General features: G+C 39.3%; 7 protein-coding genes and 1 non-coding gene across 14 annotated transcripts; 4 read left to right on the top strand and 4 right to left on the bottom strand.

Annotated features, from left to right (window-relative positions):
• The first annotated feature begins 9,725 nt into the window (after window positions 1-9,725).
• Window positions 9,726-18,399, top strand: C8H1orf146 (chromosome 8 C1orf146 homolog). Its single transcript, XM_050900686.1, has 6 exons — window positions 9,726-9,759; window positions 10,488-10,613; window positions 12,564-12,657; window positions 13,778-13,946; window positions 16,772-16,850; window positions 18,248-18,399. Exons 2-6 carry the CDS (start codon window positions 10,545-10,547, stop codon window positions 18,365-18,367), a joined length of 531 nt encoding a protein of 176 aa, XP_050756643.1. The 5' UTR covers window positions 9,726-9,759; window positions 10,488-10,544; the 3' UTR covers window positions 18,368-18,399.
• Window positions 18,347-39,028, bottom strand: GLMN (glomulin, FKBP associated protein). 3 transcript variants are annotated; one of them, XM_050900683.1, is made up of 19 exons: window positions 38,967-39,028; window positions 37,311-37,382; window positions 36,687-36,812; window positions 35,148-35,267; window positions 34,226-34,334; window positions 32,731-32,977; window positions 32,124-32,223; window positions 30,672-30,859; window positions 30,133-30,186; window positions 29,170-29,200; window positions 28,712-28,801; window positions 28,111-28,152; window positions 27,947-28,020; window positions 27,544-27,628; window positions 25,851-25,960; window positions 24,654-24,717; window positions 21,154-21,277; window positions 19,644-19,726; window positions 18,347-19,505 (listed from the first exon to the last, which is right to left on the bottom strand). In XM_050900683.1, exons 2-19 carry the CDS (start codon window positions 37,347-37,349, stop codon window positions 19,398-19,400), a joined length of 1,794 nt encoding a protein of 597 aa, XP_050756640.1. In that variant the 5' UTR covers window positions 37,350-37,382; window positions 38,967-39,028; the 3' UTR covers window positions 18,347-19,397. The 3 variants fall into 3 exon arrangements, with proteins under 3 accessions (XP_050756640.1, XP_050756639.1, XP_050756638.1); XM_050900682.1 differs by having other exon boundaries at window positions 25,851-25,957; window positions 38,967-39,025; XM_050900681.1 differs by having other exon boundaries at window positions 37,311-37,375; window positions 38,967-39,010.
• Window positions 39,029-39,136: 108 nt separating this feature from the next.
• Window positions 39,137-79,965, top strand: RPAP2 (RNA polymerase II associated protein 2). Its single transcript, XM_050901013.1, has 12 exons — window positions 39,137-39,207; window positions 40,211-40,256; window positions 41,278-41,392; window positions 42,059-42,157; window positions 43,189-43,254; window positions 44,493-44,581; window positions 46,914-46,949; window positions 47,823-48,759; window positions 49,077-49,171; window positions 51,618-51,698; window positions 58,690-58,758; window positions 79,782-79,965. Exons 1-12 carry the CDS (start codon window positions 39,147-39,149, stop codon window positions 79,963-79,965), a joined length of 1,878 nt encoding a protein of 625 aa, XP_050756970.1. The 5' UTR covers window positions 39,137-39,146.
• A 26,999-nt stretch (window positions 79,966-106,964) lies between these two features.
• On the bottom strand, window positions 106,965-118,027 carry GFI1 (growth factor independent 1 transcriptional repressor). 2 transcript variants are annotated; one of them, XM_050901085.1, is made up of 6 exons: window positions 117,881-118,027; window positions 117,444-117,594; window positions 112,396-112,811; window positions 112,169-112,306; window positions 110,401-110,566; window positions 106,965-108,303 (listed from the first exon to the last, which is right to left on the bottom strand). In XM_050901085.1, the coding sequence occupies exons 1-6, from the start codon at window positions 118,025-118,027 to the stop codon at window positions 108,125-108,127; spliced, it is 1,197 nt and encodes a 398-aa protein (XP_050757042.1). In that variant the 3' UTR covers window positions 106,965-108,124. The 2 variants fall into 2 exon arrangements, with proteins under 2 accessions (XP_050757042.1, XP_050757041.1); XM_050901084.1 differs by having other exon boundaries at window positions 117,444-117,650; window positions 117,913-118,027.
• Window positions 118,028-127,900: 9,873 nt separating this feature from the next.
• EVI5 (ecotropic viral integration site 5) lies at window positions 127,901-216,442 on the bottom strand. Of its 3 annotated transcripts, XM_050901215.1 has the most exons (20): window positions 216,388-216,442; window positions 201,962-202,191; window positions 197,095-197,284; window positions 193,780-194,004; window positions 192,674-192,748; window positions 191,851-191,976; window positions 190,906-191,049; window positions 189,776-189,865; window positions 189,565-189,662; window positions 188,098-188,158; window positions 186,149-186,202; window positions 183,693-183,725; window positions 182,983-183,129; window positions 174,881-175,015; window positions 172,559-172,699; window positions 171,862-172,020; window positions 169,990-170,136; window positions 164,521-164,616; window positions 151,528-151,623; window positions 127,901-129,154 (listed from the first exon to the last, which is right to left on the bottom strand). In XM_050901215.1, exons 1-20 carry the CDS (start codon window positions 216,436-216,438, stop codon window positions 128,849-128,851), a joined length of 2,604 nt encoding a protein of 867 aa, XP_050757172.1. In that variant the 5' UTR covers window positions 216,439-216,442; the 3' UTR covers window positions 127,901-128,848. The 3 variants fall into 3 exon arrangements, with proteins under 3 accessions (XP_050757172.1, XP_050757173.1, XP_050757174.1); XM_050901216.1 differs by lacking the exon at window positions 174,881-175,015; XM_050901217.1 differs by lacking the exons at window positions 182,983-183,129; window positions 183,693-183,725.
• A 1,383-nt stretch (window positions 216,443-217,825) lies between these two features.
• Window positions 217,826-225,293, top strand: RPL5 (ribosomal protein L5). Its single transcript, XM_050901222.1, is given in 9 exon segments — window positions 217,826-217,889; window positions 218,848-218,917; window positions 219,013-219,128; window positions 220,642-220,776; window positions 221,374-221,576; window positions 222,533-222,582; window positions 222,585-222,709; window positions 224,384-224,472; window positions 225,130-225,293. Coding segments are annotated over 9 exon segments (891 nt in total). The 5' UTR covers window positions 217,826-217,886; the 3' UTR covers window positions 225,230-225,293.
• On the top strand, window positions 222,255-222,349 carry LOC127019424 (small nucleolar RNA SNORD21). The gene has a single exon (XR_007766916.1). It is a non-coding gene; the product is annotated as a small nucleolar RNA SNORD21 (small nucleolar RNA).
• A 657-nt stretch (window positions 225,294-225,950) lies between the features above and the next one.
• DIPK1A (divergent protein kinase domain 1A) lies at window positions 225,951-246,961 on the bottom strand. 2 transcript variants are annotated; one of them, XM_050901219.1, is made up of 6 exons: window positions 246,817-246,856; window positions 232,191-232,263; window positions 231,520-231,654; window positions 231,121-231,228; window positions 230,245-230,421; window positions 225,951-228,895 (listed from the first exon to the last, which is right to left on the bottom strand). In XM_050901219.1, the coding sequence occupies exons 3-6, from the start codon at window positions 231,631-231,633 to the stop codon at window positions 228,083-228,085; spliced, it is 1,212 nt and encodes a 403-aa protein (XP_050757176.1). In that variant the 5' UTR covers window positions 231,634-231,654; window positions 232,191-232,263; window positions 246,817-246,856; the 3' UTR covers window positions 225,951-228,082. The 2 variants fall into 2 exon arrangements, with proteins under 2 accessions (XP_050757176.1, XP_050757175.1); XM_050901218.1 differs by lacking the exon at window positions 232,191-232,263 and having other exon boundaries at window positions 246,817-246,961.
• Window positions 246,962-247,288: the final 327 nt, after the last annotated feature.

Here is a 247,288-nt window from a genome sequence, read left to right as displayed (position 1 = left end):
TAATTTGGGTGTGGAGAGGACTGTTTATTGTCTTTTCTGGTTTGATGGGGGAAGAAGGGAGTGAGAAACTTTGTAATTCTTACCAAGTGAGAACTCCTCCTGAAACATACAGGGTTTTTTCCCCTGCAAAGGTTAGGCCCTCTAAGATATCTGCATCATGGAAATAGCAGGGCTTGTCTTTCATACATCTTAAAATCTAAACAGGAAGTATTCTACCTCCTCTTAGTCATTAACAGAAGTGCCTTCAGAAGTAGGTGCCATATGGCAGTAAAAGGCTACTAACATTTTTTTGTTGTTAAAACTATTTAAGATAAGTGCACAAAGTTAAGCTGGCTGTAACCACTGATAATATGGCCAGTTTTGCAAGCTTTTGCACAATTCCAACAGTGCACCTTAACTTTCTTTAGCAACTTCATTTCTTTTTGTTCATAGTCAGAAACTCTCAGTTCTGTGGAAATATGAAGTTGCCCCAGCATATAACTAAAGAAGTTACGACTTATCTTTGGACTTGACGTAATAAAGAGCTCTGAGGCAAAATAATTTCTCTAGAAAGCCACTTTGTTGAACTTCTAATACAGAAGTAAAAGTGATGGGGTTTTTTTCCTCAAAATAAATGGAGGAAGAATTCTATCTTATTCTTTTCTATCAAGGCAGGAAAAAAAAGCAAAGCCTTCCTTTCCCTTTCTGTCAGTGAAGAAGCAGGACTCTAAACTCAGGGCAGGAAGATGTTCAGTCTCATAAAAAAAATCTTTCCCCTACTCTTTCAGCTTTCAGCAGCATAAATAGTCTGAGATATTATAATTCAAAATATTTTAAATGTAATATGCTGTATTTACCCCAGTCTTCATATTGAGAGAGTTAGAAGAACCTTTAGAAGTGCAAATCATCAAGAAAACCTATTTTTCACCTTCAAGTTTACAAGATATATCGATAGTGGATAATCTTTTGGATAAATGAAAGAACTATACTAGCCATAGTAAAAGATGAAACTCTAGAGAAGCTCTTACAGAAGGCTGAGGAATGCTGTTTTCTCAATTTCTGTGTAAAAGACTGAAGTAGAAGTTGTTTACAATAAAGTTTAATCAACTTTAAAATCCTGATGATATTCTGGTAGTAGGCATTCACATGTTAATGAAATGATGGAAAGGAGAAGATAAAGGATTAGGAAAAGTGACAGCAAGTGAAAGAAGGTTCCTTTTGTCTATTTTTTGCTTTACTCATATTTTTAACTTCTTACTGAATTGAAAAAGTAACACTGAAAAGTGGCACACTAAGTTCCATGTTTGTCATATGAAATACAATCACATATAGGGGTTTTTAATTGGTTTTTTTCCTTTGCATTTACTTTTCCAGTTGTACGAAAATTAAATTAGCTTTTCTCTTCAAGTCCCCAATGAGGCTGCAATTTCTTTAATAGTTTTGCAGTAGACCAGTGATTAGGATTTGGTGTATTGTTCAGTTGGTACATATGCAGCCATAGAATTCAGCTTCCCACAGCCAAATAGTCTCTGTAGAAGTAGCAGGAATAGAAAGCAGTATTGTTTTTAATTTGCGTTACCAGAGTGCCTGTGAGGCTTAATCAGACCAGCATCCCTCTGGCTAGACATTGTACAAACACAGAACAAAAACAAAGATTTCCCACAGAGTGGTTATAATCCAAGTTAAGACAAAAGACAAAAAAAAACATGGATGGAAAAGTAAAATAAGAATGTCAATATTTGTCTAGCTGATTAGCAATGGTTTCAGTTCACCATCAGTTTAAATATTGTCATTTTTTTCTTCTGTATGCATTGTAAGACGGGGAAATCGGAGGGTGAAATTTGGAGGCTGGATAATGAGGGAGCTGTAAGAATCTATATTCCTGACCAGCCCTGTGTGCCATCTAAACTCTGTTCCTGTTTGACCTTGTTTAGTAGTCCCTCCTCATTCAGGAGGATGTTCAAGCTTTAAGCAGGTGTAGGTGGCTATCTGTTTAATAGTTTCAGTGACTTGAGTTCTCTGGAGTCCTGTTCATGCGTCCTGACAGTGATTTTGCCACTGTATTGGCCTCTTCTCCAAAACATGAGAGAATGGACAAAGGTTTGTTTGAAAACTTCATATAGAAACAATCAAGGCTAGTGTCATGGGCTCCAAGTGAATAGTGATTAAGAGGTCCTGAATGACCTCTAAAGTAAAGACAAGGTATGTACATCTGATGAAACTGTGAAAGGGCATCAGTGAAGAAACTAAAGAAAGAGATGGCATAGTCAAAATAATGTTTAAGAATTTACCTTTGCAGTGGTATTTTGAATGAGTAAAAGCAGTGAAATTGCTTTGTCAAAGCCTGAGAAGACAATGTTGCAGTCAACAGGTGATACTGACAGCTTACATGAGATATTGTTATGTGAATGGGTAAAGATGTCTGTATCCTACAGGTAATAACAAGAAATTTAGTGAAATATCAGTGAAATTTAGAGGAGAGGACTCGGAAATCAGAGTTTAAGATAATGACCCTGGTTTTGCCTACCTTGAATGACATGTTTCATGAAAGTGAAAAGGAAGGATGTTTTACGTGTATGGATGTATTAAGTTTAAAATAGGCTAGACCTCCAAAAGGTGATGTCAATAGGCATAATTACTTATTTTGCTTGGAAAATTAGAGTCTAGTCTGGACTGGAGAAGCAGCTCTGCAGGTTTTTCACATATAGATGCTAGCTAAAATAGTATTTGTGGAATAGAACACTGACAGACATATTGTGGAGGGAAAAGAGAAGGAAATGGAAGCCAAACACTTGGAACCCTACAGGAAACTGAGGCAAGTGGAGGTTCTTCCAAATGATCTGCTCAAAAAAACAATTAGGGGAGCAAAGATGATGAAAGGAGTCAAATGAGGATGACAGGATATAAGGAAAAATGCACCATTGGCTTCATTGAAGATGGCCCACAAGACAGATGAGTATAAAATAGCAGTTCTTAGGGACCGTGATCAAAATGAGATACTGGCTTCCTCAGAATGAAAGGCAGGCAGATACCAGTTTGGTAGAGTATGACAGAATTACAGGAAGGAAACTGAGCTTAACCATTAAGAGAGAGAGGCAACAGTTAGAAAAGCACATCAGTTAATAATGTATTTTGTTTTGTTTTTTAAAGGCATGAGATTATACCATATTTATATAGCATAGCAAAAGAAATTAGGAGACTGAGACCTAAAGTGAAGATCAGGAGAGATAAGTATGCATGAAATGAGATCAGCAGGCAGTCTGGGCTGCTACCACAAGTGATCAGATAAGAGCATACGAAAAGACAAACATCTGCTTTTGTGGTAGGGGTAGTGGAAAGGACACTCCATATATTCATCATTTCTTCTCCTAGAAAAACTTGCTGTAGAATCATAGAATTACAGAAAAATGCAGGCTTGAAGGGACCTCCAAAGGTCTCTAGTCCAACCTCCTGCTAAAAGCAGGGGTAACTTCAAAGTTAGATCAGGTTGCTAGGGCCTTATCAAGGTCCATAGCATGTAAAATGGTAATAAAGTCAGGAGGCAGGAACATGGTGCTCACAGGAAATAGTTGAGATAAAAATACTCTCATTATAATAAAACTACTTTAGGTATTGTTGGAAAAGATTAGTAATGAAGTACAAGAAATATGGCTTGCTTGCAATACTTTTAAGTTCTGGATGATATGTGACTGAACTGTGCATGTTTAATAATCTTATTCCACACTTTACTTTTTAAGGTTTTAAATTATTTCAAAATTACACTGAATTTTTGAGTTTGCAAATTTTATTATTATTTTGGAGGAACTAGTGGGCAAGAGAACTTCCCATGTTTCTCACTATCCATAGGATCTGTTCCCCTAGCATTGTCTATCTCAGTTTCTTTCAGGGAATATGTAAAAAAAAAAAAAAAATTAACGCGCCTGTTCTAGGTACAGATTGTAGGAGGCTATTTTAAAACTTTGAATATATATTATTGCCATCCGGAAAATAATTAGTAGCATGCTCATTCTACTTTGCTCCAGAAAATCTAAACCTTTGCATGAAGGAATTAAGAACTGCTATTATGTTGTTCATCTGTTGCTCAGAACCAAGACATTTAAGTCAGTATTTTGCTTCCACTAATGTCAAAGGAAAAACTTCTGTTCACCTTGGCTGAAGCAGGTTCAGGGCTTACCTATATTAAACGCATGTACTAGAAATGCTGTTTTTCCAATATGTCTATTTCATAGTTTTCTAGTTTTACTCTACTAATAACATTGTACAATTGTAGATGTGACAAATTGCAGCTAGACAGACTTCAATTTAGGAGTCATAATTGTATGCATTCTGTTAATATTTCATGACTGGGGTGATTTAACATTTGTACATTGATAGATTACGTTCTCGCCGGGACTACACAGGAACTGAGGACAAAAGACAGAATGAGAAGTAGCAGCTTTGTTACAACAGATGATTTCATGGAAATGGGCTTTTAGATTTGAAATCCAATATAATTAGAAGCTTTCATCTCTTGCAGAAAATCCATTCTGGTTTTCAGCTCTATCTGTTGAACACAAGCTACATATGCTATTTTTGAAAAATAAGCTTTAATGTGTTCAATTTTGGAAAAATTACAGCTCAAATCTATTCTTTGGCTAATTTAAAACCAAGCTTCCTATCGACAACTACTACATCTGTTTAAGGAAACTAAACCTGTAACAGAGGAAAGTGATTTATATCAAAAGTGGATCTCAATTGGGGCAAAATACTGGTTTTGATAATTTATTTCTTTTTTTACCTTTGGTAACTAATAACTGAAGAAGCTATACAGTGCATGCATGCACACACACCTGTTTATTTCTTGCATTTGACCTTCCTTTTATACTTTGCTTTGCAATCTATACTGTATAGTCAGTTAGCCCACAGTTCTATAAACATGGGAGCGAATCCACTTAAACATTTGCAGGTTGGCTTTCAGGTTAACATTCCCTTTTCAGAAAGGGTAATGGAACTGGCACTGGGGGCAGGCACTGTGCATACTTGTGTTTTTATATGGTGCTCAATGAGGTTCTAATCCTGATGAACCATCTGGATGCAGTTGAAGTATGAAATAATTAATAATGGAATTCCATTAAGTTGTTTCCCTGTTCCCCTTGATTTATTGTGGAGGTTCCCAGCTCAGAAGACTGTTCCATTAGAGAAATCAAAGTCCTAAGAAATCTAACTTTTTGTATTACGTGCAACAAAACATCTTTCGCTATTGCACAGTAAAATATGAATACTGATCAGATCTTCAGTAACTGAAGCCTCAATATTTGGGGGGGGTTGACTATAACTCAGTAACTAGATATATTGAACAAGGACATCAATGGTCAAAATAGTTTTTGTATGTTAAGAGAAGATGACTGTTAACTGGATTAGAATGAGTGCATATTCTGGTGAACCTGAACAGAGGCTCACGTGTACGAATTTGGGGACTGAGCCCAATTGCCCAGGTAGTCCATCAGGTTTTATATTTATGCACACAAGTAAAAGTGACTCTGACTTTTTCTCAGCTCCCACTGAAATTAGTGTGAGTGGTATCAGATCCACATTTATAAAAATCAGGGTATTTCTAAGTGTCTGAACAGAAAGACTAGTAACCCGAGTAACAATTTTGGCTCATGTAACATACTTTCTAACTGCATACACCAGTTTTGAGACTGATCTCACCAAATGACTTAAATCTACAGCATCCTCATTTATGCAATCCTTACTTAGTCATTTGTGTGATTTTTCTTACATTTGTGTTTAATGAAATCATTTTAGTTCTTCACTTCTTTTTTTATAACCCTCTTTTGAGTGTGGCATGGCATCCTGCCTCTCAGTAGAATTATATCAATGTGCTTAAGATCAGTATAAATAGGACAAACCATATGTACATGCCAGATTCAGTGTAGGTAGTGTAAAAACTTTTTGTTACCTTCATAGAACGAGGTAATTTTCATGTCCATGAACATGAGACCCACCTGTAAGACAAACTTCCTACCTGTAACAAAATGTCCTCCTGTATCTTTGTGGTAGAGAAGGAAACATCAATCTCTATTTTCTGGATTATCGCGTTCTAGCAATCAAGATTAATCCTATATATGTATAATGGGATGCATTTGGAGAAAAGTTTAAGTCACTACCTGTAGTCCATGGCTTTATGGTCCTAGAATATTTTGACCACTCAGTCTTTGGGAGGGTGAGGGGAGGGTGTTAAGCTCTCAAACTGAATGCTTGCATGTTTTCCACCCGCTTGCTTTTCAAACCTAGATAATTAGCTGGGGCCTAAGTAACCATATTTCCAAATGACTCCTTGTGAACACAGTCTTCTGTTTCCAGAATCTCTGTACGGTTGCATAGTCCCACAAGCTTTCTTCCCCATGCTACATACTGAAGATTCTTAGTTGATTTCTGTATGACAGAAAATAATAAATCCTACGTGTAACTTAAATGCTGAGTCATTGTACTTCATTGAACTTGTGGACTGTCGCCATCAATTTTTATTTGTGCTCTGTAAATCGCAAAAAAAGTGTTACTTTCCTCTTCTATCTGTTTAGTGGACCTTCACTCCTCCTTTTTCTCCTCTAAAAGGAAAAAACTACTTTTTATTGGATCATGTCATTGGAGAACAAAGACAGGTGATGTGTGTGAAGATGAACAGTTTCATATAAAAAAATCTATAGAGAAGGAAGATACCTATGTAACTGCCCTGCAAAATCAAAAAATGGTGCTGATTTAGAACATATAGGACATGGCCCAGGAGAGCACAGAGAAACACTAATTTGATGAAAGATTTTTGCCTTGTCATAAATTAGTTATTCATCCAAATGCTTAAGCCATTATCTTCATCATATGGGAGTTCTAATCCCAAGATCCTTCTATTCCTGCCTAAATGGGGTTCTCTGCTCTGCTCCCAGGAGTTACTTGATATGCTGCCAGACACAGCCCTGTTCTTCCTCTCTCTTGCAGCTTTCACCTGTATGTGAAATGCAGCCTGTAGGTATGTGGAAAAGCTAGCTTTTGAGATTTAAAGCTAAGACTAGCAAAACATCAGAAACTGTCACAGCAGAGATAACTGTAAGTAGTAAAATAAATTTAGCTCATAATATCAGGTAGCACAGGATCCCTCAAAGTCACTTTTTGGAAGGGAAACTACTGGGCAGAAGAATGCTCTCAAGAATATGCAATCCAGAAAAACCTATTTTCTTCCAGTCCAAGCTCTATTTAATTAGCCTTCTGATATTAGACTCATAAAAAGAGAAAGCCAAGTCACGTAGTGAGATTCGGACTCAAATGGCATTGCAAAACAAACTACTACCAGAATTGTCACTTGAGCAGTTCCTAGCCCAGGGGCTCAGCATGTGCCACTGCATAAGACTTGGGCCAGATGAGTGTTAGGCTGGGGTGGCTGTTACACAGGAGGCAGTGGGGTCCACTCCCCTCAGAACTTTCTAACTCAGAAAGAGTCTTATTTCTATTTCAAATGTGAACTATTGTCAAATGTAATGACAGGCAGAAATATATTCAGTTTCCACTATAACTTTTTGTCAACTGAAATTAAGATAGATACACAGAATTTACACAAGTTAAAATATAACAACTGGAGTCAAAATACTGACAGGAAGCAGTTTCTGTTAAGGTCTTGGTTTTTCTCATTGTCCCGCACTTATCCATCATTGTACTTTGATGCTTCTCAAGTGGGTATTTTGAGTTGGGGGTGAGGGGTGTCCAACTTCATGTATGATAAATGGCTATCGGGGAAAAAGGCATCTGCTGGTATCCCAGGAGTCTAAATCCAGTGTTTAAATTTCTCTGTAAATTTTTTTTTTAGATGTAATAATTTATTCTTTCTTTTATGTACCATACATTTCTAATAGTATTACACTGAAGGAAACAAAAATCTAATCACCTGTTAAAGGTATTTACACTGTGAATCGTCTTTTTATTCCATTCTATTCTCTCCTATTATTTCTTCTCCATCTCAATTGCTGTAATTCAATTAATGCATGTACATATTAGACATATTCCAAAATATGAATTCAGATACACTATAGTGTTATAAATCAAGTATAACCACTACAACAAAATAGTTCCTACTCTTTACCCCTGGAATTTCTCTAGTAACGAAACACAAATTCATTCATAGCGTGCATGAATTCAAACTTCATGTTGGCAGATGTCAGTGGGATCATCAATCCTCCTCATAAAACTGCCTTATTATTTTGTATTTTAAAATAATTCCTGATGATCTTAACTCTCTGATTTTTGTATGCAGTCAGAGCACATGGCTCCACTGTGTTACAGGAAACGGCTTCAGTTTGTTGGTCCTGTCACAGCTCTCCAGAACACTGCAGTCGGGATACCTCATACATCTGTTATTTTCCTTTAATTTGCTGACTTTCACATTTACACTCCACAGAAATCTAAAAATTTAGTATTAGAAATACTTGACTTACTAGCAAAAGCAGCATGACATTTCCTCCTTGCAGTGAGGGGTAACTGTGACTCAGGTGCACTTGACCAACAGAAGTAGGAAATCAGATGTGAATCCACTTCTTGTCTGAAACAAAAAGGAGAAGAGTAATTTTTAAATCACTAAGATGTCTAATTCTTTCTAAGCAAGCCAGACAATTTGCTATTAAAATATATCATTTTTAATACATAAACGAGGTCACTTTCTTCTATTCTAAAATGCTCTAAAGAGGCATGAATCTAGATTCATATACCGGGTGAAGAGCAGAGCTGGAAATCAATGCTCTTTTTCAGTACTTCTAGTGACTCTGCACTCCACCTCTTCTTTATCATGTAAAAAGAAGTAGTTTCCTCTTATCTGATGAAAAAAGCAGCTCAAACATTTTCAGTGTATCTTTCACTGAACGTGGTGCTGTTTCTTGCTTTCACATTTTTGTCCTGTGTAACTTCTATATTTAGAGTATCATAGAAAATAATTTGAAATATTCTTCCCTAGAAATAGCTGCAGAATTAGCTGTCCATTAAAAACATTCCCTCAAGATTTTTTCCTATGCAAAAGTAGACTTATTACCATCATTGTTTGTAACACCTACTTGTTCTGCCTGGTGTCCTTCCACATTTTTGTCCTTCCAGTCCTTTTTATCATCTAAAAATATCACACAATCTATACTTGCATGGCAGCAGTCTCTCAGGCCAACACCAAGTTTCTGGAGGACTTTTATGGGGACACTCACAAGATGGCAGGGTTTTCAGCAGCATCCCAGCAGAAGCCAGTGCCCATATGCTGCAGGGCAACACAGATCAGCAACAGGAGTGAAGTGGGCCGGAGGAAAGGCAACCGGCTTCGGTGCTTCCTAGCAAGGCCTGAGTTACTTTCTTAGCAGTGAGTTATATGCACTTCATTTGGTTGTTGGGAGCTTTTGTTTGCCATCTCTTAATTCCTCAGACCTGTGAGGCACGGTTGGTTTCAGCTGCCGCACGTCCCCGGTAAGGAGCAACCGCGGTTCCTCCCGAGAGCTGCGGGAAGGAGAGGAGGCCCCCGCAGAGGCCCGGCCGAGGACGGCCCCGCTCCATGCGCTGCGACGCCGCTCGACGCCGGAGGGCTCCGCGCCCATCTGCGAGGCTGAGAGACACCGCGGCACCGGAGGCGGCACGAGGCGGGACGGCGGGGCTCTGCCCGGAGGGCGGGAAGCGCGGGGCGGGCGCTCCCTGCCCGCCGCCGCCAGGGCTGCCGCCGCCGCGGCTCCTACTGCCCGGCCTTCCAGGCGGCCCCACGGGGATTTCATTTTAGCGCCTTACCAGGTTTTTAAAACGGGGAGAGGCCCGGTTAACACTTACGTTGGGAACCAACTGGCACAAAGGCTTCGTGGAAACCAGCTCTCCGGCTGGTCTCCCCGGCGCGGCTCGCAGTGCCACCGTGCCCCAGGCGGGCGCCTCAGGGATGTGAGGCGAGGCCAGGCCCAGCCTCCAGGCTGCTTCACGTACTTACCAGGGAGCTTCAGTGTCCCCAGCTGCACTGTATGAGCCTCACTGAAATAGAAACGCCTGCCAACCTCGACATCCAGCAATATTTTCAGAAGAGTGAAATGCAAACGTACATGAAAAGAGCTAGTGCTCAGGCCTGTGGCATGGTGGGCCGCTCCAGGCTGGGCAGGAGGCCCAGGGCAGTCTTCCCAAAAGTATCTTAGTGTAAAAGGTGCACGGTGACAAGCATGCCCTTTGAAAATAGGGCAAATGTTCCTTTAGTTGTTTTAAGTGCTTTTAGGAATGTTTTTCTGAAGTCATTTATTCATTACAGTGCTCTTCTTGTTATGCCTTATAGAGGAAGCCCTCTCAGATGCAGATTCTTTAAGGCTATTTAGGTGTCTAATTGCCATCTTAAATTAGTTCAGTGGTAGTGGGCACCTGTATACATTTTGGAGAACTGGGTAGTGCCCTGGTTTTTAATCAGATCTTTAATGGATCTGTGTGCCTTAAACATTTCACCTCTTTAATTGGCAGGTAGTATTTGTCATCTTTCTTTTTCCAAGCTTTTCAGAAGGTGGCACCTGAGATTTCACTGCAGAACCATTAAACCCTTGAAAAAAATGACAGAAAGCGGTGGGCAGGAACAGTCAAGATGGATAACAACAGTTATTATGAGTACAGCTCTGCAGGTACAATACCACTTGTCAAGAGCAGCATCTGACTCACTAAGAAATGCTGAAAGACGCATTTCCTATATTCTATATGTGGAAATATTTTATGTAATGTCAATGAATATATTTTTTGAGGATAAAACAGTGATGTTAGTCTGAAGTTGCTTCTACTATAGTACTAGTTCTTTTTTTGTGTGTGTGATTTTTCTCCTAGCTACTTCTGTACCTATATAGTATTCTTGCCACCTGCTATTCTGAGTTACGCTGCTTTAGGATTGTCCTCCTGACTCATCATTTTTGCACTGCACTGATGCTGCTTTCTATTAGCACTATAAATAATTCCATCAGAAATGTTTTTAATTTTCTTAATTTCTCCCTAAACACTTTATTTTCTACTATACAGTATCAACACTGGGGTAGACTATTACTCAGAAAGTATGCAATTCAGTTTAAAACAGTGAGTCTTACAGATATTGATGTATATCTGTTAATATCAGAAGCCTAGGCTGTGTTCCCCAGTAAAGTGAAAGGGTATGTCAAGCAGCTGGTAATTAGTTTCTGCAGCTGAGGCCAATTTCATGCCAGCTGGAGAGAATTCAGAGGCAAGAGGGCTTTGATTCACAAGCAAGGATAGCTTATGCTACTTGGCTGACAAGGTTATCACCCCATCTCTGCTGTATAAATGGGTGAATGGTGTTGAAGTAATTCCTGAATCACCTCAGTTTAAAGCCTGTTCTTATTTGCCTGCTTGTCTTGGAATGACAGCCTGTAAGCTGTCCCAGTTTGGGAACCGCTTCAAGAGCAACTTAATCCATGATATGGTGAGAGGTATCAGAGGGCAGTGATCTCGTCAGCAAAATTCACTCCTATTAATAAGAGCCCCAGCTCTACTCAAAACTACTGCTGTTAGTAAGGACTCCCAGTGAGCAAAGATATGGAAATAGCTGAATACAAATCTAAGATGGCCTTTCATTTGCAAAGGTGGTGCTTTGTATCAGTTTTGGTTATGAGCTTTCTGTTTTCCCTGTGCAGCTATCCTTTTCTTATAGCTGTTATTTATATTTGTGCATTAAATAATTCACTGTCAGCAGTGGCTTTGAAGCAGAGTTTTTTCCAAAATTGTAGTAATACCTCATAGGCAGCTGTCATTGAGTGTTCCCTTTCCAGACCAACTGAAAGCATAACTTTTCTGGTTACTGTCTCCTTCAGGGTTCAGTTGCTCTCCTGACTTCATTTTGTACTCTTCCACTAAATCATGACACTTCCCTGTATAGGCAGGTTGGCTACATTTTAAATGGGTAGGTTAAAGAACATGTTATTAGCTAAAAAGGATTCAGTGATTTAATCTTTAAAATGTGTGTGTTTGAGCAGCTTCTGTAGAACATACTGCAGAAATGCTTTTTGCGGGCTGAAAAATATATCCGAACCCACTCCATTCTGTGGATGATGATGTTGCATAGTGCAATGTTCTAGTTTTCCTGAATGGATTATATTCTGTCAAAAAGCTTTAAAGAAAATCATGTCCTGTACAGATTTTCTGAACTATCTTCCAAATGAAATGCTGACATCTGTGAAAATAATGCAGTCTAATTAACCGGCATCACAGAAACACAGTACTGTATGTTCCTCACTTCTGCAAATCCTCCTTTAGCACATCTTACAAAAATAGACTGTAAAATGTTTGAGCTTATTTATGTATTATGCAAGAGTTTCCTGAGGCAAACTCAAATGTATGCATACAAAATTGTAATTCAGTGTTTGATAACTTCCAATGCAAACACTTCAAAATATCATTAATTGAAAAAGTTTAATTAACACTTTACTACTTTTTTATTGCAAGTGGAATAAAAAATATTTTTTAAACAACGATGCTGAAGTTCTATCTATAATGGTTCAGACAATGCTTTGAATATTTCTAACTTGTTGGCTGAAAACGTATTTAAAAAAAAACTTTTAAAATTTATTTAGAATCATGAAATTTCTACAGTTCTACAGCAGCAACAACACCGAGTTCGATACTCAGAATCAGTGGAAATTGGATCCGTGATTTTTTCTCTTTCTGGTACAGTACTTTGAAGTTTATGCTTTTAAACTCATGAACTCTAATGAGGTACAAGATCAGGCCCTGTTGTAGGCTACACTGAGCTGAATAAAAGCTGCCTTGTTGGAATGTCATGCAATAGTGGAAGGAGCTGTGCTGTGATTGCATGTAAATCAGAGGATGGAGCAGAGAACTTTGGGGATGAAACATTTTCATTGGTTTTTACTTTTTTTGGATGTATTGTAGAACAGCTACATTAGATTTGGTGATCATCAGCTGAACTGTTCAGTAAATTCTTGTTATAACTGAGCAGACAGATGAGTGCCACTAACATGTAAGACAGCCATCAAGATCTTTAGTATTCATGGCTGTAAACACAAGAGTGAAACAAGACCCTTGGCTTTCATCTTCCAAGCTGAGTTTGCAGACCTGGTGGTAGCAGAGGAGTTAGGGAAAGGATTCTTCAAGCGGGTTTGATGAGGAAATCATTGAAACTGCAAACCTGAAATATCTATCCTTCCTTTTTAGAGCAGAAGATGCTTTAGACAGATAGACAAGATGCTTTATCTGAAGTTTTCCTGAACTGTAAGGACTAACAAGGCACCCATTGCCCTAATTGTTAAGCCTCCTAAACTTCAGCCTTCTCAACTTTCCCTTTCAGAATAACTTAGTTGACAGGGTTATAATTTCATTTTTCATGGTAGACAGTTTAGCTAACTTTTAAGATGTTACAGGTGTGTTTATCTCATTTAGAAATGGGACTTGCTGAGCTCTTCAGTCAGTCTTTGCATTTGCCCTAAATTCATGCCATTATAGCAGTTGCTTGTTCCTGAAGCATGTGCTGTCAAAGGCATTCAGATGTCCGTACTTCGAGTGGATTGAACAGTTTGGGGTTTTTTGATGTTATGGTAGAAAATAACCTCTGAGTTATTTGTAGTTTTATCTTAAAATTACTCGTCATCACTGGCCAAATCTCATGATTGCATTTCACTGTCAAGATGTGTAGATTCATTCATGTGTTTTGTTCCATTGCCTTTTAAACTAATGGTTGAATAAGAATTCTGCTTCCTGGTTTGTAGTGAGAACTTACTTAATCACATTCCTGCCATAATGTGTACATTTACATCAATTTCTTCAATAGGTGTTGCATTTATACTGTCAGACACTCGAGACTTGCTTATGACAGGGGAAGAACAGTTTTCCAAAAGAATTCAGAAGTTCATAAACATTCATCGGAACAGTTTTTTGGTTTTGTCAGCTGCTCTTCATAGACCAGAAGAATGGAATGTCATGTTTAGGATTCAGAGAAGGTATGATTTCAACATCAAACCAAACTTTTTATTGCTAGGAAGAAATGAAGTAGCAGTCCTAGATTTGGGAATATTATTTTAGGAATTGTTTTCAGCAGTATGAATTTTATTGTGCTAATGCACTGGAAAATTATTTAAAGCATATGTTTATTAATGGCAAATGAAAAGAATACTAAGTGAATCAATCTGACATGTCATAGGTAACAAAAGAGGACATTCCTCAAAACATAGCAAATAACATCCCTTTCAATCACTTTAGGGCTATGTCATATAATTCTTTTTAAAGTCTTGAACTGGGAAATTAGGCAATTTTCTTAGCTCTGTCAGCATCTTTTCATGGTCATTTTCAAAACGGAACAAGCAGATTTTCTTCATGAGAAAAGGCTTTCTTGTAAAGTACAGATTCTTTCCCAGCTTTTACAACCTGTTTACTTGGAACAGTGTCTATTATATAGAGCTAGAACAATTTAAATAATCAATGTTATTTTACACCAAAAGTATAAAACTGGACATTAAAACTGGTTTGTTTAAAACTTTGTGATTTCTAATGAAGCCTGAAAACTTGCATGTTTCGGTACATACCTGCTGACAACAGTTATCAGATTGTGCTCCATACTTGTAGTAAAAACTATTCTCTGGTAGGTACAGTAGTCCTAACTGCAGTTGATTTTCACTCTTGACATCAAAGAAGTGGCTATTCTAATGGAGTCTTTCATCTTTACCTCCTTGAAACTAGCACCAGTTTCGTTAAATCCTGGGCACACTGCCAAATGCTGATGAGTAGCAGAGTGTATGGGATGAAATGTAGGAAATCTATTACCCATTTGTGAAAATTCCATAAATTTTCATGAGAGGTCTTAAAAGCTCTGCCACCATTCAGCAAGAACATGTTATTCAGCTGATGGCAATGCTAATTCTCAACCTACTTTGTGGTTACGTACAATGGATTTCGTGCATGTGTTGATCCCTAACACATGTGATGTTCTGAAACTGTATTCCATTTGGCAAGTCAGTAATTTTATTAAAATAAAAATAATAGTTTTGTCATTGCAGGCCATACCAAATTGATGTTGACAAGGCACAATTATATTTTAGATACATGTGCTTTTTTACTACCTGGCAGCTTGGAGTTCTGCTATTGTATGTGAATCACTGACTGAGCTTTTGCATTGGTGGGGTTGAAACTTGTGCCATATTCTCTCAAACTACAAGTCACCTGTTGGCTTTGTTAAAAAACAAAGTCCCCTGGTATTTTCAGGTCTTCCTGTATTACTGTTTCTTTCTGCTTATCTATGGTTTTGTTGCAATTGGGGAAGGATTATTTTTTTTTATTATTAACAAGAACATTATAGGATTGTTGTTCAACAACATGAACACTTTATGTAGGGTTGTGTATATCATGGGGGAATCGGGAGAAAAGCAATCTTTATCATCACAGCTCAAGTGAGCATTCCACTAATATCCTCAGTAAATCTGTATGTTAATTTTTAAATACCTTGGAGCAAAGACCAGCCATGTGTTCTAATGGCCAGTATTCTGCCTATTGATCAAATTAATAAAATAGAAACTAAATTTAGACCTGCTGTAATTGGAAGCAAAACTATTGACAGAGATGGATTTTCATGGATCTAGGTAAGTACACGTAATTGTTTCTTTGTTGCACTTTGTTCATTCATGCTTTGCTTAGCCCACTGCTACTATTAGCAAAGTTGCATCTATTTATTTCCCTAATCCCTAAATGTAAATCAAATCACAGTTTCTGCATCAGATTTTAGCAAAACTCAGCAGTGACCTGAGTACCTACTCTTAGGGGAAGATACTGCCTATAACACTTATTTTTGCTGATTAGAAGAATGGGCAGCCAAGTTCAGATCAGATATCTAACCAGCAGGGGTCTTAATGTGAACGAGTCCAAGTCATCAAACAGATTGAGGGGAAGAACAGGCGGTAGTCACAAGGGGAGGTCTCAGGGGAGTCTACAATCGAGCAGCTGGGCACTTTGTTTGGATTAAGTTTTTGATTACTTAAAATTCCTCATTCTTTGTTGGGAAGTTCCTATCATGTTTTAGCTCTACAACAGAAAACCGCAGCAATGCTAACGTTGTTGTCATTGCTACAACGCACTTAAGATACAAGTCTTAAGGAGAGGCTCTGGGCTTGCCTAAGCTTTGATCTCTCTCTCTTCCATGACTGTATTGAATGACAACTGATGCTAGTATTTTAAATCTTCAGATTCCATTCTCAAGAATAAATGTGTATGAATAACATTATTTATAGAAAGAGAATGAATTTTAGGTTAAATTATTCGAATGAACAAGTCTTTACATGAAATTCTTAGCAGAATTATCCCATTATCTTAATCGCATCTGACCTACAGATTGCTATATTTAGATAGTACACTACAAAGACTGAGTTCAAATTCTGAAGTATTTTCAGCACAGTGTTTTTTAGATACTTTCCTGTGTTCTTCCAAAGCCATAAAAAAAACCCAAACACTTTTTTACTGGCACTGAGAACAGACAGTCTTCAACAATATAGCGGAAGAGTTCTCTCTGAACGGACACATGCTTAAGAAGTGTTGACTGATTGTCAAAGAGCCCTAGAAAAAGAAATGAGCCCTTCCAAATGGCACCTAAACAAGTGGTACAGAAATGGGACAGATGGCTATACAAACAGCATGAACTCTCCAGTTGCCTTTAAAGATAAAAGCAATCTTCTATGTCCTTGTGGTGAAGGCACAGTAAGAAGTTGTTTACATCTTGTAGGAATGCTTTTTGAGTTTTATGTACATTCTAAAAGTAACCTTAATTTATTTTGATGTGCAGATTCCTGGGCAGTAATTTACGTATAATACCAGTTCATAATACTGCTGAAACTGTTAAGTTAATGCTAACTATAGCTAAGGTAAGTCTGGTTGCATATACTTAAAAATATTAGTTCTTCAGAAGTATATTAGCCAGGAAAAGCCAAGAACTATAAAATATTTATTTTTCCTTAATGGAACTTTTTGGCTCATATTGACCACAATCCACAATACATTGAGGTAAGACTGTTACTCTGATGCTTTAGCAGAGTCTTTAAACTATTGTTAAAGGTAACTTTAAAAGCTCTTAGTAGCATCTATGAAGACAAATTAGATATTTAAGAGCTAATTTGGCTCTTATTTACCACTCTTCAGTTAGGATGTCTTCACTTCATTTACTAGTGCAGAACCAGCATGAGATCTCAATATGTAATGACTTCAACTTAAAGTAAAAATGCCAATCTGAAAACTCTAGTTACTTGTGGATTTTTAATGATGTACTAGTATATTACTTCTACAGCTTAATAAGTGTAATTTATCTATGTATCTGCAACATATCTTGTATGCATCAACACACTATTAATTAAATCTATTTACTGAACCTCTTTAAAGAACATTTTTCCATGAAAATTCTAACTTGGATACTAACTATAACAGTACTAGCAGCATCCCATGTACCAAAAATAAAAAGAGCAGGATGAATGACATGTTAGGAATCAAATATGAATTTACATTTTACCCTTTCCTGAAGTGGGCATCTCAAAATAATAAGCATTAACCTATTCAGAGTATTCATAATTTTAAAAGCGTGTAAGCTACATCTCACTTATTATATGGCAAAAGTTGTTAAATACTTACTACAATGTTGAACATTGTACTTAAACTTTTTATGGAATCTACTCATGTCTGGCCCAGTCTCTTAATACAGCATTAACCTAAAAGCTTTTAAGATTATTGCTGATCCTATAAACTTGAATTTGCTTTTCTACTTGTTCAGAATGTTTACACCAAACTCCAACAGGAGAGCGCCACAAGAAGTGATGATAGTATATACCACAAATCTATTGGTTGCCATTACATGATTTCTTACTGATGCAGTACAAAGCCAGTTTAATGAGCTCATCTTTTACCAGAGAATCCCTAACTGGTATAGGGCCTAAAAAATGAACTTTTTTGCCCCAGGTTAACAGACGTGGCCAAGGGAGCAATACCATCCACCTAATCCCGAGCTACCATACCCAACTCCTGTTGAAATACTATCCACATAATCAGATGCAATGCTGACAGGACTGGTTATTTTAGGACTGGCCTTGCACCTAAATGGATACATCAGATCACCTCTGTGTACATCATTCCTCAATATCTACTTCAGAAAATGTGATTCAGATTTCACTGCTGAATAATTTTACATTTGTACTATTTGAAAAAATAAGATGTTGAATATTCTATTACTTAAAAGTTACTGTGTCCTACTCATAATATTTTTCTTTCCTCGAAGATAACTTCCAAGACACGAGCAGATGATATTCGTTACAAAATGGCAAAGACAAAAGCCCAAATAATAGAGAACAGTCCAGTCTGGAAGATGCTTCAGGAGTACCAGTTGCATTGTAATTAGTTTAGTATTTGGGGGGGTTATTCATAAATAGAGTGGCTACATTTTAAACAAAATATAGAATGTTCTTAAAAATATAGTTACATTTGAAAAGACTGTATATACAACTTAAGCATTTGGAATGAAAATTTATATTAAATAACTATACAGTGAAAAATAGCATACATTATACCAAATGTGCATTCTAAGGAAAAAAAAGAAGTGATTTAGCTACACTGTAGAAAAGCCATCCTTATTTTTAAACTTGATTGTGAACTTATGACCTCATCTGTTTATAATAATTTTCCAAAATATTTAATACATCTTAAGGAAAAGTTTATCATTAAAGATAAGAACGATCAAAACAATTCCAAAATATAGGTTTCCCATGCATAAACAAGTATATGTATGAAATCTTAACACTTGTGTTTAAAAAACACACTGTATATCTGTTGTGTTACTAAGTTTTAACATCTTATTTGGCTCAAAGTTGATGTGTTTTTGTTTAAACCTGGCTTCCTTTGCCATAGTGTTTCTACTATTATCTATGTATACCTTACAGTCCTGTTTGTAAGTATAGGAGCTTGTTTGTCAACATTAAAAAGCGCTAATAAAAATACCTTGTGCTTAAACAGTGCTTTTTAATTAATGGTTCTCCAGTCACTTTATAAAAATCTTTGTAATTCACAACACCAGTCAGCATCTATTATCTAACAAATTTTGAAAATGAACAGAAAAAGAAATGCACAACCATACCTCCTTGCCACAGCATAAGAGCAAAAAACCCCCTTGTTTTTAGTTTCTAAACTTAAGAAAAAGCATCAAATTCTGAAGAGGAGTACTTCAGTAAATAGGCCATCTCTGAATCGCATACAACAATAGCAAAAGAAAATACAAAATAACAGCAACAAGACTTAGGAAGAGCAGCATTTACAATTCTTCTAGAGGCCACTCTAAATTGCTCTTCTTTAAAGGTTGGTAGCCTCCTTTTCAACTGAAGTCTCAGTCAAAATGATGTTGTAAGAAGTATGTTAATTCAAATACTTCAGCTGACCTAACTATTTTCATCCATTAAAGCTTTTATTTTCACTTCAATGAGTTCTTCTACTCGAGCTAGAACACTTTCTATTAAATCAAATGTGAAGAGAGCTGAGTGTAGAACCTGAAATGACAAAAAAGATTAATGTTAATTTTATTAGAAGAATTTTTTTTTATTACCCACTGTACATGTACGTTTGTCTCCAGATTGTAAAGAAAATTTCAATACTTCTGACTAACTTTGAAGGAAATGCAAACTCACCTGAAGCTGCATTTCAGTAGTCATGGCAGGCATCTTTTCCCCACTAACAGTTACAGAACAAACTGTGTTAGAACTGTGTACCTCTGTTGAAGAAAATAACCAACTAGAGATCAGGCTGTTGTTTCACATAACTTTTAGAATGAAAAGAATATTTAATATAGTAGCATTTCTAGACAGTAATTGTTAAAAACCACAAACCTAGGGATTGACCAAACACAGCACAGAAAGTGCTGAACCGTAAGAGGAAGACAGTTTGGGCTGGATGCTCTCTCTACACTTTCTATAACACATATGACTACCTTACTAAGCAGGCAATATCTGCAACTCAAACCAATTTTATATAGCTAAAATGCTCCTTAAAAGGAAAAAAAAATTATTAAATCTGGTCATTTTTTGATACATTTTTAATATTTCCACAGCCAGAGAGATAGTAAGAGGTTCTTTAGCTTGACTTAATGAATCTACACATGAAATACTTATTTTATTAAGAAAAGGCTGCAGGCTTCTCTGTTTCAGGCAAATTACTTGCAGCAGGCAAAACTACAAGGACAAGTCTGAAAACTAAGGGGAAAATCTCTTACATTCAGACCACACGTGAAATTCAACATAATGCTTACAAAGATTATACATTGGGGAAAATGGCTAAACCATTTACTGTTACGAGTTAGATGCTCTCTCCAGAACTCAAATCTCTTTATGCTTTGTCAAAGGCTAGAGAAATGTAAGACAGACTTAAAGAAAAAGCTTCCTGATTCATTTTAAAGGATTCCCTTTAGAAAGATATCCACAGGTTGCCTTCAGAAAAACTCCCCTTCTCTGCCTCATACTTATATAGTTTACAACAACAGAAGAGGATAAGACTAGCGGCGGAAACCTGTACTGACATTTTTGGTAGCAGAAGCAAGTTCCTTGGGCTGTCTTAATTATACTGCAGACCACAAAGGAACAGAGGATCCGATGCACACAGGGATCGCCTAAAGCAGCTACAGCTCTTAAGCAGATGCATTCCACAGGGCCTAACTCAGAGCACAATCTGATTCTGTGTGTCAGATTAAAAAAAAAAATTAAAAAAAAAAATCCAGAAAGTAATCCTTCAGGCTTTATGAGAGCACCTATTTGCTGTGTGAATTATTTCTTCTCTTGTTAACCTCCCCACACCTAGTATGAAACCTAAGGGCTATATATTCAGAGAGACTTAGATGCTCCTGTCTAACCTTAAAATCAAAAGTATAAATGCAGAACAAGCTTTGAAGGTCTTCATGTGACATTTCTATCAGGTTTCCATAAGGTTTACAAATGTGATGAGATAAACAAGTTCAGATTTTTCTGACCAATTATAAAAATTATTAATGTCAAATATAGCAACTACTGAATTATTATTTGAAATTTGGAATAGTGTCAACAGTTAAATAAAACATGATCTATACAGCACTCACCAATTCTTTGCTTCCAAAGGATTTCCAAAGTTTCTAAACATGAACAAAGCCAAGAAAAAAAGAAAACAACTAACCTCTTCTGTTTTCTTTCTTATTCTTTATTTCTGCTTCATAGTGTGCTTTTGACATATTGAGTCCTACATGAAGTGGTTTTAAAAAATTTTGCTCAATCTTGGCAAGTGTGGTCCATACACCAGTCTATCCAAACAGAACAGAGAAGGTTACAAATTAGTTTTAATGAAGCACTGCAATGCTAAGTTTTTGAGCACAAGTTTTTGGACTAGTCTTTATAACATACACTTCTGTGATGGGAGGAAAAAAGAGAAAAAGAATTTAGACTCATGCATTTAAGCATGAATAGCATCATGATGGGTATTTAAACTCCTCTCACTCTCTCATGTTATTTGTTGAAAATTGGAGGATGAAGCAGTCAAAAAAAATAAGGGGGGGGGGCAAACTTAGAAGGTAGGCTGATAACTACACCAATGGAAATGCACATTTTCAACTTGTTCTTGTAAGCAAAGCTGAAAGGATCTTGGTATGTTGGAGGGGGGGTACTAGCCACTTTCTCAGGCTAGAATCTCTACAGTGAGTAAACAGCAGTTGTAGATTCCTCTAAGATAATTCAGCAGCAAAATGGCACAAATATTTAAATTCACGTTCCTGAATTAACACTGTATTGCAATGCCAAATGAAAGCTCTGATAAATGTCATGCTCCCCAAATATATAAGGGTCTTGTCTACATTGCATTCAGTTTAAAAAGCATTGTAGGAATGTTACTGGATATGCTACTACCCCATCCTTAGGCACAGTAGCCAAAGTGACCATGAACTTCTCCCCAATATGGCATGGGTGAAAGGAGGAGTTTACAATAATGGCACTCAGGAAGCAAGAGATACAAGGAAAAGATGCTCAAAGGCAAGGCTGTTCAAGGTTACACAGCACAAGAAGGAAAACTTCTCTGCCTTGGCACCTTATAAGCTTGTAGTTACAAAACTGCTGTAGAAGGAAACAAATACAAAGCAGTCTTTGTGTCTTTAGATGTAGGAGCCATTTATGTGACTCCTTTCTTCAGGCAGTATCCTCAAAGGGCAGAGTAAGGACGATAAACATAAGAATTCTCAATGTTAAATAGTATTGTTGATTACAGTGGAAAATTCACCAAATTTTAATGCTAAATGACACAAAGTTAACTGGTCAAATAAGAAAACCAGTAATTACTTCCACCAGAATGGGGCTAAAAATGAAGAAATAACTTTCCAGAAAAATACCGATTTTTAAACTTAATTAATGAAAGTGCTTGTTACACAGCAATCAAAACATCTGAACTGACATGAAAGGAGGCATTTTCTTTCTACCTCACTTGCACTGTGTAAAGGGAGATGGGGAGGAAGTCAAGAAGAACTGGCAGGGCTTCAATTTAGGGGAAAACTTCAGAAGAGGTGATGCTATTTTCTCCTCAAACTGTAGGGACATTCTTTATGCCAGGTACTAGACAGCACTGTTACAGCAATTGTGTTCTGCTATGTATAAATTTCTAATACTAATAAAAGAGGAATTCTCTCTTTTCTTACAAAGATATGCATTTACATGAAACTGAGTGGACCATAATGAGCACTTAAATAGTAATCACTCCTTAAATCTGAGAAACAGATATAGTCTATCAATACTAACTACATAAATAATAAATCAGAAATGCACCAACTGAAAGCTATTTTTGCTATTCATTTTCACTACGGTTTTGGTAATCAGTGCAAGGTATATTATTATTATTCTACTTAGACTTATAACATCATTAGGCACTTTGAAATCTATGAATACAAGTTTTATAAGTGCTCTAAAAGTAGATCAGAATTTTTTCTGTATTTTAGAAAACAGAAAATGATATGCTGAAATCCATTACTCCAAATCATAAAGAAAGTCAAGGAACTGGGGGAGAACAACAAAACACCTTAGGATACTTATCTGCTGGTTAGAATATTCATCTGACCATGATATTGCTTATTCAAGTCAAGAAAGGCTTTACTGTACTTTAAAACTGAAAAGCAATTTTTCTTTAAACTGTCACTAATTTGAACAAATATTTTAATGCAAAAATCAAAACATTTAGCACTAAGGAGATAGGTGATACTTGGTCGCTACATGATATAGTGGATAAAAAGCTCCTGAATTGCATAAATTAGAGGAATGGTGGAACATAATGATTTGAAAGAGTCAACAGAAGTTGCATTTACTATTGGAATAAGTAGCTATTTGGTAGTGGAATGTAATTGGAAAACTAAACACAAATAATTCCATTGGCTCTTCAATGCTGTAGCGACACAATCCAAGTCAGAGCATTTATAAATCAGCTGCTGGAATATGGAATCCATATATCAAGCCAGTTGTCAAATTCAGACAAGTTTCCTGCTGAGTATCCAGGAATACATTTCCATCAACTGCAGGTGGACAGGACTGACTGTACACAAAATCAGCAGATCCATCATATTATACTACATTGAATAGCCATGCAGCAAATACACTTTGCACTGATCTACTAGTAACAAATGTTGCTGACTGCTTCAGACAGAAAAGAGCTAAACAAAACAGAGAAGAAAGAGGTGGGGATTACAACTAAAGCTATAAAATCCTGCTTTAAACTGAGGTAGCATAATATTATATGGGTAAAATACATAAGGGCAGTTTCAATTTTTTAAATATACTGCAAAGTTTAAATATGCAGAGTATTTCTGAAATATCTACACTGAAACATCCACACAGAGGAGAAATTAAGGTAAAGAGGTACACCTATAATAAAAACATAGGTAAACTGCAGTGGTGGGCAGTTTAGGCTGGCAAGTGACCTTTGTGCATAAAACATTCTAGGCTGTTTCCGGTAAAGCAATGTAGCAGAAAATTGGATGGGTCTGGCCATTCCTTTTGTTTCTTCAGCAAATGGATCTTGCAGACAAGAATTTTTTTGATGCTACTACCTAGAGAAGCTTTTAACATGTACCTATCATGCACCTGCACAGTTGCTGTAAATATATTGTTTTGCACAGCTAAAAACTATTTAAATATGATTACTAAATACTTTCTAAGAGATCTTAATACTAACAACTTTTAGCATATTGCACAGAAAGTATTTCGCCTAAAGATGAATAAAATGGATCTCTTGAACTGCAAAGGTTTGTAGTATTATTATTAAGAAATCCACTTGGAGGCTTGAGGGATACCAGCGAATAAATAAGCAAGAGTAACAAATATTTTTTCTCATGGGAATACTTGATAGAGATGTGATTTTATCATGACATACTCTAAAATTATGGACATAGACCACAGTTCATCAGGCAGAGTAAAATGATTAGCTTGTTTACAGTAACAGTTAAGTATGAATGCAATTAAATTTCATCAGAATAAAGTAACACATCACATATCTCCTAATATAGTTAATAAAAGCATCACTTCTGGATTACTGACCATTGCAAAGAAAAATGCAAAAAACATGTTTTTGAATCAAGGATAACAGTGTTCACGTGAATCCATCTCTCAGCCCTCAGCTAATCAATCATTTTCAAATCAATTAGTACTTACTTGATTATCACTTTCACAATCCTTAATGACTAAGTATCTCAGTAGATTCAGTGACGCCATAATCCTGTGAATTAAAAATGTACTATTTATCATTTAGTGCGCAGTTGTGTATTGCAGGGATAATAATTTAAATTGTCCATTAGCCAGACACCCTAAAAATATCCATTTGTACAAACCGCAACGACTCACCTCTTGAGCAATATAGCTTAGTCTAGAGCACCAGTGTGCGGTAATGTCCATGTTACAACAGTTGACACTTTACAAGTAAAATTAAAACTGTCAGCAGATTGGAGAAGGCTGGTAATTGTGAGGGAAAGAATTCTCTGAAGAGACAGAACCTTATTACAGAATTTGTAATATGCATCACTGGTGATCCAAAGTTGATTTGAAACTAGTGTGACAGTTTTCTTTATTACTGTATTGAATTTTTACTTTTGAGTGCTTTTTAAAAAATGCTTTTTGCTTTTACCATACTTTTTAGCAGAAACTATTTATTGCTTTTTCCAGATAAGCAGTACAATTACAGATCATACATCTGGGTTTTTAAGTAGTTATGTGTCCACCTGGACACTATCACCCTACTGATTTACAAGCCCAACCTTTGCTCATCATATAGGAAAAGACTTGTCCTATACAGGAGATTTTCAGAGACATTTCAGTTATTTTTATATTACTTAATGCAAGTATTTGCTGTTCAGGTGGCTCTGTATTCCCACTCATGAGATACTGGATTCCCAGCAGCAATCTGTGAAACAGCCTCAAAAAAGGCTGTGTGCTGTAAGTTGTATCTGATAATTGTTATTCCCCTGTATCACATAAGACAACATACCACATTTCTTTTGTTCCTCCAATTGCTTCTGCAGAAAGCTGACAAACCATACATTCCTGAAGAAATAATTCTTTACCAATTAATTCTGTAATTTGACATCTGAGGCCTTATATCCTCAGGGAATGGAGGAGGAATTCCTTTCTTATTGTTAAAATCAATGTAATAGCATTGTGACATTCTTCTGTGCAGAGTTAGTTGAAAGGATGGTTGAAATAAGTGATCATTTCTAGTTCCAAAAATTTAAAATACATTGATGTTGTCACCTCATTAATTACATGACAGCCTACCTCCCATTGTAGTAAGTTAGTTTGAAGTCTTTTTAAATTATTAAAAAAGGAGAAAAGCCTCTAACTGCGATTACAACTCACCTATCTGAGTTTTGCAGAAGATCTGTCTCAGCACCTTCTGGAAGCAAAAGCACTAAATCTAGAAGGGAGATCAGGTGATGTCCTGTAAACCAAATGTTGTCACATGCCTTCTGAAAAAAAACCGATATTAAAAGTTTAGCCAAGTGCAAAATTTAAATCTTAAAGGTATCTTAAAGAAATCTTAACTAATTTAACAATAATTTTTGGAAAACAGAAAAGGAAAAAAAGAAAAAAATCTAACACTGGAAGCAATATTTTCTAATTACTACATGTGATTGAAGCATACAAACTAGTCGTTTCATAATCCTCCCTACTTTTGTCTCTCCATGACAAGCTGTTCAATTTCATCAGAATAGATTCTCCACCTCTTCAGCATACCACTATCAATATAGTTAATATTTGTTTACATAAATGTAGCAAATTGTAGTAGGTACTCTCTCTTTTTTTTTTTTTATATTGAGGTATAGAACAATTAGCTATCTTTACCAGAGATAAAAATCTTATTCATTTCGTAATAGTAGCCTCACAGTTATTTTTTTTAAAAGATGATCAGGTGGTTTAAGTTTTCTTTGCATATTTCTAAACCCAGAAATGGATTGGAAGGAAAACTGAGATTAGATAAAGAGATGAGAAGGGTAACTGTCTGTTAAGTCAGATCAGATGAGGGACCTGGAACAATTAAGACTAGCTGGGCACAAAAACTAAGAAAAAATAAACAGATAGCAATAGGAAATTGTTATCATTACGTCTATAGCAGAATTCTTTGCAACATACCTAGAATATTCAAATTCATCTGATGAAACTTTAAAATTATTTGTCTTTTTGACAGCCAGGGAACTCTACACGGAAGAAATGTATTAAGAGAATTCTGAAGCTGCATAGTCAAAAAATTAATTAGTAAGGAAATTTCAGAGTATACTTTTACCTATTCAATTTTAGTGCAAGCCCCTTTTGGAATAGTTTTCATATTATCATCTTCTTCACCCCTGCTAATTTAATATACAGGATAGACTATCACCTAATAAATAGTAATTCACTGTTGTCTAACATAATTATGCTAGCATAAAATACACATAAATTTACTATATTGTCCTATTTGACAAAAGGCAGTATCCTTGAGAATCAAACTTGGTTTGGAAAAGGCCCTAAGCAGTTTGAAAGAAAAAAAAAAAAAGAAGGCGCAAAAAAAAAGTTAATAATTTATTTTTATTAATTTTTCCAACTTCCTGGTATAAATGATTACAAAATATGAGATTTAAATGGCTTTAATCTAGCTCAACCCTTTCTGATGAATTTAACGTTTGTGAAGCACTCATAATATAAGGCTGACTGTCATAAAAACCAAGAAAAGATTAATAATTGTCTGGACTGTAGCATTTGAATTATATTCAAGAAATGAGGAACTGTGAGGATAAAATAAAATACTGAGTAGTTCCTCTAAGAAAGAAGCATGTATTTTCAAGCACAGAAAAGGTAGTAATTTTTTTACAATTGTACAATTATAATGTAAAAATACATATGCAGAAAAAAGTCAAATTAATATTTTTAATTATATAATTTCCCAATCTTATGTTTCTTTTCAAAGTGGACTTTTTAAATGCATCACTCAAAGCTTAAGCTGTACACATTTTCTCAACATAATACTGATAGAATTTTGAGATGGCAACTCATTTTTTAGTGGTAATAACCTCACCGTTAACGATAAGTGAATCTGATCTTTTATATTTTTAATAATGTATCCTTCCACACCAGCATGGTTGCTTGTCTTCAGTAAACACCTTCAAACAAACAAAAAAAGATATCTCTTCAAAGCTGCCTATACAGTTACCTCAAAACTTAGATGACATTAAGGCCTTATTCACTAAGTGGGAGTTTTACCACAGAAAAATAAGATGACTATATAACCTTTAAACACTAGCTTACATAAGACAGCTGATTTTATGTGAGGCAATTGAAATTCATTATTTATCCAAAAATTAACATAGTAAAATTAATGTGGTTTACCAGATAGAAACTCTGTCAGAAATCATTGTATCTATGCAATTAAGCTGCAATAAGGCCAATATTACACAATCTACAGTAATTTGGATGCATACCTGAATAATGTATATTTTCCCTCTGCATCAAACTTGTCTATGAACAACTGCAAAATATTTAAACTCTTCTTTCTCTTAAAAAAAAAAAAAAAAAAGATGTTATCAGATTAATTCTAATTAAATAAATTCAGCACTGAACTGATTCTGTATGTCACGTTACATACCAGATGCTCTATGGGACAAAGGGTCATAACTTTCACCAAATTCTGCAGTTGGACAAAGAAAACATAATTTCTAATTACATACAGATTATTACATTACATCACACTGACTAAAATCTACTCAAGACATTAAAAAAAAAACAAAACCAAACCAAACCAAACCCAAAAACCCACAGCCCACAAAACCATGCCTATGAGAAGATTCTCATCAGAGAAATTCACATTAGCTTCAGTGGTTGAAGTCCCAGGACTGATACACAAGAATACTATTCTCGTACTGTTGGGTCCAAATAAGAACGTAGTCAAGCAGCAGATTTGCAAGGAAGAGGCAAAAACGAGCAAGCATCATCTTTCAGCTAAGATCAGTGCCCACCTGCTTCAGTGGCCTGTACATACACTAAGTATATTTTAATTGTCACTGAAACTTCATGCTGTAGGGGGTAGAAAAGACAATCAATTCTGTATAGCAAGACACTGAAGGTTTCAATTTAATGACACAAGTGTATAAAGGTTCAGTAGTATGTCCTCTCTCAAACATCTAGAAGACAGCTAGATATTATTTATAATCAAACTTTAAAGACTTCTGTACATTGCTTCTTATTACCTGAGGTACATTAATAAAATCTCTGAATTCTAAATACTGATGGAGAAGGCCATTATCTTCCATTCTCAATAAACAACTCTCAAACAGATCCTGCAGGTGGGGGAAAAAAAAAAAGCTGCCAACATTTTGCACATATATAAGACATTAATCTATATGCTTAACATTTCATGGCTAAAACCGCCTTCACTATAAATGCTTATTCGGATATCCAAAGTTCCTAGTAGCTACAAAAGTAACTGGTAAAGGTAATTTAAACGTTTATGCATATGTATAAAGTTCAATAAATATACGTGTTTGTAAGACTGAGAATACCTAATTAAGCCTCAAAATATTTCTGAAACTATTATCCGAACTATCATTTGTACCTTTCTTAGAAAGGGAAACTAAAGTTTTACCATTACTTAAATTGGAAAAAATAAACATTCAGACATTGAAAATTTGATTAAAAGAAAACTCACAAGTCCTTTAGATAACATAGATTCTTCTGTTCTAGAAAAAAAAAGATATTATGAAATTTAAGTTGTTAATTAAAAAGACATTGTTGATATTTCAGAAGAAATACTAGAACAGAGATCAAAAAGAACTTGTCCCTCAACAATTTTCATTCTATTTTCTAAATATAGTATCTTCATTATTCCCCTCAAAGATTTTTAGAATAAACTGGCTGATGAAAAGTTGCAAATTAGACTCTTCTCTTCAGGGTCAAAAATGACATTTTTTTTCCTCAGTATTTATAAATGCTCAAAAGCAGCATCTCATATCTCACAGGTATCAAGACATTAATTAAGAAAGCAAATGAAACTTTTCCCAGATGATTCCATTTGCATAGTTCTGCAAGCCTAAGAAAAACACAGCAGATCCTAAACTGAAGAGACCATGAAGTTTTGTTTAAATTTTACCAGGAAATGGTAAGCAGTCATAATGGGAAACTTCCCTTCTACAGCAGTGCTAAAAACAATTTGGTCAACACTGCTGCTTACGGAAGGTGAAATAATCACAAATATAGAGAAGTCTGGTTTCCTTTAGAAAGCCTGACCTTTAACCAGATTGCATATCTTATCAGAATACATTCAAATAAATACTATCACGACAGTCTTCTCTAGTAGTAAACTGTTACAGAAGTACAAGTAAATATAAACTCTAATTGTTCTGCATGTGTTTAAAAGACCTTAATTTTGCATTTTCAGAGAGAAGTTTCTAAAAATGATATCACAATACAAGCTGAAAACAATAAATAAATGTTTTAGACAACTTTTTATACTTCTTAGTAAAAGAAGATATCTTGTTGTGGAACTTGCCATTTTAACTTTCAGGTTTAAAAACCTCCTCTGAACTTATCTGGTATATTTGAAATTTGATTCCATGAATTACTATAAAAGATCAGACCCACTATCTAGAACTCCAAATACCATAAACCCTACCTTTTCAGTAGCAGTTCAATATGCGTCATATTGCATTGCAGAAGGTATGATGGACTAGAAGAGAAAGATTAGGTTTACATTAAAATGCATAAGCCATATACATTTGTACATAGTTAATGTATTTGACAGGATTAGTCTTTTTTGAAAAATTTGTAAAAATATCTTTATAAAATTAATAATTTTGAAATAGACACAAAATAGTCAAATTGCTGTTAATAACTCTTACATGAAAACTGTCTATAAATACGCAACTGAAAATTTAATACATGTTAATTTTCAGCATGTGACTAATCCTACCAGTTTCTTTAAAAGGACAGCTCACCTAAAATTAAACTGTAATAGACTAATCTGCAGGACTGGAGTATGTTCTTATGTATATAAGCTACATAAAACATAAATGCATAAAGGTTGACATAAAACAAATACTAGTGAAATACACAGTTTTCATTCATAACTATTCACTAATAAGAAGTTTTCTTCTGCTCAGAAAGAATCTTCAAAGTACAGACTTACGATAAGTGAGGAAGAATAGTTCTTACCTAAATACCATTGGAAAGCAATCAATACCAAAATGCTGAACAAACATCAGATATGACAGACATGCCAAAGAATCTGCAGAATTCTTTTGCTCTATGTCCGCAAAATCCTGATTCTCCCAGTGTGGACTTTTGCCTTTACGATGTAAAAACACTAATGGTATCAATTCTCTTATATCCCACAAAATGTCCTAAAAAAAAAAAAAAAAAAAAAAAAAAAAAAAAAAGAAAGATAGATTGCCTATCATTGCCTTTAAAAGACCTGTATACCAATTAAGTTTCAAAGCTTTAACTGTATTTACAGTAAATTCTCTTGCATAGCATAAGTATAAATTAATATAAATATTTTGTGAGTATTTATGATATATACATATACACAAAAAAGACCCTGCAGGAAAAAAAACTACTGTTAGAAGAATGTTACTAAGATAGCAAAGTCAAGCACTCAAAAGTTAGCAAAAGACAAAATAAAGTCACCCTGCAAAACCCTAGTTTGGCTCCCTTATCCACAATGCTATGAATATTGGTAGCTTCATGATCCCATTATGCCACAGGACCCCTGTGTTTTTCAGATTATGCAATACTCAATATTTTGTTTTCTGCTCACTAATCAATATGCAACGCAATGTTTATCTGCGAAAGGCAAGCCCTGCTTTAAAGTTAGAATCACTCTGTATGGCCTTTCTTTCCAGTGATGCACAACACAATGACATGTGAGTACTTCACAAATATTAGTGTGGTTCCCACCCCCCCCGCCCCTTGCTGTAACTTTATTAATCACACCTAGTCCTATTTTTGAAAACATACACATATTGTGTGTTCCAACATATGCATGGACTGTACCTGACTATCTCCTTATAAGGCTTGGTTTTGCTGCAAATTTAAATAAAATTATCTGTACCCACAATAATCTTGCTCTACTATATAAAACATTCAAAACCAGAGTAACTGCATTGGTAGCATGGAGCAGACATGCTCCCACTGAATTTCCAGCTATAGCATCAGCAGCAGTCAAGCATCAATTTATATTCTTTAATAGTCAGCTGGCACTGCACTAGGCACATTAGAGATTTCTCTCTGTACAACATTTGGATTAAAGGTAACATAGATTTTAACTTGACGTAATACTACAGCAAAGATGATCCTTTAGCTATTCTAATAAATTCATACATCATGAAGAAAAAGAAGCAGTTACAGCAAAGTAGCAGCTGCTGATTCAGAGAGCAGTCCAAACTGGTTTATCAAGGAGCAAAACTATGTCTGCAAGATTTGTAATTTCCAGAGATGGCACCTAGAACTGCTCTAGAACTTTATCTACCTGCATTATCTTACAAGGTCCAGTAAGTCATCCCACTAACCAATAAAGGAAGCAAAATGAGCTCTAGAATGAATTATAGGTAATTCTCAACTAGACCATTGGTTTTGCAAACACTAACTAATTTTGACTGCACTTACTATAATTTCAGCTGCAAAATGCCGAAAGGGATGTTCTTCAACACCTTCAAGTTGTTCAAGCTGAGCTGTCAATAATGGGTATTTCAGGCTTTTCATACAGCTGAAATAAAAAGGGGTGAAACTAAATCACCAATACTGTCACAAATACAGACTATAATAGTGTCATTGATGACTGAGAATAAAGTCTATACTCATATTAGCTGCTGCTATTCCTGATATTCCAAGGAGAATAAAAAAATAACATCTCCTGTAGAAGCATTCCTTAGACTTCACCTCCAGAATATGATTAACCTCACTGTTGTAAATTTGAGGAGAAGCAGAGGAATACCAAATCAGCTTCACAGCACAGAGACTAATATTTCTTTACCATTTCCCTGCACTAAAAAAAAAAAAAAATAAATAAAAAAATTATTTTTACCTTTCTTCTCTCACTTCATAAATATGTAAGGCATATTTTTTTTCTTTTTCGAAATACCACATTAGTTAATATAAGTTGGCAGCATTGTAAAACACTAATAAGATGATTTATTTACTGCCTATGTAATAAATGCTTACTGTTCATTTTGTTAAGTTATAGGAATACATTACACTGACATAAAATGCTCACAATTTTAATAATTCTTCTTTTAGCTCCATGTCATTGTATTCTGATGACTTTTCCATGTTTTTAACAACTTCATTCACAAAAGGTTTAGCAAAGTCCACCACTGCATTACAACATTGACAGAGACCAAGTTTATCTTCTTGTATTTGTTGTTTTGTATAAGGTACAGGTAAGGGAGTAAGCTGATTCATAATCATGGCCAAAGATAAACCCACTGAGTAGGCCTTCTTGTTCTGAAGTTTCAAAAGCACTGGGGGAAAGGGGAGGGAAAAAAAAAAAAAGAAAAGGGGGCGGGGGGAAGAGAGAGAGAGAACATTTTGAGACATTAAGTTATTACTTACTTAGAGGAAAACGTGAAGAAAAACAATGTGACTATATAAGGAAGCCTTTAGTTTGAGGGAAGGAGAGGGATTGATACCTGAAATCACATGAGCAAATCCAGCAAGACTAAATATCATCAGGTAGTTTAATATGTTCTGGTTAAGATGACCATATATATGAGAATGACAAATATTAAAGCAGCCATGCATTTCAACACATTCTTCCTTTCTCTGTAGCACCATGATGAGGACTGAAAAAATCTGTCTTTCTAGAACTAGTCTAAATGAAATAATACTCATTTATCTGACCTGGAAAACTCATTTACTGCTCGACTCCTGTGCCTGGCAAAACCAGAGACAATGGCCCAACCTTTCTGTTGAGATCTGACTACCTGAAGCAGCTCAGAACTGTTCTATGCTCCATGGCAGAACCAAGAGAGGGGCTCCCAGACTGGGGAAGCAGCACAAGTGGCTCTCCACTTAAACTGCACTCACTGCAGGCTAACTGCAGATTGGCTATCCAAAAAACCACATACTTCTAATTACCAAAATGCTTCTCTTGTTAAATTCTAACATAATTCAATAACACATCTCAGAGACTGCTACAATCAGACTTAAACTTGATACACAATACTTGATTTCATCTCACATATCAAAACAGAAACTACTACTCGTTACCTACTTAGTGGGTGTCCAAACCCAACATTTTTAGTCTTTATATGTAAGCCAGAAGAATGCTTCCCCCTCACCAATCAAATATTTCAACCTGCTTCAACCTGAAATAAAAGTTTTATACTATGAAAATATGGAATTGTATGTTTTAAAAGTTAAATAACAAAAAATTTCACAAATCCATGTAATTCTCTATTTCTGTAACAACAGTATGAGTGGCTTACACCTCTAAATACAACTGTCACAGGACCACATTCTTGTAAATGACGAAAAATAGCTGAATATTGCTTTTTCAACTGATGCTATTAATCCCATCTAAAATCTTTTTCTAACAGACCAATATAAGCATGAAAGTTATACCTTGTGTTATTTTCCAGAATATAATAGACTATAAAGCCTGTCAGGACAGACATATTCTGAAACTATTCCAGCAAAGTCTAAACTAAATTGATAAATAAATGAGAAAATAATTTAATTCAGAAATCACATGAGAAACTGAATCTTACCTGTCTGCAAAGGCTGAAGCAATAACGTGACAGTTTGGCACACTTGCTCTCCAGAGGTCTGCTCAATCTGCTCCAGTAAACCCAAAAAAAGTTCCTTCGGATTGCATAGCTGCAGGAGAGGAACAATGCAGGTTTTTTAATAACCATGGTCATAAGCTAAAAAATTCATCAAAAGCAAACTTCAATACAGAAGTTCCTGAACGTCAAGAAAGCAGATCTGAACATCCAAGATAATCTTTAAGAAAACAAATATGAAACAATAAGTACTTCCCTACAATTAACATCTTCTGTAGAGTGTATATGTGCGTACACTTTCATATAAGCTGAAAACATAGAATAATAAATAATGACACTAAACTTGATTTCTATGGTCTATAAAAACCTCACAGTACCTTAGCAAAATAATCCTTAGGAGCAGAGAGAAAAGCAAAGCATCAGTGTGAATTTAACTCAAGCTATATAGTTTGCAAGTTGTTTTTTAAGTATATGAATGAAAGGGAACTAGTTTTCTACAGATTAAAACTTTCTTCCCCTACTACTCCATCAGAATCATCAGGTAATCATTGTCATACTATATCCCTAGTAGACAAGAGGCAGTATTGCTGTGGCTGCTCTGACTGCAGCAGCTGGCTATCAAAAACTTTATGAGTTCTATCTGCCTTTTTCTTCTGGGTAATGCTATGTCTCTTTGTTTTGCCCAGTTACTAATTTCACAAGATTCGTAAGAGGTTAATTATCTCTGAGAACACTAAGCCTGTGTCTACTTCAGATGAAACTGGCCCATCAGTTTAAAAGTTACAGTAAATGGATAGAAGAACCCAGAAGTATTCATGCCTTGTTTTCTTTGGAAATCAGGGGGGAAATTAGGAGCTCTCCCTTCCCTACAATTATTGTATTATAACCATATATCTCAAAAACATACCTGGGCCAACTGATCTAGTATCTTCAGGCAGTGTTCTCGCTTATCATCTTCCTGTTTATACATGAAAATACATCTAACAAGAGGAGAGATGAGATTCCAACCCATATTCTTGATGATAACCTACAAACAAGATTTTCAGAGAATAAACCAAAACTCGACGTCTTCTAAACCCAGAAAGATTGTATATATGAAGGCCAAGAAAGACAACAGATCAATGTCCTGGTTGTAACCAACACCATAATAATGTCATTGAAAATTTAACAACTATTACCATAAAGTTCTGTATCAGACATACATTGTATTCTCTCCCCATACCTATAAACACAGCTGCATATTTTGTATAGTTTTCTTCAGTGTGTTAATATTAATGTGTCAATATATATTTCTAAGAATTTATATGACAATACATTTAAAACAGGACTGAGTAGAGGAGTTTTGCTGAAAGAAAGAATGCTTAGACAAATTACATTTAACCTGAGGGGACTGAAATCTTCAGTTGTTACTCCAAACTCACAAAATTCAAAACCAGACTGAACCCCATGTAACATTGTCAAAACATTCCATCCTTCACTTTCTGGACTTCCTATTTATTTATCTGTGTACAATTTAGTATATTCTCCCAGCTCCCCAAAGTGCCTACAGACATTAGCATCTCTTACATTAGCATCAGCTTAGTTGGCTCTTATTGGCCAATATTATTATATCCATCTGTGGTGGGCTGACCCTCGACAGCAACTAAACACCCACCAGCTGCTTGCTTGCTCGCTCTCCTCTCCCAGTGGGATGGGGGAGAGAATCAGAAGAGCAAACCAGAGAATAACTCATGGGTCGAGATCAGGACAATTTAATAAGTGAAGGACAAAAGCGGGGAGGGTGGGAATGACACAAACCAATTCCCACCAGCAGACCAATGCCCAGCCAAGTCTCAAAGCAACAGCTACTTCGGAATGGCTCCCCATCCCCATGTGCTTTTATTGCTGAGCATGATGTTATATGGTATGGAATCTCTCTTTCATCGGTTTGGGTCAGCTGTCCCAGCTGTGTTCCCTCCCAACTTCCCTGCTTACTGAGGGGGCAGAATGAGAAACGGAGAAGGCATTGACACTGTACAAGCACGGATTGGCAATAGCTGAAACACTGGTGTATTATCAACGCTGTTTTGGTCACAAATCTAAAACGCAGCACCATACAGGCTGCCGTGAAGAAAATCAACTCCATGCCAGCCAGACCCAGTACACCATCTGAAATTCTGTCCTGCAAAAGAGGGACACTCACTTTCTTTTAATTATGCTTTTGTCCTGTCTTTGCTTAACTCACTGAAAAAGAGTTATTAATGGTTTTGTTAAGATTACCATGAGTTGGTTTCTGTGAGCTACCTGAAGTTACACAGGAATGTGCACTTATCACAGAGCAACTTATTAACTATTCACATGTACAGCCTTGCTCCACAGTGAAAGTAGCTTTCCCTTTTTAATAAGCAGTTTTATCTATTTAACAGTGTTAGTGCACAACTAATATATAGTGCAAACTTAAACTCACCTTATTTTTCTCATTTTGAATTACTTCTAATAACTGAGCTGCATATCCATCTTCTAAACATTTCTGACCTGCTACCTGAAACAGATTAAAATCTTCTCCTTTGAAATCAGCTTCTTCCAGAATTTGCTAGAAAGAAAATATGCATGTTTAACACCATACTTATAAAAGACAAACAAAAAAATAAGAAAATCCAAGCTTTCACTTCAAAATTAAATGCAGTGTCATTGTAACTTATCTTTTCTTATATACATCTTTCACATATTAAAAAAGCTACCAAGAGCTACTAGAGAAGACAAAGCAGCATTTCAATAGCACTTTCTAAGTCTAGACTACAGCATGCTGTTTGGAAGATATATTTTCTACAACAACCTGCTAGGGTTTTGTTCCTTCAGACAGGTACTGTTGAGTACAGGAACACTTCCAAGAAGCAGAAGTTATCAAGCATCTCGGGATGAGCACCACAGAGAAATCAATGAAACATGGACGCTGGACTTAGCTGCCCAATGAGGAGTTCTGCTAACACACTGTCTTGTGTTTTGGGGTCATTTTGGTTTTAATTCTAATATATGAAGAGAAACGCACACTGCTTACACGTATTACTTTTATGGAAAGAAAACTACTTACGCATCTCTGTATTATTGCTTGAAGTTCATCAACTGCCATTATAGTTTGACTTTGTTCTTCTGGCACTGAAAACTATTATAAATTAAAGAGTGCAGTACTAAAATGCATGAAGTAAAAACAGACACTGAAAAATAATCACGTTATCAAAAAAAATGCCAATAGAGGAATGAGAGCAACCTATAGATATTACAAAGACCACATGATTAAAAAAACAGGAAAAATGCATTTTTAAGAAGTGTACACTATATTATTCTACTCCCCATAGTTGCAGGAGACAGTATTACAGACAGGAAACAACCTGCATTCTATGTACAGGGAAGCAATTTTTCAAGTAGTATCAGGGTCATCTTAAGAAGTTAAGAGGCCTCAGTTACTACTTTGGCACATACATTGAAAACTACAGCTAATACAGAGCAAGTCTGGGCTCACTGCATACCAAGCACGGATGCCCATGATACACTACATTTTCTGTGACTATTCTCACCAGAGGAGCTCCTGCTTAGCCCTGACTGGAACACTCTAACCTGATGCCTGGGATGTGCACAGCTGATGCAACCACCATGCCAGTTTATATCAACAGTCCAATTAAGATTAGATATGCAATATCATTTATTTCTTTCTAGTGTCTAGGTTGGGCTAGTTCAGTGGCCTTTTACCTCTAGATACTATAATTTAAAACTTCCTTGCTAAAAACAATTAAATTAAACATTTGAGTAATGTTAAGTACATACAAAGTTTTACATAGTCAGGACCACAAATTACAAATAAAATCAAGCTTGGTTATCTCATGTGATATACCATAGCACCAGTCATAATCTTCATAGTTTTAAGTAATGCCATGTGCCTAAACCTGGTTATATGATCACTATGAGTGTCAATTACCTCTACACCTGCATAATTAGCTATTCATAAAAACACCCAAGTTCCGTATTTATACAGACATCTCACTGTAACATCCTCAATCTTTCCTCTTATGTTTGACCTCAGCTACATCACACAACATCTAGATAACTAAGCCACCTGGATGTTTACAAAAAACAGGCAACTCACAAAAGCTTAAAAAGCATCTGTGTGTGAATTTTATTACTCAAAGAATAAACAACTCACTTTCTATTTTCAATGGCCTATTTTAACATTTTTACGTCACTGCAATCTATCAAGGTATGTAGCCTGTCATTTTAATTTGGTCATTATCATATACTTTATTACCACACGTTGTACTATTTGAGCTCTTCATTTTACAGGATGTTACTAATCCTCCCAAAAGAATTTAAATATACTTCTGAACGCAAATATTCTTGCATTTTCAGCCCTCAGTAAATTTACAATGTACTTACAGCCTCGAAAACATGCCCTGAGCACCCACTGTGCTGTTCCAGGGATTTACCAGCTGAGCTCGCAGGCGGTCTCAGGCCTTAATACTTAATCCAGTTTCTAATTACATCTTTTCAGAGGTTTCAGCGGCAAGTGGACAGTATCTGAATCATGTGAAACTTTCTACCATTAATACTCACCAAACTCCCTTCTCTCTAATAAACACGTATCTCAGCCCCTTCCCTAGGCGGGGTACAACACGTAGGCCGGTACCAAGAGGCTGCCAACGTAAGGCTTTAACGCACGGCTGAATTAAAAAAACACAAGGCCACCCCCCCTCACCTCAGCAGGCCGCCGGTGAAGCCGCGCCCTGCTCCGAAGCCCCGATCGGCCGTACCGCTCCGCGGCCCCCGCTCCACAGGACCGCGCCACCGCCTTCTCCCCGCTCCCGGCCCAGGCCACGCCGCGACAGCGGCTCCGCCTCCCGGGTGAGAGGTCAGAGGGAGGGAGCGGGCAGCCACGATGATGGCGGCCGGGAAGGCGCAGGGCGGCGCGCAGGCGAAGTCCAGCCGGCGGCGCGCAGGTAGGCTCCAGGCTCCGCGCGGCGGTCCCCCCGCCCGGCGCTTTGGGCTCTCCCTGTGCTCTCAGGCCGGCACAGCGGACTCGCCCAACTCGCTGTACCGGAGGGAGCGGCGGTAGGACGGCCGCGGTCGGCGGTGCGGGCACGAAGCCGCGCGCTCGGCGGGCCTCGGCTGGGCCGGGCAGGCTGTGTGGTCGGGGCTGGCGAGCGGCGGCTGGCGCCGGCGCCCCTGGGCGGTGGGCCGAGCGCCCCGCTGTCCCCTCAGGCTGCGCGGGGGCTGGGCGCCTGGCTTCTGCAGCGCCGGCAGCCCGCCCCGCTCTGAGCGTCAGGTGCGCCGCGCGTGACAGCGGTCGTACAGCTGGTCAGAAAACTGCGTCCTCATGCTTTAAGCGTAACAGTCCATTATTTTTCTCCCTGCTGCCCTAGTCTTAAGGGAGCAGCTGCCCGAGTCCTCCACGTCGGTAGCCGGCTCAGGGCGGGCAGAGCCCTGGGGCAGTCCGCGGAGGCGACCGGGAGGCAGGGAGGGCGGCAAAAGCGGCTCTGTGGTGAGGGTGCCGGCGTCGAAGCCGTGTTGTGAGTCCTGCCTGGAGCAAAATCCAGTGGTAGCGCAGTTGGAAAGGACAGCGTTTGCCAGCAGTGGGGTGCAGGGGGAAAGCTGGGCTGGAGAGCCAGTGGGGAACCAGGGTGAGTGTGGTTGGCACCAAATTATTGTCAGAATTATTTTTCCTTTAGCTTTCTGGCTATACAAAACACGATGAATGAGGGTATGAAGAAAGTTGGGCCTGTCTTTCCTTACACTTATAAAAAGCGTGTCTAACTAGTTGCTGAATGATTACTAGCTTACTGAAGTCACTCTCAGCCACCAAAAGCAAGTTTCTAAGCAATGTTCTTGATTATGCTTACAGTTTAGAGGTTTTAATATTTTTCAGGTTCCAGTATTTTCCACTGTTAAAGGAAGAAAGTACACTAATTTCTATATTTCTACATTTGTATATTTGATTTCTAGGAAGTAAGCATTCAGCTGCTCTGAAGCATGAAGATGCTGCTGAAAGGTATAATTTCTAACTTAACAATATCTGGCATTCATGTTGTTTTGCCTCACTTTGAAATCGCATTCTCTGCCTTGCATGGTTTTTTTGCTTTCTCAGAGTATCATGATTAACTTGAGGAGATCGCCAGCATCAACATCATGCAGGCTTGCTTGGAGTGATGCTATGTAATTTCTAACAGCATGCATATATATGCATTGTATGATATGCTAAAAGTTTATGAATCTAACCTCCACAGTTGTATTTTCTTACTCTGTAGTGCTTGCTTTTTGCCATCTTAATTTCTTTCCATACCTTCCATTTTTCTTTATTCACTTTAAAAACCAGACTTGAGAGGAAAAAACACTTGCTGCCATGGACAATTACCTGAATATTCATTTGATTCTGTAGTAGAGCTGGACTTCCAGGTGAATAGCGTAGACCTCTATCGGTTAAGACAGCAGAATGACTGTACATTGACAACCTCTGTGAGAAGTGCTGTCAAATGGACATCGGAGACACCTAGACGGTTGCTCTCTGGCTATTTGCTGACAATAGAATAGTAGCAAGACTCAGGAACGCTCAGGAAATCTACTGTGGTGGGATTTGTTTGTTTTATTCCTTCCTTTACATTGTACCCTCACACTCAGTCTTGTCCCAGTCCTTTTTTCTTCCCACTCTTCATGTCTCATCCAGCTCCCATTCTCCTGGCAACACTCCATAAATTGTTTGTCCCAGGCTCTTTGTCCAGCCAGTTTTGGGTTTCCCTCTCTTGCAAGAAGAGTTGGGTAACCTTGTATGGAAGTATTGCAATGCAATAAGAGTCAATGCTTTTCCTGACCAGGGTGGAAATAAAGCAAATCAAGGTTGGAAATTCCTTTGTGGTTATTACAGAATTACTAGTCCAGTTACTTGTTGCTTTGGCCGACATGGTGTGATGCAGAAGAATGTAAGCTACCATATTTCAGAAAAAAATAAAGATAGAATTGGAGAATTGTTTATGGAAATCTGCCCTTTGTGTCATTCAGTGTCTGTTCTGTTACAGGAAAGCGGCTCTGGAGGCTGCTATGAGAAAGAAGATTGAATTTGAGAAAAAAGCATTGTATATTGTTGAACAACTCCTGGAAGAGAACATTACTGAAGAGTTCCTTCTGAATTCTGTAGGTGTTGCAATTCTTTATACTATTTTGTATCTTAGTGTTCAACTCTTTTTTTTTTTTTAAAGTTCTTGGAACAATTTGCTGCAGTTTAAAGTAGACGAACCATTTATTTGCTCTCTTGTCAGCTCTGATGATGATTGCCTTATTTTCAAGGGTTCTGCGGTGAAACGTTCTCTAGTTTTGCAGGACTGTATACATTTATGAATCATCACTTTATTACCCCAGCCTTTGTTTATGCCTCTCTGGTTCTGGACTGATAGATGAAGTATAAAAATTTAGGTCTACATCACATCATCTGTGATGCACCACAGTTTATCTGGCAGCACAGTTTTGCTGGAATGGTATGATGATTACTCCTGTTAAGGTTGTAAATAGGCTGGTAAATAGGTGTACAAAACATGTAAATAGAGGAAAATTATGAAAATAGGTGCCACACTAGGGGCAAAATTATGAAGCTCTTGTATAGGTAAAAGGAAGTGCCCATGTCTTTCTTTCCCTGTTTACCCTTTTACCATTTTTACTGTGTAGGTTCTAAATGTTGTTTATCAAACTTACTAGATAACTGTTTTAAAATTCAAAATACTTATTTGCTTATGAGATGTTTTGAGTATAAAAAATGACAGATTTTCCAGTATCTGTTGTTTAACTATTTTCTTGTCATTTTAGGGAAAATCTATTACTCCGTCTCACTATAAAGACATTGTTGATGAACGGTCTATCATCAAACTATGTGGTTATCCTCTATGTCAAAATAAATTGGAAAATGTAAGTTGCTTTTTGTTAATGCTGTTATAAGAATCTCTTCACAATTTTTATTCTCCTGCATTTTCTTTTTAATTTTAAACTTACAATATTAAACATAGATTAAAATACGGTCAAGTAATGGGCCAGGCATCGTATCATTCTGTTTCAGTACAATCCTTCTGAAGTAAAAGGTAAAATTTGATCAGTTGACAACCATTACTGTATATGACAGAACTAGTATCTACTTTGACAGTAATAAAGATAAATGAGGTACGGCTTTATGGCCTTCCTTTATGCATGCAGAAACTTTCTAATCTTGTTCCTTCTTCAGCATAACCACATATCTCTGTGAGAAGGATTGAAGTGAAAAAATAATACAATGCAGGGATATTACTATGTGAATGCATATACATCTGCTCTAAAAATGTATGTTACCTGTGTCAAAATCATAGTCACACTTACTTGGGTATGGTATGTCAGAGCTTAAGCAGAACTCAGGGTTCAGTTAGATAACCTCTGATGTAATACCAGTTGTGGTACACTTGACTATCTGAAAAAAATCTACTCAAGTACAAAAAATTTTACTGTTTTGGACTTAATATGTCCCCACAGAAGTTCACTCAGAAACTGTATTGTATTTTATGTAAGTTCCTCTCTGGGTTTGTCTGGGTAGTGGTGGAGGTGTCTGACAGTACAGTCTCACGTGCATATAAATAGATATGGATTAAAGAAGGACCTGTCTGTAATTGCCCAACACTTACACATGAGTAAAGTTTCTACTGTGGCAGCTCCATTTTTTTATGTTCAGTGCTGGCTTTCTTGTAGATCTGAAGTTGTCTTCTACTGGTAGTGAAATGTAAATGATTAAAGATAAATTGCCATTCTTACATCTGAGAAGGTACGATATCAAAAGAATTGAGAGAAAAGGTGATTGTAGTATGCAATTCAGTTAGAACATATTACACATATTAAAATATGTGAATTAAGAATGAAGTTTTCTGTAAAGTCATGATGGAAGTAACAGTCTTGCTGATGAAAGCATATTGTTTTAGGTGCCAAAACAGAAGTACAGAATTTCAACAAAAACGAACAGAGTTTATGATATCACTGAAAGAAAGGTATGGTAACAAGTCTATTTCTAAAATTTATTTGTCTCAACATCAGAAATGCATTTTGTAACAGCATTCATATAGTGGCTTGATTCAGAGCCAATATGTTTGGTTCTTATGAAAATCATTTTCATGAACTGTTAGAATATGAAGTTTTTCATGCATTTCAGTTTCTAGATGCTCTCTTTGGAAAGACAAAAACCCACTTATTTTCTTTTCTAAATTTAAACATAACATGGAAAGTTTTACTTGGATAGCAGTTTGAATGTGGTACAGTTGATCTGTTGAAGACATTCGTGAAGAAGCGTTCTCTATTTTGCTCCAGTATAGTCAATGAGCTTTAGTAGGGTCAAAGTGCACATCCTTTTCATTCACTGAAGTTTGCAGTAGTGTAATACAAGTTACATCTTATGCATTCCTTCGTGTGACTACCTTTAGGGTTCTTTTTTGAGGACTTTTCAACATAAAACCTATCTCTTCACGAAGTCTGTATCTTTCTTGAAGCATATTCATGCATGTGGTTGCGTAAAAGTCGTCTTTGCCTGCTCACAGGATACGGAATCACCTACAGGTGCTTAGATGCTAAATTGTAGGATAAATGTTTCTAGTTCTAGAACAAATTTGTTCAGTGTTGCTAGTATACATTACTTTCCTCTGGTTACAACTCTGGGATGCACAAAATTCTGGGAATTGCTTTCTCAAACTACTAGGTAAGACTCCGAGAAGAAGTGGGATGTTTTGTCTTGTTCCCTGATGCAAGTGTGCAAGCTAATTTTTCAAAGATGCTGCAAAATTTAGGTGTTGTTCTAAGTATTGCAAAATATCCAAGTTCTGTTGCTAACCAAAATTTTCATTATCAAACACCTGAATTTTCTTGCATGTCTTTTAAACTGTATGACAACCTTGATGGGTTAGGGATTGCTCTTTGAACAGTTTTGGGTTTTGTTTTTTTTTTAATTATTGTTATGTAGAATCCAACATTGGTTTGCTTCTCGATATGAAAGAAAAATGCAAAAAGCAGGAAAGTGGGGCAAAAAGAAGCAGCTAAAAGTGGCTTGTGGGGAATGGGATAGACCTATTTGATGGGTTTGGTTTCTCAGGTGAATTAAAAACCTGGTCATAGGCTTAAAAAGAAATGTGAATTGGTACTTAATTTTACAGGCATAAAAAACAATGACTTTTGTACCTTTCTGTGAGTATTAAAGTTGTCTTTAGTCATATTTTCTTGCTTTCTCTCTCATTTCCAGTGCTTTTGTAGCAACTTTTGCTATAGAGCATCTAAGTATTTTGAAGCTCAGATTTCCAAAAGTCCAGTATGGATGCGAGAAGAAGAAAAGTAAGTATAATCTTATACATTCATTGCTCCTTTTGAGAATATTATTTTCTCTATCCAAGCTGCAATGCTAATTAGTTAGCTGCAGTGCCTCAAAATGATTCAGCTGAAGCAAAGGTAACTGATGTTAACATGTTAGCTTAGCATGGTGCTCGTTTTAAGTGTTGTTGCCATATTGATTACAATAATTGACTTGACTGAGGAGTACTCATGACTACTTAGTGGACATGACCATGTTAGTTCAGAGGGCAGATGAGTCATAAATAATAGTCAACTCCTATTAACTTTAAAATGTACTTACTAGGATTGGATTTTTACAAGCCGTATAATGTTCAGGATGAATTCATCTTATCCTGTTACATGAGATTTTCTGATTTTAGCACAGCACTTGGCATTGGTCTTAAGGTTAAACTGTGAATGCTTGCACCTGAAAGCAGACTATAACATGAAGAGGTTCTTTATCCTATCTAAATTTCAGATTGCCCATTTCCTGTTGTTACTGCAATACACATTTTGGAAGTGTGATGCAGTCCATGTTCCTAGCTTAGGAAGCATAGGCTTGCAAATAATGAATTGAGCCAATGGGTGTCACTGTTTAACAATAAATACTTGCCTAGAGAATGTTCAGCTGAATTTATTCAGCTTTTGTTCTCCAAGACACTAATTTTCATAGTCTCCTGGTTCTCAACAAAAGAAACTAGCTGAAATTATATATGTGAGCTCATTTTCACAGTTCAGATCAGTCATATGAAATATCTGATCAATGAAAGAAGAGGTTTAGAGCAGCTTGATCTGATCTGAGGGATTCTAGTAGGTAAAACTAGTCTCTTCATTAAATGTTTAAGTAAGTTTACCAGTATTTTTGTGCTATTGTTTTGCTGTCTTTAAAGAAAGTATTTCTAAAATCTCCCTTTATGCTTAAGATCGAAAGTGTATAGTTCTGATATGCTTAAGATTGAAACTGTATAGCTCTGATATGCCTGACGTAGTTAATTATTTATGCTGGGTGGTGGGGGGGAGGTGGTATTTTCAAAAAAACAAATGAACAAACAAAACCCCAGATAGTTCATGGCTAGGTATAGCTGTTTGCACAACCACATACATGTGCACACACTGATACATGTTTACACATTAGGATATCTGAAATTCTTTTGACAGAAAAGACTACAACCTCCACTTAAAACTCTGAAGAAGAGTTATAGGGAGTTAATAATTTAAATCATTGTATGTTATCACCTTTAGTTTCCAAACTCAATTCATTCATATCGGTGGTGCAGCTTTCATCTTTTTAAACCTGTGGGGTTTTTTATATACTGTCTGAGAGGTGTTAGTGCCTTGACTTGAATTTAGTGCATGCTTAAAAGGTTTTCGTTCACTCATAGGACAGGTGGGTGAGGATTTCAACATTTAGTGTTGGATAAAATGAATAACATTGTGGTGCTACCTCATAACTGAATTGAAACAGATTAACTGCAAGTAGAGCTTTGGAAAGAAACCCATCAGAATTTGTTTAGTAATGTTTCTTAGAGTTTCTGGAAACCTTTGAACTCCATTTTCTTAAAGCAGTATAACTTGATAGCCTAATTTTTAACGAAGTAAAATTTTAAATTTAAGTAAAGATATCCTGAATATTCATTTTTTTTGCATTAATTTGGAACATTTTCCTATAAATGGCCCAGGATTGTTTTTACTGTTGGAACTTTGTGACCTATGAGGATCTTGGCATGTTTACTTTGTTGAAGAGGAGACCAAAGGGTGATCTGAAAGCAATCTACAACTACTTGAAAAAAAGTTACAAAGATTACAGAGCCAAACTATTCTTGGTTGGTGGCAGAAAACTTAACAAGGGATGATGGCCACAAATTATTGCATGGATCGTTGAGGTTTGGACACTGGGGAAAAAAATTACACTAAGGTTATGGTGGAATGAAACAGGATACTCAGCAACATTTTGAGATCTCCGTCTTTGGAGGTTTTCAAGATTTAAGCTTCATTAATTTGTGGCTGACCTAATCTAGTGCTGGTGACAATTGCATTACAAGCAGGAGGTCAGACTAGAGACTTCCAGAGGTCCTTTCTGACTAACATTTGTGTGACTTGCTGATTCTGTTAAATGTTGTTCAGTGTAACAGCATCATGCTGCAGGCACGAGTCACGCTCTGTGAACACGTATGTATAAACCTGCTCTCACTAACCCTGCTTTGAACATAGGGTGTTGGACTAGAAGATCCTCAGACATCCCTTCCAACCTCAACTATGTATTTTATGTATTAATGTGTATTTCAAGAGCATTGATTTAGCAGGAAAATCTTCATTCTGTATGTTCTTTTTGCAGACCACCAGACATAGAGCTGCTGAAGGAGGGACAGAGGTACACTGAACAATAATTTTTTTTGTTATATGCACTTATAATTAGAAATATTAGCATCATATCAGGTGAAAGGGGAATCTTTGCTTTCCTATGTTACAGAAAAGACGTTATTAGAACTTACAGAAAGGATTGTTTGTCTTGTTTAGTTTTTTCCTTTGTGATTCTAAAATGGCATATTTGATCTGTATGATTTAGTGTACAGCTGCTCTTGGCCTGTATGTCTTAATTGAGCCTGTTGAAATCTGAAACAAATACACTGTTTGTACTTTGCATATTTTATACCATCTATTCTTTATAAAGAAAATGATACCAATTATATGTGATGAAAGCTTCTGTACTTCTTAATCTAAAACATCTGTATTGACTAAAATGAGATCATGCTACTCTGTCATCTCTCTGTACCTTGCTGTGTGACTTTTTGTTTGTTTTCTTTTGCAACACATGGCCATTAGGTGGCAAACTTACATATGCTAAAAACAGCTCTGCTCTCCCCCTGATTTTAGGGTACTATATACCTATATATGTTAAGATGCCTATCTTCTTTTTAAAACTGCACTATTCATTGTGCTAAGTCTGACATTATTCTGTTGTCCTTAATAATATCTTGTTTACTATTCTTTTCTAACTGCCAATAAGCAACTGAGAACTCACTTCTCTAAATAGTGTCTGTACTTGTCATCTTGATTGCAGAACATTACAACTCTCTGAGTTCAAGAAGACTTTTAGAAGAGCAGCTATGATTCTTAAAGCAAAAAAGTACACTTCTGCTATATGGGAAAAATGCTTTATTTATCTTTCTTACACGAGAATGAAAAGCTATTACAGCTAACACCCATTTCTTATTTCATTGGTGGCTTGTGTTTTCTGTTACAGCGGACAGTCTGGAGAAGAGGTGAAACTACGTGATGAAGTAATTAAAGCATCTGACATTGAAAATCCTAGGATATCTTCAAATCCATGTGAATCTGGTTCTCATGACACAGCCAGTGACAGCAGTAGTGATACCGAACAAGAATTTGTTTCTTCTGTCCTACCAGGAAGTCAGTCAAGTTCAGCCAATTTTGCACAGCAATTGCACAGAAACAGCATCCTCAAAAAGAAGCATTCTCAGAAAGTCTATTCCAGCCCTAAAACTGAAGACTCAGATGTGGTAAAAGCCACTGAACGACTATCTAATTGTAAATTAGATGCTCAGGAAGAAATGCATGCTTGCTCTGTTCATAATAAAATAACTGCAACGCCTTCAAAAAATACTACTCTAGGGAAATCAAGTGCTTCAGAAAACTATGAAAATACCTGTGGTTCACAGATAGTTTTTCTAGGTGTGAGCAAAAGAGGGGCAGAACATCTTAAAAGAACACTAGCTAACTCAAAAGAACATAAAAAACCTGAAATGAGGCGTGCAGTTAATTCCAGAGGCAGTTTATTAGAAGTGCTTAAGCAAACACTTATGGAATGGAGAACTGAGGAAACTTTAAAATTTCTCTATGGCCCAAACTATACTTCTTTGTATTCATCTGAGTGCGTATCATCTGTCAGCCAGGAGAATGAAGAACTTGACGAGGATGACTTAGATACAGCTGATGATCTTAACACTGTTGCTATATGGGAGTCTGAAAACAGTTTGAACTATTCTTTACCTTTCACAGGCCCAGGTGGAATAGTTAAGCCTGTGCCTAGTTACGAAAAGTTAAAAGAAGAAACGGAGTTCCTAGAGCTCCGAGTAAAAGAGTTCTATAAAGGAAAGTGCATCTTGGCTGAAGAAGCAGTGACACATGCACAAGCAGAGGAACATCCAAGCAAAGACAAAGTAAGTGTCCAGTGGAATAGTGTCAAGGCTGTATAAAGCCTGCCGTCAAAGAATTATTACAAGCTCTTTGTTTCTGTCATCATAAGTGGATAAGTATCTAGCATAGGGAAGGGGAAAAGTAGGTTAGTTGCACACTGTATGTTGGGTCAGATTAAGCAAGCTTCTGTCCATTAAGAAACTACTGGCTGGGGTTTTTTTTCTGCTCAGAGATAAGAGTTTTCTTATGTTTAAACATTTATTGATAAACTGATTATTTTGATGCATTGACTTTAATTAAATACTAGGTTATAGCTGTTAAAGTTTTTTGTCTAATACAGGATGATCAACAGGAAGATCTCGCCTTCCCACTTGTTGATTCAAATGCACAAATGCAGATTAGAAAGCGAATCGTCCTTGAAAAACTGAGAAAAGCGTAAGTATCCTTTACTTTGGTAAAAGTCAAGCTGAAGTTGGTGCTCATTCATCATCATTTTAAGGAACAAACACACTGTGCAAGGACATTCTGGCTTTTTCTAGGTGGCCTTAGTCATAACTTAAACCCATTATTGCCCTAAAGAACTTACTTATTTCTGAGACAGTCATCTGCGGTACAGTTGCAGATGTCAGTTTGCACAGCCTGGTGAGGTGGATGTCAGAATCTCACTACTAAGGTCCTCCCTAGAAGAAACTTGTCCCTTCCTACAAGCGTTGGAGCTTGTAGTTGACAGCATTCCAGGCTGGCATGACAGCATGTTCCCACTCTTCAGTAGTTCACAGAAGTCAACGCAATTGTGCCATTACACTGAAAACTTCTATGGTTTTTGGATCTAAATGTTGGTATAACACATGGAGCTTAAAATGAGAATATGTGCTTCAAAAAAAAAGAAAGTTCCACAGCAAACTCTTCATTTATCATCCTCCTTTCCCTCAGTTATCTGGAAATAATCTAAACTATTTAGATTGTTGTAAGTTGTCTAAAAGCAGATTCTGATGGACATAAAATATGAAATATTTAAATAGCTGTATATACCAACTGCTCAAGTCTAAACTGAAAAACTTGAAGTTGATTGGGAGGAGTGCAAATATTTGTCCTGTACATTAAGCATACTGTTACTGGTAAACAAATCTACACAGAAGGAAGCGGTGTTTTCAGACCTCTTAATAGTTTAAGCGAAGGTCTTACTAAAAGAGTTTCTAGTCCCATGTTTGGAAGGTTGGTATCAGTATGCCTCTAGCTACAACCATTAAAGGCCCTCAGAGTTAAGTCTTAAAACTTACCAAACACCAGACCTTTTTCACATACATAAAAGGGCTTTGGAGTCCCAGAAAAGAGATGAAGGCATCTCTGCTGTAGCTGTTAAAATTATTAAATTGTCAAAGTTGAGAGGACCTTGAAAATACTCCCATTGTCAGGGCAATGCAGATAAATGAGTGTTTGAAGGCTATGATTGTGGTGTTTTTCTTACGGGAATTTTGCTTTTCTATGGTTGTAGTTTGTGTTAGCTAGCCAAACTAGATTTTGCAGAATCTGTTTTTTAACTAAACCCACAACCAAAACTCCCCCCAAAAAACCTCCGTCTGTTTCTCTCTACCTGCAACAAGTGTGGACAGCCACAAACATGGAATCAAACCATGCTGCAAGAAAGGTGGCTATCTGATCTTTCTGTAAGTGTCAATGTCACATAGATTCCAACAACTACTACTGTACGGTAAAGCAGTTTCTCTGCTCCTTCAAATTTTTCCACAAGCTTGTCAGTCATTTTCAGCTTCTAGCAAAATTTCTGTTGAAATTAAAAGCTGGTACTCCATGAATAGACGATAAGAAAGACAGAATGTTTTATTTCTTAGTTTCTTCAAAGGTTTTATTCTTGACTATCCCCTTCTTTAGTTGATGATTTTAAATTTCATGAGGTGATGCAGTAATCCTGTCACACTCAAGTAAGAGGGACAATTTCCATTGTGATAAAGCAATGATTTCTTGGTGCGTTCAGATGATGTCAGTGGGAATGTGAATATGCCCAGCATCATAACAGTCCTGTGTTCAGTTTTTGTAAAACATGCAATGATGTAAAGGAGAACAGAAATCTTGATTCTTCCAGCAATATTGATGCACCATGCACATATATGCATATAAATGTAAATAACTCGATATTCAAATGCAAGAGGATATTAACTATTAAACAAGTAAACAAAGGCAAAAGTTTCATCCTAAATGTGAAAACCAATGCATGTTATTTCCAGCATTTGGGGATACCGACAACTAGTTAAACAGTATGTGCGGTTTGTTGTGCGCTGTATCAGTTTTTATGCACAGTCAAGTAGGGAGGCAATCTGTCTTTTTCTTTCTTTTGAAATTTTCTGATTACCCTCCTATCACCTTGATTCCAACTGTCAGGCTTGTGGTGGAATGTTACTTCTGTTGCATCTCTGTGAGTCTGAGGTTAGCAGATCTATTCTCTGTGCAAACCTCATTTAGACATGTTGTTTCCTTTTGTATTGTTATTTTTGAACCAAGGAAATATAAATATTTGAAACATTTATGAGGCCTGGAATTCTCATCTTCATAATGTAAACACTTTGATTTTTTTGGTAAGAATGTCTTGTCAGAACTGAAATGTGAAGTTAATAAGAGTATGCATGTAAAACTGTATTTAATTTCTTCTTCGCATCCACACTGAACTAGAGCTTCTTATTTTTAAAAACAAGCTGTTGTAAAGTGAAGGTGTTGCCCAAACACCGCTCAGAGGAATCTGAAATGTAAACTACAGGCCTGATCTGCTGCACAAAGTCAATCTCTTTTTATTAACTTTCATGAGCTTTGGTGGAAGTCCTACTTGAGAAGAAATGAGAAAGAGGAAAATGTATCTTTTGCCTTCTAGATTACCTGCAGTTTTGGGCCCTCTTCAGATTACTCCAGGTGATGTTTACACAGAGCTAAAAAATCTTGTCAAAACTTTTCGGTGAGTATTGGTCTTTATTTAGAGATTCTTCTTGATTGATTAATTAAACATGCTGTTGAATGATTTGTGATTTGGGCACAGAGAGGGCCGCATTGCAGATTTGCTCTTTTCTAGCTGTGTGTTCATGTAGGTAATGTCACGTTCCCTGTGGACTAACAAGTCAACCCTTTCCCTGCTCCTGACAGTGGCTAGGTCACCAGGAGTATTTGCAGATTTTTAAAAACTAGGCCAGTGGTCTCTGGAGGATGATGGTGAGTCTTTTAAAGGTTCTGCTACCTCGTCACCTCCTATTAAGCGTGAGTTTCTGAGATCTGTCGCTTTCTTTTGCTCTGGCTCCCTACAGCCGAGCTAAATGGTTTTAATGTGATTAATAATTGTTACCACTAACTTCCAGAGCCAGGAAGAAGGTCCAGTTTGACCTGTCTTGTTCCTGATTGCAAGGGGAAGTAGATCTAGTGGGCACTTTCTCCCCACAGATGAAGCTTCTGCTTCAGTCAGAAGTACTAAAGACAGTATTTGGAAACACTGGGATAAAGAAGGAGGGAAAACAGAATGGTGGTAACTTCTCTGAACGTTTTTAGATTTTCTTTGGGACACAACTCTCATAACTTGGACCTAGATCATGTCCTGCATCTTGAAGTATTGTCAGGAAAAGGAGCAACAACAGTTGCTAACTCGTGTACGTTGTCACTCTTGAAACTTCCCCCCCCACATCCCCAACCTGCATGAGGTTTACATGTAAATTTTCCAAAACTCATTCATGTGGCGTTTGCCACAAGGAATCTAGGCTTTGGTGAATAGAAACCCAGCTCTACCTGATTCCTTACAATTTATCTGATGTCTGGAAGGACGCCACTAAAACACAGATCTCTATATGCGGGATTTCTTACTATGGAAGATACTCTTTTCCTCTCTGGTGACTCTGTGCATGATCTCTTTTATTTAAAAGACTTGTTAGTGGTTTGAACTTGATTCTGTAGTTGCACTCTTTTAAGTTGTGATTAACCTTTTATTTTAACAACAACACTGAAACCAGGGAAGATATTTTTGGTTATGCTGGAGCAGCATGTACATACTGTATATATACACCTACTATTTGAATAAGATCTTTGTGTCTTAAAGCAGTTTTGTTGCTCTGCAGCCTAAATGCTTAATAGTCACTTTAGCTTATGGATTGATAGAACTGGAAAAACTACATTTGGTCTCTTTCAATCTATTTTTGATTATGTAAGAAGTCCTGGAGGTTCTCAAAAGCAGAACTTCTATTTTAAATCATTTTTGCTATTCAAAGACAATATGGCCTGAATATGAAGTTTTAAAAGTGGTTTATAGCAAAGGAGCCTTGAAGCCAAAATGGACTTCTAAAAACATACATATATACATTTGTGGATTTACAGAATGGAACCAAATTAATTAATTTGGACTTTGATCCCAATACCCGGCTCATGTAGCAATACTTTATCATATCTTAAAAGTCTTCCCGATCTATTTCTGATCCCTCAGATAACACTTCGTGAGTTTATTTTTAAGTCTTTTTTGTTAGGAAGTAAGTTGAAGGTAATGGTAGCAAGTTCTTGGGGCTCTCTTACTGTGAAGGTTCCAGATAAATTCCTTAGAAATTCAGCATTTTGGGCAGGGGATGGTTGCAGACAATTGTAGGCACTACACAAGAATTTGTAAGTGCCTTTCTCTCTCTCTCTCTCTCAAAATAAATGGAGTTTTATTGTCACTGATAGTAAAATAATATAAAAATACAGGAAATAGTGAAGCAATAAAAACCTTTGGGCCCTTTCTCCTTGCATTTCTGATTCAGAAGGGTCTGTTGACACACAAAAGCTAGCTCATGGATATTAAGATGAAGGCATAGGTTTGAATCTCCAGTTCTGTACGTAGGTTTAAATTTACTTAATATGAGTAGTCTCTCTGATTTTAGGTTGAATGCTTTGGTAGCGGGACCTGGGCTAAATTTTAAACGGTATTTATGTTTGCAGGGTATAGAAATTTAAACATTACTTTCTTTGTTAACGTGGTTAAAATGCCTAATGACTATGGAGGGAGCACTGACAAATGCTAGCACTCTTTCCTGCTTTTTGTACTGGAAATATTTCAGGCTGAAGAACTTGCCAAAGAGGACAGGAGATAAAACACATGGCTGTAGTAGAGCTCAGCTGAAGAAGGCTAAAAGAGCGTGTGGTGAACTAAGAACAACGATTTTCAGCTCCATTGGTTTTTAAAGGAACACTTGCAGTTCAGCCTCCTTTGGGCAGCATTTTATTCAATCACCACTGCTGGGAAGCGCACTAGAGGGATCTCAAGAGACATTTTAGAATGGTTAGAGCTCTTCCCAAACAAAGTCCCTCAGTGCCTGTAAGCTTTTGTTACGAAAACTGAGATGTCAAATAATTCTCCAGAGGGTGTAAGGGCACTTTGTTAAAAGATCAAGAGAAAATTAGCTATTTATATATAAATTGAGGATAAATTATTATGTGTTTGGATGTGTGGTTGGGTTTTTTTAAGCATAATATTTCGTATTGAAAATAGAATTTCATCTGTTGCACCTTATGGTTGCAAGTATTTTAATTCCTTTTATGGAGCTTATTATTGACATTGAACTCTATCAATGAATAAGATACAGTTGTTTCCTAAAGTTGTGTTCAAGACTCTTTATTACAGCTTTGTCTTATCTTGTTTCCAAGAATATTTTAGCTTTTAAATATGTATCATGAGTGTATGTTATTTAGTGTATACACTCACTAATAGGCTTTTACCTGTTACCCTTGTTAAGTGGAATTTTAGGTTCTGGGTTTCAAGTCAATCAGCAACACTTTGTCATCGACAAGCTTCTCTATGGAAATGTGAAAGTACCAGAACGCTAATGACCTTTTCTCAAGTAAATGGGCGTCTCTTGAAGAGAGCCTAAAGTTATAATAGTAGCTTATTTTTGCTGGTTGTCATCAAACTAAATTATATTACAGTACATAAATACATTGCTCTTTTTCAGGGGGTAGAGGAGCTGTCTTTTATGGTTAAATTGGTCTCATTGAAGCCTAAAGAAAAACAATCTATGCTTTAGTATTTGCCTGTGCTGACCTGGGTTAGTTAAACTTTGCTCATCTTAGTGCAAGTTTTGGAAAAATTATAGATAGCTGAGGTCCTCTAAAGTCACAACTTCATGTCCTAATCCCATGAAGTCAGCTTGCTGCTTTACAGAATAGGCAAACAGCCAAACTAACAGGTCAGATTCTTGAACTGAAGTTACATATGCCTACACCTGGGAATCTGGATGTGTGAACAAAAAGGCTGCTTCGTTTGCAAAGATGCTGATGACTTCACTTTACAACAAAGATAAATTGCAAAACAAAAGAAAGAAAATCATCTCCATTTGGGGCACATTTTTTTCTTTTTCTCCTAGTGTAAGAACACGGACATACTGGGTAAAACTGAAAGACAGCAAGCATAGACCTGTTCAAAGGAATGTTTTTTCACCAAATGTACATTTAGTACCAAAAACTTATTGCTACTAGCTATTAGTCAAATTCATAGCAACATGTTAAAAATTGAGGTCATAGATGACTAGTACGTTCTCATTGTAAGGATAAACAAACTTCTAGAAAAGGAAATAACACTTGACTATAATTTATAAACAGGTATAAAGAAAAAGATACTTTTAAAAAGATTGTTTTATTTTAACCAGTTACATTTTCTTGCATCTTGTTTATAATACCTGATGCTAGAGGCCTGTTAGGGGATAATTATTTAGCATAATAATCCTGGTGTCCATCTGCCATTCCCCATTGGACAGTGTTCCTGTTATCAAATTGTTTCCTAGAAATCCCAGGGAATGTAACCCTGCTGAGGAAAGGGTGGTGAGCTCCTGCATTGCTTAGTTTCTTTCCTATAACTTCAAGTTTGTTGTGGTCCCTGTCCAAGTTCTTGCACAGGGTACTTAGGGTTGTGCTTAAATCTGCTGCCACAGCAGGCACTGTTTACAAATCAGGCCATCATTTGCTAATGGAGTTCTGCTAGCAAAATTTGCAGCTGACGGTAATTAAATGGGAAGATAACTAAAGGAAAAGAAGTAGAACCAACTGTGTATGCTCTTTTTCTGTCATTTCTGGGTTTACTTTTTTTATTTACTGGTTACTTTAACCTTGGACTCCCCTGTGTTCCTACAACTTCCGCATCGGAGTTCACTTTCTTTGCAGGCTGGGCACTGGTCAGTTATTGGGAGGTCATTTGGGATGGAATTTTTATGCATCTTAGTCTTTACTCCTTTATCCCGTCAGCTTCTGCCACTTGGATCCATCTGCTCAGGCTGAGCTCCTTCATAGAGTATTAAAACTGCTGCATGGGTCCTGCTGCCTACTGGATGGTGGAAGCAGTCAAATCCAGCTGCAGTGCATATTGCTGGGGTGAACCACAACACCTACAAACTAGCAACTAAGCAACCCACACAGCTATTTGGGATCATCCAGCTTTCTTGGCTTACCTGTCCTGCCCTACAGAGGCCAAGAAAGTAGAGACATTCTGTTTTGAAAAGTTGCATATTGTTTTTTTTTCTTTGGGTACATGAGGGATAATTTAGCCAAACTCTTTAACAGAAAATATTTCACTGCAAAACTCAAATCATGTACACAAAGTTTTGTACAGTTTTAACATTTCCACGTTATATGTTTGTGACAGAAATCTAGTGACCTCTCTTTCATGGATTGTTCTGAAGTAACAGTTTTGGCTAGAGGCAAGACAGAGAATTAATGAACCATTTTTACAGAGGACTTGCACTTGCCTGTTTTCTGAAAGCTTTGCTCTTCAGAGGCCTTGGTGTTGACACACAGCTTGTTTTTGAAAGTGACTGCCCTTCCACTGCTCCTTATTATTTAAGGCTTCACACCTGTAGGTTGCTAGCTTTAGTCTGATCTGCCTCAAATGTTTTTTTTCAGCTGCACAAGTGTTTTAGGACAGGTGTTGTACTGAAAGGTTACTCATTGTGGAAGCCTGACTGTTCATCCACTCCAGTGACAGTAGTACATCAGCAGATCCACATTGCCATATCCTGCTGGTTATCTGTGTCTTTTGACTATCTCCTTCTTAAATAGCATATTGATGGCAATGACTAGTGTTCAGACCTTGCCAATCAATACTAACATTGAATAAGAGTTAATTGACACAAATAACTGCATCTCTCAGTTTGTGTACAAGAATGACACCTTCCTGTGCTCTAATCAATAATAACTCCTTGTAGAGCATTGAAATAAAGCTGCTTTCTCTATTTGACAGAGTTTTCCCAAATGGCTTGGAGCTGTCTCTTCCATTGCGTCTCATCATACCAGATTAACTGGAATGTTACATATGAATTGCCTGTCAAGTTGATTCCATCAGGCATTTCTTGGTAGTGTTTATCACTGTTATCAGTATTGAGTCAAGATGTTCAGCCTTTGTTTTGTCTCTTGTTCTATAGCCAGAAAGATGTAACAGTTTACCAGGTATAAGCTTTGTTGCCAGCTATTTCAAATAGTAATTGGTAAACATGAATCTTTTAATAACAAAAATAATCTGTATTTGCCGGAACTATTGGTTCTAGTTTGACATGACAGTTCCTGTACATGTAGTACAAAACATTGCTTTAATCATTTAACAAAACTCAGGCTGTTGAGACAGATAGGATAATATTGCTTTAATCATTACTATCCTTAAAGAAAAATTAATTTTATTAATTTTAATATCTTTCTGAAATAGGGAAATGCAAAATGATCCTATAAAACATCTTATTCATAACTGCATTTTTAGTGACCATTTTGAATATAATTTGGGGGGATTAGTTAACAGAATTTGAATTTTAACAATGGCAAGTACAAATACTTTTGTTTTTCCACTTTTTAACACTTTTTCAGTAACTATATACTTGCCCAAATAAAAATTTAAAAAAAAAAAAATCTTACTGGGGAAGAAAACCCTGGATTTTAATTTGTTGCCAGGTATTTAATTTTAAGCAACCTCCTATCTTCGCCAGTGCCTGTAGAAGTGGGTATGAATGATAGGGTAGCTTCATTCTGGATCTGAAGTTATACAAGGCTGCATAGAAGGGAAGCTGAGAGCAAGAAGGAAGCAAACATAGGGAGGCACTTGCCCCTCAGTATTTCTGTTGGATGGTGCCATCTGTCTGAATAAAATCAATTCTGCTAGCCTTTTTGGGTGCCCGCATAGCCACAGCTTCATTTTTACCTGTGACTTTTCCATGAAATTGCTTGTCTTGAACACCATGGGTCATGACTAAATTCAGCCAGACCAATTCACAAGTGAGTTGTTTTAAGTCAGATTAACATTTGACTTAAAGCAGATCTGTCTTATTATGAAGTTCAGCCATATGGGTCAGCAGGTATAAAATGCAGCAGCACTTTTGTTGAGCACCCTTGTGGTTCTTGATTCACACCTCATTTTCTTGCTCTTATATCTGCACTGGCTCCCATTGCATACGTTAGAATTCCGGGTTTCCATTTTAAAAACAAGAATCATCAGAGGATTGTCTCCAGTATCTTATAAAATCCAGTCTGTTTCTGCAACATTAGCTTTTACAGCAAATCTGGATCTGAAGCCAACAGGGGGGAAACTAAGTGTAAGAAGGCCCATCTTTTCAGAAACGCACGTGCAGTTCCTGAGAATTTCCCAGTGGGTATGAGTGAGAGCTGAGCCCTCACAGCAGCCAGGACTATTTGTGAGCTAATTCAAAGAATTAGCTTCTGTTCAGTCTTCCCCATCCCACTTTCATATAGAAAAAAGAGACATATTGGGAATTCTGCAATTCCTCCATTACAGGGTAAGATGAGGGAGAAGCCTGAAAGTTGGTGAATTGCTCAGATACAGCTGTAATTGCTACATTGTAACTCAGTGTATTAAGTCTTTTAATGGTAGACTTAAATCAAAATTCAGCAGTTAAAATCTGTTTACTTTCACTCAGAAATGTTCTGATTTTTTTTTTATTATTATTTTTCAGGTTAACAAACAGAAATATTATTCACAAAATGCCTGAATGGACTCTAATTGCTATTGTTTTGTTATCTGTGTAAGTACCCTTTAATGTCAAATATTCTTATACACAACTGTCTTAACTAGCCTGTCGAGGCAAGATTTAATTTTCAGATAAAAGGAGGTAAAGATTTCTCTAAATTAACTGGGGAATCAACAGAAATATTTTTTCATGCAAATGAACTAAATACTCTTGACAACAGGATTGTCCCACTTGCAACAACATGTTAACAATGGACAAACTTAATGTTATGTTAAAAAAAGAAAAGTTAAGTTTTAGGGGTTTTTAAAGAGGGCTGGTGGTGTGAAGGAGGAGTATACTTCACTCTCTTCCATTTCCTGCTGACAGACATTCTTCCCCTCTCTGACAGCAGGACAAAATGACGTGTATTGTATTATTTGGATTTGGCATAACTGTTACACTTTTCATTTCTCGTTTTACTTCTAATTTCTTAAAAGATTTCACTTTCATGATTAAAGTCAAATTATTTCCATAAAGATATGGTGTGCTTCTAAATATGTTTGTTTGAATATCCTAGCAAACTTCTTTGAGAGGGGAAAGCTTTTTTAGCAACTCCCAAATTTCTGAAAGTAATACTGGGACGCAGTATTTTGTTTTTATGAGAATTAGCTTTATTGCTTAAGATTATGATACTACAATGCCTACAGTCCTCTTTAGCTTTGTTCTGCTTACTGTAGAATTAAATTCTTTCCAAGGGTTTTCCTAATGGGAAGTCTGATTTTATTATAGTGTCTTTCAATAAACTTCTACACAGAGGCATGATCTATAAAAGCGGTAGTCATATGCATCAAGTAACTTCCTTAATGTATATTTTCCAAATTCATGTACATTTCTGAAGTTAAAGTTATAAACTTTGCAGTGTGTAAAACAGACAGTTCTCTCACAAATTCATATTAAACATTTAACATTAGTTCACCTTTTAAGAAATCACTGGTGGTTTCACACAGTGTCAGGCCCTGCCTGTCAGTAGGGTTAAACCATCAAGCAATCTTTGTATGTCTTTCAGCTTGAATTACAAGATTGCAAAAATCTTATTCCACAGACTGTCTATTACCACACTGCTGCTGCTGCTTTTGGGCTTCCTGGGTCACTGGAGCCTGTAGGACAGAGAAGTACTTACAGACGTTCACAGGTCAAGAAGTGTTGTGGGCCAACCTCATAGCATCCCCAATACTGCACTTACTTTCCTTGATATTACTTCAGTCTGACATATTGTTCTGGCTTTACTGTCCCAAGGAAGACTATACCAGCAGGCATTAGAGTAGGCTTCAGCGAGCCTTACATCTGTGTCACCCAGCCAGATACCGCTCAAATGATTCATTAAATCAGAACACAGAAAGTAACTTTACTTGAATGCCTTGGCATAAATTTTTTATCAACTATAAGAACAAATCTTTTGTCATTTTTACTATATATACTTATGGTTGAATTGGTAATTTGTGAAACAGATCTTATGAATTTTTCAAGTAGTTTCTATACATTTAAGGAAATGGTGACTCTTTTGATCAGAAGTTAAAATATATTGTTGGTTTCTCCACATATGATGAGCTCTAAATGTTTACATACCTAATGACTGTTTTACAATTGCTTTAAAATGTTATACAAGTAGCAGGCAGTCTTGGTAGCAATCAGTATCAGCAGAGAACCAAGTCTCTTTTTCCTTTTGCTTTCTAAGGGTCGACCCCTAAACAAATGAATTGTATTTGATCCTAAAATAGAGTAGATTTTATTTCTAATATTATTCTAGTGAGATCTTGAATAAAACTCCTGTTGACTTCAGCTTATTGTAAGGTTCTTGCAAGCTCATGATCTTCAGATTTTGAACAACTTCTCTCAGCCCCCTCTTAGGGGAGCATGTGGAAGAGTGTAGATGGGGTAGAATGAATGTTAAGATTGCTCTAAGAAGATGATGAGTGTTGTATCATTTCTGGAAAGATTAAGACAGAACATTTAATTATTTGGGAATTCTAGTCAAACTTGAATATTTAGTGGAAGCCAGAAGTGTGCAGGGAAAGGCTATGGAGGACCTGGGCAACCCCTCACAGACAGGTCGTCAGATTGTGGCCCTTTCTCACCTCCTGCAGTCTGCCAAGGAATCTGTCATATCTTACTAACATTGCTCATAAAAAGAATTACACTCTGTTAAGTCTTCTCTGGCTTCTCCTTAGCTATACTGAGAGATGACACATGTTGCTGCACATGTAGTGTCATTTAGATCGCACAGTTGTATGGGGCCTGAGTGAGAGTGGCTCTTTACTAGCTTCTGTCACTGAAAAAGGAGAACATTTTCAGAATATGTATTCACAGGTCTTGACCTGGTCCCAGACACAGGATGGCCATTTTACTCCTAACACTAAACAGTGAAGTGGCATAAGCAACGCCCTGGAAGAGGATAATACTTCCTCTTTCCAGGAGGGTGAAAGACCATATTACAGGTACCCTGAGGTGCAGGAGGTATAAGAACAGAGGCTACAGAAGGTAGAGTGAGCATGGGATTTCAGAGTATACCTCAAAAGAAACTAAGACCTCAAGTATTTTTTGTTTTGTTTGGAAGGGGGCAGAGTTGTTTTGTTTAAAGTAGCAACTGTTGGAGTTTGCTTGCACCCCATTTTGTGCATCGATATTGTGGCTCACCACTTCCTTCTCATATATGGCTAGCGTGTGCTGAGGATTCAGTGTACTTAACTTCACAGTGCACTTTCAGAGTGCCCAGACCCTTTTTGTGATATGCTACTGGGCGGAATAACTATTATCCTTACTGCTGTATTGAATTCAAGTGTCATCACTGCTTAATACTTCGTATTATGTTATGATAATGCTATTCTCTCTTCATTGGAGTGTGCATCAACTCTTTGTAGGATACAGCATGTTGGATAGTCATAACACCTAATTTTGGTGCTTAAATTAGACATAGGCGCCCTTTATAGTCTGCTGGTCCTTGAGGAGCTATTAAAAGTACTTATGAGCTCTTGAGTCTACTGACTGTTAAAGAAATCTGGGCTTCTAATTCATTGCTCTGAAATAAAGTGCATGAAACTAGACAGTGTGACTGTCTTTCTCAAAGTATAAAATGTTGGAGATCGCAACAGTGGAGCATTTCCTGTTCCTAGTGAACAGCTGGATTTATTCAATCAAATTATCGTATAAAATATGAACAGCCAGTCTCAGCCTTTATTGAAAATCTAGCCTGAGGCACTCCTATCTTTATGACCAGCACGTTCAACTATGCTGTATCGACCTTCTTAGAGTACACTTTGACAGCCAGAGAATTATGTTCAAATAATTGCATGCATGCCTGTCATGGAGTGGGTGACTCTTTAAAATGATCTGTAGATCAAATTTCTTATTTATTTGTCATTTGTAATAATTTTGGCAGTGGTAGATTTCTGCGTCTTCCTGTTGCAATGTTTAGTATGTTAGGCAGAATTTTTTGTTATAGTAATAGCTGCTTTATAATGTACTGTAAACTAGAATACAGAAGTTGCATCTTTTTCCCCCAAAGAACTTGGCAAGATATCAAATGAAGCAGATAAATAGATACAAATACAGTAGTTCAAGAAAGAATGGAGAAAGCAGTGGGAAGATTGGTTGCTATACAAGCATGGACACTTGCTGGTTTTAGTGTATACCCCTGGTACAGTCTAATGGAAAGCTTTCAAGATATTTTCAGGAAATGTCTGCTTTCATCTTACTTATCTGAGCTGGCTGTTTCCAGTGAACTGTGGTCAGCTTCATCTACAAAGCCTATGCAAGAGGTTCCCCACTAAAAGCTTTGAAGCATTTCAAAATGTTCTGGGATTAGTTTATAAGCATTCGGCTGCAGTATTTAAACAAACTCAAAATGACCATGATCACTAAACAAAAGGCATCATTATATGTGTGCAGCCACTTTAGATAAATGTGTCATGTGGAGATGTACTCTAGAGGTTTACTCTCTTGGAGATAACAGTTCAGGAACTGGAGAATCTTGGGTTCGAGTATGCATTTTTACTTCTTTTCACACGAGAGCACATCTATTGCTCAACACTGACATTTCTAAATTATTTTAAGAGGAATTCATATGTTTGTGATATCACTACTATGTTCTTGTCTGAAAATGTCTGAATGTTTGAAATGTACGAATCTAATGTACAAATACATATTGGATATGAATCAGACTTGCAGAGTGACTCTTTCCTACAGAAACCACATACAAGTCAGCTGAATGATCTTTTATTTAGTTATTCTGATGATAGAAGATTAGTTCCAGGTTTCAGCTGAGAAAAATCATTTATCGTTAAGCTAGAAATATAATTATTTCCCATTTTGAAACAGAGTTTGCAGGACCAAAAATCCAAAAAGTCTTTCTTTTTATAAAAGTGTTTGAATGTGGTCATAGTATTGTCTCTACTCTTGGTCTCTATCTGTAGAGTTGTTGTGTAAAGTAGAGAAAAGGCAAGTTTGTTTTAGCACGTTAAAAAATTAAGAAGTATATTCTTCCCTTTTTCTCTCTTAATGATCTTAGGTTGTCATTGGGTGAGTGTGAACTCAAATAGGTTTTCTGTTAAGCAGTTCTTACTTATCAGCACTTTCTAAGCAAACTCAAATATGCTTATTTGGCATATTGTGGAGGAGATCCGTATTATTTTACTTCCTCCTAGCATGTTCCAGTATTACTTAGGAAACATATATAGAACAGTATTTTGAGGGATTTGTAGTGTTGTTAATTGGGACATTAATCAGTGCCAACTTCAAAATTAATTAAATATCTTCATCATTCATAAGGCAGAAAATAGAAGAAACCTTAGCAGTTTCAAAGAAGGTGTTTCTCCTTATACAAAAGAACCCCACTGTGTTGCTGTAGTGCTGTTACGCAGGAAAGTGACACTGTGGATTTCATTGCAGCACACACAGCTGCAGTCTTTTTCCATTCTAGTATTTCTCATGGATAGCCTTCTGAATGGGAGATTTGGATGTGCTGTGTAAATTTCATGCATGCCCAGCACAAACTCTCTGAGGTGAGTCCAGGATAATTAGTTCCCCTTTACAGTTCTGGTCCTTGACCTCATCAGTAGGAGTGGAGCCTTCACACATGCTGTCTCCTGGACTTGAGTTGCATGGAGTTAGGGGGGTTGGCGCAGAAGGCTGTCTTCTCTGCATCTGCCAGTTTTGCTGCCCAGTGCAAGGGAAGAGCAGGGTCATGGCTTTCTGCCAAGTGTCTTGGAAATCCTTCCAAGAGATAGAAATCTGCATGTTCCCAACAGCTGTACGTGTGGGCATTCAGACTGAAGTCATGCCCAACTGTGCAGAGCTGGTGTGCAAAGTGCAGCACCAGTTATAAATTGTCCTTCATGGGGGTGTTCTTCTGACTAATCTTTTTGTTATAATCTAGAAATACTTTTATGTTGAACATAATTTTGGATCTTCTGCTTTAGTCAGCCTTGGGAACTTTATATTCCAAATGTACTTGTGAATTAAGAATATGGTAGTAGGAAAAGTACTTTGCCACTTCATTTTTGCCTTTTGTGTGAGTAAACAAGAGATTTTTGTTGCAACTTCTGTTTCAACCCTCTGAAAGATAGCATGCTAGAGTTCGGAAGACTGCTTTATCATGTTGACTCTTTGGGGAGCTAACTCGGTCAGTAGAGTTCACGTCCTATTGAACTCTGTGCCACAACTATGTGCTGATCAAGCAGATGAAAAAATTGCCCAGCCCTATTAGAGAGAACTGTTTTAAATTTATGTTTCTTGAAAAGGTAGATATTTAGAAGATTTCTTTTGTAATGTCATGTTTTTCCTCCTTCCGTAATTGCTGCGTACAGCTTTGCTTATTGGAAGTCATGTCATAGCACAGAATAAGTTGTACAGTTACACGGTAATACAGACAGTTCTGAACTAATGCTGCAAGTAAGACGACAGTAGTCCATGCTGATAACAGCTGCCCTAAACTTAGTTTTAAACTAAATGTATTTTAACTTCATCCACTGAGCAAACTGAACTGTTAATTTTGCAACTGAATCCTGAAGCTGTAGCCCTGTGAAAATATACTTGCTTCCTTATTAATAATTAATCTTAATACATTCAATGCAAACATTTTTTTATCATGAAACATTACCCATCTGTTAAAAGAAAAACATGACTTTGACACACACTTGCATCTTTTATTTTCAGAGTTTTAACTTTATCTTAGTAAACTTTCTAAATAACAGCCTACGTTAATGGAGACATGACACATAGGCAGTGTTTTTGACTTACAGGAAACTTAATCGTAAGATGAAAATCAGTGTTGATTTGGCTTGTTGTTTCTGAACAAAAAAAAATGTAGAGGTACACATAATTGGAAACGTTACTATGGCTTCCTAGCATGTGATCCCCAGGTATTCTGTACCAGCAGAATTTTTAGCATGGGTTCTGGATGAATTTGTTTGGTTCTATGCAGAGTCATAATGGTACCTCTACTAGGCTAAGTGGTGTGTCTTGTTCTTCTTTGGCCCTTAAATAAATTGTGCCAAAGTAGAAATATTGTGTTCCTTAACTCTTCTGGCACCACTATAACAGAAAAACTTTGATTGTAGAAAATCCCTGAAAGAGCCGTATCTTTTGAAGATCTAATCATTCCTCTCCTTATGGTGCTTGATGAAGATTATGGAATGTAAAACCTTATAATGCTAGACAGTAAGACAGGCTGTCTAGAAAGACAATACTTCATTCCAGAGATTCGAGTTTCCTTTGTCGTATTGCTGTTGAAAGTGTCAGACCTGACAGGGCAGACAATATTTTTGTTATGAAGTATATAATGTTTTTTAAGGAGGAGGAATCCTGGAAGTGATTAAAACCCATGAAGATCTTAAAAATCTTGCTTTATGAATGAATTATGTCTTAGAAAACAAAATTAGTTGAATAATTGAGCTACGTTATAATTTGCTTGGCTCAGAACAGTGGTCCACAGACCTACTTAAAGACCCATGCATCAAAGATCTATGTCAGTTGGGGGGAAATAGAGACATGCATTTTATTAGCTTTCATATCGATAGTGTTATGTTGCAGAATGTTGGTGTTCCTATAATATTCTACAGTGACCGGAGATAAACTAAAAATTACTCAGAGGCATGAAAAATATGGAGGGGAGGGGAAAGGATCACAACTAATTAATTCAGAAAGGAGGCAAATTATTTTTTATGTGATAATTGATAGTGGGCAGTACACTGGTGAACTGGAGACTTGTTTTCATTTCCTAATACTGTAGGAAGTGAGTGCAAAGGAAGTTTGTACTTCTTATCGTTAGTTTGTTACTTCTCGAGATACAAAAACATTTTGACACCCAGTGGTCTCATCCAGTCTGGCAATTAAGTTCTGATCCTGATGTGGGATGTTAACAGTGAAGGCAAAAAATGTACAGTATTTTCCAAGATGTGTTCCTTTCATATTTATGAAAACAAAATACAGTCTCCTTAGGGAAGGAAGGAAGGAAATACATGTCACTGACAAGAAGATGATGCATAAAGTGTGTCTCTAGGCGATGGGCTATGATGAAGCTCTCAGAATTTACAGACAATCCAAGCTAGCAGATTTAGCATCAGGGTGCAGGTGGCTCTTTTGACGCAAAGTGTATAATTAAAATACTTGGGATAAGATGGCAACCATCAGTTAACCAGAGTGTTGTATATATAAACATAAAATAATTATATATTCATTAAATTTTGCATGGCATAATACAAAAACTAGAACAATGATGTCCACAACAGTACATGTTCTTCTCTTCACATTCCTTCCCAAAGGTAAGTGTGCTTTAATTGGCTGGTAGCAAACATAGCTAATCAGTATATGGGAGCTTAGTCCAGAAACCACAAAGTATATATGTATAATTACATACTATTAGGTGCAAAACCAGCATCGGTGCAAAACCTGTACAGATTCTTGATTGTTTAGAGGCTTGGGATCTCAGTATGTTTCGTTTCATTTTGATGTATACCATGCTTATACCCTATGTTCCCCAGAAATGCATATATCGCTCTATCTCTTCCGCCCTCTCTATCTCTCTCTCTCTATCCATCTGAACATTTTAAGAAGACACTGAATAGATCTAACTCATTCATCATAAAACTCAGTATTTCTGAGATGAGGTATTCAGTTTTTTAAAAGGCTAAAGAATGGTTGAGATTCATGTGGCTCTTCATACTTGTTTCAAGCCTCATCGCATATTCTGCTTTTTTTTAGGTATACTTTTAGGTCAGTGTACTTTCACAAATCAGTGTTAATAGTGTTCTTCTGTTATAAAGATGGTAAAATTGAGATTAAGAGTAGAAAAGTGATTTACTGGAGACCATCAAGTCAGTAATAGATCTGGAAATAAAACAGTTAAACAGGAAAAGGGTTTGGGGTTTTTTGTTTTGTTTTAAACCTGCTGTGAGCAGGCATGTCTGGGAAAAGGTGCTTAAGAATTCTTAACTTTGGGGGATTTTTAAGAATCTCATTTTGAGAGGTCCAAAACTGCACTGGCATTTGTTTTCAAAACTGGGAAAGGCAAGTAGAAAAATATTGAGGTCCTTATGTTTAACTTACGAAGAAAAAAAATTTGGACACAGTGGAAGCAAGTCTATTCCTAGCGTGTCTCTTTACTCAGCTGCATTATTCCAGGTGTTTGATCTGTATATTGGACAGAAAGGCAGATAATCAAGTTACAATGTTAGAAAGTTGTGAAACTAAACTATGATCAATTTTATGATCATTGTTTCCATAGTAACTGAGTACAGGTGAGTACATTTTATAAAGTCAAGTATTGACAAATTATTTACCTAAGCATATTGCATTGTAGCTGTTTTAACTGTAAGCCAGTATATTTTATTTAATCTTTGTTGAATTTTTTTTTTTGCATATCACTGAGATAATGAATTGATAGGAATGGATTACCAGTATGTGGCAGCAAAAAAGCCCAGCAATTGCAAAAATGGATGTAAATGAAACAGTTTAATTCATAAAATGTACAAGGTTTGTATATAAAGGCATCTTTTAGATATTAAATTGTGCCACTGTATGTGCACAATAATTTATACAACAGTGTATATTTTACAAAGTACTTAAAAGGTTCAGGCTCCCAAAAGCTTACATCTTAGCATTTTTTAATCTTACAGAGACTTATACCTGTGCTTAATTTCATGTGGCTAAGTAACCCAAAGACTTCAATGGCATAAATTCCAGTATTTGAGAGGTGTCACAGGAAAACTTTGTGGAACATAAGAAGTAGGAAATAGAAGACTGAAAAGGATGAAAGGATCAATTTTAAATTTATTAAATTTAAAATTTTGACTAAGTTGAAAAAGAGGGAAAAATGGGAACAAATGGTACGACTGAGAAGTACCTTTGATCTGTAAGCTGGTTAGCAGGAAACAGACTTCAAATAAATGGAGCTCTTTAAACAAGGCCTGTCCTTGAAATGTGTACCTAAGAAACTTAGATTTGTTAGAGGGAAACAGCTGATAGTGATTTCTTCTGGGTTTATATTGTGAACATTTTTTTGCCTTGGCTTTATGCAGATAAGTAAGCTAAATTGAAACCTTTTGGAACAAATCCCTGTATGAATGTAAGTGCTTTAAATGGCACACAGTATTATAGAAGTTCTGATGCTTCATGTCTGTGAACTAATGTTGTAGTGATAACTTGGAATATGGTAATGTAGAGGTGGGTACCATACTCCATTTGGTTTTTAAAAAAATGATCCTGCAGTCATATCTGTTAATACACAATGGTGAAACACAGTCTCTGATCCAGCTAAACTTTGTATGAAGAGTACTCTGGATGAGAAACTGTAGATGTCGTTGTGCTGGTTTTGGTGCTTCCGTAGTCCTCTTGTCTGGCTAGAGGTTTTTCTAATCCACTGTTAAAGAAATCTGGAAACTCTGTTTTGCATATGACTGCCCAAGTAATTGTTTTTTGCCAGACCTATATAGTATTTATGTTGATGGCAGTCTTGGTAGTCATTTTAAAATAAATAGATGTTTGAAAATAGAGTTCCTAAATATCACTGTAACAGGAGGAAAATAGAACCATTACATATTATTACTATAGCTTTAAAGGAGTCATGGGTCCCTGCATTTTTGTCACTGGCATTGTAACATCAAAGTATTTCCAGAGTGTTGGCCGTCGTCTTTCTCATTAGACAGGCTAAGCCTGGGTTAAAAACAGTGATCCCTGAGTACTTAATGAAGCCAACTGTTTAGTATTACAGGATCAGCATAATGCTAGCAAATGCTTGCAGAGAATGTGATGTCATTTTCCACCTGCTGAATGTTCTGAAATGTGTAGTTCCTTTCCTGGACAGTTGCCGAGGGAACTGACTATTTTATGTGTGCATATATAAGGTCAGGAAACTTGCTCAGAAGGAACATAGGAGTGATACTGTGTGAGAAGAAACAGTGTTGATGCTTGCATTGCAAAGGTTAAAATAATTGTACAAAGCAATAGACTTGCAAATTTTCTCTCAGCTGAATAGAAATTGTTGCTATCATGTTTATGTGCTGCTGGTTGCTCCCTGGGAGCTGAAATATGGGAATAGTGAGAAATGCCATTTTCTAGTTACTTTCTGAGAAGAATTGTATTATATAATTAATTATATTGTGGTAAAACAGTGAGTTACATGAACTGAGTTTCAGATGTTTCTCTAATTTTGGAGGCATTTTTAATTTATTTTTTTCAGTTATTTGTATATACAGTGTACATTCTAAGGCATGTTGTCTTCAAGTATACAATGTACAGAACTGACACAAATAGCCCTAAATGGCTATACTAAATTGTTACACCATTTGATGAAATGTCTCACCATAGCTTCTTTGAACACATTATATATTTTCAGACTTATTTTGGGTGTTCCTGTGCATTAGACTTTTACTTTGCCTGTAAAATTAATTATTGACCTAATGATGTCAATAGAATTTTTTTATATATAAGAAAGTGTTTTACTTGTCCTTCATTAAAAGTCAAAGGTCATCTGTCTTACGGAAGTTAATATTTTGAGGACAGTCTGAATTTACTTGAGTTTTTTCCTTTTCTGTATCTTGTTGTATCAGTGCAACATTATTATAAAATCTTTTCACTGCAGGATCTTTGAAGTTATACAGCTGGCTGTTATAAATAACAGCTGGCAGCTGATGGAGCGATCCTTAACTTTCAGGGGAGAGGAAAAAAGTGGCATAAACAATATAACCTGCTATTCATGCAAATAGTTTGTTCGTTAGGTTAAAAAAAATACAAAGATCCAGAACACTTGTATTTTATTAAATCCGTTTTAAATAAACAGTTTCTGTACCTGATAACGTAGCTGTAAGCCTGTTGCCTTAACACGTCTCCCTTGCATAGTACAGTTAAAACACTAGAGTGCCTTTCAAAAATTTCCTTATGCAGCTTAACAGAAAAACAAAAAATGAACTTTCATACGGTATGTTAGAGTAGAACCAGCAAAGTATTTTGCAAATGTTCATTTGGCCTCCAAAGCCCGTGCGAGGAGATCATGATAGGACACGAGGGAACTCTGCTGCGCAGCCTGGTCCCAAGGGCCTGACCCAACTCCCTGACCCCCATCCTAGAAAGCAGTGGTGTTTGGGCTTGTACAGCTTTAGGTGTGCCTCAGATTGTTTTCTGAATTGCCAGTTGCCTATCTGGATACAAATAACTGACTGGGGGGAAGAAAGAAAGAAAGAAAGAAAGGAAAAAAAAAAAAAAGGCAAATCCATTGTCTCTTTTTCAGTTGTTAGTAAGCACTTTTATCAAATGGTTAGATAAACCCTTGTTACTGTAGGTATGCTTTCCTTTTACTGTTAGTTGTATCCATCCGGCTGTACCACAAGTGAAATTTTGGCCCCATTATAAGGGAATGGAAGTTGACTTATGTCTGGACACCAACTGTATGAAAAGTGTGTGTGGAAGGTGAACTTTAAAAGAAGAAAAATACATATTTTGTGTAAGTATATACATAAACATGTATCAAAGAGAACATTTTTCTTGAACAGACTTGTAGAAGCTGCATAGGAAAAAATGAAGGTAGTGGAAACAATTAACAAAGTTGACTTTTGAATGAACCTTAAGTTTTGCTGTATACTTGGGTTATGTAGGAATTCCAGTCGTTGATTTTGAATCAGTGTTTGTAGCATTGATTTAAATGTAGTGGACAAAAATTTTAAACTATGAATAATTTAGTTTCTGTTGCCATCAGAGGATTAAAGTGTCTGTGCTGGATTCTGCGGACAAGTCAGTACACAATAATGAAAGGAAGTTAAATAAATAAAACATAAGTTGCACTTCAGCTACAAAATTCTTGTCTTTATGATGAGAATAGAATCTTCAGGCTATATTTAAAACTAGACCAGAAGTAGCCTTTTTTCCTCAGTAAGAAAATTGCCTGTTTATTTCTGTCAGTTGTTATAATTCAACACTGTGGGCTTTAGAGTGTTTTATCTTTCATTAAGAAAATAGAATATAGGAATAAATTTGGGGAGATTAAAGAAAACTGCCCCTGAATACTGACTTCCCTCTTTGACCGATAGGATATGCTAACAAAGGGCCCCAAATTAGAGGTTGCTTTAATTTCAGAGTTGCAAATGACACTGATCATAATTACTTTTTTTTTCAGCACTAGTATTGTTTAGTTTAAAAAAAGACTTAATTCCACAGATATATTTAAATACTTCTGCATCTTGTTTGTAAGTTAGATGCTTCCAGTTCAAGATTGTCTGTCAAATATTAATGTGTTCTAATGGAAAATGTTCACTCTAGAGACAGTCCTTTGCTTTTAAGGGTTTTTTTTAAATGTTGAACTTTTTAAATCATGCTCAAACTAAAGTTATAAGAAACAAGTGGGGTTTTTTAACAAAAACTGTGAGCATAACAGCTAAATTACATAAGTTGAGGCTGTAATGCTTTCTAAGTGTATGTTAAAACAGTATGATTGTGTAACCACTTAATTATACCAAAGGTTATAATTTTTTTAAGCTCCCTGGTGTTGCATCTTTAACTTACTACTACACTCGGATTGTGCTTCAGATCAGCTTTCTGTCCGATACTAACTTTTGCCTCATGGATGCATTATGCTTTAAGGTCTGTGGAAATCCCTGCTGTGATTTAAGATTGCTGTCCTGATTCTGCTGACAGAACAAAATTGCTGTCCCTAGACAAGTGTACTGTATCCAGTGATACACTGGTAAGTGAGGGACTCTAATTAAGCAAGCAGTCAATACATTGTGAAGAACATTCAGACTTACAGCGATGCTTTGACTTACTCTGTCAAAATGTCTGAGCGCCTTTCAGTAGGGATTCATGAAATGGATAAACGTGGCAAGTGTTTCAGTTCACCCCATCAACTGAAGCACTATTATTAAGTGATTGATACATTGGCGATACTCCAGTTATATGTACAGGCAGATGGTCTACAGGCTGCAATGCACATCTATTTCAATGAGTTTTATTGCTGATCTGTAACACTTGTTGTATTGACTCAGTCTAGCCGTTTGTCTTAAACAAAACAATTACTTTTGTTTAATCAGTTGTGTTGGAGACTTCCTTCAATTAAAATGGAATCTAAGACTGTACTCTATAAAACTGCTATATTAAAAGAATGGCAGTTCTGATTAATAACATTTTTATTGCATTGCTAAGCCCATCAAATCTGTAACGTAAGAGTAGTGCAAATACATTTGAAGGTTTGTTTGGTTTTTTTTAAAAACTAAACCACAAAACCAAAACACCCCAGTCCTTGTGTGTTGGCTCAGTAGAACACATTATAATGGCATGGTTGTCCCCATTCATTCATTTAACATGGCTTTGTGTATTCCTAGAGGATTTTTAACACTAAATGAGATGAACTATTACTGAGAATGACCTGCAGTATCATACTGATATTTAACTTTTATAAATCTGCTCAAAAGTTTATTTAAATCTGTGGATGAGGTTTTGTGCTATCTCTTCTACTTGCAATGCAAGGAGTAGGAAATTTACTGTAGGCAGCTGCTGAAAGAGTCTTGGGCTGTTGATGAAATTAAAGTACCTTGTATTACTGAAACAACTTTAGAGGCTTCTAAGTAATGGCATCCTCTTTGGTCCTGTCCTATAACCCGCCTTTGGTCCAAGAAGTGGTACAATATGCCCAGCTTGGCTGTCCACCTGTCTAGTGCAGAAGGGCTTGTTCTGGGCTCCTCAGCGGAGCGTCTTTTCACCAGTCTTCCGCAGGGTCAGTTTGAAAAACAATCCTTCTCCTACCACTTGCCACCTGACATTGCTGCATATGGCTTGTTTTGATCCAGACAGTACCATTCTACTCCTTTATACCTTGTAGAAGCAATCAGAGATGATTTCCCTCATGATTTCAACTCAAAATGGTAGGTACAGAGCTGGGAAGAAGAGTATGTTAATACTCCTTGTAAATCTCAAAAGCAGTTGATATTTAGGTAATACTGTCCCAAATGTTTCCAAAAAAATACGTGGAAGAGGGAAAGCTGGAAATCTTGTGAGTTTATGGCCTTGTAACTTAATTCTTCTAAGTATCAATTATTCATAAAGATGGGCTGTCGTACATTCATGACTTCATTTTTCCAAATCCGGCATTGACTTGTAATAATCTTGCAAGTGTGAGTTTTGAATGGAAATTTGACAGACTTCCAAATTAATTCCATTATCTGTGACCCACACAATGGTGGTATTCCCTGCTTTTGAATTAAAGACTTAGACTTCGATAAGCCACTCTGCTTTCAGAGCCATTTGATCACACACACAAAAAGAGCACTGAATTGCTAACCAGTCCTTGCCTAATCCCAGCAACACACTTCGATGTAGAGTTTCCGTTAAAATATTTTTAATTTGTGTCTGAATATTGGCAATACCCTGGAAGACTTTTAGTACAAAGGGTTTTTCTATTCAGATAGGGTTCTGTTTAATGCTTTATTGTAGTAGTTGACAGGTAATGATCAATGGCACTCCACAGAGCATCTCCTGCATGGTTACGTTTCTTCATGTTTTTTAGCATCGTTTCTCCTAAATCAGTCCTTGTTAACAATGTGACATGACTTTATGTCATAGCAATGGAGCAAATATGCTTTAGCGTAGTGCTAACGGCACATTGCTGAAATGGCTGATTGGTCTCTCAGAACCTTTAATAGCTATGTTAAATCACCCGAACTGATGTTAGAGGCTTGTAAGCACTTTTACTCTTTGTTAAGTATACATAGTGCATGTTGCCAGACCTTCAGCTAAACTGCTTGTGGGATGAGAGGACTAGATTGCTCATAGCCATAGTCCAATTTGTGACTGTCAAAAGACAGCAAAAAATGCATTGGACTTCCTTGCAGGTAGGGACCCTTAGCAAGAGTCTATTGATGGCACCTCGTTCAGAGGCTTGTTGCACACTCCTTGTAGCACATATGCAGTAGTCTGTGTCTGTGTTTTTGTTGGGGAAGGAAAAAAAAGTGCTGCCTATAGTTGCTGCCAACTCTTGCTTCGTTTCCATGTTCTGAAATGAGTGTTCAAGAAACTTTCATGATCATTAGTGCAACTCCATCATTCTGATAGAAGAATAGTTATCAGTCATCCTGGTTATGATGATCTTAAAAAATTAAGTCTTAAGTGCCTAAAACAAAAGGTAGAAAGAAACTGAGAGAATTAAATGTTTGTGATGTGATTTAAATGTTTTATGTTGTGATGATTATGTTAAGAGTCTTATTCACAGTGCTCGAATGCCTGTAACTGGCAAAAATGTTTATATCCTATTTTCCAAAGCTTTCTATGGAAGGACAGGTGGTGCTTGCCTGTTCCGACATTCTGCTTTATAATTGTGTTCTTGTTCAAGTTGCAAGCACGCCGAACAAGGTAAGGGACTGAAATAATTGTGTTCGGATCCATGGCTTCTGCCACGATCAGTGGCTTTTATTTTTTTAAGCTTCTGCCATTATAAAAAGTTAGGAAGACTGGCAATACATATCTTTCCTAGGAGGAGCTTATTATTATTCTTTTGAGAATAAGCATATGGCTTTTCTTCATGAGTACACAAGTGCTTTGCATGATACTGGGTAAATATATGTGCACTCAAATTCTCAACACTTGTCATGTAATTTTAAGTGACCAATTTTGGGGAATGGAAAGGAACCCAACTCTTAGGTGGTTGTGTTCTTACCCCTGTTTTCAGGCATCTATTTCAGAGAGCTGTAACTGGCTGATATCACAGCGGTGGCTTTGAAAATTTAACATTTTTCAAAGGGGATCACAGAATTAATCTTAAACAAAAAGTCCAGAAAGGTTTTCCTGAGGTCCAGTATCGGAGGGGGGATGGTACGGTACAATTAGGGTTTTTTTAGAAAGGATATTCACACTTTTGGATAGGGAGTGCCAATTAGTGCTTTTAACTACACAAAAATATTACTCCACCATCATCTTTTCTGTATGTATTCAGCTGTCTTGGTTAAAGTATGCATAGACCTAAGAACGAGTTGCACACACTACCATATCAATTAATGAAATTTACTCCATATAATGCAACTGACTTCTAAAAATATTTTAATTTAGGTTAAACTCCTAAATATACTTGTCAGATGTTTTTGTAAGGCGACTAATTAATAGAAAGCTTGGGTCTTGAGTTGAAGCACTGAAACTATGTAAACATTTTGCGGTAGCCAGATGTCATGTAATAGCTTGATAATAATAGCTTGGTCTTCACATGAATTTCACTTTTTTTTTTTCCTTGAATATGTAACATATGTGGAATAGCCAGCAAATATGAATTTTATCAATCAGATATAGTTTGACATTTTTAACACTTTTTAAACTTTACAAAGACCTGTTTACCATATGGTGTAAGTGGGTGTGCAGGAAACGACACTGTTTCATGAAGTCTGATATATACTGTACTACTTTTCCATGAACTGAGCATGAACGTTTCCTTTTAACGGGTGTGCTGAAGGCAAGGCTTTGAAGCACGGGTGTGTAACCTTGGACAGTAACATTTATGTTTGTGTACTTCTGTAGGTGATTGTTTTAAAATCACTTAATCCCTTAGCTTTTCTTACTTCTATTTGACTTTATTCACAAAAGTTTGTTCCACAATAATGTTGCAACATGTGAAAGAAGTAACAGAAAAGCAGAATTTATATTTTTCTTTTCATTGTTGCAGTAGCCAGTTGTTATTATTGTGGTCCCAAGTATCCTATTTCCTGTTTATATTCTACGTCTTTTGAAGATGCTGCAGAGTTTCAAGGCAATTCCATGATCCTTAAACTGAAATCTTGTATATCATTAAATTGAATTAGTCATGATAGTTTCTTCAGAGATAGGGTCATTGCAGCTTTCAGTGACTTGAAGATATCGATTCCAAATACTGTTGTGGCTTATTTGCATACAATTATGGTTTAATTCAGTTAGCATTTCATGCAAGGATGAGAGCACAGCCCTTAATGCTCTGTTGTGCAGTACCTTGAATATACGTTGGACTAGTGTTACTTAGAGCATGGAACTTATCACTCTGCAAACTCGCAACTTGTGCTTGCTCCTTTTGCAGACAAAAGCTTCTGCTCCTGTTCCAACAGCCACTTAGAAGTAGAAAAGTACTCAACGATAACTGCTTTTCAAATGACAAGTTAAAGCATCATTTAACGCCAAAAGGACACAGTTTTCCAAGATTAAAGTGTTTGTACATATATTCATAAATGTTTAACATGTTGTCCCATCTAGACGCAATTTTTAACTAATAGCTAGAAACTTACACATGCCTCTCAGAAATTACTTTTTGATTTAGCCTCCTGCTTCTCAGATAATTAGTAGCTTAACTAGTTTTTAAACAAAGTTCAGGAAAGGAAAAAAAAATTGATCCACAGCTAAAATGTCTTTTTTGGTTTTTTAACTTTGTTTCTCAATATTTAATGCCTGGCAGTTTCTCTGACAATAGCAATACCTTTTTCTTTCTTAGTGTGGGCTATAATAGCTACTCTTTAAACAGAGTGTCTTAAACAGAGTCTGATAGTTAGGACATGTTTGTAACTCATGAAAATATGTAATGTCACAGACTGCAGCTCCAAAAAAAATTATATATATAACAAAAAAATAGACTGCTTAGCATGTGAGCTTCATGGTATAAAGATTTTAGTTTTAGAGTATTACTTAAAAGTGCACAAGTTTTCTGCTCTTTTTGAAAAGTAACGTCCTTATTAACGTCCTCTTAAGCCCAAGGCAGGAGGAAGAAAATTCAGCTACAAATGCAAGTAAATCTACACCACCACCAAGAGAGTGTTTTGCAATGTTACAGCCGCCTGGCACCAGCGCTCAGGAAGTCATGACTGTTTATGCCACCAGTCTTCTTTCATATATAACCTACTTAATCCTGAGAAGGGCGAATTGAAGACTAGTAATAATGCATCGCCAGGTCTTTATCCCACTGTCCTTGTCTCCAGACTAACACTCTGAAATGGTCACTCTCATCCTCTATCAGCACTTCCTCTGCTCCCCTGCTGATAAAGCGTCTTTAATGCAAAAATCAACCTCCAGATTGTCAACCCTGGGCAGAGGCACTCTGTTTTACTAGTTTACACAGTAACTGCTATACTTCTCACCAGGAAGGAAACAACTCGGTCCCGTCTGTCATGAAGTACATTACAAAACCTAGTGGCCTCAGTCCAAAAATCACAAGTCCAACTGTGAATACTTCTTTTTTGTGGAAGGGTTTATATAGCAGAGTTTGTGCATATGTCTTTCTTTCCACACCATGTCTTTACTTTGAGCATCCCTTAAAGTCCTTCTCACCAAGTGTCAGTGTGATAGAAATATTTAGCTAAATGTACATACTGAAATGGAATCCAAAAAGAAATGGAAAATAATTTAACTCATTAAAGTCTATTTATTAATCAAAATTTTTTGTAAATTTATTTTTGTATTAATGGACTCTATTTACTGTGTCTTGTAAGATCCTTTGTTTGTGTTCTATCGCTATGTTTGCTTAATTTAAAAGAATCTTCTTTTATATGCAGTTTTCTTCAAGTGGAGATGGTCTTAATACCAATGACTGCAGGGAAATTGATCTCAGTTGTTACTCACTTAAAGGCTTTCTGAGCTGAGAAGTTTTTAGGAAGCTGTAGACTACCTTGAGTTTCTTATTAAAAGTACATCATTTCACAAACATATTCTAAAATAACTCTTTCCTATATGGTGTCAATGGCACTATTTATCTAAATATAGTATTTGAGACGAAGTAACTGTTGCTGAGATATGAGTGCTTGTTAAGTGATCTTGTCAGTAACGTTTGGTGTTGAAGTTACTTAACATTCAGCATGAGCTTTAATACTTGATTTTGTTCATTAAAGATCTTTTTTTAAATATTTGTGCTTAGGAAGTAGATTCAGCTATTCCTACCTTTGCAATATTTTGAACAGAATTATGAGAAAAAGAAAGGACTTCAGGATAAAAATAGATTCTGATAAAATTAAAGCCAACAGCTCAACGGTTCGTCTCATCTCCATACAGATATTATATATGTAGATGATTTGCATGGTGATAGCTCCTTCCAAACTGAGGAATGAGTTTTAGCAGCAGCACTATGCATGTTTGATTTTGGATCCTTTGAAGATTATGCCTTCCCATTGCTGTTCTCGTTGATTCTGGAACTAAATGCAATATACAGTAATGCATGCCGTTCAGTTTCCATGATTTCAGATGACGAATAACATTCTCTTTGGGGATGTGCACTAATGCCCTATTTATTTCCATTGTCTGTTCACATGTATATACTTTATTCTCCTAGTTGGCAACTACTTTCAGCTTCCATTCATTGTTATTTTTAAAATCAGTGGAAACTGGATGAACTCCATCTACTTGGCAGTTCAGAAAATCAGGCCCAAATGGAAGATTTTCTGTAAAATGTTGTTGCTAAATAGCAAATTTTGAAAGGCCGAGTATTGTTTGAATTTTAAAGCTAAACTTCATTGGCTGAATTCAGAACTATAATTTCCTCCCTCTCGCCCTCCCTTTGATTCTTTTATGTTTCTGCAGCACTAAGACTGCAGGCACTTTGAGACTTTAAGCACTTAATTTTGTTACCAAAACAGAAAGTAGTTTCACTATAGCAAATCTTTGCTATAGTATCAGCTTTAAAATTGAAGTGTAGTATCCCGTATAAAAACTTTTCAAGATTAAAGTAGCATTGTTCTAGTTTTGTCTGGCTTTCTTAAAGCCTATTTTTTAAACAGTTCAGTGTGTAAGAAGTATAATTTAAACTGCTTGAAGGTACAGACTGTCAAAACTAAGAAATCAAATCATCTGATTACTCACTCAAATTGCTCCTCGGTTTGAGAATTTAATTGATGTCTCGTGCCCATGTGTGTCAAGTAAAATTAATAATAATCCAAAATGCCTGTATGAGAGGCTTCTATGTGTTCGGAGAAATCTCAGCTTAAAGCAAAATGCGTGTGCTATTTTGACATAGTATGTGTTTTATGGCATACAGAACAGAGGGAGAATCGTCCAAGCAAGTGACCCTCTTGAATGTCTTTATGAAGTTTGACAGTGTGTGACTTACCAATTAAGTACAACTTCTGTCAAGGAGCCCTGTTAATCATTTGTAGTTAAAATATTCTGCTTGGTTACTTTAAAATAGAATTTTATATCTCTTTTATATTTTACTCATACAAAGAACTTTTACAGTATGAATGTTTAGGAGCTTTTTGGTAAAGAAGAAAATAATGACTGATATCTTTCCTTTTTTTATGTGTAATTATATAACATTTTGCACTTTGTTCTGATTTTTGTTTGTCTACATTATATAACATCAGTACACAACTGATTAGAGGCATACAAACTACTAGCTTATTTTTTTTCTAATTAGATTTTTTTTAGTTTCACTACATCTTTATAAAAATTCATATTTTGGTACAGGTCATATTGTATATAACACATACAATCTTATGTACTGTAATGAATCAAGTGTGACGTTATAAACTGCCGTTCTTCAATACGGTTGTTCAAACTCACAAGCTTTGCTTTTTTTACATCTGACACTGAAAAGTCACTTTTCGGTATCAAATGTTTTGGGGTTTTTTTGCCAGATTGTCACAAGTTACTCCACTTTTCAAGAATACTCAGACGAGCCCAATGTACACACAGTTCCTGACTACGTTGCTGGAAGAACTGCATTTCAAAAATGATGATCTGCAAAGTTTAACAAGAATATTCAGAAAGGACTGCCTGCTTGAATGGTCAGTCAATTTTAAGCTATTTTGCATGTCATAAAACTAAGCCAGTTAACAACGGTTTTAATTTTCAGCATTTAGTAAGTATGCACAGTAACTACAGATCGTATCAGCCAGAGTAGAAAATGTGTAAAGTACATTTTAAAGTAAAGAAATATATATGGTATGGAAATGAGTGTCATCATTTTGTCACTTACAGTAAATGCCAGCTGCTTACTTATCACTTTAATCTTTTGAGAATATATAGTTCGTTTATATATAGTTGGTTTACTGCAGTTTTGGGAGGAATTTTTACTCAAGTTCTACTACATTTTATAAAAAAAAAATTTCTATGTGGCTACAATGGCTAAGTCTGAGTGGGGTTTTTTAATTATTAAAATGAAATTGTTATGTTCAGTCTTTGTGATCTAAAATTGAGCTAAAAGCCATGTATTTTTTGCATAATACTGAGATTACATTTTGCATTCTGGGTAGCCTGAAAAATTTAAGAGCAAATACCTTATTTATGCTGATCATATTCAACTGATTTGATGAATATAGCATTATAGTATTTAATTAAGTAATTAGTGTATTAACATTACTGATCTCACTCCTTTGTTTCCCACAGAATAAGGTGATCTTCTTAACATCTCCTACTATCTGAAATAGTGGCACAGAGAACAAAAGAACACCTTCAATTGTTGGAACTTTTTTTAAAATGAAAAATGAAATTTAGTATTAATTGTACTTCTTGCACTTTTGCTTTTTTATTTGCTTCCTATGAATAATAATTTAAGTCTTGTGGAGAAGCTGACTATAACAGCAGTTGTTCAAGGTATGCATGAAGACTAGTTAAAATGTGGATCATCTGAAAACTGTCTATTTAAAAGCAATAGAAAGGAATTTGGATTGGTTTGGGTTTTTCTTGCTTTGGAAATTTTCAGCCAAAATTTGTCTACAGGAATTGGGGAAAGAGAGTGGGGAAAAAAAAAAGCATATTAGCCTGGAGTGTTAAGAACACTGCTGCTGACATTTTTCCAGTTGACCCAATGCATGGAGCAGTAATCTTTAAGAATGATGACAACAGTACACAAAGATGCCTGATCTATAGCCTGTTTATCTTGCTACTTCTAAGAAAAGGGGTGGTCTTTGAACTTGTGTAAAAGTTATTTTTAAACAGCCTCTAATTGTTACTAATTTGGACTTTAAAATATATTTTAATAACTAAAAACTTAATTTTTGGCTTTCAGTAGTCATTTCATTTAAGAGTTGTGTTGTTTACACTGAGTGTGTTTAGACTTGCTTCTGTCGCTGATTATAAAATGCAATTTAAAACTAATCCACTAGTAATTCTTAATGATTCCATAATATGGTTCATTGCATAGTTCTCAGTTCATAGGACACTGTCCTTTGAGAGACTTGAGAAGAAAATTGTAACTGACAGTGCTCAGTCTGCAGCAAATGCCAGCACTAGTTAAGGCTGAAGGAAGACTTACCAGGGCTGCTACATAGCAACTCCATTTAAAAAAAAAGTTTATTCCTTTGTTTTGTTTGTGTAATTGGACACCAAAAGGGAACTCTGCACTTAATTAGTTTATTGCTGTGTAGTTCCTTCATGATAATGAGGAAATACGTTGATTACCGCTGACACACAGAAGCCCATGCGGCTTTTCCCTGGAAGCTTCATTGTGCGGTAGAGTTTATTTAGGTGATGCTTGACTTTTCCTAACGTACCTTGTAATGGGAAGTTATGTTCAGTACAACTTGTAAAAGCAACAGTTTAGAATGAGGCAAATCTTTAATGCAGAGTTAAAGCTATGCATTTTTCTAAGTATGCAATAGGAAAAAAATACCCATCGTGATCAGAGCATGTCTGATATCAAATTCGTAAGAATGCATGATGTAATCTGGATAGAAGGTACATTGGTGCTGTACCATGATGGAAAACTTTTTACTTGATACATATGCAAAGAAGGGACAAGACCTCACCAAAAGATAAGCATATAGAAGACTGAGTAATAGGTATGATACTCTGAGCAAAACTTAAACCTTGAATTTATATCTATCTGCTTCTGGTTTTGGAAGTTAAATATATTCTATTTTTAGCTAGCACTCCACTGTAGATTCTGAGGGAGCCATTGTTCTGTTCCACATACATTTACCTTGGGCATAAAGATTACAACAACCCCGTGACAATGCTGCTATACTGAGTACACCTAGAAGACATTACAAATGTACATCATACCAGGAATATGACTGTGTTTCATCAGGTTCGATGGCTCTCATTTGAAAAGTTTTTACACTTCCTGTCAGTTTAGTGGTGTGATTTTTTTGTTAGTTATTTTTAGGCTCGGTCTTCAGCACTTACTGTGTAGGAAACGTATGATCTTGTAGTAAGAGTGAATAGGTCACGGGCCCAAAGACCTCTTTGTCAGGGTTCACTGTACCTGCTTTTACTGTCTGCCTTAGCAGCTCAGAAAAATAAGCTTCCAGGATTTTTGCATCTCCTCCTTGGCTGCTGTGTAGTAAGCTCACTCATTCTTTTCCTTGCCCTAAGAGAACAGAACCACCTTTCTCCTTCCATGACCTTCTTCAACAGTCCAAAAGAAAGACTTCTATAATATGCTGGAAATGCCCTGAAGGGATATTCTTCACTTACCTTTAGTGATTTCATCTCCCTTAGACGCAAGTAAAACACGTGTAAATAAATGCAGAAAGTATACATATACCCATTACTTTTGAGTAGGAGAAAGGCTGTAGACTCATCTCAAAAGGATCTTTTGTACTATCAGCCTGAACTGGTTGTACAAAGAGCACAACTCAAGCACCAACAATTAAGTTCATCTATGTAGTTTTCTTATGAGCGTGTTTTGTGACAGCTTAACTGCTTAGAAATATTCAAATCTAGACCTCATTTATGCGCTTAAAGCTAATTTCTGCCACAGCTATCTGTCCTTTAACAGACTTTACTCTTTCTCAGCTAACTTGTTTTTTTCCCCCCCTTCTCATTTTGGTTATGTTTGCAGGCAGATTGTTTCCTTGTGGCCTTGCTGCTGTGCTTACTGTTTTTCCTTCCTATGTTAGTTGAGCAGATGAGAACAGTTGACACTCGGTTCAGTGGTGGGTTTGAGCCTTCTCTCAGATATGCTAAATTTTAGTGACTGACTTGTGAGCTGTAGGCGTGTAGGGACATTATGGATCTGGGGCTTAGTGTTGATGGGACATAAGCCTCTATTTCTGAACAGCTCTATGAAAGGGGCATGAGCTTGGTAAAGCCATCAGCTGCTTAGATCATAAGGCTCATAAAGTCATAGAAGTCCATTGCCATGACCGTGTAAAGCATCCAAGCCTGTCTGGCAGTGGACCTGTAGCAGGACAAATACGGTATGATGTGTTTCTTTTAATAGCGGGGGGGAGGGGGGAAACCAGACTTCTACAGTGATCTTTTTTTTTTCTAATGTATATAATGGATATAGTAAAGAATAGAAGAACACTGTAGTTTAAAGCTTAAAGCAAAGCCTGCTTCATGCTCTTGCAGCTTCTCAGCATCAAAGGAGGAATGTGTGACATATACCTGCATAGCGCAGATACGGATTTCTTACTGAGTTTTCTATAGATGTAATGAAGTAATCTCAGGAAGAGAAAAGTGTTAATAAAACCACATATACAGGGAAAGTCACATTGTTCAAAGTTATTCAAAGTAGTCTTTGTGCTGGCCAAAGAGGATGGAGGAAAAGCTTTTGTGTCTATTTTCACACCAAAGTTCCGTTCACAGTCCCTTAAATACTGTCAGTGTAAGTACTGCACTCTGTAATACTGAATTTCCTAGCGCAGAGCCCTTCACTGCTGCTGTTCAATTCTTTGTGCCCACTGACCAAGCTTGCTGATTTTTGTTGGGTTTTAGAGGGAAGAAGGGGATTCAAAGTGGTTCACTTCATAGTCAGTATTTCAGGAAAGCGGGCAAGTCATAGTGTAACCTGTAAATTACCAGGTATTCGAAGAGATTACCCTGCATCTTTGTAAGTTTGCAAATCATGTTATGCTTATATATGGTAATGCAAAATTCCTAATACATCAAAAGAAGCAGAAGAGAGCTTGATTTATTTCATTGAAGACTATCAAAACAAGAAAGTGCCTTAGTAGATCTAGAGCAGCATAACTGACATGGCTGTGCTGCTGTCTAAACCCAGGACTGGAAAGTTACATCTACCCTGTCTTGACTGATGCAGGGCGCAACAAAGAGCACAGTACATATGTGAAATACATCCGGGGCCTCAAAGGCTGTGTCCACACAACACATAGAAGATTCACCTGTATTTTCACTTTTCAGTCTCAGTGAGTAGTTTAAAAGTGAGGCATCTGTTGTGGTTTTTTGGGGGAAATAACAGTTCTGTGAATCTTGGTGTTGAACCTGCATGTCCTACCCTTCTCTCCCTAGTTTGAAAGAATCTGGACTCTACAAAATGCAAGAGGGGGTGAGCAGCTCAGCTGGACATTAAGTCTCAGCTGACCTTTAACTGCTGGAGAGAAAAGGACTAACATCTGAGAGAAGAAAAAGGAAGAGATAAGGGGAAAGCGGTATTCACACCTTCTAAATTTAGGCATCCAACCTTAGGTACCTGCCTGTCTCCATTTACTTCAGAGAGAACCAATGCTCTTAAATTAAGTTCTCCAAATCATACCTTAGTGCAGTGTATGAAGTGGGTGGTGTTAATGCCTCTGCTCCTATTCCCTGGTGGCAGAAAAGTCAGCTGAGAACTTTGACCATAGTAGACTGGCTCTCCCCGGAGTAAATACATTTAGTAGTAAAGTGTGGCACAAAACTGACTGGCGCCTGCCCCTGCAAAGTGGGAAGTTTCTAAGCAATCTGATCCTATTGTTTGGTTATTTTGATGGCTACTACTTCACACAGAATTTTTTCTTAGCCTCTAGGAGTTAAAACCAAAAGAATTAAAGTTAGTGGCAATCTTTAGGAAAAAAAATAATGCCAGTGTGTTGAAAGTACGTCCAGGACGTTACACACTAGTTCTACAATTTGCCTCTGAGCTTTCCATACTTACTGTTTATTTCTGCAGTTGCTTACAAACACCCAGTACTGTGGGTGAGGTTTAGCCTGATCTCACTGGGGTAGCAGCTAATGCTGAACTGTCATTTCTAATGAGCATTAAATATTGAAAACACAGAATCAGCCTCTCTTTGGCAAGTCTTAAGTTTCCATAAGCAGCAGATGGTATACAAGGCAGGGCTAGGCACCTATAAAGACCTCTGTTTCTCAACTGCATATCTCTACCACCTGACAGCCAGTCATCCTCTGATTAGAGTCAGAGGAAGTGGGTGTGCCTTCCATTAGCAAAGACAAAAAGTAATATTGCTAGAGACTTTTCCTCTTGTGAGCTTTCTTTTTGTGACTCTATCTTAGAACCACTTCTCTGCACAGACTGCAGACGGTGCTTTGGGAGATGGGCTGCCTGAAGGACGCTGTAGAACGTGAACTGTGGCACCTGTGGTGCTAAACAGGACTTGGTGAGGTGGGGGGAGAGAGCTGGAAACCCATGTCTTCCAGTAGCTCTCATTTGAGCACTCTGGTTTCAAAAAGCAAGTGAAAGCATACGTTGCCTCAGTGGCTGATTCGGACATGTGTGATAAAAGTTAGTCATTCCCCCTTGGTTGCTTGCAGCTGTAGAGCAAGGAGCAAGGCAACCTGGTGTTCTGAAAAAATAGACAAGACTAGCCAAAAAGAGCAATAATTAGCAAGAAGAAAGGTGAGAAACAATCACAAGCCTTTTTAAACTGTTCTTGCCCTGGAAAATGGGCAATATTGTGAGGTACCTTTTGGGCATTCTCCTCAAAATAGTCTCCTCAGTACAGCATCATGTTTGGGGCAGCATTAACAGTAGTGGCAGGGCTGGAAAGGCCAGGAACAAAGGCCACCAACTTTCTGACCAGTGTTTCTGAGATCTGTGAGCCAGGTTTATCTTCCCACTGACTTTGCCACCATAGTTGAATGTGCAGACTTAAGTCCTAGACTTAGGAAGGCTTGTCAATCAGAATAATGCAGTAAGCGTGGCCCCTGTAACACTTCAGATGTCCACCTGTTGGTGGTTTTGCTCTGCTGCCCTGCAGTTACCCCAAGACGACAGCTCCCTAATGAGTCCTTCTCCAAGAACAGACTAGAGCTGACACATTGGTGATCATAAGGCAGTCGCATCGCGCCACTGTGAAAACTCCCCCCCTTAGAAGTCAGTCCCCAGAATGCTTTGGTAGCCTATACTTTAAAAGCAAAGTCTTTAGTACATTTTTGCACGCTGTGATTACCTGCAGGAGCTGCACGCACAGCTCAGAGAACAAAGCCAGTGGGGCTCCTGACTGGTACATCCTGCATCATTGCAAGCCACATCACATCAATGCCATTTCTGGCACTTTGTAGCCCCTTAAATTTCATGGGGTATGTAACTGAATTGAACACATAGTGGGACAGCAGCAGCTTCCTGGAGAGTCCCACAATTGGGTTAGAATTAGTCATCACTACAGAGAGTTTGAATGACTTTGGATACAGCTTTAATAAGCTGCAAACACTTAGATCAGGATTTACATCATAAATCTTGCCTTTTTGTTCTACTCAAATGGGAGTGTCTACAAATCAGGTTAATATAATTTAACAGTACAGTAGTTAAGTAACAAAAAAGATCATAATTGGTAGTATTATCTAAGAAGCCAGAACAACCCTGCTTACAGCTGCCAGCTAAGATCTGACTCATCTAAGGTATTTCATGGCAACCATATGTTAGGCATGTCTATCTCACCTATTATGCAAAAAAATGATAACGTTTCCTAATCAGGATTTGCCACTGAGCAGGATTTTCCGTAAACATCTCAGTATCACAAGTGCTATCAACAGTCAGGAGAAAGCCTTTTCCAGACACTTCCAATTTGTTAATTTAACAAATAGAATAAATGGCTACAGATCTGTGGCTAGTACTGATTCAGCAAGGCTGGCTGTAGTTCAAAGTATAGGTATGTTACTTTGGCAGCTGGCATGTTAAAACATCACTTAGCAATTCTGTGTTAGAAGGTAACTGCAAAAAAACCCGGGTGTTTCAAATTGAAGACATGGTCTTGAAGCAGGAACAACCATGCAGTACATTAAAAATACTTCACTGAGACAGCGCAAACAAAGTTGTATTGGTATAGTATGTTTGCCTGCATAGCCAGAAAAGAGAGGGTGAATTCATATCAGCACAGAAGAGACATTAAAAATTAAGTTTGAAAATATTAAGGTCTTTTGATAACAATGCAGTTGGTTAAGCTAGAATAATTGCATTTTTACAAAGGCAGACACTGTTGTAAACCCCATTGGCTGTTGATTTTTGATCAAGTTTTACACACAGTTCACTTTTACACAGAAACCTGCCTAAGCGTACACCCCTCTGCAGTCTGACTTTAGTCCTTCTTGCACAAAGACTGGTTAAATGTCCATCAGCCCTAACTATTCCTAGGCTCTTGCTGCAGTATCCGAGTAGTCTAAAGGAGTAATATGGGGGATAAAGCTGCAGTCCCGACACTCCCTGTTCTCAAAAGGGGAGTAGTTTTACTGCTTAAAGCTCTGATGACAAAGCTCCTGTTGATGCAAATGAGAGCAAACTGTTGTCTTGGTAATTACATACCTTGTTTAGGAATCACAATCTTTCATTTTTTGAAGAGAAGCCCTTCACGTAAAAGCTTTTTTGAATACGTTCTTTTTTTCTGAACTGTGGGCTTTCACTAAATAAAAAAAATAAAAAGCAAAGTAGATATTTTTGCTGCTTAAGATCCTTGGCTTATTATAAAATTTCACAACTAGAAATGTAGTTAAAGTGTTCCTTCCTTATTAAGATAATTTCTCCAGAGGGCATTTGAAAACTTGGAAAATAAGTGATTTTACAGGTGCTACATTAGCCCTCAACAGCTCTGGGTCAAATACATGTCATCTCTGCTAACTATTCATTTCTAAGATCCTCCCAAGCTCTGCTTTTTTGTACACTGAACATCTGATGCTTCTTGTTTTTCTTCTATAACCACAGATGCGCCCTCTTCAAAAAACTCACAATCTCAAAATACTAAACTGACAAGCTGAGTGTCAAACCACACACCCCAAGCAGCAAGCAGTGCCGAAGAAAAACAGAATCACGCTTGAAGAAAAACAGAAGAAATCACACAAATTGTTTCCAAAGAATGAATCTGAAACATTTTCAACTCGGTGCAGGCATTGTTTCTTAAGAATCCAAATGCCACTTAATGCTTTTAGTTTTTATGCTCACTTACCGTGTAAGCAGAGGCTGCTCTCGGAAAGAAGAGATTAATTTGAACAACACTTTATATTTTCTTGTTAAGATGAGTTTTATCTCTCTTTGAGCTAAACTGGAGCCTTGCTATGGGACCAAGATGGGTCTCCCTGTTTGCCAAAAAGCAGCACGGGTGTTCCTGTGCTGGTTGAGTTACACACTAGGGTAAGCGAGGCCTCTTCACTGGGAACATGTGGTTTGTGTGCGCCACGGAACCTCTCTGCATCAGAGCCCCCATGTGTCGCTCGCTGAGAGCGCACCGGAGAGCTGGACAGGAGCTGAGCAAAGCTCCTGTGGTGAGCAAGCAGGCCCACAGCTACCGGTTTGCTGTAGCAGGGCCCTACGTTACAGAAGGCTATTTGAGCACAGGAGAGTGAAGTGATTTGTCCAGGTCTTCACAGCCAGGCTATAGCAGGACCCACAGCTCTTTCAGCTGTAGTGCCTATCTGCAAGCCGTCCCTCCTCCCACTGCAGCGGCTGATGTGGGACAAGGTTTGGTCCACAATGCTCTAGTGCTAAGGTGCCAAATATTTATAATTTGGCTTGGCAGTAATGCTATGAGTTATCTAAAGGGCCTCATGATACTGTCCTGCAAAGAATGACATGTAGAAGCAGTAGAAGGGGTCATTTTCATGCTGAAAAAATATGTAAGACCAGCTAGCTGGTTTCTTAATTAAACTGTCAAGCACACTTTACACTTTGCAGCATGCTGTCACCTTATCTCTACAGTTCAAAATTTGTCATAGCATTAAAAAAAAAAAGGTTAAAATTTAGAAGTATAGCTACAAACATGTATTTAGCTGCCTTGAAGGCACTCTGTCAATATGCAACTGTAAGATAATGCTGTTGTGCAGGTTTCACTGCAAGAAACATCCTTTTTTTAATCTGGTGATTCAAAGGTAAAACATCGACCTCCAGTTTTGGTACTTGACTGCTGATCTTCTTCAAAGATCTGTGTAAGAGTAAAGCTGGATTCTGGGTTACATCATTTATATTTTAAGGGTTTGAGTCAAAAGCTGGATTTCTTGTTTCCTAGTTCATCTCTATCTGATAACCTTGAATACAAGAGAGAACGATGCCTGAAGCAAAGCTGATAAAGTCACCAGTACTAAGAAGCGTGGGGGGGCGAAGCACAACAACATAGATACATATCTTCACATCCTTATTTCCTTTACAGATGGAGGAAGGAAGTTCCCTGCAGGTTAGCCCAAGAGTATCCACTCTTACAGCCTGACAGCTAGCAAAGTACAATTTCCAAGAGCCACAGGCTTTTAAAAATATTTGATTCAGTATTTCACAGATAGTACTCTAGCGATTTTTTTCTATACCTAGTGCTACTGAAAGCCTTTTACTAAAAATTCACAACTGGGTATCACAGCCACCCCACCCTGTTTCATATCTCTACTCTGTTCCTGCCTCTTCCCTCTTCTTCCAAATCTTTCCTATTCTTCCCATCCCAGTGCCTGGCCATTCCTTTCCACTTTACCCCTTCACTGATTCCAACAGCCAGCGCTCATCGTCCTGCCTGCTCCCTGTCCGCCCCTGTAAAGATCCCACCCAACAGTCAGTTTGCACAGCAGGAGACCCCTGGGCTTCCCACCCCTCACACTGGCTCCCTGCACCCTGCAAGGGGAAGAAGAAGCGACAGCACTGCCCGGCCAGGGCTGCCTGGCGCCTCACCCTCCTGTCCGCAACCTGCTGCAGGGCTCATTTTTTCAGCACAGGATGGTAAACGGGCCATCTCTCCCCTCGCTCCGTGAAAGAGGCTCACGCGTGTCCTTGGTTTGGTGCCCATTTACGTGGGCGGCCTCTCTGAAGCTGGGAGGACACTGCCCTGGGGCCACGCGACTGTTGCTGGATGGACAGAGATACTCATATAATGATTCTTACAACAGCATCTATAGATTATTATGAAACTTGTCTCTAAAACAGATATGAATCACCCAACAGCTACGGCAGTGCTCCTGTGCAGAGATGATTAAGAATTTTTATGCAACTTCTTTAATCAGAAGAGGCCTACTTGGTTGAAAATGAAACCTCTGCAGGAAAAGGTTGGTTTTGATTAATTTCTCAACTTGAAAAAGTGTCCAAATTGTCAGTGTGTTTCACTTCAACATTTCTAAACACACAGAAAAGGGGGGGGGGGGGGGGGGGGGGGAGAAAATGAAGTTTAAAGTCACTTCTCGTTTTAAGATGGGTTAAATTTCATTATGATCAACTGGTATCCAGCCATTTTAACACACCTTACGCCATTAATTTTTTGTTTGCAAAAATTTACATTTTCACTTGTCTTCCCAAATTGTTTGTTATAGGTTAGACTATGTGAACACTCAAATGTATTTTTCCTTAGTAGCAGTACAGTATTTATTTTTAAAAGTAACGTGATGAGGAGCAGTAACAGCTTTGTTCAGAATTTCTTGCTATATAGGAATCCCCAAATAACAGCCCCTGTATCTCTATAGGCTGCTACCTATCAAAAGCCATTATCTTTCATAACGCAACCTCAGGGAAGATTTTATTGCTGAAAGAAGAGATGCATTCTTACTTTTAACTAATTGCTGTAAGAAATTGTCTAGTTTCAGAACTTTGACCAAGATTACAAATTCATCACTGAAGGTGGATCAAACTGGTCAGTGATTACACAGGATTGTGCTTATTTTTAGTTGCTGATTTTTTTGACTGAGCTAATGGTCTTCTTATGGCATTTTTACATGTATTGAGGTGAGCTCTTTACCATTTGAGGACTCTTTTAAGAGGATTATCAATTAGCAGTTTCATCATCAATTTCAAAGCATTTTCCAAAGATAGGTAATCCCTTTTCACAGAAAAGGAAAGTGAAAGGGGAGTGGAGTGACTCATCCAGGCACGTGGACTCTGTCAGACGCAGAGCCAGAAATAGACTCTGAGCTCCTGCTACCCGCACTCATGGCCTGGGGACTAACATGGCTTTCACCAAAATCGATAGCAGGCATCCCACCATTTTGCAAAGGAACATCCCTTTCTAGTAGAACATGCATTTGAAATTCAAAATGTGTTTGCTTTCTTCTTGGTGATACATGCTGTAGTACCTCCCTTACTCTTTTGCCTAACCCTACCCAGAGCTGAAAGAAAAATAAAAGTCCATTGAGCATATTTTTCTGTATCAGTTGCTTTGCCTTGATGTTGCTAATACTATAAATTTGGCTCCACATCAAACAGAAATGTTACAGCTGAATTGGGTCAGATTTTCACAAATATTCACTAACAGATTTGGGTCATATCTGTGGATATACCCACTGCAACCTTTAGACTCGATTTTGAACACGGTTACGTATGTTGAGGCCAGGCACTTTAAAATAAATAGAGACTAAAAGCAGGCCGTTTGCTCTGGCCTCAATTGTGAATGCTGAGGTCTTTGAGGAATCTGGGCCACTTCATCTATATTCTTCCTGCCCATTGAAGAAGACAAGATGAGGCTATGGATGTAAGGGGGAGCTGATGGTTGGGACAGAGCTATGCAGGAGATGTTTGAAGAGCACAGGACAGGAGCACTGTGGGGACGGAGAGTTTGAGATCCTCTGGCTCAGCGCTGCTTATTGCAGCCACCTAACAGTAAACTCACTGGGTTAGCCCAGGGGCTTTAAACTGACCTCAGGGAGGAGACAGTGTGGCCACTCTGGTACAGTGGACTATTCTAGGGTATATGAGAAAGAAACCAGGAGGCTGTTGTCCTTCCCGGTGACACTGTGGATGGACTAGACCAACTAATGTTAGTTTTTAAGAGTCTTGCAAAACTGGAGTACGTTTGAAAGCAGCAATGAACTTCAGTATGCTTCTGGTAGTAAAAGATGAAAGAGGGTATGAGAGACAGTCCAAGGAAGATGAAGCCAAGTGGCCTGACAGTAGTTCTGGGTTAATTTGGGACCATGAAGGAAGAAATAGATGCAGGGGGTGGGGGGGATATATATTTTAATTTTTTTTTAATCCAGACCATCAGCGTGGAGGCACTTTTCATTCAGTGAATTGCATCAGCACAACAGGCAAGGTACAGTGTGTGACAGCAGACCAACAGCTTTTGCTGAACTTGTCAGCTTAGAGCCCCTGACTAGCACTTGTTCAGAGAGAGGGATAAGGACGTGCCAGGACCAGGTGCTGTGTGGCAACTTCAGCAGCACAAGCGTAAGAGGAGAGAAAACATCAGCAGAGGTTTAGGGAAGAGAAGGAGGATGACAACAGAGGTTTGGTAGATAAGGAGGGAGCAGCAGATGGGCTCACAGTGGGGAGGAGAAAGGGGTGGGGGGAAGAAGCTGTGATGCTAGAAATCTGTAACAGTAGAATTGACAGAGAACATCAGAGTGTGTGGAGCCATAGGGTGATAAGGAGGGTAGGTCAGTGTTACAGAGTGATCTGAATCACACAGTCACAAAATGTGTTTCAATACAATCAGATGCAAGAGAACCCACCTGGGAGAAAAGAAATCAAGCTCCTGTGGTAGGATGAGAATCTGCTTTTGAAAGCAGTGATGGATACTAGGGTATGAAGGCAGCCTGGACAACTAAATGCTCAGCACAAAAGCGTAATTATGTTTTTAGCATCTGCATGTACATATCAATGTTATGTACTACTTATCTCTGTACAGATGTTTCTTTAAGTACAGTTGTAATTATAAATAGGAGAACCACCACAAAATCAGCACGAGCGTCATAGACCTGTGAAACCATTGCAGAGCCAAGCCACGTTGCAGATGGTGAAATAGTGGTGTGTGGGAGTTAACTATTTCCACATTAACGTTATTCAATCACAGTGGCCCATTTTCACATAGCTTGCTGAACTTCAGAAAGTTTGCACAAAGGTTAAGGTTTGACATTTTGAGACAGAATAGCTTAGTCCTCTATCCTCTAGTGAGAACTACAATAAATAATCAATAATAGAAGAGAAACACAGAGCCTTACTTCATCCCTTTCCAGGGTGGAAGCACTGAAAACATGCGCTTTTTTTGACACAAATGCTTATTCTGAGGTCTTCATTACCAGGATTTCCAGTAAAATAGCCATAGGCAAGAAAGCACTTAATCTGACTGTTGCATTAGGCTTCCTGAAACCACATGTAGGTGCAATTGTGAGTGCAGGCATAAGAAAATGTCCTCAAACCTCTAATGGACTAACAGAATGATATTTCTATCAATATGTAAGGTTGAGATGAAGTCCTACATAAAGGGTAGTCATTTAGTGCATTAGGATTTCTTTTATTTTTTTAACTGGTGTGACTTCTGTGTTAGTTTATGCAAAGCATGCCTCTAAGAATGAAACAGATTGAGACAGGGCATAACGCCTTGTTCACAACAGCATTAATTCATGACTGCACTCAGAAATCACTTCTCTCTTTAGATTTAGGTATTAGTCCAGAGATGCTTACTTCTAGAAAGCAGTATTCTCTCTGAAACACTCCATTCTACAGATCCCCAATTATATGTTTAGCTAATTTATTGCTGCTGCACATCTGTTATTTCTGCAGTACAGGGTAGACAACACTGAAGATGTTGTGCTGTATTACCATCATAGAAACACCATATCTGTAGGTGTTTGCACCACTTCTTAATCAGAGCTTTCCAGTTCTAACAGGACTTGTGCAATAATTCACTCCTGACACCTAAAATAAATAGACATCCTTCAACTGGACAATCTTCCCACCAAAAGATATGCTCCATCATAATATGCTTAGGGGTAAACTGTTGTCTTCTGAAATGGCTTCCACCACATTTCACTGCAAGTTTTCTTGTCCTCGCTTAATGCTCACAAATGGGTGTCATATATTTGGCCGTTAGGGATGTTCTCAGTTTCCAGAGCTGGGGGCACAGAGCGCACATTGCCCAGGTTGGTGACACAGTCGCTCTGTGACAGAGCGGAAGTCCAACCTGACCGTAACAAACCACACAGCCCCTCCGAACCCAGAGTCAGACCAGGCTCTGCATCATGCCAGCCGCTACGAAGCCTCCATGGCTTGGCGCTGCTCATTAGCAGCATGACTGCTAGTTAAGCTTTCCACTGCACGCATGAAGGAAGTGGTACCCTGTAAAGTTTCCTGCCTTTCCTGCTTACATACCCATCAACCTTTGCAGCCAACAAGACAGGGATCATACAGAAATCCACCTTCTTTGTTACCCAGTCTCGAGTCCTCCCAAAGCAGGTCAGCCCAGAGCGTATCCTCTGGATAAAGAGCAGCCTGTGGTCCTGCAATCAGGGCTCATATAGTGATGGATGTGCACAAGCAGCACTGAAAATGCTGGCATTTCCATGACACCTGCCTTTGCATGTTCATTTATTAAGCGTTGGCTGAGTTTTGATTGGGGGGAAACCCCAAAACCCATTAGCAGAAAAACTGTTGTGTGGCAATCAGGCTCCTTTTACAGCATGATGGTAGCTTCCAAGCTCCAGCTCCCTCAGTCCCTGCTCATTTCCAATTCCGGGGTCCTTGTCCCAGATTTGAATCTCCTTGTTTTAACCTGCCCTTGCTCCCCTATGCTCCAGAAGTCCTCCACCTGTATCAGGTGGTTTGTCCCAGCGTTCTCACCCTGGCATTTGGTGTCCTGAGGCCGTGGGAGGAGGAGGGGGACCCTGGAGGTAGCCTGCCTGCTCTCACCTCTGCCTCCTGGATGCAAGGAACCATCTTAAGGGAATTTAGCTGCAGAGACCTTGAAAATCTCCACCAAACCTGTATGAATTGTGGGTTCACAGCTTGCAGTAGGTCTTGCAGGTTGGACAGAGGTAGAACTCTGATACTAAACCCAAGATCTTTGCTACGGCCTTGATCCCAATGTCCTGGAGCAATGAAAGAGCAGCAGAGGTACCAAACTGTTACCCATCACCAACACAGGAGGAGTCAAAAGACCTCTGGTCTGTGTGCCAGTGTCGAGTCAGTAGCTGAAGCCAGCTGCACAGTGATTCCCTAGAATGTAGCTGAGAGTCACTGCTTTGCTCTAGGAAGGGACTGCAGCAAACCCAGTGGTGTCATCCAGACACCACTCACAGGCATGCAGGTACAAGCATGACGTAGAGGTAATTGGCAGGGTCATTAAAGAAAGTCCATACTCCCTAGTCTCCCCAGGTATAGGTCCCATTTCCCTGTCACCTTGAGGTGAAGGAACAAAGTGCCCATCTCAGAACAGGAGGAATGAATTCTTTCAGGTGCTTGTCCCCCCTCGGGACAAAGCAGTTCTTGCGGGGACCTTCCAAATGGGAGTGTGGAGAGAAGGGAAGACATCCCACCCAACATGCCACGAGAGGGAACTGCAGCTTCATAAAGAGAAGGGCACAGAGCCAGAGTGACATTTCCCCAAGACCTCGTTCTCAGAGATTGCTGAACCACAGTGACTGCCTGTAACCCAAGCAAACAGCAACATAAAAGTTCAAGCACTGACATAAGAGAGTTCAACCTACTTTGTTAGTCTGACAGTTACAGGCAAACAAGAACGGGGACCGTAACACCAACTGTTGGGTAACTTTTAAACACATAGTGTTTCCTACAGTCATAACATACAGCAATCACCAGGAATAACTTCTCTTAGCATGTAATGACTGCTAAGTCACCCGCAAGAAAAAAAAAAAAAAAACAGCACTGAACAATTCTGCTTTTTAAATGCAGCAAAGAGATCCAAAAAAGGCATTTGAAATAAATACCTGCTACAAAAGAGGAGAGGACTCGTCAAACCCTGCTGTGTGCATTCTGCTAATTGGACCAACCCACACCCCAAACCACAGAGCATTTAGGCAGGGTGTAATCCCACTGCAAGGAGGCTCCTATCACACAGTAACCTCCCCTCTCCGCTGAGGTTGGTTTCTGACCAGGAATGGGTTCATCCTTCACCCTGATTTCTGAGGATTAACTGTTTTGTGATAGCATTGGATATGCCACTTCCAGTTTAATGCAATGAATTTCAGGCTGACCACAATCTGGTGTGCAGCTACTGAGCGTGACTTCTTTCTCCAGGAAGGTTTAAGAGTAGCCCTTAGTGTTATGTTAGTTCCTGGCCTTGAGGAAGAGGACAGTGAAAAACAGATGCTGCCATAACCACAAACCCAAAATGTGCTGAGCCATGCAGAATTGCAGTGGAAGTACTGGAGATAAGAGTAACGCCTACTGACCTGGCATTTCCAATAGTCAGCAGTGACCAGGAAACAACCGTTTCCCCCAGTAGACCGATCGTTGCTGAGTTTAGCCTGCAGAAACACCCTGCCAGCACCAGTGAGACTCCTGCTATATCAGTTAGATGCAGTCCACGCATTATTGACTGGGTTATGGAGCTACAAACAGGTTCAGTTCAGTTTAGAGCACAGACCACTCAGATTTACTCTACATATGACAGAGTAGATGTAGGTCATCCTACAGTCAGGTTCTTGCTCTTTGATTTCAGTTAGAGTAAGACAAATCTGTCACATGTGAGTCAGTTCCTAAATGCTCTTGGGGCAATGGGAGTTTGCCTATATAGAGAACTATGTAAGTACCAAAAAAGAAACTAAAGATTTGACCTTTGTTTACCCAAGCGAGTCTCAATTGACCAAAAGGCAAGTCAGATTTTAATACCATTTCCAGGATTGATTCAGCTCTGAATTAGGCCAACTTCCACAACTCAACTGCAAGTACAGCACGTCTGTCAGCAAGAAGCCTACACAGAGACTGCAGTGGCACCAGGAATCTGCAAGTCAAACAAAATAAACAGTTTGGTGCAAAAATCTCTAATGCTCTAATCTAGAGCACAACCAGCACGGCAGAATGCACTGATTTATTCGCCACCTTTGCTCCAGCGAGGAGCCCTTTCCTGCAAAGGTCGCCACCACATCTGGCTGCCCCAGGGGAACGCCCAGCGGGTCGGAGAAGGTGCATGAGCAGTGCCAGTCCCCCAGCAGCACCAGCAATGAGTCAGGCCCTGTCTGCACTAGCACAGAGGGGCCGGTCATCGAGAGGGCCATCTGAAACTATCACTAGCACCAGCAGTGCGGGACCAGCGGTGTCAGAGACGCCCTACCACAAAGCTCTGTGTCCCTTTGCTCAGACATATGTCCAAGACCAATCCTCAACGAGGGCACTTTTCCCTTTAGTCAGAACTTCATGACCGTCTTTGTAATACCTTGGGCAAATATTGACTCGGATCCATCAGACTGAAAATATTTGGTTTGCACCAGATGTGGTGCGTATAGGTCTTTGAAACATTAGCTAAAGGAGTGATTTGGGAAAATAAAAATTCTAGGTGGATGTATTTACTCTGCAAGGTTGTTCGCGTTGTGCTCAGATCCCAGAAGTGTGCATGAAGGTTTTAACCACAGGAAGAAAGCCAGCCCTAAGTGCCGCGATGCACAGTAAAACTGTGTGCATGCACGTGCGTTCCTGCATCTGCAACTCACCCACATGATAGTTGAAGGGCTGAGGATCACTGGTGAGTACGTTAACGAGTCCATACATTCCTGCCCTGAAGAGACCCGAAAAGGTCTGTCAGGTGAAGAAGAAATTACTGAGCTTATTGTTTCAGGACACGTCCTCCAAAGTACTTGGCATCTAATGCTGGGCCTGCTTTTTGCAAGAACTTGAGCACCGTTTCGCTGGCTCCCAGCTGACAGCAGCTTTTGGAAATGCTGACACTGTTCTAAGGGAAGGGAAGGTAACTGCCCCCTCCTCTCCCATTTCTCTTGCACCAGCTAATTAGAAAGAGTTCTAGTAAAAAGCACATATCTAAGCAGAGAAACAGCTTTTGTCAGAAGGTTGAAAGCAACAGAGAGGTAGTTTGAGTGGTTTAAGTTGCTTCAGTTTCCAATTCTTAGGTTCCTCCCTGCCCCGAGTGCCAATTCCCCATATATGTCTACTGGCTCCCGCTAAAAATCACATCAGTCAGGTGTAGCCTTGGCAGTTGCAGGGCTTGTGTTATGGGAACTGGGGGAGAGAGGGAAGCCAACACGGGAACTAGAGCAAAAGCACTTCAGCACCATTCAGTAACCTATGGATATTCCTTCTGTCCAATAGTTTCATTTTGGGAGTCAATGGGCATTCATTTTGGGGGCATTTCAGAAAGAACAGGAGCGTGAAGAGAGGTTCTTTTCCGTATTTACCAAATAGGCATAGAAGAAAAGAAAAAACATAGAATTGTGTTCAGTATATTCACAGGAAGAATCCTAGTGAAATATTTGTTTTCTGGACAATTTAGGGCCAAACTCAATAGGTAGACAGAACAGAATTATTCTTTGGGACTGTTGGACTGTAAATTCATAGCAATGCTCTTTGACCACCTCTCTTAAAATAATCCTCTCTGAGTCTGCAACACATCCCAGGCAGCACTTGAGAAGTACAAGAGTAACATTTTGCTGAGTCTTTTTCTACAAGTGAATCTCTTCATCAGATATACAACAACACCTGACACCTGGGGCTCTCGTGCCCTCTGAACAGTCAACAGATATTGCCCAGAGCAACAAGAATGAGCAAGCCACACACTGATCCACACGTACACCTACCTCTAATGAACTGCCTCCCAACCTCACTGGAAATTCAGGGGTGTCGGAGCTTTCCTGGTCATGAAGGACCACCACAGCAGCCAACCCATCCCTCCAGACAGCTTACCTACAGGCTCTCTGTGAATCCCTGCAGGAAGCTAACCCTGAAAACTTCACTCGAACACTAAGCTTGCATTGAAATCAATCTGATAACACTTGGGAGCTGCAGGAACATCACACCCCCAAAAGGGGAGTTACAGATTGGTTTCAACATGATGATCAGTTAAACCAGGACTAGAAAAGAGATTGAAACTTTGGCCATATGTTTCCTTGAAAATATTCCCTTGTGCCACAAGTTCACTACCAGAGGCCAAGACACTTCACAGTAATACACCACAGGTTCAGGAACTAAGGTTATTTTCGAGGAGCCCCCAGAAAGACACTTTTCTGGACTCATGGTAAGGTAGTTAAGCTCGGGCCACAGTGTTCCAGCAGCATGCAGAGCCTCCTAATGCAGTTGTAAATCCAGAAAGGCCACTTTGAGGTTTCCCCCTGCCAAGGAAACTCTTTAGATTTGTTACAGTCAATGTGCCTCATACCTGGAGGTTTCTGAGCCATCATCCCCACCAGCACACCTCCCTCCCCAGCTAATTATTGACGGTCCAGTACACTCTTAGCTCTGTGTGTCCGAGTGAGTTCAGCCTAGGTTTTCCTTCCTCAGGATGGCAGCGTGTATTTGAGTACTCCATCTCCCAAGTCATATTCAGGTCACATTCCCCCTTCAAGGTGTTTGAGGCATTCCCATGGAGGAATCAAATTGCTCCAGCACCACCTCACAAATCCTTAGCCTGACCTTTCTGGCTACAGCTGCCCAGAGCCTGGACATGCCAGAGGCACTTGCTGCACACACATTTTCTCTCAAGAATTGTGGTGGAGTTTCCTCCACCTCTTTGTCAACCACTGTTACAACATACAACCAAGCACCACCGTTAGCAAGATGTGCAACTACCCTATTTGAAATTTCTCTTTCAAGTTTATAGGACTGCAAACGCACAAGGAGTCCCTAGCAGGTCTCTGTACGCCGTGGACAGGTGGAGTTAAGCGCAATCTCCCCTGGCCCACGGCTTTCTCATACTGATGGCATCTTCCCTACTCCCCCTGCTCCTCTGCCCTGACCAGCCTTTACAAAAAGGGGCATTTTAGTTTGTTTTTGTCCTACAGAAGTGAATTTCAGTCCTCAGGGCATCATATAAAGCTGTTAAGTCAGATTCTCAGTCACACGAAGACAGCTTTGTACAGAGCTAACAATAAAAAGGATCTTTGAAAAGCCCTTTTACTGCCGGATGGGGAATTAGGCCCATTTCACACTTGTTTAAGTTGACAAAATACTTTGTTATGCTGTGAAGAACATGAAACCTCCCAGAAGCATGGCTGGGGCAGCTGGGGCGGGCGGCTGGGGCAGCTGCGGTGTCAATGGGATCAGAGATTATGCCATGTCCCCTGGCTACTGTGGGCCGTGCTAAAGGGGTACTTTAGCTCCTTTAGCCCATACCTGATTTCAGTCACCACTCTTTATTCACAGTAAATGTAACAGCACCCCTTTGGAGTAAAGGGACTGAAATAATAGGAAACAGAGCATCCAAAACACAGGCCAGATGCGTGGCAGGCCAGGAGCAGGGCTGTGTGGTCACAGGCCTGTCCCTGCCATGCACCGGCCTGGCTGGGAGCCCACATGTAGGACGCAGCTCTTAGCAAGGGCATCTGCCACCAGCTCTCACTTAGACATGACCCCCTTCTCTCACAGCGTGGAGGGTCAGGGAAAACGCACAGTACTGAATGACCCCACAGCAGCAGCAGAGAACAGGCACAGCAACACCCGCAGCCCAGCTAGGAGAAAGAGAAGAAGCGGCTTTTTGGGTAGGAAGCGAGGCCCAGTATTTGTTGGCTTCTACAGCATTCAGGAAAACAAAGTGCAAGGAAACAAGGGTTTTTTGTTGTTGGAGTTTTTTTACCTTTTATCCCCCGCTGCAAAACAAAGCCCACCAGACCTCCAGCATTGCCAGGCTACTCTGGTCAAGAGGCAGTGGTACCACCATCAGAGACTTGATTCACCTGCCAATACTTGTGCCCTCAGGGAGCTTCACTGATTATCAGCTGAATTCCCACCATGTAGCTAACCAGGAGAGGGATCAGACAGAGGGCAGTAACATTTACCTAGGGGACTCTCACTACCAGCAACAACAGACACTCTCACTGTAACATATGCTACACATCTAGTCGCGCTGGTTAATTGTAGCATTTCCCCTGATTCGGATGAACAGTGGCAGAACCCAACCCAGCCAGTGCAGTTGTCCTTTTGTGTTACTCTTTACTGTATAGGATCCTTAGGATCCAACACACTTTCTGGGTTGAGAAACGTGTCTCCTTATGCCTGCATTTTGCAGAGAGCTGGTTTGCTCTCCAGCCACTACCGAGACCTAAAACACCAGCAAAGAGAATGAGGTCCTTAACCTTGCCAGAGCATCAGTACAAAGGCTGCAGCAGCCTTCTCCATCGTGCAGAGGCCTGCAGAAAAAATTGCTCAAACATGAGATTTCAGCAACCGAACATGCAGAGGAACAAAACGGACATCCAAATGGCAAGTGGAAAGAGCCACAGTTAAAACCAAACCACAGCAGTCTCAAAAGAGAGAAGTAACAGTCAAACATCTCCTCCTCTGAAATTATTTGGTGCCTAGCAGTTTGAGGCACTTCACACTTAAGCAGGCACGTGCTCCTCTATGGCCCCACGTCTGGCTGGAGTACCACTGTGAGCGGCATGAAAGGTTTCAGACAGAGGTAGAATTTAGGGAAGAGTGAGACAGGACAGAGCTCACTCCACTTGCATAAAAGCCCTTCCTCCCATAAATGCAACCGTTCTTTTCCATCCCTGCAAGGGTCTGTGACGCAACTTGGGCTGGGGAAACCGGGACGGAAGCGCCCGCTGGAACATCGCCCCCCTCGCCTGGGATGAAGGGAGAGGTGGCAAACGGCCTTGCCACCTCAACTGGCCACAGAAATCAGTCCAGAGATTGCCAAACCCCTCTAGGAATCAACGGCAGCAAGCCCCACCGGAGCCAGGCCCATCTTGACAAACAGGCAGGCAGGGAGCGAGCGAGGCTACCCGGCTCCCGGGGCAGCAAAGCTCACAAGCAAAACGCCTCAGCCGTGGTGGAAATATCACACAGGAAGGAGACTCTTCTTGATTGCCATTAATGTTGATTTAAGCTACTGAAAACACAAATAATTCCAAAACCGACTGACAGCAGATACATAGAGTACGTGGCAAAGCTCAGCAAAGCTCAGGCCCCTGCAGCGCAAAGCCCGGCACAAGCACACAGGAAGACCCAGCGCTCTGCTCTCAGAGCTGGAGGCGCCAGCGCCCTGACTCACACCCGCTATTACTCAGTGCGAGCAAGAGCATCCTGGTCCAGCAGGTCCAAGCTACCCAACTGCCAGGTTTGCAATACAAGGAATGTCTACACCTGCAACTGTCGCTCCTGCAGCAGGTCAAAGAGTTGGAACAGCTGCATAAAGAGGATCAAGACCATTTTTCACCTATTCCCTTTTTGGGAGCTGGTCTCACCCTCCTGCCCACCTATCCCTGTTGCTGTGTTTCAGAGAGGCAAAAGACAACAGTAGAGGCAGAGCTGACAGTTTGTGAAATTGGGAATTTAGCAGGTTTAACAGATAACATAAGATCCCTTGCCTTAAATCAGGGTAAATTAATCGCTAGAAGTGGCCACTGTAAGCAATTTAGACCAAGTAAACACCTCTTCTGGCTGAACACTTAATGAAATACAATTAATTTGTTGTGGCTCTTCACTACAATACTTAAACTTTCCTATACGAAACACTGAAAACATCTATTTTGCCTCTTTTCTTGTCAGATGAGCGTACTCTTTTGAACTCCGGGAGTTGAGCTTCCTGTCTCTTGCACTGATACCTCTTTTTCCCCTTTGAACTCGCCTGTTGAATCTATCAGTGAGATTTGGGAATGTATTATTCATAGGGAAAAAAAAAGTGTAAAACATAAGTAGTATATCGTACTGAACTGTCTATCGCCTCAGGGGATTATAATTTCCCTTTAATGCCAGCTGGCTACATTACAGTAACTAAATCAATGGAATATATTGGCCGTTTTAAACGCATGCTGTGCTGCGCTCCTGCCAGTGCCCTTGGCTGACCAGTGACCTCCGTCCTGTACACCAAGGAGGGAGCTGGCAGGACGAGCCAGCAGCCGAGGTGCCTTCTGGGCTGCTTGAGTGGAGGCGTCCGACATTGCCGCAGCAACTGCTGCCAGTGCCGTGGCAAGCTGGGCCTGGGCGAGCTGGGGGTGGATGTGCCCCATGCACAGCAGTATCCAGCTGGCTGGGAGATCACACACGTGTCAGAAAGTTGGATGGATGGTATTAAAAGAAGGACGTAATTTCATTAGCTGTCACGTTATTTTCTTTCTAGGTTTGTCTTACTCTTTTGTCATGTCATCTCTACTAAAAAAAAAACCCAAACAAACAGATGCGAAGAAGCATGTTGGAACAAGCACACAAAAGTGGTTTGCTTTCATCTTATTTGAAAGATTTATCACATGCTCCAGGTTAATCCGTTAGGCAACATTATTCTAACAAGGTGTGGCCAGCATTTTTATAATGTATGAAACATTTTCTTCCAGATTTATGTGCTCCCTCTATTTATAGTCCATATGTTGTGTATATTACAAACTGGTGTGATAAAGACTCAGGAAATTTTCTGAGACTCGTGTGTTGGGGTTTTTTTCTTTTTTCTTCCCCCAGTAGGGAAGTCAAAGACACCACTAGATACCCATACCCAATGCATATTCAGACATGTCAGCAGCTTTAGATGCGCAAATATCTTTTCAAATCTGGTTCCATCACTTTACATGCCTTATAATGCATTACAGACATTTACATGCCTTAAATCTATTTAGACTGCTTTACTACTTGGAGGAAAAAATACTGGAAACTACCACTATCCTATTGACAATTTAAAAAAAAAAAAAAAAAAAGAAAAGAAGAATTACCCTTGGCATTCTCAGAAGCCACCTCCACTGCAGGTGAAAACAGATAGACAGGATGTGGCTTGGAAATGGAGTCAGGTCTAGGATTCAGCAGGGAAAATCTCTGGAATTTTAACTCTGAGCAGGCATCTCATAAGGTCCCTGCTAGAGAAGCACTTCATTGACTTACATGCATATTTCAGTGCTTTTCTAAATCAGAATTCCCTCAAAGGGCCGTATGCTGAGCTACATTTCACTATTAACTTTAGAGTAAGACTCAAATCATAAATAAAGGCAAAATCCATTCCTGATGTGAACTGGGGTTATGCTGGAGATGAATTTGACACACCTGACCTGTTTGGGTTTTCTCTCTTAAGGAAGGAAAATGCAGAGACTTGAGGAGCACTCCTTTGTCAACGTGCAACAGCAGCACAGCTTGCAAATACAGTTGCACGAGTCTCGCAATCTTTCACCCAGGGCTTATTCTAGAAACCTCTTCCTCCTCCCCCCCATCAACTGCAACAAAAGTTTTGCTTGAGGAAGGAGCAAGACCCAGAAGAGCTGTTCTCTCCCTTGTGTTGCAATATCCAATCTGAGTGTTACTATCAGCTTTTGGAAACTGACTGTATAGAAAACACAGATGATGTTTGCATAGTTTAATTTTAAACGTCTCTGCTCGGCATAAGGATGGAACCTAGTAAGTTGCTTTGTTTCTGCCTCATTAATTAATTCAGCCTGCTAACTGATTTGGATAAAGCATTTTGATTTCAACTAATAAATTTGTTTTCTGGGCATGCAACACAACTTTTGGAGGCAAAGTAACAAGTTTGTTAGCTTGCCAGGAGAAGTACTGTTATAATAACTATAAGGAATAGACTTTTTCTTTTTTTAACCCACTTGTTCCACCCGTGTCTTTTAAATCAATCAGATAAATTCACCTTGTTTTTCAATGCCCTGAATCCTGATAGCTCTGCACACTTGATAGGTAATTTAATCATCGTTGGTGTGGATGAACACAAGCTCAAATTAGCTTCTGAAAGGCTTAGTCGTCCTGTAGATAGCTCTGCCTTTCCACTTTTATGCAGGAACTGAGCTTCACCAACTGGTTAGCTAGAGGTGTCATTAAAAATTTACAGAAAGAAACAAAGGTGTGCTCCAGCATCTCTCCTTACCCTTTCTACTGTTACTCTGGCAGACAAAAGGTATGGAACCTGCTTCATGAATAATGAGTCATGTAATATGCATAATACATTTTTAATGGCATGCAGTAATAACATTGAGAGAGATATTTCCAATCTTGAGACTTGCACCACAGCTTCTCAGTAGCCTGTTCTGATTCTCCCCAGATAGATCTTCTTTTCCTTCTCTTCATTTCAAATTCCCCACCTTAAAGCCATGACTTTTCCCCAGAGGTAGCCACATTTCACCCAAACCAGCAGCTGAGCTGGCGCCCGATGCAAGCCAGGCTGGTAAGGCGGGGAACGCCTTCCCATGCAGCCATGCATGGCCGTTTCAAAGCAGTTTGGGCCTGAGCAACAGCTCAACACCGGTGCCCTGAGGTATACCAGTAAGTTGCAAGACACTCTGGGGGAAGACACACTTAAACCAGTAAAAACACCTGCCGGGTTTCTTCCCTTGAAGAACAGTCTTGCCACCCAGGCTGTGTCCATGCTGCAGAGCCCTCCCACCTTGCCAGCGGCTGCCTCCCCCAGCCACCCAACCCCAGCCAGCAGGTCAGCACTAGTTGTCCTGTTTGAAAATGAGACACTCGGGGGGGCAGGCACACGTTGCTATTATAGCTTTAAAGGTAAATGCCGGTAACTGAGCCTGCTCAGGGCCTGTTGGAGTAAGGCCTGCCTGCCAGGAGGGAGGCTGTGCCTGGCAGGAAGAGGCCCTCCTGAGGGCAGAGGGGCTGGGGCCAGCTGCTGCGCCCTGGCCACCCCATGCCCGGTGCCCCGGCCAGCACTCACTCCATCCACAACAGCAGCTTCCCTGTAAAATAAATATTGAGCATTGCCCCAGGGGCAGCCCCAAGCCTACCTGTACTGCCTGCTGAGCCGCTCCTCAGAGCCTCCCCTGGCCTGGGCAGGGCCCAGGGCATCCCCAGGCCTTCCCTATTACCACTTAGTCTCCTATGCTGATCTTCTGCATTAATTAACCCAGCATAATGGGCCTAATGTGGTCTTCAGAGCACCTGGCACCTCTTGTGGTGCCTATGCCACAGCCTCTCACTCTGACCACTGTGATTGTGTGCCACGTTTCTGCTTAATAAAAGCCCCGTCTGTGAAGCCTTGGTGTGGGCAACCATGTGTGGAAGTGCTGACCCCTGCCCAAGTGGCATGTGCTGGGTTAGCCCTGCAGAGATAGAGTTCAGCCATAGCCTGCAAGGGCAGCCCTGTGAGGAAGGGGCTGCGGCTGAAGTTCTCAGAAGTGGCAGAAAGCAGAAGCACGGAGGGACCTGGGCGGCATCATGGCAAGTGCAGTGCCACAGCTCTTGGGTGGGCAGGGTGCCCCAAGGGCTGGGCCAGCCCAGCGAGGCAGAGGGGGCCTTTGCTCACTGGTTTTATCCAGAATAAAAGTACAAAGCTGGAAACGAGTATATATCCATGTGGACACACAAGGTTATGTGCACACGTAAAAGCCCAGGCTGCCACGCTGTGCTCCACAGGGAAAAAGACAAGGGACCCCTCTGTCATCCTCCAGCTTCTTTTGTATGGGCTGCAACTGCCAGGTGGAGCAAGCCCTGCTGACAAGGCAGGCAGGCAAAAGGCAATTCTGAGTCCCAACAGGCTTAAGTATAAATGACACACCTGCTGCTCAGGTGTCCCTGCAGACTCCTGACTGCAGACATTTAATCTTGTGGGAGGACATTCAAGTTCCTCCTGGGCTAAGCGGGGACTTCTGGCAGTCTACATTTCCAAAGCAGACACTTAAAACTGCTGTTTCCTCTCTAAACCCTTTTATGGTGATAGTCCTAAGCACAGTATACCCCAGTCTTCAAAAGTGTGAAGTGTTTAACTGAAATCAGTGGGAGTTGGACAAATAAATATGGCAGTGGTGTTCTTTAATCACCAGAGCCCTGGTGCAAATTCTGCTGTGCCTGCATTCCGTCCTCGAATGCCATATCCCTGACCGTCAGTGTGGTGTATCGTTGTAACGGCTCACATTCACGAATGCGCTGAAGTTATGTATTAAATAAAAATCACTCTGGACCATCCTCAATACTTTATTAACTTAAAACATTGTTCCAATAAATACGTACCAATAAACATAAGACACTCCATAAAATCTAAATAAGGACATTTACAAACCTGTCAACAAAGTAAAAACAGCATTTTTTAAACTGAGGTACATGCAGGGTCATTTAAGGCAAATTCAGTCAATTATATTTTTATAATGATTCCTGCCCACCTCAGCTGAGTTTCCCTTTAAAAATGAAAAAACAAAAACAAATATACAAATGATGATATTGAGTAGCTATTTTCCAGTTATTAGAACAAGCCCAGAGTGCAGAAGCCAGTAATGGTTCTGGACAGAAAGTCTGTGCCTCCCCGGTGCTCCTGCCCTCCTCACTCAGTATACTTCTTGGATGGGTTTCTAGTTATAAGGCGTAACTCTGTGCTTTGGCTTTTCCACTTGTCTTTCACAAGCTTCCTCCTCCCTAGTGGATGTAGCAAGAAGTAACCCCCCATGCCTCAAACACACATGCACACAGCCAGGCCTTGCACAGAGAGATGGCTCTGGGAGGGAAAAAAGGGCCTCTCTATAACTGTTAATGCAGCTCCTGATTTGCACCAGAACAAGTGAGAGCAGGATCAGGCCCAAGCTGGTACCTTTACTTAAAAACCAGCAAGATGTCAAACTGCACAGTTCAGTCCTGATCCTTCAGGTTTTCCTGACAGGAAACCAAGAGTGAACCCATTCAGCACTCAACCAAGGCAAGCACTCCCTACACGGTGTGCTGATGGCTCTCTGTCATTACCATGTAAACACTGTTATACCCATGTTTCCCTGCAAGGCGATTCAAGCTACTGAAAACTTCAGGGGGGTCATCTTGGCCATGGGAGAAATATTTTCCAGCTTACACATATTGGTAGCTTATCCATCTTTGGAGTATCAGGCTTCATATCTAAAAGGCTTATTTTCCAGTGTTACTTCAGAAACAGAGAGGGAAAGAGAAAGAGAGAAACCCCAGCCTTTAATTTCCGCTTTCACAGTCATTCAGGTTGAGCTGTCAATGCATGGCCCTGTCCTCTTCTTTCCTCTCTGAGCTCCTAGTCAGAAAGGTAATGCCAGGGTCTGTGCTCAGGACAGGGCTTGGGTCCAGCGGGGAAGCCAAGGGAGTCTGTTCTTATAGTGTTGTAGGTGCTTTCCGTATTGCAGCTGGGACTCATTTCAGGCCGTGCTGTGTCTCGCGGTGTCTCCGTAAATCCACCTTTCGTTGGAAGCCTTTGCCACACAGATCACAGCCAAAGGGCTTGAAGCCTGTGTGCTTCCGACTGTGGGTGATGAGGTTGGAGCTCTGACTAAAGGCTTTTCCACACACCTGGCACTTGTGAGGCTTCTCACCTGCAAGCAGAAGGCGGGAGAGAGAGAGAGAGGGTGTGAAAGTGGCAACATGCTGCTTATGCAGGACCAGAGCAAACAGGAAACGCACACTGGGCCTTAGAGCTACTCAAAGGGATTCCTGTGTGATTACCAAAGAAGTCATTCTTATAAAAAACATGCAATTGGGAGCCCCAAAGCATCAGCTGAGCCTGCACTGCAGCTGAGCAGGCCTGGACTTGGCTGCACCTTCATCAGCCCAGTATGGTCTTGGGAGCAGCCTGAAGCACAGAGTGCTCTCAGGACACCGTAACTTGGGAATACATTTGGCTGCATGGGCTCTGTGCGATTTAAACTGGCTTTGTGTCCTAGAAACATAAGGAACTCCTGAAAAGACCCCCAGGTCATGGTGAATGCCTGACATCGATTATTATAGCATCAGCATGGGGGTAGCTGGAATAGATTGATGGAGGTTATTAAGCCAAACCCAGTGAGCTGGGGTCTGTCCCCAAGGGAGGTATGAGGGCCCTTAAGTGAACCCTGAAGGGCAGGGTTCATCCAGAGATCTGCTCTTCTCCCCGTTCCCCACACTGAAATGCTAGCAGTCACTCCGAGACAGCCCTGAAGTTCTCCTGCAGGCAAATAATGTAAATGGGAATAAATCCAGCCTCTGGAATTTCTCCTACAGAAGGGTCACTGGCAAAACTCCACTGGCCTCCATGGGAGCAGGATCTCAGTGCATTTTCATAGTGTTTATTATCAAATAACGGATAAAAGGGAACTCAACCACAAAAACAAGCCTGATTTTCAGAGTGGCTTTGCACCTGCAGAGCCCACTGACTTCAGCTGGAACAACAAACTCTTTGCATGTTTGACAATCAGATTCTTAGAAACATAAAATAATACAAAATGTGCTGGAGGCTCAGTTCACAAGCGTATGCTGCATATGAAAGGGATCGCTGATCCAGTTAAGGACCTGGTTTTATATCAGCAATTTAAAAGCCCAGGCACAGTTTCTGATCTCACAATAAAATACTGGTTTTGACTGATTCAGAATTTGGCTGAAATTCTACTTAATCAAGCCTCATTTGAAAAACGTACTATGGAAATACTTTTTGTGTTACTTCCTAAATAGTTCATTTTCATCCAGCAAACATCTGGCAGAAAATCTTTATAAGTAACATTTATTGTTCACTGCTTGTCATCTAGAAAAGTCACAACCAAGCAGTGCTACGTATAATGCCATCTTTTTACATATTTGCCATTTTTAGGCTTCACCCTTGATATCTGCTAGTGGTCACTATCAGGAAACAGGATTTTGGTCATCTGAACCTTGGGTTTGGCCAGTACAGCTGTTATTTCATGTCTACAAATGCTTCTGTATTTCACATGTCATTCATTTCCCTCTACTTTAAGTGAATGGTGCAGGTCTGAAAGGCAAGATTTTCTTTTAAAGATTTCTGATAAACCTGCCTTCTCACTGAATGACATTTTTAAAACAATTTCCTTCGGTGATTCACCTGCACTTTATTAGTTTCCATGTTTATTACTAACAGTGAAACTTGAGAACTCTCCTTCCATTCTGTATCAAACTGCAGCCATTTCTCAGAAAGTCCGGGTGGAAGTGCAGACAATCTTTGAACAAATATTTAGACTAAGAGTTGGACCCTAGGCCCTCCAGTTTAGTGTTTGATCTAGAGGAGGAGACTCCTGTTGTTCCTATTGTAAACTGGGAGATCCTGCAAAAAGAAATGCTGCAATCAAATTCACCTGTCATTTTCCAGGGACCTCAGCTGTAAATCAAGGCTACACGAATATAATACTCTACAAATCGTATTACACAAAAGCCCTTTGAATAAACATTGGTGGATCCTATTAAGGGAACACTGATTGGATTGCGAGGATTTGGGTTATTTTGCAGCTGCTGTTCATGAAACCACATTCAAATCACCCTCCTTTGCCGAAGTAGAGCTCAGACAGCATGAACAGCAGCAGGGTAGTGAGAAGCACAGGGAGGTGCATGTACTGTCCCAGCTGAGGAGGAATGGACTGCTGCAGAGAGACCTCTTCAGAGACCTGCCCTCACAGTTGGGGCTGAACACCAGCAGCTGCAGGGCTGACCTGTGTGAATGAAGGTGTGTTTCTTCATATCAGATTTCTGGTGGAACCGCTTCCCACAGTACTGGCACGGATAGGGCCGGGTGTCCGAGTGGATGAGCAGGTGGGTGGACAGAGTAGAAGATCTCTTAAAGCTCTTGCCACAAATCTTACAATCAAAGCTGCGTTCCTGCAGACAGAGGAGCCCAAACACACAGACATTACACCACACCAATGATCCCACCAGCAACAAACTGCCCAGCAGCACAGCAGTGTTGCCCCTTCTGCCTTAGCAAGCACTTCCACTTCTCCAGAGAGCTGGACTGGCCTGCGGAGACACTAACACTGGCATGATAGCACCACATGATAAAAAAGATAATGCACCCTCTCCCAGTGCTGTGCACCGCTCCTCACAAAAATATAATTGAACAGCTCTTCCTGCAGGCAGGAATGGCCAGGTGGGAGCAGCCCCAACTGACCGGGCAGACTCTGCCTGCACATTTCAACAGGGGCCCAAGACACGATCACTCCACTGGGAAGCCCAACAGCTGCAGCACTGTTCAGAGGCCACCTCTCCACTGTACACAGGAAAGTGGGTGCTGAGGTCTGCTTGGCTCTCCTGGGAAATCTCTGTGGCAGGCTGACTTCTGCTGGCAGGGTAACAACTAACTGCTTATTTGTAGTTCTACTAGAATTCAAGTGAAAAGTCCCTAGACCACATAGGGAAAACAGCTTTCTGGCTTACTACTTTAACATATCAAAATAAATGCATTAAGACCTTGCTGTCTCTCTCCTCTCCCTCACACATTCCTCTCCACCACTTTCTTCCACTATAAATCATCTCTTCTTTCCATCCCTTAACTACCATCACACCTTCCTCTTCCTGCTATGCTTTCATACAATCACCTTAGTTTATTTGGCTTTTAATGTACTCTCCCTGAGATGTCCCCTCTATGGACACAATATGCAGTGCTGCTCTTTTCACCATTATTTAATGGGTGATGAGATATTTCCCCTCATTGTGTGCTCTGCTGTTGCACACTCATGAAATTGTAAATAAAACAGTTAGCAAAAAAACATTGCTGTAACTCTATCCTCCAAAAGCCAGTCTGAAGAAGGAAGATTTGCCAGGTCAAGTGGGTGGGTGAAGGGGAAATATGGCACAATATCAGCAGGTGGAAAATGTTACAAGTCCTCCTACCAAAATTAACTACCATATTCTTTTGGTGTGTGACTCAGAGTGTGTCGAGACGGGTGAAGTCTGTGCTCTATACCTGACTGGTTGTTCAGATGTTCCCTGCAGACACACAATGACTACAAACAAGGGAAGACTCACTCCTTTGGGGGAGGGGAGGAGAAAAAATGAGGAGAGCTGTGTTGAAAGAAAGCACAATGAGTTGCTTTAGCTGTTAAAAAAAGTCCACATCCACATTACAATTTCCAGCTCCGAGAGTGAAAATTTATTATTTATTAACTGTTACCTCCAGAGTGCCAAAAGTGCCCATTGCTTAATACAGATGCACGCAAGGTCTGGGGAATGGAACAAAGCCTGTGTTCTTTAATTTGTTGATTTGCTCCTTTGCTCACTAGCTGCCCACCCTTTCCTTTGCCTGCCGCCATATTCTTCACCCACAACTGCCCACTGCAGCCCTACCATGTTCTCTTCCTCTCCTCAGGTTAGATGCCCGCCTACTGCCCCGTGATTGCCTTCATGGCCTCCCCAGAGCCGGCCGAAGCAAGCAGCTGGCCCTGGCCCTCAGACCTTCATCCTGGCAGTCCGCCCCGCTCTCACCTGTGAGTGTACGGCCTTGTGCTGCTCCAGGCTGACTGCATGGCCGAAGGTCTTGCCACACATGTCACAGGCAAAGGGCCTCGTGCCACTGTGTGAGCGGCGCACATGTACCTCAAGGCCATGTGGTGTGGAGAAGACCTGAGGGAAGAGAGCACACAGGGTCAGGCTTGCCAGGGAGAAGGGGCTGGGGAAGAGTCATAACCAAGGTGGGAGAAAGGGATCCCTACCTTGCTGCACTTGACACACTTGTAAGAGCCAGTGCTGATGAGCAGTGGGCGGCATAAGAGGTCCGACTCTACTTTGATGCCACCTGGCCCCTTCTCTTGCTGCAGCCCAGGCTGCGTCTCGGCATAGAGTCCGGGTGCTGCTGCTGCCGGCCGCTCAAACAGCCCTGGGCCTGGGGAGCCGAAGTCACCATAAAGTCCGAGGGAAGAGCTACACTCTGCACCATAGAGGGCAGGCTCTGAGCCTCGCTCGCAGTAGAGCCCCAGGGCGGAGGTTCGCTCCAGTGTCGGGCAGGGCCTGTAGCTTTGCACAAGGTGCCTCAGCTCGGAGCCACCCAGGCTGTTCCACATGTACGGTTTGAAGGGCACCGAGAAGGGGGGTGCTTCATCTAGGGATGGACACACAGATCGCTCCGAGGCTGCGGAAACACAAGGGTATGGGAATTAGTGCGCTTCACAATCCAGCCACTATCATGAGGCAGAATCGTCTCAGCACTCACACTTGTGCCCACCGCCAGACCCCTGTACTGCTCATTAAGGCTGCCCTTTCATCTCCAATGGGAGGACATTTTATATTGCACAGTAGGGTCTGTGCATCCAGTACTACCTACTCATCTGCTGTCCCAGCCTAATTATTTAAAGCAGCCACCAATTTTGTCTACCTCCATCTCTGGGTGCCCAAGCATCTACACACTGATCTGACTGTTGAGACACTAAACAACTCAGTCCGCAACTTCCTTTGGTTTTATCTGCAGCTCCTCAGAAAAGTGTATCTACTATGTCCCAAGATGGGCATCAAAGCTGACAGTCCACATGTTTAAGCTCTGATGTAGATCCCACACATCCATATAGCAAATATGACATTACAGAGGTGCCAGAAGGAGCAAGCGTGCTGAGATTTACCTGTTCAACAAAACTAAAAACTGCTTGTTGCACAATTTAATGCCCAAATCTAGTCTCTCAACTTCATGCCACAACTGTCCGTAACTGCACTACAGCATAATTGAAATAAAAAACAGCTTCTGAGGTGCTTGAATGTCATGCCTCACTTTTTCAGAAAAAAATAAACTAAAATCAGTCTTTATCTGAAATAAAATCATGGTTGTTTCAGATTGCTCTGAGTTTCTCCAAGTAAAGAAACTGAGTCCACCCAAAACGTAGAGCTTTGCAAAATCATTGGTATTGGCTGCGTTAAAAATTGAAGACACAGAAAGATTTTCCTAGCAGTCATAATCAAAGCAATCTTCCACCAGGACAAGCTCAGATGGCTTCAGTTGCCTCTAACAGGCTCACTTTCGGCAATGGCATCTGACCAAGGCAGTGGGGACCACAAGATGAATCCCACTTGGGGGGCCCACAGCAGAGTCTGATGCAATGGCAGGAATACAGCCTTTGAGATCAGTGTCTCAGGCACAATGCTCAGGGAGCCTCACACAGAGGAAAGCACAGTTAGGCAGGGAACATGAGGTACCAGACCCCAACTGTGTCTGCCACAGATGCTGATGCATGCTCAAGGTGCTCTGCTTTCATTCTTCATCACAATAGGCAGTAGCACTGGGAGAGTCAAACGTCTCCACTGGACAAATGTTTTAGTGAACCAAGGAAAAGAATAATCAATTAACTGCTGAAGTGTCGATGCCTTCGTACAAATATTGGCATCCCTAACAACTTGGGCTTCCAGAATAACCTCCCTTACCCAAAAACTTGTCCACCCACAATTGCTCTCTTGCTTTTTCTCATTCCTGTCAGCTTCACAGCTCCCATGGCTTTCTCAACCTTTGGCAAACCAAGATAACCAGGGGTGGGCTAGGGAAGGAAGGCATGATGTGTTAGGCTATCCATTTGGATAGGCAGATGGTCACTAAGGGTTACAGAAGGGAGTGGGAAATTAGGTGAAAATTGAACTTTGAATGACTTGACTGTTTCCCATCTTTTACATAATTTCAGATGTTAACAGTCTCAAATTCTTCCATTGAAATTAGTGGTCTTTTGGTTGGAAATATATGCGCACGTACCAAATGGTACTTTTGAACAGAGCGATGAAATCAAATTAGCTGACATGGTGCTGAGCATGATTTTTCCTGTTCTGCACTGACTGCAAAGTTGTGGTCAGCGTCACATCATCTATCTTGTGTCTTTGCAACCAGTTTCAGTGTTGCCATCTCTCACGATTTTATCACAAGATTCAAAACTGTCTTAAAGCTCCAGCTCTTGAAACTGCATGATTTCATCCGGCCCTCAGCTTTCCTTTTGTTTGCTTGTTCTTGCTTTAACTTTTTTTTCCTCTTCAACTCAACTTCTAGCCCAGACTGTAAAGAAAAGCATGAAAACTTAAACCCTCAATATTTCAACACTAGAACCGAATATCCATAAGGTATTACTTACAATCTTGATTTCTAAGCCAGTCCATTGAGTGAGAGGGAAGGCTGACCTGATTTTTGAGCCCTTGGAATTGACAACACGGGACACGGTAAACATTGCACCACAGATCAGTTTGCGTGCAATGTTCCTTCCATCACCTCACATGCTTTGGAGACCTCTCAAGCACAAGTGCAGGGGAGCCACTCACGCTATACTTCTCAGGCGCAAGCTCAAGCCATCCAAGCTCTGTACCCAGTGTTAAGGCGACCTGCAAACCCTGCTCTGCCACGCGGCAGGGCACTTCTGTGTCTGCCTTTTCTCCGCTCCACGGCATCTAGGCCTCCAAGGGGTGAGCAGGGAGGGAGAGACAGATTCTCCCTCCTCTTCCTAGCAATTCTGTGCAGCCTTTATATAGACCACTTCTGGGAGAAAAAACATCAATGCTCTTTTTTGAAGGCAAGGCACACTCAACCTGAAATGGCTGGGAACAGATGGACATGCACAGCAAAGAAAGATTCAAGTGTCCTCCTCCACAGACCACAAAACACCATGCTCTCTGCACAACTCTATTATACCCAGTAAAAGCCTCCCTCCAAGACTGCAGCATCAACAGGCTCATCAGGAGATACTAATATACTGCTGCATTGAGCTATCAGGCACCTTCTGTACATGCAAACGCATGGGATTACAGACACACATAGAAAGTGAGGTTAAATAACAAAGTGATTTGCACTGATGGAGTCAACGACGTATTAGAGTGCTAACAGGTATTGTGTCTGTGCGTGCCCACCTGGATCAGCAGCACAGCACTCAAAGACAAACCTGAAATCTAGCTTTCACTGTCTATTGAAGTGCAACCTGCACCTATGTTCACTTCTAGGGTTAAGGGGGTGATAGTACTACTCACCGCACCTGCCCTGAGCATGATTTAGAAACATCATTTCTCATCTGCCCTGCCTGTCAAAGCACAGAAACTGCGCCCCACCCAGACAAACACAATCATAGAAATTCAGTCTCTCACCAGTGCATCTTGCAGAAGTGACCTAGGCACAAATTCCAGCTTTGTGCTGAATCTGACAAAGCAGCTGGAAGGCAGAGGGGTTGGGGGGGAAGCTGTGGGAGGAAGCCCGACTACCTAATCCTGCTGCCACTGCCTTCATCATTAATGTAACAGCACCTCTCTCAATGCACTGAGGTTCATTTAATAAAGCTCTTTCCTTACAGTACTTGGAGTCCCTTACCTTCCCGTTCCTCCTGTGAATGGGATCAGACAGTTCCAGGACTGCCCTCCCCCACCGCCCCCGAAAAATCTTGATCTGGGGATGTCACCCTCATTTTGCAAAGATACCTTCCCTGGGTAGCTGGATGGTTGGCTGGGAGCTAATGAATCCCACAGTGGGGGAAGAAGTGAGTGGGGAGGCAGAGCAGCCCTGGTAAATACCTGCTCCATTTTACATCTGTCTTTTAGACACCTCGTGTAAACAGTCTGTTTCCCGTGCAAAAATTGTAATTATTTGGGGAAGGAGGAGCAGGACAAATTCGTTAGAACAAAAATTACACACATTGCTACACTTTGTGCAGAAACATTAGCAAAAGACAGACTGCTGCACTGCTGCATTTGGTCCAGTCTGTCATTTGCACAGACTGAAACTGTCCCCTGGCTGGCTGTGATGATACTGGGCAGCATTTTGAATGTCCCCTCAAAGGGCTTTAGGACTCTTAAAGAGGGCGAGGCTTTAAAAATGCAAACCCACATGATTACAATCAGCCATTGATATGCAAGGACACTATAAAGACGAAGTGGGAGAATCGGTGGGGAAACAGAACTAAGTATTCATTTGCTGGCGTCTGCTGTCAGTTGGTAAAGCCGAGACAATTTTTCCTTCGCTAAGACAGAAATTATTCTTTTTTCCAGCTGTCACTTTTTAACCGAGGCAATAAAAAGTGGGTTTTATATATACATATTTTTGTTATAAAATGACACCATTGTATTTTTAAACGAGATAAGTATTCGCGCCAGGCTGGGGACAGCATCTCCCACTGCTCCAACCACATCAAAGGCAGGACGAGGGAGCTAGAGACAGGCACTGCAGCCATAAGTGTGAGTTTCCTGGATTTGGGGTGTTTAAATCTGACCGTCATTATTTTCCTCTGGTTTTTACGAATGCGTTTTTAGAAAAGAAGAAAAAAACAAAAAGAGAGAGAAGGGAGGGGCAGAGGGAGGGCGAGATCCTTTTTATAGGCAAGAAGCAAGAAATAACCTGTAAGGGAGTTAGGGAAAATGTCTAGCAGGTACTACAAAACACAAAGTCAATACTGTTTACTACAGGTACACAGACAGCCTAGTAGAAATTTTTACTGTCTTAAAAAACATCTGAATTTCGGGTAGCAGGACCCTGTAGGAAAATGCCAGGACCTTTAAAACATAACCGGCTTGCATCTAGCAATTAATCAGAAACCAAAAAATCAACGCCCGATGGCATCACAACTTTCCTACAGCCTGTCACCCGCTGCTCCCTCAGCAGTGGGAAACGGGCTGGAAAAGCAACACGAAAGAGGTAACCCGAAAACGAGTGGAAGGGACAGATTTGCCTTTTCCCACGCAGCGCCCAGCCACGAGACATTGCCCCATGGCACCGACACAGACACGCAGCCGGACCCTCGCCGAGCGCTGCTCGCCCCGGTCCTACCTGGCGAGACGGAGGGCGAGGGAGGTCTCCAGAAATCCTCAAACTCGGACACCCTGTCACAGACGCTGCCCTCGCAGCTGGGCGCTGACTCGGAGGTGCCATCGGCAGCCTCGGTAAGGTGGGATTCCGGGGAGAAGCGCCCCTGGGAAGGCTCCGGATCGGGCAGGACGGGGCGGCACATCCCCGTGTCCTCGGGGATCTTGCTGTCTGCAGGGCAAAGGGGGCGAGGGGGCTCCTCAGTGCGGGTCCGCGGTGGGAGCCAGCCACCTCCCGCGGCGGCCCCGCTCCCACCAAGGTTTGCTGCCGGACTTTCTCCAGCCCCGCGTCAGCCCCTCCGGCGTCCCGCGGGGGCTGCGGTGCCGGGGGGCTGCACAGCTACCGGCCGGTGCTGGTGCCGCTGGCAGCGGGGTAATGCTGCGCGGGCGGGCTGTGTCCGCCGCAAGCGAGGCTGCGACCGAGGGACTCCTACCTGCACAGATCTGGGCTAGCACCGTCTCCAGCCGCAGGCTGTAGTCCTCGTCGGCGGAGCGGGGCTGGTGGTAGCTGTGCGCTTTCTTGCTCTTCACTAGGAAGGACCTCGGCATGGTGGGGTGCTGCCACGGCCGGCGCGGCCGCACTCCCTTCTCCAAGCGCCGGGCACGGCGGCGGCGGCGAGCGTCACCCCCGAGTCTCCCGCGGGGCGGCGGCGGCGAGGAGGCGACCTGAGAGAAGGCGCCGAGCCCGCCGGTGAGGGCCGGGGGCGCCGGCCGGGAGGGGCCGCTCGCCGGGGGCGGCGCGCCAGGTGGCGGCGCGCAGGTGGCTCCGGCCGCCGCCCCCGGCCCCGCTCGCCTCGCCCCCTCCCCTCCCCCCCCTTTCCCGGAGCGCAGCTACTCAGCCTCCCGCCGCCCCCGGCCAACGCTCCCCAGCCCCGCGGTGCCCCGGGGCTGCCCCGGCCACGCTCCGGCGGCCCGACGGCGAGCGGTGCCCGGCCCGTCGGAGTACAGATGCCGGCGCGACGGCGTCTGCCGGATCGCGGGGAACAGGCAACAGCAGCGGCCGGGCACCGTTCGTCGGACGAGCGGGGGCTGAGGGAGCTGGGGGGGGCCGGTCCTGTGCACCCCCGTCCCTCCGCGGAAGCGCGGCCGCACTCGGCGGAGCGGGGGCCCCGCGCCTCCATGTTTGCGTCCGCGCCGGCAGCCGCAGCAGAAGCGGCGCCAACAAAACGCACCCCCGAAACGGCTTGTCAGTCCCCGCCACCCAGAACGGGCTGGACGGCGCAGGGCTGCTGCCGGGACGGGCGGGAGAGTCGTTACAAACCCGACAGCCTAAACCCGACGCCTTCGGGGCTGTTGCTGTCGGAGGGACTGATTCACCCATCCAGCGCGAACCACGATAACGCGAAAACGAACAAAACGGAATCTCTCCTGTAGCCCGCAGCTGTTGGCGCCGCAGCACCTTGCAGCTGCGGGCACCGAAAGCCGGGGCGGGGAAAGATACGAGGTGGGAAACCTCCCTGCGGGCAGCCGGGGCGGCGAGGGGGACAGGGACCGGGTTGACCAGAGCTGCCCCGAGCCTGCTCCTCGGGAGAAGGCGGGAGGGGTTCACTCGAACCCGTCCAGCGCCGGGCCGCCTCTGTCGTTACACTTGACACTTTGCAAAAAGCGAGTTAAACCCACGCTTGTTGGGTTTTTGGGGGGGCCTCCGGGGGTTGCTTTTTTCTTTTTCTTTTTCCCTCCCGTCAGTGGCCTCAGGTTTGCGAACGGGGAAAGGAGGCAAAGGGCCCGGCCCCGCCTGCCCCGGCCGGAGCGGAGCCCGTCGGCGGGGGCGCGGGAGCTGCCCCGCCGGTGGCGACCCTGGCTGCGCCGCGAAGCACGCGCCCGGCGGGGGCAGGGCCGCTCCGCGCCGCCGGCGAAGCGCCGCCCCCGGCCACGGCCGCGGCTCCGGGCGGGCGGGTGGGAGCGTTGCTGCCCAGGCCCACCTGCGCCTCGGTTCATCCTTGAGCGGGGGCTGGCAGCGAGCGGGCCCGCGCAGAGGGGGGCGAGAAATCAAAGCGGCCCGATAACGCGTCGCCCTCTCCGACAGCAACGGCAGCCGCAGCCGTTGGGGGGCTCCGGGCGCCGGCGCCGCTTCTGCCGCGTGTTTTCGTCCCGGCGCGGCGCTTTTCCCTCCAAAAGCCACGCCGCGGAGGCGCCGCCGGACTCCCCCGCCCCGCCTCCCAAGGCCGGAGCCTGCCAGGCTGGGGCCGGGCCCGTGGGAAGGCGAGTCCCGCAGCCCACCTGGCCGCCGCTCCGCCGCGGGCACCTGCCCCCGCTCTCTCCCCCCCCCCCCCGCCTACCCGCCGGCCGTTGGCCCGAGGGCCGCGCGCGGCCGCTGCTGGCGCCTGGCGGCACGCGGGGCCCGCGCCCGCCAACGGCCGCCACTGTGGGGGCGCGAGGCCGGCGCCTCCTCGAGCCGCCGCGGCTGAGGCAGGGCCGGAGCGGCGCGGGGGGCCGGCGGGAGAGGAGAGCAGAGGAAAGGAGAGGAGAGGGGTCGCTGCCACCCCCGCCCGCCCGCCCGCCGGCAGCTGCCCACGCGAGGCGAGAAAAGCAAGAGCGCTTACCCATTTGGAGGAGTGAAGGAAGCTGGGCTGCAGACGGGGTTTGAGCCGCAGCCTGCTAGTTTGGGTGACTTTAAATTTAGCCTCCCTTTAAGGAGCAATGGTGCTTGAGTTGGCTTTTTTTTTCTTTTCTGTCTCTCTCAACTCCTTCAGAGCTCGGCCCCCTAAACCACAAATTCCACTTCCTGAGCGTTAGGAGCTTCTGCAACAACAACAAAAAAAGCTTTAAAAAAAAAAAAAAGCCAAAGCCTCACAAATCAGCACTGTTCCCCCTCCTCTCTTTCTCTCTCATTTTTCCTTAAATGAAAATGTCTTACCGTATTCCACCTCACAGGGCTCGCTGAAGTGACATCAAAGTGTCATTCTGGAATCGGGCGTTTCATTTCTCTCGGGGTTCTGCTCTAGAAATTACACATATCTATCTGAACTATTCTTGGATCCCCTTCAACTTCCGCAACGAGAACAAGTCACAGATTCAAAACACAGATTGAGTCAAGGCGGGCAGAGGCAGAGGGCAGGGGATGGAGGAGCCGGCGCCCGCCCTGCCGAGCCGGCTCCGCGCAGCATCCCTGCCCCCGGCCCGGGAACGGGGGGACGCGCCTCCCGCCGCCATCGAGCCGTGCGTGGCGTTATAATCGGGGCTAAGGCAGGGCCCCGGGCGACGGAGACCTCCCCTAGACTAGAAATAACTTGTTGTGGAAAACTCTTTTGGGATAAATACGCCCAACGGCGCTGAAAATACCTTAAGACCCAAGCCTAGAGGTTTGCTCATTTCCCTTCGGATTTAGGTAATGGTTAAATATGGAAGGGGTAGGCGAGATCCCCCACCACCCCCCCCTCCCCGGCGCACGGTGGCTACGGTAGCTTGAGAGCGATTCAAACCCGAAGGCGAAAGAGGAGCGGAGCCAGGCGAGAGGGAAGCGATTGCCTTCCTCGCCTGCGTGCCGGTGCTCAGGCTGCTAACTCGGGGAGGATCCGTGGGGCAGGCACCGGCGGCGAGCATGGTAGCGGGGGTCCGCGGCAGGCAGCGCCCCGCACCGCCCGCACCTGCGGGGACCCCCGCGCTGCGCAGCCAGGAAACCTGCTCCCTTCTGCAAAGAGAAGAAGGCTCGCCTTCCTTTACACATACACCCCGACCCCAAAACACAGTTTTCCGGGTCTAGCCTCGGATTCCTGACGCAGCCAGGAAATCCGGCTCGGGTCTTCGGTGTCTTTCTGAGGTGGTTCTGGGCTTCGCTCCCAGACATCTCAGGCCACCAGCAACTTCGTTTCGATGACTGTAGGGCCGCCCGAAGTACGGCTCTGCAGTGAGCGAGTCGAGGTTTAACACCATTTCCCGTTCAGAAACGACCGAGACTGAAGTCGGACAAGGCAGGAGCAAACTTCAGCCGCCCTCACGCCCAGGAGCATGCCGGCTTTGCGAACAGGTGCTTTTCTTCACCACCACCCCACCCCCGAAGTATTCACAGAAAAATTAGTCACTTTGTGCCTGTGAGCCCGCGTGGAACGTAGGATTAACCTGACTTCCCAAAATCTAACTAAGCAAGCAAACACCACCACGAGAAAAACTGTCCAACCTTTTGCGTGATGCTTGAGCAGTGACACAAAAGGAAGTTGAAGAATCCGACTGACACATCGCCCTTAACACCTTCGTTATTGCCGGAAAGTTCCTGGTGCTGGGCACAACAGTTTTACTTCGGCATCTGTGTGCCGCGGTCTCTCCTTGCTGCGCCTTTGGCTCACTGCTCTGAAAATCATTCACGCCGTCAGCTTAAAAAATAAATGCTGGAATCAGCAGAAGTAACCAGATCGGAACAACTCGGTGTAATTTCGTGTATGCGTCTTCGTTGACTCACTGTTTGTGACTTGCAAAACAATCTTTCTCGTTTGCCTCTGAAATGGGATGATAAACTAATAGCCTTTCGATTACCTTGCTGAACAGCGCTTTGTGTGTAATGAAAGCAACAGAAAACTTTACTGTAAATTACTGTTAGCGCTCATAAACAATTCTGACCTGGTTACAATGAAATACATATTCGTCTTTATACATCGAAGTTCAAAATGTGTACAGGTGCTTTTGCCCGTTTTAAAGCACGGTGATTTCCGTGCGGAAGACGCTCGCTGCCTGCCGAGGAGCTGGATGCGCTGCCGGGCGCCGGAGAGCCCGCGCCAAGCGGCTCCGCTCGGGGCTCTCCTGCGGGAGGCACCGCGCCAAGCCCCGTTATGCTTAGCCCACCTGCAGACCGCACTTTCTCACCTACTGCGTCCTAAACTGTTTAAAAGCCTTCAGCAAAAATAAGGAAATCAAACGAGTGGATCAAGTGAATGCTTAATTCAGCATATAATCTCTCGTGTAAGGGTGGATGCTGCACGGGCACCAGGAACAGACATCCGCCTCCCGAGCCGTCAGCTTTCTCAAACGACTAGAGGAGAAAGTGTACGAAAACGGCTTTGTTTCGTGATTTGCGAAACCAATTCCTGCCTGAAATGCAGCCCGCCTTCCCAGGTTTTCGTCAGGACGGACGATTTGCTTTGCGCCGCCGGTGAGGTCGGGGAAAGCGGAAGGCGGGCGCTGCCCGCCGAGCCGGACGACCCGAGGCTCCCACAGGAGCCTCGTGCCGGCTTAGCTCTGTCCGCGGAAGGTGCGCGGCCAGCAGCCTCCCGCCGGGACGTGGCAAGCTCCGGCTGTTGGCACAGGCTGGCGTTACCGGCGGCCGCGAGCTCCCTGCCGCACCGCTCCGCCTGCGCCGGGCGCGGGGCCGCCTCGTGCGCGCGCCGGCGCTGCTGCGCCACGTGCCCGCGGGCGGCCGCGCGAGGCCGGGCGAGGCGGGAAGCGGCCCCTCTTCCCTCACCCCGCCTGAGGGGAGCCGTCGGGGGAGCCTCTGCCGCGCACCTCGGCGGGGAGCGGAGGCGGACCAGAGCTGCCCCGCTGCCCGCGGCGTGCCGCTGCGGCCCGCTGCCCGCTGCTCTGCACATGCGAGTGCCTCGGCGCGGGGAGCTGGCGGGCGGTGCTGCTCCCCGGGCTTTGCCGGCCTCGGCTCATGCTATAACGCATGAGCTTTTTTAATCTCGTGGACTTCTAGTCCTTTTTATCTGGAACTCGCCCCTCACGCGTTTTATCTCGCAACCCAGAAATATCGCTGGGTTGCTATCTCTACGGAACAAGGGACTGAAAGAAAAGTGCTGCAGCTGCTGCAATCCGTAGGTAGGGCCTGAAGGCAATTTCCACTCTTTAGCCTCCGACAGCCATTGTCCCAGAGCTCTTTCCACCCGCGGGAGCAGCTTGCTATCTGTAGTAACAGCACGCTGAGCAGAGGTGAAGGGACTAAGCTCTTATTCTTGGTTTATGGTGTGACCTATGTGCCGCAGGTCAGTAACCTTTAAGATGGTCTTGTGTATGCAGTGGCCATCATGTGACACTGCAAGAGCTGTGTGACTATACCAAGTATTCTGTATCCCAGTGTGAAAAGCCAAAAGCCAATGGTCCCGAGTTGGCGGAGGGATGTAATTCATGTGAAGTGTAGGGGCTGGGGGCTGGGGCTGGGTTTTAACAGAGCTGCTCTAATGCTTCCCCCAAAGGGAGTGTAATATTCAAAGTTAAACATAAAAACTTGCTAAGATACAGTTGAATGCAATGGTAAGTACGTGATCATTATCCTATAGAGACAAAAGAGGGGAAGAAATAAAGGAGAGGTTTAAACTAGGGTGAGATTACGTTATAGTCGTGCTTAAGACTGAAGAGCTACTCAATGTAATTTACTGCACTGTTCACAGCAGCAGCCTGATGTCACCATTAGAGCTAAGAAGACATCAGATAAGGCACCAAAGGTAACGGGATGCAGATGAGATCTTCACGTTCAGAAGTGATGAGACACTTTGTAACAGGAGGAAGGATTTGAAGAACAGGATTTGACAGGTTAGCTGCTTGGTACCTAGGGGAGGAGAAGCAATTTCTTATGTGTAGAAGTCAGGATTGGGAGAAGGCAGTGAAGAGGGTGATTCCGTGGGGAACTCGTGAGTAACATACACACTTTAAAGTGATAAAACCCGAGATCACAGCTATCCAGAACACTTTCACTATGAGAAGCTGCTAGAACTTGTAGCACTGTGCATTCTGTTGGGAAGTGTGTCTTTATTTTTTTTATAACTTTTTTGTAAATATTTAATTATTTTTAACATATCCTGCTTATTGTTTATTTTTTTCCCCCAGCATCTTGTCACTACCTTCTTTATGTTTCTCCTTGTGGCATAAACATATGCTGTAAATATGTGAGACATTAATCAGTGGTTTTGATAGCAATTTTTTTGATCGCTGGGGAAACTGAAGTAGCTTCTACTGCTCTCAGAGCAGATTAGAAAAGTAATGATCACTGTGAGCATGAACTGGAGAGGGAAAGTGACAGTAGGCTGTGGTGTTGAAGGCTGGTATGAAAAGAGGGATTCCAGCTTTGGGAAGGAGTGGACCCAGAAATTACCTCCATTATGAATAGAAGAAAGTTGAATCAATGGGTTACAGAACGTAGACTATGCAAAATGGTCTCAGGAATTTTAGTTCTCATAGCGGGATGCTAGTCACTTATGCAGTCACTTATGCAACAGTATACAATTCTAAGAGTATGCCACATTGCTTTTGTTTTTCATAATTGTGAAATGACATATTAATTCCTGGAAAGGGAGGCTGTTAAGCTGTTGTGTCTCGGGTCTAGCAGTTGTATCTTAGTCAATCAGTGTCCATGTATGTGTAGGCATGCATATGTTAGCGTGTTTTCTCCACTCTGGAGCTGAAACTTCACGCTGTATAGAGGTTATGTTGCAAGTCAATTAACTCTGTACTTTTCATTCCATCATTCAGAATCTCTGGTTCTACAGGCTACGGCGTAAATGTATTTCACTGATTTTTCTTATGTCTTGAGCTAGTTTGAAAAAAAAACCCCACCAACCAAAGCCCTCAGAGAATTAAAAAAAAATATATTGGTGCAATTATACTGATAAAAGTATTTCACAGAATTAAAATGAACTTCATTAAATCCAGTAATCCGTTAGTTCCTCTTCGCTCTCAATACACATAGAGTCAGTAGCTGGTGCATAATGAAACATAACACTGTAGTTTCCACTTAGATTGTACTAACCTCTATTTATAGGTTGATTTTTTATTTTAGTCTCCAGGACTAGCTTAATGGCTTTCCTGGGGATTTGCGTTATCCTCTACTTTCCCCCAAAATTAGTTACATTATTTGGAGCCTCTACAGGTAAGGGAATTAGCAGCATATCCAGTCTAAAATGTGGATCTTTTTATGCTAATATATCTTTAGGTCATTCTAGCTTAAAATATAAATGATGTATGAGCATCAAGTTTCACTAAGTCACTAGCATAGTCTCTGATATAGAACAGTGATTACATTAAAAACCCCAGAGAAACATGCAATTCCTTCCGTGTTGCAGCTCCACGAAAGGGCTGAGTCCTGATTAAGTTCAATAGTACAAGATTTACAAAGCGATTTTGTTAAATTTATGCAAACCCCTATGTGGATACTTCTTTTAATCACTTTTCTAGCAATTTATTTTAGTTAAAATAATATAGGAAATTGCACATACAGTTGAAAATTGAATTTAGTGGAAAATACTACGTTGTGTATGTAGATGAGGCCTGCATTTTGTCAAAAAAAGTGACCAACCTGAACCAATAGTTGTTGAGCCATGAATGTAATACATGCTTCTTAACTTCACAGATGTACTTTCTCCCAACTAGTCATGCTCCCAATTTTTCACAAATGTTACAAACTTCTAATATGTGAAATTAAATGACTTAAGTAAAAAGAGGTCTAATCATAAATGCTGTTAGGACCTAAAATATTCACTCCCTTAGCCTGGAGAAATAAGAAAATGTAAATATTGAGGCTTCTCTAGCTAGTGAAGACATTTGATTATCAGACTGGGAAAGCAGAACCATTTTCACTACCGAACATAAAACGTAATTTACATGGAAACTGTATATAGCAGGGCATCCCCCTTCCCTATTTCACCTGTCTGTCTTCTTAGCTGCAGCACTTGCATATTCAAGAATCTTCAGTTTTCATGTTTATGTGCTTTTTTTACCTTATGCTTTTAGCATTCACATTAAGCTTTTAGAGCCTGCATGTAAGAGCAAATCTAAGAGAAGAGCAATGTTTGTTAGAAGATCATGCAAGCAAGGTCATGGTGTGTAGTATAATTAGTATGCTTTATTTATTGACATGTTAGTAAATATATTATCTATGCTGTTGATGATTTGACATTATTCTGGTGCATATTCAAATTATAATACATGTAGGCAAAGATATTAGTGTCATTTTTTGGCAGAATAGTTGCAGAAAAAGCAGGATGATTCTGAACAGCATCTCTTGGGTTGTCTTCCTAGGATATTCCGTGCATAACTAAGTCTTCTGAAACTGCAGCATGTCTAGTGATTCACCTTCATCACTAGAAGAGATGCAGTTAGTTGGATAAGGACTTTTGCTTTTCCCTTGATATTTTTATTTATGCTGTTATTCAGTATCAGTATTTATTCTATTAGTATACTTTAAAACCACAAAAGTTCAGGAAATAACCCTTGCCAACTAATCTTATTTGCTATCCCTTGAACAGTAAGGCAGTTATTGCAAAATCATAACACTTCACTGTTCAAACAGACAGGATTTTTATGGCTCTCCAACTGAATTTTGCTCCTGCCACTTATTACAGAACATTACCTTTCAGAGAGACTTGCAGCTGGTATTGATGACAGGCAAAAAGACATTTGTCACCTATCCTCTTGGGCAACAGTTATCCAGGTGCAAACATAAGTTACCAGATGCTCATTGGAAGGAAAAAAAGGCAACTGTTACTTGTTAGCGAACAGAAGTGCTCCTGATTTGGTTTTGCATACATGATATTTCCAACAGGGATCAAAATCAGTCAGCTAATCAGCCTCAGAGATGGCAATTTCCACAGGCTATACTGGGAACTACATATTCACTGGTAGGATGTGGGGAAATTTTGCAGAAATACTGAAGCAAGTTAGGAGCTGCAGAAGTCGGTAACTTGGAATTTGTCACCCACCTGCTTTAAGATTTAAATTAGATTGCACCTGGGCAGATAATACTGTTGAGAGGCCCAGAATGTGCTTCTTCCATGCAGCCTTCCCTGTCATTCGTTGAACATCTGTTGTCTCCTCAGTTGTGCTGTTTCTTTCTGAGGACACATTCAAAATAAAAGTAAAGGAAATGCCTAACAGGACTAGCAGATGTGTTCAGCAGTACGCTTCCACACTTTTGCAATTTTAAACAACTACACTGCTTCTCATGGGTAGCAAGACAGTTAACATATGTGCTATCAGTACCAGCTTGTGGATGGCTTCTTTTTATTAATAGAACAGTTGCAAACATTGCTAGAAAAGAAGTCTTAAGGATTGTTTAATTATGTAAGATGGCAATAATAGCTGCTATTAAGAATATTCTTGACTAGAATGTGCTTGAGAGGGCAAGTGAGTGTTCGTAGTAGAACATCTTGTTCTGTTCAGGAAGCTAGGGCCATTTTACTGGATCTCAGTTTTCAGGAGAGTGTGAAAGCAGAATGCTCAGCTCAGCTCTTACTGCTTTGGTGAATCACAGCTATTTGGTGACACGACCAATAGCTTATTTCCTAGATAGCTCTGCAATATATAACTGTAAGACGACTGAACTTACATATTTTTACTGCACTGACCATGCCTTTATTAGAACTAACTGTAAGACATGAATAATTTTTCACCTTATTTGGACTACCACTCTAATCTAGAGCCAGCAAGTAACTATGCGGTAACCAATGGCTGTAGCTTAGGAGTGACTAAACAATAAATGCTGCAACTTTGTTAAATCATGAAAAATTTATTTTCATTACATATATATGAAGGTAAAAGATTTCAGTCAATAGTGTTTTGAACAAGCAATTCCGACATGAACCTGTTAGTGTAGCTAGGCTGAAACTTAATGTAAAAGTTAGTGTTTTGCCTTTATTTAGTAATTCATTTCTAGTGTGTATATACAGAATTCATTTTCCTGTTAGAATACCAGAGACAGTAATATTGCAACATTTACATTCCTCATATAAAATGGTGTAATGTACACTTTCAGCTTGGTGTAGATATATAAATATGTACAAAATAAACATTATCGTAATTAATATAGTCAGACCAGGTATTACTTAGCAACATCAAAAGCAGATACACATAGATTTAAGTGAAAATGGTGAAAAACACCTTTATGACATTAGTGGCCGTTATTTGCATATATGAAGTAGTACAGATAAAGGCTCCTCTTTTAAGCCGTCTGTGGGCATCCAATAACTTTAGTAAAAACAAAAGTAATTGAGAAGCATAAGATAATTATATATATATATGTGTGTCATGATCAGATGGTTTACTAGGGTCCATCTTGATCACAAATGGATAACAATGTAAAACACATTTGTTCAGAGCATAAAATATTGCACAAGAGCAGTTTCTTTTGAGGAAAATAATTCCTGTGTTTGTGAACAGCAAAAATGGTTCTTATGCATTAAAGAAATGATATATTTGCAGTTTCTAAACCAAGGAACATTCAGTAATACTGTCAGAATGGTCATCCATCAACTTCTTCCCAGCCTGTTTTATGGCAATGGTATGTCATTAGCAAGATTTGGCAAAGAGAAGGAAGATAGACAGTACATGTATGTATTTGTCACAGGCCAGACCAGATCCAATAGTTACCTAAACCAACTGCTGGATAGTTTCAGTTATCTGACAATTTCACCCTTAAAGAAATATGAAAGTCTTCAATGTTAGTCACAGTGATAATCACACAGTAGTAGAGTAAGATTCCATTATTCTCTGCTTGGAAACCATCTTGTCTGAATTCCCAGTCTGAAGGGCACTTTCCTCAGTATCACTGTCACTACTGTCTACAACTGTGTGATCCAAAGCCATCTGACCAGTCCTCCTGTGTAGATGAAAGTTCACCCCACTCTCCTGTATGGAGTTAGTTATAAAATCTTCATCAGAAGAATGAAATGATTCATCATCTCCTGTGAAATGGTTGACAATGTGAATCCCATCAAAAGTAGGTTGGTCTGAGAAGTCTCTCTGGCCTTTTAGACATTTGATCTGTTAGAAAAAGCGGAAGTTAACAGTTAATCAGAGCTGAAGAGTCCAGCAGTAAAAGAACCCCACATTTCCAAGAAATGTCTCATTGAACTCTTACTGGATTAAATTAAATGCTAGATCTAGAAGTAGCACATTTGATGATCACTTCGAAACTCAGCTGGAATCAGAACAAAGTGACTTCTCACTTCTGGCTGCCTAAGCAGAGACCTTGAAAGAACATCTTAAATAGTACTTGGAATTTTCCAAAATTCTCCTTCCACCCCAGAGTATTTCAGTTTTAAGTCTTAATAATCAAGGTACCTAGAATCACTAATGACAGATTCCTGCAGTATATTTACTGCATCTTTACTATCCCCACAAGGATGGTTTATAGTTTTCTAGAGTGGCTTATTTGTTTTGAAAGCACTTTTGGCCTTCACATCTTCCTTTTAGAGCTCCATTCTTTCCCTTACCACTTAACTTCTCACTTGAGAAAAGCCCTCCCCCAAACCCAAAGAGCAGGGTCCCAAGTGAGTATTGCCAGTTTCACATAGCCACAGGAAAAAAAACTAGAGAATATACTTAGTTCTGTCTACACTGCAAGATCGAGTGTCTTTTCATGATTAGTTCAGACCCAATGAGATTTCAGGTCAAGAAGTATGAGAGAAACTTCTCTTTGTACAGCATAAATAGATTGTAGTTTCAATTTTAAGAGACCATCAAACAAGACAAAAGTGATTGTCAGACCATGGACAGATACGATAACATTTTAATTCAAAATGCACTGTGGAGGGATAAACTATTACAACCATGCATTCAAGCTATTCAAAAGTAAAACCTAAAGCTCTGAAGTCTGGCAAGTCCCCTATTAATTTAGTGAAAATAACTGCAACTCATGGAACACATTCCTGAGGTTATTTTTTTTAGAATTTCACTTTCGCTAGTTTTTAGTAGCAACTACCTCAGGGTCAGTTTGGCCATCTTAAGAGTATTAAGATTAAAAATCCTAAGGATGCAGAAAAACACTAAAAATGCATTACAGAAACTTCCTAATGTCACTCTGGAAGCTTAAAAAGGAAGATGCACGAAGTGCTATTTTGTAAGCCACGTTTCACAGTAACAGAGACCTGGAAAAGAGAAGAAAAAGCCTGAAGAGCTTCTTTACACAAATCTACTTGACTTCTCAGAAATCTGAAGCAATATCCATTTCGATAAGTAAAAAGTGCATGTAGGTCCTTGCTGCTGACACCAATAGAAGATTTTACCAGTCCATTTGGGGAAGAAAGAATCTCTGTACTTACCATGGGCTTGTGCAAAAGATGAGAATAAAGGGGTTGAAAAAAGATCACAAGAGTCATAATCATGCTAGAAGCCATCAAATCAGGTGTTAACAGCATGTAAAAGTTCTAGCTTTTAACGTCTATCAAAACATCCCTGTTAGGAATATGGGTACATGCTGTAGATCTAAACCTCAGTTGTAACTACATGTACTAATGTTAGTTTTTTGCATTTTCTTCACATACGCATAGGCTGCAGTTGTTTCATGAGGAAATTGCTTGTGTAAAGGCAAGCAAAACAAAAAGCTCCACACTTGCACAGCATAATTCATGATGTAAGCAAAATCAGCTTATACCAAATATTAGATACTGGACAGTAACATGTATCTGGAATAAATAGTTTTTACCAGCTTATATACCTAGATACAGAAAGCCTGATACAGAGATTCTTGTGTTACTTAGAAATATTATCCCTAAAAATATCCTGGAATACGATCACATTAGTTGCCACATGAAGCTTCCAAAACAGCTATCAATTTTAGTCACTAAGAAAATAAAACACCGAAAAACAAAACAAAACCCAACAATTTCTCTCCACCCTCACCACAGGAAAAAAGCTCCGCTGTACAAGTGACTACAAATTTCATATTAGAGCAAGAAATTATATGCTTTTAGGTCTGCACAGTTAAGCCACTGGTTCACCTGAAATTATAAAGCTGATCCTCAGTGTTAGTTGTTTTGAACATTCAGAAAACCAAGCCAATGACCTCAACTGTTTTCCTGAAGACTTCAACACATGATACCTTTAGATGAATGTATTTAGGTAACATGACAAAATCATGGCTTCATAGTTTTAGGTAGCAGCCTTTCCAAACACCAAATGAGAGTCTGTGGAAAATGCTGTTGGTGAAAAAATCATGAATAGACACAGCCTTTGCCAATTCCTAAAGCGAGTCTGGGAAAACAGTGTGTTGTTATCTTTTGTTATTCTAATGAAAGGACGCACAATCTGTGACCTTCCAGAAACACTTCTTTTGACCTGCAGCTTTACATTTGCCTGCCCTTTTTCTCAAGTACTCCTCACTTCCAAGGGAAACCAGACTGCTAGGAAGAAACATGAATGTACTGTAGAGTATATATGCCACAAGTCTATTGATGGTCGTATAGTTCCGTAACTTCTCTGTCCGCTTGAAAAATGGCCGTCTCAGCCAGAAGCACAGAGAAACACTGTAGCACAGAATTTGTTTGTATTATGGGGATTGACAGGCTGGACAGTAACACTGCTGAGGAGGACGTGGGAGTCCTGACACACAGGAGGCTAAACATGAATTAGCAGTGTCCCTGAGCAGTGACGAAGGCTAACAGCATACTAGGCTGTATTGACAAGGGCATAGCCAGTACATCATGGGAACCGATTCTTACCTGGCACTTGTTAGACTGCATCTGTCCTATTCTGCCCTTGCTACCTCACTCCTTCCTCAGTACAAGATATTCATGAGTAGATTCAGTGGAAAGGCACCAAGACAGTTAAGGGGCAAAAGCTTATGCCTTAAGGTAACAGAGAACGGGTTCTTTACTGAAATGCACAGTGGGAGAAGAGACATTGATGATAACACAGAACACAAGGCTGTGTTTGAATATGAAGGGAAAATAATTGCTACAAGGCTAGTTAAGAATTAGAACAGGTTGTTCAGGGACTGTGGACTCCCCATCCTCTGTGGGTTTCAACACCCAACTGACAAAGCCCTAAGCAACCTGCTTTGAATTCAGTGTTGATCCTGTTTTGAGCAGGCAGTTGGACTAGGGGCCTCCCAGGGACCCTTCCAACCTGAAAGATGGATTACAATTCAGTGAGATGTGTGAAAAGCATGGGCAGTGGGATGCATATTACTGTTCTTACAGCAGCCATTTAGAGTTTGAGAAATTGAAATACTTTGTACCTGCCAAAATTACTGCGCTTAATAATGTAAATGCTGTCATCTGAATCCAAATGCCTTTACATTAAATGTCAGTACATTAATTTATCACAAAATCTAGTCTTCAACAGAAAGTTCCTTTTATTTTACAATTAGAAATCTGCCACTTCAATCTTGAAAATACTTAAAACAAGTTGGTTTTCAATTGAAGGTAGAATCTGATTTGCATCTTAAATTTTTTTTAAACATGAACATTGATGAAAGCAACTAATCTTCAAGAAATTAAAAGTATCTGACAGAATAGGTTGGGAACAGCTGTGCACTATTTTCAGTTTTGTGTAGTTTCAGAGTTGAAGATACTTCAAGGGCACCCCAACCTAATATTTGTGCAGGAGCATTTCTGAAGGAGCCTGATTATCTGCAATTTCTGTTGCAGCAGAAAGGCTTTGTAAGGCTTCTCAAAGCATCTAGAACAACTTGTAGACAGCATGCGCTCCAATGCAATTAGATACCAGTGGCTAATGCCAGCTTAAGGCTCTAAAATAGAGGTTTCTGAAAATGAAAAGTTTTGTAGTCTCACGTAACTTTACAGTCTAGCAAGTGAGGCTCTGCACTTCTAATAGAAAAAGCAGTATCTTTTTTCAAGTTGGGAACGTAAGTGTCCTACTGGCTCAGGGCAATGGTCCATCAGCCTAATATTCTGTCTCCAATAGTGACAATAGGACTTCCATGTTGTTTTGTTTTTAAGGGAAAGCATGTGACTGACCAATTTTCGCAATCCACTCCCTTCATATTCCCAAGCCCCCAATCACTTGTCCAGAAACTGCTGTAGCAGATATGAGAGTGCATGTCTTCCTAGCTGTTTCAGCATCCATTTATAGACCAGTTGTCCATGACTGATGATTTTTTTTTTTTTTAAATTTTATTTGCTGTCTACCTCCACAGCTTGCTGTGGCAGTAAGTTCCAGAAATTCCTTTATTTGTTTTAAACTGATCTCCTACTTGTTTCAGGAATTGCCCCTGAATTCTAGTAATGTAGGAACAAGTGGTGAAAAGCAGTTCCGCAGTGATGATTCTGAAACTTATATTGTCATGCCTCCCTCAGTCTTCTCTCTAAAACAGATGAGTCCCAAGCCTTTTTAGCCTCTCAGGAACAGGCAGTGCTCAAGACCACTGAACATTTTAGTTGCCCTTTGACTTCCCTACAGACCTTCTTTAAACTCTCTACATCCATCTTGAGGTGTAGAGAGCAGCCCTGCACCAAGGTTTTGTAGTGGTAATATAAACCCCTTTATTTTGTTTTTAATATACTTCCTATTGATGCCCAACATTGTCTTGCCTGTTGTGGCTGCTGCTGCACACTAAGCCAGTGATGTCAGAGGACTCTCAGCGACAACTCAAATATATCTTTCCTGATTTGTAACTACCAATTCTGTGTTTGCCATCGTGTAGGTATGGCTTAGATTTTGCAATTGATGAATTACCTTATTCACTTTGAAGCTCATCTGTCACCTTTTTAAGAGAGAATTCTTGAGATTCTTGCCATCAGTGTTTTATTTGAACATGGAAAAAGAGCTTAAAGTAGGAAGTAAAGCATTATGCCAAGATCTTGTTATTCACGTAGCCAAGCATATCAAGATAATGGGAAATCCTACTAAGGACTCGGGGCGGGGGCGGGGGGGAGCGTGCACGTGGACCAAACCCAAACACTTCCCCACCCCATCCCAAACCTAGTTCTACTCTATCCTTATCATTCCACCCAAAGAAAAAAGAACAGCCCTTTTTCCTGCAGCCATGCTGAGCAGAGTATGGACTTAGACCCCAGGGTCTGTCACTTCTGTTCTCTTTTGTACAAAGAGCCAATATTGGTTAAAGCCTTTCAGTTTTGGGTCTGGCCCTCCTTCATGTGAGGGGAACTAGACCTCTGTCACCCCAACAAGTGACATTCAGATGAACCCTGGCTGTTTCTTACTGCTTCAGTTTTGCAAGAATCTCAAATCTGATCACATCTGTAAAAAAACCAGGTCTGGTAAACCCACATGTTTTGCTTTTAATTCTCAAATCCAGGGCATATTGTCTAGATGACTGCAGATTCAACCCAGTTTTCACTACAGCACATTCACGTGGTCTTTAGGACATTTCAAAGGGTTAATAACATTATGTGACCAAAATGCATGTCATCATTATCCCTTCAAAAGCCAGCTGAATCAAGAACAGAATCTTAATAATAATGTTTGCATTTATATACCTTCTTGTGCCTAAAGAATTCAGCATTTTAAAGACAAACTGTATGTCCTGCTGGTCAACACATGAAAAGACTTGAATTGTACATACTCTTAACAGGTAACAGTGTACTTTCACAAATTCAGAAGAGCTAACAATCAGATCCTTGAACCTCAGAATAAACTTTCTTACCTGATGCTGACTGCCTCATCAAGCCAGGCATGAAGGAGAGACAGTAAAGAGAAATTTAGAAGTTTTAGTACAATTCAAAAGTTCTTCCATGTTGAATCATAGAATAGTTTGAAGGGTGCTAGTCAGTTGCAAGCAAGTTATATTTCTAAGCCCCTTTGTTTTTTACATAGAGAACATAGGTCAAATTTTCAAGTGGGACTTCGTGAAAGAGAGTTCTACTTAAGCTCTGGGATACATTTTTTTGTTGTAACCTGTGAGTTTTTTTTAAAGCTAGGAATTCAGTGGTGGAAAGAAGTCACACTAAAATGGTACTTTCTGCTCCCTTTAAAAGGCTTCAGTAACTAATTATTGAAATTTACTCAATTCTGAAGTAGTAAAGAAGAGTTTTAACAAAGCTTGCCAATAAATATTCTATCTACTTACAGTAGGATAAGCAAGCAATACACAAGTGAGATCAAAATATGATAAAAATATGACCACTGCCTTGGGTAAATGAAATTGGTTTTGGCAGAAGGCAGTATGTTAAATTTTTATTTAAAGAATAAAGATACTGAATTGTCAGTGTTTTTACTTATAGCAAGAGAAATCTAAAAATCAGAGTTCCCTCTTTATTTGTCTCCACCTTAGTAACAGTAGGAAGTCTCAGTAAGATTTCCTGCTTAAAAACCAAACATGATTCAAAAGAAAACTAGAATGTTGCTGAAAGTATGATCTAACCACGTTTAGCTGAAGAGAAATAAGTCATAAGCATTTTCAAATACCTGTCCTATAATTCAGAAAAACATTGTCAACTTGGCAACATGAAAAGAGAGATTTAGAAGTCAAAACCTAATTACAAATCAATTTAAAATATCAGTTATGATCTATTAAAGTATAATCACATTTAACATGAATAAAAGCAATTTAATTGGAGTTCTTAAAAATTCCTGAGACCAACAGTCCACAGCATCTAATGGGATCCCTTATCATACTTAACAGTTGACTGCTACTTACACCTCTCCCATTGTGAAGAGATCACTCCAGTGTAAGGCATACACTAGTACACTATCACTTCTTTAAAAAAACTCCCAGTAACTTCTTTTGGAAAAAATGCTTATCTCAGAAAATGAAGCAGTCGCAGCATCTCAGACTGAATGAATGGAAAATACGTTGTCATTTGGGAGACAAATATCAGTCCAGACAAATATTATGTCCAGTAGGTACTAAAATGCAGAAGCATTTCTGCACATGCACACAAAAAGAATGAACAATGTTAAGGTTGCAGGCCTTTTCATGCTACTTTTTCACTTCCATGAACACAAGCAACTCCTTAGATATCTTATGCTCTCTGAAGCCCATTTTAAAATATACAGTTGTACTTCCACAGTGAGCCACATTCATACTGAAACCATCGCAACATGAACACTGCACAAATGGAGACATCATGAGCTAAACGAATAGTTGCAGAAACTAATATTAGCAATCCATCACCTAAAACAATTCTTAGCAAGTTTAATGGCTGTACAGCTACAATGCAAATGGGGTTTCTAAAGTTCCCCAACAGAATCAGCTTCCTTATATGAAAGGGACTGCTAGGCATGCATTGTGACAGAACTGTATCAAAACATTTTAATCAAAGCCATTGCTTATTGATCTTTGAAAAGTCTGAGATTTAAAAAAAAGCTTAAGTATGGTTTAATATATCCTGCAGTAAAGAAAAAGTTTAATGCAAAACCAAACCAACTTTAAAGACATTCTTCGTTTTCCTCAAGCATGAGGCACTTTTTACCCAAACATGTGGATCATATGCAAAAGACAGAGGATGGTCTTTTGAGAGCTTCCTGACAACTTGTATAGCTCTCAAGATTACGTGTAAAATAAGATTATGCGTAAAATAAGTCAACAACACATACTGCATATAATACAACAACATTCTTCATTTAGAAACAGTGACACATTCTCTAACAAATTTAAAAATAAATTTGAAAAATATATGTTAAATTAGAAAAGTGTTATCATTGTAACTATTAGAACAAAGCTCAAAGTTGTGGCTTTTATTTCAGTGTCAGTGAATTTCCTGTTTCACTTCAGTTAACGTTAAGGGTTTTTTTCTAAAGCCATAGCTATAAATGCAGCCATAATTAGGATTATTAACTTGTAAATAACAGCCATGAGCAATGCCAGACAAGGGTCATTCTTGGAAATTACTGATGATTCAAGAAGCCCAAGCCAACCAGACCAAACAGATGCTGAATCCAGGAACTCCCATTTACTCTGGTTGCTCCCGTTACCGGATCACTGTTGTCCCTCCTGAGGAAGAGGCCCTAATACCACGGACTCACTGTTTAAAAGATAACAGCTGAGAGGGACTGTACGGGCTTCTCTTCCCTGAAATCCATACGAAAAGCTGCAGAGATGGCCATCCCCACATCTCTTACCGAAGCCATTTTGGATTCTCCAATGCCATATCTACCTCCAGAGATTTAAAAACTGAATTAGAATACGTTTTGTAGACCTCAAAAAGATATGCAAGGAATACATAAAAAAAAAAACAATGGGGGGGGGGAATCACAATGAACCATCTTTTCCTTTCACTGTGAGGCAGACATGGAAGAGATCTGCAACAATCAGAGATATGCTTAGTAGAGAAATTCAGGAAATAGGTTACATTTTCATTTATTGGTTTCACACAGTTGTCTTCTTTTTCTTCTTAATTTAAAATATTAAGATTAAAACTCTTCCAGAACAACTTTGAGTCTTCTCAGATTTCCTAAACATGTTCTGCTTCAGCTTAAGATCTAACTAATTTTGAAATCGATACAATAGACAATTATATTCGCAAATAGGAAGTGTTACTATGCTCTTTACTGCTCCTTTCCCCAAGATTTAATTTCATGTCAAAATTTAAAAAATCCCAGCAAATTAGCTAGATTTTGTTGAAATCAAGTTGTTCTACACATTCTAATGGGTTGTTGAAGAGTTACGGACGTAAGGAGGAAAGTGAATACATTTCAAAAATGCATTAAAAAACTCTGGAAAACTATTTCAGGGAAGTTTTACTACAACACTAACATGAACAAAAATACTTTTTCCCCTTGTAGTTCACCTAAACTACAAACATTAAAGCGAGCCTGAAGTGTTTGGGGTGGGAGTTTGCATAAATTTGGGGTTTAGCAGATTGGAATCACCATTACAGGGCTTTATGATTTGTCTTTGCTTTTGCCTTCCCCCACCCCCAAAAGTGGTATTTGTAAGGCAGTACTCAAGATTCTAATCAGAGTCTAATTTAAGAAATTAGACTAGTTAAGCAAAATCAAGCAAACTGAAATTGCTGTTTAAAAAAAATCCAGTGCATTAGGTACTGTGACTTAAGAAAGCAGGAAATGTCTTGATCATGCTTACAAATAACATGCAGTGAGAGCATTTCAAAATCTGTTTGCAAAATTGCTTCCTTTGCTTAGTAGTTGATAAATCACTATTAGACATTTCATTTATCATGGAGGCTTTTTTTGGTTTTTTAAGACATAGTTTTGTCTTTGATATCCTTTAAATGTGGAAATTGATTTCCTCATCTAGAAATGTTCACCCAGAAGTTTCAGTCAGATAAACAAAATGCTGATTTTTAGGGAGCCTAGCAATGACCTTTGAAATATTGTTGTTAGCCAGTCCCTGTAGGATCCTGTAGGAAGAGCCAAGCTGCACTCCAGCATACTCAAGACTGTCTGGGATCCACCTTAGCGCATTTGGCCATTTACTTGGGATTGAGTTTAGCATGACTAAAACGGGAAACCTGCACAACAACGAACCCTGATAAGAGTTAATGATTGTAGAATAGTGCAAGTTTAGTGGTTTCTATAAAATAGTATTTCTAAAGAATATACACTATAGAATAGTTTCCTAAAGAAAATTAACTCTGCTTTGTATGGATCAGTTCAGAGCTGTATTTGCTTCCTGCTAGCATTACCTCGTCTGCCCCCCAAACAATTTTATAATGCTCATACCAAGATTAAAAAAAACAGTTGACAAAAATTCTTAGAGGACTTGGTGGAGTATTTGGCTCCTTATTTTGAAGTGTAATAAAATGAATCTTGGAGAAAAGTTCATTTGATTTGTTAGGGTTTTTAGGACAAGCAGAAAGAAGCAGATAAACAAAATTAATTTTGTTTATTACTTTCAGTATGGCAGAAGGGTTTAAAGAAGGCTGTTTTGCAGCATAACTTAATGGTAGCAAAACTGCATCTGTCCATATTCAGTTGTCTCCAGGGTCTCATATGTGTCTGAACTTCTTGATCCGCACTACCTCAAAACAGTACAACTGTTTCTGGAGTTCATAAATTGAATTCAATCTAACACAGCTGCAGTATGCTCTATCCACTTGTTACAGCAATTGCAGCAAAACACCCTGAAACTGGCAACGACAGAAGCTGATCAGAAGTCAGAGCAAGTATTAAACTCCCGGCTTGATAAGCCTATTGTGGGCCCAAACCAGAACAGCAGTGAATGACACTATTATATACCTGAACAGACCTAGGCTGCTTTTTTTGGTTGTACCAATATGGCTGCTATTCTTAAAAAGAGAAAAACCCAAAGAGCCTCTGGACTGAGATTTTTATTTTTGGTCATCTATAGTGGAATTAAAAGCAACAGTCATGACATACTACAACATTAGATGAATCTGCCCCACTCATCATTAACACTTTGGAATCCAAGCTCATGTATGTGATTAACTACTAATTCTCCTGTTTAAGGAAAGAATTACCTTTGTTTTTGCAACTCGTACTTTTAAAAGAATGACCCAGAGTAGCACACTGGTATACAACCTGAAACATTTATCTCAAACGAACTTTGCTGACCGTATCACTGGACAGAGTTCAAACCACTGCAGTGTGTCATAAATGAAAAGCAAAAGAGCAGCAAGAAATTTCCAAGACCGAGTCATTTCAGGCTTCTGGGTTTTTTAATAGCACTTAAATATTTGGCCTCTGTTTTAAATTGCCAGCTTCTGTAAGTCATATTCAATCTCACAGTAATACAAAATGCTTTACAAAAATCTATGAAATAGTTTTAATGCATTAAAAGAAAGCTTATCTCCAGTTGTCCTGCTATTTATTTCATATTGCTCTGAATGTACTCTTACATTTCCTGACTTAAGTTTTTATAAAAGTGTTTTTTCAACATCATCAGTTAAAAAGCCAAAAGGAAATATGATGTTAAATGTATGTTGTGTATCAGTTTTACCATAGATGAGTCTGCTGTATTGTAAACGTGACAAAGATTAAAACTAGCAACAAGTGTTCAGACCAGAAGGTTTCCAGTGAATCAGAACAGGAAACCAATAAAGCGATCAATGGGAGGTCATGACTTTTTGATCACTGCACTATATGGTTAAAGAATCTGGTTTTGATCTAGTGCCGTGTAATCAAATTCAACTTTGAAGTTCTGTATCAAATATGCAATTGAAATAGCAACAGCACTAAGGAAGTACCCAACTTTTAAACTATTTTCAAAAGAAATTAGTCTTTGGTAACTACAAGTCAGATTTTATCTATTGAGGGAATTTTTCTAAGATGTGACAAGTTTGTTGTAGTGAGATTGTATGCAATTCCAAAAAAAAGTTCTAAGCTGACTTAGCCCTGGGAAGTTTCTATAAATAGCTAGTTGGTAGGTAGAAGGAAAGTTCCCAGAAACTCTTCCTACAAGAAGTTCTAATGAAAATGTTTATTTGGAGTGAAGACATGGCAACAAAAATATTTTAAAACAGCAGCATGATCACACTGAATGTACTGCAATTATTATATCCAAGGAACTACCTAAATCTCAATGCTCCTTCTCCCTAGAGCATGCATCTATAAATACAAAAGTTACTGAAACCTCAAGCATTAACTAGAATGTACTGGCTGATACAGAGACTGAAAATGTACCCATTATGGGCAACAGTTACAGGAAATGATCATTTCGCACTTTTACTCTGTCCTTTTAAAGCAGGAGTTAAACTCAGCATTTTTAAATGGAATAAGTAACATTTATTTTTGCCTCTGATTGCAGAAATTACTTCCATCTGTGCTGGATGCCATTCTGAGCATGATAAAAGAATTTTAGGAGGGGTTTCCATGAAATTTCCACTGTTTGCCCCTCTTACGTTCAGATAAACTTAGAGAGACATATTACAAGCTAACACATAGCATTCCTCTCCTGAGCTTGTTTCTCACATAGATGGCACCTGTATATGGCTGCTAACACAAAATTTTTTGCAAGGAACAACTACTCAGATAAATTCAAAACCAGTAGAACCTCAATCCCCAAAACTTGATTTATAGGCAGAAACATAGGATAGACCCTGACATAGCTCTAATTAGTACAGCAGACAGGTCATGCAGCTTCAACACTCAAGAGAAGAGCATTATTGTCATGATAAACTTTATCTGTAATCAGTTTACTTGCTTTAGCAATCCAGACAAACTCCAAACAGGGACTTAGTATAATTAAGTATAGCTAGCTATATTCATCTCTAATGCTGCAATCAAGAACTAGTATATTGCTCAGCAAGACAGATCTGGAGCTTTGATGCAGTAGGATACAGTCAGAAAAAAAAAGCGGAAATGTTTGTAAAAAGAGCAATCACCGATCTTCATTTATTTTATCACTGAATCTAATCCGTCAGTAGTGGCAGTGAAACAGTTAAGATTCATACCTAAAACTGTTGCCCTCATTGAAGTGAACAAAGTCATACCTATTCCATTTGAGGACAGACTACATCACTGTCCTGGTTACACTGTTCACATTTAGAGGTTTCCTTCTCTCTCAAAGATGGAAGATATTTTGTTGATGGTGTTGTTACTGGGGGGAAGGGAGAGGAATCGACCTTACCTGATGCAAAGATGAAGATGGAGTTTGTGGCCAAAGATTTGTGGAATGGAGTAGCACCATTATGGAATCAATCCTACCTTTTTGGGCAAGTGTAACATGTCTGTGTTAATTACACTATGAACATCCATCCAAAATTAACTGAATTGAAAAACTGATGTTCATAAAATATACAGGGATTCCATTGTGCAGTAACAGTTCTGCCTGTTGATTCCTTAGTTAAGCCAGACAGTTTCTAAAGGCTAGTTGTTTTATTAAGGGCAGGGTAACTAAATTGGAGAAAGTTATTGGAGAATTAAGACTCCCAATCTGTTCAGTCTCACACCTCTGTAACAATCTTGGTATTATCAAGCCAGTATAACATCTCTGACTCTCAAGGACAAGCTAAATTAAAGGAATAAAGCAATTCACTTTTCTGAAGCATACAGTATATATTTAACTATCCTGTGTAGACAAAGCTGCTACACTAGATTGGGTGTTTGCAAACCACATGACCTCACAAACGCTATCTTATCACATCACAGGTTCCTCAGACTGACCACAACCACTTAAATCAGACTCTGCCAGCACAGAGGCTCTGTAACTTTGACACGTACTAGTAAAGCAACTACATTTTTAGCTGTCCAGCAGCCTTGCAAGAACTTTACTTGTGGGGAGGGAAAAATCTGATGGTCTCTTGTCCAACTGTGCTTGCAAGATACGGTAAAAGAAAAGCACATGATTTATTGTGCTATAAACTTCCACCACAAGTTGAAATGCTTACTTTGTAAATCTGAGGGCTAACATATTTCCTTTCAGGGACAACATTTCTTATCAAGTAAGAAAACATTTATAGAGTGCCACATATTTTGAAAGCATTTGTCTAGTAAAACAAACTATCAGAAGGTGTTAATGTGACTCTAGTCAGTATTGAGAAACAAGTGCTTTGCAAGAGTTAATACAGTATTTTTAACAAACATTACAGTTTTAGTGAGAGCAATGTAAAAATTGACTGAAATAAATCCCACAAAGATTAGCTGGTTTTATGAAAGCAAGCAAGTAAAGTGACAATTGCCAAGAGACAAATATACATCTGCCTGTACTACATGGAAAGCAAATAGTACACTCCTTCCAGAAGAAAGGGGGGAAAAAATAAGTCAGCAAGAGACTGAGTGCAAGAGCATTGTATCTAATTATAAATTTTACAGGAAGAGTACTAGGCCTTTTTGGACTTGCTGTTCTTTCCTTAGTTCTAATGAAAGAAATGTTACCTATTTCTGTTTCCAAGATATCTGAATGCTGATAAATCTGATCTTCTCTCATTCTCATTTGCCCATATGATCTGATCCACTGCTAGCCATCACCCTATAAATATGTCTTCAGAGGAGAACTTTAAAAAAAAATTGTAGTAGGTTGAACTTGAACTAGAATTCACTTTCCCCAGTTAATCCTCCTATCTCCATCATGCAAAGCTACGTACAACTCAATCATAGCTTTAAAAGTTACTTAATGATGTGCCCACACTGCAGTCATGACTGCAACACAGCATAGGCACATCCAAACCAAGTAGCTGGACACCAGCAGATCAAGTACAGCAGGATGAAGCTCAGAGTTATTTACGCTGCTTCTGAATGTAGTCTAGTGGTGCTTCAGATAAGAGAACATTTGATTTGGTAAGCATTGAATTTGACTCAAAGGAAGCCTAGTAACAAAATTAACAGAGGAAAGGAATAATGCTTCCTGCTGGTATCCCATCATCAAGCCCAGGTGCTATTATTGTGAGAGAAACAGCAGCTAGGAATGCTGCTAGAAGCAGCCAACACATCTTGTGCTACTCCAGTGGGTCACAAGCAGCATCATAATTTTGTGCTCATCTACAGCCAATGCAGGAGTCATCATTTAACTGCTTGTAAAGATATTCCCTCATCTCCTCAGGGGACAACCTGCACTAAACTGTGCTGGGGACCAGAACCACTCACTGTACCATACTGATTTAAGATTATTAGCTAATAATAAAAAAAAACCAAGGAGAAAATAATTCTGCAGCTTTTAAACACAGCTTACCTACCATACAAGTTTATGGTATTTAAGACCAAAGGAACTGTTAGTGTGGTTTAAACTTTCCTCCTGGGTACTACAGTGCGTTGAATTTTATTTAGGTGTTGTATTATGTGGCCTATATAGGTGTGGTTTTTAATCCTTCACACTGATGGCTATGGTTTACTTTCCCTTCTCCATTTCAGTTTCAGCAGTGAAAGCCTAGAAAGCTAACCCAAGTTGCAAAACGCATCCTTAATTCAGCCATATTATCAATTACTCCTTTGGTCATAACTTATGCATTATTTATCCTCAAAGTAATTACTTAAAGTGTCTTGAATTTTATTTACACAAGCAAAATCTTTTAAAAGCATAGTATTTAATCTCCAACTTTTATATCTCGTTTCATTAAGCCAATCTTAAAATGTTAGCTCACCAGGAGCAAGATCAGACCATGAGATAACACTATATCAGAATCTTACTGACTGCATTAGGTTCTTAAAACATAATATCAGATCCATTCCTAGATAAACTATATGTATGTGGGAATGCAAGAGTAGTAGACTAATGGTTACTACTTTGAATAGCTGTCAAGTTTTCAGATACTGAAAATGGGAAATACTTTAAAAAATCCCCCGTTTTCTGCATTGTCAATATGCAAGAATTTAATTACCAGAATTTCACTTAAACTTACTATTATAAAGCCTTTTAAAAGCCTCAAAAAATTATTTCGGTGGAATAATAATGCTCCAGTCACCTGTCATCTTGTTCTTATCCATCAGCCGTGCTGAAATATTGTTAACATGGGCAGTTTGCAGAGGGTTTTCTAACTGTTGGAACAGCGTGCCGCATTAACATCAGGATTTTGTTTTTTCATTCAAATACCAAAACCACATGTATAACATTTGCACATTAGAAAACAATCTCATCCTTGCTTCCTCTCAAAATATTTCAAGTAATTATTTAAGAGTATATCTCATTACAGAGGAACAGCTAGGAGAAAACTAGCTCTGTATTCTGGCTCTGACATTGGTCAAGAGCAGATGCCTGGGAAAGAACTTAACAATAGGCAAATATGTAGTGGTACTTTCCCAGAATGTTCTTCCCAAACTCCAGCAAGTAGCCCATTTTTCAATTATACATGTGACATCTGTGCATCTCCGGGGATTATTTTTTTTTTACCCCCATGAACTTAAGCAGTTATTTTTTCCAATCTGTATTGACATGGATTTTAGTATGTGGAACGATTTTGGATCTAAAGGAATTTAATCTTTTAAATTTGCAAAAATCATATCCTCTAGTGTTTTTTTTCAACACACCTCCAGTTTCATTTGAAGATCCTAATTCTTGCACTGGAAGAGAAGTGAACAAATGCTCCCTTATCCATCTTCTTCCCACTTACAGTTTGAATATTTTATACCCCCTCCCATTCAAAATTCCTTGGATGAAAAAACCCCAACCATTTCAATTTACTAATGTTATCTAGACACCAAAAGTAGGTGAGTAGGAATTAGCTGATCCTCCTCCTTAGAGTCACAAGTTGCACTGGCTGCTGAAGGTGACTAGACAACAGCTAGAACAGTACGAGAAGCAAAAGGAAGGGCATAAAGAAACAAGTCAGTTTATTTCAAAACTTGCTATTTTGCTTCAGTTATCTTCCCTGGTAACTTTGTGTTTATTATGCTTTTAGCATTAATTCAGTCAAGTCCTAATTCAGTCAGTTTTTTGTATCCTCTGGGAATGGCAAGATATATAGGGAAGAAATATCCCAGTGTCTTTTTCAAAGCTCTACTCAAATCTAAGACAAAAATTGCAGATAAATTCCCAGAAACCACCTTCTCTCCTCCACAAGTCTCCTTGACTCTATAGAGGTCTGAAACCTTTTATTTGGAAATACTTTTTTTTACCTAAGAATATAGATCAAGAGCAGAAGGTGCCAGGATTATAAAGAATATTTTCTATGTCAAAAATGCCAAATAATTTGTCAAAAAGAAAAAAAAAAAGCATCGCTAAGCTCTGAGTATTCTTCCGAGCTAAAAACAACTACTGGATTCCTCAAGTATAGGAAAATGTTGTTAAAAATGGATTTTAAAGAGCTATCTTCAACATCCATATTCCTGCTTTCTAAGGAAAAAATGTATGCTAAGTGAAGGAAGCACTAAATTTCTGTATTTTGCTGCTCCCCTTCATAAAGCTGTCCCCTAACGCAGATGGCCAATACAGAGTAGAATCATAGCCTCATGGAATAATGCTCTGCAATCCCAAATTGTAGAGGCTACTTGCTTTTGTGGACTTGAATACATATTAGGCAGAATTTAGCTTTTAATATGAACACTGTCATAAGATTAAAACAAACCTACATTTGAAACACTGTAGTAATATAAATAAGAAATTGAAATTTAACAGCAAAACAAACTCATTAAAGCATTCAAAGAGACACAAAAATCAACTAGCAGTATGACACAGACAAACTTTACGAAGTTTCACTTGAAATACAATTTAAACTTAAGCACTTCAGTCCTAAATCACAAAGTCTGTAAGACTGGAAACCACTTGCTTTTGTCTCCAAAGGTGTCTTGTGGTCTGCCAGTGTAGTTTGTGGGTAGGCACGTCAATTCTAATCTTTTGTACCACTCCTGTAATCTAGGTAACACATACAAGCCTTGCAACATCCAACAGGAAGCAGAGACAGCTGCTGTGTAATACATATAAAGTGACTGCATGTACAGAGGGGTAGTGCATGAAATGCAAAACTTCAGCAGTTTATAAATCATTTAATTCCATTCAGTTTGAATTAAAAGTAAAAAGTGGCAAACTAGAAAGAACCTCCTCCTTTTTTCCCCAGTATGTGATTTATGTTGAAATGAGTAACAACTAGTTCAAGATTTATCTTAGTCAGTTTTTCTTAAACCTTCAACTTTACTTAATGGAAACTCATAACAGTCCAAACTTCCTATGTATTATTTTCCACATACAGTAACTGCTTTACTTCAGTACTACCTACTGAAGTGGAATACTCTCTTGAATAGTAAAAATGTTTCACAAAAGTTGCTTTCACTTAACTTTTCAGTGTCTAATCAAAGGCAACTTCTATGAAGTACTAGCACTCCTTGTGCAGCCTGAGAGTATGTAACCCACAGTACAAATCTTGCAGTACCTGTATACTCATGCCATTTATGTTACATCAGTCAAAGCACATTAACTGCAAGGTCAAATGACAGAGTATAGTGCTCACCAGACCTTATTTCTCTTGTGTCAAAGTCAGGGCAACCAAGTTTGTGTACTTACTGACAAGAGTAACAAAGTTGCTTCACAGAAGCTGCAGCCTGTCAGGGCTGCACAATGGAAAAGCATTTTAGGATAAAATCCTACTAAGCTAGAAGTCGACAAGAATGCTGTAGAGATTTAAGAATGGAAGGAAAATGGAGGAAGAAAGAAAATGCTAGGTGGAAAGATTTCAACTAATGGAAAGAAGAAATGGCAATGGGACACTAATTTCTGAGAAGGCAAGCAGAGTGTCTAAGTCTAGTGCATGTTAAAAGCTCTGAAAGAAGTTTACATCGTGACTTCCCCTTTGTGACAATCCTCAAAATTTCAGGTTTTCACACTAGTTTCAGCCTTCAACAATAAAGCCATAAGGCATAAGCATCTAACAACTTTGTGCCCAGTAAAGCAACTCAGCCAATAAAGAGGAAAGGAAGTGCAGCACTAATCTGACACTAAATACACACAACTTTTCACAGGATTAGCTATTGGCTAACTAAAAATACTGCAGTCTGAGTGTCCTTTCATTATGCACCAGCTGTTCTTCAAGTGTTGCTAGGTTGTGTAAAAGATTAAAGGGTAGCTGTCAGTAACTTTCTAGGGAATGAACATGAAAATGACTGACATTTACTGAAGTTAAAATTGCAAGTTAGTAATAATTAATCTACATGTATGTGAACTCTGAGTGAAGTTATGGCTGCACTGAGGAATTTAAGTATGAATTCAGCATTTTATATAGTAATATAAGTTATGTTCAATATTTTGATTCTAACCCGTATTTGGTTACTCAAGTTAGAGAGCTGCACGTGAGTAGATCTAAGATGGTGTGCATAGAGCAGAAGTCTACAACACAAGTCTTGTTACAATGTTCTCAAAGCTCCAGATTTTGTGTTTGCTCTTCTGAAGCGTTCATCAAATACAAGTTTAGGACCTACTGTGAAGTAGTCAATATACAATTCAGCTTACCATGCTACAGAAATCCACTGGTTAGGTATAAAAGGAATCAGGCAGGTAGCTTGTTAGAACAAACCAAAAATCCGATACAGTAATTTCATTTATAGTTAGTTATTTTACCTTATTTGAAAGCTAAGAAAAAAGGCATCTTTTGCTATTAAATGTACAATGTAAATTAAATAGAAATGTGCCTCATTGGTTCAGTTTTGGATGCCATACTACCAATTTCCAGTATGTGCAGTTTTACTCAGTAACAGGAACACAACAACTTGAATTTACTACAAACAAGTCTTCTTATAATATGATTTGAAGACTGACTGTAGCATTACTATTCCTAGATGAGTAATAAAAGCAGCCAAAATTTATCCTTTACACTGCAAGCTGCACCATATTTAAGATGCATGAAAAATTTTGAGCTCAGAAGAGGAAGACCAAAATTAATCAATGGACTCAGATTACAAAGTGCAATGGGTTGAAAGTTTTTAAAAGTATAAACAAATTTTTTTTAAAATAAAATTAATCATCTGAAATTATATGCAGAGTCCTGATATGTAGCTGATCTAGGTCACCACACTGGAACAGGTGAGAGAAATACATGAAATCTGAGGGTCAAACTTTCCTCCACTACAAAGTCAAGAGGTGTCACAGCAGCAGCCTGCTGCACCTGTGCCATAGTAACTGTCTCCCCCCCGCCCCCTTAGTGGAGAGGATTCAGCTTTAGACCCTGGGCAGTAATAGCAACCCTCTCTTTGCCTTCTTTGATGTTCCTCACTGGTGTTCTAGGTTTGCCCTGTCCCTGGCTACTAGCCTGGCTTGCAAACACTGATGGAACAGTAGACCTTTCACTGGAACTCTGCGATTAGGATGGATCACGCTGTTGCCACATCTTGGTACCATCACCATCTGATGGATCATATCACGGGATAGAATTAAAGTATTAGCTCCTCCAGGTTCCACTGATACAGGAACACATGCACTCAGATTGCTGGCCAAAGACATGAAATAGTGTTTATCAGAAGGCCAGAATATGGACTTAGTTTGCAGTTACTTATATTCAATGTAGGATTTGTTCATTATTTTGTTCCATCCTTCAGATGGAGAACCTGCAATTCTTCTGATGTAAACTTCTGTAAAAACGCAGTACTGGAGAGAAAAAAAAACATTCAATAAGCGGAATCAACATTGATGGCCATGCCAAGACATTTAATTTTGTTTCACACACACCCATCCCACCCCTACCTTAAACTATAACTTTAAATTGGACATAAATTAATGCAAAACTTCCACAGTTACAATATATTAGATGGTAACCATGCAGTCACCAAGAACTCTGTTCCTTTACCAGTGCCTTTTACATGTTAACCAGTTGGGAGGTTGTGGTCAGCATGTCACATACACCATCACCCTATCTTCAGGAAGATGAATTTGCAAATTTGTAACGTTTCTTTTAGCTTTTGCAGAAGTAGAATCAAGAAGCAGCTAGCCAAAAAGCAAAGAACATGGTCATTAATGGATCTACACATGAAGACGCTTCAGTGCAGATCTAAAAAAGTTGGTTTATTTAATTGGTATTGACTAAATTATACTAATCTTAACATTTAGCAGTTGATAGCAAACATTTTTGCCTCTTCCTATTGCCATTTTATTCAGATTTTGCTGTTTCACGAAACACTGCAAGCAAAGTTCTTTACTTAGCAGCTATGTTAATCCAAGACTTTATTATTTATTAGCAGCAACTTACCTATAAATACTACAAACATTTCAAACTTAGCCTTACATTATCTCAAAATCAGCCCAGTAGGTTATGCTCAAAATAAAGGATTGTGCATGAAGTATTACTTTCCCTCCAAAGTTTGTTTAAAAACTAGACAAATAGATATGTAACAGTAAGGGGACAAAAAAAAGTCATTAGTAAACAAGGACTTCCAGGCTTTAAGAAACTCTGTGTAAGGAAGCATTCAGAAATGCTGCCAAGGTAGAACATGTCTACTACATACACAGTTTCTTCCTACTGTTTCCATGTACCCTGGAATGAGATACTTTGTTCATATAGTGTTTACCTAGTTTGGAAATTAAAAATTAAGCCACAACAAAGCACACATCTGGAAGAGGAGTGCTATTCTACATGGAATTACTCTAACTCTGCTATTATTGAAATTCATATTCTCCCTAGCTGATCTTTTCTTTCAATCAAATTGAAATGCTAATAAGATTTGTCTAGACTTAACTGTTTAGGAATCACTGGTATTAGTCAGAATTATCATTGTTCTGTGAGCTAACAAACCTCATCTTCATTCCAATCTGTTCACATTAACTTATATACATTAAACACGTACACAATTATATGCCTTCATGGCAACTGAGTTGCTCAGCCAGGCATATGACAAATGCTTGTATGGAGAAAATTATGCAACAGTTTTCCAACAGTAATTTTACTTTTCCTCCAAAGCAGTGGTTTCTTACCTTTTAAACCTACACTGAGCAGAGGGAAAAAGTCAGTACAGTGCCTTATTTATTCATAATGCAAAATATCTGGCTTTCTGGGAATTCTACAAGCAACTTACTTTCTTACAAGGAACAAAGCAAGCTAGTTATAGTCCTTTAACGGAAAAAGCCAGGTTATTGATTTTTAAATTTGTTTTTAAGCAAGCTTAATGATTGGTAAAGGTGCTGGACTGATAGCCCTAGAGACTATCCTCAATCTGTAGCATAGACAGCATTCAAAGATCCTCCACTATGTTATAACTCTCAAGGGATTGATCCCAAAAGGTTAAATCCACTAAGATTGTTATGAAAACACTACACACACTTAAAGAAAGAAAAGATGTGTTTATTTAACAAAAGCAAAAAGCCAACAAAAAAATAATTAGATTGTATTGCTCTATGATACTATGGTTTTAAGCAACACTATCAGAGCTGTGTATTAGAAGGCGTATGGAAATAGAAGCAGACTACAACGCAAAGATGACTGGGCATTTTGCACACAGCGTAATATTAGGTAAAGACATTTCTTCACAATGCAGGATGAACTGAAATGAGGCAGTGAGCACAGTAGTTACATAAGCCATTTTGGTTTCAGGACCTTCTGATCTTTTTAACTAACACAAAGTTACTACAGCTAATACAGCAAGGAAGTCTGAAGAGAAATTTCATAGGTTGAAGGTTTTGGCAGTTTAAAACTTAAAAATCTGTTAACTGATATTAAGCAAGCATCCTTTTTCTTTTTAAGCAATCTCAGTATACTACCACGTAAAATTCATCCTCACAGCAGCAAGAACCAAAAATCTACACATGGACTCTTGTACTTGCACAAATGCAGTTTAGTTTCTAACTAAATTAGCCTTAAAAGTTGCAGCAGATAAAGACATAAAGGGGCTTATTTTCATGCACACAGCTCCAAATGCAGTAAATGCAACACAGTGAAATATGATCAACTCATGAAATTAAGGAAAAACCAAGACGGAACATAAATGCTGATCTCATTTAATGTCAAATCACATAACTAAGTAATTTTTTGTTCTCTTGCATCCCAGGATAATGGCAAGATTCAGGTATAAGAGTTAGTTTTATTGCATTCATTTAAAATAATGTACACTGGCAAAATCAGGTACTGAAGCTATAATAACTATTAGATAAGCAAAACCTGCTACGAATGAAAGATAGGACAAAAGGTGCAAGTGATCAGAAACAGTAGTATTTTATCACTTACCTCATGATGCAGCTCAGCTATCTGATCTTTCAGTTCTCTGATGTACTGGTTAGAATCAGACTTATTAAGCTGCCCTTGAATTTTTCCTTCTTCTTTCTGTTTTGGTTAAAAAAAGAATCTTATTCAAATTATTCACGGATATACTATATTAAAAATCTTATTTTAACTGTCTGCATATTTTTGTCATGAAGAGAAGCTATTCACAGACACCATCCAGCACTTTTCATCTGGTTGAAGTTACAGCAGGTATCTAAGGGTGTCAGTCGCTCTGACCAAGTTGACCCTCTCAATACTAACCATAGTACAGGCAGGATTCTATGGAGGAGCATGAAGAATTAACAAAGCTTCACAGGTGGAATTCACATCCAATGTACATGAGGTTGCATACGCAATTTAGTAAAGCAACCCTGCAGAATACTATCAATATATGGAACATATCTTAGTGTACATTATTTTCACTAATGTGAAGTTTTCATTTAGTAACAAGGAATTTTCCTTTGTCTCCAAGTGACAAGTAAACAAAACACGTTCTTTTCTTGCATTGTAGGACATGTGCTGGGAAACACTACCTATGACAAGCTTTTTTACTCCCCTAAAAACCAGCTGTAACATACAAAATATTGTGGTATTTATCATATAGGAGTTCCAGAGAGCGTAAGTGAAGAGAGGTATGTCCCCTAGCACCAATGCTGTGAGAGGTACAGAGAAAAACTGGAAAGTAAAAAAAGGCAGAGATGAAGAGGAATGTGAGATTTCCCTCATTTGTCAACTAAATGCAGCTCCTAAGTTTCAAGATGCTCAAGAAGGTGTCATCTGCACTTGAATGCCTGCAACACTAACTTCCAACTTGTCTCTAAAGGAAATCTTAATGTGACTGAACCAAAGTTGGCAGACCTGAGATAAATAACCACCCTTGACGGAGAAGGCAGCCCATGTCTTCAGTTTGCTACTAGTAAGTCAAGAGCAGCGTTTTTTTTTTTTGTCCAGCTGAGTAATTTTGGAAGCAGCCACCAGCTTTAGAGGACAGAAGCACCTTGATTTTATATAAATCTTTACCTTGACTGTAAGTCACATACAACCAATATATTACAGAAATACAAATATAACGGGAATATCTGATTTTTCTACCTGTAGCTCATTTTGCTGAAGTTTTAATTATACTCGAAGAAAGCAAACAGTTGATTTCAACAACAGGCAAGTTGCAAGTCATTTGCAAACAGAATTTAAATATCTTTTAGAATGAAAGGTGTCAACTATTCCTCAAAATACAAGACAAAAAGCTTTAATGGAGAGGTTCTATTAAAACATCCCTCTGAAATATTAACACCAGGACAGAACATGTACCAGGACATTAGGGGGAGGGACAATATACCACCTTCCAAACCCTTTTGCTGTATGAAGAGAACAACCTTGAGCACTGTCAGTGTTGGCAATCCCAAAGCAATTTCTTTAATTTCAGACTTTGTTTTTCTTGCAGCAAGGTATGCATTACAATATTACTCAAAAAATAGCTTTGTCATATTCGCAATTAATTCACAGAAGCTGCAACATGGAGGCAGAAGATCCTTTAATGCATAATTCCATATTGAACCTAGTTTCCAAGGCAACCTATGGCTCAAATTCACAAAAAAACGATTAATATGAACAACATTACTAATTGTTCCTGTCCTAAATAGGTTTAACCCCCCCCCCCCCAACCCCATCATCTCTCTTTGCAAAGATGACTATTCGTATTGGAGAAACCAAAACAGAAGCAACATAACTTGCAGACTAAAAATAATGCTGTTTACATCTGTATATAGAAAAAGCTTCATTGCTGTCAGAAACCAAGATCCCAGACAGTGAGAATGACCTGATCTCTTGTGGTAGCAGGAATATATGGGAGAAACGCTTGTCTAAGTCCTTTCCCTCTGTTTGAAACCCTGACTTTTCCATTTAAGCCTCTTGTTCTGTGGACTCCAAATTACTACGTAACCATACACTATGGTATCAAAAAGCAAGAGTAAAGCAACGTTTTACCATAAATAGAAGATAGGTGCCATAGCCCTTTTAAAATGAAAGTATAATAAATAGCTGAGCTCACATTCAAACTGGGTGCACAAAAGGACATGAAACAGGCATTCCCAAGTTAAGTCACTATAAACTAACAGCAGAAACAATAACATTTACTAGCTTATGTTTGGCACAGCACAAATAGCTGAAAGCTGTTAGTGTATACCATATAGAGTATACCATATTGGGAGTTATACACTTCCATTATATTTAAGTGGTTTTATTGTTACTTTTTATTCCATAAATAACACTGTAAAGTTAATGCAGATATCACAGATTAATTTGACATGTATATTTGCTCATGGAAGAACTGACTCTAGCTCCAATCACTTGGGGCTGAATGCAGGGTGTAAGCCTGGCTTGCAAGATTCTCATTATTAGTGAAGGGCAAATAAGTTTCAGTTTTCCTTTCAGAACTACAGATTTTGTAGAGCTGACAATTCACAAAAAAAATGCATTTAGCACAAAAAAGGAACCCTGCAATGTCATTTTCTACAAACATACTTTTCAAAGAAAAGTCATGCTGTAACTTCCTCTTGCAACATTCAAAACACTAGAGGTCAGAAGCTGATCCTTTTAACTGGCTGCAACAGAAATCAGATATTTCTAGCTAACTAAATAAGCCTATGTTCTATAAGCTACAAAGTCTGTCTACAGTGGGTAAATTGGAAGAATGACATAGGAGAAATTGTAGGACAAGCTATCAGAGTCTTCTTCACAGCTGCTGTTCATCTCTCTGAGCAACAGCAAAGATATATTCTACTTCCTTTTTAAAATAAGCTAAGTTGATCATGACATTAATTTAGTTATTTAAAAGACACTTGTGCAGGTGCAGTAGCAAACCACTGGAAAACATGCAGGGGTCAGACTATAGCATTAAAATATTTTTTAATTCTTACCAAAATCATCTAATTTAGAGAATAAATAAGGAGACAGCTGAAAGTTTACATATTTCAAATGAACCAAAACATTTATTTTTTAAAAAGTAGTTTTATCTGTCAGATTATGATCTTTAAGTTACCCAACATTCTTTAAAACTGTGAGAAGAGATTGATATTTCTCATCAATACATATATGTTTTCATACAAGTACAAAATATTACTATGATCTGCAAAATTGTTTCACTTTCCAGTCACATTTCATATTTGCATTAAGTTCAGATTACTTTCGAGCAATTTCCAGCTTCTGATGAGCATCTGTTAATCAAAGGCAAATTTTAATGTAATTTACTTTTGCTACCAACTTAAATTTGGTAGTAATATTCTTTAACACTGGTTTTTCATTAGGGCAGCTTGACAGAAGTCAAAAAGAAAAATTGTTGGCGGGAAACTTCAACACAGCAGTTCCTTTTAACATGACAGAAAGCAATATTAACAGCTTTCCCTACTATCTGTTGGTATCTGTCACAAAGACAGAATACTTTCTCTCAAAAATCCTGTAGTTCTAGATTTGCTTCTCAACCTACCCTAGATTATATGTTATCTATTATTTCCTGATTATCATAAAAACCTATTTCTTACTGTTTTTATCAAGTGATCTTAATATCGTCCTAGAGTATCTTTTAAGGAGAATTGCCAGTGTGTTTGCATCTTGAGATAGTGAAAACCTCCACCACTGCAAAACAAACCCTGTATTCTTACCCCATGCAGGTTAGATTCCCACTTGTACATCATAACTCTAGATGACACTAGGTTAGTGCCAAAGTATAGCTATACGCTACTGTGATTGGTGAAAGCCCCAGAGAGAAGCAAGCACTCATGTTCCAAACATTTATCAACACACATGGAAACTGCACAAAAGATTTTATGTTCATGTTTCATTTAGTAGCTTAATTAAGAAAGCTTGAGCAGCTTCAGCTTGGATTTTTCTATTTCAAATATAATACCGTATTATATAGATATGATTTCTAATTCTTGAGACTGATCTAGTCGTGAGGCAACTGAGATTAATATCAGGAGTTACCATTTGTTCTTAGTTCAGAATCTGAATTAAACTTGACCAAGAAATAGAAGGACAGGGAATTAGCTAGGTTGCAAGTGACATGAAAGTGGGACAGAAACTGAGAAGTGAAGATACAACAGGTACTGAATGGAACTGAAACAAAGGTAAGGTCCTTAGTCAATAACACTGATGGATTCTTGCAGATTTCATCTTCAGCCCACTATCTGCAGGACATGGCTGTTGCATTTATCTAGTTAGTTGACGTACTGCAGGGCAACTGAAGATAATAATCTTCCAGGAATAACTACTAGCCCTCTATCATTCGTTTGCTTCTCTGGAGATGCACGTTTTCCATTCTTCCTGTTCTACTGCTGCCATCCTTCATTTTGCTTCCAGGTATCATAGCCCTCTAAAGAACAGATTAATTAATTTCTCCTCCTAAGGGTACAACAGTATATGTTGAAAAGGTTTCTAGGCTCAGGCAGGAAGAAGTAAGTCTTGTATGGATTAAGTCTTGTCTGGCCTCAGCCACCTCAGCCTAAGAACCAGCTATGGCAGATGGAAGCTCAACTATGGAGATCAAAGGATAACTTGAGTTGGGGAACAGAGGGTGTTGTGGTTTGATCCCAGCCAGCAACTAAGCATCACGCAGCAGCTCCCCTCTCTCTCCCCTCCCAGTGGGATGGGGAGGAGGATCAGGAAAAAAAAGTAAAACTCGTGGGTTGAGATAAGAACAGTTTAACTGAAGTAAAATAAAATATAATACTACCTGATAATATAATAAAAGTAATGAAAAAGAATATAACAAAAAGAGAGAGAAATAAAACCCAAGAAAAGACAAGTGATGCACAATGCAATTGCTCACCACCCGCTGACCAATGCCAGAGCTGTGATCCGCCCCTCCCAGCCAACTCCCCCCGTTTATATACTGAGCATGATGTTCTACTGTATGGAATACCCCTTTGGCTAGTTCGGGTCAGCTCTCCTGGCTCTGCTCCCTCCCAGCTTCTTGCACACCTGCTTGCTGGCAGAGCATGGGAAACTGAAAAGTCCTTGGCTTAGGATAAGCGCTACTTAACAACAACTAAAACATCAGCATGTTATCAACAGTATTCTCACACTAAATCCAAAACGCAGCTCTGTACCAGCTACCAAGAAGAAAGTTAACTCTGTCCCAGCCGAAACCAGGACAGAGGGCTACTTGCCCAAAGGACAGAAGCCTGCACCCTCCATGGTCCAACCCCAGCAGCCAGGGAGGTCGGAGCCCACATTCAGGACATTCTTGGTATCTTTTTTTCTTATCAATCCTAATATTATTATTATTGCTAGCTTCTTGCTTCAAGTGTTGAGCCATGCAGATGTGCTGGGAAACACATGCTGTTAGGATGGATTGATTTGGCAAGTCTTTCACAGCTAAAACAAATTAATCTCAACTCTCTTAAATGGAAAGGGTGCTCAAGGGCAAAGGACATAAAACCTGTCTTCTGTAAAACCACCAAGGAAAAAAGGGAGCTGACTGCCCTGCTCAAGGCCCTTCTATATTCTGAATCTGGCTTTAACTTTCAATTTTTAAAAAATACCTAAAATCTAAGGGTTTCTGTTTCCATTAACTGCTGCAAACTGGTCTGGCTTCCTCATAATAGAATAGACTATTTCAGTTGGAAGGGACCTACAACAATCATCTAGTCCAACTGCCTGACCAATTCAGGGCTGACCAAGTTAAAGCATGTTATTAAGGGCATTGTCCAAATGCCTCTTAAACACTGACAGGCTTGGGGCATCAACCACCTCTCTAGGAAGCCTCTTCCACTGTTTGACCATCCTCTCAGTAAAGAAATGTTTCCTAATGTCCAGTCTAAACCTCCCTGGCACAGCTTTGAACCATTCCCACGCATCCTATCACTAGATACCAGGGAGAAAAGATCAGCACCTCCCTCTCCACCTCCCCTCCTCAGGAAGCTGTAGAGAACAACGAGGTCGCCCCTCAGCCTCCTTTTCTCCAAACTAGACAAGTCCAAAGTCCTCAGCCGTTCCTCATAGGACTTTCCTTCCAGCCCTTTCACCAGCTTTGTTGCCCTCCTCTGGACACATTCAAGGACCTTCACATCCCTCTTAAATGGTGGGGCCCAGAACTGCACACAGTATTCAAGGTGAGGTCACACCTTAAGTTACTAGACAGCCCCACTGACATAAGAAAAATTAAATTGCTTTCATGTAGCTTGAGTTAATTTAATTGAATGCTTCCTATTGTACCATTTACTTCAGTAGGAACTGGGCATTTCACTCTCCATTGGTTTTATACTGTGCTTGAATAGTTTTGTACTACTGTGCTTGAGTAATTTTGTACTTCTGAAGAAAACACATCAACTGTACTGATTCAAAAGTGAATGTTAAGACTCCACTTACAATTTAAAAGTCTTTAAGGTATGAACATCACACCTTTTAAAAGGAAACAGCATAAGCAATTAGTAATCTCTCTCTTTATGGGTGTTTTTTTTTTTTTAAATCTAAGATTATACACATAGGATGTGGGTTGTTGGTTTGTTTTTTTTGAGGGGGAGCACTATTACAGAAAATCTGTGGTATTAGGGGAGCTCACAACACAAAGAAGAATAGCTGGTTTCTAGGCAAATAATAGCCATTTTAAGTTTAAAATCAATATACAGTGAAAAAGCCAGATAACATATCAATAAGCAAAGTGTGAGTATTATCAGAATAGCAAAATAATGAAAGCTAGCCAATTCTTGAATCTAGGAATTTTGTTTAAAAAAACCCCCACAGTCATATGTGAATGAATCTCTACGTCCATTTCCCTGGGGTACTGCTTCTGCATATTGGCACCACTGCAGTGCCTACCTCCCCTTCCCAGAAGGGTTTTTAGAAAAGTAATGCCAGTTGGTGTTACATTGTAATTAAAGATCCATCATCTTGATTTTGCTGCTTTTGAAGACTAATAACTGCCCCCAGTCTTATCACCTCTTCCAACAGACCAGCTCCACCAGCACTAACAGGGTTAAAAAACCTTTGTCTCAGGGAAACAAACACCCTAGGGGCCAGGTATCACCTCTGCTCAAGGAAAAGGCACTTGTAACAGTGTAAGCAGCCATACACAACCCAACCTCCTGCCTCAGAGGTTGTGTATTGAGAGGGAGTAGCATGGGCAGTGAAGCAGGAAATGAGCCCTACAGATCAAAAAATCAGCTGCTAAAACAGAACTCACTTAGGCCCCTTCAGTTTTGGAAGCTCTCACCTCTCTCATCCTGCTCTGAAGTACTAGAGTGACTGTACTTGCGTGCATACCAAGAGTTACACCAAGAGCTCCTGAGAAGAAAAATCTGTTCTCCAAAAATTTGCTTCTGAGAACGAGGAAAAATTCTGCCCACCGAAAAGTGTCAGTTGAGATTCATGGTTGTAGTACCATACTTAAATCCTCCTTTGTCTGGCTTTCTAAGAGAAAAACAGCTTTTCTGTACCTTCAAAAGAAGCAGCAGCTACTCTCAAGAAACACAACCTGATGCCTACTGAGAACTACTAGGCATGTGGAGACCTTCCAAACTCAATCAGCACAGGACCAGGATGCACAGCTGGCAACACAAGAGTGCAGGGGCAGACTGCTTCAAAGAGTGCTGATCTTAAACACCTGAAACCATTACTGTATAGTACCCCTCCCCAAATCAAGTATAGTAGTCATGATAAAACAAAGTTTAAATAACAAATAAATAAATCACTGGAAACCACCGGGAACATGCTGGAGGCCTTAAGCCTGCTTTTGCTGCTCGACCAGGTCTGAGTATAAGATACAGAAGATCAATATAATCAAATTTCAGTTGCAGGTGTTTCATCCCAAGAGGAGCACAAGCACAAAGTTTTCTGAAACACTGTTGATGACCACATCAGAGTAGGAAAAGAAATACACATCAACAGGAAAATAACCTATTTTAAATAATATGTAGGGTTGTTTTCACTTTAATAACCACAAACTTAAAAACACACAAGAACAAAACCAATGGTTTTATAGGCAGCCAAAGTCCAGGCTCACCAGACAGTTGCTGTTCGTCAGATAACAGTGTATCACCTTTACTAAAAAGGTCTAGAGGGTAGGACATTTCCCTAACACCCTTAGTGTGATCTTTTCTGACTTAAAAATATTTACTTGGTAACAATCTGCCTCAGCCTCTTTTCAGGGGAGGCTTTTAAATTCTTACTCTGTGGCAAAAGACACTGCATTAAAAATGTAAATGAAGTTTATTCAGAAGGGTAAATGTGGTAGCTAGTGTCCTTTCAGTGACTTTACAGTGACTCATTCTAGACTTTCAAAAAACACATCACTAACATCACACACCACTATTGATAAGAGTAAAAAAAAGTTTCCTGTAATTTGAAAAGATGGAAACAATTTCTTTACTCAACAGTCAGTACTTGGAAAAGTTATTAAACAGAGGTCATAGAAAGGCTTCATTCTAACGAAATAATGCTAAAAGTTTAAACTGTGGGGGAGAGAACTAGCACAATCATGGATTTCCTTTACAGTTGTTCTCAAAGCAGCTTTGACATGGTTAGAGATAGGGTAAATGTGACAAAATTCTCTGAATCTGCCAGGAAACACATCAGGAGGAAGTGATGTTACCCGCTGTCCAGATCAACCTAACGAAGAGAAGAATGAATTCTTATAGCTGGTTTCTTCTTTAAGATTACTCAGACCTAAAAACAGTTTTCTGTATTACCAGTGTGCTCTCTACCTCCCCAACCGAAACCAGCCATGGATAATTTTAAGAGGATGCTACAAGTCACCAGCCTGAATAGAAATGGAGGGAGAGGGATTAAGCTGCAGAGCAGAGACTGCAGCTGCCCCCGCTCTGCTTCCTCAGTCTGCCTACACTTTCACTGGCCTAGTGCTCCTTACCCTAGTCAGCTGATTGACTCTAGCTTGTAACTGATTTAACCTTGCCTGAATTTCTCTAAAGCATCTTTTTCTCTCATTTAGTCTGTCCTTCTTTCAACTATTGCAGGGAAAGCTTTAAAAAAAAAAAAAAAAAAAAAATCAAAAAACCCCCACCAAACCACCACCAAGGGACCAACAGGACTACCAATATGCAATCAGAAGGAACACTTGCTATTAGGTGAGAAGTGTAGCAAAGCCTGGTAGACTTTTCTTGGCAGCTTTCGGAAAGCACACACAAGCTAAAAGCAATAGGGTTTTAAAGGCTGATATTAAGAAGTTAAAAACATTTGCTTGTTGCAGTTTGAAGCGATTAGACCAATTCAGCTGAAACCAAGAAAGACTAATTCCCTGAGGAAACAAACCTGAGGTTTTGCTGATTGACTATAGACATAGAGGTCCGCAATATCCATTCCTTAGCCCTGTCTCTCTACACCTTACAAAAGGATGGGACAAAAGGGGCAAAAGGATCAGAGTGTGCATGTAGCTTGGCCAAAACAAGTCATTTAGTTATAGGATGTGAACCTCTAACCTTTGTGAGAAAGTAGAACATATCATATTAAAGAGAACAGCTTCTCCCCAGTGTGGAGGTACAAAAAAATAGCAGCCCAGCCATCCAAGAATCTGTCCTTCATTCGTTAATAATTTGCTCAAATGTCCTGCTCAAAGCGCAGAAGCCTCCTAAATACTTCCAAGTCATGTTTGCTTCCCAAGGGTTTTAAGTGCTGAACTGGCAAGTGAGAGAAAAAATAAGGAGACAATAGAGGAGAAAACAAAGGCTGATAAAGTGAACCTTTATTTATACATAACTTCAGGGTTTTTCTTTGTCACTTCTGGGGCTTCATAAGTTAAACTTCAGTTACACTTCAATTTTGTGTTATTTTTGCTAAGGAATGACTCATACATTTATTTTGTTTAAGAATATCCATCATGTATTGGACTATTCCTTGCACTTCAATATGCTTACACAAAAGTTTAAAAGCTTAGCATCAGGAACTGAATGCCTGACCAACATAAGACGACATTCAGAACATATAAAAAATAATTTCCTAACATCATAATAAACTGACATCTTGCTGCAGAATTACATCTACTTTTAAATGATAGAGTTCTATCTCCTTCTCCCTCTCTGTCATTATTACTAACCAAAACTAAGAGTGACCCAGAAACTGTGATTTAAATCTAGCATTTGTGTGTGTAACGTCAGATCAGTTCTTATGTGGGAGTAGTGATACTCTGTGTTACAAATTTAACACCAGTGTCTTGCACCTACACCTACATGAACATTTAAAAGAAAACTGCACAATTTAGGTTAAGCATTGCTATGGACCATGCGGACCTGGCACTGAATCCCTAGAGCTTCTTAGAAAAGCACCATCCCCCTCAAAAAAAGGAAGGTTATGTGGTAAGTTAACTTCCTCCCTTCATCTTTATCAGCTTTGAAACAATATGACAAGCAGACCTATTTGTGATGCTCTGTGTTAAAAGCACAATTACTTTGAGACTGACACCTACACTCCAAGACTGGCTAAATGTATTTATGGTATTAAACATTGCATTTCAAGTCATTAAGGCAAGTCCAGATTAAAAGGCTCTCTGCTCTCCACATCAGGTCACAGCAATTCCAGTGACAAGCTGAATGGAAGAGAATGAGAGGCAGCTCTTTCTCCAATGAGGAAGAAGTTATCTAGATTTTCAGTTTCCTTAAAAAGCAGCTTTTGTTTAAGCTCTATTATCAGTTGCATGTTTTATAGTTTACAGGCTTTGGGAGTTAAGGCTTTCCAACTCCATTATTACTTTTTTTTGGTGCAGGTGTTTCAGAGGCCTTTGAGCATGAGTACCCAAAAAGGAAGTTTTGATCGTAAGTTTCATATTTGCTGGCAAAACACACTGGTCAAAAATATCTATTTGCTTACAGAATCTTACAAAAAAAAAAATCTGTCACAGCCCAATAAAAGCATTTCAAGTCACATCTAGAGTGTCAAAAATAAGTAAATTGACATTAGAGGAACTTATTTCTACTAAATCACTTTTGTTTTAAATGTCTTTATACAGTTAACACTCAAAACCTGTATTTCAGAACTGAAGAAGTTGTATTTCAGGCTAGTATAAGTTTGAGATCAATAGTTCACCAAAAGCCTAACAGGGCAAACTCATTAAATTAGAAACATGAACCACAGCTGCAGAATGACTTCATACTCCAGACTGTATACAAAGAAAGACGAGCCATTCTCCTTTGTGCAGAAAATCAAGAATCTCACTAAGAGACTACAGATCAAGAAATCATTAACAGGTGATCATCTAAGAACACCAAAAAGACTGGAACTCGACATGCACTTTAGTAGGAAACAAAGCAAGGCCACCTAGAATATGAGAAAAACGGAAAAACGTAACTAAAGATTGCATCATGCAAAGTAGTAATTGTGAAAAGGAAGGAGAGATGATGTGGATAAACAACCGAACATGAGACAGTGCACTATCATGACAAAACAGGGACAGTGTAATCTTTGGATGTATTAGCCAGAGTCATAAAATAGATTACGTTCCTGCATTTAACTACTTTACCTGTCTCATAACAAGATATTATAAGAATCTGCATGCAATTCTGGCACTCATAGCTGAAGCAGAAATATGGAAAGGGAATAGGAGAGAGCTATAAAATGATTGAGCACTGATGATTTGATCAGTCAAACAACAGAAAACCAAGTCAGATGTATTTACATTAAAAAATGAACACAATTCTAATTGTGTGACAGCTATGAGAAAAAAACCAGCTGATCATTATGGGATTCACCATTTCTTTATTTCATAAAATCAAGACTAGAGTACTTTTTGGGAAATCTGTATCAGTCAAACAATGGAAGCAGGATGGCATTTAAAGTCTTTTTTTTGTAAAACGCTAACACATGAGTAGAAGATTGACTTGAACTCAGCTACTCTTGTTATCTTACTAGATAATGATTCATATGCAATGTTTACTGTACTTATCTAAGTATTTCTAATGTACTGATCACAGCATTATCTAAGCATTATGTGATTAAAAGAAATGATTGCTTTATCTTTTAATAAATCTAGTGCCTGCTGCACTAGAGAAAAAATATTCAAAGTGAAAATTCTTTATGCAAGCTCCATTAAATTTATTTGTACATTCCATATACAAAGAGATTAAAAAGATGCAAGTAGTTGAGAAATCATAGGGAAAAGAAGGCTTTGACACAATACAGTAGAATCATCACCTTGAAGGAAATATTTCAGAGAGAAGAAAGACACTAGCAATACCAGTTTTAAAAAAAGTAAACTAGAGAGTAACTAGCTTGTAACTTAGGAATAACCACCAAGAAAACCTTTGCAGATAGGCGCAGCAGAATTCAGACAGGACAATAGTATGAATATAGGAAGGACAGACTACAGTAAGACATCATGATTTCTCAAAGCCAAAAAAATATAAAGAACAGTCATTTCTGGTTCTCTCATCAAGGGAGCTGTGAGTTCATGGGAGAGTGAAAGCTCCAAAAGGAACTGAAAGCATAAGGAACAACACAGAGGCCAAAGGATGCATCTTCAGATCCTGCAGTGACATGGTAGCAGTAAGTAACATTTCTGGTTTCAAGATTTACATAAAGGGAGTACGAGTTTTACAACAAATCCTCCAATACTGGTCATAGCAGTAAGCACAGAAAAGAATGGTTGCTGGAATCAAAATGTGTGCTTTTTTTTTTTTTGGGCAGAGGATGTTTTCAATCTCATCTATTAATTGGTAAAAATTACCAATTACAAGACAAAACACAAATACAGAAGTTAGCGTTTAGAAGAGCGTTGCCTGTAGCATGGTGCTTGTACAGAAGCAATTATTAACAGCTTACAAGTATGCCCGTAAGACAGATTTAAGGCCTTTGCTTATAAAGGAGGCACATTCAGCAATATAGTATTATCCTACTTTGCAAAGCAGTGCCTTGTATTCACAGTAGGTTAATAAGGAAAGAAAGCAGAGGAAGAAAAAACCCACAAAGTACAAAAAGTAATCAGTATCAAGTTACACATTTAATGCCACCACTTGTTACCTGGATTTCTAATTCAGCAATATGCTGTTGGAGTTCAGCCACAGCTGCAATGCGGTCTGCCTCACGGAGCCGTACTGCCATCACTTCTTCTTTACTCTGAAAGAAGTAATAGATTGAAGCTAACAAATAATATCAGTTTCAGTTGATTAAAGACTGTGCACTGCTTTTACCCAAAATCATGTAAGTAAAGAAAACTTAATACACTGCTGTGTGAAATATCATACCTATTGATAAGGCATATTCTAAAGAACCCAAATTTAATTTTAACCCATAGAACTGTGTAATCAGCTAATACCAATTCTAAACTATAATAATCTAAAAAAATTCTGTGTAGTTTTGAAAACATGCTGTTATCAATTTCCAGGTCCAGAAAACTGCTGTCTTGTGTTCCAGAAATGTTATATTGTAAATTAAGAAAAAGTATCAACATCACAAAAAAAGCTCATGCTTCAGCTTTTGCCTTTATATATAAACAGCAAAGCTACACAACAGTTACTATTTCATAATTCTCTTTGTCTAAAAAAATAAATTTTAAAAAACCAAACACAAAAGCACAGATATTCTCAACCTCATTTAAGTCCAGCTATCTTAGTCATAGTATACAACAAAGATTTGCAAGACCGTTTCAAATAAAATTCTAATGCCCGTAATCTACAATCAGACTCCCAGTGTAAGTTTAACCTGTAAGTTTGCCTATAAGCGATAGGCAATTTGAGTTTGGACAAGAGAAAAGGAAATTTCCTTATTTCTGTTTTACGAGGTGAGTCCTCAAGACTTCAGAGCACAAACCAATTAATATTATATCGTCAGCAGCTTGGTACAACCGCAGAGAAAACACACTGATAGATACTGAGTGAGCAATACTTTCAGCTGGAGTGCAAATAATTCTGAGTAAGAGACCGACTAGGCTCAGGTACACCTACTTTTATGGCAGACTGGTGTAACTCTGCAAACTGTAGTTACTGTAAATCAGCTCCAGTATTTCAGTTATTTTAATGTGTGCTTCAAACTAACAGTACTTAACCACCCTCCATTAGACAGTTTGGTTGAGGCTGAATTGAACATGCCAAAGCTTATCTATAGTAGCTACCTGAAAACATGCTGTTTGTTTTAAAAAAAGATTCCTGTAATGAAGATACATCATCTACAGGATCCAATTAACAGCATTTGTAATCAGTGGAGTCCATTTCAGAGGAATCCATCATGTGCTAGCCAAAGTTTAGCCATTATTGCTAAATTCTGCTGCAGGATTGCTTGAATGAAGCCAAACCCACAAGTCCACAGGATTGCATGTATTTAACTGAAAGCTGAAGGACGGACTGGCTTGGTTTGACTTTGGTATCTGAGATGAGTCAATAGTGTTGCTCCAGATGGCACTGATCCTTTATCTCTGAAACAGAGCATGTTCTCAATAATTACCACAAAAGTTGATATGGTAGGAAAGACAAGACTGGGGTAGAGGCACAAATCTTATGTTGCAAATCCTTTAGCAAAACTGATTAGAAAGATCAGTGCTGTGTTTCAAGAAACAATTTGAAATTAAGTCCTTGCTGTAGAAACAGTAGTCAGATAAAAAGGGAAAAACATAACAGCACACACCAGTGACAGAAAACAGTTGCTGTCTAGGTGGTATGAGATGCAACTTGCTACAAAAATTTTAATTTCTGCTTATGTATTTTAAGCTATCCTTTAAAGAAAGATACAAGCTCCAGAAATAATATACCAGTTCTTTCTGCATAGAAAAAACAACTGGGGAGTTGAAAATCCAAATATATCTTTTTTGATACACCTCTTCAAGTAGAAATATTGCTACCTAGCCAAGATGTGGTGACAGAAATAAAACTAGAGCATGATTTCAGATAACTTGAAACAATAGGAAGAAAAACCAAACATCAGTTTCTAATGGAATTGGGAATAACAAACTTGCTAGATTTAAGGAGATGCAAGGTGGAACTTTTAAAAATATTTAGTGCTACAAAAACTTAACATTTGTCTGTATTGCTCCATGACATTACCTGAAAGATTACTGAAACCTTCTTCGTCAGTTTTGAATACAAAGTTGTTATATCAGTAACATATTAAATAGCTTTATTTCCGGTATTTACACAGCACTACTGTCTTTTCATCAGTTCAACCTACCTGCTCTTATCTGCATTTCAAGCCAAACCTAAGTTGGTAGCAACACTACTTAGTAAAGTTACAGATACTGAACCTACTTCTAGAAGGACTGTAGATATGACAAGTCTGCTGTTACTGCTGGAAGCTAGCCCTTCACACTTGTAACATATGCCTTACATAGTAGCTATAGGACACATTGGTTTCTTGAACACCTAGTTAGTATTAAAAAAGCCAGTAATGTTGCAAGGTTTTGGCTTGACAAGCACAACAAGGTTTCTCTTTCTACTTTAAACTTCAGCTGTTGTTTTTTTTCTTTCAATTCATTTTAACATTAAAATCTCATTTTCCTCACACAGTGAAATAACCTTAAACAATCCCAAGCAGGCATTTCCTTCATTTATTGCAGTGCAGAGGTAGGGAGATAGGAACCCAAAATAGTCTCTTCTAGAACAAGAAAAAGTGAAAGCATTTGGCATGAATCTTAGATGAAGCTAAAAATCATGCTTCCAGTAGTTTGAATGTGGAGAGCAAGGGACAGGAAACAGAACAACAATCCTTACAAATCAACTGTCAAAGGACAATGGCTTTTTATATCCTCTCATTTTTCACTTAACTGTATATTATCATATAGGTAGAGTCTGAAATTGAAAAGTTTTTCGTAAGTTTGAAACAGCAATCAGAAGCTCAATACCAAGTTATGTCCCATTTAAGGAGCAGGAGAACGCTTAAACTTGCATATATTGTTTAACATGGCTTAATTTTTTGATGACACGGCATTCTTATTAAATGTGTAAAACATTGCTGAATTGTTTGTATAAATTATTAGAGAATAAATCCACAATGACAGTTCACGACGTATCAGAGACAGAGGAAAAAGAGAATATGAGAGGAAACTACACTGAAGAAAGGTAGTTTCCAACAAGTTAAATTTCAGCATCTTTCAATACAGTTAGCAAAAAAAACCTTGTGTATTTAAACAGTACAGGAGTCTGTATGGTATTATACTAAGCCTCATCCCAAGAAGTCACAGTCTAGCTCACAGTTAAACAGTAGAACTCCAGGTAATGTATACACATCAAATTGTAACATGTTTTCCAAGTTGGTGTTCATGATACAAAATGAAATATTACTAATGTAAACTGTAATCTTTTTCCTATCGGTGACTGCAAAACAAGTTTCAGGATCTAACGTTAGTGTACGTCGGTACCACTACTTCACTGGCTATTGACCAGTGCTACTTTCAGAAAACCTCTAAAAAAATATGACTAGTGCTCTGTCTATTACTATCACACTTTTCTCTAACCCATGTTAGAACATAACTTTCCAAGGAAATTATCCCAGTGAGAACAGTCATGTATATTAAACTTATTAGTCAGGTTAAAGACATATTTCTCTTTTTATAGTCAACATAAAAACTTCAGAATATTGACTACACCCTCACAGTCTTTTAAGAATTAATGAGGACCTCCAGTATCAAAACACAATCATACAAAAAAGTTATGGGTTATATGAAAAGACATGTCACCAAGATCATGAATATTAAAAAAAAAAAATCAACAAGAATAATCTCAGCATTAAAAAAACAGCACTTAGGAAACCAGTGATTATGGTAAACAAAAAACCATCAGTAGAAGCAATTTATTCTAGTTAAGATTCAGTGTCTTGTTTCCTAAAAGCTTGTGATGGAGTTTGAGTCAGTAGAAGTTATGTCTTCATTGCACTTTAGATTCAGGTTCCATTGGAAACAAATGGAACCAGCAAGACAAATGAAAACCTAAAAAACCCTGAAATACCTGGAGTACATCTCAGTTATTTACTGTTCTTAGATTTCTTTAAAATGGAACTGAACAACAACAAAAATCAGCTTCATTTTGCTGAAAGAACTATAAGGCAAAACTAGCAAGACATTGCCAATTACAAATTACACACTATGGCTTTGAGTAATGAACACAGGATCAGAGTTTACTAGACAAACAAATTGCCTAGATTTATGCATTACCTTGGAGAAAAGAAATTACAAGAAGAAATTAAAATCTGTAAAAACTGAGAAGTGTGATATTCTAGCAAAACTATGCATTTTAATAAGGATGTCATTTCATCTCCAGGCTAAGTGACGATCATAAACCACTCAAACTACACTCTTGATTCATATTGTCCACAGAAGCCTTTGAGGGAATTGCAGCTAACGCAGTCTTCAGGGTACGTATGGTGTTACAAGCAAAATACATGTATATTGGATAAAATTGAAAAAACAAACACTCCACCAATAACAGTGTTCTGCATGAATGAGAATAGTAACAAGTAGTGCACATAAAAAATGTTTGGTTACATTAAAGGCAATACTAAGATGAGATCATGAACAACAAATTATGTAACAGCATCTGCTCTCAAGTTGCCGATTCACAACCACAGTTTAATAAAGAGTATTCTGATTATTCATCTCATATTACAGTACCATTTCTAACATACTAATAAGTATCCTATTTAGAAATTACTGACTGTTCAGCACTAGCTGCTTTAATAAAAGACTATTCATACATCTTTTGGAAATAAGATTTAAGTAAAAAGTTGTTTTCATGTCTCTAGCAAATAATATCTTAACTATAGTGATTGGTCAACTAATACTGCCCTTTTTTGAAGTAAGTATCAGTAGGAATTTCAGGAAAATTTTCATCCAAGTTAAGAGAAAAAAGCTTGTAAGACTTATCCTTTATTTCTCGTCCATATTACGTGTGCACAAGTTAAAGACATAAATTATTAGTAAATGGTTATGGATTTAGTTACAAAATTAACTAATTAAATCTGAGATTCAAACATCAGATTGGGCTCTCTGTGCATTGACAGTAATAAAAACTACTTTTGCCCAGTGTTTTTGGGATATCCCCTTAAAGTCTGGTTACTATTGGGCAATGACTACTGTAACACTCCCTTCTGTAGGCCTCTCCATTCAAATACTACTCTTACTCCCTTTTTTTGAACCTAAACTAATTCTGCAGTAATAGTGTTGAAGTAATGAACCTCTTCTGTCACTAAAGACAATCAGAGTACACAGTGATCAGAATCTGTTGTGTAAGAGTGTCTTTCTATATATTATACACAGACACTTTTCTGAGTAGAACCACACTTTAAAGTTTATCTTTGTGGGACCACAAAGAAGCAGCTCTGTCAAAACCTCAAGCGATTTTTGTGAGATGGTAAATTCAAGATCATGTTGTCAAATCAGTAAAAGAAAGTTTTGGTTTTGCGATTTCTGCTTCTCAATTAAGACACAATTCTATGCAACAATAGCAGACAAGACCAAAAAGTACATCTACATTAGCACACACATAGTCTATTCACGATGTTGTTTACCTTGCATTCAATCTCTGCTTGTCTACGTTTTGCTTCATTCAACTGAGCAAGAAGTCCTTTGTTCTGTGCAGAAAGATACTGTACCTTCCCCTGTAGGCTGGTAACCTCTTGCTCTGCCCTTCGTAAATGGTTACTATTGATCTGATTCTGAAATTTATGACAAAAAAAGGAAAGAAAATGCATATTAAGGAAAGATCTTTGATTTTAACTCCCTGAAGCCTGACAAGAAAGACTTACAGATCATTTACTATAAAAACCTTTGGATGAAAAAGCATTCAGAATTTTCTAAGTGTAATCAGAAAAGTTTGCATGACATTTGGTTTATGACCAGGATATTCAAACTGTTCTTAAACAACAGATGACTCCTTGTAAGAATATTATTGCAACGCTCCTGTACACCTGTTTTTCCCAATCTCCTGCTTAAGTAAGGCAAAGATTTTGTGAACTTGTATCCCAGCTACAGCAACAAGCTGATGCATCCAAGAAACATCAGGTATGTCAGAAATATTACGTGCACATTTCTCTGTCCAGTGAATTCCTGAAAGTAACACGGTACCTTAATTAAGATCAGTGTATTAGTAGAAGTCACACCATTTTTATATGAAGCTGTGCATACACCAGTACATAACACGAGAACCAATGCATTTCTGTCAAATGATAGCTAAACAGTATAAGCATATACAAAGACTCGATGCATAACACTGAAGTGAGAAGTACCTAAAGGTCTTGTGACTTTAATACGTGTAATCCAGACAGCAGGATACCTATGCCCCCTACTGACTAAAATAAATACACAGATGAGGAAAAAGCAACAAAACAAAAGCACACATTAACTGTAGTGAAACAGTATTAACGCTTCAACGAAAATTTTAAAAGTTAAGGCAAGAAGAAACTTTTATTCAGTTGGCATAGAAAAAGTGGTGCCTCTGTCAGAAATAAGCCACTATGTGCCTTGCAGTTAGCTCACCTCTCTTCAGTAGCACATCCTTACATGCTCTCCTGGTTTCTGGGAATGCTGAAGCTTGTCAAGTAAAGTTTTTGTTTGTTTGTTTAGCCATTTGGATGCACAGGTCTCCTTCAAGTAACAGTTACATTTAGTAGGTATTTCATGGGAAGATTTCTCAAAAGCCTGTTACAAATCCTTCTCAATCAACAGCACATTGTGTTTATTGATTCAGTTGAAAGTTCACTAATACAATATGAACTCATCAACGTTAGCGCACTTTCATTTCAGATTTGTTTGCTTAATAACAATTTATTCCCTAGTTACACAAAAAAGATCTTGCCAGACAAGTTATTTTTGTCTTTTCTGCACAGATCTCAGCAATGGTGAATCATGCTTTTCTTTTCTGGCACACGAAAGGTAAAGCTTCTGCTAAAAAAAACCTGACAACATGCAGCTGCTTTGCTGAGAGTCCACAGTTTAGTAAGCAGACTCATGACCTCAGCAGATAATCTAGTATAGGCAATTTCACTAGAAGAAAGAAAACACTGCCATTTAAAGAATTAGAATTACTATTATCAGAATTATCAATTAGGTTTGTGAAATTTAAAACACCTTAAACATACTTTTGTTGTTACACCAGTTACAATGTAATGCATTGAGATTCACACACATTCACAGAGTCTACCAATTAGTCCAAATGAGAAATTCAGAAGGCTTAGTCCTGGAAAAGACTAAAGAAGAGACATTAAAGTAAGTTGGACTGTATGCACTAGATTCTCCCTCCTAGTCTAACAGCATTAAAAAAGCGCATTTTGGAACTGAAGTCATGCCTGTAGATGGTAAAGATCATCATTGGGTATCTACCATTTGACACCAATTTGCCAGCATTCAGCTCAATTCTCACATGCTCGTGTTCAATAACATACCTGTGTTTCCATCTCCATCATTCTTTGTTTGGTCTCTTTCAGTTCAGCCTGAGTTTCTGCTTCTCTCAATCGGACTGTCATCAGCTCATCCTGTAGTTCATTCACTGTGTTTTTTCTGGGAGGATCTTTCCATCTTCCAGTGGTACGAGCTAGATGACGCTAAAAAAAATAGCATGCCATTGCTGATAATGCCTGATCTTTCCTGGTGTTCCCTTATTTCATTTAAGGTCTCAGAGTTATATGGGGACAAGTTGCTATAGTGCTCCTGTTTGTCCTAAAAACTAGAAGCCCAGGGAAACTTACTAGTTTTAAGAACAGACAATTAAAAAGCTGAAGACAGTCACTCCCAACTACAGTAAGTCAGTGAATTGCAAGTATATCCTGAGACTTTTGCCTATTTCTAGCCCTTATTAATATTTAGTGAAGTAGGAGTACTGATCAGGTACTTCCTTTCTACCAGAATGGTTAGCTGGTAGCGCAGGCTCTCTGCCATCTATAACAACTAGGGACGAACTTCTAACATACTTCTGTCGTAAAGTTTCTTGTGGCAGCTGCATTTAAAGATCTTCTCACCTCAATGGCTTGATCCACAATCACTAGTTTCTGTTTGATCTCTACATCTCAAAATTTCGTAGTCTTTTGCTTTATCATCATTCATTGAAAATAAAAATTGTTAAAAGTGTATTGCTACCCATACCTGCCAGTGTTCCTCCAAATCTTTGACTTGCTGCCTTAGTTCTTTGAGACCCATCAGAGCTTCCGCTTCTCTTAATTTTACTGCAATCAGTTCTTCTTGTAGTCTAGCAACATTTTCCTCATCAGGGAGAGAGCTGTTCTTCTGCAACAAGGACCATCCTCTTAAATATGTATTTGAATAAAATTGTGCTCAGTGAGACCCACTCCAAGAATATAGATATGGAATGGTAACTCTTATTACTAACCAAACTTTCTTAGTTACACATCCCTTGCAAAATAAAATCCCTCAAAAATCTAAGTTCCCAGATATAGCGAGTGTGTATAAATATCTTCCAACTGCCAACTACAGAAAAAAATTGACAAGCTAGTTTTAGGTATTCTGACTTCCAGACTTCCCCAGATGGTATCTGTAGCAAAGCACTATTTACACTATTTTGCACACATCATCACAAATATGGAAAGAAATCTGAAAAATTTTGAGCTAGTTGATAAAAGTAAAGCAAATGAGGAACTGCAATTACACCTTTGGAGTTATAACTTTTATTTAGACTTACAGGAAAAATAATAAATGGAAATTTATTTTTTGGGAAGTAGGTCATCTGCCTTTGAAAAGGAGAAAAGATATGTTGACAAAGGAACCAACTATTACTATTTATAAGCAACCATCAGTCAAGAAAAGGTCTTACAGATGAAAATGCATGGATGTTTACAAAAACATATGAGGAAAAAGTAGAAAGACTAGAGAAAGCTAAACAGAAAAACACATGGCAGGAGTGACCTGGGAAAAGTAAAATTGTGATGAAAGCATAACAACGGAAGTCTGGGAAAAAACAGAGGAGAAGAAAGAGGACATAGTCTGCCTAACTACAATAGCCCTACATCGAATCTTTGGTCACCAAATACTCAAAGTTGAGCTGTGCTTCATCACTTTCTACTGTATTTCTTAGTAGTAATTTTCAGCAAAATCAAGTATTTTTGTAGATATGTAATACTGTGACAGTTGCCAGGTTTTCTTGAGAGTTGAGTAAAGTACATAATTAACATGAATACAACACAGCACAACAGCCATTTATCAGCATCTCCATGTTTCAAAATCATCGGATCCGAGTATTGGCAAATATAGGAAGTGACAGGGTGTGTTTCTGAATTTTTACATCACTGTCAGTATGACCATGCAAGTCTTGGGTTATTGAGCAGAATTTTCCCAGATTACATGACACATCACTATCAGCAGTAAAGAGCTGTATTTGTAGGAATTTGAGGCAGTTAACTTCAGTCACTTTCTCATGTGCCTACGTTCATTACGACAGACTGAAATACTACTGTACATCTGGGTTTGTCTGCTACACTGGAATTTCCCCCACTGCCCCAGTTTTTCTTCACATTTAAGTTCAGTGTATGCTGTCTTCATGCTGATGAACATTAAGTAAAGAAGCAGTCTCTTTTTGAATTTTGAAAAATACCTTAGATCTGAATTCTTACCAGTGTTCAGTACAGTAAAAACTACCACACTACTAGCCTGTCAGACTCCCAGCAAGCCCCTCAGATAATTAAAAACGTAAAATCTTGACTCCAGTGGGTTAATCTAATTAGCTAGTAAGTTCTGGCCACATTCCTGAGTATACAGCTCTTTAAAATTTCCATGAGGAAACAATTTCCAAAGCCAATACAACAGGATCTGAAAAGGGTCTTTATGTTAGGTCAATTAGTGGGTTTTTTCTTTCCTTTTTTTCCTATTTTATTTTGCAGTTAAGTTTTTCTTCAAAGAAAGGTAAATGTTTGACAGTTGGTTTGAGTACAGCTTGAACTCTGGCATCAGTAAGTTACAAGCTGGGATGGCACCCAAAAAGCAGTAGAGATTGTGATACTGAACAGTGGGGGTATTCTTTCCCTGCCCATAATGGGACGAAGTGGGAGACACTCAAGAACTCAAGACCTGGGAATGGTAATGTTGAAATCTTTCCTCCTCCCCTCCCAAACTATTTAGTTTCACATCACCTCAATGCTCACCCTAAGCCTACTGCTCTTGTTGCAGGATATAATTTTGAAACAATTGATGTTTACAGTAAAGACTCCACCAGAATTCAAATTTTCCACTGCAGTGGGCTTCAAGAACAGGAGAAAAGTGATGTGTTCTTCACAAACCTTTCCCAGTGCAAACAGATCTTAGTTTTTTTGCTATGTTAACTTCAGGTTTGAAAAGCATCTTGCAATCATGAAAACATAGAAGCGAAGATTCTAGAGCACAGTTATGCAAAGAATTACAGGGACCTGTATTCTGTTTCTAGTGCTATTTTATACAGAGGGTCCTGGTTTGATTTACCTTTTCCATCTCTAGAACTTTATCTTGCATCTCCTTCAGGGCACAATGGGATTCTGCTTCACTCAGCCTGGCTTGGACCAGCTCTTTTTCCAGCTGTAGCACAAAGTCTTCACTGTATTGTGAACTGCATTTATGCTACAAAGTTTGCAGAAATATGTTTAGTATGAAGCACAGATGGTTTGAAAGGGGTTTTTATATGCCAGATTTGGAGTGAAAAGTACATTCAAATGCTTAACATTAGGAATACTAGCTTAAGGCAACAGAAGTGCTTACCTTATACAAGTCTATTAATATGTCCATCCAGACTGCTAACAATAAGAACCCTAATGTTATGCCTCTCAAACAACTGCACCTCCACACAGCCAAATGTGTAAGACCAAACTGAGACCCCTATTAGTACTGATGAGCAACAACTCACACTTTTCTCTCATTGTCACCCAAACTGAAAAAGTCTCAAAGGATCTGTGATTATTTTGTGATATGCAGAAAAAGATGCTTAGCAAAGACTAGCTAATTACGAGGTTAATACAAGTATCTCTCTTGATCCCTACTCACTTAAACTCTGATTCAACAGAAGTCTTCCATAATCCTGGATTTAAAATAAAGCCATGTATGCTTCAATGCACAAGCACTTTGGTTTGCCCCTTTCTTCCACTCCAACCCTTGGCTCTCATTTGCTCACACTATACATATTCCGAGATTCTCTTCTAGGGCAAGCCCTGGGGATTTGTGAGAAAAATGCAGGCACAAGTAGCAGTATAGCCCCTTCTAGACAGACAGCATAGGCCCAAGCTACAAAGAAATTTGGTTCTTTCCATGCAAGACTTACTCCAAGACTATCCCCAGCCAGCTTTGCACACCCAAACACATTCCCTCAGTGATAAAACAGTGGTTCAGAACTTAAGGTCACCCTTTCCAAACTTCAGGGGGAAGGGAAAAAACCCACAGTTCTGCTCAAGTAAGTTAATTCACCATTAGCTTATTTCTTGACTCTTGATTAGCTGGAGTTAAAAGTGAGATCTATCCTTTCACTTGCTAAAGCACAATTTAATGAAGCTGCATCTTTCAACAGATACATCCAACTGAAGTCATACTAAGCATTTGTATTCAAAAGCCCCACTTAACTTTTTCCTCCAGTCAATAGTTACAAAATACAATTTATTTCTTTTTTGGGTCACTTTAAAATGACTTGAGATTCACCACAGATTGTCAGACTTGCTTGACAGGCCATGCCATCCTAAATCAGCATTTAAATTTCTGGTTTGGGGGAAGGAAGAAAGAAAAGAAAAAAAAAAAAAAAAGGGTGTTGAAATCCCCAAAGCATAGTTGCCTAGTTACTGTGTATGCATAGCTACCCTGAAAATTAAGTTTAAAGGGAAATCATGTAATACACCTTTGGCACCATTAACTACATTGTGAAGAATAAATACTATACTTGGATTCATAGATGAAGTTTTATTCAGTTAACAATGCAACTTTAAAATCCATAGAGTTTTCATTACACTAAAGATACAACTATTTCTTACTTTATGTTTGCATCAAACAATTTAGTTTTCTGCATCTAAAAACAGTTGACAAAATTAACAGAAAAGTCTTCCGTTCCATATGCTTCTGTTAGGGTCTGACATTCTCTGACCTTTAATGCACAAACCAAAGGCAAACAGGACAAAACAAGGATTTACAACACGTAACTACATGGTCAAGGAAATGGTTTTTCATTTATTTTTATACTTCTGCATGCCAACTAAGCCTTTCATCATGACTTACAGTACAATCCAAATTAAAAATCTACACTAACTAACCTTAGTGTTACAATTGATTGTATTTCTTATATATATGTCTACAAGGAGCTATAACAGAGGGGATATATACAAAGCAATAAGAGGCAAATATAACTCACGCAGGCAGTCTTTAGTGTCACTGAGACTATCCATTTAAGTGCTCGTCCTACTTAACTGCGCAGTTGAACACACATGGAATGCTTAACGTACAGAGATCACAGTATATTTAATTTCCCCTTATACAATACTAATTTAATTCATGTTATTTTCAACCCACAGTGTCTTTGCCTCAGCAAGCAGTGGAGGTAGCCCTGATTTGAGTGTAAGGAGAGGATGGGTGGACAATGCTGATGCATTTCTACAACTGCTTCACATGATACGGGAGCATGAGTAGCATATGTAACAACATGCAGACGCAGAGAATAGGCAACAGCTCTTTCTTATTCCCTGGCTGTTTGTACAAGTTCATCAGATGATACACACAGCAACTGAAACAGACTCTACGTTTCTTGTTCCAGATTCTGCTTATGATACATATGGAACGAGAGCGAATGCAGTGTTCTTTCCTCAGGTAAGAAGTCCCCCTTGTACTTTCCAGGAAACAGAGAAAACAGCAGATTTGAAGAGCTGAATACATCCTGATTTTGCAACAGTATGTAAATGTACTGTAAATAGTTTTGGACTACAAAAATCTAACTGATGTTTGTCAAATAGTAAGTAATGGAGAGTGTTAGAAAAGTTACTTATCCAGTTTCAGGCACAAATCATGCCTTCTTTAAATCTGTCTTTAGATTTCGCCTGCCTAAGGAATATATTAGGCCTCCTTATCTATTTAGCCACAACAAACTTTAAATCAAGTCTTGCTAGACTGGCAAAAAAACCACAGCCAAGATAAAACAGATTTAAAAAAACAATATTCACAAGTTCAAAGTTGTGATTTTTGCTCCTTAAAAAACGCACACAATTTTAATAATTTAGTACATAAAGGTAACACAAGTTTACAGTCAAAACGATGTTTGACAACTACTTTAAGACTGACTTCTTTAGCAAAAAAACCCTGCTTTTATATATTTGCCTTAAGCCCTCGAATTTGTGACAAAAACCACAACGTGAATCCAGATTTCCAGGCACCAGCCAAACATTTTAACCACAGTAACACTTTTTCTTGGCTGTGTTGAAAAGATGTCTGTAATATAAGGCACTAAAAATGTAGTTCTACAGCCATTTACTTCTGAAAGAAACAAGTCCTTGCTTGGCTTCACACAACTGAATTTATTTTCCCCCAACTTTTCTTAAAATCTCAGAAATAGCAAGATCTCAGAGACTGACACAACCATTCCTAATATTATTTTGGCCAATGACAGATTATTACACATAATTACAGAATGCTTTTCCAGTACTCTGGGGCATTAGAAGGGCATACTACATACATACATACTGCATAGAAGGGCAACTAACAGATTGTTCAGCAGCTGCCCAGCTAACTTTGTTTACACATTTAAGCACTAACTGTAGTACTTTACTAAATGCAGTATTTTTATTTTCTGCTTTTGGTTGCAAATCAGAATGTAGTATAAAAAAGTATATTCTAAAATAAAGTGAAGCCTTCCATAAGGTTGCAACACTCATTTACAAGCATATATTCCCTATATCAATTATTATGCTCTTAATTGTTATCAGTCATTTTAGCGTGAGTTCCCGAAAAGAAACTATGCGTTATGGAGTTGCTGTAACAATAACCAAATACGTGGCTATAAATTACCTTGCAAAATGCATATGCTTCCTTCTGAATGTTTAGTCAATTAAAATTCTATCTTCACATAATACTCTTGAAGAGCCTATTTAAAAACAAGATGTGAAGCAATTTTAGCTTGAACTGCCTCTCATTTCTCAGATTCAATTTTCAAGCATTCAGACTGATGAACTGGGTAATCATTGAAAATTAGAGTATGACTGGGAAAGACTGAGAATGGTGTTCTGGAGGTGTATTAACTGGCAGAAATCATTAGATTATTCATTTTTATACATCCAGCAGAAGCTACCTTTTTCATTTAGAAACAACAGGAGAAAAAGAACAGAATAAAAAAGCTTCAGCACATGATTATCAGGAGTAAGTCAGAACAGGCTGATTACCCTCACCCCTAACTCCTCAAATACCATCGCTCTTAGCATGCCTCAAAAGAAAACCTTCTGTATTCTGTTGAAGCCAGGCACAACTTCCTCTATGCAGCTCTTGATTTACTAGCAGTATGAGGAAGAAACCACCTTCCTCTCAATCGTTTGGTTACCCACCACATCTAGAAGCCTTTGGCAAGTTTCTATATTTGAAGATTAGACAAGCCAAAGACAGATTAGTACCTTTCTCTTGAAAACCATTCAGGCAAATGTTTAGGTAGCTGAAGCACTGAACTCCAAAAGCACTTCAGAATATTGTTAACTTTACAATATTTTTTCCTAGTTATCAATATGAAAAATTGTACAGGTTATACACTTTTTTTAAAAACCTTAGACTGACAGAGTTGCTCTCTACTAAGATGTAAAAGTTTGCATCCAAAGTAAAATTAATTGTGAAGTCTCCATCTCAAACCTTATTATTTTCTGCTTCCTTTTCCCCTTCCAAATGACCTTAAATATATTCAGAAATACGTAGAATACATTTGATGACACTTAGTATGTGATTTATTATATGATCATTAGTACTATTTTCAGGTCATCTGGGAGAAGTACTATAGCAGAACTTCCCTTCCTTTCACTAAGAAACAATGGTAAGAAGAACCTCTCTAAGACTCAATACTTTGTAATGAAGTCATTCTGGTTCAACTAAAAAACTCCCTATAAGTACTTCAGCACAGGAAAAATGGAAGTTGCACGTAACTTGGGCTTCTGGTGTTGGACTTCAGTCAAAAGAATACTCCTCTACCCATCTCTGTATTCAGCCTTACAAAGAAGTGCTGCAATGGAGAATTTCTTGATACATACACACACGTCCTGTAGGCACTTTCAATACTTACCTTTAAGCCATCCAATTTGTGCTATCAAATCTCATAGAACAGGTAGAATAAACCCTAGATGTTATTTAAATACAAATGCATAACCTTTTTACAAAAGATATGTTAGCCTTCTTAGAAATACTATGGTTTAGATATTTTTGCTACCAACAAAACAAAAACCACTACTCTTATTTCTCCTGCCTCATGACTTACAAGTGGGTTGTGTTTTGTTTTCTTTTTTTTTTAAATCCCATAGTGTTGTTCAGAAGAGGCAGCCGCAAGTATCCTTAGGCAGTTCTTTTCATACATTCCTATTCAGAAATTCATACCTGAACTTTACAGTTTCTATCATGCTGAAACAGACAACTCAAGATTGAAAAAGATGTAGGTTATAAAATATGTAGGATAGATGCTGTACCTTTAAATAAGTACAGATAAACTATGCATTTATAAGTTCGCTCTGCAATCATTTTTGCTAATCATAAAGAACACTGAAATAATAGGAGAAAAAAAAAAAACATTCAAGCAAATATTCGTAAGACAATACTGAAGAGGAGTATTGCCAAGAGCAAAGCTACCGGCACTAGGAAGTGGCAAAAAGATTTATTGGCGTACTCAAAGTGAAATGCCAAAATTCAGAAGCAAGTCATGGATTTCCACTAGGCGGTGCCCCAAGCGCACGCGGCTGTTGACAATTGTTACTCCTATTTCCATGCTTGGAAGCAAAGTTAAAAGCCTGTTGAAGTACAAATCTTAATAATGCAGCAGAATCTAGGGAAGTACTAATTGAAACCATCTTAACACTTTCACCACGTTGTCTAAGTTAATTCAGACGGTCCTCAAAACCACAGTACTATTCCTTACACTTCAGAATTAGTCAGCTACTAGGCACAAATCCCTCTATAACCACATGGACTTACAGCCTCAGTTCCATGCATAGTCAGACTATTTCCTACAGTCATGTTCACGTTTAAGTGGAGGAAAACAAGGCTGCAAGCATGCAGGGTAGGAAGTGTGACTCAAATTAACTGCCCATTCTCACATTTTACTTACTCTCTACTCCTGCAGTACCTGTCCAATCTTCTGCCCTCACAGCTCCAATCCAGCCAATTTTGCAATCCACAGTTATCTATAGTTTTGCTCAGGACCAGTTCCCGTGCGTAGCCAACCTGCCAGACTTCCCCATCATTGCTACTTAATAAGGTCCCCAGCACAATTAAAAGCATTAGCTTTAAAAGTCATATTACCCACCAATTAATTAATAGATAAATACAGCATTTTAGTCTCTTTTAATAACTTTTAATTGAGTACAGGTAAGTAACATGGATGCCTCCTGTCATGGTTTAACCCCAGTCAGCAACTAAACACCACACAGCCGTTTCCCCCTCCCCCTCCCAGTGGGGTGAGGAGGAGGAAAGGAAAGGAAAAAAAAGTAAAACTTGTGGGTTGAGATAAGAACAGTTTAATAACTAAAGTAAAATATAATACTAACAATAGTAATAATGAAATATAATAATAATAGTAATGAAAAGGAATACAACAAAAAAAAGGAAGGGGGAGGGAAAGGAAAAAACCCAGTGATGCACAATGCAATTGCTCACCACCCGCTGACCGATGCCCAGTTAGTTCCCGAGCCGTGATCCGCCCCTCCCGGCCAACTCCCCCCTGTTTATATACTGGGCATGACATTCCATGGTATGGAATACCCCTTTGGCTAGTTCGGGTCAGCTGCCCCGGCTCTGCTCCCTCCCAGCTTCTTGCACACCTGCTTGCTGGCAGAGCACGGGAGACTGAAAAGTCCTTGGCTTAAGATAAGCGCAACTTAGCAACAACTAAAACATTGGAGTGTTATCAACATTATTCTCACACTAAATCCAAAACGCAGCACTGTACCAGCTACTAGAAAGAAAGTTAACTCTGTCCCAGCCGAAACCAGGACACCTCCAAAACCACATTCCAAAAGCATGTGTACTATTGTAATCAGACAGTAAACAGCTGACCACCCAAGTCTATAAACATTTCTCATTTTATTTCACTTGAGAGATTATCACATCTAAAATTTTGGAAAGCATTGCTAGAACATCCCCATCTTCCTCATCATAATTTCCTCATGTTTTTTTCCCCTAAAGAAATTGCTAAAGTTCAATAAAAAGCAGCATTACACATTACAGAATAACAGCTCATTAATAACTCCTTGCAACTATTCTAAAAGATGTACCTTTTTTACATTGAAATGCATTAAACAGACATAATAAACTATTTCTATAATGTTGCATTTAAGTTATGATTTCTTTTCAGTCTAACAGTAAATCTCATCTCCACCTTCCAAGTGAGATACAAGTATTTCCAGAGCTTTGGTGGAAGATGTATAAAAGAAACTGCTGTATTGCCTGTAAGGGATCTGGTAAGCAGCTGCAGTATGCTGTAGTTCTAAAAAGTTGTATTTCATACACCTGAAATGCCCAGGGCTTCAGACAAGTACTTGGATACCACTGACTTAAAACAATACGAGCATATTCACATCAACACTGCTAATGCGCAGTTTATTCAGCAAGTGAAGACTGCTGAAACTGCTTCCCTCCCTCTCGAGAGAGAAGATACTGAGCACTTTGTAAGTGGCTTAGACCAAGTAACTTCAGTCTCACAGTAACGGTCTGAAGTCTTGCACATTATACTGCCTAAAACACATAGTACATACACACACAGTACTACAGACAGCTGCTAAAAGTTATTTTCCTGCTCTATCTACACATAAACCCCCACCTTTTAATAAAGTCCTGTAGTTCCAAACTCAGGGACAAGACCCTTCTATTTTTGCAAGCAGGGGCGGGGGGGGGGGGGGGGGAAGGTACACAGAAGAAATGTTAACATGGAAGAGACTGACTTAAATGAGAAGCTAGGTAAAGGCATTGTGTGTCAACTCTCAAATTTGTGAGTATTCAGAGTGACACAATTTGCAATGGCTAGATTCTTAGCATTAGGAGCTACCGAAGGTTTTGTGTGTGGTTTTTTGTTCGTATTTCTTTGGTGGTGGTGGTGGGGCTTTGGGTCGGGTTTTGTTGTTGTTGTTGTGTTTTTGGCTTGATGTGTTTTGTTGTGTTTTTTGTTTTTGTTTTTTTTAAACTAATAACTTACATCTATCCAGGGTTATGAATCTCATTTATCAGTAGGAACAGACCAAAATATCACTTAGTCCAATTTGTGTAATTTTAAGAATGCAAATCACAATGAACAAGCATTTACAAGGACAGCACAGAGACCATGTCATGATGAGGAAAAATAAACACAAGTGAGTGAAAAAGATGAGATGATGTGCTGCCAGGCTCCTTACCCATTGCTGCTGCTGTTGGAGCTCCCTGATGGTATTCTCAGCTTGCTCCAGTTTAGTAATGGCCTCATCACTCTGCTGTTTGATGGTGGCCAGCTCCCGTTTTATGAGGTAGTTTTCCTCAGCCTCCTGGGCCCTTGTCACTTGTCCCTTAGGACATAATTTATTTTTTTTAAGCAATTGAGGACAAATCCAAGACAGACTGCCTTTGTGATGCTTAGCTGCTTATTTCATCAGATTGGTTTTGCAAAGAGTATAGAATACAATTGGTAGAAGTTTTAGGACAAGGTAGTACTAAACGGCTGCTTTAGTACTTTATTACAAAGTTCAGCATCGGTTTAGCAAGCACAATTGCATACTTGCATCCAATAAAATTCCTTTCATGCAATATTACTCAGTTGTACATGCACAGATTTAAGTTCGCAATATTCAATTTCAGTGTTAATACAGTGTCATAGAATCCATTTGTCATAGGAATTGGTGCCAAAAAATTACATTAGGTTAGGAAAATTATTATAACGTGCAGGTATGGGGTTCATATATTTTTAGTAAACAAAATTAAACAAGTTTCTAGCAAGAGATTAGGTCTATATTTATTCCAAATCAGCAAAGCAGGGATAGAGTACAGCATGCAAATATGCATGCATTAAAGCAGTTTGGGGTTTTTTGAGAGTAGGAAGAGAGTCATACAGTAAAAGACTAAAAGACTATACCTGTATCAATCTATCTGCCAAGGAAGCACTTTCCTACAAAGGAAAAATTCAGATAGAAATAAGGAAAAGAAAAACCAAAAACCAAAGGGGTAATAACAGTGACAAAAAAGACAAGAGCTAAGAGAAAGAAAATGCCCAAATTCTACCCATTTTCTGTACAAACTCTTTTTGCAAAATTAACAGCTCTTCATATAAATTAAGGCAACTCAGCCAGAAGTCCCAGGAAGCAGCCCTTTCTGCAATAGATTTAACACAGTCCATCTTTGATACAAGACGGTGTCAAAGCCAGATTTCCGTAACACTTAAAATTCACCTACAGGAGACTGGGTATTTTTATCTGAATGGCTTGCTTCCCTAATTAACAAAAGTTACTGATATATTATCTGATACGATCTAGTAGATAGATGCAACGCGTAGTCTATGGTCCATCCACAACATGAAAGGCAGGCATAATTTGAGCACAAAGGAAACTCCACTAAGCACTGAGGCATTCACGCAGAACTAAAGCTTCCAAAAAGATGAAGCAGGAAAGTTAAATGGTGCAAACTGACAGACACAAGTAGAAAATTTCAGCTATGACAGCTAATATTTTGTTTTACTGAACTCTTGCGGTAACTCTTGAGCAGTTCATAGATTCTCTTTCCTTGCCAAAGTTTTGCAAGAAAGAAATGTTCATTTATGCACACTGACAAGCACTACATTCCCAGCCCCCCAGTTGCACATTTAATTAATTTCTACTCTATCACTCTTGAAATCACTCAATTTTTGCAGATTCTACAACAGAGAACACATCTATTCGCAGACCATCTTTGTCCTTGGAATTTTTATTAAAATTAAAGTTCAGACTGGTTGATAGGAGCTATTACTTCGAAGTTAAGGTAAGATGTTTGTCATTAAGGTACACTAAGGAAATCACAACTCAATCATATAGGTTAGGATGAGGAAAAAATATTTTAAAATAAAAATAAGTTTCCAACAGAAGAACTGAATGTGTTTGTTCACACTTTATGATCTGTTTTTCAGATGCTGTGATAATGATCTTCAGAAATTCTTATTAATAGATAGTATTTTCCTATTTGGAAATGTTCTACTTCCAGTCAGAATGGGATACTCTGAAAGTGAATTCTGAAATTTTAAGTACAGAATTTGCAAAAGCACTAACATCTGGCAGTTCATCATGGACTTCCTAATAAAAAAAAAAATTTATTTCAAACCTCTGCAAGTTAAGTATAAAACAGGGATATTTACTATTATAAATTTGCCAAGAGCATTGATGTGATTCACTACAGCTTCCAACTTCTTAAAAAGAGTCTGCTCTGTTCAGTTAATTTTATCAGCACTTCAATACTAGAAACACAGATGTTTATAAAATTGTATTTTTGGTCACGACTTTCACAGTATGTCCTCATGTGCATTTTTCCAAACTAAATTCAGAAATCAATTAATTAGAATTTGACACAAATTGACTGTTTTTCCAAGAAACTGTAATGGATTTAACATCTGAAGTGTGACATCTTTCAATTATGTCACTCTAAATTGAATCTTTACCATTTTCTTCCCTGTGAAACAGGAAGAACTGTTTGCAACTCACAAGAGCATTCAATTTCATTTGTTGAAAGATAGTTGCTATTCGTGGTTAAGATGGACAAGACCATTCCCATTCTAGAGCAGACCAGCTCAGATGCAATCTGTCACACGAAGCATGATACCAGAATATAGGAGAGGCCATTGGAGAACAATGCCTGCATGTTGGCAATGTGTCAACAACAGTTATCATGCATACTTTTGAAGTTATATCCAGTTACAAAGAAGCCTTACAAAACTCTATTCCAGACTAAATTTGTGAGAAATAAATCTTAAAAGATATTCTCCCCCCTATGTACCCAAAATTGCTACAAAAATTCAAAACTATGTAAAACAAATGAATGGCAGCAGACTTCCTGTACTGAATGTGAATGCTGCAACACCACCCCTCTACTGCTGTATTCGCTAGCGATGAAGTAATCTGCTTTCATCTCCATCTCTCTCTGGTCATTGGCAGGTCTGTCATTTTGCTCCTACGTAAAAACACCCAGCAACTTCAGATTTTCAAAACTGAGGATTCTCTCACAATAACCTCTTTTCCACCCAAGCAGTCCACTATTTCATGTAGTCTTCTGGACTTTGAACAGATGCTTCTAATTCAGAAAGAAAACAGTACAACAATAGTTGGGTATGTCAAAATGTTTGATTTCATATTCACTAAGAGCCAGACATAACAACCTTAAACATTTACAAGCACTGACCCTAATTGCTTTGTTATTGCCATGCTATTTGGCTAAGCACTGTTAGTAAAGACCATAGATTGGCAGGAAAAACAGTAAGCTATAATTCTGCGATTCCCATTTCATATAATAAAATTGCCATCAATTTAAGTATAAATTAACACAGATTAATCTAATCACCAACATACTTACTTTCTCTAATGTTTCAATGCGCTGTTTTAGGAGTCTATTTTCAGTTCGTAACCTCTGGAAGGTAAACAGTTCAGAATTATATTTCTCAAATTATGAACTGGAAGTCTGATAAAAGCCAAGCAAGCTAACAACGTTTTTTCTCTCATCGCATCTATGAAAATCAATATAAATATAAAAATAAAAATAATAAGTGACCTTTTTAACATCCTTTTATATGATGTACTAACTCAAATGAGTTTAAACAGCTTGATACAGCAAAGATGAGAAGTCGTCTTGTGTTATACGAAAGCATCTGTGTTGCATTAGATGAAGGCAGTATGTCTGCAGGTGAACCACAGGGCTTAACCACACATTAGACTTGACAGCCTCCTCTTCATAAACAGAGCCGGACACAGTCTTCATGGTTAAGGGACATGAAAGTGCACTCCCTGCACTAGGACAGGCTAATGAGATAGCTACAAGGTCTCCTTCCTTTCCCTCCCAATAATTTATGTTAAATTATATTATTATATTTATTTAATCTGTAAGGTTATACTGAGAATTATCTACCTCAGACGCCCCAGAAGTGAGAAAGAATTGTACTCAATTGCATATTTTACCTGTGCATTTCCTGTAAATTTTAGCAGTCAGCATTCAGAGAGAAGAGATGTGTATCCCTAAGAATAGAGCCACGGATATCAGTTCAGTAATACTTTATTCTGCCAGGCTAAAAGGCAGACTCAATGTGCTTGTTTTTCCATCTCCCTAAAATAGGGGAGCTTCTTAGCAGAAGAGAGTAAGTCAGAAATGGTTTATATAAGGTCCCAAAACAGGGCCTAGAAACAGACAGCTTCGGGTTATTGGGTTTGGTTGGTTGGTTGGGAGTTTTTTCCATTGTTTTTTTGTTGTTGTGTTTGTTGGGGTGTGGGGGGAAGCAAGGAAGGATTCGAAATAAGTTAAAATACTAGAATCTAAAGTTACAGTTGTCTTTCACATGATTTTATTCTGTCCTATTCTGCAGACAGCTGATTTCAGATGCCATTACAGCAGGTCCTAATGCCGCTAACTGCCTCGCTGCCTGTTACAACAATACCAAACTGCCTGAAACACCTTTGAGCTCCCAGGTGCATGCAATGGAATTTTTCTGATGAACCGATGCCTTAAACTGATGTTGAAAGGCAAAATGACTAGCAGTGGACAGGAAGAAGGAAGGCTGTACCTCACTCCGTCTACTAAGCTTTATATACTACACTTGCCCATCATTTCTCCCACTGCGTCTTCTCATGGAACCGGCTAAAAACATGACACAAGGAAGCAAATCCAGATCAAACACCATGCTGTGAAAAAAATGTGAAAAAGGGGAAAAAAGCAGCAAAAGCCTATTTATGTCACAAAAGCAAAAAGATGCAGTGATTAAGTACATACAGGAAGTAGGTCATGTAGTAAAAGGGAAACAAACTGCACTTGCAGCGTGGTTTTTTTTCCACATTATGTATCAATTGCAGAAGCTCCGAAAGAAAAAGTGACTGCAGACAGAAGACACTCAGTCTTGGGTCCAATGCATAAGAAAAATCAAGATCTCAAAATCAATGATAAACCACTCAAGTGCATGCTGGTAAACTCTGCCTTAACATGTGTCTTACAAACCTCCTGTGTAGGACACCTACATCTGAACCAGCATATTTGGAACCTCTGATAAATGATGCCATTTGTAATCAAGCTTTAGTCAGCAGAAAATAATGAAAACTAGGTACAGCAGGTCTCCAAAGATTTTTCTTTAAATATCCACCAGGAGTCTCAATAATTACACTTATAGTGTCCTTTACGAACAGACATCCCAAATACAAATGCTGAAAGAAAAGATTCTGGGGACCTCAGTTACATGTCCTGCTACATATACAGATCAAATACGTAACCCCACATTTAGGAATTAAACTGATGCATAAATAAATTTGTTGAGGCTCTCTTACTTTAATTTCAACTTGTTCTTCCATTTCTTTTGTCTTTATTGTAGTGTATTCCTTTTCTAACCTAAAAATTAGAAATAGTAAATTATGATTAGAAAAACTGCGGATAACTTACTTGTTGGTGTAATACTTAACAAACAACAGTAGAACAGAGATACAGATTATTGATATTTTCTCTGTTTAAGTGGCCACTTGAAATGCACTCCTGTAAACATTTAGACTGGACATTAAATCTAAACACAAAGACTTCTGTAGATATGAACAGACTCTAAACCAGCACTCTGAAGTGCAGGTGCTTGCTTGTATACATTTACAGTGGCAATGGTTTGGAGCTACTCTCTAACAACCACTCAATGTAATTATACAATAATCAATTCAATAGATTCAGCCAAAAGAAGAGAGAAAGCCTGGAAGCCAGATGCAAAGAGATTTGAGACAAATATCTTAAGCATGTAAAACAATTTTGACCCCTCTCCAGCAACTACAAAATTGTCCCAATTGAAAAAGGTGGCAACAAGAAAAAACAAGGTGAGATAGGCAATGCCTCTACAGAAGGCAACCAAGGAAGTTTAGACTCGGAAGGGCACAATTTTAAACTACATACACTTATATTGGCTTTCAGAGAAAGTGTTTTCCTGAAAGCTTTGTTACCACTTCTGTTTTAGAGAAGACTGCTCTCTCTACAGCATTGATCATAGGCTCTGACAGAAGGATTGGCAAATTCAACTTGAAAGACCCTAGCGCAAGCTGCAGTGCAAGAACAGTGAATGTACAATACATTACAACCAACTGGAGAATCGCTAAACTTAACCCTGGAAAAGCACAATATGTGCAGCTTGGCTTATCAAAACATAATTTACCAAAGGCAGAGAAGAAAAGACATGCAACTAACCTTAAAAAAAAAAAAGTAGTATTATGCTTGGGATTTCAAACTCCAAATGAAAGTTATTTTACAATTATCAACGGTATTACAAAGTTTTATCAATTTATATTTTAAACAGCACTAATCTTGACCATACATGCACTCTTTAGCACTGTGAATACTCTTCCAGCTCCTGAGAACTAAAGTCTTAAGAATTTAGGCCAGATCATGAAGTTTAACCTCCTTTCCCTGCTTCACCCTGAAAAAAACAAACAATACACCCCCCCGCCCCCAACCTGCTTTTTCTATTCAGATCCTGTTTACAGAAGTGCTGTAATTCCCCATAACTTGCAGCTTTCTTCAAAAGCTTTTTAGGTTATTTTTGTAAATGAGATATAGCTTTATTATATTTAAGAAAAATAGCAAATACTGCTTTAGAAGAACTTTCTTGCAGACAGAACTTCAGTTTTAACTGTTTATAGTATAAAACACCAAAAAATTTAAAGATGGAAAATTCAAAATTAAATACTGAATAACTAGTTTTAAAGATAAACAAACAGTAGCTCTTAGCAACATTATAATCTATTTTCTGAAAACGTTATACCTACTTTTTCATCTTTTTTGCATTGTATTTGACTTGGTAAGATGCTTGGATTAATTTGTCTGGACCACTGTCAAACTGATGTGGAATGACCTTTTGAAAGTGCTAAAAGCAATCAGAGCACAAGATTACATATAATTAATAGCTGCAAGGAAATACACACACACACGCACATTACACATCAGACATCTCTTAAAATTATTATAACCTTAATTTACCTGTAACATTCCTTCCATGTCAAGTTGCAGTAATTCTGCTTGGTTCATCTGAAGTACTGCTAAACCTACTCGAAATACTATCTCTAAACCCTGAAAATAGAAGTTAAGAAATATCCAACAATTATTCATGGCATTGTCAACAGTACAGAATGATTCTACTCTTTACTAATGCTGGAAATCTCACCCAGTTTCTCAAACAAGCAAAAGGGCTACTGAAAAGTCTCTCAACAAATTGGTTCTGGGTTTCTTATTTTGTCCCAAGGGCAAGTAGTCCGGCTATTTGTCCTGATGCCAGACCGCCCCCTCTCAGAGAGACTAGTGCTGAGGTAAAAACTCAACTGACAGGTGTTCTCTCTGTCAGCTTTATTAAACATTTTACATATGTTAGTATAAAAACCCCCAGGTACTTCTCAAAAAAGCCATTTTAGTTTCAGACGTGGTACAATGCAGTTAAACTATTTAAACAGATACAAGGGAAAGTCTCACTCATATACACTATCTTGGACATTCTTGAGTGTAAGCTGAAAGGATCCACCTTTGACTTACTATTTTCTAAGAGATGATTGCAGAGAAAGAGCATAAATAGACCATAAGCTTTGGTTTGTTACCAGTTACAACCACACAAAGCTCTAATCCTAAACACAACTTAGGTGTCTTTGTGATAGTGACACTGAATAATTCCATAAATTTCTTCGGTTACTGTTCAGCATCTGGACAATAAAAGATGCCAACACTCCCTCTTCTTGGCCCTCATATCCCCATGGAGCCTTAGCTTTGGTCTGAAAGCAGCATTATTTTCCACCCCAAACTTACTGTAGTAGTGAGAAACTGAGGTCCCTGTTGTATGCGACACCCTATTGCATCGCATCCAGAACTGACAGATTTGGTAACTCTTCAATAGGCTTAGAGTACAAAGTTGCATACAGTATCTACATTCAAAGATTCAGTTGCTCTTCCTTGACAAACTACATACACAGACATCTTCCCCTACAAAATAATCTGATAAGCATAAGGACTAAAAAGCAAGATTATTTGAGATTTGCCCATCATAATGGGATTTATACCACTACCTAAATAACTGCTTGTAACAGCTACTCTTGAAATAGAACATATGAGTATTAAGTAGTTACCTCAGACATAAAGATATCAAATATTCTTGTTGCAATTGGTAGTGGAAAAGTTGTAAGGAATATAGTTAAAAACCATGATGATGCATACATAGAAGTGTGGAAACTCTGAGACTGAAAGTGCACATAAAGCTCTGGAAGATGCTCCTGGAAAAGAAGAGGAAGAAAAAAAAAATATATATGTTAAGCTTCTGCTGGTAGTTTTAGTGTGTCCGTGTTTTTGACAAATTTTGAACAAAGAAAATAATTTATATTTAGTACAGACAGCAGCTTTGTCACACTGGACTAGGAAAGATAGTACTCATCACTATCAAGATCCATGCAACAGAAGTCTCAGTACAGAATGCCCTACAGCACTTCTACCCTGCAAAACGCCTCCTGATCCTAACAGGAAGTCACAAGCTTGTAAATCCCTACGTCACATCTAGAGTGGGCTACAAAAAAAAGAGCTGGAAAGATCTAGGGTATGGCCAGAGACCTATGTCTTACTTGCTACATAACATCCCACCCCGGATCATCATGTTAGGAACTGGATCACAAAACACAAACCTCTTTGTCTCTATCAGCCTGACCAGGAAGAAAGTGTTCTGTGTCCCAAATCTGAACACAATTTTAATTCTACATATGAGGGTATCTCCTAGTTTCCATCTTTTAAAATAGCTATAAATTGACTGTGAAGACATTGACTTTCAGAATGTTCAATCCAGAGACATTCATATGCTTAAACTGTAGCAATACAAATCCTCATGCTTCAGTGTTTAAAGCCAGTCACTGTCTGCCAAAGGTTACAAAAGTAGACCACACAGCCACATGCCTTTACTTCTGAAGTTTGAAACTAGCTACTGTCAAGAGAACAGCCTATTAGTCAGACATGCCTGCTCTTGAACTAATTCCCAAGTTCCTTATTAACAGTTACTGAAGAGAAAGTTTGATCGTTTTTCTACGTACCTGTATCATGCATTCAAACTGGTACATACAAAGGCCCAGTTCAGCCATGCTTGGTTTAAAGAGTTCTCGTAGTCTGTAATCTTGCATTAATTTAACAAACACACAGAATGCCTCTTCTTCTGGCATCTATATTAAAAATTAAAAAAGCACAGTAAAAACTCTGAACAAATGTAAGGATCTATCAGAGTAAGTGCCTGGGAGGGTTTAGGGGTTTGGGGGGGTGTGTGTGTGTGGTGGGGTTTTTTGTTGTTTGAGGGGTTTTTTTTGGTTGTTGTTGGGGTTTTGGGGGGGTTTTTTTGTTTGTTTTTTTAAGAGATTTATAACCAATTACTGTAATGAACTTTTGTATATATTGAATTCTATCAAGTGATTTCTAAACTGAAATGGAGGCCTGCAAGTTTCTTATAACATACCCTACTTTCTCATTAAAAAAAGGCAGTAATACAAAGGCAGCTTTAAGATTATCAGATCAACTCTGAAGTTCCATTTGAACTCTGAGGAGATTCAGTGTAATAGAATTGAAATGAGAAGTTTGTTAATAGTTGAAACAACATTCACCAAAATAGCGTGCAAGTCTGCAATCCTACCTTAGCTCTGAGAAATAAATGTATTCTCCCACTCAAAGATAGTATCTTCTTGGCAAATAGAACCACAGAGAATAAATCTCATTTGATTTGCAGAGTGAACAGCTGCCCTTGACAATTCCATTGTAACAAAATGACAAAGGAAAACTATTACAAAAAAATTCCCAGTAAACCACCATGATATATTACGCATTCTAGCAGGGATTTTAAAGGTTCACATATTTTTAATATCATTTTACCTGCATAAGTAGTAATCCAACTATAAAAGCACTTCCTTGACAGTATCCAACCTCACGATCCACCAAAGAATAAGCCTGGGAAATAAAGTTTTAAGACTCTCAACAATTAAAACCTCATTATCAATAATAAGTAATCATAGTTCATGCTGTTATTTTGCTAATAACTTACTCTTCCTCTCCCAAACCCAGTGAGGACAGACATTCTATTCAGAAGTTTTAGTCAGATATTCTAGTTGCTACCTGCTGCTACAAAGGGGTATGAACTCTGCTCTCTGACAGCCTACAAAGCTAGAACTAAGGCATACCTAAAAAAAATACAGGCAGTTTTCAACTACAGGAATTTGCCAAAAGATAACACAGGCAGCTGGCACACAAACTGCCCAAGGTTACTACTTTTACAGGAGACAGACCAGACAAAGAAACAACAGTTCTTTTCAGAAAAATTATGTGCTGCACTTTTATTTACAGGTGGAGGAAACATGGTGATCTCCATGCACGTTGCATCTTCATTTTAGAGTTATTGAAGTTACTATGATTTGGAAACCTGCCAACTTTTCTGTTGAAACTATGTTGTATGGAAAAGTCTGTCTTTCAAAATTTAAGCTCCAGTACAATGAAGACAAAACAATGCCAACTTAATTTTATGGTGCCATTCTCATTTTGTGCTTGGGCACTGTAACAACTGCACATTAGCTTGTACCTGCCATTTGCTGCTACCACTTGCAGGTTCACAAACACTTGAAAACTGAATGCTATCTTGTCTTGGCCAACATTGTTTACTTTACTTCATGGCACACTTTATTCCATTATACTAGCTGCAGTTAGCATGTGACTTTGTTTTAATGCAAACTTTGTAAGTTTTTTAAATCTCTTCTGAAGTAAAACCATTAACAATAGGAATACCATATTTAAAAGCTATCTTTGAAACTGGAATGTAATTTGTTAAACCATTCCAGTGTCAAGTAGAGTAAGTTTAAAAAAAAAAAAAACAACCAACTTAAACACATGAAACTGATGCAAGTTCGCTATATACAAGGGAAATTATTTTCCTAACTTTTGTGCACGTTCTTGCCAATGTATTTTCAAGGGCTGAAATACTGACTTACCTTCATTACATTGAACAAGACCTCCTGTCCAAGGCTGTCTTTTTCTTTAAAAAAGTCATGTTCAGGGTATGTTCTAGCAATGTCCCTTCTTATTAATTTCTCACAAGGAGATGTCATTTTCAAAAGCTCTGAATACTGATCCTTAATTGGCATGCTTTGAGCACTGCATAAAAGTTGCCAAACAATTGCTCTGAAATGATGAGGTATCCCTTTTCGAACAAGCTCCTAAAGCACAAAAAAAAGGACACAAATTCATTTGTATTTCCTGAAAAGATAAACACAAGCCTAAAGAAGAAAACACTTCAACAAATTAAGTTCCTCACAACTTCAGAAAATGTTTACATCATGTCACAAACCAATCATACAGTTTATAATGTGTAAACCTCAATTTTAGTGCAATAGTTTGTTAGCTAACAAAAGTAAGGAGACTCTGAATCATTTTTAGTGGCTAAATTAGCTAATGAAAGTAGTCCCCTATTCATAGTAAGCTACTTGAAAAACTGAATATCCAAGTAGTTTTAAATAAGAACTCCCATTAGCCAGAATTTAATAGTTATTTTTATATTTCACAAAAGATGACTGAAGATAATACCCTTAATTATATTTGTAGTGATTGAGATATAAGAAATCACCAATTAAAGATTACTTCCAAGACAGGTAAATGATAAAAAGTGGAACTAACTGTAGCACAGCCAACTGCAACAAAAAAATTGCACAGTACTACTATCAGAAGTCATGTGACAAACTTGATAAGTTGTGTCTAATTTCTCTGGTGTGCCAGTATTTCCAAGTTCTCTTTTAAGAAAGTATTTAAATGTAGTTTCAGACGCTGGACCAAGAAAACATTAAGTTGATATCTACTGAATTAACTAAGGTTACTTTATCTTCCCTGAAAAAAAAAAAAAAAAATCAGCTTGGTATTATACAATTCAAACCTTCCCAGATCGATAGATCTAAGAACCTGATACTTGTCTTTTCAGAAAGCACAAGCAGAAAGTAGTCTTGTTGCTTGATCTGAAAACTGAGAAAAAAGTGTGACTGAGGAAGTTTACAGACTGTCTTAGTGGTACTTTCTGCAACTACGATCAGTCTGACCTAGAAGGCTGTCTCTTCAAGACAAGAGAGTTTCTTTAATAATTTTTTGTACCTTAAGAACTGTTACCAAGTATTCTGTCTCCTAAAGGATAGTTTCTTTCACTAGTATTTATTCTGAAGCCAGAGTAAACTCCTGTTCTGCAAAGCTTCCTCTTTTTCCTGTTTGTTCCAAATATTTCTCCTACTTCTCCAATCATTAAGATTTATCACTGTTGAATTAGAGACTCTTGCTTTCAAGTTTTGTTTTTGTTAAGCATGAACTCCACTGCAGGATTTTTGCATCACTGACCTCAATTTTCTAATATCCCCAAGATCTCCAGCCTTCTTCAGAACCATCCTAGTAATACCACTCCAACTATTTGTCCCGTCTACGACACAACTACGACACCCTATGTTATTTCCTAAAAGATTTCCAACTCCAAGACAACAACCCTAACACATCAGCTTTCCACATCTGTCTCTAGCTATCCTTTGTCAGCAACGCACTATCAGATTGCAGATCAGTCATCTAAAGCCTCAAGGGCTAGTAATAACGAAGAATTAGCAAGTGGTTCCGTGCTGTAAGTTGCCATGCACCTGCTTGACAGAATAACAGGGTTAATCCCTCCAACATTTCTAAAGGAAGAGCAGGAAAACACACCTACTAAGCAGCACTAAAATGATGCCATCCTACACAGCATTATGCACACTGAAAAGCAGGACTGCAGTCATCTTTCAGAATCCCTCCATGAACAGGAAGCGAGTTCTGAAGTGGATCAAGAGATGTAAGGATGGAACACATCACCTCTGCAGAAAGGTATATACATCTATGTCTAAAACTTAAAAAAAAAAAAAAAAAAAACTTACCAGTTATCTAATAACTTAAGACGAGCTTTTACAGCCAAGACAAAGATACCTATGCTGCTAAAGTCATACCTACTGGCACAATCAGGAAATAGGTATGGATGTTCTGGTATTCCACCGTAAATGCAGAATGACACAGTTTAGGCTGACTTTCCACAAACAAAACAAAAACAAAAACAGAATACTGAGAATTATTTAACCAGCAAAGGAAAACCCACTAGCAATAATTAAATATTTACTGAAAGTTAGTCAAATACTCCCCAAATTCTACTTGGCCAGCTGTGATAAGTGATACTTGCGACACTTTAAAATGTTCAAATGCAGGCAGTTCAAATGACTTCTACCCAGCCAGACCTACTTATTACCATCTCACTTCTCCTTTCTCTTGCCAGGTTCACGTGGCCTTCTTTTCACGGCCTTTTGGGAACACCTTTCCAGAAACTGTTTTCCCTGTGCAAGCAGGCAGGCTTGAATTCATTTTCTTCCCTTGTTTCCTCTCTCAAGTCATGTTCTCTCTTCACAACTGCTTCCCATAAAAGATACTTTACTTTAGCCCATTGTTCTGCCTTCCCACAACCTATTCATACACACACATTTCAAACTGCTCAAAAGACCTTGAAATTTGTATTCTGCACATAAAGCTACAGACTAGAGCCAATAAAGAACCAAAGCAGAACAGACTTGCCCACAAACAAAAAATCCCATGCTGCCGTACTCGCTGCCTCTGAAACATGGATCTGTTCAAATGCCCTAGATGCTTTTTCATTTGAATTTAAAGTGTAATTGATTTCCACTTCTGTACGTGCCCACTACTAACCCAGACTGGACACACACTGGTCAAAGTTTGTCCGATCCACTCGGAATTTAGAAACTATGTGTTCTTCTGCTTAAGGTCATCCCTGGGGTCAACACACTTGGCATGCACAAAAACCTAAACTCATCAGAGCCTCATACAGTAGAATTATCAGCTCTTCTAATAAGAATGCTTAAAAAGATGGCTGCTCAGTGGGAAAATAATCATAGCATCCAGCTATCAGATGCCCTTAAGTGGGCTTTCAGTAATTCCATTGTGGAAACATGAAGCAAATCTTCCCTATATTCATAGGAATCTCTCATTAGAGGTAGACTGGAAGCTTTAATATTCAAGATATAGTAAATGCATCTAGTTTTCAGTAAGAGACATTTGCTGGGCAAAACTGTTACCAAAGTCTGCTAACAGTTACACAGGAAGCACTAAGGCTTAGGGATGGAACAGATTCAACTGGAAGCTTCTATTACATATTTTATTTAAAAAAAAATAAGACCAACAGGAAGATAAACCAGTATCACTTATATGACATTACAAATATATTCTAAAAAATAGTGTCCAACTACTACCTTAACTTGCTTTTCTTTCTTTTTCCGTACATCTTCCCATTCATTCACAATCCTCCCCCACAGGATCCATGAGTCTTCTTCAAGATGGCTGAGATTGCTAGAAGCTGATGAACTAGATACAAGAGAAGATCCACTATTTCTTCTTGACCCATTTACTGATCGCAAGGATTTGCTATCTGTTTCCAAGAGTCTGCAAAGAAAGCACACAAAAACCAAATTCAAGTTCTTCTAATCACAGGACCACGCTATTAATTGTTTGTTTAGAAGTCAATTCTTCCAACCTCTTTACAAAGAATGCACCTAAAGGTTCAGTGGAACAGTTTTTCCAACATCTATTTGTACTGAATTTGAAAAGAAGAACTGGTCACTGTCACTGTTTCTTCTTTAGATCTCAAGTAATTCTGCAGACAGAAGAACAGCTCACAGTGCAGCATTTTAAGAAACAGATAAAAATATCACATTGTGCATCAACAACACTAAGATTTTAATACAAGCGTTTTGTGGTTTCACAAACTAGATCTTAATACATAAAGATAGTAAATGAGAGAAAGTACAGAAGCACTGCAAGTCCAACTCTTTTACACATTCATCAACTGGAGATTAACGGCCCTACAGGGAAGATGCGCAAGTTTTGTTTTGAGGCATAAGTACCGGCAAGAGGGCTTTGATTTTACTAGCAACAAAACCCCACAGCTGTTGTGCATTAGGCTGACACAGAGAACATAAGGAAGTTAAATATCCTCAGTGACAGTGTCACATGTCAGAGTACTGCAAGAGACAGTAATTTTAAAGAAAAGACACAAAAATTAGCCTCCTAAAAGTCTACCTGATTACACTTCTTTTTTTTAATTGACAGTGTAAATACAGACAGAATATTTAAAACCTGGAGCAATTTTAAACCACCTGACATTTGCTGACAACTGTTCACAAATCAACATGGTGTTTTACAATGCATGGGTGTCGTGGTTTAGCCCCAGCCGGCAACTAAGCACCACGCAGCTGCTCGCTCACTCCCCCCACCCAGTGGGATGGGGGAGAGAGTAGGAAAAAACCCTCATGGGTTGAGATAAAGACAGTTTAATAGGACAGAAAGGAAGGAAAAATAATTATAATAATAATATGACAACAATAAAAGAATTAGACTATACAAAACAAGTGACACACAACACAATTACTTACCACTCGCCAACCAATGCCCAGTTAGTTCCCAAGTCACAATCCGCCCCTCCCAGCCAACTCCCCCCAGTTTATATACTGGGCATGACACCATATGGTATGGAATATCCCTTTGGCCAGTCTGGGTCAGCTGTCCTGGCTGTGCCCCCTCTCAACTTCTTGTGCCCCTCCAGGCTTCTTGCTGGTTGGGCATGAGAAGCTGAAAAATCCTTGACTTAGTATAAACGCTACTTAGCAACAGCTGAAAACATCAGTGTGTTATCAACATCATTCTCACACTAAATCCAAAACATAACACTATACCAGCTACTAGGAAGAAAATTAACTCTATCCTAGCTGAAACCAGGATAATGGGAAAAGTCTCAGACCTAAAGAATGAGGACCAGACAACAAAAGTGGTTAGTATAGCTAATGAATGTGTAAGTAAAGCGTGGAGTTCAGACATGAGAACTTCTGGGGTTATCAGGCAGCAAGGTATACAAAAAGATGTGCCAAGTGCTAGACAAGCTGCTGAAGAGACTTCCCTGTTAGCTGGTTGCTACGGGCATCGATTTCGCAAGGAACTGGGGATTCTGGGCAAGAAGGTGTGCTTTGTTTATCCTCAACTAATATTGAGCCCCACAAGCAGGTGGAAATTTTTTAGACCACATGTTAGGTAAGAGCAAGAATTCAGACTAACTTGAAAAAGTGTTTTGCTATATCAAAAGTTCCATTTGTACTTTAACTTCCAAGAATTCCAATGTCTGTAAATCAGAGTGATCTGGCTGAAGAATTTCTCAATGCACCTGCACAAAAGCCAACCTCCTCCAGCATTTCAGCAAGCTCAGGTTTTAGATATTTAATAAATTATAACCTGAGTTATATTGTACCTGAGATTGTACGCAAATCTCAGCATACCTACAATTTTTAAGCTCTCTGCTACGATAGAGATATTTATACTAGCTTTCCCTGTTCCCAGCTTTCACCTACTGGTGTTTATGGAAGTTAGGGAAAAAAGTAGTTTAATTAATGAAGACAACAAGTACAGTCTCTGCAGTAGTATTTTGTTTGGAAAAGAGTTAAATAGTAATGCCGGGGGGGGGGGGGGGGGGGGGGCGGAAATCAAGCTTTTCCAAGATCAATTTTAATTTAGTCCATATTAATGGAATGCAGAAAATCTTGTTTTGAGGAAAAAATTTAAAAAAAATTACATTTTTAACGTTTAGAAACCTGGCCTATACCGACCCATAACGAAAATATACAGTTTGGAACTCCTCCTCTCAATCTGAGACAGTGCCTAAAGATCAAACTCAAAGTAATCACAGAGGAAAAACAAACACAGAATAAACATTATGATTATAAAAACAAGGTTCTAACTAGTCACTTGTGGTTTTCACAGCTTTCTACAGAAGTTATGCTAAGTTTCTGTAATTTGACCTTACCTGGATAAACTCATAGTCCTTAGATTTGAAAATGGGAAGTTCTTTTTACAGTAAGTAGCGAGTTCTGTGGCATTTAGTCACTGTTTTCTTTCACCTAAAACTTCATAAATGATTTACTAAGGCCAAACAGCTCCACCAGGACTCTGGACCGAGCTACCTCATTATTCTGAGGGGACTTTCAGTATAATTGGATTGCAGAATGCTACAAGACGTAGCTTGATACAATTTGAGTTCTTTCCATTTCTAGCTGTTTAATTAATTCATACTCTCCTTACTGACATAAAAGCCAACAATGAAGAGGAAACCTTTAAAAATATCCATCCCCAGCAATTCTTCCAGCAAGCAGAAACAAGAACCCTGTGTTCAGAGTACAATTCCGTGTCAACAAAGTGCCACTGTGCTAAAATGCAGATTCAAACTGTTCTGAAACTACAGTGCACCCAGTGTAAGAGCATCAAATTTCTGTATTAAAGTGTAGTATCTCAAGAGAAAAGGTACACTTGATAGGATAGCCTCTAGTTAGAATTCACACACAAGACTAATGTGGGATTGAACAACAGGTCTGGCTAAAATTAAATAAAACCAGACAAGATTTGCTAGCTTACCTACTAAATGAAGAAAGCTGACTTGAAAAAGAAAGCCTAGCAAGCCCAAGCTCACATTCTTCTTTCAACAAGCAAGCCAGTCTAACTGCAGGGCTTAATGAGATGACTCTAAATGTAAAGACATTACGCTCCAACACTGATAAGCAGTCCAAAGAACAAGTATTACTGCTTTTCAAATAACAGTTAGTCACTTAGAGTGGAATGCCTCAGATTAAATGCAAATTAGCTTTCTTAAAAGCACTCTAACTCACTTTTTTTCTTCTTTTGATAAACTTTCATTTGCATAGCAAAAATTACATACAGTTCACCTTCAAAGGAGAGACAATCTCATAAACCACAAGGAGAGGATGAGGTGGTTCTAGAAGCTGCCTTCCATTCTCGATCAATAACTAGACAGATATAAAAAATTCCCTGTAAGTTGTATTGCTATTAGGCTGCAGAATATGAACATGAGAGAAGACATGCCAGGTGACACAATGGCATTAGCCTCTCCTCCTCCCAGTTACTCTCTTCCTGTACTGAAAAGTTACTACCCTCATAACTGAATCAGCAGAGTAAAAAAAAAAAAAAAAAAAACCACACCAAAACACCACCACGGAGTACCTCAACTGCCTCAGTGCAAAGTCCAGCATGCTAGCAGGAGCTGCAACAGAAGCTAGCTTGAGCTAAACTATCAAACTCTGCACTTCACTACAGCACAAGGGATAGCAATCTTCAGCAGGTATCAAAGCCCTGCAGCTATCGGCCAAGTCTAAAACCTATCTGGAGCTCAAGTTCTCCTTTACAGTCAACCTCTCATGAACTACTGAAACGTGCTTGTCAAATATAACCAAATTTTGCAAGAGGCCAGATGACTTAAAAGTCCTGCCTCGAAAGTGCAAATAAGTATGGGTTCTGGAAATTCAGCATTAAGAAGGCATACAGTCCAATTTTACTTCTTGGCAAGATTGCCAATTTGCAATCACTGTGCACATCAAGAGCAACTGATCCAACTAAAAGTTGCATCTTGAACTTTAGATGGTGCAGATAAAAATAGACTCATGGAAAGGCTGCCAAGAAAACGGTTGCTTACTATACAAAAAAAAAAAGCCAGGATGAAGAGAAAGGACTGATTAGGAATTTACTTTTCATGAAATTAAGACATTATGCATCTGCCACCATTAGCGTAACAGCAGGAAGATGGCTGAACACTGCTCTATCTCTAAACATAGCGGGTTATATAGTGGAAAGCAAGAACTGGGTAAAAATGGAAAAAATAGAGAAAATGGAATTCAGAAATCTTTAAGATTTCAAAAAGCTAATAGAAATTATAGTTTTGATCTAAGAAGGTGAGGAGGTTACATGAAAGTCTCATCCTTGAGATACTCTATTTTAAATTGGATACTGAAAATCACATGGCTCCAGTGTAATTTCTTAGGATTGGAGGCAGCTATAAACACTCCTGTAAAACCAGGAGAGAAACACACCTTTTAGAGTTCCACAAAAACAGAACTTGTAAAAACACAGCACAAGAACAGAAGTTCTTAAACCCTGGGGCCTTGAAATTGAAATGTTGTGCCATGAAGTTTTACCTAACCCCCCTTTAACAGCCTCTATGCTGAAACTGCAATAAACCAGTTTTAGTCTCATTACTATACTTCAAAGACCAAAAAGTTTTCCATTCACCTGTTCTGTTCCTCAAGTTTAGCGAGTAATTCTAAGTCGTCTGGACTCAGCTGTGTTGGTGAGGATGGTGATAACGCAGGTGTAGACAGAGTGGTAGAGGAGGATGTAGTGTGTAATGAGGCAGATGGACTTGCCACCTGACTGGCCATTTGACTGACGGTGTGCGATACAGTGTTCTTCACCCATGAGAGAGTAGAGCTCAGCTTTCCTGCAACCTTGTCTGTCGCCACCTGTGATGACAAAAAGAAGAGGATGCAATAGTTGTCTTTTTTTAAAATACCTTTTTTCAGTAAGCCTGCTGCACTGAACAAAGGAAAAAATACACAATATGCACAAAGTGACATTGAGATTATTTATTTCTCCAGAACACCCAAGGCTGTCAGAAGCAACACAAGCATCAACAGCAATACAATATTATAGAAGTAACATGCAAGTATGCTGCTAATCCACAAAGATTCGGAGGAATTCCTGACGTATACTCACAGAGCTCATTTCTGCAGTACAGAAATACCATAGGATCCAAGATCAGCTCAGACTTCCCATTACAAAAAGAAATAGAAATAAAAGCTTGTTTTAAAACATCTTGATAAACTAATAATGGCACAGAAACCGTAGAAAAATAGATACAGAAACAGTCAACTACTTTACTGATGGACACTGGAGCAGTACAAGGATACCAGTGTAAACTCTCCAGACCACCCACTGCTCACCTTCATTAATCCCTACAGTGGCAGGACAGAGGAGGCGGGACACCACATTTCTGATCTTCACCAAAGCAAAAGATCCTCTAGCATCCGCCAGTGTGCAGAAAACAGTCACAAAGAATTTACGCCCATGAATCTACAACAGCTCCTGAATGTCTTACATTAAGCCCTCATGCTGGCAGCTCTTCTCCTTCCTCACTTTCTCCTCAGGTCACCCCTACACCAAGCGTCCTTGACCCCTGAGCCCGCTGCCAGCACCTGGACAAGCCCGGGGTTTGAGAGGAGTCCCGGAGGAAAAGCGAGAGGTGCTACTAGAGCAGAAGGGAGCTCCGAGCAGACAGTCGGGGAAACTGCAGGTTTCCCTGCAGGAATGAGGCGGTTAACTGGGGCTGACCATAATCTGCTGCTACTTCTTGACCAGTGTTACAGGGTAATGCAGCCTAACAGATTCACTGATCTCTAGAGAAGAAAGAACAGCAGCCCCTGGAGGTATTTTCTAAGGAACCCCTCACTAGAGCTTCCTTCAGCAACTGACAATGTAAGAGGCTTTGACCTACAGTGATTCACAACAGAGTTCAATTCTTCCCTGGCCCAACTTAGAGAAAACCTAGATGCACCTTAAAGGAAGGGCTAGCTGCCTAGCAAAAGGTTAAAGCTTTTCAAAACCAAGGTTGAAGAGGAACTTCCTTTGAAGTGGTGCTGCTGGCAACTATTTATTTTGACTTTTGCTGACTTCCTCAAAACACTGAATTGCTCAATGGTTGTCACAAACAATTCTGCAGTACAGGCTATACAATAATTGCTAAGATACTAAAGACACTTGAGCTACAGGAAAAAATCCCTTCCCAAGATCCTCTAAGAGAATCTAATTAAAGCAGAATTTCAACTGGAAAAAGTAACTCCATCTCAGCACACTGTGCATTTATGTGAAGCACAGTATATAGACTGACTGGTTGCTAAAGCAGAAGCTTTTCTTTAGATACAAAGCTACAATGAACTTTTTTGTGAATCAAATCCAGCAGTATTTTATTTTCACATCATATCGAAAGGAAGACACACTGAATGCCTTCAGAAAACAAGAGGAACACTACAGGCCAAACACAGAATGGTGGCAGTCAATCTCCCACTTCCTCTCCACCAGCAACATGACACTTACGAGCTCTCCTAGAGGACTGCGAAGAAGTTTCCAATTTTCACATGCTTACCATTCATTCTGGAAACAGTAACAGATTTTGCTAGAAATCTTCAGATGCAGGGATACAAACCACAGCTGGGAACAGTAAGGTCCCAAGGTAAGCATCAGAAAGGTTCCAGTTGGTTCTTATTTCACTGCTGGACAGGAAAGCTCAGGTATATCAATGTGTTTTAAAAAAAAAAAAAAAAACACAAACACACAACACATGATCTTTTAAAGATAATCTTTGAAAAATCCCTTCCAATACTAGCATTTGACACCATCTTTTATACAAGAAAGGAATAAAAATTGCTAGAGGTTTCAAAATCTTAAGTTTAATACTCAATTGCAATAATATTTCACTCAGTCAATATCCTTTATTCTCTATTGCTATGAAAGGATAAATTGTTGCTGTTTCACTTTGAATAAAATAGCATTATGATAAAGGTAACTCATACATCTCACTTAGAACTGGTTATCTTCTCAAAGGCATTAAACTGCTTAAAATATGACAAATAATGCAACTATTCCAAAAATAAATGCTGGTAGAAACAGGGCCAATCTTAACAACACAGCAAACATGACTGCCATATGCAGCAGGTTTTAAGAGTCACCCATTCTAAGAATTTTACTTATAAATACTAGAAAAGCAGTGATTTTGAGTAATACCCTATGTGACAGAAACAGGAAGAGAAAGTATACAATCAGTTTTTATCTCTTTACAAAGTAAAGTAACTAGGAAGACTTAACGTGAAAAAGTAAAACGAAGCTGAGTGGCTTATACATTATGAGGCTCATACTCCACGTTAAGATAGCTGAAGCAGGGGGTGGGGTGGGGGACGGAAATCAAGAATCTTACTAACATTCATTCACCAACACATCACTAGGCATTAAAAAATTAACGCAAAGGTTTGTAGAAACCAATTATGTGAAGAACACTAAGAAAAAGTGTGGTCAAGAAAACCATGTGAAACAGCAGTTAAATCAGAGCAACGGGTCTAACAATACTACTGTTTCTAAAAGCAGCTCAGAGTTTCATTAGAATGTATTCAGAGAATTAGTACCCCCAAAATATTCCTAGTCAACTATCTGAAAGCACTAACACATATAGCAAGTAAAATGCACAGCTGCAAAAAGCAAATGTTTGAAGATCAAAAGGCTCACAGTGAAGTTTGTATCAAAAACACACGAAGAATTCGTTTGGGGAAAAACAGCTATGGCAGTCACCCACGGCCAAAATAAATTAAGAAAAAAAATTCTGATCTAATAGCTAACTAGTCAAGCCCACATCCCTTTTGCCAGGCTTTTCCAGAGTTTCCTAAAAATCTAAAGCCAGCTCTCTTAAATTGTCAGCATCAGTGAAGACTCCTGGACCTAGACACAAAGGCATTTAGCTATCAGTTCGTTATCCATTTCCCTAAACAGGATAGAGTAACATGATTTTCATATTTCATCATTTCATCTATGTTAATTTCAAAATTTATATTCAGTGACAGAAGATTTCATAGAGTTATTCTTTGACAAGTGACTTAAGGCCTTCCAGAAAACAGGCCACTAGAATTTGAAAATGAGAAAACCTTTCTAGGAGCAACACACCAGTACTCCTATCAACACGCACACAGAGCTCCTACACCCGCCCTTCCAACTCTTTACCCTTCTCTTAATAAAGAATGAAAATCCCTGCTACGTGTCACAAGCTTTTCAACTCCATGTATACCCTTCCATCTAACAGGGCAGTTGTACTTAGCCGTCACTAAACCACAGACCACTGCTACTTCCCACCTTTCCGCTGACAGTCCCTGCAACAAGAAATCTGTGTCCCACTACTAAGACAATACATACACATAGTACAGAAGTGAATCCTACTGACTCCTGCTACTATGACAATACGCACATGTAGTACAGAAATTAATCCTACTGACTCCCAAGAGATAGGTATCTCTTTCCCCTGACAGCACAAAGGAAAGAGCTAAAGGTTTCACTCTAGCCCCTTCAGAGAAACTGGGGCTCCCCCAATTAAAAATCACAGAGCTATCAAGTTGAAATTAGTCCTTCTGCTTTTAGTTATACCAATGAGAATAAATTCAGTATGAATGATGGCAGATACTTTCACTGGGTATGACCAACTCCAGGAAACACAGGGAAATCTGCATGAGCATTTGGTTTAACACTCCCCGGCTTTAGAGATGTGATTTTGCTTAGCACATCATTCTGGAAAGACTCAAGAAAGCCAGCAGCGTTAAACTTTATCTTTTCTTTGCATTTTTGGACAGAGTCTCCTCAAGGCTTTCCTGAACAAATGTTTATTTTAAAAACTGGTTATTATTTAACCAGTGATATTTCTCTAGGCCTGCAGCAGCGTCTCCCTTTTGGCTACAACAACGATGCTCTGCACTTCAGTTATGAAGTATCCTTCCCTTTGCTACTCTTCGTTATTGTGGAAAAGAGATCATAGTCATGCGCTCAGCTGTTTGTAGCGGTCACAAGGACAGCCAGATACACCACAGTGTCTCTCCCAAAGTCTGAGCCAGGTCACAGCGATAAATCTAACTACACATGAGATAGGGCTTTTGCCTTTGCCATCGCCCTCTCATTAAGCATATACACCTATGCTACCTCCACCCCGTTCTGCCTCATCTTACCGCTGAAGCACTCGCACTTGTAAAGCCGCCCTACCTGGCGCCCTCCGGTGCCACACCGGGTATCGCAGGCAGCAGCTAGCACACAGCTCAAGCCCAGACTCTGCTCTGCAAGTCCTAATGCTTACTAGATCTATGCAAGCTCTCCATCCCTTCAGCTCACCAGCTCAGGCTGAAAGCCCCCAGTTAACAGTATTCTTTGCTCAGCTCACCTCAGCCAGTTTTTCAACTACACAAAGAGAATTGGTTTCCTTTTTATTCCCAGCATTTTTCAGATTACAAGTTACATCTGAAGACTATAAAAGGTAACCTACATTGCCTGGGAAGCATGCCAAATCATTGAGAGCACCATCGGGATGATCAAGCCATTATTAATTAGTATTAATGTGTGACGAAAAACAGAGTCAACCCATTTTAAAAACGTGCTTTTTCCCCAGAGGGGTCTCACTCAAGAACCTGCCAATTAATCAGACTTTGAACACAAATGCTGCTCCTGGCCCACTCCCGCGGACACGAACACTTTCCACTGAAGATGGCCAGGTCTGGAGCCAAGCAGGCAGGGGTACGCCTTCTTTACCCTTTGCAGGCGGACACAGGGAACTGAGCAGGCATCGTCCAGCTCCAAACCAGGTATATTCATTCAGGCTCCAAGCATATTAACAGCTACACTGCTCCCGCTTTGCCAACAGACCAAGAGCACGGGAAGAGTTCATTTGCATCTGCCTGCCTAAGACCACGTAGATACCTCCTAAATAAATCTTGAATTTTGAGTCTGAAAATATTGATCTTTAAAAAGATGAGGGGGACAAGACTTAACTACTAAGGACTTTCTACTCTGCTGCAATTTCCAGTGAGCAAAACAGAACTACCAGCAATTCTCACCCACCTGGTCAGTCATCAGACAAGGCACAGACCTGTCTGCTACATACTTTAAGCTACTGCAAAGATAATAAATGTTTATATTGATATTATACACAGATACATGATGTGCAGTTTATAGATGCCAATTAAAATACATAAAATTCAGTATCTCAGCTTTTGTTTAGTGTCTTTAGCTGCTGATTGCAGCACTTTATTACCAAGAGGAAGTACAATACTGTGCTTAGATTTTTGAGTTACTCAAAGGAATACTGCAGCGGAGCAGCAAATGAAATATTTTAAGTAAGGCTAGCTGAAGGTAGACCGCAGCATCCCACATTACATACAATTATATAAAACCCTTTCCCTGAGAATCCCAAGGTGTTGTGCAGCACCTTACAGTAAGCCCAAAAATGTTACCACCACATATTTTTGCATTTGCCAGACAGTATTTGTTTTTCTAAAAAAGTCTATTTAGATTTCTTTAAAAAAAGGTATTTTACTGTACACATTGAATCAGCTTAATAGGTATATTCTGCATTTCCCTAAGGAAAATCTGTACTGAAGTTACAGGTATCTTGATTACCCAAAATACTGTCTCAACTATTCTTATCACATGACAAAGTAAAAATAACTGCAAGCCTTACACAGACACGACTGTATATATTATACGCTCTCTACTCTTTCTTCTCTTCCTGAAGAAAGAAATGGTAACTTCCAGAATACAGGAAGTAATCCTCCTATTATTCTACATATAAAAAGAAGTCTCACATAATTGGGGCTGAAACTGTATATGAGGTTTTCAAGCCAGTTATATAGCATTCCATGGACACAGTCTCCTGCTTGCTTCAAAAAAGTTAATAGCATTCTAATATCTGAAGAATAAATTAAACTGACTCAGTCAATGACATATGCAAGAGAGGTAGCTGGTGAATCAGCCTGCTATCATGCTTCCTGACAAGCTAAAATCCTAATTTAGGGCTCAAACATGGTTTCACTATAAGCTTCGTCTGTATCTTTTACATTACAAATTCATATAACTGATTTCTGCTGAAGTCTGAGGAAAGAGTCCAGATTTACTCTCGTATTCCTGATTTTTCTTGTAATATCACCTAACAATAGTCAGGAATATCATGGCTAGCATTCACCAGCTTCCATTTCACTTGATATTCACTAGCTCTCCAAGTGTTTCTGATATAAAGAACAAAGCAGTCTAACACTTTATATTATGTAAATCTTAATCTATCAGAAAGCTTTCTGTAGTATCATTTAGTAAATACACATTCCTTAAAAGTCATCTTCAGACTCTAACATATTGGGGTTTTGATGGTCCCAAAACATCTGAAAGAAGAAACTTGAATTCACATACACAACATAACCATCTAATACATAAGGTGTTTTAAGGAGGTACTTCATTAGAAATGTTGTAGTGATCCACTAAAGGCTGAAATCGTTGCTCAAAGTCATATGAATAACATTTCAATCACTGACCAAATTGTGCTGAATTCTATTTATTTCCAAGAACAATTCCAGGTTTCTCATTACCTCTGAAGTCCAGTGTGGTCTACAATCTGTCAAGCATTGCCCCAGTATGCTAGCTGAGAAGACAAACCACGGTGCTTTTGCAGACACTATCTCCTGTCCATCTAAAGATGGTCCTTTATCAAACAAGTTTCAGATCTGACATAGGAATGTAACAACCTTCAGGAAACCATAGAGACCTTCTTTCAAGGGGAAAAGAATTAGATACAGTGCTTTTGTACAAAAGATGGCTGAGCGCTCCTCAGAGCTGCAAGCAAAAATACTGAAGGACTACAGTAAAAACCTTTAACAGGGAACTTCCTTTGTTTCTTTGTTCTCTTAGACCTCGGTTTGGAAAACATCTTTGTATTTGAGGTTCAGCATGCCAAGTTACACGCACATATAATTGAAGGATGATCCCCTTGACTAAGAAAACAGAGGGAAGAATCAGATTAATCAGCTAAAATAAAAAACAACTCTTGCAAAGTCAGTTTGTTTATGCACTAGATTGGAAGATTTCTTTTTTTTTTTTCTTTTCAATAAAATGCAACTCAATCATTTCACTGGAGTTCAAGTATCATCCGGCATTTACAAAAAAGTAACACACACTGAAGGACACATATGTTTATCATTAAAGCTCCTTTCTGCAAATTTTACTTTCCTACTCATTCCCGAACCCAACTTCCTTACTGTTGCTTTTAGCCAACTTCCTCCTGGAAAGGAGCCAGGACTAGCATCTAAACTACATTAGGGCAAAAATAAACAAATGAAAGCATACAAATGCAGTTAAATTTACTAAAAGCCTTAGGTCCGTATTTTGGAAGTGAGAAACAACTCATATTTTTAAATGTTCACTGAGCCTTAATTAAAATCAATGTTTTTAACACAACTCCCCATATAAAAGAGTATACAAAATTTGCAAGGAGTTAAATTGGTAAGTTTAAAAGGATCCAATATCTGACAACATGAAAACATACCATTCCATGCAACATTTGTTTTTATGTACTGGCAGCCCAAGTATTTTCTAGGTGTAATTCTCCTTGTTTATAGAGATTACATAAACTTACACCACAATCTACAGGCTAGAACCAAAATGCTCATCTCCCGTTTACCAAGTTGTGCATGGTTGCCTTTCCAAAGGGATGTATGACTCGAGACTTGACAAAGCACGTAAGCATGGCCTTATGGAATATGGTTACACTTGAAACTTTATTAATTACTTACTAGAATTCTAAACAAATCAGGTGATAGAGGTTGATGAGACTCTACCTTCAGGATATTACTCTTCTTTCCTTTAAATGATCAGCTAAAAGGTCAACTTCCTATCAATTACACCCGAATTCAAAAGAGAAAACCAGTTTTTTAATGACTGACTGGTAACCAGCTTCACCTGTGAGCTACAAATTCATTGCAACTTGCAGCTGCTGACAGAGAACCAGAAATAAAAGGTAGAAGTTTTACAAGCGAGAAGTGTAACCCATTTAGTAATTTCCACATAGGAAAGTGTCTAAGCTATTCACTAAACATAACAGATTGAAACACAGGTGCATACATCAATAGTCAATTCTTTTAACACAATCCTTGCCAACATCTGTGGTCTTGCAATAATATTTAATTTTGCCCACCAATTTACTTAGTATATCCACAACTTGTCTTCATTTACAGTGTAACTTTAAGCAAGCATATTTTTGTGGCTATAGAAGGGTCTTCCCCCATGCTATTGAAGCCTGTAACAGTGCTCCTGCAGCCTTTTCTGAGCACAGCACTTGGAGAAAACTAATTTTCCTCAGTTATTGACTAAAGAAAAGGGAGATGGCTCTTCAGAGAAATGAAATATCTACTCATCATCAAATGAAATCAGTTATTTTCTGATTAGTTGATCACTGAGTTTTACGCTTGCATTGGGAAATAAGGGCCTATTTACTTCTTTCAAAAAGGCCCACTAGTGGAAAAATGCAAGGAAGATCAATGAAACACAGATTATTTTTAGTGCTAGTCTGACACCAAAAAGATTATGTAAAAATCCCAAGCCTATTCTATCATGGTCTGTAAGTGTCTTATTACGGAATTTTAACTTGCCTTTGTCATTTTGCCTTTAGAAAGACTGATCACAATTCTTTTTCCAAAGGGCTGAGAAATACTTACTAAAGCTTCAGCCAAACCCATCAAGTTCCACCACTAATGCATTCCAATGGGGGGGGTACTTTGCTTAATGAATATGGGTTTTTAGCTCTGCTATTTCAGAGAGCATGGAAGCTGGAATTTCTTTTTACTGTGCCTAAAAGTAATTCACTGTTGGAACTATATATAATCAAGAAGAATACCTGAAAAGTGAGAGATGTAAAACTAACTACTTCTATACAATGTCACTCTATATAGTGATGTGGACAGTACATGTCCAAAATATTAGGTTTTGGCTAGCTACTAGTTTTTGACACCCATTTTAAGTGACATTCGATAGTTTTACCCTTCTATAACAAAAATAACAATAAGCTCTTCTAATATCCTCTTAGTTACAAGCGCATGGTCAACTTGTGGCAACAACAATCCACTACTAAAAGACTGGCCCCATCTGCCAATCTGATGAAACCAAAGAAAAAAATACATAGTTAATACACTATAAGATACTGGTGAGTCAGAATTCTGTATCATCACAATATAATTATACTTTTTTAATTAAAAAAAGGATCAAGAACATGTTATCATGTCATCAAACAGGTATTTAATGCTACGCTAAGAATCACTAAGGCTTAGTCATGACAATAGGGCATAAGAAAACTCAGGAGTCTGACAAGTTCAATAGGTTACCACGTAGCAGAACACATGATAACAACCCAAAACATAAAGTTTGGGTTTGGGGTTTTTTTAAAGGATTAAACTGTGGAAGTAAAAACAATACAGATCAGACAAGATGACAGATTTTGGTAACAAAACCCATCAGAGACAGGTAAAGTTTGCTCAGACAAAAGGAAATTAAGATATTTAGTGGTGGCTTTTGGCTGCTTCCCAAGTTGGAAACTAATACAAAAAGGTTCAGTGTCCACAGTCATTCTATCACAACACCTTACTTTTTGTCCAGAATAAAGCCCAACCCTAGTATTGTACTTCAACCCCAAATATACAACTGCCTCACTGGGACTCAGGAGGATTACTTTTACAGACAATTAGCAAACAAAGTTGACAGTTAAGCAGCCTGAAATCACACGAAGACCACAGCATGATCCCTGTCAGCATGACCAAAAGGAGATCCCATTCTTCATTGCCTGAATCCTATAGCAGGCTCAACACTTCCTAGGTCCTCCCCGAAACACCACGACTAACTGAATAGTTTCAGAGTTCACAGGAAGTTAAACAACATTAAGAGTAATTAAGGAAGAGCTACAATTCACTAAATCGCTTCTGCTGCTACCTTGTGAGAACAGTTTCTGTGTACACGCATACAACAAAAACACACCACAACTGTGTACAAAATGAGCAAAGCAAGACAAGAGCCTCTGCACTATTACTAACCCACTACCCATTTATTCCAATCACCACTTGCTGGAGAAGGAAAGGACGCACTGCAACTACAGACACTTAAGCAGACAAGACTACAATGAAAGCAAGACAGTATTCCCAATTTAAAGGAATCAAAAACTTACCAACAGATGATGTTGGTTGTTACAAATATGGAAGACACAAGGCTTTAATTCAGGATGCTATCTACAAACTTAAGTGACATATTCAAAAGCTTCAGAGAATATATCTAACAACTCAAAATTACATACTCCGATAATATTTACTATTTGCCTTTTCGTTTTTTTTTTTAACAATAACTATTTTAATTGGGTCTTGGAAAGAAAGTGAATTAAGAGTATGTAGTCAAGGTAAGTACAGGTTGTTCGAGAAAACAACATTCATAAAGTCAGAATTTGTTTTCTTTATTGTTCCTCTTCTCAGGCTACCAGAAAAGATTCTTCTTTTAAACTATGCATTTGACACTTAAAATGATACCTAAAATATTAAGTTCTACTATGCCTCTTCCTTAAACATTGAAATGTATTTATTTTTTCTACAAGTTAAGAAAACAAACCAGGAAGAATAAGAAAATGTAAACATAATATTAAGTATGCACATCCCAACTTAGCTGTTTCCCCCCTTCTAAATAGTGATATTAGAACCTTGAATTAGCAAGGTAAACAATTTTGTTTTCCAAAATTGACTGACAAAGGACTTTTCTTCCAATTTTTATTACTTCTCTATTTATTATCAATCCTACCCAGAGAACAAACTGACAGTAACTGTTTAGGCACGTCACTTCCCCCACCCCTTCTCTTCTTGTAAACTTCAAAAGGCTTTTCTCTCATGTCTTCCTTTCCATGAACCCCATTTCAACCATTCCACTCTCCAACCATCTCCTGCTTACTTGTTCAAAAGCAATCAAACAAGTCCACAGAAGACAAACATATGGAGAGCAATGAAGGAAAAAAAAAAAAACACAAACCACCAAAACAAAAAAATCCAAGCCACCACACTGTAGCTCAGGAAATCCCCAAGCCTCAGCCTGCAGGAGGCTAGGAAGAGATATGGGGAGGAAGTAGGGCTGTTCTGTTGAAGATTTCTTCTCCAAACATCTGCTTCTCTCAGAGGTAGTTGGGCTGAGCAAACATTCAGTGACAACCACTACCGCTGCTCTCATCCCAGTTTATCAAATTCAGGCAATGCTGATTCATAATACTGAGTACTTGCCTCCTGATCATGCCCCTCTTTTTTCACTGGCCATCTCTACTTCCTCTCCTAATCCTTGATTGAAAAACAATTCATATCTATACTTTTCAAGATAAGCCTTAAATCTTTATAAGTGTAAATACAGAGCTGTACAATCATGATTAAAGCAGAAACCGCACATTGAAAGAAAGAGAAATAAACAAGCACATTTATGCAAAACACTTTTTAACACTACCTACCAGAAAAACAAACAACATCAAGTTACCTTCTCCATTAGGCATATGAAGTAAAGCAAATTAAAAAAGGTTTTGAATTTTTTGACAAATACTTTTGGAGATAAGTAAAACATATTGAATGTTGTCCGTTCTCTGTGTGAATCTGCCTACTTTCTACCTCTTTTGTATGTGATCGTTGGGGGGTGGGGGGGAAGTGTCCCAGGCTGACATGAAACACTATGTTTTGATATAGTCAGTGTTAATACTAGCTCATGCTGGAAATTCAAAATGGTATGCCAACTTCATATTTGCTATAAAATTGCTCTGATTAGGAACGCTAAAAATTAGCAGGAATTATATGGAACTACAGAAAAACAACATTAGGAATTAAAGCTGGAATACATAACAAGTAGCCAGAACATTAATATCGACTTTTTACCCTTATTATATAAGCACGGTCACACAGACGCAGCAGGAGGTGCTAGTAAATGAGATCTCCGAAGCAGCATTTGAAAATTATCTCTCAAGAATGAAAGACCCATAGGTTCCTGGTTTAACGTTACTTCCATAAAACCAAAGAAGAAATCGCCCTCTGCAGACAGACCCGCTGAAGACTCCCCGGGCCGAGGGCGAGAGCCCCTCCCCACCGCCATCCACGGCTGGCACCACAGGGCACTTCCATCACGGAGCGGCCACCCACCCACTCGCGTACCCGCGGCAGCCGAGCTGCCGCCGCAGCCTGAGGCACGGAGGGGCTAAGGCTCGCCGGCGCCGAGGCACGCCGGCCCCGCAGCCCCCGAGCCGGCGGCAGGGCCGCGCACCGCGGCCTCCCGTCACCCCCACCCCGCGGGTCGCCGGAGGGGAGCGGGCTTTCCCCGCCCGGCAGCGGCGCGACGCCGCCCGCTCCACCGCCCACTGCGGCAGGAGGGCCCCGGGCCGCGGGCGCTGGGCGGGAGCGGCCGGCGGTGCCCGCGGGGCGGCGACGCCCCGCCGCGGCCCGACGGGAGGGGACGGGACGGCGCGGCCGGGGTCGCCGCGCCCCGCCTAGGCCCGGCCGCGCGCCGCCCCCGGCCCCTCAGCGGCGGGGCTGCGGGCCCGGCCGCGCCTCACCTTGGAAGCCTTGCCCGCGGCAGGGAGGTGCGAGCATCGGCGTCCCCCGCAGCTCCGCCGCCGGCCTCCGCGGAGCTTCCCCCCCTCCCCCCGCCGCGCTCCGCCGGCCCCGGCAGCCGGGCCACGTCCCTGCCCGCGCCGCGCGCAGGCGCACTCCGCGCGCAGCCGCCGCCGCGAGGGGCAGCCCCGCGCCCCTCCGCGGCCTCTGCCCGGCGCGGGGAGACCCGCGAGCCCGGGAGGGGGGAAGGGGCGGGGGGCCGCCGGTAACGGGCCCGGCGGCGTTTCGGGTAGCCGGGGCCAGGGCCTGCCGGCGGGAAAGCACCGGCGCTGCTGTCGGGTGCAGCCACGGCTGCCCTGGTTCACGGGAGGCTCCGGGCTCGGTGCTGTTCAGCCGGGCGGCAAGCTGCCCTTACAGCCGTGCAGGTCCCCCCGGTATGTCATCGCGACGGTGATGGCAAAAAAACCCACAACCATAAGCCAAGCCCGCGCCTTGCCCCAAGTGGCAGCATCTCTGCTAACCCTGCGCGCTCCCCGTGGCACTCCCACCCCTGCCCTTGCCGTTCACGGCAACGGCAGAGCAAAGAGGCTGCCGCATCGCCTCGACACAAGGCAAGGACGCGTTGCATCTGCTCCGGTAAGAGCAGGCTTTTTTGGTGTAGACAGAGTGTCTGCCTAAGGATTTCCATAATGCCATCTATATGTTGGAAGTTGCATATAACAACCCGTTCCCCGGGAGCGCCGAACAGCCTCAGGCTAGATGGGCCCTTCCTTACAAGCTTTTGTTAGACACGTTTCGGCCAGATGCCGATTAGCTTACACCAACAGTTGAGAGACTGTCTGCCCGGAGCAGCTCCTCATATAATAATGGGCCCATTTGCCATTGTCCTTCTACAATGAAGAAGAGAGACTCCTAGACAAAACCATACAGAAGTTTTCATTTGTAAGGATTCTAATAAAAGCTTAATTAAAAAAACCTCCAACACTACCAGAACACATACAATACTCTATGTACTGCTTTATAGCCAAGTACGCAAAGAATACACTCTTAAAAAACAAGTAAGCTGCAATAGCAGGAATAGGTTATAGATAGGCCTCTAGCATAACTTTTTTTGCTTCAATAAGGCTATCACTGTTGCAAATGACCGCAGAAAAAGTACAATTGCTACAAGTGACCACATAGGTCAGTCCAGCGACAGACAACAGCCTTACTGCCTTGGGTCCTCTCCAGACAAATGGGGAGAGGGTCGCTGCTTACAGGAGATGCTGCTAAACTACCAGTTTCATCAGCCCAAGAGACTTCTTCCAAATACAAGACACTGCTCTAAAGGACCTGTGTGATACCTTGCTCTCCAGAACATACCTAAGTAAAACCACCACATACAGTATGACAGAAATTGAGAAATAGCATCAGAGAAAAACATGCAAATATACTTTGTTCCTATTGATGTGTTATCAGTAAAAAGTATTTTATTAAAGCATTGAAAATACTAGCTTTTACCTCAACAAGTTCAGAGCCTCTACGAATAGCAGTCACCCTTTCAACAAACATTGTCACTGAAGGTAAAAGGAGAGATTTGCCCTGAATTTGTAAGTGATTCAGGGGTGGGGCTAATAGGCTCAGCTGGAGCCTCCCCGTTTTGCAGGGCGACGAGTAAGAAAGCATGTGGAGGTGTAATGGGATAACAGGCTAATTTTTGTGATGGTGAGCTATTTTAGGAGCAAAAAGTCTTCTTAAAGAGAAGAACAAGAAATTGATTTTATTTTTTCTTGTTTCACAACAAGAGTAATGGAGTCTTGCTTATGACACCATTGACCGTGAGGCATTTCTCATCAAAGTAATTGCCTAGCAGTTGCCAGCACACCCTTATTGGAGAGCATGCATTTATATGCTCGAGAGTAGCTAAGACAATGTGCTCCCCTAGAGTTACTTTATGTAAAAATTGAAAAGCCTGTAGAGTTCTGAACTTTCTAAAATTCAGACTTAGATAGTTAAATAATTTCTGAAGCTAGCAGGTACCCACCTGGTAGGAACCATGCTGGTATTTGCCTGATGTAGGAATCATTTATTATTTCTTTCATTCTCTTGTGGTTATTTATGTTAAATTAATAAGTTTTTAAAATATTGGTCTATGTATAACAATTAGTGTAGTTTTGTTCGTTGGGGTTTTTTTTTAGTAAAGTGAATGAGGATAATCAGACAAATGCATCAGGAACAAAGATGCTGGCTTTGTGCGCTTTTCTCTGACAATGTCAAGAAATCTGATGCCACTTGACCTGTTTGTCCCCGTATATGTGTATATATATATGCAAGTATATAGTCTTGGTTTAATTCATCAAATATCAATTATCCTAAGCATCTATAATTTTTTTTAGGAACAGCATTCGATTGGGTTTTGGTTGGTTTAATGTTTTGGTTATTTACTGTTTGGTCAGCCATGAGAATTTTCCCTAGAAAATGAAGGGAATTAAAATCCTATAAAATTTCCATAACTGGTGATTTTTAAGATCAAATCTATTGATTTTTCTGTTGTAAGAATCCCTTCGCTGTGATACATCCCTGGCTAATAACTGCTTAGGCAGCTAATGAAGGCGGACTTGCAAGCGACGCCACGTGACGCGCAGGCACTAGATGACAGCACCATTATTCTTCCTCTGGAGTTGTATTTCCCCGATCCGCCCCGAGCAATGACCTGCTGCCCGCAGAGCTGCAGCCGGGCAGAAGGAAGCCCAGCCCGGTCTGACAGCACGACCCCGCGCCGGCGGCGCCCGTGCCCCGCCCGGAGAGGCCGCGGCAGCGCCGTGCGGGCGCTCCCCCAAGCCGGCAGGGGGCAGCACGGCGGGCGCCGGCAACAGGCCGGTCGGCGGCGCCCCGCCTCGCCGGCCAGGGTAGGAGCTGCGGCTGCGCAGTGGGCGCGGCCTTTTCCCCCCTGCTGCGGAGTGCAGTCGTTGTGCGGAGCGGGCCCCGGCCTAGGCCTAGACCGGACAGTACCTGGCACGATGGTCAGTACCGGCCCCCGCGGGACCCGCGCGGCGGGGGGGAGCTCTGCCCGCCGCTCTGCGGCCGCCGCGCGGCTCTGCCCGCCCGGATGGAGCTCGATTGGCTCGGGCCCGGGGCCGCCGGCGGCGGCTCCAGCGTGGCAATGGCTGCCATTAGCGCTGGGGCTGCGCCTCGGGGCGGCTCGGCGGGGCCCCAGTGGGGCCCGGCACGGTCCGGCCCGGCCCCACGACCGTCCGCGCTGCCGCCCTGGGCCGCGGCCTAACCGGTCCGTGCGCGGCGGCAGGCTGGGTCGGGCCGGGGCCGCAGGCGCGTGGCGGCGGGACGGGGTAGGAGGGAGCGGGAGGTGGGCGGCCGGACCGGCGTGTGAGGGGCGGCGGGGCCGGGTTTGACATAGCCCCCCCCCGTGCCCTGCGGCAGCTGGCGCCCGGCCTGAGGGTCGCGGAGTGCGGGTGTCTGACAGACCGCTCGCCTTCCTGCCGCGGGGCTGCCTGTCTGAGACGTTGGCAGGTGTTGGGGAGCGCCTGTCCCGCCGCGATGTCAGCAGAGCTCGTTGTCTTCGCCCAGTGGCGGGGGGCTGCAGCAGAAGCCGGCTCCGTGGCAGAACTCGCCGGAGAAATAACTGGCTGGGGCAGAGTGACTGGAAAGGACCACGGTTACTGCTTCAGTCCGTGCGGAGAGACGTTCGGTTAACGAATATAATTTTTGGTTTTCTCCTGAAACTATGAAGTTATGGGGAGAAGAGTGCATTAGTTCCTGTGGGAAGGATAGAAATTCTGGGGTTTGATGTGTTGGGGTTTTTTCCCATTTTGTTTTTATGATGCTTTTTTATCTGAATGTATGAGTAAACCTGTTACTTTATTCCTGATTTCACCACGGTTTTATTCATAGCACATTTAGTTAGAATGGTCTTGGCTTACATGGTTATATGTTAATAACGTCTAGTTATATTTCTTATTCAAGGGGTTTGTGAAAGTTGTCAAGAATAAGGCGTACTTCAAGAGATACCAAGTGAAATTCAGGAGAAGGAGAGGTACTGATAAATTCCCTGTAACATATAATTAAATGTCATGGTGAATATTCCTATTTTTTTCACACATTTTCCACACTATAACTGTTGTTTTTCAGAGGGAAAAACTGATTACTATGCCCGCAAACGTTTGGTAATTCAAGATAAAAACAAGTACAACACCCCTAAATATAGGATGATTGTGCGTGTTACCAACAGAGACATCATTTGCCAGGTAAGGTCTGTGGTACTTGCTGTTTACGTACCAGCCTTCCCACAGTGAAATAAACAGAAAGAGGGATGGTTGAAACAGCTGGGGGGTTTTTAGGCTTGATCTGAGCAGTTTTTATATTGTAAAATAGTTTCTTAGAGGAGAGCAATCTTTCATGTTGACACAACTTCAGTAATAAACTGTATTCATGATAGAAAATAAGTTTTACTAGTGTCAACATTCTTCAGCAAGGTTATTAGTAATACAAGATTGTACTGTTTTAATGATACTAAGTAGAAGGTTTTGGGGAGAGGGAAGATTTCTGGTTTTTTTCTGCTGTATTTAAAGTGCTTTGAAAAGAGGACTTTTTGCTTGACTGAAGACAACAAAGTTGACTACGTGACCTGTCAGCCTGCATTGACGATTGCACTGTATCTAAAGGTGCCTTCTCTTTTGGGAGTTCTCTTTCTATGATGTTATGTGGATCATATGAAGCAGCTAGGCCTTATGATGGCTTTCCTGTGAGATTAAAGGAGACTGGGAAATAAGAATAGTAGGCATTTTTTCATGCTTATTAAGTATGCAGTTGTGTGTTGCATCATATGCAGTTCCTCACTGTGGTTCACTTTCTTGTTTCATTTTCAGAATGTTTTGACTAATTTTGAAGTTAAAAACTTAGGCATGTTTGTTCTATCATAAATACATGTTGTTAAGCTCAAAAAAGAAGCAGCTAGAAAAGTTTAACTGTTGTTTCTTCATAGAATAATTATCTGTTGAGAACAGTGGAGAGTGCTGTTTTTACAGTCACTTCAGATGAAACTATATGACCTTGATGAGGTTATTTTATCTTTGAAAGTCAAAACAAAAATCAATGGTGGCAGGTGCTTACATCTGACTGATAGTGCCTTTCTAGTATGTAGGAATCCTGCAGAAGGGGGACAACGTTTGAATGTAGAAAGGAGGTGTGGGAGTCAAAAGGAGAAGGTTCTGTATGTGAAAGGAACAGTAGAACCATACCTGATAGTACTCCTGTCTCACAGGAGACCCCTGAGATGATGACAATCTCAGACCCATTAATAAAATCATTCCATCAGGTTAGTAACAATGTTATCACAAACTCGGTATCAGATGCTTTTTGCATTTGTCTGAGGTGTGTTACTACTGTGTTGTATGAGAACCACGTGCAGAAAGTGGGACAGAATCTGTCCACATCCATAACGATTCTTTGAAAGGTTGCTTTTGTAGGCAGTTTCCTGGCCTCTTGATGTATGTGGAAAGGTAAATAAAAGTTGTTGCTGACATACGCTTTCTCTGGCCTAATACAGATTTGAATTCTTTGCATCTCTACTGGAGGAGTTAATTATGCCTTTAAAAAAAAAAGGGAAAAAAAGAAAAAACCCCTTGAGCTTGCAGGCAAAGGTTGGCAGTTTGCTGGACATTTCTATACAGCATTCCTGTCGGCTTAAGTAGATGTCAAAGAAACAATAAGTCGAGCCCAGAATTATTGTGAGAACACTAACATTTGTTTTGTTGTCAGATTGCCTATGCCAGAATCGAAGGCGACATGATTGTCTGTGCTGCTTATGCCCACGAGCTGCCAAAATATGGCGTGAAGGTTGGCCTGACCAATTACGCAGCAGCGTACTGTACAGGTCTGCTGTTGGCACGCAGGGTAGGTATCTGTCAGATTGTCTGGAAGCTGCTGCTCTGTTTTTCTGGTTTTCCTACAAAAGGGAAAGCCCACTTTCTTAGGTGGCCTGTTAGTATAGATACCTGACTGTGTGGGCTTCTGTAAATAATAACTTTTGCTCTTTACTATATAGATTTGATGGCCTCTTGTGACTGTCAAATCACAGTGAGAAGTATGACAGCACACAGTTTCAACTCCAGCAGCCCACTTTTAAGTCTCAGCACTTAAGTTTGGTGGAGGGAGGGAGTCAGGATAAAAGTGTAAGAAATGTACCTTTAAGAGTTTGAAAACATGTAAACAGCATCCATCCATTTTCCGTACGAGCTCATGAATAAGTCTGAAGTTCACTGGTGTACCTGTTGGAACAAAAGGTTGAACCTTAACGGACGTGCTTACAGTGGTGGTTGTTAAAAGCTTTGTTATTAGTATGGGGTGCATAATTTTTGTAAAGAAATTTGTTAAAAACATGAAGATGCTACTGCAAATTTGTGTTTTAAGGTGGTGGTGATTCTTCATTTTGTCAATAAATGGAAAGAATTTCAGAAGTGCTTTTTTTTTTTTTTTCCCCCTTCCCCACAGCTTCTGAATAAATTTGGCCTTGATAAGATCTATGAAGGCCAAGTTGAAGTGACTGGTGATGAATACAATGTGGAAAGCGTGGATGGAAAGCCTGGTGCTTTCACATGCTACCTGGATGCAGGTCTTGCCAGAACTACCACTGGAAACAAAGTCTTTGGTGCTCTGAAGGGTGCAGTGGATGGTGGTCTGTCCATCCCTCATAGGTAATCTAGTCTGTTTGGAAGAATTCCTTTAGAATTAACCTGAGATGCTTCTGTATCCGACAGTCTACTTACACTGTCACTTGATGTTGAAATAATTTTGTTATGACCTGGTAATGATTATGTAGCCTAAGTTCTGGGGTGGGAGTTTTTTTGGTTGATTTCGTTGCTTGTTTTTTAATCCACAAGTGCAATTCTGATAGTGCTGCTGGGAATCTTGCAGCTATCAAGAGATGCTATTAAACTTAGAAACTGAAGAGCCATCTTGTTGCTTTTACTTAAAATCATCAAGTGACTGAATGCACTTAAGTAAATATCCTTTAGTATTCTGTTGTTTTAAGTCTTTAGCAAATTGTGCGTATGTATTAATTTCACTGTGAAAAACTGTACATACCAGGTACAAAACCATTGACATTTGCTACAATTGTCCGTACAATAGGTCTGAGCAGTCCACCTGCACTTAAAATTTCCACGTGGAAGTTTTGACAATTCCTGTCATAGGCTATGGATGAATGAATCAAGATTTTTGGCAGTGTTATCTAACACTGATATTACAGTTGACTGCTGCTTTCCGCTAGCAGCAGTGGGGAAAAAAATCTGAGATCTGTTGTGTATTTTCCTACCCTCTCCTATGCTGTCCTATTCATTTTTGACTAATTGTCCAGTTTTTTTGACTTGGCTGCTACATGATGATACTCCCAAAGACTGAACACTGTAGTTGGTCCATGGTGTGTATATGATGTACTGCACTGTTTCAAGACGGGACTGATGGCAGCTAAGATGAACTTAAAACTTCTATTTCTTAATTTTCTTTATCTCTTCATTTTTAATTAGAGGGTCCTATCCCTCAGTTATCTGCAGGAGAATCTGATGTATCAGTCATTTCTGTGTGGAACCTAGCCTCTGAATTAGAGCATTTGCCAATATGTCTTAATCTGACTGTAACTGCTGTTTCACAGTACCAAACGTTTCCCTGGTTATGACTCGGAAAGCAAAGAATTCAATGCAGAGTTCACCGCAAGCATATCATGGGCCAAAATGTTGCAGATTATATGCGTTACCTGATGGAGGAAGATGAAGATGCTTACAAAAAACAGTTCTCCCAGTACATAAAGAACAACGTAACACCTGATGGGGTAAGATTTATCTGGCTGGCTCTTGTGCATCAATAGAAATGCTGATAAGTCTTGTGTAGGGACTTCTCTAGTAATGCAAATCAGCTTGATATGTAAAATAATGTGATTCATGTTGTATGTTACCCATTCAAAGAAAGTATTTTTTCCTTCGTTAAGGGCTCTGTAGTGTATCGTAGATGTTTTGAAAGTGAGATCTTTTTTCCTGCTGTGAAGCTTAACATTCTGCCTATAAATCTAAGCTTACAGGACTGCATTCTAAGCTGGAGCACTTTTTTTTTTTTTAATGGAAATTAACTTGAAGTTTCTATACATGCTACCCACTCATTCCTAATCCTGCACCACAGCCTGTCATTTCTGCAGCTGTGGTGGTTGCAACTGTGAGGATGTGCTCTATGTCAAATCTGGTTTATGATTTGTGTGAACCTATAGGTAGTTCTAGGTCCCGGGTGAATATAGAATAGCCCAACCTAGCTCTGTTGTAGAAGCTAGCATCTCATGAAACTACAGAGTGTAATACATCTTATTTTAGTACTACTTTAAATTTTAGAGTATTTTGTACAAAACACTAGAAGATATGTAAGATGACCAAGGTGCTTCTTTTAAGTGTTAAACTCCTTTCAGATGGCTTGTTTTGCTGCCTGTAATATTCTTGCTTGGTTTCTCCAATTAGTGGGCCTGAAGCCTGAAACAAACGTTCTCATGTCCCCTTTTTAGGCTATGGAAGACTTTTGTTCTTTATCCCTTTATTGCTGTGGGGTTTTGGGTTTTTTTGTAAACTCAACTAATTGCTAATTTTTTGTAACTTAGTCTTTACAAAAAAATAAGTAATGTATCGTAAATGCCAACTTCATCTATTTTACTAAACAAACAATATTTATAGCTTGTATTGCAATGGAGTCCAGGACTTATGTCAATAGTGAGACGGTTATTCTTTGTACATCTAGAAAATTTTTCACAGCTGGGATCTAGTGGTCTTAATTAACCACTAGCAAAGATGTTCTTAAAATTGGTGCCATTATGGCGCCATAGTTGTCTTCGGGACAGAGCAGCATTATTGCATCCTTGGGGACGATGTAGGGACTGTCATGGTTCTTGCAAGACTTGTTAATCTGTAGCTGCTTTTACAACTTCCTTTTTCCCTCTTACTAAGCAGCTTTGTAATGTGTGCTACAGTAGGGTCTGAAAAGTGGTAAGATTACATGTCTGATTACAGAGTTTGTGTGGAATAATTTTGGTTTAGTAACTTTCTAGACTGCCTTTTAATTTAAATGTAGGGAAGCTATGGCACTGAAAGTAGGCTTCAGAGGAAATAGTATTTCAACTGCAAGATGCTAGCCTGTATTTATGAGACTTGTAAGCAGTCTGTAGTTACTCTATGGCCTTGGTTGCCTAACTGTAAAATAAGGATAAAATTACTTTCTCCATTTTGTGTCTTAAGGTGTGGGTTTGGATATTTAAATTGTATCATAGTAATAGTAGGAATTTTAGTATGCTGTGGCAGTGATCTTCTGTATGAAGAAAGTGTTTTAAAGGCAACCACACAACATTACAAGCTGGACTGTGATGAAACCTATTTCTAGTGCATGCTCTGGTAAGCGTGTCTTGGATTTTTGATATGATCATACAACTGGACCACTACGGAGAATTTAATTTTTTTTTTTTTTTTTTTTTAAGATGGAAGAAATGTATAAAAAAGCCCATGCTGCTATACGGGATAATCCAGTCCATGAAAAGAAACCCAAGAGAGAAGTCAAGAAAAAGAGGTAAAACTCATCTTCAACATTCACGTTGAAGATATTTTAGTTACATTAAAACAAGTAATGTAATTCACATTGCAGTTGTGTCAAGTCACATGTGTTTTAGATCAGATTAAGATACAAGCATTTCTCTATAACTTTGTCAGGAGTTAACTTCAGCAGTAGGAATCTAAAATTTAAGAGCTCTCAACTATCTGAAAAAAATTTTAGAAGTGGAGCATGCTTGTGGCCTGAATAGCTGGAACTCTTAAGTGTGTATCGTCAGGTCTTAGTGTTTTCAGTGGGAAAGCTGCTTCTCTTCAGGTGAGGGCAGGCTGACTAATTTGTCAATAGTAAGCTATTTTGACTTTTCAGGGGTCTGGGAGGAAAGAAATCAAGGCACAGCTATTGCATTGGGCTTGATACTGTCTATTTGTGACTCTAGTCACAAAAGAGTACTGAGCATACCTCTTGAGGAATTAAACTGCTGCAGTCTAACTATGCCTTTTTGTGGTGCCCTAACTACAGCCTTAAATCATTATGAGGAAATAAAGCATGTTACAAAAGTGGGAATATGTTATAGCATAGTGATCTTAATCCCAGTTCTGATACACTGCAGCTTTCTTGACCACCTTTTTGCTTATTTCTGCCTTGGATATATCATACACTGTGCTTACATTGCAGATGGAACTGTCCCAAGATGTCCCTTGCTCAGAAGAAAGATCGTGTTGCTCAGAAGAAGGCTAGCTTTCTCAGGGCCCAGGAGCGCGCAGCTGATAGTTAAGACAACTTCCACAATTTTCTATGAAGCTTTGGAAAAAGTGGCAATAAATTTATTGAGTAAGCAACTGTGTAAGACTGGCTTATTAATATATCTTATAAAAATGCAGAATATTTTTTATGATCCAGGTATTCTGTAGCCTTAAGGTTTTTTCCCTTTCAAAGTACTGTATGAATTGAACTCCTTCACAGAGGAGAAGAGAGGTGCCAGACTTCAAAACCAAAGCTGCTGCATTAGGATTATTCCCATAAGAAAGGGAAATCAATTTGATTAATTTTTGGTGTGACTAGTATCAAAGACTAGATACAAGAACTTGCTGCAAAAAGATTTTAGATTTTTAAAAAGGGCTTTACATGTCTTTCACCATTTTTCTTTCAGTATACTTAATGTTATGGGGCAATCTGTATGTAGCTTAAGAAAAAACAGTAGTCGTCATGTTGGTTCTAAAGCCTCTGCCCAAAGGCAGCCTTAGGCTTTCAGAAACACAAATGGCAATGCTTTCCCTACTGTGACTTAACCGTAGCTGATACAGGAATACATGTCTAATTGAAGTAGTTTAGCTTCCTCCAGTAACTGAAGTAAGTAGTTCCATAGACTCAGCTCTAAGCTCTAGCTGCTACTGAAACAGGTACTGTCTTAAGATGAATACTTCACATTTAGTGATCAGACAAGAGAATTCACTTTTAGGTTGCATATACATGCTTAATTACAGAGGCCTTGACTTGCCCCTATCCCTTTTTTTTCTCCTACATCTCAGTTTCATAGTTTCATAAATTAGTTTCTAATTTATTTGTTTCCCATTAGACTTCCTGAAGTTGCTTGCACAGTTAAAACATGAGTCAAGTAGGCTACATGGAGGAATGTTTTGCTTTAAGATGTTGATAGATGGTAAGTACCACTATTGAAAGAGAAAAGGAGGCCTGTGATTTATTGTAAACAAAAGTGTATTTTTTTTCCAATGAAAGCTCCAACTTGATGCAACAGCAATAAAAATGAAGGTTCTATACAACAAACTGCATTATTAAACATGTTTTCCAGTTGTTTAAAATACCCAGCATCATTTTGGGTTCAATAATCATCTCTGCCCAAAACCTAGTAGCAATTAGTCAGATTTTTCCACCAAGAACATGACCACTTTACACTTGAGTGCATTGCTGGCTACAAATACTTATTAGCTTGTGGTTGGAGGACATTATCAAGTTAGAGACAATAATTAGCATTAGCAGAGTAATTCTTAAACTAAAAAGCTGATGTTTACAAAACAGTACACTCTTAACCCAAGCTGCATAATATTACATATATTTGGAAAAGTGACTTTGTTAGTCCTGTACTTCAGTTTAATCATTCAAGGAATGGATTTAATACAGGATACCTAAAGCAATTAACAACCTTTCAAATATTTAAATAAAGCTTGTCCTTGAACTACTTCATACCTAAAGCATTTATAAATCAAACATTAACAGATAAGTATTGAGCACAGTATTAAGGTGTTTTTGGACATCCAATTCTGCATAACTGCAAACATAGATGTAGATCTGAGAAACAACAGGGATGCAGATTAAAGGTGGTACAGTGGTCATGCCATGTGGAGTGGCAGGATCAGATAGTGTTTATTTACTCATGACTTGAGACTTAAAAATGACTCTCAGATGCTACTAGAGAAAAAGAATAGTAACACACTACAGTTAATTTATGTTCCACCTCATTCCTAATTGTTACTATCTCATAGGCTCCCATTTAAGCAATATTCCACGATCCTGAACAATCTAGCTTGTGTCTTCCAGGTCTAGCTCTCACTTACATACTTCTGCAATAGTTCAAGACGATTTAAGTACCATTCTGTAGCTAAATTTGGAGGGACAGTAAAGAGTCAAGACTGCATTCACAACTATTACTTGTTTCACATGTCATACAGCAGATTTCTACAGTATCCAAGCTTCTTTTTTTAACTTTGGACATTTCTGCTCTCAGTATTTTTAAAAATCAATTAACTTCAGTTCTGACACAATAGCTTAGTCCACAAACTCCTTACTTTCCAATATTTGCTACAGCTTAATTTGGGTTAAAGGTTTCAACTGAAGTACAATAATTACATTTTTTGAAACAGATGTTGATATTGCTGCTAGACTATACACATGATTTTAAGAAATAACATATTCTAAAATTCTTGGCTCCCAACATGGTTCACTGTATAAGGACTTAATTAAAAAGTGTTGAACTAAAACATTCAAGATGTAAGCATGAGGTAACAAGGTGTAAACAGAATCTCATTTAAGTCTCATATTACAACCTGTCAGCTCTAGAATAAAATTCTAATTTTCCACAGTTTAAAAGTTATAAATGTGCAAATTCTGCCATGCCAAGGTATTAGTAAACTTCAATCTCACAGTTCAGTTTATTCACAACAGCAGCTTGGACTCAGACACATTATTTGCAGTAGTGGTGGTTCTTCATAAAACTACTTGGAATAAAAATCTTTTGCAGATATTTCACAAGTGAGCAATGATTTTCACAGAATTGTAAGATGTTCCATCAGTTGATGTGGTGGCACAGTGAATACTTTCATCCTGTTCAAGATCTGACAAAGTGCACAGAACAGTCAAGCATGCAGGGTTTTTGTTTCCATAACACACCACTGGAACACCAGAAGTGCTGCTGGCCTCTGCTCGATCATTCAGTGGCATGTTCATTCTTTGAGAAGCCCTGTCATAAGATACTGACTGAAGGGCAAGTTAGAGCCATTAATGAAATCCGAGTAAAGAAACATCTTTAAAAAATGCTGCAGATAATTTTTATCAAATGGGGTAGGCCACCTCTAGAGGCAGGCATCAATATTATCTTCTGCTGGTAGAGAAGCTAAGAATCATTTGTATGGGAAATTTTCTTCCACAGTAAAGTTTTTAAGTTATTGAGTATTAAAGAATGCTCCATTTCCATCTGATTTGCTGTGACTTTAAGGGCAATACACAAGTACAGTTGTTTTTCTAGTTCTTCATGGATATCGGAAGGAGCACCACGAAGCAGGTAGTCTTTAAGTAGCTGACAGGCTTTTGCCAAGTTTGGCTGAATTACTTCTGTGGTACATCTCATTTTGCTTTGGTCACACAGAGTTCTACAGTCTGTACCATAAATACAGTCCAAATCTGATTCACACTGACGATCTTTAATTATTTCCTTCAAATTCATTTCTGGCACAATTTTTCTCATGTCCATTACTTTCAAATCATATTTATCATTATATCCCAAGTTTTTGGCACTTGTATCACACATAAGAAAGTTTCCATAAGGTCCATGGAAAATATCTTCCACAAATTCTAAAAGCCCTATAGCTATTTTTGCCTTTCTTGGCCATGATGGAGTAAACCATTGGTCCATGCTTCTTCGGAAGCCAGAGGGAATGAAAAGTTCTATAACCCATGGAAGGCTGATTCCATAGAGGGAGGTATATTCAACTCTTTCAGTCACATAGAGATCCCCACAAAAACCCATCAACTTGGGAGTATGTTCTTTATCCTGCAAGATCGCCATTAACAGAAACTCATCTAGCTGCAGAAGTGCCCATGCAGATTTCGCCTCTGGCAAAGAAACTCTACCATCTTTGTTTCCATCAGCAAAAGATAGGATGAGATTAACCAGTTCTGAAAGATTTCCTTGTTCACCCAATTTTGCCTAAAAGCAACAAATGAAAAAGATTAAGTATGATTTCATTAACTACCACCAATCCACCTGTCATTCTACCTCCTGTTATTCTCCTCCTATGGATAGTATGGTAGGGTACATTATATTCTAGTTTTCATTGGTTATAGATGTTACAGGACTTGCTATCAGATGCCTGAAGAGCTTCCTTTTTGTTCTGTTTTCAAAGGCACCAAGTATATGATCTTCTGAGAGTACTAGTGTTCTTTGCACTTCAAAATGCAACCATTAAAGTTCAAACATTGTTCTTGGTCAGATCAGTCTTTAGAGAAATCATATCAAGTAGCTTGTTAAATATTCTCTTAGAAAAAGTATGTAGAATTCCAATGTTTAGATCAGGTTTAGTTTTCAGCTGATTAAACCTTACAGGTGTAGAAAAATTGTGGTATCAACTACATTTTGGCCAGCTATAAAAAGTACCAAGACATACTGGGTACAAATCCCACATGCTAGTGTACTGAAATACTTAATTTTGTTATTTGATATAACCACCTCCATTGTATCAATACAGAGAAAGAAGCCATTTCTGGAATCAGGACTGTTGCATTTTCAACTACCACCCAAATTTTTCCCAAATTCTCCTAAAAACTACTCTAAAACACCTGCTGCTCACCCATTCTTGGAGACAAAGCTACTGTAATGCATGACAACTATCATCAGCTTTACGTAGTTATATGTGTGTGCATGTATACACACATGCTCACTCAGCTAGAACAGCATTATTTCCATCACTGGAGACAGAGGAGCTATGACAATAGCAAGAGAATTTTAAGAAAGAAAACCCCAAATCAGTATCGGCATAGCATCAAAGTAATTACTGTATATTATGAAAATTCTGGGGTAGCATTAAGGCAATAGAAGTAAGTATCACATTAATATAACACAGAAAGCACTGGGAGAAGCATGGCTGGTCATTCTGGTTAGAGAGATTCCTGCTGCTCAGTTGACATAGTAACTGTTCCCAAGCATGAAGAGTTTTCAAATCGTGCTTCAGTCTTTGTACTTGGTTACAATAACACCGAAAGCAGCAAAAAAAAAAAAACCAAACCCAAACTTTTTTTTTTTTACCATATTTTCTATACAAATAGAAGTGAAAGCTGTAGACATGCAAGATGCATACGAGTTTCCACCTGTTAAAAAGTAAGGAAAAAACCTGATCATTAGTTACTTCAAACTTCGAGATAAGCACCTCTGGGAAAAACTTTTTGTGCTGATTCTTTTTCTAACATGCACTTGAACAAGGCTCATACAATAGGGCATTCTCTCCAGCTGCAGAAAAATAAGCCTTTCTGTCAAAACAGAATAAATAAGCATATACTTACTTTAAAAAGACCATAAACCATTTCTTTGAATTTCTCAACAGTGGTTCCTCTTGTTGGTTTATCAAATAGGACTATTTCCTTCCTTGGCTCTGGGTCAGTACCAAAATCAAGTTGAGCAGCTTCTTCCATCTGGCATTTTATAACACCTTGCAGATTTCCCCAGATTCCTAAATACATCTATGTAGGAAGAGAGGGAAAAAGGTAAAAAACACTAGAAGTCTATCATCTAAGACCACCTGTACTCTAACCACTGCTTCAAGAGTCAAGTAGCAACACAGATTAGAAAACTGAGTTCTGCATACAGACAATGCACAGAGCACATTCAAACAATGGCAACTTCAAATACAATACACTACTGCAGATACTGGGGAGACACTACACTGTCAAAATACAAAGACAGCTTGATAAACAGTGTATTGACATTACTACCACCTTTGCACAGGTTGTTAAGAGGCTGCTGCTTCTATTTGGGAAGCAGGATAGCAGAGAAGTAGTATGCTGTACAAAAGTATAGTTATTCTGCCAAAATGTGGAAGGATCCAGTATATATGTTTCTAAAATACATGTATATTATAAAATAATAATATACCCCTTTACATATAGGAATAATAGATGATATTATGTACAAGTATATTATATATAGGTACATACTGTATATAATAAATTACTAGTAATATATATTATACCTATATATCCTCTATATATAACTCTATTATATACATATATAAAAACATGCTCTGCATTCACAGCAAATGAAGTTTGAAATAATCTGTATTAAACAGATACAGCTTGCTGACACTAAGCTCTACCTGATGTTCCAGACAATGACATTTCATTGGGAAATAATAAAACTGGGTTGGATGAGTAAAGCCTTACCTGGTCATTGGGCTTTGTTGACAAACATTTTCCAAAATACAATGTTTCTTTAGCACAAAGACTGCTACATGCTGACCCATCAATAACTCCAGTCTTGTATTTATCACACTGAAACAAACAGGGAGAAAAATGTTTAACAAATTGCCCAGGAAAGGGGGCAACAACTGTATCTCTCCCAATACCTGACTCTTGAAAGAAAAATCCAAGAAAACAGTTTTAATAACCCTATACCAAAACAATGTTAAGAAACATAACTGGTTTTATCTGTAATTGAAGATGTAATCTTACTTCAACATGATGGAATATCATAATTTGATTAATTTACATGTGGCACTGACTGAATTGGCTGTGGAATTAGTCAGGACAAACACTTAAGAAAGCTATGCTAAATATACTTACTATTATTTTCCTACAGTCATGTCCTCTGCATAGTTCTGTGTAGGTGGAGTACTGAACATACATAACCCAGCTGCCAATAAATACTACTAACCAAGAGATGAAGAGATACTTCATCCGCGTATATGAGAAACGTACCTAGAGGACACAGAGAAATATTCTTTGTAATTCATTCAGCAGTAGTCAGAATGATAGCAACAAACATGATTTACTATTTCACCTTTGAGAATTTGACTTCCACAGTAATAAAATAAGCAGACTGCATTACGTGGAACATTCGCTTCCTTCAGTGAGCAAAACTGACAGGGGAGGTCAGTTTGACTTATGTAAGTGGAAGGAAAATTAAGACATAAATAAATAGAAAAGGTGACAGACCTTCATAGGGCAAGCCAGGCTGCAAGAACCAATTTGATCAAAACCATAAACTGCCAGAGCTCAACTACTTGCATTTTTCTCTAGGACCAGTTACTTATGTTCCACTCCTGGTAAACCAAGTCCAACAGACCAGGAATCTGGTCAAAAAATAATCAGTGTTAATGTATAAGTATGCAAGACAGACATACAATGAGCAGGGTGGGTATCAGGGACAGGTTCCATGTGCTGAAGTCTCCCACTCCTTCCTTGAAATGACACCATTTAATTATGCAAGTAAATTTCCTCTGTACTAGCCTCACCTTCAGTGGTCTTTCCCATAACTGTATGCAAGACTTTCCTGTTGTTTCTGTGGCCTCACATTTATATTTTTCACTAGGGACAGAGGAAAAAAATATTTATAAATTAAGAATTGAGGGAGAGCTAAGTGCCTTGTAAGGGAGGAGGCATGTTTTGATCTTTTTTTCCTCCTCTGAGTCTGGTGTGCTAACAGTTTGATTTTCATACTCACATCAGGATTAGAAAAGTCATGATCAGCTTTAGCAACAGGGTATAAGGAAAGTGCATGAGAGCAGCTATATCGGGTCAGTATAAGATCCATTTCTATTAGTATCCTGATCTTCAGCAATAGCTATAAATGGATGCCATCGAAGAGTGAGAACATATATTATATATCCCAAATGTGCTCCTATTTTCCTCTAGAAGAACTTGCTAAGCCAGATGTGATTTTCTATATTTAGTAAATCTCAAACCATTTATCTTTCATGAACTTAGCCAGACTCCCTTAAAATCCACATAAGCTTTTAGCATCCACAACACCCTTTAGCAATTAATTCCACAGGCCTACTATCCACCGCACTGAGGTCAGGGACAGGACTTTATTTTGCTTAAATCTGGTTCATATTAGCTTTGTTTGAGATCTCCTAGTTCATGTATTGGAAGAGATGAGTTATCAATTTCTGTCCACTCTCTCCACATCTGTCATGATTTTGTAAGCCTCCATCACATGCCTCCCTGCCATGTCATCTCTTTTCCAGATAGACAGGTCCTAACTTAGCTGCTCCTCATAGAGAAACCATTCCATATCTTTGGAAAAGGTTCCAAGAAAAGTAGCAATGATAAACAGTTTTGCCGTCACATACATACATACCAAGTTAACCCATCTCACACATACTGATTTCAGATGGCTCCATCTGCATGGGAGAAAAAGCACTGAAATAATTCCAAATTACTACACTTTGACTGTAATTATCTTAAATCACAGTAAATTGAATACATGGCTTTAGCCTTTAAATATTTTATATTTTAGAAAAAAATAATGTTACTGAAGAAAATCTTCCACAGATATAGGAAGATCTTCAAATATGCATTTCCCATTCTAAATATGTAATTTATTTATTTTTAAGGGAAGTAAGACCAAAGAAGCAGTTCTAATCAGTTGAATGGTAGCTTGGTTTAATACCTATTACAAGAACTGACTATTTCAAACCTTAACAAAAAAGTATAATCCTCCCTAGGTAACAGGAGTCCTACTCTCAACCTAGAGTGGTTCCGACTCTTCCACTGTAACTCATCTTGTGATTCAGGGTATACTTTCAGACAGGCAATCACTCCATCCGAAGACTAAAAGAGAAAGTGTATCTTGACCCCATATAGTTCTGTAAGGAACATCAAGTCTCAAAAGAGAAGCAGGAATGCAAGAAACAACACAGAAAAACTGCTAGGAAAGATGATGCTATACAGTTCAGCCCTTAATTTTATATCCTATTACCATTCCATTTTATAGCGTAACAATTTAAAAAAATAAACAGGTAATTGTGAATCAAGGGGAAGGTGCACGCAAGGTGTTTTAACACTTTCAAATGTAAAAGAGTAGTCCCAAATTACATGTGACTCATTCTATGAGAAAGACTGAGAGCCTTTTGGCTATATTTTGAGAGAAGTGGGTAGACACCCCTTATGCTCAAACGACCCTAAGATACAATGCTGCCAAAGCAAAGGCCTCCATCCAAGGAAATCTTAATCCCCGTACCCTCGCACACACCCCCACCCCCCAACCACCAAAAAAACCAAACTAAATAATGCAAGTTAACCCAACAAGTTACACAGAAAAGCAGGAGCATGCTGGTACGGCCTTTAAACAGTTCTAGGGTAAATGTTTCTCATGATGCTTTATGTCCCTTCAAAACACATAGTACCATGAAATTCCACATCAAAATAGCGTTTGTGGTTCCAAGATGCTAATAAATACATATCCACAATCTCTGCAAGAATGTCAATTTAGATACAAATGGGTGAACACTTCTCCTGAGGACAAGCAGAAGCAGATCAACCCACCCAAGGCCTCACAGGTAATGACTCACACCTAAATCTAGATCTCAAAAGTCGCAGTCCACTGCTCTAACCACAATTTCATATCTCTCTCCTACAATAGAACAAAAATTTTTAATGTTGTCTTTATGTGATCTACTGAAGCTTGTTCAAATCTGCACATTCTTCACCTCGCTCAGCACAAGAATTCAAAGCTTCAGTAAAAAATTAGGAGCATCACTAAAGTTTACTTGGGAACAACCTTAAACTTCAGACATCTTATTGAAGTAAATGAGAGTTGTAACACAGTTGTATAAAAGTCTAACACAAGAGGCCTGACTTGAAAGTGGATGTTTCTTTCCATAGGATCATACACACACACTTGTCCACTTTATCATCTCAAAACTCTTTCCTTGCTTCAAGACCAGTTCCTCTGCCTTTGAGTAAATATTGTAGTTACAGCCCAGCATCTGGAGATGGAGGAAAGTGATTTCTATTTTCTTTAATATACTAAGCTATAATTTTCTGTATTTCAGCTGAAATATCACAAGATGATCTGGTCGTACAGCCACAGGAACTTCACTGATAAGTAAATAGTTATACTCAAAAAATGATTAGTGTCATATCCTAAATTTTTCTGCTTTTGAAAATCAGAACCGAAACAGAACAATCACATCTTTGGACTTGCTTAGACTGCAATTTCACTACACAAATTGTTCAGTACGGTACAAATTGCTTTGCCCCTGCTTCTTTGCGTCTCTATGCTGAAGCCCATTTTTGTCATAATTACACCCAAAGAACTGTTTGTGAGTCTACACCACAGATGAAATCAGGGAGTTGACCTGATTCACAGTACAAGCCTGCAAATAGTTGTGTCAGCACAACTGCAAGATAGTGCACCTTGGCAAAACCAGTAGAAATATTCTAAAGTAATTTTGCTAACAACATTTTAAACCTATTTGCCTTATTTTTAAGTTTTGTTCCTCCACTGTCAGTGCTGCAAGTGAAGCCAGTTTAAAGAAGACCACGTACTGCAAGCATTTTTTTTTAACCATTCATGTTTTAGATTGTTGAAGAGAGCAAAATGAATATTTCTTTCTGTAATATACATAGCATATTCATGTAACAAAAAGTCACTTAAAAACCAAATCATTGTACCCACCCACAGTAAACCATGTTTATAGAATCCTTGGTCTTCTCTAAACATCCATGAATAAGACTAAATATTAAGGTTTATCATTAAATAATGTAAAGATTTTGTTTATGCTGTCTAAGAAGTACTATCAGAATTTTGAAAGGCTGATCGTGGTAGTGTAGATGTCTAATAGTTTAATGAAATGACACATCTTTAACATAAATATAGGTTAAGAGGAACACAGAAAACAAATACCCAAACCCATACTTACAAAAAAAAAATTACTTCCAAAGATTTGGGCCACTTCAATAAATGAAGTGCTTGAGTGCCCTCTTATTTATATGTAACTAGACACAGAAAGGTAGGAAAGAGCTGTACAGGAACATAGGATTGTCATGCTAGACTACATCAATGATCCACCAATAAAGATGCTTTGAAGAAAATGGAGGGGAAAAAAAAAAGAAAATCCCATCAAGGAATTATCAATGCAAATTTAGAAACCAAATAATCAAATATTTCATCACAAGTTGTTGATTCAGATCATGTTTTCTTCAAAATAAAAAACTTTCTTAACCACTGGTGACTGAAAGCTCATCATATGCATCATTATTTCACTGCTAGAAGTCTTTGACAGACACATCTAGGAGAAGTGAACTGTCTGTAACCAGGAGCTTGAAATGCCAAATCAGGGCTGAGGTTAGCAAGGGGCCAGTGTTAAACAGATAAATAAATAAATTTGTATCTGATCTATGTTTAAGCAGAGGATTTCTGTTTCCAGGACAGCTAGCTCCTCAACTGATTAAAAATTTCAAACTGTTTTTCAACTTTTATGAAACTAAGCAAATGTTTTATTGTGAACAATCAAGAGTTAAGCTGAGAAAAATAAAATGGAAAACCTGATACTGCTTCAGAGTGAACTCTCAGCCACAAGCTGAAAGCTTGGAAAGTTTATGGAGGGAGACCTGGGAGGAGAGGGAAGAAGTGGGTTCCAGAAGATGGCAACAGGATGAACAATATTACCTAGCTTTAAAATGGAGCAAAAACACAGAACTGCAGCAGAGGTAAATAAGTCAGCTTTTTTAACTAGAAAGACTGCAACAATTTATAAGTACTTATAAAAATATGACAAACAACCAGCATGCATTACACTCTTTCCTCTTGGAAGAAATAATCCAAGAAAGGTCAGTTCCAAAACACCCAAAGGTTATGCCAATCCATGCAGCTGCGGTCCGGCCACGTGCCTCAGCTGTGCATCCCTATTCCTTCACACACACTCACCTGACTTGATCTTAAAACTACCTAGTTAAAAAAAAAAGATCAATACAACTAACTGCTTTTATTCTGGTGATAAATCTTGACCAGATAGTTCCTTCAACCAGTTGTTCTTTTATGATATTTTATTGAGAGTGTCGTAAGACAGGAATAATTTCTGCTATTTTCGTCAGAGCCACAAAGACCTTAGTTGGAGTAACATGTAATTTGCTCTAAAGCATGGTATCTGCAATATGGATACAAACTGGATGGAGTACAAAAGGAGACCAACAATAATGCCATTTGGTTTACAGCACATTTAGAAACAGCTTAGAAAATGTATGAGGAAGCTGGGGGTAGGGAGAACAGAACGGCCAAGAAAACAAACTGACAGCAAGGGGCTGGGTAGCATCAAAAAAAAGAAATACCATACATAAGCCCTTCCCATTGAAAGAACACTACTAAAGTGACAGAATTGCAAGACTTTTAGTGCAATTTCCTAGCTTAAAAAAAACACAACAAAATACCACACCTACATGCTTACAACGTGAAGAATCACAAACTTTCTTGCAAACCACACTACTTGAACAGACTGATGAAAAGCAGCAGAAGTCATCCTACATGTGAACCAGCAATAAGTGAGAACTGATATTTTACCAATGGGTTCAGAAATACTTCCACCACCCCCACCCCCTACAGAAGAGAACTGAAATCTTAGTTCAAGCTCAGGTGGACTCAGCCTCATCTATTCTTTCTTCCTGAGCATTTTCTGTATTTAGTCATTTACAATTTTCACTTACTAGTTTTTTCTTTCCAGAACCCATCTCAAACTGTTTGCTTAGCCAGTCAGTATACCCCTCTTGAACCGCACATTATCTGCTATTCTTTTTCTTCCAGTTATTTCCAGTCTATTTCCATCTGATTCTGCAACACTGGCCTCAGTTCCCACCTTCCTCCACTGTCTCCCTTCCATTCTCAAGTAAGTTTCCAGGGCTACTCAGTGCCTCATCCACTTCTTCAGTTTCTCCAGCACAACTTTCCTACTTCAAAATCCTTGTCCTGAACTACTGCCCATGTACAAAATACACTTATCACCCACAAGCATCTTTCTTTCACAGCTCTGGGAAGCCAGCAGAGGTGGTATGGCAAAGCACTAGGAGAGCGTCTCTCTCCCTGTTCTCACTTGCAGAACCAAAGGAAAGCTGTAAGCAGGGCAGATGGATTCTTTGCATAGTTTGCTTCTTACACCCACACTACACAAAATAAACCAAAATAAAACCAGAGAGATCTATTCTTCCCCAGCAGATCAGTCCCAGGAAGACCAGGTTACCAGCCTTGAGGTAGCCCTCCAGCAGAGGTCTCTTGAAACACAGTTTTGAACTGAGAGGTGAACCAAACCAGTAGATCAAAAACATTTAAGGTACAGGATTGAGGGATCGCCTGATCTGGATCAGTTGTGAGCATACAATCAGATTTTTCTGAGTCCATATAGAGAAAGCAATGTGCTTTTTCTTTGCTCCCTTCATAGTTTCTGCTGGTTGAAGGACAGATGATACACAATAGTTTTAGCACTTACAAATAAGAACTACTATAGTATAGTCATGCAGGTTTAATTTGTTCTTATACCACCTAAAAACTCATGGTTTCATAACCTAGAGTTTAATTTTTTGCTGGTTTCAACATAGTAATACCACCAATGAGCGCTCTGTAGTACAGTTCCTGAAATTATCTAACTAGGTGAGTCATTCATCTATTTTTACTTTGGCCTAGTGTTTCTGTAACTAGATACAGCATCAAACAGAAAGAATGACCTTCTTTGCCTTTGCAAACACAATGAGATACAGCAGCATCTGAAGAGAGGTACAAAAGTTATTGTAATTAAAGCATGGTATTTTGATAAAATCAGATCATATTCAATTATTGATAACTATGCAATGAAGCCATGTTCATTAGGGTTTTTTGTATTTGTCTTTTTGTCAGGATTGACTTAGAGTCAACTGAGCAAACAGCTGCCCAATATTCCCACTTCCACTCCCTTGCCCAAATCCACTATCAAAGGTTACCACCACATAGCAGAGTCTGCAGAAGCAAACACAGTTAGGTCTCATACTCTGAGAATCATCATCTTCATGAAAAAAGATTTTCACTAGAAGTTTCCAGCAGTCAACCAAATAATGAGCTGGAGTAGCTAAGGTATGGGCGCACGCTCACTCTGCCACTTTAGCTGTATGTATAGTAAACTAACAGAGCATGGGGTCAGAGGAGCATCTTGGACTACACCAGCAAAACTCCACAGAGCTCAGCTGTTAGCCCCCTTACTGACTAAGTACAATTAAGATGTGCCAGGCTGAAATGAGAATGGCTGCATTGGCAAAGGCTGACTCAAACCATCGTTAAATTCTTGCATCCACACTGTCACAGAGCTAACTTAAGAAATTTTATTTTCCATCTAAATATATACCACCAGTGTAGTGTTGTGAACCTAATCTCAGAAAAAGTTTCATCATGTATTTCATAAAATAAACAAACCCACCCCAAATACAACCATCACACACACAGAACTCCAGCAACAAAACTCTTGAGCATCCAATCTGAAGAGGATAAAAGCTTATAGTATTCTACCTAAATCTGCTGCCAGAAAAAAAAGGGGGGATCTTGTTTGGAGTTTCAGGTAGGTCCTCCTCCTTCCTACCCAACCTCCCATGTTCTCTACTCAGCCTAGAGCTGCTGAGATACACTATATAGAGCAAGAAAGAACAGCAGTCTCCTATCCTCCATCCAGCACTTGGCCTACAGCAGCTGGAAAAGCTGACAGATGACATTCCTACACATAAAAGCTTTCTCCAGAAATGTGTTGGGTTTTCGTTCTTGTTTGTTTTTGGTTTTTTTTAAGTAAACAGCACTATAGTACAAGCATCATAATTTAAGAATTCAGTAGCAAAGCTGGGTGCTTTCTCTATCATCTCATGTACTTTAATTTTCAAGTGTCTTTCATTTATTAAGTTTAATTATGTTTCTTCAAATTAACTTTTTTGAATCCTACTAGAAGTAATCTCATATCTTGACATATCCCTTGCACATTCTTAAAGGAAACATTTTCTCTGTAAGTCCTATTCTTCAGATAAGTCTAGGTACTATTTCTTTCCAAAAGTAAATAAAAGCACCTGTTAAAATAAGTTAAAAAATGTTTCCAATCTAAGTAGTATAATTTAATTCGTTTAAAACACTTAAGTTCATGGCTTTCTCCTTTTAGCCACAAAAGGGCAGGCTGCAACACAAGGGCAGGACCGACTGTGCAAATTGGGGGGGAGGGGGCTCCAGAATCAAGTTCACACAAAGTGTACTCAATTATAGCATTTCCTACTTTCTTCCTCTTCAAAACTGCTATCTATAAACAAACAGCATCCAGAATATCTATTCTTGCAATATAAGAGAACCTAACTTAGATCTCAACAATGCTAAAATTCTGTGCCAAAGAAACGCATGAACGTCAATACTTACAATCATGCTGATAACAGTTCAATGTTAGATTTTCTTAGTTTCTTCGGGACAGGGTATAAGGGACCTATTCATATGGTCCAAGTTCCAGTTTACCCCATATTGCATTCTACATAGCATTCCAAGTATTTCCTTTAAGTTCTATTATCCAAGTTGGGAGACAAGCAACATAAGGGGAAATAATTTTTTTTGCTATAAAATGGATATTGCCCCAAAACAAAGTAACCAAATCAAGGCAAAAGCTATAGCAAGATCCCTCCTTTCTTCTGATAAGCACCAATCCTTATGGCAACTTTAAGTGCTTTCTCTTAAATGCAATTTTTAGTTTTATTTCTCCAAAGAGAAGTATGATTTGCCAGAAATTATCACAATTTGAAATATATTCCACATTTTGATACCCAACACCGTGCATAAAAACAATCCATAACAGAAATTGCATCAGTACAGAGTTTCTAGGTATGTTTATTTCAACATACCAACATGTCTTCCAGGGCTTTCTAGCTCACGGAAGCCAAACGGATCTCTAACTCCATCACACACACTTTCAGAGATTCAAAGTAACATGAGAACTTCTTTTATTATGTGAAATTCTACCCACAAACAAGAATGGATACCAAACATAATGGCAGGCAGTTTTCAGTGATTCAAGCAACATCTGTGCAAGACAGAAGCTCAAAAAACTTTAAAAAACCATCATGGATTGCAGATTATTATGAACAAGCAACCACAAGAAGAACACAAATGTCATTCACAGATACTAAATGCAAATACATGAAGGATTATTGTTCCACAGCTGCAGTCAGTCTGGAAAATAAGTCTGCAGAGAACAGGATGCTTGGGGGAGAGTTTGCATAAGAAAGATAACGTATTTGCTTTTTTCAATTTGATTTTTGTTTTTAGAAGTGAACCTTTCGTAACTATTTAATTACCCAGTCCTTAACAAAATATTGCAGAACACCTACAGGGAGAACTAACAGTTATTTTATTACATCCTTATTTCTACATACAATTCTGACAATGGTCTTCCTAAAGCCTGTCACAAGACTTTTCTCTACAAAATGTCTTCTATTAATAGGATTACTGAAAATTCTAATAAATTAACTTCCTTCAGTATTTCCCCACACATACATAAGAGGAAGCTCCTATGAATCAGGAATTATAGCAAATAAGTGCTAATGATTATCTTTCATCTATTTGAAAGACAAGACACAGTGATTTCCTTTAGAGACAGGTTTTGTTGTTTGGGTTTGTTTTGGTTTTTTTAACTATTTCTAATAACCCTACTATTGTAGAACATAAATAATATAGCACAGAAAACTACTGGTAAAATTTGAGAAAGATCAACAGAAATAAATCTGACAATTTTAGGCAAATCTGTTTCACGTGTAAAATCTGCTTGGGAACCAAAGCTTCTGGGACAACAAACACTCTTCATGCCTCAAAGTTTCTTGCTGACTCCTTCCATGAACCTTTATAATACTAAACTTTAAACCAAAGTGCTATTTAATGCAATTTTGTATTAAATGCATACCGTTTAGTACAATCTCAGAGACCAGCAGTGGTCTGCAGGCCTCAGGACCACTGCAGAGTATTGACCATATTCATAGTACAGGAGAGAATACTGTATATATGGGTTTATCCAAATTTGTCCTCCTTCTCAGGCAGAAAGAGAACGTGTTTGGGACAGAGAATCCTCCCCAAATGCCATCTGACTACATCATATACTTGGCAGGAAGTTCCAGAGAAACTAGATTTATTTTGGGCTCAGCGCTGTGCCAATGCAGTCGTGTCGCTTTTGACTTGCAAAAGACTTACATCCTCCCAGTTCAGAGCATGGACAAGAGCATACATCTGCTTACAGAAGACCACAAGGTTCTACTCTCTTTGATTCAAAGGGAATTACTTTTCTAATAAGGACTTCCTTATCACATTCAGCAAAAGGCCTGATCATTATTTTGTTTCTTCCCACACATTCCCCCTACCAAATTTCCATTTCCTCCCCAGAATCAGTCTGTGAGTGTAGAAACACTTAGTCCACTTCATCTAGGAAGTGTCAGAATTTATGTGCACATGCTGTACTAATGCAGCAGGGACACGGATTTACTGAGCCTGGTTAGGTCACGTGTGCGCTAATGCACCCTGAATACAGTGGACTTACTGCACATATACTATGCAGATCATTTGAACACATTTCTGAGCAAGAAGTCCCAGACAGAGATGAGGGAGCAATATATATAGACAGACTTCATTTGGAATCACAACAAACTGCTAGGAAACTTTTAATAACAACATATTCAGGGCAACAGAAGGACTGACAGTTCTGAAATCATCAAAAAAGGAAGAAAGTGTTCAAAACCAGGAAACACAATTTCTCTTTTCTGCTCCACTCTTCCATCAAGACTTTTAAATATGAGCCAGGGAACGCAAGAATGAAGGAAAGCACTTGTAATGCTTAAAAGGATATTACAGAGTCAACTTCTTCCATCACTTGTATATTCTACTAAGTCATGTGCATTGAATAATAATTAGACATTCATCCCCTGGAACAGAACTGGAAAAATCACTTTTGGCAAAACTCAAGCCTGGATGCACTCCAAAGCATATGGAGAGTAGCAGATGAAAATGCAACATAACTTGCCAGTTTTTTGGTAAGTGTACTTTTTATTTAAAACATTTTTATGGTTAAAGAGTATGAAAGTGTTTCTTTGTTTAATAGTACAGAGAGCTTAATTCTGCAAAGTGTTCCACATAACCATAGCGCAAGCTTCTCCAAATCTGAGTTGCTTACTCCATTTGTTTTACATACTAGCAATAGGAAAGAACAGATAAAAAAATTGTAGGCCGATCATGTTAGAAATCCTGTTTTGTTCTCTGTTCAGGTTGGTTTATGGATCATAGGATGCATTTCAGGTAGGCTGACATGATGTCTGAGAATATTAGCCCACGCTGTCTTGGATGCCATGTACTGGACACATTCACATGTTTCAGAGCAGACAGTGCATGCTTAAGATTATGCTAGTGTCTTGAACTATTTGTATCCTGAGTAATCAAACTGAGTAAACAGAGTTGGAGATATCTTTTGAAATAAAATAAGATAATGACCAAGACGGAAAACAGGACATTTCTCCTTAAAAGGTTAAGCAAAACAAAACAAAAGGATTAAAATCTTAGAGGAAAGAGATGATATAGGAAATTTCTGTTATGTAGGGCTTTAAAACTTGTTTATTCTTTAGTCCTTCAAATACAGTCTCTTGTACATTACTGAAGTCCATGGGACATCTCTAAAGAGTCTATAAACTTGGTCCAGAATCTCTAGAGGCCAGAAAGCTTCCAAGCATGCAAGTGTTCTTTACATGACTATTGCCATGCACAATCCTGCTGGCTTGCCCTCAGCTGCATGATACAATTGCTAACTACAACTATTAGAAAGAACTTCAGGAAATCACGACAATGTCTCCCAAATTTGGGATGCTAACCTCTCCTTGTAAAACATAAAATCCCAACAGTGTTAATCACCCAACTGTAAGATCCTATAAATACAATTAGATTTTTTTTGGTGCTATTTAGTAGCATTTAAAAGTTTTTCAGGTGTGAGTTTTCTTCCTGTTGTTTTATTTGTTTTACTGTTATTACATGATTTGCAGTCTAAGCAATGGGAAAACTTTGTATTTCAGAGTTACTGTTTTGTGACGAAACTTTAACATTGTCCTGTGGGTCCCTAACCACTAGGTTTTGGGCTGAGGTAAGATATCTAAGAGTTCGTCCTGCTCCTTTTACATGAGCTGACACTTGGGAGCACATCCTTCATAGCCAGAAAGATCATCAACTGATTACCTACGGATCTAGCATTCTGCATAAAAGCTAAAGAACATGTAAATTAATAATAATAGAACATTTGCCATAGAGTATCAGTTGCAAACCAACTCATAGCATCCTGCTCCTATTACAGCAGGAAAGCTAGAGCAGGTAATAAGTTCTGTCTCGCAGAACCTGATGGTCTATCAACTCACTTCACAACACAGTTTTCAAAAAGTCTGAAACACCAGCTAACGAAATTTGGAAGTCACTCAGCAATACCTTCCATTGTACTACCATCTTCCCTGGTGTGCTACTTGAAATACTGCATAGCAATACTACACAAATCTTTCTATCTTGCTCGTAGCTACATCTCAGGGAGTTAAAGTCTAGCATTTACTTAGAGAGCATTGGCTTCTTTGGAGAAAAATCTCAATAAACCACTCAGCAATTAGTATAGTTAAACCATGATTACATTTGTCATGTACCAACAGTAACATGCAGTGACAAGAAAAGCCAATATATTGATAGCTTGCTGTAATTCTATGGATGCATCAAATATCAACATACATTCACTAACACAGAAAAATACGTTAATGTTCACAAAGTCACTATTAGATCTCCTAAAACAAGCCTGTAGAATATTCAAATGCAGCTTCCAGTATAAGAAAGAACAGTCAGAAATATTTTTTAATCTGCAATAGAAACAAATATTTAACTACTTTGGCTTTTCTAATAAACGATTTTGGTGTCTTCTTGTTTCTCAGTGTCGTGGTTTAACCCCAGTCAGCAGCCAAGCACCACACAGCCGCTCCCTCACTCCCCGTCCCACCCCCCACCCCCCACTCCCGGTGGGATGGGGAGGAGAATCGGGAAAGAAGGTAGAACTCGTGGGTTGAGATAAGAACAGTTTAATAACTAAAGTAAAATATAACATTAACAATAATAATAATGAAATATAATAATAATAATTAAAAAAAATGTAACAAAAAAGGTGGGGGGGGATCCCAGTGATGCACAATGCAATTACTTACCACCCGCTGACCGATGCCAGAGCCATGATCCGCCCCCCTCCCAGCCAACTCCCCCCTGTTTATACACTGAGCATGATGGTCTATGATATGGAATACCCCTTTGGCTAGTTCAGGTCAGCTGCCCCAGCTACGCTCCCTCCCAGCTTCTTGTACACCTGCTTGCTGGCAGAGCATGGGAAACTGAAAATCCTTGACTTAAGATAAGCGCTACTTAGCAACAACTGAAAACATCAGCATGTTATCAACATTATTCTTACACTAAATCCAAAACACAGCACTGTACCAGCTACTAAGAGAGTTAACTCTGTCCCAGCCAAAACCAGGACACTTAGCAGATTTTAAAATAATATATTTTGCTTGAAGGCCTTAAAGTAAAAGTTGAGAAGAAGAATGGAGAACAATGTTATCAGGTATCACCATATAATGATCAGAGAGACACTTTATCATCAAGGCAAAGGAGGCAAACAATTTGGAGAATCCTAATTTGAAATGTAGCATATAGATTATTAATTCATTTTTATTTGTATCAAAGGCTTTCTCCTATGGGAGCCCAAATGCTGTACAAGGGTCTACTTCAATAAATAAATTGCGAGTAATCTTTTCTGGTCTAAAAATCCAGTGAGACTGACCCAGATTTGCAGATACATACCATAAAACAAATACTAAAGAGGTTAAGATTATACCCGTATCTGTACCCTTCTCCTTAAATGTCACATCCCATTTCAGGTACTTCCAAAAAGAGAGTAAGATTGGAAGAGTTCCTGACGAGAAGGAATTAAAACATTCAAGACTTGAAAATGCATCAGGATCCAGTTTGCATTTTTTAATCCAATGATCACAAAGTATTTCATAAGATATCAACAGATGATGAACATATAAGTAGTATATATAAGAAAAGTAAATATTATATTTATCCCCTCCAACTCAACAAATGCTCTTTTTAGTTACAATTTAATTAAAATATAAAGTAACAGATAAAAGGGAATCCCAGAGAATAACCCTCAACGTACCACAAGGTCATAACTGACTAACATTTCACAGTAGAACTTCCTGCTACATGATAGCCACAGCACTTTCAACCAAAACATCCTTACACAGATAGCTTAAGTAATACAAATGTGTACCTGTATATGTAAATACAAAAGTGTGTCTATGAACATACACACAAATGCCTGGAGCAACTAACTACTGGACAGCAAAAGAAAAGTGCCCAACGTTAATTCTTTTAGGACACGTGAAAAAATGAGTCTGCTCATGCAAGCTCTAATCCATCCTCTGATGGGATGGATGTCCACAGCACCGGCGACAGGTGTAAAGGAGGGACATGTGGAGAAAAGTATGAGGGTTCCTGCGGGCCCTAGCAATGCCGCGGGTGTAGCTGCCCAAGTGAAAATCTCTCCTGAGCCCGAGGGGGCCGAGGGAGGCGGCAGGCAGGCTGCCGCGTAACAGGTCCTGCCGGCGAGCAGCGCGGGCCGCTCGGGGAGGGCGCTCCGCGGAGCTCGCTGCACCCCGGCGGCGGCCAGCGAAACCCGATCCGACCGGCGGGAGGGGCGGCAACAGGCACCGCGGCCCCTGAGGCCGCTCGCCACCTGCTCCCGTGCCCCAACACCCGCCGCCACGGGGCTCGCCGGCCGCGGCTAGCGCCTCAGCCCCGGCGCCGCGACCTCCCGCCGGCCGAGCCGCCGAGCAGCAGCGCGGCGCAGCCGAGCCCCGTCCGCCACCAGGCGCCGGCGGGAGGGAACGACGGCCGCACCCGCGCCGGGCTGGGGGAAGTGGCGAGCCCTGCGGAGGGCGCCCGCTCCTGAGGTAACTTCGCAGGGAGGAAGAGCGGGGAGAGAAGGGTGCTGGCACCGGCCTACCCGGCCCGACCCACCCGCCGCGGGGGACGGCCCGCTGCCGGCCTACCTGCGCGTAGTGAGGTTTCCTGAGCCAGGCCCCCGGGAAGAGCCGCCTCGCCATGGCAATCACACATCCCCGCAGCGGGCGGCGATCGGAGGCGGAGCGGCGAGGAGCGCTTCCCCGCCTGCCGCTGCAGCCGCGGCGAGGGAAGAGGGAGCGAACGCGGCGGCCGCCCTCTCTCAGGCACCGGCGGCAGCTGTCAGCGGGCAAAAAGGGCGGGCAGCTGCCGCCTGCCCCGACACAGAAGCCCGCTCCCGCCGCCACCCTCTGCTTAAAGGGGAGGCCCGCAGCAGCTGTGAGGGAGCGAGGCGGGGCTGAGGGGGGGAGAAGGCGGGGCGAGGGGAGACCCCGCCCCGCCGGGCCCGGCGGGGCGGGGTCTCCCCTCGCCCCGCCCCCTCTCCCCCTCAGCCGCGTCGAGCCGGTGGGGGTGTCCCCGTCCCTTTTCCCGCTCCCGGGCCGTGAGGGGCTGAAGTGGGGC

Source organism: Gymnogyps californianus, chromosome 8 (assembly GCF_018139145.2).
Source record: "Gymnogyps californianus isolate 813 chromosome 8, ASM1813914v2, whole genome shotgun sequence".
Taxonomy (NCBI): domain Eukaryota; kingdom Metazoa; phylum Chordata; class Aves; order Accipitriformes; family Cathartidae; genus Gymnogyps; species Gymnogyps californianus.
The sequence above is the reverse complement of the archived record's forward strand: the minus strand, read 5'-3'. Positions and strand labels throughout refer to the sequence as shown.

Excerpts from the sequence above, each read along its gene's own strand:
- C8H1orf146 (XM_050900686.1), top strand. The coding sequence starts at position 10,545 with ATGACAGAAAGCGGTGGGCAGGAACAGTCAAGATGGATAACAACAGTT. Across the intron at positions 12,658-13,777 it reads CGTGATTTTTTCTCTTTCTG|GTGTTGCATTTATACTGTCA; the intron begins GTACAGTACTTT and ends TTTCTTCAATAG. Across the intron at positions 16,851-18,247 it reads TAATGCTAACTATAGCTAAG|ATAACTTCCAAGACACGAGC; the intron begins GTAAGTCTGGTT and ends CTTTCCTCGAAG.
- GLMN (XM_050900683.1), bottom strand. The coding sequence starts at position 37,349 with ATGGCAGTTGATGAACTTCAAGCAATAATACAGAGATGC. Across the intron at positions 35,268-36,686 it reads TTCAAAATGAGAAAAATAAG|GTTATCATCAAGAATATGGG; the intron begins GTGAGTTTAAGT and ends TCTTGTTTGTAG. Across the intron at positions 28,021-28,110 it reads TTTGTCCCATAGAGCATCTG|AGAAAGAAGAGTTTAAATAT; the intron begins GTATGTAACGTG and ends TTTTTTTTTAAG.
- EVI5 (XM_050901215.1), bottom strand. The coding sequence starts at position 216,438 with ATGTTTGTTGAAAGGGTGACTGCTATTCGTAGAGGCTCTGAACTTGTT. Across the intron at positions 197,285-201,961 it reads AAACTTGAGGAACAGAACAG|ACTCTTGGAAACAGATAGCA; the intron begins GTGAATGGAAAA and ends CTTTCTTTGCAG. Across the intron at positions 183,726-186,148 it reads GCATTGAAACATTAGAGAAA|GAAAGTGCTTCCTTGGCAGA; the intron begins GTAAGTATGTTG and ends TTTCCTTTGTAG.
- RPAP2 (XM_050901013.1), top strand. The coding sequence starts at position 39,147 with ATGATGGCGGCCGGGAAGGCGCAGGGCGGCGCGCAGGCGAAGTCCAGC. Across the intron at positions 39,208-40,210 it reads GTCCAGCCGGCGGCGCGCAG|GAAGTAAGCATTCAGCTGCT; the intron begins GTAGGCTCCAGG and ends TTTGATTTCTAG. Across the intron at positions 51,699-58,689 it reads AATCTTGTCAAAACTTTTCG|GTTAACAAACAGAAATATTA; the intron begins GTGAGTATTGGT and ends ATTATTTTTCAG.
- DIPK1A (XM_050901218.1), bottom strand. The coding sequence starts at position 246,870 with ATGGCGAGGCGGCTCTTCCCGGGGGCCTGGCTCAGGAAACCTCACTAC. Across the intron at positions 231,655-246,816 it reads GGAAACCTCACTACGCGCAG|GTACGTTTCTCATATACGCG; the intron begins GTAGGCCGGCAG and ends TGTGTCCTCTAG. Across the intron at positions 231,229-231,519 it reads ATGACTGTAGGAAAATAATA|TGTGATAAATACAAGACTGG; the intron begins GTAAGTATATTT and ends TGTTTGTTTCAG.
- GFI1 (XM_050901084.1), bottom strand. The coding sequence starts at position 118,027 with ATGCCGAGGTCCTTCCTAGTGAAGAGCAAGAAAGCGCACAGCTACCAC. Across the intron at positions 112,812-117,443 it reads CTCGCCCTCCGTCTCGCCAG|CCTCGGAGCGATCTGTGTGT; the intron begins GTAGGACCGGGG and ends GTGTTTCCGCAG. Across the intron at positions 110,567-112,168 it reads ACAAGGCCGTACACTCACAG|GAACGCAGCTTTGATTGTAA; the intron begins GTGAGAGCGGGG and ends CTCTGTCTGCAG.